Below are 288,358 nucleotides of genomic sequence, written 5' to 3'. Positions count from 1 at the left end.
GACCAGTGCCTGATTAGTGACTGACCTTTGACCTGATCAGTGACTGACCAGGGATGAAGAGTGGCTGACCAGTGACAGATCACTGACCGACAAGAGACCGTCCAGTGACTGACCAGTCACTGACCAGTGACTAACCAGGGGTAACCAGTGACTAATCAGTGACTGACCAGGGATGACCAGTGACTGATCAGTGACTGACCAGGGATGACCAGTGACTGATCAGTGACTGACCAGGGATGATCAGTGACCGACCAGTGACTGACCATGGATGACCAGTGACCGACCAGTGACCGACCAGGGGTGACCAGCGACCGACCAGTGACTGACCAAGGACTGACAAGCAAATGACCAGTGATCGACCAGTGACCGACCCATGACTGACCAGTGACTGACCAAGGATGACCAGTGACTGACCAGGGATGACCAGTGACTGACCAGTAACTGACCATTGACCGACCAGTGAATGACCCTTGACCTGACCAGTGACTTGTGACTGACCAGTGACTGACCAGGGACTGACCAGTGACTGACCTTTGACCTGACCAATGACCGATCAGTGACTGACCCGTGACTGACCCTTCACCTGACCAGTGACCAACCAGTGACTGATCTTTGACCTGACCAGTGACTGACCCTTCACCTGACCAGTGACCAACCAGTGACTGACCTTTGACCCGACCAGTGACTGACCTTTGACCTGACCAGTGACTGACCCTTCACCTGACCAGTGACTGACCGTTGACCTGACTAGTGACCGACAGTGATGACAAGTGCCTGACCTTTGTCCTGACCAGTGACCCGCCAGTGACAGACCGGTGACTGACCAGGAATGACCAGCGACTGACCTTTGACCTGACCAGTGACTGGCCTTTGACTGACCTTGGATGACCAGTGACTGACCAGGGATGAACAGTGACTGACCAGCGACTTACCAGTGACTGACCAGAGGGGACCAGTGACTGACCTGGGCTCACCGGTGACTGACCACTGACTGACCAGCGACTGACCAGTGACTGATCAGGGATGACCAGTGACTGACCAGAGATAACCAGTGACTGTCCAGTGACTGACCAGGTACTGACCTTTGACCTGACCAGTGACTGACCCTTCACCTGACCAGTGACCAACCAGTGACTGACCTTTGACCCGACCAGTGACTGACCTTTGACCTGACCAGTGACTGACCCTTCACCTGACCAGTGACTGACCATTGACCTGACTAGTGACCGACCAGTGATGACAAGTGCCTGACCTTTGTCCTGACCAGTGACCCGCCAGTGACAGACCGGTGACTGACCAGGAATGACCAGCGACTGACCTTTGACCTAACCAGTGACTGGCCTTTGACTGACCTTGGATGACCAGTGACTGACCAGGGATGAACAGTGACTGACCAGCGACTTACCAGTGACTGACCAGAGGGGACCAGTGACTGACCTGGGCTCACCGGTGACTGACCACTGACTGACCAGCGACTGACCAGTGACTGATCAGGGATGACCAGTGACTGACCAGAGATAACCAGTGACTGTCCAGTGACTGACCAGGTACTGACCTTTGACCTGACCAGTGACTGACCCTTCACCTGACCAGTGACCAACCAGTGACTGACCTTTGACCCGACCAGTGACTGACCTTTGACCTGACCAGTGACTGACCCTTCACCTGACCAGTGACTGATCTATGATGACCAGCGACTGACCAGTGACTGACCTTTGACCTGACCAATGACCGATCAGTGACTGACCCGTGACTGTCCAGTGACTGACCTTTGACCTGACCAGTGACTGACCCTTCACCTGAGCAGTGACCAACCAGTGACTGACCGTTGACCTGACTAGTGACCGACCAGTGATGACCAGTGCCTGACCTTTGTCCTGACCAGTGACCCGCCAGTGACAGACCGGTGACCGACCAGCGACTGACCAGGAATGACCAGCGACTGACCTTTGACCTGACCAGTGACCGGCCAGTAACTGACCAGTGCCTGATTAGTGACTGACCTTTGACCTCATCAGTGACTGACCAGGGATGACCAGTGGCTGACCAGTGACAGACCGCTGACCGACAAGAGACCGTCCAGTGACTGACCAGTCACCGACCAATGACTAACCAGGGATAACCAGTGATTGATCAGTGACTAATTAGTGACTGACCAAGGATGACCAGCGACTGACCAGTGACTGACCAGGGATGACCAGTGACCGACCAGGGGTGACCAGCGACCAACCAGTGACTGACCTTTGATCTGACCAGTGACTGACCCTTCACCTGACCAGCGGCTGACCAGTGACAGATCATTGGCCGACAAGAGACCGTTCAGTGATAGACCAGTCACTGACCAGTGACTAACCAGGGATAACCAGTGACAGATCAGTGACTGACCATTGATAACCAGTGACTAACCAGTGACCGTCCAGTGACAGATCAGCGACTGACCAATGACTGACCAGGGATGACCAGTGACTGACCTTTGACCTGATCAGTGACTGACCAGTGACCAATCAGTGGCTGACCTTTGACCTGACCAGTAACAGACCAGTGACCGACCAGTGACTGACCTTTGACCTGATCAGTGACTGACCAGGGATGACCAGCGGCTGACCAGTGACTGACCTTTGACCTGACCAGTAACAGACCAGTGACTGACCTGTGACCGATCAGTGATTGACCAGCGACTGACCAGTGACCGACCCGTAACTGACCAGTGACTGACCAAGGATGACCAGTGACTGACCAGGGATGACCAGTGACTGACCAGTAACTGACCATTGACCGACCAGTGAATGACCTTTGACCTGACCAGTGACTTGTGACTGACCAGCGACTGACCAGTGACTGACCAGGGACTGACCAGTGACTGACCTTTGACCTGACCATTGACCGACCAGTGACTGACCTTTGACCCGACCAGTGACTGACCTTTGACCTGACCAGTGACTGACCCTTCACCTGACTAGTGACCGACCAGTGATGACAAGTGCCTGACCTTTGTCCTGACCAGTGACCCGCCAGTGACAGACCGGTGACTGACCAGGAATGACCAGCGACTGACCTTTGACCTGACCAGTGACTGGCCTTTGACTGACCTTGGATGACCAGTGACTGACCAGGGATGAACAGTGACTGACCAGCGACTTACCAGTGACTGACCAGAGGGGACCAGTGACTGACCTGGGCTCACCGGTGACTGACCACTGACTGACCAGGTACTGACCTTTGACCTGACCAGTGACTGACCCTTCACCTGACCAGTGACCAACCAGTGACTGACCTTTGACCCGACCAGTGACTGACCCTTCACCTGACCAGTGACTGACCGTTGACCTGACTAGTGACCGACCAGTGACTGACCAGTGACTGACCAAGGACTGACCAGTGACTGACCATGGATGACCAGTGACTGACCAGGGATGTCCAGTTACCGACCAGTGACTGACCAGGGATGACCAGTGACTGACCAATGACTGAACAGGGACTGACAAGCAACTGACCAGGGAATGACCAGTGATCGACCAGCGACTGACCAGTGACCGACCAGTGACTGACCAGGGGTGACCAGCGACCAACCAGTGACTGACCAGGGATGACCAGTGACTGACCTGTGACTGATCAAGGACTGGCCAGTGACTGATCATGGATGACCAGTGACTGACCAGTGACCAACCAGTGACCGACCAGGGGTGACCAGCGACCAACCAGTGACTGACCAGGGATGACCAGTGGCCGACCAGTGACTGACCAGTGACTGACCATGGATGACCAGTGACTGACCAGTGACCGACCAGGGCTGACCAAGGACTGACCAGTGACTGAACAGGGACTGACCTTTGATAACCAGTGACTAACCAGTGACCGTCCAGTGACAGATCAGCGACTGACCAAGGATGACAAGTGACTGACCTTTGACCTGATCAGTGACTGACCAGTGACCAATCAGTGGCTGACCTTTGACCTGACCAGTAACAGACCAGTGACCGACCAGTGACTGACCTTTGACCTGATCAGTGACTGACCAGGGATGACCAGCGGCTGACCAGTGACTGACCTTTGACCTGACCAGTAACAGACCAGTGACTGACCTGTGACCGATCAGTGATTGACCAGCGACTGACCAGTGACCGACCCGTAACTGACCAGTGACTGACCAAGGATGACCAGTGACTGACCAGGGATGACCAGTGACTGACCAGGGACTGACCAGTGACTGACCTTTGACCTGACCTATGACCGATCAGTGACTGACCCGTGACTGTCCAGTGACTGACCTTTGACCTGACCAGTGACTGACCCTTCACCTGAGCAGTGACCAACCAGTGACTGACCGTTGACCTGACTAGTGACCGACCAGTGATGACCAGTGCCTGACCTTTGTCCTGACCAGTGACCCGCCAGTGACAGACCGGTGACCGACCAGCGACTGACCAGGAATGACCAGCGACTGACCTTTGACCTGACCAGTGACCGGCCAGTAACTGACCAGTGCCTGATTAGTGACTGACCTTTGACCTCATCAGTGACTGACCAGGGATGACCAGTGGCTGACCAGTGACAGACCGCTGACCGACAAGAGACCGTCCAGTGACTGACCAGTCACCGACCAATGACTAACCAGGGATAACCAGTGATTGATCAGTGACTAATCAGTGACTGACCAAGGATGACCAGCGACTGAACAGTGACTGACCAGGGATGAACAGTGACCGATCAGTGGCTGACCTTTGACCTGACCAGTAACAGACCAGTCACAGACCAGTGACTGACCAGTGACGGACCCGTGACTGACCAGTGACTGACCAGTGACTGACCAGTGACTGACCATTGATGACCAGTGACCGACCAGTGACTGATCAGTGACCGACCAGGGGTGACCTGCGACCAACCAGGGATGACCAGTGACTGACCAGCGACTGACCAGGAATGACCAGCGACTGACCTTTGACCTGACCAGTGACCGGCCAGTAACTGACCAGTGCCTGATTAGTGACTGACCTTTGACCTCATCAGTGACTGACCAGGGATGACCAGTGTTGAACAGTGACTGACCAGCGACTTACCAGTGACTGACCAGAGGGGGCCAGTGACTGACCTGGGCTCACCGGTGACTGTCCAGTGACTGACCAGGTACTGACCAGTGACTGACCTTTGACCTGACCAGTGACCGACCAGTGACCGGCCAGTAACTGACCAGTGCCTGATTAGTGACTGACCTTTGACCTCATCAGTGACTGACCAGGGATGACCAGTGGCTGACCAGTGACAGACAGCTGACCGACAAGAGACCGTCCAGTGACTGACCAGTCACCGACCAATGACTAACCAGGGATAACCAGTGATTGATCAGTGACTAATCAGTGACTGACCAAGGATGACCAGCGACTGAACAGTGACTGACCAGGGATGAACAGTGACCGATCAGTGGCTGACCTTTGACCTGACCAGTGACTGACCATTGATGACCAGTGACCGACCAGTGACCGACCAGTGACTGATCAGTGACTGATCAGTGACCGACCAGGGGTGACCTGCGACCAACCAGGGATGACCAGTGACTGACCAGTGACCGACCAGTGACTGATCAGTGACTGATCAGTGACCGACCAGGGGTGACCTGCGACCAACCAGGGATGACCAGTGACTGACCAGTGACTGACCAAGGACTGACCAGTGACTGACCATGGATGACCAGTGACTGACCAGGGATGTCCAGTTACCGACCAGTGACTGACCAGGGATGACCAGTGATCGACCAGCGACTGACCAGTGACCGACCAGTGACTGACCAGGGGTGACCAGCGACCAACCAGTGACTGACCAGGGATGACCAGTGACCGACCTGTGACTGATCAAGGACTGGCCAGTGACTGATCATGGATGACCAGTGACTGACCAGTGACCAACCAGTGACCGACCAGGGGTGACCAGCGACCAACCAGTGACTGACCATGGATGACCAGTGACTGACCAGTGACCGACCAGGGCTGACCAAGGACTGACCAGTGACTGAACAGGGACTGACCTTTGACCTGACCAATGACCGATCAGTGACTGGCCCGTGACTGTCCAGTGACTGACCTTTGACCTGACCAGTGACTGACCCTTCACCTGAGCAGTGACTGACCTTTGACCTGACCAGTCACTGACCCTTCACCTGACCAGTGACTGACCTTTGACCTGACTAGTGACCGACCAGTGATGGCCAGTGCCTGACCTTTGTCCTGACCCGTGACCGACCAGCGACTGACCAGGGGTGACCAGCTACTGACCTTTGACCTGATCAGTGACTGACCATTGACTGACCAGTGACTGACCCGTGACTGACCAGCGACTGACCATTGACCCAACCAGTGACTGACCCTTCACCTGACCAGTGACTGACCTTTGACCCGACCAGTGACTGACCTTTGATCTGACCAGTGACTGACCCTTCACCTGACCAGCGGCTGACCAGTGACAGATCATTGGCCGACAAGAGACCGTCCAGTGATAGACCAGTCACTGACCAGTGACTAACCAGGGATAACCAGTGACAGATCAGTGACTGACCATTGATAACCAGTGACTAACCAGTGACCGTCCAGTGACAGATCAGCGACTGACCAATGACTGACCAGGGATGACCAGTGACTGACCTTTGACCTGATCAGTGACTGACCAGTGACCAATCAGTGGCTGACCTTTGACCTGACCAGTAACAGACCAGTGACCGACCAGTGACTGACCTTTGACCTGATCAGTGACTGACCAGGGATGACCAGCGGCTGACCAGTGACTGACCTTTGACCTGACCAGTAACAGACCAGTGACTGACCTGTGACCGATCAGTGATTGACCAGCGACTGACCAGTGACCGACCCGTAACTGACCAGTGACTGACCAAGGATGACCAGTGACTGACCAGGGATGACCAGTGACTGACCAGTAACTGACCATTGACCGACCAGTGAATGACCTTTGACCTGACCAGTGACTTGTGACTGACCAGCGACTGACCAGTGACTGACCAGGGACTGACCAGTGACTGACCTTTGACCTGACCTATGACCGATCAGTGACTGACCCGTGACTGACCCTTCACCTGACCTTTGACCAACCAGTGACTGATCTTTGACCTGACCAGTGACTGACCCTTCACCTGACCAGTGACCAACCAGTGACTGACCTTTGACCCGACCAGTGACTGACCTTTGACCTGACCAGTGACTGACCCTTCACCTGACCAGTGACTGACCGTTGACCTGACTAGTGACCGACAGTGATGACAAGTGCCTGACCTTTGTCCTGACCAGTGACCCGCCAGTGACAGACCGGTGACTGACCAGGAATGACCAGCGACTGACCTTTGACCTGACCAGTGACTGGCCTTTGACTGACCTTGGATGACCAGTGACTGACCAGGGATGAACAGTGACTGACCAGCGACTTACCAGTGACTGACCAGAGGGGACCAGTGACTGACCTGGGCTCACCGGTGACTGACCACTGACTGACCAGCGACTGACCAGTGACTGATCAGGGATGACCAGTGACTGACCAGAGATAACCAGTGACTGTCCAGTGACTGACCAGGTACTGACCTTTGACCTGACCAGTGACTGACCCTTCACCTGACCAGTGACCAACCAGTGACTGACCTTTGACCCGACCAGTGACTGACCTTTGACCTGACCAGTGACTGACCCTTCACCTGACCAGTGACTGATCTATGATGACCAGCGACTGACCAGTGACTGACCTTTGACCTGACCAATGACCGATCAGTGACTGACCCGTGACTGTCCAGTGACTGACCTTTGACCTGACCAGTGACTGACCCTTCACCTGAGCAGTGACCAACCAGTGACTGACCGTTGACCTGACTAGTGACCGACCAGTGATGACCAGTGCCTGACCTTTGTCCTGACCAGTGACCCGCCAGTGACAGACCGGTGACCGACCAGCGACTGACCAGGAATGACCAGCGACTGACCTTTGACCTGACCAGTGACCGGCCAGTAACTGACCAGTGCCTGATTAGTGACTGACCTTTGACCTCATCAGTGACTGACCAGGGATGACCAGTGGCTGACCAGTGACAGACCGCTGACCGACAAGAGACCGTCCAGTGACTGACCAGTCACCGACCAATGACTAACCAGGGATAACCAGTGATTGATCAGTGACTAATTAGTGACTGACCAAGGATGACCAGCGACTGACCAGTGACTGACCAGGGATGACCAGTGACCGACCAGGGGTGACCAGCGACCAACCAGTGACTGACCTTTGATCTGACCAGTGACTGACCCTTCACCTGACCAGCGGCTGACCAGTGACAGATCATTGGCCGACAAGAGACCGTTCAGTGATAGACCAGTCACTGACCAGTGACTAACCAGGGATAACCAGTGACAGATCAGTGACTGACCATTGATAACCAGTGACTAACCAGTGACCGTCCAGTGACAGATCAGCGACTGACCAATGACTGACCAGGGATGACCAGTGACTGACCTTTGACCTGATCAGTGACTGACCAGTGACCAATCAGTGGCTGACCTTTGACCTGACCAGTAACAGACCAGTGACCGACCAGTGACTGACCTTTGACCTGATCAGTGACTGACCAGGGATGACCAGCGGCTGACCAGTGACTGACCTTTGACCTGACCAGTAACAGACCAGTGACTGACCTGTGACCGATCAGTGATTGACCAGCGACTGACCAGTGACCGACCCGTAACTGACCAGTGACTGACCAAGGATGACCAGTGACTGACCAGGGATGACCAGTGACTGACCAGTAACTGACCATTGACCGACCAGTGAATGACCTTTGACCTGACCAGTGACTTGTGACTGACCAGCGACTGACCAGTGACTGACCAGGGACTGACCAGTGACTGACCTTTGACCTGACCATTGACCGACCAGTGACTGACCTTTGACCCGACCAGTGACTGACCTTTGACCTGACCAGTGACTGACCCTTCACCTGACCAGTGACTGACCGTTGACCTGACTAGTGACCGACCAGTGATGACAAGTGCCTGACCTTTGTCCTGACCAGTGACCCGCCAGTGACAGACCGGTGACTGACCAGGAATGACCAGCGACTGACCTTTGACCTGACCAGTGACTGGCCTTTGACTGACCTTGGATGACCAGTGACTGACCAGGGATGAACAGTGACTGACCAGCGACTTACCAGTGACTGACCAGAGGGGACCAGTGACTGACCTGGGCTCACCGGTGACTGACCACTGACTGACCAGGTACTGACCTTTGACCTGACCAGTGACTGACCCTTCACCTGACCAGTGACCAACCAGTGACTGACCTTTGACCCGACCAGTGACTGACCCTTCACCTGACCAGTGACTGACCGTTGACCTGACTAGTGACCGACCAGTGACTGACCAGTGACTGACCAAGGACTGACCAGTGACTGACCATGGATGACCAGTGACTGACCAGGGATGTCCAGTTACCGACCAGTGACTGACCAGGGATGACCAGTGACTGACCAATGACTGAACAGGGACTGACAAGCAACTGACCAGGGAATGACCAGTGATCGACCAGCGACTGACCAGTGACCGACCAGTGACTGACCAGGGGTGACCAGCGACCAACCAGTGACTGACCAGGGATGACCAGTGACTGACCTGTGACTGATCAAGGACTGGCCAGTGACTGATCATGGATGACCAGTGACTGACCAGTGACCAACCAGTGACCGACCAGGGGTGACCAGCGACCAACCAGTGACTGACCAGGGATGACCAGTGGCCGACCAGTGACTGACCAGTGACTGACCATGGATGACCAGTGACTGACCAGTGACCGACCAGGGCTGACCAAGGACTGACCAGTGACTGAACAGGGACTGACCTTTGATAACCAGTGACTAACCAGTGACCGTCCAGTGACAGATCAGCGACTGACCAAGGATGACAAGTGACTGACCTTTGACCTGATCAGTGACTGACCAGTGACCAATCAGTGGCTGACCTTTGACCTGACCAGTAACAGACCAGTGACCGACCAGTGACTGACCTTTGACCTGATCAGTGACTGACCAGGGATGACCAGCGGCTGACCAGTGACTGACCTTTGACCTGACCAGTAACAGACCAGTGACTGACCTGTGACCGATCAGTGATTGACCAGCGACTGACCAGTGACCGACCCGTAACTGACCAGTGACTGACCAAGGATGACCAGTGACTGACCAGGGATGACCAGTGACTGACCAGTAACTGACCATTGACCGACCAGTAAATGACCTTTGACCTGACCAGTGACTTGTGACTGACCAGCGACTGACCAGTGACTGACCAGGGACTGACCAGTGACTGACCTTTGACCTGACCTATGACCGATCAGTGACTGACCCGTGACTGTCCAGTGACTGACCTTTGACCTGACCAGTGACTGACCCTTCACCTGAGCAGTGACCAACCAGTGACTGACCGTTGACCTGACTAGTGACCGACCAGTGATGACCAGTGCCTGACCTTTGTCCTGACCAGTGACCCGCCAGTGACAGACCGGTGACCGACCAGCGACTGACCAGGAATGACCAGCGACTGACCTTTGACCTGACCAGTGACCGGCCAGTAACTGACCAGTGCCTGATTAGTGACTGACCTTTGACCTCATCAGTGACTGACCAGGGATGACCAGTGGCTGACCAGTGACAGACCGCTGACCGACAAGAGACCGTCCAGTGACTGACCAGTCACCGACCAATGACTAACCAGGGATAACCAGTGATTGATCAGTGACTAATCAGTGACTGACCAAGGATGACCAGCGACTGAACAGTGACTGACCAGGGATGAACAGTGACCGATCAGTGGCTGACCTTTGACCTGACCAGTAACAGACCAGTCACAGACCAGTGACTGACCAGTGACGGACCCGTGACTGACCAGTGACTGACCAGTGACTGACCAGTGACTGACCATTGATGACCAGTGACCGACCAGTGACTGATCAGTGACCGACCAGGGGTGACCTGCGACCAACCAGGGATGACCAGTGACTGACCAGCGACTGACCAGGAATGACCAGCGACTGACCTTTGACCTGACCAGTGACCGGCCAGTAACTGACCAGTGCCTGATTAGTGACTGACCTTTGACCTCATCAGTGACTGACCAGGGATGACCAGTGTTGAACAGTGACTGACCAGCGACTTACCAGTGACTGACCAGAGGGGGCCAGTGACTGACCTGGGCTCACCGGTGACTGTCCAGTGACTGACCAGGTACTGACCAGTGACTGACCTTTGACCTGACCAGTGACCGACCAGTGACCGGCCAGTAACTGACCAGTGCCTGATTAGTGACTGACCTTTGACCTCATCAGTGACTGACCAGGGATGACCAGTGGCTGACCAGTGACAGACAGCTGACCGACAAGAGACCGTCCAGTGACTGACCAGTCACCGACCAATGACTAACCAGGGATAACCAGTGATTGATCAGTGACTAATCAGTGACTGACCAAGGATGACCAGCGACTGAACAGTGACTGACCAGGGATGAACAGTGACCGATCAGTGGCTGACCTTTGACCTGACCAGTGACTGACCATTGATGACCAGTGACCGACCAGTGACCGACCAGTGACTGATCAGTGACTGATCAGTGACCGACCAGGGGTGACCTGCGACCAACCAGGGATGACCAGTGACTGACCAGTGACCGACCAGTGACTGATCAGTGACTGATCAGTGACCGACCAGGGGTGACCTGCGACCAACCAGGGATGACCAGTGACTGACCAGTGACTGACCAAGGACTGACCAGTGACTGACCATGGATGACCAGTGACTGACCAGGGATGTCCAGTTACCGACCAGTGACTGACCAGGGATGACCAGTGATCGACCAGCGACTGACCAGTGACCGACCAGTGACTGACCAGGGGTGACCAGCGACCAACCAGTGACTGACCAGGGATGACCAGTGACCGACCTGTGACTGATCAAGGACTGGCCAGTGACTGATCATGGATGACCAGTGACTGACCAGTGACCAACCAGTGACCGACCAGGGGTGACCAGCGACCAACCAGTGACTGACCATGGATGACCAGTGACTGACCAGTGACCGACCAGGGCTGACCAAGGACTGACCAGTGACTGAACAGGGACTGACCTTTGACCTGACCAATGACCGATCAGTGACTGGCCCGTGACTGTCCAGTGACTGACCTTTGACCTGACCAGTGACTGACCCTTCACCTGAGCAGTGACTGACCTTTGACCTGACCAGTCACTGACCCTTCACCTGACCAGTGACTGACCTTTGACCTGACTAGTGACCGACCAGTGATGGCCAGTGCCTGACCTTTGTCCTGACCCGTGACCGACCAGCGACTGACCAGGGGTGACCAGCTACTGACCTTTGACCTGATCAGTGACTGGCCTTTGACTGACCAGTGACTGACCCGTGACTGACCAGCGACTGACCATTGACCCAACCAGTGACTGACCCTTCACCTGACCAGTGACTGACCTTTGACCCGACCAGTGACTGACCTTTGATCTGACCAGTGACTGACCCTTCACCTGACCAGTGACTGACCTTTGACCAATCAGTGGCTGACCTTTGACCTGACCAGTAACAGACCAGTGACCGACCAGTGACTGACCTTTGACCTGATCAGTGACTGACCAGGGATGACCAGCGGCTGACCAGTGACTGACCTTTGACCTGACCAGTAACAGACCAGTGACTGACCTGTGACCGATCAGTGATTGACCAGCGACTGACCAGTGACCGACCCGTAACTGACCAGTGACTGACCAAGGATGACCAGTGACTGACCAGGGATGACCAGTGACTGACCAGTAACTGACCATTGACCGACCAGTGAATGACCTTTGACCTGACCAGTGACTTGTGACTGACCAGCGACTGACCAGTGACTGACCAGGGACTGACCAGTGACTGACCTTTGACCTGACCATTGACCGACCAGTGACTGACCTTTGACCCGACCAGTGACTGACCTTTGACCTGACCAGTGACTGACCCTTCACCTGACCAGTGACTGACCGTTGACCTGACTAGTGACCGACCAGTGATGACAAGTGCCTGACCTTTGTCCTGACCAGTGACCCGCCAGTGACAGACCGGTGACTGACCAGGAATGACCAGCGACTGACCTTTGACCTGACCAGTGACTGGCCTTTGACTGACCTTGGATGACCAGTGACTGACCAGGGATGAACAGTGACTGACCAGCGACTTACCAGTGACTGACCAGAGGGGACCAGTGACTGACCTGGGCTCACCGGTGACTGACCACTGACTGACCAGGTACTGACCTTTGACCTGACCAGTGACTGACCCTTCACCTGACCAGTGACCAACCAGTGACTGACCTTTGACCCGACCAGTGACTGACCCTTCACCTGACCAGTGACTGACCGTTGACCTGACTAGTGACCGACCAGTGACTGACCAGTGACTGACCAAGGACTGACCAGTGACTGACCATGGATGACCAGTGACTGACCAGGGATGTCCAGTTACCGACCAGTGACTGACCAGGGATGACCAGTGACTGACCAATGACTGAACAGGGACTGACAAGCAACTGACCAGGGAATGACCAGTGATCGACCAGCGACTGACCAGTGACCGACCAGTGACTGACCAGGGGTGACCAGCGACCAACCAGTGACTGACCAGGGATGACCAGTGACTGACCTGTGACTGATCAAGGACTGGCCAGTGACTGATCATGGATGACCAGTGACTGACCAGTGACCAACCAGTGACCGACCAGGGGTGACCAGCGACCAACCAGTGACTGACCAGGGATGACCAGTGGCCGACCAGTGACTGACCAGTGACTGACCATGGATGACCAGTGACTGACCAGTGACCGACCAGGGCTGACCAAGGACTGACCAGTGACTGAACAGGGACTGACCTTTGATAACCAGTGACTAACCAGTGACCGTCCAGTGACAGATCAGCGACTGACCAAGGATGACAAGTGACTGACCTTTGACCTGATCAGTGACTGACCAGTGACCAATCAGTGGCTGACCTTTGACCTGACCAGTAACAGACCAGTGACCGACCAGTGACTGACCTTTGACCTGATCAGTGACTGACCAGGGATGACCAGCGGCTGACCAGTGACTGACCTTTGACCTGACCAGTAACAGACCAGTGACTGACCTGTGACCGATCAGTGATTGACCAGCGACTGACCAGTGACCGACCCGTAACTGACCAGTGACTGACCAAGGATGACCAGTGACTGACCAGGGATGACCAGTGACTGACCAGTAACTGACCATTGACCGACCAGTAAATGACCTTTGACCTGACCAGTGACTTGTGACTGACCAGCGACTGACCAGTGACTGACCAGGGACTGACCAGTGACTGACCTTTGACCTGACCTATGACCGATCAGTGACTGACCCGTGACTGTCCAGTGACTGACCTTTGACCTGACCAGTGACTGACCCTTCACCTGAGCAGTGACCAACCAGTGACTGACCGTTGACCTGACTAGTGACCGACCAGTGATGACCAGTGCCTGACCTTTGTCCTGACCAGTGACCCGCCAGTGACAGACCGGTGACCGACCAGCGACTGACCAGGAATGACCAGCGACTGACCTTTGACCTGACCAGTGACCGGCCAGTAACTGACCAGTGCCTGATTAGTGACTGACCTTTGACCTCATCAGTGACTGACCAGGGATGACCAGTGGCTGACCAGTGACAGACCGCTGACCGACAAGAGACCGTCCAGTGACTGACCAGTCACCGACCAATGACTAACCAGGGATAACCAGTGATTGATCAGTGACTAATCAGTGACTGACCAAGGATGACCAGCGACTGAACAGTGACTGACCAGGGATGAACAGTGACCGATCAGTGGCTGACCTTTGACCTGACCAGTAACAGACCAGTCACAGACCAGTGACTGACCAGTGACGGACCCGTGACTGACCAGTGACTGACCAGTGACTGACCAGTGACTGACCATTGATGACCAGTGACCGACCAGTGACTGATCAGTGACCGACCAGGGGTGACCTGCGACCAACCAGGGATGACCAGTGACTGACCAGCGACTGACCAGGAATGACCAGCGACTGACCTTTGACCTGACCAGTGACCGGCCAGTAACTGACCAGTGCCTGATTAGTGACTGACCTTTGACCTCATCAGTGACTGACCAGGGATGACCAGTGTTGAACAGTGACTGACCAGCGACTTACCAGTGACTGACCAGAGGGGGCCAGTGACTGACCTGGGCTCACCGGTGACTGTCCAGTGACTGACCAGGTACTGACCAGTGACTGACCTTTGACCTGACCAGTGACCGACCAGTGACCGGCCAGTAACTGACCAGTGCCTGATTAGTGACTGACCTTTGACCTCATCAGTGACTGACCAGGGATGACCAGTGGCTGACCAGTGACAGACAGCTGACCGACAAGAGACCGTCCAGTGACTGACCAGTCACCGACCAATGACTAACCAGGGATAACCAGTGATTGATCAGTGACTAATCAGTGACTGACCAAGGATGACCAGCGACTGAACAGTGACTGACCAGGGATGAACAGTGACCGATCAGTGGCTGACCTTTGACCTGACCAGTGACTGACCATTGATGACCAGTGACCGACCAGTGACCGACCAGTGACTGATCAGTGACTGATCAGTGACCGACCAGGGGTGACCTGCGACCAACCAGGGATGACCAGTGACTGACCAGTGACCGACCAGTGACTGATCAGTGACTGATCAGTGACCGACCAGGGGTGACCTGCGACCAACCAGGGATGACCAGTGACTGACCAGTGACTGACCAAGGACTGACCAGTGACTGACCATGGATGACCAGTGACTGACCAGGGATGTCCAGTTACCGACCAGTGACTGACCAGGGATGACCAGTGATCGACCAGCGACTGACCAGTGACCGACCAGTGACTGACCAGGGGTGACCAGCGACCAACCAGTGACTGACCAGGGATGACCAGTGACCGACCTGTGACTGATCAAGGACTGGCCAGTGACTGATCATGGATGACCAGTGACTGACCAGTGACCAACCAGTGACCGACCAGGGGTGACCAGCGACCAACCAGTGACTGACCATGGATGACCAGTGACTGACCAGTGACCGACCAGGGCTGACCAAGGACTGACCAGTGACTGAACAGGGACTGACCTTTGACCTGACCAATGACCGATCAGTGACTGGCCCGTGACTGTCCAGTGACTGACCTTTGACCTGACCAGTGACTGACCCTTCACCTGAGCAGTGACTGACCTTTGACCTGACCAGTCACTGACCCTTCACCTGACCAGTGACTGACCTTTGACCTGACTAGTGACCGACCAGTGATGGCCAGTGCCTGACCTTTGTCCTGACCCGTGACCGACCAGCGACTGACCAGGGGTGACCAGCTACTGACCTTTGACCTGATCAGTGACTGGCCTTTGACTGACCAGTGACTGACCCGTGACTGACCAGCGACTGACCATTGACCCAACCAGTGACTGACCCTTCACCTGACCAGTGACTGACCTTTGACCCGACCAGTGACTGACCTTTGATCTGACCAGTGACTGACCCTTCACCTGACCAGTGACTGACCTTTGACCAATCAGTGGCTGACCTTTGACCTGACCAGTAACAGACCAGTGACCGACCAGTGACTGACCTTTGACCTGATCAGTGACTGACCAGGGATGACCAGCGGCTGACCAGTGACTGACCTTTGACCTGACCAGTAACAGACCAGTGACTGACCTGTGACCGATCAGTGATTGACCAGCGACTGACCAGTGACCGACCCGTAACTGACCAGTGACTGACCAAGGATGACCAGTGACTGACCAGGGATGACCAGTGACTGACCAGTAACTGACCATTGACCGACCAGTGAATGACCTTTGACCTGACCAGTGACTTGTGACTGACCAGCGACTGACCAGTGACTGACCAGGGACTGACCAGTGACTGACCTTTGACCTGACCATTGACCGACCAGTGACTGACCTTTGACCCGACCAGTGACTGACCTTTGACCTGACCAGTGACTGACCCTTCACCTGACCAGTGACTGACCGTTGACCTGACTAGTGACCGACCAGTGATGACAAGTGCCTGACCTTTGTCCTGACCAGTGACCCGCCAGTGACAGACCGGTGACTGACCAGGAATGACCAGCGACTGACCTTTGACCTGACCAGTGACTGGCCTTTGACTGACCTTGGATGACCAGTGACTGACCAGGGATGAACAGTGACTGACCAGCGACTTACCAGTGACTGACCAGAGGGGACCAGTGACTGACCTGGGCTCACCGGTGACTGACCACTGACTGACCAGGTACTGACCTTTGACCTGACCAGTGACTGACCCTTCACCTGACCAGTGACCAACCAGTGACTGACCTTTGACCCGACCAGTGACTGACCCTTCACCTGACCAGTGACTGACCGTTGACCTGACTAGTGACCGACCAGTGACTGACCAGTGACTGACCAAGGACTGACCAGTGACTGACCATGGATGACCAGTGACTGACCAGGGATGTCCAGTTACCGACCAGTGACTGACCAGGGATGACCAGTGACTGACCAATGACTGAACAGGGACTGACAAGCAACTGACCAGGGAATGACCAGTGATCGACCAGCGACTGACCAGTGACCGACCAGTGACTGACCAGGGGTGACCAGCGACCAACCAGTGACTGACCAGGGATGACCAGTGACTGACCTGTGACTGATCAAGGACTGGCCAGTGACTGATCATGGATGACCAGTGACTGACCAGTGACCAACCAGTGACCGACCAGGGGTGACCAGCGACCAACCAGTGACTGACCAGGGATGACCAGTGGCCGACCAGTGACTGACCAGTGACTGACCATGGATGACCAGTGACTGACCAGTGACCGACCAGGGCTGACCAAGGACTGACCAGTGACTGAACAGGGACTGACCTTTGATAACCAGTGACTAACCAGTGACCGTCCAGTGACAGATCAGCGACTGACCAAGGATGACAAGTGACTGACCTTTGACCTGATCAGTGACTGACCAGTGACCAATCAGTGGCTGACCTTTGACCTGACCAGTAACAGACCAGTGACCGACCAGTGACTGACCTTTGACCTGATCAGTGACTGACCAGGGATGACCAGCGGCTGACCAGTGACTGACCTTTGACCTGACCAGTAACAGACCAGTGACTGACCTGTGACCGATCAGTGATTGACCAGCGACTGACCAGTGACCGACCCGTAACTGACCAGTGACTGACCAAGGATGACCAGTGACTGACCAGGGATGACCAGTGACTGACCAGTAACTGACCATTGACCGACCAGTAAATGACCTTTGACCTGACCAGTGACTTGTGACTGACCAGCGACTGACCAGTGACTGACCAGGGACTGACCAGTGACTGACCTTTGACCTGACCTATGACCGATCAGTGACTGACCCGTGACTGTCCAGTGACTGACCTTTGACCTGACCAGTGACTGACCCTTCACCTGAGCAGTGACCAACCAGTGACTGACCGTTGACCTGACTAGTGACCGACCAGTGATGACCAGTGCCTGACCTTTGTCCTGACCAGTGACCCGCCAGTGACAGACCGGTGACCGACCAGCGACTGACCAGGAATGACCAGCGACTGACCTTTGACCTGACCAGTGACCGGCCAGTAACTGACCAGTGCCTGATTAGTGACTGACCTTTGACCTCATCAGTGACTGACCAGGGATGACCAGTGGCTGACCAGTGACAGACCGCTGACCGACAAGAGACCGTCCAGTGACTGACCAGTCACCGACCAATGACTAACCAGGGATAACCAGTGATTGATCAGTGACTAATCAGTGACTGACCAAGGATGACCAGCGACTGAACAGTGACTGACCAGGGATGAACAGTGACCGATCAGTGGCTGACCTTTGACCTGACCAGTAACAGACCAGTCACAGACCAGTGACTGACCAGTGACGGACCCGTGACTGACCAGTGACTGACCAGTGACTGACCAGTGACTGACCATTGATGACCAGTGACCGACCAGTGACTGATCAGTGACCGACCAGGGGTGACCTGCGACCAACCAGGGATGACCAGTGACTGACCAGCGACTGACCAGGAATGACCAGCGACTGACCTTTGACCTGACCAGTGACCGGCCAGTAACTGACCAGTGCCTGATTAGTGACTGACCTTTGACCTCATCAGTGACTGACCAGGGATGACCAGTGTTGAACAGTGACTGACCAGCGACTTACCAGTGACTGACCAGAGGGGGCCAGTGACTGACCTGGGCTCACCGGTGACTGTCCAGTGACTGACCAGGTACTGACCAGTGACTGACCTTTGACCTGACCAGTGACCGACCAGTGACCGGCCAGTAACTGACCAGTGCCTGATTAGTGACTGACCTTTGACCTCATCAGTGACTGACCAGGGATGACCAGTGGCTGACCAGTGACAGACAGCTGACCGACAAGAGACCGTCCAGTGACTGACCAGTCACCGACCAATGACTAACCAGGGATAACCAGTGATTGATCAGTGACTAATCAGTGACTGACCAAGGATGACCAGCGACTGAACAGTGACTGACCAGGGATGAACAGTGACCGATCAGTGGCTGACCTTTGACCTGACCAGTGACTGACCATTGATGACCAGTGACCGACCAGTGACCGACCAGTGACTGATCAGTGACTGATCAGTGACCGACCAGGGGTGACCTGCGACCAACCAGGGATGACCAGTGACTGACCAGTGACCGACCAGTGACTGATCAGTGACTGATCAGTGACCGACCAGGGGTGACCTGCGACCAACCAGGGATGACCAGTGACTGACCAGTGACTGACCAAGGACTGACCAGTGACTGACCATGGATGACCAGTGACTGACCAGGGATGTCCAGTTACCGACCAGTGACTGACCAGGGATGACCAGTGATCGACCAGCGACTGACCAGTGACCGACCAGTGACTGACCAGGGGTGACCAGCGACCAACCAGTGACTGACCAGGGATGACCAGTGACTGACCTGTGACTGATCAAGGACTGGCCAGTGACTGATCATGGATGACCAGTGACTGACCAGTGACCAACCAGTGACCGACCAGGGGTGACCAGCGACCAACCAGTGACTGACCAGGGATGACCAGTGGCCGACCAGTGACTGACCAGTGACTGACCATGGATGACCAGTGACTGACCAGTGACCGACCAGGGCTGACCAAGGACTGACCAGTGACTGAACAGGGACTGACCTTTGATAACCAGTGACTAACCAGTGACCGTCCAGTGACAGATCAGCGACTGACCAAGGATGACAAGTGACTGACCTTTGACCTGATCAGTGACTGACCAGTGACCAATCAGTGGCTGACCTTTGACCTGACCAGTAACAGACCAGTGACCGACCAGTGACTGACCTTTGACCTGATCAGTGACTGACCAGGGATGACCAGCGGCTGACCAGTGACTGACCTTTGACCTGACCAGTAACAGACCAGTGACTGACCTGTGACCGATCAGTGATTGACCAGCGACTGACCAGTGACCGACCCGTAACTGACCAGTGACTGACCAAGGATGACCAGTGACTGACCAGGGATGACCAGTGACTGACCAGTAACTGACCATTGACCGACCAGTAAATGACCTTTGACCTGACCAGTGACTTGTGACTGACCAGCGACTGACCAGTGACTGACCAGGGACTGACCAGTGACTGACCTTTGACCTGACCTATGACCGATCAGTGACTGACCCGTGACTGTCCAGTGACTGACCTTTGACCTGACCAGTGACTGACCCTTCACCTGAGCAGTGACCAACCAGTGACTGACCGTTGACCTGACTAGTGACCGACCAGTGATGACCAGTGCCTGACCTTTGTCCTGACCAGTGACCCGCCAGTGACAGACCGGTGACCGACCAGCGACTGACCAGGAATGACCAGCGACTGACCTTTGACCTGACCAGTGACCGGCCAGTAACTGACCAGTGCCTGATTAGTGACTGACCTTTGACCTCATCAGTGACTGACCAGGGATGACCAGTGGCTGACCAGTGACAGACCGCTGACCGACAAGAGACCGTCCAGTGACTGACCAGTCACCGACCAATGACTAACCAGGGATAACCAGTGATTGATCAGTGACTAATCAGTGACTGACCAAGGATGACCAGCGACTGAACAGTGACTGACCAGGGATGAACAGTGACCGATCAGTGGCTGACCTTTGACCTGACCAGTAACAGACCAGTCACAGACCAGTGACTGACCAGTGACGGACCCGTGACTGACCAGTGACTGACCAGTGACTGACCAGTGACTGACCATTGATGACCAGTGACCGACCAGTGACTGATCAGTGACCGACCAGGGGTGACCTGCGACCAACCAGGGATGACCAGTGACTGACCAGCGACTGACCAGGAATGACCAGCGACTGACCTTTGACCTGACCAGTGACCGGCCAGTAACTGACCAGTGCCTGATTAGTGACTGACCTTTGACCTCATCAGTGACTGACCAGGGATGACCAGTGTTGAACAGTGACTGACCAGCGACTTACCAGTGACTGACCAGAGGGGGCCAGTGACTGACCTGGGCTCACCGGTGACTGTCCAGTGACTGACCAGGTACTGACCAGTGACTGACCTTTGACCTGACCAGTGACCGACCAGTGACCGGCCAGTAACTGACCAGTGCCTGATTAGTGACTGACCTTTGACCTCATCAGTGACTGACCAGGGATGACCAGTGGCTGACCAGTGACAGACAGCTGACCGACAAGAGACCGTCCAGTGACTGACCAGTCACCGACCAATGACTAACCAGGGATAACCAGTGATTGATCAGTGACTAATCAGTGACTGACCAAGGATGACCAGCGACTGAACAGTGACTGACCAGGGATGAACAGTGACCGATCAGTGGCTGACCTTTGACCTGACCAGTGACTGACCATTGATGACCAGTGACCGACCAGTGACCGACCAGTGACTGATCAGTGACTGATCAGTGACCGACCAGGGGTGACCTGCGACCAACCAGGGATGACCAGTGACTGACCAGTGACCGACCAGTGACTGATCAGTGACTGATCAGTGACCGACCAGGGGTGACCTGCGACCAACCAGGGATGACCAGTGACTGACCAGTGACTGACCAAGGACTGACCAGTGACTGACCATGGATGACCAGTGACTGACCAGGGATGTCCAGTTACCGACCAGTGACTGACCAGGGATGACCAGTGATCGACCAGCGACTGACCAGTGACCGACCAGTGACTGACCAGGGGTGACCAGCGACCAACCAGTGACTGACCAGGGATGACCAGTGACCGACCTGTGACTGATCAAGGACTGGCCAGTGACTGATCATGGATGACCAGTGACTGACCAGTGACCAACCAGTGACCGACCAGGGGTGACCAGCGACCAACCAGTGACTGACCATGGATGACCAGTGACTGACCAGTGACCGACCAGGGCTGACCAAGGACTGACCAGTGACTGAACAGGGACTGACCTTTGACCTGACCAATGACCGATCAGTGACTGGCCCGTGACTGTCCAGTGACTGACCTTTGACCTGACCAGTGACTGACCCTTCACCTGAGCAGTGACTGACCTTTGACCTGACCAGTCACTGACCCTTCACCTGACCAGTGACTGACCTTTGACCTGACTAGTGACCGACCAGTGATGGCCAGTGCCTGACCTTTGTCCTGACCCGTGACCGACCAGCGACTGACCAGGGGTGACCAGCTACTGACCTTTGACCTGATCAGTGACTGGCCTTTGACTGACCAGTGACTGACCCGTGACTGACCAGCGACTGACCATTGACCCAACCAGTGACTGACCCTTCACCTGACCAGTGACTGACCTTTGACCCGACCAGTGACTGACCTTTGATCTGACCAGTGACTGACCCTTCACCTGACCAGCGGCTGACCAGTGACAGATCATTGGCCGACAAGAGACCGTCCAGTGATAGACCAGTCACTGACCAGTGACTAACCAGGGATAACCAGTGACAGATCAGTGACTGACCATTGATAACCAGTGACTAACCAGTGACAGATCAGCGACTGACCAATGACTGACCAGGGATGACCAGTGACTGACCTTTGACCTGATCAGTGACTGACCAGTGACCAATCAGTGGCTGACCTTTGACCTGACCAGTAACAGACCAGTGACCGACCAGTGACTGACCTTTGACCTGATCAGTGACTGACCAGGGATGACCAGCGGCTGACCAGTGACTGACCTTTGACCTGACCAGTAACAGACCAGTGATTGACCTGTGACCGATCAGTGATTGACCAGCGACTGACCAGTGACCGACCCGTAACTGACCAGTGACTGACCAAGGATGACCAGTGACTGACCAGGGATGACCAGTGACTGACCAGTAACTGACCATTGACCGACCAGTGAATGACCTTTGACCTGACCAGTGACTTGTGACTGACCAGCGACTGACCAGTGACTGACCAGGGACTGACCAGTGACTGACCTTTGACCTGACCAATGACCGATCAGTGACTGACCCGTGACTGACCCTTCACCTGACCAGTGACCAACCAGTGACTGATCTTTGACCTGACCAGTGACTGACCCTTCACCTGACCAGTGACCAACCAGTGACTGACCTTTGACCCGACCAGTGACTGACCTTTGACCTGACCAGTGACTGACCCTTCACCTGACCAGTGACTGACCGTTGACCTGACTAGTGACCGACAGTGATGACAAGTGCCTGACCTTTGTCCTGACCAGTGACCCGCCAGTGACAGACCGGTGACTGACCAGGAATGACCAGCGACTGACCTTTGACCTGACCAGTGACTGGCCTTTGACTGACCTTGGATGACCAGTGACTGACCAGGGATGAACAGTGACTGACCAGCGACTTACCAGTGACTGACCAGAGGGGACCAGTGACTGACCTGGGCTCACCGGTGACTGACCACTGACTGACCAGCGACTGACCAGTGACTGATCAGGGATGACCAGTGACTGACCAGAGATAACCAGTGACTGTCCAGTGACTGACCAGGTACTGACCTTTGACCTGACCAGTGACTGACCCTTCACCTGACCAGTGACCAACCAGTGACTGACCTTTGACCCGACCAGTGACTGACCTTTGACCTGACCAGTGACTGACCCTTCACCTGACCAGTGACTGACCATTGACCTGACTAGTGACCGACCAGTGATGACAAGTGCCTGACCTTTGTCCTGACCAGTGACCCGCCAGTGACAGACCGGTGACTGACCAGGAATGACCAGCGACTGACCTTTGACCTGACCAGTGACTGGCCTTTGACTGACCTTGGATGACCAGTGACTGACCAGGGATGAACAGTGACTGACCAGCGACTTACCAGTGACTGACCAGAGGGGACCAGTGACTGACCTGGGCTCACCGGTGACTGACCACTGACTGACCAGCGACTGACCAGTGACTGATCAGGGATGACCAGTGACTGACCAGAGATAACCAGTGACTGTCCAGTGACTGACCAGGTACTGACCTTTGACCTGACCAGTGACTGACCCTTCACCTGACCAGTGACCAACCAGTGACTGACCTTTGACCCGACCAGTGACTGACCTTTGACCTGACCAGTGAATGACCCTTCACCTGACCAGTGACTGATCTATGATGACCAGCGACTGACCAGTGACTGACCTTTGACCTGACCAATGACCGATCAGTGACTGACCCGTGACTGTCCAGTGACTGACCTTTGACCTGACCAGTGACTGACCCTTCACCTGAGCAGTGACCAACCAGTGACTGACCGTTGACCTGACTAGTGACCGACCAGTGATGACCAGTGCCTGACCTTTGTCCTGACCAGTGACCCGCCAGTGACAGACCGGTGACCGACCAGCGACTGACCAGGAATGACCAGCGACTGACCTTTGACCTGACCAGTGACCGGCCAGTAACTGACCAGTGCCTGATTAGTGACTGACCTTTGACCTCATCAGTGACTGACCAGTGATGACCAGTGCCTGACCTTTGTCCTGACCCGTGACCGACCAGCGACTGACCAGGAATGACCAGCGACTGACCTTTGACCTGACCAGTGACCGGCCAGTAACTGACCAGTGCCTGATTAGTGACTGACCTTTGACCTCATCAGTGACTGACCAGGGATGACCAGTGGCTGACCAGTGACAGACCGCTGACCGACAAGAGACCGTCCAGTGACTGACCAGTCACCGACCAATGACTAACCAGGGATAACCAGTGACTGATCAGTGACTAATTAGTGACTGACCAAGGATGACCAGCGACTGACCAGTGACTGACCAGGGATGACCAGTGACCGACCAGGGGTGACCAGCGACCAACCAGTGACTGACCTTTGATCTGACCAGTGACTGACCCTTCACCTGACCAGCGGCTGACCAGTGACAGATCATTGGCCGACAAGAGACCGTTCAGTGATAGACCAGTCACTGACCAGTGACTAACCAGGGATAACCAGTGACAGATCAGTGACTGACCATTGATAACCAGTGACTAACCAGTGACCGTCCAGTGACAGATCAGCGACTGACCAATGACTGACCAGGGATGACCAGTGACTGACCTTTGACCTGATCAGTGACTGACCAGTGACCAATCAGTGGCTGACCTTTGACCTGACCAGTAACAGACCAGTGACCGACCAGTGACTGACCTTTGACCTGATCAGTGACTGACCAGGGATGACCAGCGGCTGACCAGTGACTGACCTTTGACCTGACCAGTAACAGACCAGTGACTGACCTGTGACCGATCAGTGATTGACCAGCGACTGACCAGTGACCGACCCGTAACTGACCAGTGACTGACCAAGGATGACCAGTGACTGACCAGGGATGACCAGTGACTGACCAGTAACTGACCATTGACCGACCAGTGAATGACCTTTGACCTGACCAGTGACTTGTGACTGACCAGCGACTGACCAGTGACTGACCAGGGACTGACCAGTGACTGACCTTTGACCTGACCATTGACCGACCAGTGACTGACCTTTGACCCGACCAGTGACTGACCTTTGACCTGACCAGTGACTGACCCTTCACCTGACCAGTGACTGACCGTTGACCTGACTAGTGACCGACCAGTGATGACAAGTGCCTGACCTTTGTCCTGACCAGTGACCCGCCAGTGACAGACCGGTGACTGACCAGGAATGACCAGCGACTGACCTTTGACCTGACCAGTGACTGGCCTTTGACTGACCTTGGATGACCAGTGACTGACCAGGGATGAACAGTGACTGACCAGCGACTTACCAGTGACTGACCAGAGGGGACCAGTGACTGACCTGGGCTCACCGGTGACTGACCACTGACTGACCAGGTACTGACCTTTGACCTGACCAGTGACTGACCCTTCACCTGACCAGTGACCAACCAGTGACTGACCTTTGACCCGACCAGTGACTGACCCTTCACCTGACCAGTGACTGACCGTTGACCTGACTAGTGACCGACCAGTGACTGACCAGTGACTGACCAAGGACTGACCAGTGACTGACCATGGATGACCAGTGACTGACCAGGGATGTCCAGTTACCGACCAGTGACTGACCAGGGATGACCAGTGACTGACCAATGACTGAACAGGGACTGACAAGCAACTGACCAGGGAATGACCAGTGATCGACCAGCGACTGACCAGTGACCGACCAGTGACTGACCAGGGGTGACCAGCGACCAACCAGTGACTGACCAGGGATGACCAGTGACTGACCTGTGACTGATCAAGGACTGGCCAGTGACTGATCATGGATGACCAGTGACTGACCAGTGACCAACCAGTGACCGACCAGGGGTGACCAGCGACCAACCAGTGACTGACCAGGGATGACCAGTGGCCGACCAGTGACTGACCAGTGACTGACCATGGATGACCAGTGACTGACCAGTGACCGACCAGGGCTGACCAAGGACTGACCAGTGACTGAACAGGGACTGACCTTTGATAACCAGTGACTAACCAGTGACCGTCCAGTGACAGATCAGCGACTGACCAAGGATGACAAGTGACTGACCTTTGACCTGATCAGTGACTGACCAGTGACCAATCAGTGGCTGACCTTTGACCTGACCAGTAACAGACCAGTGACCGACCAGTGACTGACCTTTGACCTGATCAGTGACTGACCAGGGATGACCAGCGGCTGACCAGTGACTGACCTTTGACCTGACCAGTAACAGACCAGTGACTGACCTGTGACCGATCAGTGATTGACCAGCGACTGACCAGTGACCGACCCGTAACTGACCAGTGACTGACCAAGGATGACCAGTGACTGACCAGGGATGACCAGTGACTGACCAGTAACTGACCATTGACCGACCAGTAAATGACCTTTGACCTGACCAGTGACTTGTGACTGACCAGCGACTGACCAGTGACTGACCAGGGACTGACCAGTGACTGACCTTTGACCTGACCTATGACCGATCAGTGACTGACCCGTGACTGTCCAGTGACTGACCTTTGACCTGACCAGTGACTGACCCTTCACCTGAGCAGTGACCAACCAGTGACTGACCGTTGACCTGACTAGTGACCGACCAGTGATGACCAGTGCCTGACCTTTGTCCTGACCAGTGACCCGCCAGTGACAGACCGGTGACCGACCAGCGACTGACCAGGAATGACCAGCGACTGACCTTTGACCTGACCAGTGACCGGCCAGTAACTGACCAGTGCCTGATTAGTGACTGACCTTTGACCTCATCAGTGACTGACCAGGGATGACCAGTGGCTGACCAGTGACAGACCGCTGACCGACAAGAGACCGTCCAGTGACTGACCAGTCACCGACCAATGACTAACCAGGGATAACCAGTGATTGATCAGTGACTAATCAGTGACTGACCAAGGATGACCAGCGACTGAACAGTGACTGACCAGGGATGAACAGTGACCGATCAGTGGCTGACCTTTGACCTGACCAGTAACAGACCAGTCACAGACCAGTGACTGACCAGTGACGGACCCGTGACTGACCAGTGACTGACCAGTGACTGACCAGTGACTGACCATTGATGACCAGTGACCGACCAGTGACTGATCAGTGACCGACCAGGGGTGACCTGCGACCAACCAGGGATGACCAGTGACTGACCAGCGACTGACCAGGAATGACCAGCGACTGACCTTTGACCTGACCAGTGACCGGCCAGTAACTGACCAGTGCCTGATTAGTGACTGACCTTTGACCTCATCAGTGACTGACCAGGGATGACCAGTGTTGAACAGTGACTGACCAGCGACTTACCAGTGACTGACCAGAGGGGGCCAGTGACTGACCTGGGCTCACCGGTGACTGTCCAGTGACTGACCAGGTACTGACCAGTGACTGACCTTTGACCTGACCAGTGACCGACCAGTGACCGGCCAGTAACTGACCAGTGCCTGATTAGTGACTGACCTTTGACCTCATCAGTGACTGACCAGGGATGACCAGTGGCTGACCAGTGACAGACAGCTGACCGACAAGAGACCGTCCAGTGACTGACCAGTCACCGACCAATGACTAACCAGGGATAACCAGTGATTGATCAGTGACTAATCAGTGACTGACCAAGGATGACCAGCGACTGAACAGTGACTGACCAGGGATGAACAGTGACCGATCAGTGGCTGACCTTTGACCTGACCAGTGACTGACCATTGATGACCAGTGACCGACCAGTGACCGACCAGTGACTGATCAGTGACTGATCAGTGACCGACCAGGGGTGACCTGCGACCAACCAGGGATGACCAGTGACTGACCAGTGACCGACCAGTGACTGATCAGTGACTGATCAGTGACCGACCAGGGGTGACCTGCGACCAACCAGGGATGACCAGTGACTGACCAGTGACTGACCAAGGACTGACCAGTGACTGACCATGGATGACCAGTGACTGACCAGGGATGTCCAGTTACCGACCAGTGACTGACCAGGGATGACCAGTGATCGACCAGCGACTGACCAGTGACCGACCAGTGACTGACCAGGGGTGACCAGCGACCAACCAGTGACTGACCAGGGATGACCAGTGACCGACCTGTGACTGATCAAGGACTGGCCAGTGACTGATCATGGATGACCAGTGACTGACCAGTGACCAACCAGTGACCGACCAGGGGTGACCAGCGACCAACCAGTGACTGACCATGGATGACCAGTGACTGACCAGTGACCGACCAGGGCTGACCAAGGACTGACCAGTGACTGAACAGGGACTGACCTTTGACCTGACCAATGACCGATCAGTGACTGGCCCGTGACTGTCCAGTGACTGACCTTTGACCTGACCAGTGACTGACCCTTCACCTGAGCAGTGACTGACCTTTGACCTGACCAGTCACTGACCCTTCACCTGACCAGTGACTGACCTTTGACCTGACTAGTGACCGACCAGTGATGGCCAGTGCCTGACCTTTGTCCTGACCCGTGACCGACCAGTGACTGACCTGTGACCGATCAGTGATTGACCAGCGACTGACCAGTGACCGACCCGTAACTGACCAGTGACTGACCAAGGATGACCAGTGACTGACCAGGGATGACCAGTGACTGACCAGTAACTGACCATTGACCGACCAGTGAATGACCTTTGACCTGACCAGTGACTTGTGACTGACCAGCGACTGACCAGTGACTGACCAGTGACTGACCAGTGACTGACCTTTGACCTGACCATTGACCGACCAGTGACTGACCTTTGACCCGACCAGTGACTGACCTTTGACCTGACCAGTGACTGACCCTTCACCTGACCAGTGACTGACCGTTGACCTGACTAGTGACCGACCAGTGATGACAAGTGCCTGACCTTTGTCCTGACCAGTGACCCGCCAGTGACAGACCGGTGACTGACCAGGAATGACCAGCGACTGACCTTTGACCTGACCAGTGACTGGCCTTTGACTGACCTTGGATGACCAGTGACTGACCAGGGATGAACAGTGACTGACCAGCGACTTACCAGTGACTGACCAGAGGGGACCAGTGACTGACCTGGGCTCACCGGTGACTGACCACTGACTGACCAGGTACTGACCTTTGACCTGACCAGTGACTGACCCTTCACCTGACCAGTGACCAACCAGTGACTGACCTTTGACCCGACCAGTGACTGACCCTTCACCTGACCAGTGACTGACCGTTGACCTGACTAGTGACCGACCAGTGACTGACCAGTGACTGACCAAGGACTGACCAGTGACTGACCATGGATGACCAGTGACTGACCAGGGATGTCCAGTTACCGACCAGTGACTGACCAGGGATGACCAGTGACTGACCAATGACTGAACAGGGACTGACAAGCAACTGACCAGGGAATGACCAGTGATCGACCAGCGACTGACCAGTGACCGACCAGTGACTGACCAGGGGTGACCAGCGACCAACCAGTGACTGACCAGGGATGACCAGTGACTGACCTGTGACTGATCAAGGACTGGCCAGTGACTGATCATGGATGACCAGTGACTGACCAGTGACCAACCAGTGACCGACCAGGGGTGACCAGCGACCAACCAGTGACTGACCAGGGATGACCAGTGGCCGACCAGTGACTGACCAGTGACTGACCATGGATGACCAGTGACTGACCAGTGACCGACCAGGGCTGACCAAGGACTGACCAGTGACTGAACAGGGACTGACCTTTGATAACCAGTGACTAACCAGTGACCGTCCAGTGACAGATCAGCGACTGACCAAGGATGACAAGTGACTGACCTTTGACCTGATCAGTGACTGACCAGTGACCAATCAGTGGCTGACCTTTGACCTGACCAGTAACAGACCAGTGACCGACCAGTGACTGACCTTTGACCTGATCAGTGACTGACCAGGGATGACCAGCGGCTGACCAGTGACTGACCTTTGACCTGACCAGTAACAGACCAGTGACTGACCTGTGACCGATCAGTGATTGACCAGCGACTGACCAGTGACCGACCCGTAACTGACCAGTGACTGACCAAGGATGACCAGTGACTGACCAGGGATGACCAGTGACTGACCAGTAACTGACCATTGACCGACCAGTAAATGACCTTTGACCTGACCAGTGACTTGTGACTGACCAGCGACTGACCAGTGACTGACCAGGGACTGACCAGTGACTGACCTTTGACCTGACCTATGACCGATCAGTGACTGACCCGTGACTGTCCAGTGACTGACCTTTGACCTGACCAGTGACTGACCCTTCACCTGAGCAGTGACCAACCAGTGACTGACCGTTGACCTGACTAGTGACCGACCAGTGATGACCAGTGCCTGACCTTTGTCCTGACCAGTGACCCGCCAGTGACAGACCGGTGACCGACCAGCGACTGACCAGGAATGACCAGCGACTGACCTTTGACCTGACCAGTGACCGGCCAGTAACTGACCAGTGCCTGATTAGTGACTGACCTTTGACCTCATCAGTGACTGACCAGGGATGACCAGTGGCTGACCAGTGACAGACCGCTGACCGACAAGAGACCGTCCAGTGACTGACCAGTCACCGACCAATGACTAACCAGGGATAACCAGTGATTGATCAGTGACTAATCAGTGACTGACCAAGGATGACCAGCGACTGAACAGTGACTGACCAGGGATGAACAGTGACCGATCAGTGGCTGACCTTTGACCTGACCAGTAACAGACCAGTCACAGACCAGTGACTGACCAGTGACGGACCCGTGACTGACCAGTGACTGACCAGTGACTGACCAGTGACTGACCATTGATGACCAGTGACCGACCAGTGACTGATCAGTGACCGACCAGGGGTGACCTGCGACCAACCAGGGATGACCAGTGACTGACCAGCGACTGACCAGGAATGACCAGCGACTGACCTTTGACCTGACCAGTGACCGGCCAGTAACTGACCAGTGCCTGATTAGTGACTGACCTTTGACCTCATCAGTGACTGACCAGGGATGACCAGTGTTGAACAGTGACTGACCAGCGACTTACCAGTGACTGACCAGAGGGGGCCAGTGACTGACCTGGGCTCACCGGTGACTGTCCAGTGACTGACCAGGTACTGACCAGTGACTGACCTTTGACCTGACCAGTGACCGACCAGTGACCGGCCAGTAACTGACCAGTGCCTGATTAGTGACTGACCTTTGACCTCATCAGTGACTGACCAGGGATGACCAGTGGCTGACCAGTGACAGACAGCTGACCGACAAGAGACCGTCCAGTGACTGACCAGTCACCGACCAATGACTAACCAGGGATAACCAGTGATTGATCAGTGACTAATCAGTGACTGACCAAGGATGACCAGCGACTGAACAGTGACTGACCAGGGATGAACAGTGACCGATCAGTGGCTGACCTTTGACCTGACCAGTGACTGACCATTGATGACCAGTGACCGACCAGTGACCGACCAGTGACTGATCAGTGACTGATCAGTGACCGACCAGGGGTGACCTGCGACCAACCAGGGATGACCAGTGACTGACCAGTGACCGACCAGTGACTGATCAGTGACTGATCAGTGACCGACCAGGGGTGACCTGCGACCAACCAGGGATGACCAGTGACTGACCAGTGACTGACCAAGGACTGACCAGTGACTGACCATGGATGACCAGTGACTGACCAGGGATGTCCAGTTACCGACCAGTGACTGACCAGGGATGACCAGTGATCGACCAGCGACTGACCAGTGACCGACCAGTGACTGACCAGGGGTGACCAGCGACCAACCAGTGACTGACCAGGGATGACCAGTGACTGACCTGTGACTGATCAAGGACTGGCCAGTGACTGATCATGGATGACCAGTGACTGACCAGTGACCAACCAGTGACCGACCAGGGGTGACCAGCGACCAACCAGTGACTGACCAGGGATGACCAGTGGCCGACCAGTGACTGACCAGTGACTGACCATGGATGACCAGTGACTGACCAGTGACCGACCAGGGCTGACCAAGGACTGACCAGTGACTGAACAGGGACTGACCTTTGATAACCAGTGACTAACCAGTGACCGTCCAGTGACAGATCAGCGACTGACCAAGGATGACAAGTGACTGACCTTTGACCTGATCAGTGACTGACCAGTGACCAATCAGTGGCTGACCTTTGACCTGACCAGTAACAGACCAGTGACCGACCAGTGACTGACCTTTGACCTGATCAGTGACTGACCAGGGATGACCAGCGGCTGACCAGTGACTGACCTTTGACCTGACCAGTAACAGACCAGTGACTGACCTGTGACCGATCAGTGATTGACCAGCGACTGACCAGTGACCGACCCGTAACTGACCAGTGACTGACCAAGGATGACCAGTGACTGACCAGGGATGACCAGTGACTGACCAGTAACTGACCATTGACCGACCAGTAAATGACCTTTGACCTGACCAGTGACTTGTGACTGACCAGCGACTGACCAGTGACTGACCAGGGACTGACCAGTGACTGACCTTTGACCTGACCTATGACCGATCAGTGACTGACCCGTGACTGTCCAGTGACTGACCTTTGACCTGACCAGTGACTGACCCTTCACCTGAGCAGTGACCAACCAGTGACTGACCGTTGACCTGACTAGTGACCGACCAGTGATGACCAGTGCCTGACCTTTGTCCTGACCAGTGACCCGCCAGTGACAGACCGGTGACCGACCAGCGACTGACCAGGAATGACCAGCGACTGACCTTTGACCTGACCAGTGACCGGCCAGTAACTGACCAGTGCCTGATTAGTGACTGACCTTTGACCTCATCAGTGACTGACCAGGGATGACCAGTGGCTGACCAGTGACAGACCGCTGACCGACAAGAGACCGTCCAGTGACTGACCAGTCACCGACCAATGACTAACCAGGGATAACCAGTGATTGATCAGTGACTAATCAGTGACTGACCAAGGATGACCAGCGACTGAACAGTGACTGACCAGGGATGAACAGTGACCGATCAGTGGCTGACCTTTGACCTGACCAGTAACAGACCAGTCACAGACCAGTGACTGACCAGTGACGGACCCGTGACTGACCAGTGACTGACCAGTGACTGACCAGTGACTGACCATTGATGACCAGTGACCGACCAGTGACTGATCAGTGACCGACCAGGGGTGACCTGCGACCAACCAGGGATGACCAGTGACTGACCAGCGACTGACCAGGAATGACCAGCGACTGACCTTTGACCTGACCAGTGACCGGCCAGTAACTGACCAGTGCCTGATTAGTGACTGACCTTTGACCTCATCAGTGACTGACCAGGGATGACCAGTGTTGAACAGTGACTGACCAGCGACTTACCAGTGACTGACCAGAGGGGGCCAGTGACTGACCTGGGCTCACCGGTGACTGTCCAGTGACTGACCAGGTACTGACCAGTGACTGACCTTTGACCTGACCAGTGACCGACCAGTGACCGGCCAGTAACTGACCAGTGCCTGATTAGTGACTGACCTTTGACCTCATCAGTGACTGACCAGGGATGACCAGTGGCTGACCAGTGACAGACAGCTGACCGACAAGAGACCGTCCAGTGACTGACCAGTCACCGACCAATGACTAACCAGGGATAACCAGTGATTGATCAGTGACTAATCAGTGACTGACCAAGGATGACCAGCGACTGAACAGTGACTGACCAGGGATGAACAGTGACCGATCAGTGGCTGACCTTTGACCTGACCAGTGACTGACCATTGATGACCAGTGACCGACCAGTGACCGACCAGTGACTGATCAGTGACTGATCAGTGACCGACCAGGGGTGACCTGCGACCAACCAGGGATGACCAGTGACTGACCAGTGACCGACCAGTGACTGATCAGTGACTGATCAGTGACCGACCAGGGGTGACCTGCGACCAACCAGGGATGACCAGTGACTGACCAGTGACTGACCAAGGACTGACCAGTGACTGACCATGGATGACCAGTGACTGACCAGGGATGTCCAGTTACCGACCAGTGACTGACCAGGGATGACCAGTGATCGACCAGCGACTGACCAGTGACCGACCAGTGACTGACCAGGGGTGACCAGCGACCAACCAGTGACTGACCAGGGATGACCAGTGACCGACCTGTGACTGATCAAGGACTGGCCAGTGACTGATCATGGATGACCAGTGACTGACCAGTGACCAACCAGTGACCGACCAGGGGTGACCAGCGACCAACCAGTGACTGACCATGGATGACCAGTGACTGACCAGTGACCGACCAGGGCTGACCAAGGACTGACCAGTGACTGAACAGGGACTGACCTTTGACCTGACCAATGACCGATCAGTGACTGGCCCGTGACTGTCCAGTGACTGACCTTTGACCTGACCAGTGACTGACCCTTCACCTGAGCAGTGACTGACCTTTGACCTGACCAGTCACTGACCCTTCACCTGACCAGTGACTGACCTTTGACCTGACTAGTGACCGACCAGTGATGGCCAGTGCCTGACCTTTGTCCTGACCCGTGACCGACCAGTGACTGACCTGTGACCGATCAGTGATTGACCAGCGACTGACCAGTGACCGACCCGTAACTGACCAGTGACTGACCAAGGATGACCAGTGACTGACCAGGGATGACCAGTGACTGACCAGTAACTGACCATTGACCGACCAGTGAATGACCTTTGACCTGACCAGTGACTTGTGACTGACCAGCGACTGACCAGTGACTGACCAGTGACTGACCAGTGACTGACCTTTGACCTGACCATTGACCGACCAGTGACTGACCTTTGACCCGACCAGTGACTGACCTTTGACCTGACCAGTGACTGACCCTTCACCTGACCAGTGACTGACCGTTGACCTGACTAGTGACCGACCAGTGATGACAAGTGCCTGACCTTTGTCCTGACCAGTGACCCGCCAGTGACAGACCGGTGACTGACCAGGAATGACCAGCGACTGACCTTTGACCTGACCAGTGACTGGCCTTTGACTGACCTTGGATGACCAGTGACTGACCAGGGATGAACAGTGACTGACCAGCGACTTACCAGTGACTGACCAGAGGGGACCAGTGACTGACCTGGGCTCACCGGTGACTGACCACTGACTGACCAGGTACTGACCTTTGACCTGACCAGTGACTGACCCTTCACCTGACCAGTGACCAACCAGTGACTGACCTTTGACCCGACCAGTGACTGACCCTTCACCTGACCAGTGACTGACCGTTGACCTGACTAGTGACCGACCAGTGACTGACCAGTGACTGACCAAGGACTGACCAGTGACTGACCATGGATGACCAGTGACTGACCAGGGATGTCCAGTTACCGACCAGTGACTGACCAGGGATGACCAGTGACTGACCAATGACTGAACAGGGACTGACAAGCAACTGACCAGGGAATGACCAGTGATCGACCAGCGACTGACCAGTGACCGACCAGTGACTGACCAGGGGTGACCAGCGACCAACCAGTGACTGACCAGGGATGACCAGTGACTGACCTGTGACTGATCAAGGACTGGCCAGTGACTGATCATGGATGACCAGTGACTGACCAGTGACCAACCAGTGACCGACCAGGGGTGACCAGCGACCAACCAGTGACTGACCAGGGATGACCAGTGGCCGACCAGTGACTGACCAGTGACTGACCATGGATGACCAGTGACTGACCAGTGACCGACCAGGGCTGACCAAGGACTGACCAGTGACTGAACAGGGACTGACCTTTGATAACCAGTGACTAACCAGTGACCGTCCAGTGACAGATCAGCGACTGACCAAGGATGACAAGTGACTGACCTTTGACCTGATCAGTGACTGACCAGTGACCAATCAGTGGCTGACCTTTGACCTGACCAGTAACAGACCAGTGACCGACCAGTGACTGACCTTTGACCTGATCAGTGACTGACCAGGGATGACCAGCGGCTGACCAGTGACTGACCTTTGACCTGACCAGTAACAGACCAGTGACTGACCTGTGACCGATCAGTGATTGACCAGCGACTGACCAGTGACCGACCCGTAACTGACCAGTGACTGACCAAGGATGACCAGTGACTGACCAGGGATGACCAGTGACTGACCAGTAACTGACCATTGACCGACCAGTAAATTACCTTTGACCTGACCAGTGACTTGTGACTGACCAGCGACTGACCAGTGACTGACCAGGGACTGACCAGTGACTGACCTTTGACCTGACCTATGACCGATCAGTGACTGACCCGTGACTGTCCAGTGACTGACCTTTGACCTGACCAGTGACTGACCCTTCACCTGAGCAGTGACCAACCAGTGACTGACCGTTGACCTGACTAGTGACCGACCAGTGATGACCAGTGCCTGACCTTTGTCCTGACCAGTGACCCGCCAGTGACAGACCGGTGACCGACCAGCGACTGACCAGGAATGACCAGCGACTGACCTTTGACCTGACCAGTGACCGGCCAGTAACTGACCAGTGCCTGATTAGTGACTGACCTTTGACCTCATCAGTGACTGACCAGGGATGACCAGTGGCTGACCAGTGACAGACCGCTGACCGACAAGAGACCGTCCAGTGACTGACCAGTCACCGACCAATGACTAACCAGGGATAACCAGTGATTGATCAGTGACTAATCAGTGACTGACCAAGGATGACCAGCGACTGAACAGTGACTGACCAGGGATGAACAGTGACCGATCAGTGGCTGACCTTTGACCTGACCAGTAACAGACCAGTCACAGACCAGTGACTGACCAGTGACGGACCCGTGACTGACCAGTGACTGACCAGTGACTGACCAGTGACTGACCATTGATGACCAGTGACCGACCAGTGACTGATCAGTGACCGACCAGGGGTGACCTGCGACCAACCAGGGATGACCAGTGACTGACCAGCGACTGACCAGGAATGACCAGCGACTGACCTTTGACCTGACCAGTGACCGGCCAGTAACTGACCAGTGCCTGATTAGTGACTGACCTTTGACCTCATCAGTGACTGACCAGGGATGACCAGTGTTGAACAGTGACTGACCAGCGACTTACCAGTGACTGACCAGAGGGGGCCAGTGACTGACCTGGGCTCACCGGTGACTGTCCAGTGACTGACCAGGTACTGACCAGTGACTGACCTTTGACCTGACCAGTGACCGACCAGTGACCGGCCAGTAACTGACCAGTGCCTGATTAGTGACTGACCTTTGACCTCATCAGTGACTGACCAGGGATGACCAGTGGCTGACCAGTGACAGACAGCTGACCGACAAGAGACCGTCCAGTGACTGACCAGTCACCGACCAATGACTAACCAGGGATAACCAGTGATTGATCAGTGACTAATCAGTGACTGACCAAGGATGACCAGCGACTGAACAGTGACTGACCAGGGATGAACAGTGACCGATCAGTGGCTGACCTTTGACCTGACCAGTGACTGACCATTGATGACCAGTGACCGACCAGTGACCGACCAGTGACTGATCAGTGACTGATCAGTGACCGACCAGGGGTGACCTGCGACCAACCAGGGATGACCAGTGACTGACCAGTGACCGACCAGTGACTGATCAGTGACTGATCAGTGACCGACCAGGGGTGACCTGCGACCAACCAGGGATGACCAGTGACTGACCAGTGACTGACCAAGGACTGACCAGTGACTGACCATGGATGACCAGTGACTGACCAGGGATGTCCAGTTACCGACCAGTGACTGACCAGGGATGACCAGTGATCGACCAGCGACTGACCAGTGACCGACCAGTGACTGACCAGGGGTGACCAGCGACCAACCAGTGACTGACCAGGGATGACCAGTGACTGACCTGTGACTGATCAAGGACTGGCCAGTGACTGATCATGGATGACCAGTGACTGACCAGTGACCAACCAGTGACCGACCAGGGGTGACCAGCGACCAACCAGTGACTGACCAGGGATGACCAGTGGCCGACCAGTGACTGACCAGTGACTGACCATGGATGACCAGTGACTGACCAGTGACCGACCAGGGCTGACCAAGGACTGACCAGTGACTGAACAGGGACTGACCTTTGATAACCAGTGACTAACCAGTGACCGTCCAGTGACAGATCAGCGACTGACCAAGGATGACAAGTGACTGACCTTTGACCTGATCAGTGACTGACCAGTGACCAATCAGTGGCTGACCTTTGACCTGACCAGTAACAGACCAGTGACCGACCAGTGACTGACCTTTGACCTGATCAGTGACTGACCAGGGATGACCAGCGGCTGACCAGTGACTGACCTTTGACCTGACCAGTAACAGACCAGTGACTGACCTGTGACCGATCAGTGATTGACCAGCGACTGACCAGTGACCGACCCGTAACTGACCAGTGACTGACCAAGGATGACCAGTGACTGACCAGGGATGACCAGTGACTGACCAGTAACTGACCATTGACCGACCAGTAAATGACCTTTGACCTGACCAGTGACTTGTGACTGACCAGCGACTGACCAGTGACTGACCAGGGACTGACCAGTGACTGACCTTTGACCTGACCTATGACCGATCAGTGACTGACCCGTGACTGTCCAGTGACTGACCTTTGACCTGACCAGTGACTGACCCTTCACCTGAGCAGTGACCAACCAGTGACTGACCGTTGACCTGACTAGTGACCGACCAGTGATGACCAGTGCCTGACCTTTGTCCTGACCAGTGACCCGCCAGTGACAGACCGGTGACCGACCAGCGACTGACCAGGAATGACCAGCGACTGACCTTTGACCTGACCAGTGACCGGCCAGTAACTGACCAGTGCCTGATTAGTGACTGACCTTTGACCTCATCAGTGACTGACCAGGGATGACCAGTGGCTGACCAGTGACAGACCGCTGACCGACAAGAGACCGTCCAGTGACTGACCAGTCACCGACCAATGACTAACCAGGGATAACCAGTGATTGATCAGTGACTAATCAGTGACTGACCAAGGATGACCAGCGACTGAACAGTGACTGACCAGGGATGAACAGTGACCGATCAGTGGCTGACCTTTGACCTGACCAGTAACAGACCAGTCACAGACCAGTGACTGACCAGTGACGGACCCGTGACTGACCAGTGACTGACCAGTGACTGACCAGTGACTGACCATTGATGACCAGTGACCGACCAGTGACTGATCAGTGACCGACCAGGGGTGACCTGCGACCAACCAGGGATGACCAGTGACTGACCAGCGACTGACCAGGAATGACCAGCGACTGACCTTTGACCTGACCAGTGACCGGCCAGTAACTGACCAGTGCCTGATTAGTGACTGACCTTTGACCTCATCAGTGACTGACCAGGGATGACCAGTGTTGAACAGTGACTGACCAGCGACTTACCAGTGACTGACCAGAGGGGGCCAGTGACTGACCTGGGCTCACCGGTGACTGTCCAGTGACTGACCAGGTACTGACCAGTGACTGACCTTTGACCTGACCAGTGACCGACCAGTGACCGGCCAGTAACTGACCAGTGCCTGATTAGTGACTGACCTTTGACCTCATCAGTGACTGACCAGGGATGACCAGTGGCTGACCAGTGACAGACAGCTGACCGACAAGAGACCGTCCAGTGACTGACCAGTCACCGACCAATGACTAACCAGGGATAACCAGTGATTGATCAGTGACTAATCAGTGACTGACCAAGGATGACCAGCGACTGAACAGTGACTGACCAGGGATGAACAGTGACCGATCAGTGGCTGACCTTTGACCTGACCAGTGACTGACCATTGATGACCAGTGACCGACCAGTGACCGACCAGTGACTGATCAGTGACTGATCAGTGACCGACCAGGGGTGACCTGCGACCAACCAGGGATGACCAGTGACTGACCAGTGACCGACCAGTGACTGATCAGTGACTGATCAGTGACCGACCAGGGGTGACCTGCGACCAACCAGGGATGACCAGTGACTGACCAGTGACTGACCAAGGACTGACCAGTGACTGACCATGGATGACCAGTGACTGACCAGGGATGTCCAGTTACCGACCAGTGACTGACCAGGGATGACCAGTGATCGACCAGCGACTGACCAGTGACCGACCAGTGACTGACCAGGGGTGACCAGCGACCAACCAGTGACTGACCAGGGATGACCAGTGACCGACCTGTGACTGATCAAGGACTGGCCAGTGACTGATCATGGATGACCAGTGACTGACCAGTGACCAACCAGTGACCGACCAGGGGTGACCAGCGACCAACCAGTGACTGACCATGGATGACCAGTGACTGACCAGTGACCGACCAGGGCTGACCAAGGACTGACCAGTGACTGAACAGGGACTGACCTTTGACCTGACCAATGACCGATCAGTGACTGGCCCGTGACTGTCCAGTGACTGACCTTTGACCTGACCAGTGACTGACCCTTCACCTGAGCAGTGACTGACCTTTGACCTGACCAGTCACTGACCCTTCACCTGACCAGTGACTGACCTTTGACCTGACTAGTGACCGACCAGTGATGGCCAGTGCCTGACCTTTGTCCTGACCCGTGACCGACCAGCGACTGACCAGGGGTGACCAGCTACTGACCTTTGACCTGATCAGTGACTGGCCTTTGACTGACCAGTGACTGACCCGTGACTGACCAGCGACTGACCATTGACCCAACCAGTGACTGACCCTTCACCTGACCAGTGACTGACCTTTGACCCGACCAGTGACTGACCTTTGATCTGACCAGTGACTGACCCTTCACCTGACCAGTGACTGACCTTTGACCAATCAGTGGCTGACCTTTGACCTGACCAGTAACAGACCAGTGACCGACCAGTGACTGACCTTTGACCTGATCAGTGACTGACCAGGGATGACCAGCGGCTGACCAGTGACTGACCTTTGACCTGACCAGTAACAGACCAGTGACTGACCTGTGACCGATCAGTGATTGACCAGCGACTGACCAGTGACCGACCCGTAACTGACCAGTGACTGACCAAGGATGACCAGTGACTGACCAGGGATGACCAGTGACTGACCAGTAACTGACCATTGACCGACCAGTGAATGACCTTTGACCTGACCAGTGACTTGTGACTGACCAGCGACTGACCAGTGACTGACCAGGGACTGACCAGTGACTGACCTTTGACCTGACCATTGACCGACCAGTGACTGACCTTTGACCCGACCAGTGACTGACCTTTGACCTGACCAGTGACTGACCCTTCACCTGACCAGTGACTGACCGTTGACCTGACTAGTGACCGACCAGTGATGACAAGTGCCTGACCTTTGTCCTGACCAGTGACCCGCCAGTGACAGACCGGTGACTGACCAGGAATGACCAGCGACTGACCTTTGACCTGACCAGTGACTGGCCTTTGACTGACCTTGGATGACCAGTGACTGACCAGGGATGAACAGTGACTGACCAGCGACTTACCAGTGACTGACCAGAGGGGACCAGTGACTGACCTGGGCTCACCGGTGACTGACCACTGACTGACCAGGTACTGACCTTTGACCTGACCAGTGACTGACCCTTCACCTGACCAGTGACCAACCAGTGACTGACCTTTGACCCGACCAGTGACTGACCCTTCACCTGACCAGTGACTGACCGTTGACCTGACTAGTGACCGACCAGTGACTGACCAGTGACTGACCAAGGACTGACCAGTGACTGACCATGGATGACCAGTGACTGACCAGGGATGTCCAGTTACCGACCAGTGACTGACCAGGGATGACCAGTGACTGACCAATGACTGAACAGGGACTGACAAGCAACTGACCAGGGAATGACCAGTGATCGACCAGCGACTGACCAGTGACCGACCAGTGACTGACCAGGGGTGACCAGCGACCAACCAGTGACTGACCAGGGATGACCAGTGACTGACCTGTGACTGATCAAGGACTGGCCAGTGACTGATCATGGATGACCAGTGACTGACCAGTGACCAACCAGTGACCGACCAGGGGTGACCAGCGACCAACCAGTGACTGACCAGGGATGACCAGTGGCCGACCAGTGACTGACCAGTGACTGACCATGGATGACCAGTGACTGACCAGTGACCGACCAGGGCTGACCAAGGACTGACCAGTGACTGAACAGGGACTGACCTTTGATAACCAGTGACTAACCAGTGACCGTCCAGTGACAGATCAGCGACTGACCAAGGATGACAAGTGACTGACCTTTGACCTGATCAGTGACTGACCAGTGACCAATCAGTGGCTGACCTTTGACCTGACCAGTAACAGACCAGTGACCGACCAGTGACTGACCTTTGACCTGATCAGTGACTGACCAGGGATGACCAGCGGCTGACCAGTGACTGACCTTTGACCTGACCAGTAACAGACCAGTGACTGACCTGTGACCGATCAGTGATTGACCAGCGACTGACCAGTGACCGACCCGTAACTGACCAGTGACTGACCAAGGATGACCAGTGACTGACCAGGGATGACCAGTGACTGACCAGTAACTGACCATTGACCGACCAGTAAATGACCTTTGACCTGACCAGTGACTTGTGACTGACCAGCGACTGACCAGTGACTGACCAGGGACTGACCAGTGACTGACCTTTGACCTGACCTATGACCGATCAGTGACTGACCCGTGACTGTCCAGTGACTGACCTTTGACCTGACCAGTGACTGACCCTTCACCTGAGCAGTGACCAACCAGTGACTGACCGTTGACCTGACTAGTGACCGACCAGTGATGACCAGTGCCTGACCTTTGTCCTGACCAGTGACCCGCCAGTGACAGACCGGTGACCGACCAGCGACTGACCAGGAATGACCAGCGACTGACCTTTGACCTGACCAGTGACCGGCCAGTAACTGACCAGTGCCTGATTAGTGACTGACCTTTGACCTCATCAGTGACTGACCAGGGATGACCAGTGGCTGACCAGTGACAGACCGCTGACCGACAAGAGACCGTCCAGTGACTGACCAGTCACCGACCAATGACTAACCAGGGATAACCAGTGATTGATCAGTGACTAATCAGTGACTGACCAAGGATGACCAGCGACTGAACAGTGACTGACCAGGGATGAACAGTGACCGATCAGTGGCTGACCTTTGACCTGACCAGTAACAGACCAGTCACAGACCAGTGACTGACCAGTGACGGACCCGTGACTGACCAGTGACTGACCAGTGACTGACCAGTGACTGACCATTGATGACCAGTGACCGACCAGTGACTGATCAGTGACCGACCAGGGGTGACCTGCGACCAACCAGGGATGACCAGTGACTGACCAGCGACTGACCAGGAATGACCAGCGACTGACCTTTGACCTGACCAGTGACCGGCCAGTAACTGACCAGTGCCTGATTAGTGACTGACCTTTGACCTCATCAGTGACTGACCAGGGATGACCAGTGTTGAACAGTGACTGACCAGCGACTTACCAGTGACTGACCAGAGGGGGCCAGTGACTGACCTGGGCTCACCGGTGACTGTCCAGTGACTGACCAGGTACTGACCAGTGACTGACCTTTGACCTGACCAGTGACCGACCAGTGACCGGCCAGTAACTGACCAGTGCCTGATTAGTGACTGACCTTTGACCTCATCAGTGACTGACCAGGGATGACCAGTGGCTGACCAGTGACAGACAGCTGACCGACAAGAGACCGTCCAGTGACTGACCAGTCACCGACCAATGACTAACCAGGGATAACCAGTGATTGATCAGTGACTAATCAGTGACTGACCAAGGATGACCAGCGACTGAACAGTGACTGACCAGGGATGAACAGTGACCGATCAGTGGCTGACCTTTGACCTGACCAGTGACTGACCATTGATGACCAGTGACCGACCAGTGACCGACCAGTGACTGATCAGTGACTGATCAGTGACCGACCAGGGGTGACCTGCGACCAACCAGGGATGACCAGTGACTGACCAGTGACCGACCAGTGACTGATCAGTGACTGATCAGTGACCGACCAGGGGTGACCTGCGACCAACCAGGGATGACCAGTGACTGACCAGTGACTGACCAAGGACTGACCAGTGACTGACCATGGATGACCAGTGACTGACCAGGGATGTCCAGTTACCGACCAGTGACTGACCAGGGATGACCAGTGATCGACCAGCGACTGACCAGTGACCGACCAGTGACTGACCAGGGGTGACCAGCGACCAACCAGTGACTGACCAGGGATGACCAGTGACCGACCTGTGACTGATCAAGGACTGGCCAGTGACTGATCATGGATGACCAGTGACTGACCAGTGACCAACCAGTGACCGACCAGGGGTGACCAGCGACCAACCAGTGACTGACCATGGATGACCAGTGACTGACCAGTGACCGACCAGGGCTGACCAAGGACTGACCAGTGACTGAACAGGGACTGACCTTTGACCTGACCAATGACCGATCAGTGACTGGCCCGTGACTGTCCAGTGACTGACCTTTGACCTGACCAGTGACTGACCCTTCACCTGAGCAGTGACTGACCTTTGACCTGACCAGTCACTGACCCTTCACCTGACCAGTGACTGACCTTTGACCTGACTAGTGACCGACCAGTGATGGCCAGTGCCTGACCTTTGTCCTGACCCGTGACCGACCAGCGACTGACCAGGGGTGACCAGCTACTGACCTTTGACCTGATCAGTGACTGGCCTTTGACTGACCAGTGACTGACCCGTGACTGACCAGCGACTGACCATTGACCCAACCAGTGACTGACCCTTCACCTGACCAGTGACTGACCTTTGACCCGACCAGTGACTGACCTTTGATCTGACCAGTGACTGACCCTTCACCTGACCAGCGGCTGACCAGTGACAGATCATTGGCCGACAAGAGACCGTCCAGTGATAGACCAGTCACTGACCAGTGACTAACCAGGGATAACCAGTGACAGATCAGTGACTGACCATTGATAACCAGTGACTAACCAGTGACAGATCAGCGACTGACCAATGACTGACCAGGGATGACCAGTGACTGACCTTTGACCTGATCAGTGACTGACCAGTGACCAATCAGTGGCTGACCTTTGACCTGACCAGTAACAGACCAGTGACCGACCAGTGACTGACCTTTGACCTGATCAGTGACTGACCAGGGATGACCAGCGGCTGACCAGTGACTGACCTTTGACCTGACCAGTAACAGACCAGTGACTGACCTGTGACCGATCAGTGATTGACCAGCGACTGACCAGTGACCGACCCGTAACTGACCAGTGACTGACCAAGGATGACCAGTGACTGACCAGGGATGACCAGTGACTGACCAGTAACTGACCATTGACCGACCAGTGAATGACCTTTGACCTGACCAGTGACTTGTGACTGACCAGCGACTGACCAGTGACTGACCAGGGACTGACCAGTGACTGACCTTTGACCTGACCAATGACCGATCAGTGACTGACCCGTGACTGACCCTTCACCTGACCAGTGACCAACCAGTGACTGATCTTTGACCTGACCAGTGACTGACCCTTCACCTGACCAGTGACCAACCAGTGACTGACCTTTGACCCGACCAGTGACTGACCTTTGACCTGACCAGTGACTGACCCTTCACCTGACCAGTGACTGACCGTTGACCTGACTAGTGACCGACAGTGATGACAAGTGCCTGACCTTTGTCCTGACCAGTGACCCGCCAGTGACAGACCGGTGACTGACCAGGAATGACCAGCGACTGACCTTTGACCTGACCAGTGACTGGCCTTTGACTGACCTTGGATGACCAGTGACTGACCAGGGATGAACAGTGACTGACCAGCGACTTACCAGTGACTGACCAGAGGGGACCAGTGACTGACCTGGGCTCACCGGTGACTGACCACTGACTGACCAGCGACTGACCAGTGACTGATCAGGGATGACCAGTGACTGACCAGAGATAACCAGTGACTGTCCAGTGACTGACCAGGTACTGACCTTTGACCTGACCAGTGACTGACCCTTCACCTGACCAGTGACCAACCAGTGACTGACCTTTGACCCGACCAGTGACTGACCTTTGACCTGACCAGTGACTGACCCTTCACCTGACCAGTGACTGACCATTGACCTGACTAGTGACCGACCAGTGATGACAAGTGCCTGACCTTTGTCCTGACCAGTGACCCGCCAGTGACAGACCGGTGACTGACCAGGAATGACCAGCGACTGACCTTTGACCTGACCAGTGACTGGCCTTTGACTGACCTTGGATGACCAGTGACTGACCAGGGATGAACAGTGACTGACCAGCGACTTACCAGTGACTGACCAGAGGGGACCAGTGACTGACCTGGGCTCACCGGTGACTGACCACTGACTGACCAGCGACTGACCAGTGACTGATCAGGGATGACCAGTGACTGACCAGAGATAACCAGTGACTGTCCAGTGACTGACCAGGTACTGACCTTTGACCTGACCAGTGACTGACCCTTCACCTGACCAGTGACCAACCAGTGACTGACCTTTGACCCGACCAGTGACTGACCTTTGACCTGACCAGTGAATGACCCTTCACCTGACCAGTGACTGATCTATGATGACCAGCGACTGACCAGTGACTGACCTTTGACCTGACCAATGACCGATCAGTGACTGACCCGTGACTGTCCAGTGACTGACCTTTGACCTGACCAGTGACTGACCCTTCACCTGAGCAGTGACCAACCAGTGACTGACCGTTGACCTGACTAGTGACCGACCAGTGATGACCAGTGCCTGACCTTTGTCCTGACCAGTGACCCGCCAGTGACAGACCGGTGACCGACCAGCGACTGACCAGGAATGACCAGCGACTGACCTTTGACCTGACCAGTGACCGGCCAGTAACTGACCAGTGCCTGATTAGTGACTGACCTTTGACCTCATCAGTGACTGACCAGGGATGACCAGTGGCTGACCAGTGACAGACCGCTGACCGACAAGAGACCGTCCAGTGACTGACCAGTCACCGACCAATGACTAACCAGGGATAACCAGTGATTGATCAGTGACTAATCAGTGACTGACCAAGGATGACCAGCGACTGAACAGTGACTGACCAGGGATGAACAGTGACCGATCAGTGGCTGACCTTTGACCTGACCAGTAACAGACCAGTCACAGACCAGTGACTGACCAGTGACGGACCCGTGACTGACCAGTGACTGACCAGTGACTGACCAGTGACTGACCATTGATGACCAGTGACCGACCAGTGACTGATCAGTGACCGACCAGGGGTGACCTGCGACCAACCAGGGATGACCAGTGACTGACCAGCGACTGACCAGGAATGACCAGCGACTGACCTTTGACCTGACCAGTGACCGGCCAGTAACTGACCAGTGCCTGATTAGTGACTGACCTTTGACCTCATCAGTGACTGACCAGGGATGACCAGTGTTGAACAGTGACTGACCAGCGACTTACCAGTGACTGACCAGAGGGGGCCAGTGACTGACCTGGGCTCACCGGTGACTGTCCAGTGACTGACCAGGTACTGACCAGTGACTGACCTTTGACCTGACCAGTGACCGACCAGTGACCGGCCAGTAACTGACCAGTGCCTGATTAGTGACTGACCTTTGACCTCATCAGTGACTGACCAGGGATGACCAGTGGCTGACCAGTGACAGACAGCTGACCGACAAGAGACCGTCCAGTGACTGACCAGTCACCGACCAATGACTAACCAGGGATAACCAGTGATTGATCAGTGACTAATCAGTGACTGACCAAGGATGACCAGCGACTGAACAGTGACTGACCAGGGATGAACAGTGACCGATCAGTGGCTGACCTTTGACCTGACCAGTGACTGACCATTGATGACCAGTGACCGACCAGTGACCGACCAGTGACTGATCAGTGACTGATCAGTGACCGACCAGGGGTGACCTGCGACCAACCAGGGATGACCAGTGACTGACCAGTGACCGACCAGTGACTGATCAGTGACTGATCAGTGACCGACCAGGGGTGACCTGCGACCAACCAGGGATGACCAGTGACTGACCAGTGACTGACCAAGGACTGACCAGTGACTGACCATGGATGACCAGTGACTGACCAGGGATGTCCAGTTACCGACCAGTGACTGACCAGGGATGACCAGTGATCGACCAGCGACTGACCAGTGACCGACCAGTGACTGACCAGGGGTGACCAGCGACCAACCAGTGACTGACCAGGGATGACCAGTGACCGACCTGTGACTGATCAAGGACTGGCCAGTGACTGATCATGGATGACCAGTGACTGACCAGTGACCAACCAGTGACCGACCAGGGGTGACCAGCGACCAACCAGTGACTGACCATGGATGACCAGTGACTGACCAGTGACCGACCAGGGCTGACCAAGGACTGACCAGTGACTGAACAGGGACTGACCTTTGACCTGACCAATGACCGATCAGTGACTGGCCCGTGACTGTCCAGTGACTGACCTTTGACCTGACCAGTGACTGACCCTTCACCTGAGCAGTGACTGACCTTTGACCTGACCAGTCACTGACCCTTCACCTGACCAGTGACTGACCTTTGACCTGACTAGTGACCGACCAGTGATGGCCAGTGCCTGACCTTTGTCCTGACCCGTGACCGACCAGCGACTGACCAGGGGTGACCAGCTACTGACCTTTGACCTGATCAGTGACTGGCCTTTGACTGACCAGTGACTGACCCGTGACTGACCAGCGACTGACCATTGACCCAACCAGTGACTGACCCTTCACCTGACCAGTGACTGACCTTTGACCCGACCAGTGACTGACCTTTGATCTGACCAGTGACTGACCCTTCACCTGACCAGCGGCTGACCAGTGACAGATCATTGGCCGACAAGAGACCGTCCAGTGATAGACCAGTCACTGACCAGTGACTAACCAGGGATAACCAGTGACAGATCAGTGACTGACCATTGATAACCAGTGACTAACCAGTGACAGATCAGCGACTGACCAATGACTGACCAGGGATGACCAGTGACTGACCTTTGACCTGATCAGTGACTGACCAGTGACCAATCAGTGGCTGACCTTTGACCTGACCAGTAACAGACCAGTGACCGACCAGTGACTGACCTTTGACCTGATCAGTGACTGACCAGGGATGACCAGCGGCTGACCAGTGACTGACCTTTGACCTGACCAGTAACAGACCAGTGACTGACCTGTGACCGATCAGTGATTGACCAGCGACTGACCAGTGACCGACCCGTAACTGACCAGTGACTGACCAAGGATGACCAGTGACTGACCAGGGATGACCAGTGACTGACCAGTAACTGACCATTGACCGACCAGTGAATGACCTTTGACCTGACCAGTGACTTGTGACTGACCAGCGACTGACCAGTGACTGACCAGGGACTGACCAGTGACTGACCTTTGACCTGACCATTGACCGACCAGTGACTGACCTTTGACCCGACCAGTGACTGACCTTTGACCTGACCAGTGACTGACCCTTCACCTGACCAGTGACTGACCGTTGACCTGACTAGTGACCGACCAGTGATGACAAGTGCCTGACCTTTGTCCTGACCAGTGACCCGCCAGTGACAGACCGGTGACTGACCAGGAATGACCAGCGACTGACCTTTGACCTGACCAGTGACTGGCCTTTGACTGACCTTGGATGACCAGTGACTGACCAGGGATGAACAGTGACTGACCAGCGACTTACCAGTGACTGACCAGAGGGGACCAGTGACTGACCTGGGCTCACCGGTGACTGACCACTGACTGACCAGGTACTGACCTTTGACCTGACCAGTGACTGACCCTTCACCTGACCAGTGACCAACCAGTGACTGACCTTTGACCCGACCAGTGACTGACCCTTCACCTGACCAGTGACTGACCGTTGACCTGACTAGTGACCGACCAGTGACTGACCAGTGACTGACCAAGGACTGACCAGTGACTGACCATGGATGACCAGTGACTGACCAGGGATGTCCAGTTACCGACCAGTGACTGACCAGGGATGACCAGTGACTGACCAATGACTGAACAGGGACTGACAAGCAACTGACCAGGGAATGACCAGTGATCGACCAGCGACTGACCAGTGACCGACCAGTGACTGACCAGGGGTGACCAGCGACCAACCAGTGACTGACCAGGGATGACCAGTGACTGACCTGTGACTGATCAAGGACTGGCCAGTGACTGATCATGGATGACCAGTGACTGACCAGTGACCAACCAGTGACCGACCAGGGGTGACCAGCGACCAACCAGTGACTGACCAGGGATGACCAGTGGCCGACCAGTGACTGACCAGTGACTGACCATGGATGACCAGTGACTGACCAGTGACCGACCAGGGCTGACCAAGGACTGACCAGTGACTGAACAGGGACTGACCTTTGATAACCAGTGACTAACCAGTGACCGTCCAGTGACAGATCAGCGACTGACCAAGGATGACAAGTGACTGACCTTTGACCTGATCAGTGACTGACCAGTGACCAATCAGTGGCTGACCTTTGACCTGACCAGTAACAGACCAGTGACCGACCAGTGACTGACCTTTGACCTGATCAGTGACTGACCAGGGATGACCAGCGGCTGACCAGTGACTGACCTTTGACCTGACCAGTAACAGACCAGTGACTGACCTGTGACCGATCAGTGATTGACCAGCGACTGACCAGTGACCGACCCGTAACTGACCAGTGACTGACCAAGGATGACCAGTGACTGACCAGGGATGACCAGTGACTGACCAGTAACTGACCATTGACCGACCAGTAAATGACCTTTGACCTGACCAGTGACTTGTGACTGACCAGCGACTGACCAGTGACTGACCAGGGACTGACCAGTGACTGACCTTTGACCTGACCTATGACCGATCAGTGACTGACCCGTGACTGTCCAGTGACTGACCTTTGACCTGACCAGTGACTGACCCTTCACCTGAGCAGTGACCAACCAGTGACTGACCGTTGACCTGACTAGTGACCGACCAGTGATGACCAGTGCCTGACCTTTGTCCTGACCAGTGACCCGCCAGTGACAGACCGGTGACCGACCAGCGACTGACCAGGAATGACCAGCGACTGACCTTTGACCTGACCAGTGACCGGCCAGTAACTGACCAGTGCCTGATTAGTGACTGACCTTTGACCTCATCAGTGACTGACCAGGGATGACCAGTGGCTGACCAGTGACAGACCGCTGACCGACAAGAGACCGTCCAGTGACTGACCAGTCACCGACCAATGACTAACCAGGGATAACCAGTGATTGATCAGTGACTAATCAGTGACTGACCAAGGATGACCAGCGACTGAACAGTGACTGACCAGGGATGAACAGTGACCGATCAGTGGCTGACCTTTGACCTGACCAGTAACAGACCAGTCACAGACCAGTGACTGACCAGTGACGGACCCGTGACTGACCAGTGACTGACCAGTGACTGACCAGTGACTGACCATTGATGACCAGTGACCGACCAGTGACTGATCAGTGACTGATCAGTGACCGACCAGGGGTGACCTGCGACCAACCAGGGATGACCAGTGACTGACCAGCGACTGACCAGGAATGACCAGCGACTGACCTTTGACCTGACCAGTGACCGGCCAGTAACTGACCAGTGCCTGATTAGTGACTGACCTTTGACCTCATCAGTGACTGACCAGGGATGACCAGTGTTGAACAGTGACTGACCAGCGACTTACCAGTGACTGACCAGAGGGGGCCAGTGACTGACCTGGGCTCACCGGTGACTGTCCAGTGACTGACCAGGTACTGACCAGTGACTGACCTTTGACCTGACCAGTGACCGACCAGTGACCGGCCAGTAACTGACCAGTGCCTGATTAGTGACTGACCTTTGACCTCATCAGTGACTGACCAGGGATGACCAGTGGCTGACCAGTGACAGACAGCTGACCGACAAGAGACCGTCCAGTGACTGACCAGTCACCGACCAATGACTAACCAGGGATAACCAGTGATTGATCAGTGACTAATCAGTGACTGACCAAGGATGACCAGCGACTGAACAGTGACTGACCAGGGATGAACAGTGACCGATCAGTGGCTGACCTTTGACCTGACCAGTGACTGACCATTGATGACCAGTGACCGACCAGTGACTGATCAGTGACTGATCAGTGACCGACCAGGGGTGACCTGCGACCAACCAGGGATGACCAGTGACTGACCAGTGACCGACCAGTGACTGATCAGTGACTGATCAGTGACTGATCAGTGACCGACCAGGGGTGACCTGCGACCAACCAGGGATGACCAGTGACTGACCAGTGACTGACCAAGGACTGACCAGTGACTGACCATGGATGACCAGTGACTGACCAGGGATGTCCAGTTACCGACCAGTGACTGACCAGGGATGACCAGTGATCGACCAGCGACTGACCAGTGACCGACCAGTGACTGACCAGGGGTGACCAGCGACCAACCAGTGACTGACCAGGGATGACCAGTGACCGACCTGTGACTGATCAAGGACTGGCCAGTGACTGATCATGGATGACCAGTGACTGACCAGTGACCAACCAGTGACCGACCAGGGGTGACCAGCGACCAACCAGTGACTGACCATGGATGACCAGTGACTGACCTTTGACCTGACCAATGACCGATCAGTGACTGGCCCGTGACTGTCCAGTGACTGACCTTTGACCTGACCAGTGACTGACCCTTCACCTGAGCAGTGACTGACCTTTGACCTGACCAGTCACTGACCCTTCACCTGACCAGTGACTGACCTTTGACCTGACTAGTGACCGACCAGTGATGGCCAGTGCCTGACCTTTGTCCTGACCCGTGACCGACCAGCGACTGACCAGGGGTGACCAGCTACTGACCTTTGACCTGATCAGTGACTGGCCTTTGACTGACCAGTGACTGACCCGTGACTGACCAGCGACTGACCATTGACCCAACCAGTGACTGACCCTTCACCTGACCAGTGACTGACCTTTGACCCGACCAGTGACTGACCTTTGATCTGACCAGTGACTGACCCTTCACCTGACCAGTGACTGACCTTTGACCTGACTAGTGACCGACCAGTGATGACCAGTGCCTGACCTTTGTCCTGACCCGTGACCGACCAGCGACTGACCAGGAATGACCAGCGACTGACCTTTGACCTGACCAGTGACCGGCCAGTAACTGACCAGTGCCTGATTAGTGACTGACCTTTGACCTCATCAGTGACTGACCAGGGATGACCAGTGGCTGACCAGTGACAGACCGCTGACCGACAAGAGACCGTCCAGTGACTGACCAGTCACCGACCAATGACTAACCAGGGATAACCAGTGACTGATCAGTGACTAATTAGTGACTGACCAAGGATGACCAGCGACTGACCAGTGACTGACCAGGGATGACCAGTGACCGACCAGGGGTGACCAGCGACCAACCAGTGACTGACCTTTGATCTGACCAGTGACTGACCCTTCACCTGACCAGCGGCTGACCAGTGACAGATCATTGGCCGACAAGAGACCGTTCAGTGATAGACCAGTCACTGACCAGTGACTAACCAGGGATAACCAGTGACAGATCAGTGACTGACCATTGATAACCAGTGACTAACCAGTGACCGTCCAGTGACAGATCAGCGACTGACCAATGACTGACCAGGGATGACCAGTGACTGACCTTTGACCTGATCAGTGACTGACCAGTGACCAATCAGTGGCTGACCTTTGACCTGACCAGTAACAGACCAGTGACCGACCAGTGACTGACCTTTGACCTGATCAGTGACTGACCAGGGATGACCAGCGGCTGACCAGTGACTGACCTTTGACCTGACCAGTAACAGACCAGTGACTGACCTGTGACCGATCAGTGATTGACCAGCGACTGACCAGTGACCGACCCGTAACTGACTTGTGACTGACCAGCGACTGACCAGCGACTGACCAGTGACTGACCAGGGACTGACCAGTGACTGACCTTTGACCTGACCATTGACCGACCAGTGACTGACCTTTGACCCGACCAGTGACTGACCTTTGACCTGACCAGTGACTCACCCTTCACCTGACCAGTGACTGACCGTTGACCTGACTAGTGACCGACCAGTGATGACAAGTGCCTGACCTTTGTCCTGACCAGTGACCCGCCAGTGACAGACCGGTGACTGACCAGGAATGACCAGCGACTGACCTTTGACCTGACCAGTGACTGGCCTTTGACTGACCTTGGATGACCAGTGACTGACCAGGGATGAACAGTGACTGACCAGCGACTTACCAGTGACTGACCAGAGGGGACCAGTGACTGACCTGGGCTCACCGGTGACTGACCACTGACTGACCAGGTACTGACCTTTGACCTGACCAGTGACTGACCCTTCACCTGACCAGTGACCAACCAGTGACTGACCTTTGACCCGACCAGTGACTGACCCTTCACCTGACCAGTGACTGACCGTTGACCTGACTAGTGACCGACCAGTGACTGACCAGTGACTGACCAAGGACTGACCAGTGACTGACCATGGATGACCAGTGACTGACCAGGGATGTCCAGTTACCGACCAGTGACTGACCAGGGATGACCAGTGACTGACCAATGACTGAACAGGGACTGACAAGCAACTGACCAGGGAATGACCAGTGATCGACCAGCGACTGACCAGTGACCGACCAGTGACTGACCAGGGGTGACCAGCGACCAACCAGTGACTGACCAGGGATGACCAGTGACTGACCTGTGACTGATCAAGGACTGGCCAGTGACTGATCATGGATGACCAGTGACTGACCAGTGACCAACCAGTGACCGACCAGGGGTGACCAGCGACCAACCAGTGACTGACCAGGGATGACCAGTGGCCGACCAGTGACTGACCAGTGACTGACCATGGATGACCAGTGACTGACCAGTGACCGACCAGGGCTGACCAAGGACTGACCAGTGACTGAACAGGGACTGACCTTTGATAACCAGTGACTAACCAGTGACCGTCCAGTGACAGATCAGCGACTGACCAAGGATGACAAGTGACTGACCTTTGACCTGATCAGTGACTGACCAGTGACCAATCAGTGGCTGACCTTTGACCTGACCAGTAACAGACCAGTGACCGACCAGTGACTGACCTTTGACCTGATCAGTGACTGACCAGGGATGACCAGCGGCTGACCAGTGACTGACCTTTGACCTGACCAGTAACAGACCAGTGACTGACCTGTGACCGATCAGTGATTGACCAGCGACTGACCAGTGACCGACCCGTAACTGACCAGTGACTGACCAAGGATGACCAGTGACTGACCAGGGATGACCAGTGACTGACCAGGGACTGACCAGTGACTGACCTTTGACCTGACCTATGACCGATCAGTGACTGACCCGTGACTGTCCAGTGACTGACCTTTGACCTGACCAGTGACTGACCCTTCACCTGAGCAGTGACCAACCAGTGACTGACCGTTGACCTGACTAGTGACCGACCAGTGATGACCAGTGCCTGACCTTTGTCCTGACCAGTGACCCGCCAGTGACAGACCGGTGACCGACCAGCGACTGACCAGGAATGACCAGCGACTGACCTTTGACCTGACCAGTGACCGGCCAGTAACTGACCAGTGCCTGATTAGTGACTGACCTTTGACCTCATCAGTGACTGACCAGGGATGACCAGTGGCTGACCAGTGACAGACCGCTGACCGACAAGAGACCGTCCAGTGACTGACCAGTCACCGACCAATGACTAACCAGGGATAACCAGTGATTGATCAGTGACTAATCAGTGACTGACCAAGGATGACCAGCGACTGAACAGTGACTGACCAGGGATGAACAGTGACCGATCAGTGGCTGACCTTTGACCTGACCAGTAACAGACCAGTCACAGACCAGTGACTGACCAGTGACGGACCCGTGACTGACCAGTGACTGACCAGTGACTGACCAGTGACTGACCATTGATGACCAGTGACCGACCAGTGACTGATCAGTGACTGATCAGTGACCGACCAGGGGTGACCTGCGACCAACCAGGGATGACCAGTGACTGACCAGCGACTGACCAGGAATGACCAGCGACTGACCTTTGACCTGACCAGTGACCGGCCAGTAACTGACCAGTGCCTGATTAGTGACTGACCTTTGACCTCATCAGTGACTGACCAGGGATGACCAGTGTTGAACAGTGACTGACCAGCGACTTACCAGTGACTGACCAGAGGGGACCAGTGACTGACCTGGGCTCACCGGTGACTGTCCAGTGACTGACCAGGTACTGACCAGTGACTGACCTTTGACCTGACCAGTGACCGACCAGTGACCGGCCAGTAACTGACCAGTGCCTGATTAGTGACTGACCTTTGACCTCATCAGTGACTGACCAGGGATGACCAGTGGCTGACCAGTGACAGACAGCTGACCGACAAGAGACCGTCCAGTGACTGACCAGTCACCGACCAATGACTAACCAGGGATAACCAGTGATTGATCAGTGACTAATCAGTGACTGACCAAGGATGACCAGCGACTGAACAGTGACTGACCAGGGATGAACAGTGACCGATCAGTGGCTGACCTTTGACCTGACCAGTGACTGACCATTGATGACCAGTGACCGACCAGTGACTGATCAGTGACTGATCAGTGACCGACCAGGGGTGAACTGCGACCAACCAGGGATGACCAGTGACTGACCAGTGACCGACCAGTGACTGATCAGTGACTGATCAGTGACCGACCAGGGGTGACCTGCGACCAACCAGGGATGACCAGTGACTGACCAGTGACTGACCAAGGACTGACCAGTGACTGACCATGGATGACCAGTCACTGACCAGGGATGTCCAGTTACCGACCAGTGACTGACCAGGGATGACCAGTGATCGACCAGCGACTGACCAGTGACCGACCAGTGACTGACCAGGGGTGACCAGCGACCAACCAGTGACTGACCAGGGATGACCAGTGACCGACCTGTGACTGATCAAGGACTGGCCAGTGACTGATCATGGATGACCAGTGACTGACCAGTGACCAACCAGTGACCGACCAGGGGTGACCAGCGACCAACCAGTGACTGACCATGGATGACCAGTGACTGACCAGTGACCGACCAGGGCTGACCAAGGACTGACCAGTGACTGAACAGGGACTGACCTTTGACCTGACCAATGACCGATCAGTGACTGGCCCGTGACTGTCCAGTGACTGACCTTTGACCTGACCAGTGACTGACCCTTCACCTGAGCAGTGACTGACCTTTGACCTGACCAGTCACTGACCCTTCACCTGACCAGTGACTGACCTTTGACCTGACTAGTGACCGACCAGTGATGGCCAGTGCCTGACCTTTGTCCTGACCCGTGACCGACCAGCGACTGACCAGGGGTGACCAGCTACTGACCTTTGACCTGATCAGTGACTGGCCTTTGACTGACCAGTGACTGACCCGTGACTGACCAGCGACTGACCATTGACCCAACCAGTGACTGACCCTTCACCTGACCAGTGACTGACCTTTGACCCGACCAGTGACTGACCTTTGATCTGACCAGTGACTGACCCTTCACCTGACCAGTGACTGACCTTTGACCTGACTAGTGACCGACCAGTGATGACCAGTGCCTGACCTTTGTCCTGACCCGTGACCGACCAGCGACTGACCAGGAATGACCAGCGACTGACCTTTGACCTGACCAGTGACCGGCCAGTAACTGACCAGTGCCTGATTAGTGACTGACCTTTGACCTCATCAGTGACTGACCAGGGATGACCAGTGGCTGACCAGTGACAGACCGCTGACCGACAAGAGACCGTCCAGTGACTGACCAGTCACCGACCAATGACTAACCAGGGATAACCAGTGACTGATCAGTGACTAATTAGTGACTGACCAAGGATGACCAGCGACTGACCAGTGACTGACCAGGGATGACCAGTGACCGACCAGGGGTGACCAGCGACCAACCAGTGACTGACCTTTGATCTGACCAGTGACTGACCCTTCACCTGACCAGCGGCTGACCAGTGACAGATCATTGGCCGACAAGAGACCGTTCAGTGATAGACCAGTCACTGACCAGTGACTAACCAGGGATAACCAGTGACAGATCAGTGACTGACCATTGATAACCAGTGACTAACCAGTGACCGTCCAGTGACAGATCAGCGACTGACCAATGACTGACCAGGGATGACCAGTGACTGACCTTTGACCTGATCAGTGACTGACCAGTGACCAATCAGTGGCTGACCTTTGACCTGACCAGTAACAGACCAGTGACCGACCAGTGACTGACCTTTGACCTGATCAGTGACTGACCAGGGATGACCAGCGGCTGACCAGTGACTGACCTTTGACCTGACCAGTAACAGACCAGTGACTGACCTGTGACCGATCAGTGATTGACCAGCGACTGACCAGTGACCGACCCGTAACTGACTTGTGACTGACCAGCGACTGACCAGTGACTGACCAGGGACTGACCAGTGACTGACCTTTGACCTGACCATTGACCGACCAGTGACTGACCTTTGACCCGACCAGTGACTGACCTTTGACCTGACCAGTGACTCACCCTTCACCTGACCAGTGACTGACCGTTGACCTGACTAGTGACCGACCAGTGATGACAAGTGCCTGACCTTTGTCCTGACCAGTGACCCACCAGTGACAGACCGGTGACTGACCAGGAATGACCAGCGACTGACCTTTGACCTGACCAGTGACTGGCCTTTGACTGACCTTGGATGACCAGTGACTGACCAGGGATGAACAGTGACTGACCAGCGACTTACCAGTGACTGACCAGAGGGGACCAGTGACTGACCTGGGCTCACCGGTGACTGACCACTGACTGACCAGGTACTGACCTTTGACCTGACCAGTGACTGACCCTTCACCTGACCAGTGACCAACCAGTGACTGACCTTTGACCCGACCAGTGACTGACCCTTCACCTGACCAGTGACTGACCGTTGACCTGACTAGTGACCGACCAGTGACTGACCAGTGACTGACCAAGGACTGACCAGTGACTGACCATGGATGACCAGTGACTGACCAGGGATGTCCAGTTACCGACCAGTGACTGACCAGGGATGACCAGTGACTGACCAATGACTGAACAGGGACTGACAAGCAACTGACCAGGGAATGACCAGTGATCGACCAGCGACTGACCAGTGACCGACCAGTGACTGACCAGGGGTGACCAGCGACCAACCAGTGACTGACCAGGGATGACCAGTGACTGACCTGTGACTGATCAAGGACTGGCCAGTGACTGATCATGGATGACCAGTGACTGACCAGTGACCAACCAGTGACCGACCAGGGGTGACCAGCGACCAACCAGTGACTGACCAGGGATGACCAGTGGCCGACCAGTGACTGACCAGTGACTGACCATGGATGACCAGTGACTGACCAGTGACCGACCAGGGCTGACCAAGGACTGACCAGTGACTGAACAGGGACTGACCTTTGATAACCAGTGACTAACCAGTGACCGTCCAGTGACAGATCAGCGACTGACCAAGGATGACAAGTGACTGACCTTTGACCTGATCAGTGACTGACCAGTGACCAATCAGTGGCTGACCTTTGACCTGACCAGTAACAGACCAGTGACCGACCAGTGACTGACCTTTGACCTGATCAGTGACTGACCAGGGATGACCAGCGGCTGACCAGTGACTGACCTTTGACCTGACCAGTAACAGACCAGTGACTGACCTGTGACCGATCAGTGATTGACCAGCGACTGACCAGTGACCGACCCGTAACTGACCAGTGACTGACCAAGGATGACCAGTGACTGACCAGGGATGACCAGTGACTGACTAGTAACTGACCATTGACCGACCAGTGAATGACCTTTGACCTGACCAGTGACTTGTGACTGACCAGCGACTGACCAGTGACTGACCAGGGACTGACCAGTGACTGACCTTTGACCTGACCTATGACCGATCAGTGACTGACCCGTGACTGTCCAGTGACTGACCTTTGACCTGACCAGTGACTGACCCTTCACCTGAGCAGTGACCAACCAGTGACTGACCGTTGACCTGACTAGTGACCGACCAGTGATGACCAGTGCCTGACCTTTGTCCTGACCAGTGACCCGCCAGTGACAGACCGGTGACCGACCAGCGACTGACCAGGAATGACCAGCGACTGACCTTTGACCTGACCAGTGACCGGCCAGTAACTGACCAGTGCCTGATTAGTGACTGACCTTTGACCTCATCAGTGACTGACCAGGGATGACCAGTGGCTGACCAGTGACAGACCGCTGACCGACAAGAGACCGTCCAGTGACTGACCAGTCACCGACCAATGACTAACCAGGGATAACCAGTGATTGATCAGTGACTGACCATGGATGACCAGTGACTGACCAGTGACCGACCAGGGCTGACCAAGGACTGACCAGTGACTGAACAGGGACTGACCTTTGACCTGACCAATGACCGATCAGTGACTGACCCGTGACTGTCCAGTGACTGACCTTTGACCTGACCAGTGACTGACCCTTCACCTGAGCAGTGACTGACCTTTGACCTGACCAGTCACTGACCCTTCACCTGACCAGTGACTGACCTTTGACCTGACTAGTGACCGACCAGTGATGGCCAGTGCCTGACCTTTGTCCTGACCCGTGACCGACCAGCGACTGACCAGGGATGACCAGCTACTGACCTTTGACCTGATCAGTGACTGGCCTTTGACTGACCAGTGACTGACCTTTGACCCGACCAGTGACTGACCTTTGATCTGACCAGTGACTGACCCTTCACCTGACCAGCGGCTGACCAGTGACAGATCATTGGCCGACAAGAGACCGTCCAGTGATAGACCAGTCACTGACCAGTGACTAACCAGGGATAACCAGTGACAGATCAGTGACTGACCATTGATAACCAGTGACTAACCAGTGACCGTCCAGTGACAGATCAGCGACTGACCAATGACTGACCAGGGATGACCAGTGACTGACCTTTGACCTGATCAGTGACTGACCAGTGACCAATCAGTGGCTGACCTTTGACCTGACCAGTGACCGACCAGTGACCGGCCAGTAACTGACCAGTGCCTGATTAGTGACTGACCTTTGACCTCATCAGTGACTGACCAGGGATGACCAGTGGCTGACCAGTGACAGACCGCTGACCGACAAGAGACCGTCCAGTGACTGACCAGTCACCGACCAATGACTAACCAGGGATAACCAGTGATTGATCAGTGACTAATCAGTGACTGACCAAGGATGACCAGCGACTGAACAGTGACTGACCAGGGATGAACAGTGACCGATCAGTGGCTGACCTTTGACCTGACCAGTAACAGACCAGTCACAGACCAGTGACTGACCAGTGACGGACCCGTGACTGACCAGTGACTGACCATTGATGACCAGTGACCGACCAGTGACTGATCAGTGACTGATCAGTGACCGACCAGGGGTGACCTGCGACCAACCAGGGATGACCAGTGACTGACCAGTGACTGACCTTTGACCTGACCAGTGACTGACCATGGATGACCAGTGACTGACCAGGGATGTCCAGTTACCGACCAGTGACTGACCAGGGATGACCAGTGACTGACCAATGACTGAACAGGGACTGACAAGCAACTGACCAGGGAATGACCAGGGGTGACCAGCGACCAACCAGTGACTGACCAGGGATGACCAGTGGCCGACCAGTGACTGACCAGTGACTGACCATGGATGACCAGTGACTGACCAGTGACCGACCAGGGCTGACCAAGGACTGACCAGTGACTGAACAGGGACTGACCTTTGATAACCAGTGACTAACCAGTGACCGTCCAGTGACAGATCAGCGACTGACCAAGGATGACAAGTGACTGACCTTTGACCTGATCAGTGACTGACCAGTGACCAATCAGTGGCTGACCTTTGACCTGACCAGTAACAGACCAGTGACCGACCAGTGACTGACCTTTGACCTGATCAGTGACTGACCAGGGATGACCAGCGGCTGACCAGTGACTGACCTTTGACCTGACCAGTAACAGACCAGTGACTGACCTGTGACCGATCAGTGATTGACCAGCGACTGACCAGTGACCGACCCGTAACTGACCAGTGACTGACCAAGGATGACCAGTGACTGACCAGGGATGACCAGTGACTGACTAGTAACTGACCATTGACCGACCAGTGAATGACCTTTGACCTGACCAGTGACTTGTGACTGACCAGCGACTGACCAGTGACTGACCAGGGACTGACCAGTGACTGACCTTTGACCTGACCTATGACCGATCAGTGACTGACCCGTGACTGTCCAGTGACTGACCTTTGACCTGACCAGTGACTGACCCTTCACCTGAGCAGTGACCAACCAGTGACTGACCGTTGACCTGACTAGTGACCAACCAGTGATGACCAGTGCCTGACCTTTGTCCTGACCAGTGACCCGCCAGTGACAGACCGGTGACCGACCAGCGACTGACCAGGAATGACCAGCGACTGACCTTTGACCTGACCAGTGACCGGCCAGTAACTGACCAGTGCCTGATTAGTGACTGACCTTTGACCTCATCAGTGACTGACCAGGGATGACCAGTGGCTGACCAGTGACAGACCGCTGACCGACAAGAGACCGTCCAGTGACTGACCAGTCACCGACCAATGACTAACCAGGGATAACCAGTGATTGATCAGTGACTGACCATGGATGACCAGTGACTGACCAGTGACCGACCAGGGCTGACCAAGGACTGACCAGTGACTGAACAGGGACTGACCTTTGACCTGACCAATGACCGATCAGTGACTGACCCGTGACTGTCCAGTGACTGACCTTTGACCTGACCAGTGACTGACCCTTCACCTGAGCAGTGACTGACCTTTGACCTGACCAGTCACTGACCCTTCACCTGACCAGTGACTGACCTTTGACCTGACTAGTGACCGACCAGTGATGGCCAGTGCCTGACCTTTGTCCTGACCCGTGACCGACCAGCGACTGACCAGGGATGACCAGCTACTGACCTTTGACCTGATCAGTGACTGGCCTTTGACTGACCAGTGACTGACCTTTGACCCGACCAGTGACTGACCTTTGATCTGACCAGTGACTGACCCTTCACCTGACCAGCGGCTGACCAGTGACAGATCATTGGCCGACAAGAGACCGTCCAGTGATAGACCAGTCACTGACCAGTGACTAACCAGGGATAACCAGTGACAGATCAGTGACTGACCATTGATAACCAGTGACTAACCAGTGACCGTCCAGTGACAGATCAGCGACTGACCAATGACTGACCAGGGATGACCAGTGACTGACCTTTGACCTGATCAGTGACTGACCAGTGACCAATCAGTGGCTGACCTTTGACCTGACCAGTGACCGACCAGTGACCGGCCAGTAACTGACCAGTGCCTGATTAGTGACTGACCTTTGACCTCATCAGTGACTGACCCGTGACTGTCCAGTGACTGACCTTTGACCTGACCAGTGACTGACCCTTCACCTGAGCAGTGACTGACCTTTGACCTGACCAGTCACTGACCCTTCACCTGACCAGTGACTGACCTTTGACCTGACTAGTGACCGACCAGTGATGGCCAGTGCCTGACCTTTGTCCTGACCCGTGACCGACCAGCGACTGACCAGGGATGACCAGCTACTGACCTTTGACCTGATCAGTGACTGGCCTTTGACTGACCAGTGACTGACCTTTGACCCGACCAGTGACTGACCTTTGATCTGACCAGTGACTGACCCTTCACCTGACCAGCGGCTGACCAGTGACAGATCATTGGCCGACAAGAGACCGTCCAGTGATAGACCAGTCACTGACCAGTGACTAACCAGGGATAACCAGTGACAGATCAGTGACTGACCATTGATAACCAGTGACTAACCAGTGACCGTCCAGTGACAGATCAGCGACTGACCAATGACTGACCAGGGATGACCAGTGACTGACCTTTGACCTGATCAGTGACTGACCAGTGACCAATCAGTGGCTGACCTTTGACCTGACCAGTGACCGACCAGTGACCGGCCAGTAACTGACCAGTGCCTGATTAGTGACTGACCTTTGACCTCATCAGTGACTGACCAGTGGCTGACCAGTGACAGACCGCTGACCGACAAGAGACCGTCCAGTGACTGACCAGTCACCGACCAATGACTAACCAGGGATAACCAGTGATTGATCAGTGACTAATCAGTGACTGACCAAGGATGACCAGCGACTGAACAGTGACTGACCAGGGATGAACAGTGACCGATCAGTGGCTGACCTTTGACCTGACCAGTAACAGACCAGTCACAGACCAGTGACTGACCAGTGACGGACCCGTGACTGACCAGTGACTGACCATTGATGACCAGTGACCGACCAGTGACTGATCAGTGACTGATCAGTGACCGACCAGGGGTGACCTGCGACCAACCAGGGATGACCAGTGACTGACCAGTGACTGACCTTTGACCTGACCAGTGACTGACCATGGATGACCAGTGACTGACCAGGGATGTCCAGTTACCGACCAGTGACTGACCAGGGATGACCAGTGACTGACCAATGACTGAACAGGGACTGACAAGCAACTGACCAGGGAATGACCAGGGGTGACCAGCGACCAACCAGTGACTGACCAGGGATGACCAGTGACTGACCTTTGACCTGATCAGTGACTGACCAGGGATGACCAGCGGCTGACCAGTGACAGACCAGTGACCGACCAGTGACTGACCTTTGACCTGATCAGTGACTGACCAGTGACAGACCATTGGCCGACAAGAGACCGTCCAGTGACTGACCAGTGACTGACTGACCATTGATAACCAGTGACCGAACAGTGACTAACCAGTGACCGACCAGTGGTGACCAGCGACCAACTAGTGACTGACCAAGGACTGACCAGTGACTGAACAGGGACTGACAAGCAACTGACCAGGGAATGACCAGTGATCGACTAGCGACTGACCAGTGACTGACCTCTGACCTGATCAGTGACTGACCTTTGACCTGACCAGTAACTGACCCATGACTGACCATGGATGACCAGTGACCGACCAGGGTTGACCAGCGACCAACCAGTGACTGACCAAGGATTGACCAGTGACTGAACAGGGACTGACCAGTGATTGACCAGCGACTGACCAGTGACCGACCAGTGACTGACCTTTGACCTGATCAGTGACTGACCAGGGATGACCAGTGACCGACCAGCGACTGATCAGGGATGACCAGCTACTGACCTTTGATCTGATCAGTGACTGGCCTTTGACTGACCAGTGACTGACCAGCGACTGACCATTGACCCAACCAGTGATCGACCCGTGACCGACCAGCGACTGACCATTGACCCAACCAGTGATCGACCCGTGACCGACCAGCGACTGACCATTGACCCGACCAGTGACTGACTTTTGACCTGACCAGTGACTGACCCTTCACCTGACCACTGGCCGACCAGTGACTGACCTTTGACCTGACCAGTGACTGGCCTTTGACTGACCAGGGATGACCAGTGACTGACCTTTGACCTGACCAGTGACTGACCCTTCACCTGACCACTGACTGACCAGGGGCTGGTGTGAAAGGGGACACAGTGCTGGAGTAAATCTGCCCCTTGGCCCCGCGCTCTCTCTCTCTCGGCCAGAATTTGACCTTTCACCCCCACTGCCTGCCTGAGACCAGGCGCTACTTTAATGGACCGGTGTCCTGAGGTGGTGAGCTGGCGCCAGGCGAAGCATGTCGGAATTTCCATCAGATGTCCGCCCGGATCTTTGCTGGAGCTCAGCGAAATGACCAATCCTCGTGGGTCAGTCCGGGCAGTGAGTGCTGACAGGGTATTCAGCCATGATAGCCATCACAGCCAAGACCAATCTGCCCTCGGGGGGAGGCTGTAGCTTTCACGGTGATTATAAAAAGCCGCCCCCGGTCTCTATCCATTCACCATCGGCGCCAGATGTGCTCGCTACGTGTGTTCCAGATATATCAGAGCAGCGGTGTCCCGGGGGAATCAGCGGCCCTGGACTGAGATCAGAGCAAGAGGAAGGGGACGTGCTGGCATGGCTCAGTGTGGGGGGAGAGAGGCGGCAGTGAGGGCTGGAGAGAGATGCTTTGTGTCAGGGAGCGTCTCACAACAGCCGCACTTTCTCTTTCACTGGGACTCCCATTGGTTTACATTGGGACACACTGACAGTCAGTCCGCGATTTAATCTTCCTTCCGCACTCGCCGGTTGCAACATCCAGAGCAGAAAGGTCCTGCTCGTCAATGCAGACAATCAGCCAACAGATTGCTGGCCCACCCCAGCTCCTGCTACATGTGGAGCCCACGACCAGCTGGGGCATTAGACAAAGCCCACGCACCGTCTGTGAATTATTCATTCGAATCATTTATCATGTCTGAGGGAGTCTGTGAGTTGTTCACATATCATTCTCTGTACAGTGCAGCGTGACTGTACAGTGCGATGTGACACTGTACAGTACAGTGTGACTGTACAGTGCGGTGTGACCCTATGCAGTGCAGTGTGACTGTACAGTGCGGTGTGACCCTGTACAGTGCGGTGTGACCATGTACAGTGCGAGGTGACCCTGTACAGTGCTATGTGACTCTGCACAGTGCGAGGTGACCCTGTACAGTGCGGTGTGACCATGTACAGTGCGAGGTGACCCTGTACAGTGCGGTGTGACTGTACAGTGCTATGTGACTCTGCACAGTGCGAGGTGATCCTGTACAGTGCGGTGTGACTGTACAGTGCTATGTGACTCTGCACAGTGCGAGGTGACCCTGTACAGTGCGGTGTGACTGTACAGTGCAGCGTAACCCTGTACAGTGCAGTGTGACTGTACAGTGCGGTGTGACTGTACAGTGTGGTGTGACCCTGTACAGTGTGGTATGACTGACTCTGAGGTTGGGTCAGATTGATTATCTCTCTGTTCCTGCCTCATCATGTGGAAGCCCTTTATCTCTGATTCCCCTTGCCCACAGCTGATGCCTCAGATCATGGACTCCCCGTGTACGAGGCACAGCACAGCCCCAGACATTTGCTGCCCTCCCTAATTCGGTGCAGTATTATTCATTTACTCATATTTCGGGAGAGTGCCGACAGGGACATTAGATTGATTCCGTGGATGAAGGGAGGATAAACGCCAACACGGACCGGTTGGGCCGAATGGCCTGCTTCTGTGTATGTGTTACTCGGTGGGAAACGGCAGATATCTGTGTATTTTGGTCATGTTCCCGAATGACAAGCTTCGATTTATTTCTGCAATTTGAAGACACTCCCTAATGAGAAGCGGATGTTGTTCTTTGCGTTTTGGAGACACTCTCTAGTGTGATTTGTTGACGCTTCCTTGGTCCTGTCAGAATTTGACTTGCCGGAGCGGTGGGATTGGAAACCGAGCCATCTGGAATAGAAAGGAAAGATAAAGTGAGACAGACTCAGAGCGAGAGAAATGTAGACTAACGGAGAAATAGAGGGATACAGAAAAAAGAGAAAGTGACCGAAAACAGACCGAGAGAGACAGAGAGTGAGGGAGAGAGTGAGTGAGGAAGCGAGTGAGTGAGGAAGAGTGCGAGGGAGGCAGAGAGAGTGAGAGGGAGGCAGAGAGAGTGAGGGAGTGAGGGAGGGAGGGAGAGAGAGAGAGAGAGAGGGAGGGAGGGAGAGTGAGAGGGAGGCAGAGAGAGTGAGAGGGAAGCAGGGAGAGTGAGGGAGTGAGAGTGTGAGGGAGGGAGGAAGAGTGAGGGAGTGAGAGAGTGAGGGAGGGAGTGAGAGAGAGTGAGGGAGGGAGTGAGAGAGAGTGAGGGAGGGAGGGTGAGAGAGTGGGAGAGGGAGAGAGTGAGGGAGAGGGAGCGAGAGTGAGTGAGAGGGAGGCAGAGAGAGTGAGAGGGAGGCAGGGAGAGTGAGGGAGTGAGAGAGGGTGAAGGAGGGAGAGAGAGCGAGAGTGAGAGGGAGGCAGAGAGAGTGAGTGAGGGAGAGAGTAAGTGAGGGAGAGCGAGTGAGAGGAAAGTAGAGAGAGTGAGTGAGAGGGAGGCAGAGAGAGCGAGTGAGGGAGGGAGTGAGTGAGAGGAAGAGAGAGTGAGTGAGAGGAGAAGCGGGCAGGTCCCAGGTGTGCCGGCCCGGGACCGCCCGCTGCCCATGGAGATCCAGCGGCTGTATATGGGCCTGGAGCTGCTGATGGCGGTGCTCGCCATCCTGGGCAATGTGCTGGTTTGTTGCGCCGTGTCGACCAACAGCAACCTGAGAACCGCCACCAACTACTTCCTGGTGTCTTTGGCCGCCGCCGACATCGCGGTCGGAGCGTTCGCCATCCCGTTCGCCATCACCATCAGCGTCGGCCTGGACACCCGCTTCCACGGCTGCCTCTTCCTCGTCTGCTTCGTCCTGGTGCTCACCCAAAGTTCCATCTTCAGTCTGCTGGCCGTGGCCATCGACCGCTACCTGACTGTCAGCGTCCACCTCAGGTAGGAGCGGCTCACTGTGTGTGGGGGGACAGACCCGGGACAGACACACCGACCCGGGATAGACCCGGGACAGACACAGACAGACCCGGGACAGACAGACCGACACAGGACAGACAGACCCGAGACAGACCGACTCGGGACAGACCGACCGGGACATACCGACCCGGGACAGACCGACCGGGAATGACAGACCCGGGACAGACCGACCCGAGACAGACAGACTCGGGACAGACCGACCGGGACAGACCGACCCGAGACAGACAGACCCGGGACAGACAGACCGACCCGAGACAGACCTGGGACAGACCGACCCGGGATAAACAGACCCGGGACAGGCCGGGGATAGACCGACCCGGGACAGACAGACCTGAAACAGACCGACCCGGGACAGACTCGAGACAGACCGACCTGGGACAGACAGACCCGAGATAGACAGACCCGGGATAGACCCGGGACAGACAGACCCGTGACAGACCGACCCGGGATAGACCGACCCTGGACAGACAGATCTTGGGATAGACCGACCCTGGACAGACCGACCCGGGACAAACCTGGGATAGACCAACCCAGGACAGACTGACCCGAGACAGACCGACTCGGGATAGGCCGACCCGGGACAGACAGACCCGGGACAGACAGACCCGTGACAGACAGACCCGGGACAGACAGACCCGGGACAGACCCGAGACAGACCGACCCGGGATAGACCCGGGACAGACAGACCCGTGACAGATCGACCCAGGATAGACCCGAGACAGACTGACCCGGGACGGACCCGAGCCAGACCGACCCGGGAATAACAGATGCGGGATAGACAGACCCGGGACAGACAGACCTGAGACAGACCGACCTGAGACAGACCGACCCGGGATAGACAGACCCAAGACAGGCCGAGGATAGACCGACCCGGGATAGACCGACCCTGGACAGACAGATCCGGGATAGACAGACCTGGGATAGACCCGAGATAGACTGACCTGGGACAGACCGACCCGGGACAAACCTGGGATAGACCGACCAGGGACACACCGACCCGAGACAGGCCGGGGATAGACCGACCCGGGACAGACAGACCTGAAACAGACCTACCCGGGACAGACTCGAGACAGACCGACCTGGGACAGACAGACCCGAGATAGACCGACCCGGGACAGACCGACCCGAGACATACCTGGGACAGACCGACCCGGGATAAACAGACCCGGGACAGGCCGGGGATAGACCGACCCGGGACAGACAGACCTGAAACAGACCTACCCGGGACAGACTCGAGACAGACCGACCTGGGACAGACAGACCCGAGATAGACAGACCCGGGATAGACCCGAGACAAACAGACCCGGGATAGACCCGGGATAGACAGACCCGTGACAGACTGACCCGGGACAGACAGATCCGGGATAGACTGACCCGGGATAGACCTGGGACATACTGACCCGGACAGACCGACCCGGGACAAACCTGGGATAGACCGACCCAGGACAGACTGACCCGAGACAGACAGACCCGGGATAGACCGACCCGGGACAGACAGATCTTGGGATAGACAGACCCGGGATAGACCCGTGACAGACAGACCCGTGACAGACAGACCCGGGACAGACAGACCCGGGACAGACAGACCCGGGATAGACCGACCCGGGACAGACAGACCCGGGACAGACAGACCCGGGACAGACAGACCCGGGATAGACCGACCCGGGACAGACAGATCCGGGATTGACAGACCCAGGATAGACCCGGGACAGACACATCGACCCAGGACAGACAGATCCGGGATAGTCAGACCCAGGATAGACCTGGGACAGACTGACCCGGGACAGACCGACCCGGGACAGACCCGAGACAGACCGTCCCGGGATAGAAAGACCTGTGAGAGACCGACTCGGGACAGACAGATCCGGGATAGACAGACTCGGGAGAGATCGACCCGGGACAGACAGATCCAGGATAGACAGACCCAGGATAGACCTTGGACAGACTGACCCGGGACAAACCGACCCGGGACAGACCCGAGACAGACCGACCCGGGACAGACAGACCCGGGATAGACAGACTCGGGAGAGATCGACCCGGGACAGACAGATCCAGGATAGACAGACCCAGGATAGACCTTGGACAGACTGACCCGGGACAAACCGACCCGGGACAGACCCGAGACAGACCGACCCGGGACAGACAGACCCGGGATAGACCCGGGACAGTCAGACCCAGGACAGACAGACCCTGGATAGACCCGAGACAAACAGACCCGGAATAGACCCAGGACAGACCGACCCGGAATAGACAGACCCTGGACAGACAGACCCGGGTAGACAGACCCGGGTTAGACAGACCTGGGTTAGACAGACCCGGGATAGACAGACCCGGGATATACAGACCAGGGACATACAGACCAGGGACAGACCGACCCGGGACAGACGGACCTGGGACAGACCAACCCGGGATAGACAGACCCGGGACAGATTCGAGACAGACCGACCCGGGACAGACAGACCCGAGATAGACCATCCCGGGACAGACCCAAGACAAATAGACCCGGGATAGACCCGGGACAGACAGATCCGGGATAGACAGACCCAGGATAGACCTTGGACAGACTGACCCGGGACAAACCGACCCGGGACAGACCCGAGACAGACCGACCCAGGACAGACAGACCCGGGCTAGACCCGGGACAGACCGACCCGGGACAGACCCGGGACAGACAGACCCAAGACAGACCGACCCAGGACAGACAGACCCGGGCTAGACCCGGGACAGACAGACCCGGGATAGACCCGAGACAGACAGACCCAAGACAGACCGACCCAGGACAGACCTGAGACAGACCGACCCAGGACAGACCCAGGACAGACCGACCTGGGAATGACAGACCCGGGATAGACAGACCCGGGACAGACCGACCCGGGACAGACAGACCCTGGATAGACCTGAGACAAACAGACCCGGAATAGACCCAGGACAGACTGACCCGGAATAGACAGACCCGGGATAGACAGGCCCGGGATAGACCATCCCGGGATAGACCCAAGACAAACAGACCCGGGACAGACAGATCCGGGATAGACAGACCCGGGATAGACCTTGGACAGACTGACCCGGGACAAACCGACCCGGGACAGACCCGAGACAGACCGACTCGGGACAGACAGACCCGGGATAGACCCGGGACAGTCAGACCCGGGACAGACAGACCCGGGACAGACAGACCCGGGACAGACAGATCCGGGATAGACAGACCCGGGATAGACCTTGGACAGACTGACCCGGGACAAACCGACCCGGGACAGACCCGAGACAGACCGACTCGGGACAGACAGACCCGGGATAGACCCGGGACAGTCAGACCTGGGACAGAGCCGAGACAGACCGACACAGGACAGACCCAGGACAGACCGACCCGGGAATGACAGACCCGGGATAGACCCGAGACAGACCGACCCAGGACAGACAGACCCTGGATAGACCCGAGACAAACAGACCCGGAATAGACCCAGGACAGACCGACCCGGGATAGACAGAGCTGGGATAGACAGACCCGGGATATACAGACCAGGGACAGACAGACCAGGGACAGACAGACCCGGGACAGACCGACCTGGGACAGACCAACCTGGGATAGACAGACCCGGGACAGACTCGAGACAGACCGACCCGGGACAAACAGACCCGGGATAGACCCGGGATAAACAGAGCCGGGATAGACTGACCCTGGATAGACTGACCCTGGATAGACAGATCTGGGACAGACTGACCCGGGACAGACCCGAGATAGACCGACCTGGGACAGACTGACCTGGGACAGGATCCGGGATAGACCGACCCGGGACAGACCGACCCGGAACAGACAGACCCAGGAGAGACAGACCCGGGACAGACAGACCCGGGATAGACAGACCCGGGACAGTCCCAGGACCGACCCGGGACAGACAGACCCCGTGCGGACCGACCCGGGACAGACTGACCCGAGATAGACCGACCCGGGATAGACCCGGGACAGACAGACCCGGGATAGACAGACCTGGGACAGACCGACCCACCCGGGACAGATCCACCCAGTACAGATCCATCCAGGACAGACCCACCCGAAACAGACTACAGTATTATTAACCTTACAATTGTCATAAGCCTCCCTTTTCCGTCTCACTTCAATCTGTATGTGATGAGCTTTCTCTTGTGTCCTGTCCACGTGTGCAACAGGAGCCTCCCCAGATATAGGAGCAGTTTTGAAATCTTAAATTGGAATTCATAAAGATTGAAGGGAATGTTGCGAGGGCAATGAATTGTAGGCAGGCGTGGCGATAGTTCCAGTGAGGCCGCAAGGTGGAGCAAAGCCAGAAATGACAGCCCAGACCGTGCTTCTCCGCCTCGGCCAGTCCCCATGCCGTGTTATCCCCTTTCCCTCCGCTACCTCTCCAACTGATTCCTGGTCCGTGCTTCAAGCAGCCTCGCCAGCCACTCTGTACAAAGGTTTCTACCTGAATCGCTCACATTTAACCTTGTATTAATGTCCCTTCATTCCAGATCCCTTAAACACTGGAATCAGTTTGTGTCCATCCCTAATTTGAAACACCTCGATCAATCACTTGATAATCTCCTCGGTGAGAATGAAAACAGTCTGAACATTTCAAACCTTTCTTTAGAATTGTGTTTGCTGAGCACAGCCAGCACCCCGGGGGATGTGGGTCTCTCTCTGTTGCTGCAACATCCTCCCTCAATCAATCGGCCATGGCCCAGGGCAGGGCCCAGGGCAGGGCCCAGGGCAGGGCCCAGGGCAGGGCCCAGGGCAGGGCCCAGGGCAGGGCCCAGGGCAGGGCCCAGGGCAGGGCCCAGGGCAGGGCCCAGGGCAGGGGCCCAGGGAGACTGAAGGGGTGGGATTGAGCTGCTGCACCCAGAGGCTGGGGCTTGTGTTTACTGAGGACATGGGAAGAAGGAACCAAGACTTGCATTTCTCTAGCACCTTGCACCACCTCAGGACATCACTTTAGAAGTGTCACTAGTTCAGGTATCAGACATTCACTGGTGAGAATGAAACCCTTGTTTGGGGGAACGACAGTTAGAGAGGGAACCACATATTCCTGAATGCAGAATTCATGGGTCAGACTAGGAGATGATTTACTGAACGATCATGCGAAGACTGCAGTAAACTCTAGTGCTTTTTCCTGGCGGTGGCCCAGCGAGCGGATGCTTGCTCCTGAGACTCAGAGCTGCAGATGTGAATGTGGAAACCACACCTCATTAATTCCCTCCATTGCGCTGTTTCAAATCTTTGTCTAATTGTGGACTTGTCGGCAATTGTTTCCTTTTTTAGCAAAGGTGAAGCCACTTCACGGTTATTGGGATATAAGTGGTCTTTCCCTTCTAACATGGGGACTTAGCCAACTCCAAGTCTCTCGCTCCCCTCAAACCAGACCTCGGTTGGAAGCTGCAATTTTCTCGGTGTCTATCCTAAAGAGGGTGCATGAACAGAGAGACCTGGTGGTAAATGTGTGCACAAATCGTTGATGGTGGCAGGGCAGGTTGAATAAACGGTTAAACAGCTTATGGGATCCTGGGCTTCATAAATAGAGGTGTAGAGTACAAAAGCAAGGAGGTTATGATGAACCTGTATAAAACACTGGTCCGACCACAACTGGAGTATTGTGTCCAATACTGGGCCCCGCACTTTAGGAAGGATGTGAAGGCCTTAGAGAGGGAGCAGAAAAGATTTACGAGAATGGTTCCAGGGATGAGGGACTTCAGTGACGTGGATAGACTGGAGAAGCTGGGGTTGTTCTCCTTGGAGCAGAGAAGGTTGAGAGGAGATTTGATCGAGGTGTTCAAAATCAGGAAGGGTCTGGGCAGAGTAGAGAGAGAGAAACTGTTCCCATTGGTGGAAGGGTCGAGAACCAGAGGTCACAGATTTAAGGTAATTGGCAGAAAAACCAAAGGCAACACAAGGAAAAACGTTCATACACAGCGAGTGGTTAGGATCGGGAATGTATGGCTTGGAAGGGTGGTGGAGGCAGACTCAATCGTGGCTTTCAAATGGGAGTTGGATAAGTAGCTGAAGGAAAAAAATTGCAGGGCTCCGGGGACGGGCGGGGGAGTGGGACTGGCTGAAGTGCTCTTGCAGAGAGCCGGCACGGGCTCGACGGGTCGCATGGCCTCCTTCCGTGCTGTAACCGTTCTATGATTCTAAAGTTCACCTACTGACTCCCTGAACCATTAGTGAAAGGCCAGCATTTTGCTTCCAGCTTTCAGTTGCTGCAGGTTAGGATGGGCATTGCACTGGATTGACCATGTGGAGTATCTGTGGGGAGTCTGTGGGTAAAGGTCTGCTCCCTTGGAAAGATTCCTAGTATCTCCAGTCTCTGCTCATAACTATAGTTCCCCATCCCTGGCAACATCCTGGTGACTCCTCACGTCTGCTCCATTAATACCCTTTCTATATTGGAGCCCCAAACTGTGCCAGTAAAATGGCTGGGCTCGTGTGACGATTGAAAACTTGGGCTAGAAAGACGAGGGAAGCTGACCCCATGGACTGACATATCGTGCTGGAAGGTGCCAGTGGGTGAGGACTGATCACAATAACTCAAATGTGCGGCGCTGTACTGAAGCTGCGGTGAAGTTACCCCAAGTGATGTTGATTGTAAAATTCACCTGAAGATGAACGTTTCTGTGCCCAGGTAACCTTCTACAAAGGGAACGGTAGCTTGGTGGATATGTTACTGGACTAATAATCTAAAGGCTTGGAGTAATGATCTGGAGACATAAGTTCAAATTCCACCATAGCATCTGGACAATTTAAATTCAGTTGGTTAAGTAAATCTGGAATAACAAACTAGTTCAGTGATGACCACGAAACCATCGGATTGTTGTCAAAACCCATCTGGTTCATGAATCCTTGCGTCTCCAGACCCACAGCAATGGAGTTGCCATCTGAAATAGCCTAGCAAGCCATTCCGTTATATAAGGCAGCTCACCACCGCATCAAGGGAATTTCATTCTGGCCTTGCCAGCGATGCCCACATCCCATGAATTAATTTTTTTTTAATTGATGCTAATTGCAGAATTCACCTGACAATGAAACAGGAGCATTTCCAGTGCTCAGGTAAACTCCTGTGGTAACATATAGAGCTTCTTTAACCTAGTGAAACGTCTCAAGGCATTGCACAAGAGTATTATGAGACAAAAAATTTGACACCGAGCCACTTAAGGGGAAATTAGGACAGGTGACCAAAAGCTTGGTCAAAGAGGTGGGTCTTCAGGAGCGTCCTGAAGCAGGAAAGAGAGGTAGAAAGGTGGAGAGGTTTAGGGAGGGAGTTCCAGAGCTTGGGGCCCAGGCAACAGAAGGCACGGCCACCGATGGTGGAGCGATTATAATCAATGATGCTCAAGAGGGCAGACGGGGGGGGGGGGGGGGGGCTGGAGGAGATTACAGAGATAGGGAGGGGTGAGGCCATGGAGGGATTTGAAAACAAGAAGGAGAATTTTAAAATCGAGACGTTGCTTAACCGGGAGCCAATGTAGGTCAGCGAGCACAGGGGGTGATGGGTGAGCGGGACTCGGTGCGAGTTAGGACACGGGGCAGTGAGCACAGGGGGTGATGGGTGAGCGGGACTCGGTGCGAGTTAGGACACGGGGGCAGCCGAGTTTTGGATCACCTCTAGTTTACATAGGGTAGAATGTGTGAGGCCAGTCAAGAGTGTGTTGGAATAGTCAAGTCTAGAGGTAACAAAGGCACGAATGAGGGCTTCAGCAGCAGATGAGCTGAGGCAGGGGCGGAGACGGGCGATGTTACGGAGGTGGAAATAGCCGGTTTTAGTTATGCTGTGGATATGTGGTCAAAAGCTAATTTCAGGGTCAAATATGAGACCAAGGTTGCAAACAGTCTGGTTCAGCCTCAGACAGGAGTTGGGGAGAGGGATGGAGTCAGTGGCTCGGGAACGGAGTTTGTGGCGGGGACCGAAAACAATGGCTTCAGTCTTCCCAATATTCAATTGGAGAACATTTCTGCTCATCCAGAACTGGATGTTTCTGTAGCCGTAGTTGTGACTCCAGGATGGTATGGTGCCTCCCTGGTGCCAGGGTCAAAGATGTCACAGAGCGGACGCAGGGCATTTCAGGGGGAGAGGGTGAACTGCCAGAGGTCATGGTCCATATCGGGACCAATGATATAGGTAGAAAGAGGGATGAGGTCCCGCAGGCAGAATTCAGGGAGCTGGGAGAAAAATTAAAGGGTAGGACCTCAAAAGTAGTAATCTCCAGGTTACCACCGGTGCCACGTGTTAATGAGTATAAGAATAGAAGGTTAGAGAGGATGGACGAGTGGCTGGAGAGTTAGTGTAGGAGGGAGGGTTTTAAATTCCTGAGGCATTGGGACCGCTTCTGGGGGAGATGGGACTTGTACAAGCCGGACGGGTTGCACCTCAACAGCGCCGGGACCAATATCCTCATGGGGAGATTTGCTAGTGCTGTTGGGGAGAGTTTAAACTAGCTTGGCAGGGGGATGGGAACCTGAGAACAAATTCAATAGGGAAGGAAGTAAAGCAGAAATTGGATAGCAAGAATGTAGAAAGTGAATCTGTAAGACAGAGGAAACAAGGGTTAGTAAGCAGTAATCAAGGAGGTCTTCCTGTGCTAAATGGTGTATACTTTAATGCAAGGAGTATAGCGAATAAGGCGGATGAGCTGAGAGCACAGGTAGACACTTGGGAGTATGACATTATAGCCATTACAGAAACATGGCTGAAAGAGGGGCAGGTTTGGCAGATCAATATTCCTGGTGACAGGATTTTTAGACAGGTCAGAGAGGGAGGTAAAAAGGAGGGGGGGTCGCAGTATTGATTAAAGAAACTATTATATTGTGAGGAGGGATGATATGTTAGAGGGATCATCAAATGAGGCCATGTGGGTCGAACTGAAAAATAAAAAAGGGGCGATCACACTGCTGGGCATGTATTATAGACCCCCAAACAGTGGGAGGGAGATAGAGGACCAAAAAACATAGGGCAGTAATAGTAGGGGATTTCAACTATCCTAATATTGATTGGGACAAATATAGTGTGAAGGGTATAGAGGGTGAGGAATTCCTAAAATGCACTCGAGAACTTTTTCAGTCAGTATGTAACAAGTCCAACATGGGCGGGGGCGGTTCTGGATTTAGTTTTGGGGAATGAAGCTGGGCAGGTGGAAGGGGTATTAGTGGGGGAGCACTTGGGTGCCAGTGATCATAATTCAGTCAGATTCAAGGTAGTTATGGATAAGATATGGTGAGGCGCGAGTCCAGGGTCGGAGGCCTATAAAAGGCCCAGCGGCAGCGAGAGACGGAGCCGGTGCAGCTACAGGGAGAAGGCAAAAAAGAAGTAGAAAGAAACAGAAAGGTGACGTCACAGCCAAGGGGGTAAGTGATTGGCTGGTGATTGGTGAGTAGTTTTTCTTTTTTCTCTTCTATAACAGTGAGTAAACTTTAGCATTGTTGTTGCCTATCGAAGGGTTAAGTCATGGCAGGAGAGCCCGGTCACGTGATATGCTCCTCCTGTACCATGTGGGAACTCAGGGACGACACCAGTGTTCCTGACGACTACGTGTGTGGGAAGTGTATCCGCCTCCAGCTCCTGACGGACCGCGTTGCGGAGTTGGAGCTGAGGGTGGATTCACTCTGGAGCACCCACGATGCTGAGAATGACGTGAGTAGCACGTGTAGCGAGTTGGTCGTACCGCAGGTGAAGGGTCCACAGCCAGCTAGGGAATGGAAGACCAACAGGAAGAGCAGTGCAAGGAAGGTAGTGCAGGGGTCCCCTGCGGTCATCTCCCTGCAAAACAGATACACTGCTTTGAGTACTGTTGAGGGAGATGACTAATCAGGGGAGGGCAGCAGCAGCCAAGTTCATGGCACTGTGGCTGGCTCTGCTGCACAGGAGGGCAGGAAAAAGAGTGGGAGAGCGATAGTGATAGGGGATTCAATTGTAAGGGGAATAGATAGGCGTTTCTGCGGCCGCAACCGAGACTCCAGGATGATATGTTGCCTCCCTGGTGCAAGGGTCAAGGATGTCTCTGAGCGGGTGCAGGACATTCTAAAAAAGGAGGGAGAACAGCCAGTTGTCGTGGTGCACATTGGTACCAACGACATAGGTTAAAAAAAGGGATGAGGTCCTACGAAACGAATTTAAGGAGCTAGGAGCTAAATTAAAAAGTAGGACCTCAAAAGTAGTAATCTCGGGATTGCTACCAGTGCCACGTGCTAGTCAGAGTAGGAATCGCAGGATAGCGCAGATGAATACGTGGCTTGAGCAGTGGTGCAGCAGGGAGGGATTCAAATTACTGGGGCATTGGAACTGGTTCTGGGGGAGGTGGGACCAGTACAAAGCGGACGGTCTGCACCTGGGCAGGACTGGAACCAATGTCCTAGGGGGAGTGTTTGCTAGTGCTGTTGGGGAGGGGTTAAACTAATATGGCAGGGGGATGGGAATCAATGCAGGGAGACAGAGGGAAACAAAAAGGAGACAAAAGCAAAAGACAGAAAGGAGATGAGGAAAGTGGAGGGCAGAGAAACCCAAGACAAAAAACAAAAAGGGCCACTGTACAGCAAAATTCTAAAAGGAAAAAGGGTGTTAAAAAAACAAGCCTGAAGGCTTTGTGTCTTAATGCAAGGAGTATCCGTAATAAGGTGGATGAATTAACTGTGCAAATAGATGTTAACAAATATGATGTGATTGGGATTACGGAGACGTGGCTCCAGGATGATCAGGGCTGGGAACTCAACATCCAGGGGTATTCAACATTCAGGAAGGATAGAATAAAAGGAAAAGGAGGTGGGGTAACATTGCTGGTTAAAGAAGAGATTAATGCAATAGTTAGAATGGACATTAGCTTGGATGATGTGGAATCTATATGGGTAGAACTGCAGAACACCAAAGGGCAAAAAACGTTAGTGGGAGTTGTGTACAGACCTCCAAACAGTAGTAGTAATGTTGGGAAGGGCATCAAACAGGAAATTAGGGGTGCATGCAATAAGGGTGCAGCAGTTATAATGGGTGACTTTAATATGTATATAGATTGGGCTAACCAAACTGGAAGCAATACGGTGGAGGAGGATTTCCTGGAGTGCATAAGGGATGGTTTTCTAGACCAATATGTCGAGGAACCAACTAGGGGGGAGGCCATCTCAGACTGGGTGTTGTGTAATGAGAGAGGATTAATTAGCAATACCATTGTGCGAGGCCCCTTGGGGAAGAGTGACCATAATATGGTGGAATTCTGCATTAGGATGGAGAAGGAAACAGTTAATTCAGAGACCATGGTCCAGAACTTAAAGAAGGGTAACTTTGAAGGTATGAGGTGTGAATTAGCTAGGATTGATTGGCGAATGATACTTAAGGGGTTGACTGTGGATGGGCAATGGCAGACATTTAAAGACCGCATGGATGAACTACAACAATTGTACATTCCTGTCTGTCGTAAAAATAAAAAAGGGAAAGTGGCTCAACCGTGGCTATCAAGGGAAATCAGGGATAGTATTAAAGCCAAGGAAGTGGCATACAAATTGGCCAGAAATAGCAGTGAATCCGAAGACTGGGAGAAATTTAGAACTCAACAGAGGAGGACAAAGGGTTTGATTAGGGCAGGGAAAATGGAGTACGAGAAGAAGCTTGCAGGAAACATTAAGACGGATTGCAAAAGTTTCTATAGATATATAAAGAGAAAAAGGTTAGTAAAGACAAACGTAGGCCCCCTGCAGTCAGAATCAGGGGAAGTCATAACGGGGAACAAAGAAATGGTGGACCAATTGAACAAGTACTTTGGTTCGGTATTCACTAAGGAGGACACTAACAACCTTCCGGATATAAAAGGGGTCAGAGGGTCTAGTAAGGAGGAGGAACTGAGGGAAATCCTTATTAGTCGGGAAATTGTGTTGGGGAAATTAATGGGATTGAAGGCCGATAAATCCCCAGTGCCTGATAGACTGCATCCCAGAGTACTTAAGGAGGTGGCCTTGGAAATAGCGGATGCATTGACAGTCATTTTCCAACATTCCATTGACTCTGGATCAGTTCCTATCGAGTGGAGGGTAGCCAATGTAACCCCACTTTTTAAAAAAGGAGGGAGAGAGAAAACAGGGAATTATAGACCGGTCAGCCTGACATCGGTAGTGGGTAAGATGATGGAATCAATTATTAAGGATGTCATAGCAGTGCATTTGGAAAGAGGTAATATGATAGGTCCAAGTCAGCATGGATTTGTGAAAGGGAAAACATGCTTGACAAATCTTCTGGAATTTTTTGAGGATGTTTCCAGTAGAGTGGACAAGGGAGAACCAGTTGATGTGGCATATTTGGATTTCAGAAGGCTTTCGACAAGGTCCCACACAGAAGATTAATGTGCAAAGTTAAAGCACATGGGATTGGGGGTAGTGTGCTGACGTGGATTGAGAACTGGTTGTCAGACAGGAAGCAAAGAGTAGGAGTAAATGGGTACTTTTCAGAATGGCAGGCGGTGACTAGTGGGGTACCGCAAGGTTCTGTGCTGGGGCCCCAGCTGTTTACATTGTACATTAATGATTTAGACGAGGGGATTAAATGTAGTATCTCCAAATTTGCAGATGACACTAAGTTAGGTGGCAGTGTGAGCTGCGAGGAGGATGCTATGAGGCTGCAGAGCGACTTGGATAGGTTAGGTGAGTTGGCAAATGCATGGCAGATGAAGTATAATGTGGATAAATGTGAGGTTATCCACTTTGGTGGTAAAAACAGAGAGACAGACTATTATCTGAATGGTGACAGATTAGGAAAAGGGGAGGTGCAGCGAGACCTGGGTGTCATGGTACATCATTCATTGAAGGTTGGCATGCAGGTACAGCAGGCGGTTAAGAAAGCAAATGGCATGTTGGCCTTCATAGCGAGGGGATTTGAGTACAGGGGCAGGGAGGTGTTGCTACAGTTGTACAGGGCATTGGTGAGGCCACACCTGGAGTATTGTGTACAGTTTTGGTCTCCTAACCTGAGGAAGGACATTCTTGCTATTGAGGGAGTGCAGCGAAGGTTCACCAGACTGATTCCCGGGATGGTGGGACGGACATATCAAGAAAGACTGGATCAACTGGGCTTGTATTCACTGGAGTTAAGAAGAATGAGAGGGGACCTCATAGAAACATTTAAAATTCTGATGGGTTTAGACAGGTTAAATGCAGGAAGAATGTTCCCAATGTTGGGGAAGTCCAGAACCAGGGGTCACAGTCTAAGGATAAGGGGTAAGCCATTTAGGACCGAGATGAGGAGAACCTTCTTCACCCAGAGAGTGGTGAACCTGTGGAATTCTCTATCACAGAAAGTAGTTGAGGCCAATTCAATAAATATATTCAAAAAGGAGTTAGATGAAGTCCTTACTACTCGGGGGATCAAAGGGTATGGTGAGAAAGCAGGAATGGGGTACTGAAGTTGCATGTTCAGCCATGAACTCATTGAATGGTGGTGCAGGCTAGAAGGGCCGAATGGCCTACTCCTGCATCTATTTTCTTTGTTTCTATGTTTCTAAGGACAAGGATAGACCAGGAATAAAAGTCCTAAATCGGGGAAAAGCTAACTTTGCTAAGTTGAGAAGTGATTTGACCACAGTGGACTGGAAACAGCTACTTGTAGGTAAATGAGTGTCGGACTAGTGGGCGGCATTCAAGGAGGAGATCCGGAAGGTTCAGGCCAAACATGTGCCCTTAAAGAAAAAGGGTGGGGATGACAATTCCAGAGCCTCCTGGTTATCTAGGGACTTACCGGGGAGGATAAAGAAAAAAAGGGAAGCTTATGTCATGTACCGACAGTTAAATACTGTAGAATCTCTAGAGGAATATAGAAAGTTCAGAGGTGAAATTAAAAAAGATATTAGGAATGCTGAGAGAGAGCAAGAAAATTTCTTGGCAAATAAAATCAAGGAAAACCCTAAGATGTTCTATAAATATATTATGAGCAAGAGGATAACTAAAGAAAGGGTGGGGCCTATTGGAGACCATGAGGGTAATCTTTGTGTGGAGGCAGAAGATGTTGGTAGGGTTCTTAATGAATACTTTGTGTCTGTTTTCACAAAGGAAAGAGGCATTGCAGATACTGCTATCGAAGAGGAGGAATGTGAAATTCTGGATGAAATAAACATAGTGAGAGAGGGGTGTTAAGGGGTTTAGCAGCTTTGAAAGTAGATAAGTCCCCAGGACCAGACAAAATGGTGATCATTTTCCAACAGTCTATCGACTCTGGATCAGTTCCTATGGACTGGAGGGTAGCTAATGTAATACCACTTTTTTAAAAAGGAGGGAGCGAGAAAGCGGGTAATTATAGACCGGTTAGCCTGACATCGGTGGGGGGGGTGGGGAAAATGTCGGAATCAATTATTAAAGATGAAATAGCAGCGCATTTGGAAAGCAGTGACAGGATCGGTGCGAGTCAGCATGGATTTATGAAGGGGAAATCATGCTTGACAAATCTCCTAGAATTTTTTAAGGATGTAACTAGTAGAGTGGATAAGGGAGAACCAGTGGATGTGATGTATTTGGACTTTCAAAAGGCTTTTGACAAGGTCCCACACAAGAGATTGGTGTGCAAAATCAAAGCACATGGTATTGGAGGTAATGTACTCACTGGATAGAAAACTGGTTGGCAGACAGGAAGCAGAGAGTCGGAATAAACGGGTCCTTTTCAGAATGGCAGGCAGTGACTAGTGGGGTGCCGCAGGGTTCAGTGCTGGGACCCCAGCTATTTACAATATCCATTAAAGATTTAGATGAAGGAATTGAGTGTAATATCTCCAAGTTTGCAGATGCCACTAAGCTGGGTGGCAGTGTGAGCTGTGAGGAGGACGCTAAGAGGCTGCAGAGTGACTTGGAGAGGTTAGGTGAGTGGGCAAATGCATGGTAGATGCAGTATAATGTGGATAAATGTGAGGTTATCCACTTTGGTGGCAAAAACAGGAAGGCAGAATATTATCTGAATGGCGGCAGATTAGGAAAAGGGGAGGTGCAGCGGGACCTGGGTGTCATGGTTCATCAGTCATTGAAAGTTGGCATGCAGGTACAGCAGGCGGTGAAGAAGGCAAATGGTATGTTGGCCTTCATAGCGAGAGGACTTGAGTATAGGAGCAGGGAGGTCTTACTGCAGTTGTACAGGGCCTTGGTGAGGCCACACCTTAAATATTGTGTTCAGTTTTGGTCTCCTAATCTGAGGAAGGACATTCTTGCTATTGAGGGAGTGCAGCGAAGGTTCACCAGACTGATTCCTGGGATGGCAGGACTGACATATGAAGAAAGACTGGATCGACTAGGCTTATATTCACTGGAAGTTAGAAGAATGAGAGGGGACCTCATAGAAACATATAAAATTCTGACGGGACTGGACAGGTTAGATGCAGGAAGAATGTTCCCGATGTTGGGGAAGTCCAGAACCGGGATCACAGTCTAAGGGTAAGGAGTAAGCCATTTAGGACCGAGATGAGGAGAAACTTCTTCACTCAGAGAATTGTGAACCTGTGGAATTCTCTAGCACAAAAAGTTGTTGAGGCCAGTTCATTGGATATATTCAAAAGGGAGTTAGCTGTGGCCCTTATGGCTAAAGGAATCAAGCGGTATGGAGAGAAAGCAGGAATGGGGTACTAAAGTTGCAAAAATGATCAGCCATGATCATATTGAATGGTGGTGCCGGCTCAAAGGGCCGAATAACCTACTCCTGCTCCTATTTTCTATGTTTCTATGTTTCAACCACCATCTGCCCCACCTGTGACAGAGACTGTAGGTCCCGCATTGGACTCTTCAGTCACCTGAAAACTAATTTCTAGTGTGGAAACAAGTCATCCTCAACTGCCTATGATGATGATCATGTATATGGACTTTAGCAAAGCTTTTCATAAAGTCCCACGTGGCAGACTGGTCATGAAGGTTAAAGCCCATGGGATACAGGGCAAAGTGGCAAGTTGAATCCAAAATTGGCTCAGAGTCAGGAAGCAAAGGGTAATGGTTGATGGATGTTTTTGTGACTGGAAGGATGTTTCCAGTGGGGTTCCGCAGGGCTCAGTACTGGGACCCTTGCTTTTTGTGGTATATATCAACGATTTAGATTTGAATATAAGGGAGTATGATTAAGAAGTTTGCAGATGACACTAAAATTGGCTGTGTGGTTGATAATGAAGAGGAAAGTCATGGGCTGCAGGAGGATATCAATCTACTGGTCAGGTGGGCAGAGCAGTGGCAAATGGAATTTAATTCAGAGAAGTGTAAGGTGATGCACTTTGGGAGGGCTAATAAGGAAAGGGTATACACATTAAGCGGTAGGCCACTTAATAGTGTAGCTGAACAAAGGGACCTTGGAGTGCTTGTCCACAGATCCCTGAAAGTAGCAGGCCAGGTGGATAAGGTGGTTAAGAAGGCATACAGAATGTTTGCCTTTATTGGCCGAGGCATAGAATATAAGAGCAGGGAGGTTATGCTTAAATTGTATAATACACAGGTTAGGCCACAGCTGGAATACTTCGTGCAGTTCTGGTCAGAGTAGAGTTATGAGGATGCTGCCTGGAATGGAGAATCTTAGCTATGGAGTCAGATTGGATAGGCTGGGTTTGTTCTCCTTGGAACCGAGGAGCTGAGAGGAGAGCACATTGAGGTGTATAAAATTTTGAAGGGCCTGGACATAGTGGATAGCAAAGGCCTATTTCCATTGGTGGAGGGGTCAATTATGAGGGGGGCATCGTTTTAAGGTGGTTGGTGGAAGGTTCAGAGGGGATTTGAGGGGGGCTTCTTCACACAGAGGGTTATGGGGGTTTGGAACTCACTGCCTGGAAAGGTGGTAGAGGCAGAAACCCTCACCACATTTAAAAGGTGCTTGGATGGGCTGTTGAAGTGCCGTAACCTGCAGGGTTATGGACCTAGAGCTGGTAACTGGGATTAGACTGGATGACTTTTGTTGGCTGGTGCAGATATAATGGTAAGTACTGCCGGGAATAGAATACGGCCAGGGTGATCTCCTGGACTAGTTTCAATCGCCTGGATGGGTCGGAGAGGAATTTTCCTAGATTTTTTCCCCCAATTGGCCTGGGTTTTTATCTGGTTTTTTGCCTGTCCCGGGAGATCACATGGGATGGAGTGTAACATATTGCGATACATAGGGTGTCGCAGTTGTGAGGGGCAGACTGGTTGGGCTGGGTGCTCTTTACCTGTCGTCATTGTTCATTGTTCATTGGTTTATATGTAACCTTCCGGGCTGCTGGCCGAGGGCCGTGTGGCTCTTTGTCGGCCGGCGTGGACACGATGGGCTGGAATGGCCTCCTCCTGCGCTGTAAATTTCTATGTTTCTATTATTTCGGACAAGCAGTCTGACAATTTAGAAATGGAGGAGTGTTTGAGAGAAGTGGGTGTGAGGTAGAGCTGGGTGTCATCAGCGTACACGTGTTTCCGGCCCATATAGCCAAGGGGGAACATACAGATGAGAAATAGGAGGGGCCAAAGGATAGATCCTTGGGGGACACCAGAGATAACGGTGTGGGAGTGGGAAGTGGGGGTGTGTGTGTGACAGTGGATTCACCTCATAACAATACGTGTTTTTCTGCAGCAAACAAAATAAATAAAGATAAATCTGGAATGTGAAATCACAGCCTATGCTTAGGCTCTGAAAGGCTTTCGAGAATCACCATCACCCCAACACCCCAACCCCAAACCCCAACACCCTAACCCCCAATCCCAACACCCTAACCCCTCAATACCCCAACCCCTCAACCCCCCCAACCCAAACCCTTCAATACCCCAACCCCTCAACCCCCAACCCCAACACCCCAATCCCACCCCCAACCCCCAACATCCCAACCCCCCACATCCCAACCCCCATCCTCAACATCCCAACCCCCCACATCCCAACCCCAACACCCCAACCCCAATCTCCAACATCCCAACCCCAAACCCCAACACCCCAATCCCAATCCACAACATCCCAACCCCCCACATCCAAACCCCAACACCCCAACCCCCAACATCCCAAACCCCAACATCCCAACACCCCAACCCCAAACCCCAACATCCCAACCTCCCACATCCCAACCCCAACACCAACCCCAAACCCCAATCCCCAACATCCCAACCCCAACACTCCAACCCCAATCTCCAACATCCCAACCCCAACATCCCAACCCCCAACATCCCAATCCCAACATCCCAACCCCCAACACCCCAACATCCCAAACCCGAACATCCCAACCCCCAATATCCCAACCCCCAATATCCCAATCCCCAATATCCCAACCCCCAATATCCCAACCCCCAATATCCCAACCCCCAACATCCCAACCCCAACCCCCAACACCCAAACCCCCAACACCCCAAACCCCCAACAACCCAACCCCCCAACATCCCAACCCCAACATCCCAACCCCAAACTCCCAACCCCCAACATCCCAACCCCCCAAACCCCCAACACCCAAACCCCAACATCCCAACCCCCATCTCCAACATCCCAACCCCAACATCCCAACCCCCAACATCCCAACCCCAAAACATCCCAAACCCGAACATCCCAACCCCCAACCCCCAATATCCCAACCCCCAATATCCCAACCCCCAATATCCCAACCCCAACACCCAAACCCCCACACCCCAAACCCCCAACACCCCAAACCCCCAACAACCCAACCCCCCAACATCCCAACCCCAACATCCCAACCCCAAACTCCCAACCCCCAATATCCCAACCCCCAACATCCCAACCCCCCACACCCCAAACCCCCAACACCCAAACCCCAACATCCAACCCCAAACCCCCAACACCCCCAACATCCCAACCCCAACATCCCAACCCCCAAACACCTCAACCCCCCAACACCCCAAACCTCCAACACCCCAAACCTCCAACACCTCAACCCCCCAACACCCCAAACCCCCAACACCCCAAACCCAATATCCCAACCCCAGCAACAATACTTTGTCTTTCACTTTCCCGACTCCCATATGTTTTCATTTTAGGTTTAAAATATTTAAGCGTGTGTTTGTGGGATACAGTTTTGCTTGTCTTTCTCCTGTTGCCCCAGTCAGAGTTGGGGCTGAAAGTGTGACCGGGACATCTGCTGACCTTTGAGAGCGGGCTAGAAATTCATTGCGTCCTGTTTGGGACGATAAATTTTGAAAAGTGAGACAAGTATCGTCAGGCGATAATCCTTTTTTGATCCCAGGAACTTCAGCTTCCCTTATATGGCCAAAGTGTGAGAGGGGCGTGAGTGGCAGAGCGCTGAACAATGTTCAGTGCCGTGCTGCCGGTGTCACAGGCTCCTTCCCTCGCTTAAAGGGAAGGCCCAATGCTTTCTCCTCTGCCTGCTGTGGGGCCAGGGGGCCTGCGTGACTTCCATTACAGCCCCAAGCACTCAGAGTGTAGGGCTGAGGCATCGCTGGGGCCTCAGAAACAATCAGCAGGCACCAGACTGACATGAGGAATAAAGTTTGCTCTGCCTGACTACCACTGGCTTTAAATATCGCTTCCCCAAACGGCCAGCCGAGGTGACACCTCCTGCTGTTGCCGTTGTTGATGCCCGGCGATGCAGCAAGGGGTGGGAGTGAATATCACACAGTGCTGTTAGAGAGGGAGTTCCTGGACTTTGACCCAGCGACGATGAACGAACAGCGATATAAGTGGTGGTATGACACTGGTAGCTGGGCAGTGCTTCCCATACACACAATTCCATAGGGAGGCCGGGAAAGGGACAAATGTGGACAGTGAGGGGGAGGGGGAGGGGGAGGGCAATGGTGAGGGGGAGGGCAAGGGAGAGGGCGATGGTGAGGGGGAGGGCGAGGAGGCGGGCGAGGGCACTGATAGTGACGGTTATGATGAGGGTGAGGGTGATACAGACACAAACTTTCAAACCATTTTTGCGACAGAAAATCAGCAAAGACAGAACATTCACTTTAACAAGTTTATCAAAGCAAACTTCGCAACATCGGCAGCACCTCCCAAACCCGCCACCTCTACCCCCTAGAAGGACGAGGGCAGCAGGTGCATGGGAACACCACCATCTCCACATTCCCCTCCCAGTCACACACCATCCTGACTGGGAAATATATCGGCCGTTCCTTCATCGTCGCTGGGTCACAATCCTGGAACTCCCTCCCTAACAGCACTGTGGGAGCACCTTCACCACACGGACTGCAGCGGTTCAAGGCAGCGGCTCACCACCACCTTCTCAAGGGGCAATTAGGGACGGGCAATAAATGCCGGCCTTGCCAGTGACGCCCACATCCTGAGAATGTATAATTACAAAAATAAAAAGCAGAACTGTTCTACAAAATACAGATATTGAGAACAAGTAAGTGAATGCAGTCTTTCCCGAATTAGCTCAGGTGCGAACCCTCCCTAATCCAGCTCCCTAATCCAGCTCTCCCTAATCCAGCTCTCCCTAATCCAGCTCTCCCTAATCCAGCTCTTCCCTAATCCAGCTCTCCCTAATCCAGCTCTCCCTAATCCAGCTCTTCCCTAACCCAGCTCCCTAATCCAGCTCTCCCTAATCCAGCTCCCTAATCCAGCTCTCCCTAATCCAGCTCCCTAATCCAGCTCTCCCTAATCCAGCTCTCCCTAATCCAGCTCCCACTCTGCTGCTCTGGGATTGATGATTTCAGGAGCCAGTTAGTAACATTCTCCATAGTTCAGTTGTAACATTGTACTGAATATATTTAATTCATTCCCTGGATGTGGGTGTTGCTGACGAGGCTGACATTTACTGTTGGATGCAGTTTGATACAAGCATGACTTGCTAGGCCACTTTTTAAATTCAAGTTCACAAACTACCAAGATCTCATGTTCTCTGGGTTATTGGTATCGGATTCGAGACTGTAACAAGCACCACACACTGTAGCCAGCATTGTATCGTTATGTTACTGGACGAGTAATCCAGAGGGACATACCGGATAGAAACACAGGGACAAGGAGAAAAGTGAGTGAGACACGGGGAGGGAGCATGTAATGAGCCCGTAACAAGAGTGACCAAGGAAGGAGGAAACATGACACGGGAAAAGAGGGAGAAAGAGACAAGGACATTCAACTGCCGAGCTGGGGAAGGAGAGGATTCTGGGAGAAGGATTGAGAATACAACACAGACAGCAAGTAAATCATTGGAAACATCTCATAAGTCAAATTGATGGTTATGTTCCAAAATGACTTGTTTAATATATAGTTACACTATAAGAGCAGATTAGTGCAGTAACTCACTACCACAGGGGATGGTTGAGGCGAATAGTATCGATCATTTAAGAGGAAGCTGGATAAACACCTGGGGGAGAAAGGAATGGAGGGTTACGCCTCCGGGGTGAGATGAAGAGGGTGGGTGGAGGCTGTGTGGAGCGTAAACACTAGCACGGATTGGTTGGGCCGAATGGCCTGTTTTGGTGTTGCATGGGTATTTTTGCTTGTGGTTTGACGGCAGCAGCTGCTGAGCAGAAGTTCCGAGAATCAGGGGTCATGTGTGAGGTGAAAAGGGGAACCGAGGGTGGGCCAAAGGAGTCGCAGAGGAAACCAGAGGGGACGGGACTCCAATTCTCTTTTAAATAATGTTCTAGTCTCTGCCTCAGTAGCCATTTGTGGTCAAGCGTCCCGTTGTCTAATAGTCCTCCATTCAAGCACCTTCTCCCCTCACCCTTGCTTCTTTGTGAGAATCCTCCGTCACCATCCCGAGTTCCCCATCAGCCTACCAGTGGAAACATCTTTCACCATTTACCCACAGTAAAGTCTCAGATTCCCCTCACCCCTGGACTGGCTCCTCCATTGGATACACTCCCAATCACCACCTTGCCACTGCTCCCAGCTCTGTGCAAAATGCTGCTCCCCACAGCCTCTGCATTCCCCAGTCTGTCCCCACCCCCTTCCCCAATCCCTGACCCATCTCCATCTCCCCCACCCTGAGTCCCAATCCCACCCCGTCCACCCTCGATTCCACCCCAGCTCCAATCTTCTCCCCTCTAGTCCTTGTTCACCCTCTCCCGACCCCCGCCTGACCCATCCCGGCCCCGCCCCGAACCCCGCTCTGACCCCCGCCCCGAACTCTCCCGAACCCCGCCCTGACCCCACCCGACCCCCGCCCTGACCTCTCCCGACCCCCGCCTGACCCCTCCCGACCCCCGCCCCGAGCTCTCCCGACCCCTGCCCAAACCCTCCCGACCCCCACCCCGATCTCTCCCGACCCCCGCCTGACCCCTCCCAACCCCGGCCCCGAACCCTCCCGACCCCTGCCCTGACCTCTCCTGATCCCCAACCTGAACTCTCCCGACCCCTGCCTGACCCCTCCCAACCCCCACCCTCAGCTCTCCCGACCCCTGGCCCGGGCTCTCCCGACCCCCGCCTGAACCCTCCCGACCCCCGCCCCGAGCTCTCCCGACCCCCGCCCTGACCCGCCCCGAACTCTCCCGACCCCCGCCTGACCCATCCCGACCCCCGCCCCGAGCTCTCCCGACCCCCGCCCTGACCTCTCCCGCCCCCTGCCATGACCCCTACCTGACCCCTCCCGACCCCTGCCTGACCCCTCCCAACCCCCGCCATGACCCTTCCCGCCCCCCGCCCTGACCCCTCCCAACCCCCCTCCCGAGCTCTCCCCACTCGACCAGGAAAAGCAACCAATTAGCTGCAGGCGGGGAACGGCACTGCAAAGGGGGCAGATTCCGAGACCTGGCCACGTTAAACGTTGATTCCCTGGTGTCTGTAAATGTGAGGCCTTCCTGTCGGTGGATGGCGAAGAGTTACCAGTTTGCAGCCTCCCAGCTCTACTTCATTTACCCAGTTGCAAGTTACACTACAGAAAATAAATTCCAGGAACAGTCCTTCAAATATAGAAAGCAGCAAATGGCCGGAGGATGGTTTGCTGAAGGTGAAGCTCAGGTGAAGACAGTAACTAACGGAGCAGATACTCAGGAACCCAGCCAATCGCAGTTAGTTTGTACAAAAACAGTTCCTGGAAATGTGAACATATTGGGGTACTGCGCCCCCTGATATTGGGGTACAGACCCCCTGATATTGGGATACAGACCACTGATATTGGGATACAGACCCCCTGATATTGGGGTATAGGCCCTCTGATATTGGGATACAGACCCCTGATATTGGGGTACAGGCCCCCTGATATTGGGGTACAGACCATCTGATATTGGGGCACAGGCCCCCTGATATTGGGGTACAGACCACCTGATATTGGGGCTCAGGCCCCCTGATATTGGGGTACAGACCACCTGATATTGGGATACAGCCCGCTGATATTGGGGTACAGACCCCCTGATATTGGGGCACAGGCCCCCTGATATTGGGGTACAGACCACCTGATATTGGGATACAGACCGCTGATATTGGGGTACAGACCCCCTGATATTGGGATACAGACCCCCTGATATTGGGGCACAGGCCCCCTGATATTGGGGTGCAGACCACCTGATATTGGGATACATACCCCCTGATATTGGGCTACAGATCGCTGATATTGGGGTACAGACCCCCTGATATCGGGATACAGACCGCTGATATTGAGGTGCAGGCTCCCTGATATTGGGGTACAAGCCCCCTGATATTGGGGTACAGACCCCCTGATATTGGGATACAGATCCCTGATATTGTGGTACAGACCCTCTGATATTGGGGCACAGACCCCCTGATATTGGGATACAGATCCCTGATATTGGGGCACAGGCCCCCTGATATTGGGGTACAGACCACCTGATATTGGGATACAGACCACCTGATATTGGAATACATGCCCCCTGATATTGGGCTACAGATCGCTGATATTGGGGTACATACCCCTGATATTGGGGCACAGGCCCCCTGATATTGGGGTACAGACCACCTGATATTGGCATACAGACCGCTGATATTGGGGTACAGACCCCCTGATATTGGGATACATGCCCCCTGATATTGGGCTACAGATCGCTGATATTGGGGTACAGACCCCCTGATATCGGGATACAGACCGCTGATATTGAGGTGCAGGCTCCCTGATATTGGGGTACAAGTCCCCTGATATTGGGGTACAGACCCCCTGATATTGGGATACAGATCCCTGATATTGTGGTACAGACCCTCTGATATTGGGGTACAGACCCCCTGATATTGGGATACAGATCCCTGATATTGGGGTACAGACCCCCTGATATTGGGATACAGACCCCTGATATTGGGGTACAGACCCCCTGATATTGGGGTGCATATCCCTGATATTGTGGTACAGACCCCTGATATTGGGGTACAGACCCCTGATATTGTGGTACAGATGTCACGTTGTGTCACAGCGAGTTTTCCAATGGCTGCTTTTGGATATATTTGGTTAGTTTCAAATCTCGATGTCCATGGTGGTGTAGAATGATGCAGCACCAGCACAATGGGCCGAATGGCTTCCGACTGAGCTGTATCATTCTGTGATTCCATGTCCCACAGGCTGAGTCTCGGGGGAGCGGGGGGGGGCAAAATTCGGGTCATTTTTGCGTCCGGGCGTTAATGGGGTGCAAATTACTTTTTGCCCGAGCGTAGCACGCTAACGACGCACACTAATTTCCGCGGGAGTTTAGCGGCGACGGTAACCAGTCGTGGCCCGCTCCACTGCACGGGTAACGATGGTGTTGCCACCATGCGCAGCGACCCATTTTCGCCCCGAAGTATTCAGGTGCGCCCCCTGAAGCTGCACCAGGCAATGCCAGCCACAGATTCAGGGGCCGTATTCCACTCGCGGGGCACTACTTAAAGGGGAGGTGGCACTTGCACAAGAAAAATCGTCTGCCTTACAGGACAGGGCCTGTTGATTCGTGGATCACGGGGTCTATGCCGTGATCTTGAGCTCGGGCCCCCTCCCCGGTGCTCCAGGTGGGGGCCCTCCCCTTCTATGCGGCAGGGCTAGGCTAGGTGTCCCAGCACGTAGCGCTGTGCCCCGCTCCCTGTGCTCTCGCCCCGCAGGGCAAATGGAACGCCTTATTTTGTGCTCCACTTGCTCTCGGGCAGTAAGCCCAATGTTGCCCCCAAACAGGGCGCTATGCAATACCCCTCTTAGTCTTTCATTGTTTGGATTATATTTGGTTGGTTGAGAGTCCGCAGGTTACTATTAAAATAGCTGAACCTGGAAAAGGGAAAAATTCCTGGAGTGATCACTGTGAATCCAGTGTACTCTCAACCTTCCATTGTCTCTCGACCTTCCATTCTAAGTCTACCATTCTCCAAAATCAATATTTTTTTTCTATTCATTCTCAGAATATGGACATTGCTGGCAAGGCCGGCATTTATTGCCCGTCCCTAATTGCCCCTTGAGAAGGTGGTGGTGAGCCGCCTTCTTGAACCGCTGCAGTCCGTGTGGTGAAGGTGCTCCCACAGTGCTGTTAGGGAGGGAGTTCCAGGATTGTGACCCAGTGATGATGAAGGAACGGCCGATATATTTCCAAGTCGGGATGGTGTGTGACTGGGAGGGGAATGTGGAGGTGGTGGTGTTCCCATGGACCTGCTGCCCTTGTCCTTCTAGGTGGTAGAGGTCGCGGGTTTGGGAGGTGCTGTTGAAGAATTCTGTTGCTTACTGTAGGCTGACCCAGGAGCCTCTGTGCAGAATTGGTGAGTCGTGGTTCACTAGAAGCGTCAATGTTTATTGTGAGAATAAGATGCATTGCAACTTTGATGATGAAATAGTTTGGGTACAATCGAGGTACATTCACACAAGGGGGAAAGGTAGGGCAACTAAAGTCAGAGCTCCTGGGATAACGAAAGACATAGAGAGCAAGATGAAGCAGAAAAAGAGCGCGTATGACAGATGTCAGGCCAAGAATACATGGGAACACCCCAACCTCTGTCGTCGAGCTACAGTACGCGGACGATGCCTGCGTCTGCGCACATACAGAGTCTGAACTCCAGGACATAGTCAACGTATTTACCGAGGTGTACGAAAGCATGGGCCTTACACTACACATCAGTAAGACCAAGGTTCTCCACCAGCCTGTCCTCACCGCACAGCACTGCCCCCCAGTCATCAAGATCCATGGCGTGGCCCTGGACACCGTGGATCACTTCCCTTATCTCGGGAGCCTCCTATCAACAAGAGCAGACACTGACGACGAGATTCACCACCGCCTCCCGTGCGCCAGTGCAGCCTTCGGCCGCCTGAGGAAAAGAGTGTTTGAAGACCAGCCCCTCAAAACTGCCACCAAGCTCATGGTCTACAGGGCTGTAGTAATACCCGCCCTCCTGTATGGCTCAGAAACATGGATCATGTACAGTAGACACCTCAATTCGCTGGAGAAATACCACTAACGATGTCTCTGCCAGATCGTACACATCCCCTGGGAGGACAGGCACACCAACGTTAGTGTCCTCGACCAGGCCAACATCCCCAGCATCGAAGCACTGACCACACTTGATCAGCTCCGCTGGGCAGGCCACATTGTCCACATGCCAGACACGAGACTCCCAAAGCAAGCGCTCTACTCGGAACTCCTTCACGGCAAACAAGCCAAAGGTGGGCAGAGGAAACGTTACAAGGATACCCTCAAAGCCTCCCTGATAAAGTGCAACATCCCCACTGACACCTGGGAGACCCTGGCCAAAGACCGCCCTAAATGGAGGAAGTGCATCCGGGAGGGCGCTGAGCACCTCGAGTCTCGTCGCCGAGAGCATGCAGAAACCAAGCGCAGGCAGCGGAAGGAGCGTGCGGCAAACCAGTCCCACCCACCCCTTCCCTCAACCACTGTCTGTCCCACCTGTGACAGGGACTGTGGTTCTCGGATTGAACTGTTCAGCCACCTAAGAACTCATTTTAAGAGTGGAAGCAAGTCTTCCTCGATTGCGAGGGACTGCCTATGATGATATAGAAAGTTCGGAAGGCAAGTGAAAAAGAAAATAAGAGGACCAAAGAGAGGGTATGAGAACAGAATGGCAGCTGGCATAAAAAGTAATCCAAACGTCTTCTATAGGCTTATAAATAGTAATGGGTAGTAAGAGAAGGGGCGGGGCCTATTAAGGGCCAAAAAGGAGACCTACGCATGGAGGCAGAGGATAGGCTGAGGTACTAAATGAGTAGTTTGCATCTGTCTTCACCAAGGAAGAGGATGCTGCCATAGACATAGTGAAGGAGGAGGTAGTGGAGATACTGGATGGGATTAGAATTGATAAAGACAAGGTACTGGAACGTCTGGCTGTACTTACAGTAGATGAATCGCCAGGAGCAGATGGGATGCATCCTAGGATGCTGAGGGAGTTGAGGGAGGAAATTGCAGAGGTACTGACCATAATATTCCAATCCTCCTTAGATACAGGTGGTGCCAGTGGACTGGAGAATTGTAAACGTTACACCCTTGTTCAAAAAAGGAGTAAAGATAAACCCAGCAACGACAGGCCGGTCAGTTTAACCTCGTAGTGGAGAAGCTTTCAGAAACAATAATCAGGGATAAAATTAACAGTCACTTGGACAAGTGTGGATTAATTAAGGAAAGTCAGCATGGATTCGTTAAAGGCAAATCGTGTTTAACCAATTGATTGAGTTTTTTGATGAGGTAATAGAGAGGGTTGATGAGGGCAATGCGGTTGACGTGGTGTACATGGATTTCCAAAAGGCGTTCGACAAAGTACCACATAATGGGCTTGCAGCAAAGTTGAAGCCCGTGGAATACAAGGGACAGTGGCAGCATGGATACGGAATTGGCTCAGTGACAGGGAACAGAGAGTAGTGGTGAACAGTTGTTTCTCGGACTGGAGGAAGGTATACAGTGGTGTTCCCCAGGGGTCGGTACTGGGACCACTGCTTTTCCTGATATATATTAATAACTTGGATGTGGGTGTACAGGACACTATTTAAAAATTTGCAGATGATACAAAACTTGGAAGTATAGTGAACAGTGAGGAGGGTAGTGATAGACTTCAGGAAGACATAGACAGGCTGGTGGGATGGGCGGACACGGGGCAGATTAAAATTATCGCAGAAAAATTTGAAGTGATACATTTTGGTCGGAAGAACAAGGAGAGGCAATATAAACTAAATGGTACAATGCTAGAGAGGGTGCAGGAACAGAGAGACCTGGGGTATATGTGCACAAATCATTGGAAGGTGGTAGAGCAGGTTGAGAAAGTGGTTAAAAAAGCTTACAGGATCCTGGGCTTCATAAATAGAGGTGTAGAGTACAAATGTGCGGAAGTTATGATGAACCTTTATAAAACACTGGTTCTGCCCCAGCTGGAGTATTGTGTCCAATTCTGGGCACCGCACTTTAGGAAGGATGTGACGGCCTTAGAGAGGGTGCAGAAAAGATTTACGAGAATGGTTCCAGGGATGAGGGACTTCAGTTACGTGGATAGACTGGAGAAGCTGGGGTTGTTCTCCTTGGAGCAGAGAAGGTTGAGAGGAGATTTGATCGAGGTGTTCAAAATCATGAGGGGTCTGGACAGAGTAGAGAGAGAGAAACTGTTCCCATTGGTGGAAGGGTCAGGAACCTGAGGACACAGATTTAAGGCGATTGGCAGAAGAACCAAAGGCGACATGAGGAAAAACGTTTTTACGCAGCGAGTGGTTAGGATCTGAAATGTGCTGCCTGAAAGGCTGGTGGAGGCAGACTCAATCGTGGCTTTCAAAAGGAAGTTGGATAAGTATCAGAAAGAGAAAACATTTGCAGGGCTACGGGGAAAGGGTGGGGGAGGGGGACTGGCTGAGGTGCTCCTGCAGAGAGCCAGCACAGGCTCGACGGGCCGAATGGCCTTCTGTGCTGTAACCGTTCTATGATTCTATGAACTTATTCCAATGGAAATCAGTCTTTGAAAGAATATCCTGCCAGGAAGCAGATTTTAGTTATTGTCTCATCCTGGAGGTCTGATCAGGAATTCGGTGCAGCAGTTGAAGGAGGAAAGGACTGTGGTTTTATGTCAACAGGAACTCAGCTAAATAGCTGCTCCACTCTGAGACCTTGGCTTGATGGGAATGGTGAACGTAATGATTGTGAATGTGTGGAAATCTGCTGATGCTCTCACTGAATGATGGTTAGAATTCTTGAGCTACTCTGGGGCGATTATATATTGGGGGCAAAACCTGATATCCTTCTAAAATGGGAGCTCTGGGAAGCACTGCGTCATCTTAACACAGCCATGAGAATTGCGAAATAACCAATTTGGCTCAAATATTTGATCTGTTGTTAGAACCACCATCTTACAGTCAATTACTGCTCTTTCAGTGCATTGTACCTCGCAAGCCCCACCAAGGTGCTGCTGCACTGTGGCTGGGACAGACAGTCACGCAGGAATTCCCAGGGTCAAACTATTAATGCCTTTTTAACCTGTGTTGAGAATATGCCCTCCAAAGCTAAATACAAATTAATTAAAACTGATGAGAACTGTCTGTAATGTATCTGCTGGGCCGTGTCTGAACAGAAACTTACTGATAATAGATTGTGAGGTTTCTATCTAAGGTACATTTATACAAATAGTGGGCCGGTTCTCCAAATCTCGGTGGTATCCCCTGGAGGAGATAGTCTCATGCTACTTGGGTCTGCACTGCATCGAGTACAACACCACTGTACTGTCAAATCCTCAAACATCCTGGCAGCTTTGAAATCTGCCTTAAATTGATTTCAATGCTTAGAGAGCATTAACTCTCCCACTACACGCTCTAAACATTTCAATACTAACTCTTACACACAAGCACAGAGCTCTATCCTGGGCAAACTGCAGTAAGTATAGGTTACCTAGAATAGAACGGTAACAGCACAGGAGGCCGTTCGGCCCGTCGAACCCGTGCCGGCTCTCTGTAAGAGCACCTCAGACAGTCCCCCTCCCGCCCTTTCCCCGTAGCCCTGCAAATCTTGTTCCTTCAGATAATTATCCAACTCCCTTTTGAAAGCCGCGATTGAGTCTGCCTCCACCACCCTCTCAGGCCGTGCATTCCAGATCCTAACCACTCGCTGCGTAAAAACGTTTTTCCTCGTGGCCTTTGGTTCTTCTGCCAATCGCCTTAAATCTGTGTCCTCTGGTTCCCGACCCTTCCACCAATGAGAACAGTTTCTCTCTCTCTACTCTGTCCAGACCCGTCATGATTTTGAACACCTCGATCAAATCTCCTCTCAACCTTCTCTGCCCCAAGGACAACAACCCCAGCTTCTCCAGTCTATCCCCGTAACTGAAGTCCCTCATCCCTGGAACCATTCTCATAAATCTTTTCTGCTCCCTCTCTAAGGCCTTCACATCCTTCCTAAAGTGCGGTGCTCAGAATTTGACACGATACTCCGGTTGTGGTCGGACCAGTGTTTTATACAGGTTCATCATATCCTCCTTGCTTTTGTACTCTATGGGGGAGAAATTGTCCCCCTTTGCGCCTCCGGGGGGGGGGCGATAACGGGCGCTGACGGCTTTCCAACCGAGCGTGGCAAAAGTACCGTCGCCTGCAACCTTCCCTTGCAGGTTAGCGCTGGCCTCACTCGTCTGCGCCCCGGAGATCATGACACCATCCGGTACACAGCGCCCCGGTACACAGCGCCCCGGTGCACAGCGCCCCGTTACACAGCGCCCCGTTACACAGCGCCCCGTTGCACAGCGCCCCGTTGCACAGCGCCCCGTTACACAGCGCCCCGGTACACAGCGCCCCGTTACACAGCGCCCCGTTACACAGCGCCCCGGTGCACAGCGCCCCGTTACACAGCGCCCCGTTACACAGCGCCCCGTTACACAGCGCCCCGTTACACAGCGCCCCGTTACACAGCGCCCCGGTGCACAGCGCCCCGTTACACAGCGCCCCGTTGCACAGCGCCCCGTTGCACAGCGCCCCGTTACACAGCGCCCCGGTGCACAGCGCCCCGTTACACAGCGCCCCGTTACACAGCGCCCCGGTGCACAGCGCCCCGTTACACAGCGCCCCGTTACACAGCGCCCCGGTACACAGCGCCCCGTTACACAGCGCCCCGTTACACAGCGCCCCGTTACACAGCGCCCCGTTACACAGCGCCCCGGTGCACAGCGCCCCGGTGCACAGCGCCCCGTTACACAGCGCCCCGTTGCACAGCGCCCCGTTACTGCCCGCCCCCTGCAGCATCGCCGGGCGTCAACAACAGCTGTAGGAGGTGTTGTGACCTTGGTTGGCCGCGCGGGGAGCGCTAATCAAAGACAGTGGTGGTCAGGTGGGCCAATTCTTTTCCCACTCCTCTCTGCTCGTTTTTCAATTTATCCAATGCCACGATTGATCAGCCCTGTACCTTGCAATGTCCTCAGCATTGGCCCTTCCTTTTAAGGGAGAGGAGCCTGTGATCCTAGCAGCACTGCACGAAGAATTGTGCCGCGCTCTGCCACTACCGACCCTCTTGCCTCGTTTAGTGCTCCAAGGGAAGTGTAGTATGTGATTTATGCTCCACTTCCCTCCTGGAGCGCCAAACCGGAAGTTCGCGTCCGCTGGAATTGTGTAGTGTCTGGCAATACTTTCCTGCTCCCGCAAAAGTTATCGGCCCAAACGGGGCGCCATGCAATTTCTAGCTCAAAGCCTCTATTTATGAAGCCCAGGATCCTGTAAGCTTTTTTAACCACTTTCTCAACCTGCCCTGCCACCTGCAACAATTTGTGCACACATACCCCCAGGTCTCTCTGTTCATGCACCCCCTTTCGGATTGTACCCTTTAGTTTATATTGGCTCTCCTTGTTTTTTCTACCAAAATGTATCATTTTGCACTTTTCTGCATTAAATTTAATCTGCCCCGTGCCCGCCCATCCCACCAGCCTATCTGTGTCTTCCTGAAGTCTGTCAATATCTTTCTCACAGTTCACTACACTTCCAAGTTTGTCACCTGCAAATTTTGAAATTGTGCCGTCATCATATCATAGGCAGTCCCTCGGAATCGAGGAAGATTTGCTTCCACTCCCAAAGTGAGTTCTTTGATGACTGAACAGTCCGATACGGGAACCACAGACCCTGTTACAGGTGGGACAGACATTTGTCGAGGGAAGGGGTGGGTGGGGCTGGTTTGCCGCGCGCTCCTTCCGCTGCCTGCGCTTGGCCTCTTCACGCTCTCGCCGTTGAGATTCGAAGAGCTCAATGCCCTCCCGGATGGACTTTCTCCACCTCGGGCGGTCTATGGCCAGGGTCTCCCAGGTGTCAGTGGTGATGTCGCACTTTACCAGGGAGGCTTTGAGGATGTCCTTATAATCTCCCAGGGGATTTACAGGATCTTGTGGAGACATCGTTGGTGATATATCTCCAGCGACTTGAGGTGCCTCCTAAACATCGTCCATGCCTCAGACCCATACAGGAGGGCGGGTATTACTGCAGCCCTGTAGACTATGAGTTTGGTGGTAGATTTGAGGGCCTGGTCTTCAAACACTCTTTTCCTCAGACGGCCGAAGGCTACACTGGCGCACTGGAGGCACTGTTGAATCTCCGCATCAATGTCTGCCTCTGTTGATAAGAGGATCCCGAGGTATGTAGTTGCCACAGTCGGACTTGTCCCTTTTAAAAAAAATGGTCACAATCACTGCATCTCAGAACTCCCGCATGCTCTCCTCCCTCGAGATGAGAGAGATGAGGTCATGTATCCGTACCAACAGCGCCTCTCCGCCATACTTTAGCACCTCAGCAGGGATTCCATCCGCACCCGGAGCCTTGTTATTCTTGAGCTGTTTTATGGCTTTGCCTACCTCGTGCAACGTTGGGGTTTCACTGAGTTGGTGGCGGGTCGCATGCTGCAGGATGGAATCGAGAACACTCGAGTCAAAGGCACAGTCTCGATTGAGGAGATCTTCAAAGTGCTCCTTCTATCTGGCACTGACTGCCTCGGTGTCCTTGATGAGTGTTTCCCTGTTCTTGGCCAGGAGTGGGGTGGGGTCTTGGGAGTTTGGACCGTAGGTGGCCTTGACTGCGATGAAGAATCCTCACATATCGTGGCTGTCGGCCAGCTGCTGTATCTCCTGTGCTTTCTCCATCCACCACCTGTTCTTTAGGTCCCAGATTTTTTGTTGGACCTGAGCCTTGAGCCGTCTGTAATGTTGTTTTGCAGCCCCCGAGTTGGGTTGTTGCTTGAGGCTCAGAAATGCTTTGCGCTTGTGATCTATTAGTTCTTCGATCTCCTGATCATTTTCATCAAACCAGTCCTGATGTTTTCTGGTTGAGTGCCTGTACACCTGCATTCAAGTCATTAATATATATCAAGTATCTTCACATGTTGTCACACACAATCTGGACAATTAAAGAATGGTCACACTTTCTGTTCAAGAAGTTGAGTGGGTTAAATAGGAATTCACAAAGCATTATGGATGGCACCTACTGCTTCCTGCACTTTGGGAGACTAAGCGATGCAATAAAATTGGATGGCCCTGTCTTACTGCTGCCTTTTTGTGATGCCAAATTGGATGAATTTCCCAGCTCTCTGGTAGGGGAGAATGTCAATTGCAAATACACGCTCTGATGGTACCGTGGCTGATATTACACTGTACCCCCTGGCTGCCTGAAATGAGACAGTGGCATAAACTTTGAATGCAGTTGTGACCTTCCTCCTTCATGCAGTAGCTGGCACAGTTCCTCTATCGCCTCTTTGGTGATGTGCATTGTCTAACTGACCTCCCCACTAAGGTCTTCCTTGGACCTGTGTGACCTGTAAATGCCTTGTTAATGCAGGATTTGCTGAAAGTTTGCATGATGCATTCCCCCTGCCTGGGAGCTATGTCAGGCTCTCAGTACACTAACACATGGCCGAGGAGCAGCAAATGATCGTAGTGGAAGTGCAGCAAATGAAGTTGCGGGGCCAAGAAGAGGTGAGGGCCCCAGGGTAGCACGGGCCAGCCCACACTGCGATATGTGTGTGCACTCGGTCCGTGCAATTTAAAAGTCAAGACATCTAAAAAATCAAATCGGCACAAGATGTGATGTACGTTTTCCATGTACTATATATGTCATTTTTAGTTTACCAAAATTTGAACAGTACTTTCTAGAGTATTCAGTACTGACTCTACAAAGTGTATCACATCCAGTGCACGTCTTTCCACTCCTCCATTGAAAAAAATGGGGTTCAAAAGCAGGCAATAACTCCCTCGATAGCTCACTTTAGCTTGTCTGATGCACTTTAATCAATTTATAATCAACAAGAATAATGCATTAAAAATATTTTATTCCATACTTATATTGAATAACCATGGGAAATAAACCACAAACCAGTGTGTCATAGCATATGTTTCTATCAGAACCAGGGGACACAGTCTTAGGATAAGGGGTAAGCCATTTAGGACTGAGATGAGGAGAAACATCTTCACTCAGAGTTGTTAACCTGTGGAATTCCCTGCCGCAGAGAGTTATTGATACCAGTTCATTGGATATATTCAAGAGGGAGTTAGATATGGCCCTTATGGCTAAAGGGATCAAGGGGTATGGTGAGAAAGCAGGAAAGGGGTACTGAGGTGATGATCAGCCATGATCTTATTGAATGGTGGTGCAGGCTCGAAGGGCCGAATGGCCTACTCCTGCACCTATTTTCTATGTGCAGCAAAGCAAGTCTCCAGTCGTCCTAGTTAACCCTTGCCACTGGACCAAGGCCTAGCTCTATCAAGCCCGTGTGGTGGCTGATGTGCAACAGTCACCACGCATTAAAAAAAATCCCACACAGGCATCTTCCACCCCTGGAGTTCAGGACTGGAATATCGGGTCCTCCATTGAAACATCTGTGAACTCATCCCTTTTGGTGTGAAGCAAGTCATCCTCATTCGAGGGACTGCCTGTGATGATGATGATGATGATGATATATAAGAAAAGCAGTGGTCCCAAACCGACCCCTAGGGAACACCACTGTATACCTTCCTCCAGTCCGAAAAACAACCCTTCACCACTGCTCTCTGTTTCCTGTCACTGAGCCAATTCCATATCCATGTTGCCATGAGCTTCAACTTTGCCGGTAAGCCTATTACATGGCACTTTATCAAACGTCTTTTGGAAATCCATGTACACTACGTCAACCGCATTACCCTCATCAACCCTCTCTGTTACCTCATCAAAAAACTCAATCAAGTTAGTTTAACACAATTTGCCTTTAACAAATTCGTGTTGTCTTTCCTTAATTAAAACACACTAAAAACTGGTCAGGAGCAGATTCTGAACGTGAACCTTTGTAAGTCAGAGAAGGATGTTTGTGAGTGATCTGTGGTCTGTGCTGCACAACAAAGTCTTTCCACAGAGCACTTACATAACTCGTGATTAAACAATAGTTCAAGCATTTCAGGGAATTGGCCCCGGTTTGTAGTTCTGTTTGTTTTATGAAAATATAGTTCGCAGCTTTCCTGTTTGCAAAGACGAGAGATTTCAGAGTTCCTGATGTCACAAAAACGACATTTAAGTTTAGTCGATCTCCTGCGAACATGTGGAGAGCAGTAAGTTCGGGAAGATTGAGGGCGGATCAGGACAGGTTTGGATATTTATAACTAGTTGATGCACTATTCGCTCGTAAAACTCTTTCCTATTCAGGGGCTAGTCATCTGCAGTTGATCGCACTTTAAATTCACGCTGTGCATATTAATACTCAATGGATGAATACTATTTCAACAAAAGTATCAGCCATTTATTTTAAGCGTTAACAATTTCATTTCTAATATCGCAAAGTGCAATTTTAACCCACTTACCTTCTGCCGACTCGTGTAAAGGCGATCCTTGGGTGTATTCCTCCCCATCCACAGTAACCCCAGTTTCCCACTGCACAGTGAGGATCCTCTTTAGCACCAATTCTGTTTCTGTCAGCTTGTGGCAAAAACCTATCATACTCTGTATATGTAGACACTCTATCTAATCCCGTGTACCTGCCCTGGGAGTGTTTGATGGGACAGTGTAGAGGGAGCTTTACTCTGTATCTAACCCCGTGTACCTGCCCTGGGAGTGTTTGATGGGACAGTGTAGAGGGAGCTTTACTCTGTATCTAACCCGTGTACCTGCCCTGGGAGTGTTTGATGGGACAGTGTAGAGGGAGCTTTACTCTGTATCTAACCCATGTACCTGCCCCGGGAGTGTGTGATGGGACAGTGTAGAGGGAGCTTTACTCTGTATCTAACCCCGTGTACCTGCCCTGGGAGTGTTTGATGGGACAGTGTAGAGGGAGCTTTACTCTGTATCTAACCCCGTGTACCTGCCCTGGGAGTGTTTGATGGGACAGTGTAGAGGGAGCTTTACTCTGTATCTAACCCCATGTACCTGCCCCGGGAGTGTTTGATGGGACAGTGTAGAGGGAGCTTTACTCTGTATCTAACCCATGTACCTGCCCCGGGAGTGTGTGATGGGACAGTGTAGAGGGAGCTTTACTCTGTATCTAACCCCATGTACCTGCCCTGGGAGTGTTTGATGGGACAGTGTAGAGGGAGCTTTACTCTGTATCTAACCCATGTACCTGTCCTGGGAGTGTTTGATGGGACAGTGTAGAGGGAGCTTTACTCTGTATCTAACCCGTGTACCTGCCCTGGGAGTGTTTGATGGGACAGTGTAGAGGGAGCTTTACTCTGTATCTAACCCCGTGTACCTGCCCTGGGAGTGTTTGCTGGGACAGTGTAGAGGGAGCTTTACTCTGTATCTAACCCGCTGTACCTGCCCTGGGAGTGTTTGCTGGGACAGTGTAGAGGGAGCTTTACTGTGTATCTAACCCCGTGCTGTACCTGCCCTGGGAGAGTTTGATGGGACAGTGTAGAGGGAGCTTTACTCTGTATCTAACCCCCTGTACCTGCCCTGGGAGTGTTTGCTGGGACAGTGTAGAGGGAGCTTTACTCTGTATCTAACCCAAGCTGTACCTGCCCTGGGAGTGTTTGATGGGACAGTGTAGAGGGAGCTTTACTCTGTATCTAACCCCGTGCTGTACCTGCCCTGGGAGAGTTTGATGGGACAGTGTAGAGGGAGCTTTACTCTGTATCTAACCCCCTGTACCTGCCCTGGGAGTGTTTGCTGGGACAGTGTAGAGGGAGCTTTACTCTGTATCTAACCCCCTGTACCTGCCCTGGGAGTGTTTGATGGGACAGTGTAGAGGGAGCTTTACTCTGTATCTAACCCCGTGCTGTACCTGCCCTGGGAGTGTTTGCTGGGACAGTGTAGAGGGAGCTTTACTCTGTATCTAACCCATGCTGTACCTGCCCTGGGAGTGTTTGCTGGGACAGTGTAGAGGGAGCTTTACTCTGTATCTAACCCATGCTGTACCTGCCTTGGGAGTGTTTGCTGGGACAGTGTAGAGGGAGCTTTAATCTGTATCTAACCCCGTGCTGTACCTGCCCTGGGAGTGTTTGATGGGACAGTGTAGAGGGAGCTTTACTCTGTATCTAACCCCGTGCTGTACCTGCCCTGGGAGTGTTTGATGGGACAGTGTAGAGGGAGCTTTACTCTGTATCTAAACCCGTGCTGTACCTGCCCTGGAAGTGTTTGATGGGACAGTGTCGAGGGAGCTTTACTCTGTATCTAACCCGTGCTGTACCTGCCCTGGGAGTGTTTGATGGGACAGAGTAGAGGGAGCTTTACTCTGTATCTAACCCCCTGTACCTGCCCTGGGAGTGTTTGATGGGACAGTGTAGAGGGAGCTTTACTCTGTATCTAACCTCGTGCTGTACCTGCCCTGGGAGTGTTTGATGGGACAGTGTAGAGGGAGCTTTACTCTGTATCTAACCCCCTGTACCTGCCCTGGGAGTGTGATGGGACAGTGTAGAGGGAGCTTTACTCTGTATCTAACCCCCTGTACCTGCCCTGGGAGTGTTTGAAGTAACTATTTCCCTGAATTTCCTCGTGTTAGTGGCCACTCCAAGGCCAGAACTTTACCGGGAATTTGGTACAAACACTATTAACACACACATCAGGCAAAGTCTGCAGCACGCGCTGAAAAGTTGTAGAAAATTCAGGGCCCACGTCAACATTTAAGTTTCAATCGATGGACGGGAAATGGATGTGAGAACTGAGCGCACGTGGGAGCAGGACACTGCTCCCTGTGGAGCATAAACACCAGCAGACTGCTGGGCTCGTTCCATATTGGCATTTTGATGTAATTCTACGTAAAATCGTGGACGTGGACAAGACATTTTCTGAAGGGTAGAAAACAATGGGTATAGAAACATAGAAATTTACAGCGCAGGAGGAGGCCATTTCGGCCCATCGTGTCCGCACCGGCCGACAAAGAGCCACACGGCCCTCGGTCAGCAGCTCTGAAGGTTACATATAAACCAATGAACAATGACGGAAAGGCAAAGAGCACCCAGCCCAACCAGTCCGCCTCACACAACTGCAACACGCCTTATACTGAAACATTCTATACTCCACCCAATCGGAGCCATGTGATCTCCTGGGAGAGGCAAAAAACAGATAAAAACCCAGGCCAATTTCGGGAGAAAAAATCTGGGAAAATTCCTCTCCGACCCATCCAGGCGATCGACACTAGTCCAGGAGATCACCCTGGCCGTATTCTATTCCCTGCAGTACTTACCATTATATCTGCACCGTCCAACAAAAGGTCATCCAGTCTAATCCCAATTACCAGCTCTAGGTCCATAACCCTGCAGGTTACTGCACTTTAAGTGACCATCCAAGCATCTCTTAAAAGTGGTGAGGGTTTCTGCATCCACTCTTCCAGGCAGCAAGTTCCAGATCCCCACAGCCCTCTGCGTAAAGAAGCCCCCCCTCAAATCCCCTCTAAACCTTCCACCGACCACCTTAAAACTATGCCCCCTCGTAATAGACCCCTCCACCAATGGAAATAGACCCTTACTATCCACTATGTCCAGGCCCCTCAATATTTTGTACACCTCAATGAGGTCTCCTCTCAACCTCCTCTGTTTCAATGAGAACAAACCCAACCTATCCAATCTGTCCTCAGAACCAAGATTCTCCATTCCAGGCAGCATCCTAGTAAATCTCCTCCGCACCCTCTCTAGTGCAATCACATCCTTCCTATAAAAGGCGACCAGAACTGCACGCAATACTCCAGCTGTGGCCTAACCAAAGTATTATACAATTTAAGCATAACCTCCCTGCTCTTATATTCTATGCCTCGGCCAATAAAGGCAAGCATTCCGTATGCCTTCTTAACCACCTGGCCTGCTACTTTCAGGGATCTGTGGACAAGCACTCCAAGGTCCCTTTGTTCATTTACACTATTAAGTGGCCTACCGTTTAATGTGTATACCCTTTCCTTATTAGCCCTCCCAAAGTGCATCACCTCACACTTCTCTGAATTAAATTCCATTTGCCACTGCTCTGCCCACCTGACCAGTAGATTGATATCCTCCTGCAGCCCATGACTTTCCTCTTCATTATCAACCACACAGCCAATTTTAGTGTTGTCTGCAAACTTCTTAATCATACTCCCTATATTCAAATCTAAATCGTTGATATATACCACAAAAAGCAAGGGACCCAGTACTGAGCCCTGCGGAACCCCACTGGAAACATCCTTCCAGTCACAAAAACATCCATCAATCATTACCCTTTGCTTCCTACCTCCAAGCCAATTTTGGATCCAACTTGCCACTTTGCCCTGTATCCCATGGGCTTTAACCTTCATGACTAGTCTACCATGTGGGACTTTATCAAAAGCTTTGCTCAAGTCCATATATACTACATCGTACGCACTATCCTCATCGACCCTCTTCGTTACCTCCTCAAAAAATTCAATCAGGTTAGTCAGACACGATCTTCCCTTAACAAATCTGTGCTGACTGTCCCTAATTAATCCTTGTTGTCCAAATGCAGATTTATTCTGTCTTTCAGAATTTTTTCCAATAATTTTCCCACCACTGAGGTTAGGCTGACAGGCCTGTAATTACTCGGCCTATCCCTTTCTCCTTTCCTAAATAAAGGTACTACATTAGCAGTCCTCCAATCCTCCGGCACCATGCCCAGATCCAAAGAGGACTGGAAAATGATGGTCAAGGCCTCTGCTATTTCCTCTTTTACTTCGCCTGGGATGCATTTCATCCGGGCCTGGGGACTTATCTACTTTCAAAACTGCTAAACTCCTTAATACTTCCTCTCTCACTATATTTATTTCATCCAGAATATCACACACCTCATCGATAGCAGTATCTACAATACCCCTTTCGTTTGTGAAGAGAGATGCAAAGTATTCGTTAAGAACCTTCCCAACATCTTCCGCCTCCACACAAAGATTACCCTCATGGTCTCTAATAGGCCCCACCCTTTCTTTAATTACCCTCTTACTCTTAATATATTTATGGAACATCTTAGGGTTTTCCTTAATTTTACTGACCAAGAATTTATCATGCTCTCTCTTAGCATTCCTAATATCCTTTTTAATTTTGCCTCTTAACTTTCTATATTCCTCTAAAGATTCTATAGTATTTAGTCATTGGTATATGACATAAACATAGAAACATAGAAAATAGGTGCAGGAGTAGGCCATTCGGCCCTTCGAGCCTGCACCGCCATTCAATAAGATCATGGCTGATCATTCCCTCAGTACCCCTTTCCTGCTTTCTCTCCATACCCCTTGATCTCCTCAGCCGTAAGGGCCATATCTAACTCTCTCTTGAATATATCCAATGAACTGGCATCAACAACTCTCTGCGGTAGGGAATTCCACAGGTTAACAACTCTCTGAGTGAAGAAGTTTCTCCTCATCTCAGTCCTAAATGGCCTACCCCTTATCCTAAGACTATGTTCCCTGGTTCTGGACCTCCCCAACATCGGGAACATTCTTCCTGCATCTAACCTGTCCAATCCCGTCAGAATCTTATACGTTTCTATGAGATCCCCTCTCATCCTTCTAAACTCCAGTGAATAAAGGCCCAGTTGATCCAGTCTCTCCTCTTATGACAGTCCAGCCATCCCTGGAATTAGTCTGATGAACCTTCACTGTACTCCCTCAATAGCAAGAACGTCCTTCTTCAGATTAGGAGACCAAAACTGAACACAATATTCCAGGTGAGGCCTCACTAAGGCCCTGTACAACTGCAGCAAGACCTCCCTGCTCCTATACTCAAATCCCCGAGCTATGAAGGCCAACATACCATTTGCCTTCTTCACCGCCTGCTGTCACTGCATGCCAACCTTCAATGACTGATGTACCATGACACCCAGGTCTCGTCGCACCTCCCCTTTTCCAAATCTGCCGACATTCAGATAATATTCTGCCTTCGTGCTTTTGCCCCCAAGATGGATAACCTCACATTTATCCACATTATACTGCATCTGCCATGCATTTGCCCACTCAACTAACCTGTCTAAGTCACCCTGCAGCCTCTTAGCGTCCCCCTCACAGCTCACACCGCCACCCAGTTTAGTGTCATCTGCAAACTTGGAGATATTACACTCAATTCCTTCATCCAAATCGTTAATGTATATTGTAAAGAGCTGGGGTCCCAGCACTGAGCCCTGCAGCACTCCACTCATCACTGCCTGTCATTCTGAAAAGGACCCGTTTATCCCGACTCTCTGCTTCCTGTCTGCCAACCAGTTCTCTATCCACGTCAGGACATTACGCCCAATACCATGTGATTTGATTTTGCACACCAATCTCTTGTGTGGGACCTTGTCAAAAGCCTTTTGAAAGTCCAAATACACCACATCCACTGGTTCTCCCTTGTCTACTCTGCTAGTTACATCCTCAAAAAATTCCAGAAGATTTGTCAAGCATGATTTCCCTCTCATAAATCCATGCTGACTTGGTCCGATCCTGTCACTGCTTTCCAAATGAGCTGCTATTTCATCCTTAATGATTGATTCCAACATTTTCCCCACTACTGATGTCAGGTTAACCGGTCTATAATTACTCGTTTTCTCTCTCCCTCCTTTTTTAAAAAGCGTCCCTTTTTTTCTTAATGCTCCCCTGTAAGTCCCTAGACATCTAGGGGGCTCTAGAATTATTTTTCCCAGCCTTTTTCTTTAAGGGCACATGTTTGGCCTGAGCCTTCCGGATCTCCTCCTTCAATGCCTCCCGCTGTTCCGACACTGAGTAGCTGTTTCCAGTCCACCATGGCCAAATCACTCCTTAACTTAGCAAAATTAGCTTTTTCCCAATTCGGAACTTTTATTCCAGGTCTATTCTTTCCATAACCGACTTGAATCTGACTGAATTATGATCACTGGCATCCAAGTGCTCCCCCACTAATACCCCTTCCACCTGCCCAGCTTCATTCCCCAAAACTAAATCCAAGACCCCCTCTCCTACATACTGACTAAAAAAGTTCTCTTCAACGCATTTCAAGAATTCCGCACCATCTATATTACACTATATTTGTCCCAATCAATATTTGGATAGTTAAAATCCCCTATTACTACCCAATGTTTTTGGACCACAGCAATTTGCCTACATATTTACTCCTCTATGTTCCTCCGACAGTTTGGGGGTCTATAATACACGCCCAGCAGTGTGATCGCCCCTTTTTTATTTTTCAATTCGACCCATATGGCCTCATTTGATGATCCCTCTAACATATCATCCATTACTATTTCTAACTTACATCAACAACTTGAACTCAGAAACTCAATACAAATTAGTCAAATTATAGCAAATAGGAGGGTAGCGGAATCAAAGGAGGCAGCTTAGAAATGACAGCATGCATTGGACAATAACTCAGGGTAATGTTGACACAGACTGAGGAATCATAAACTTGATGCTCAACATGTCCAAACAATGCAGACCAACAACAACACCAAGAGCAGGCAGCAGAATGTGAGTCAGAGGAAGTCAGGACAAACTGCACCGTGAGTCATGTGTCCAGAATCATCAGCATCATCGGCAGTCCCTCAAAATCGAGGAAGACTTGCTTCCACTCCTAAAGTGAGTTTTTTGGTGGTTGAACAGTCCAACACGAGAGCCACAGACCCTGTCACAGGTGGAACAGATATTCATCAGGGGAAGGGGGGTGGGACTGGTTTACCGCACGCTCCTTCCGCTGCCTGCGCCTGATCTCTTCACGCTCGCGGTGTTGAGACTCGAAGAGCTCAATTCCCTCCCGGATGCACTTTCTCCACCTCGGGCGGTCTTTGGCCAGGGTCTCCCAGGTGTTAGTGGGGATGTCGCACTTTACCAGCGAGGCTTTGAGGGTGTCCTTGTAACGTTTCCGTTGCCCACCTTTGGCTCGTTTGCCATGAAGGAGCTCCGCAATTGCTTAGGGAGTCTCGTGTCTGGCATGCGAACTATGTGGCCTGCCCAGCGAAGCTCATCGAGTGTGGTCAGTGCTTCAATGCTGGGGATGTTAGCCTGGGCGAGGACACTGATGTTGGTGCATCTGTCCTCCCAGGGGATTTGCAGGATCTTGCGGAGACATCGTTGGTGATATATCTCCAGCGACTTGATGTGTCTTCTGTAAGTCGTCCATGCCTCTGATCCATATACGAGGGCGGGAATTACTGCAGCCCTGTAGACCATGAGCTTGGTGGTAGGTTTGAGGGCTTGGTCTGCGAACACTCTTTTCCTAAGGCGGTCGAAGGCTGCACTGGAGGCGATGTTGAATCTCTGCATCAATGTCTGCCTTTGTTGATAAGAGGCTCCCGAGGTATGGGAAGTGGTCCATGGTGTCGAGAGCCGTTCCGTGAATCTTGATGACTGGGGGGCAGTGCTGTGTGGTGAAGACAGGCTGGTGGAGGACCTTTGTCTTACGGATATTAAGCGTGAGGCCCATGCTTTCATACGCCTCGGTGAATACGTCGACTATATCCTGGAGTTCAGCCTCAGAACGTGTGCAGACGCAGACGTCGTCCGCGTACTGTAGCTCGACGACAGAGGTTGGGGTGATCTTGGACCTGATCTGGAGACGGCGAAGGTTAAACAGCTTCCCGCTGGTTCTGTAGTTTAGTTCCACTCCAGCGGGGTGCTTGTTGACAGTGAGGTGGAGCATGGCGGCGAGGAAGATTGAGAAGAAGGTTAGAGCGATGACGCAGCCCTGCTTGACCCCGGTCCAGACGTGGAATGGGTCTGTAATGGATCCGCTGGTAAGGATCACGGCCTGCATGTCGTTGTGGAGCAGGCGAAGGATGTTGACAAACTTTCCAAAACGGAAGAGGACACATCATAAGCCCTCACAGTCGACAGTGTCAAAGGCCTTTGTAAGATCGAAAAAGGCCATGTACAAGGACTGGCACTGCTCCCTGCATTTGTCCTGCAGTTGTCGTGCTGCAAAGATCACGTCCAGAAACAAGGGTGACACGCAAGCCCGAGTGGCAGTGGAGAGGTCGCACAAGGCTGGTGCCCAGTGTTCGGCGTGTGACACGAGGGAAGGCTGCAGAAACTTGGGCTTTTCAACCTGGAAAGGCAGCACCTGAGGGGTGAACCTTTAGAGGGATATATGCTAGAAAACATTATAGAAAAGGGAAATGCCGAATATGACATCAAATTATGCTGAGAGTCGAACAAGGTATGTGCAAACTAACAAAAAATAAACTGAAGACTGATATTGGTTAATTCTTCTTCATACAAAGAGTGGGATGGACTTCCACATCGAGGTGTGAGGGTGAAAAGCCTGGAGTTGTTTGAGAACGATGCAACAATGAAGGGATCTAGGATCCTTCTGGATGGATGAAAAATGATGGGCTGATTATCTTGTGACTCCATGCTTGAATCATGCCCCCTGCCGGCTGAATATCACCTTCCATTAATGGAAAGGAAGTAAGAAAGACTTGAATTTATACGGCACCTTTCCTGACCTCAGGATGTCCCAAAGCGCTAAGTGAGTCAATGACTAGCTCCCCGTCTAGAAATGTGGGAAAGCCGTAAGTATTTCTGCAAGTTGGTGATCACAGAACAAGTCGCTAACTCCCCCGACACAAGAAATTAGTTTCATGGAAATTGTGAAGAGAGTGGTAATTACTGATAAAGAAGGGATGGAAATGAAGTCACTAAAAGTGGATGTGTTCCCTGGACCACACACTATGGTGCTGAAGGAAATAGATGATGCAATTGGTCACATTTTGGCAGGATCTTTAGAGAACCATTAGAATCAGGAGTTGTACCAAAGAATTAAGGAGTAAGGACAGAAACATTATTCTTTTTAAAAATAATCGGCAAAGGACTGTCCTGGCCGTTGACCCTGACATCTGTGATGGGTAAAATGTTCGAGTCTGTTAGGGCGGTTGGAGGGGATGGGGGGATTCTTTGAGGAAGCATCAGAGCTTGTGGAGGAGGCTCTGATACCGTGCTGTACAGGCGGCTGGGAGATAAGGTAGAAAAGCACAGGGGTGCAGTTATTGAGATTGGGAGCTGGCAGCAGTGAGGGAGCAGGAGGTGGCTGTACACGCGGTCCATGATGGAGAGGCAGGAAGTGACTAGTGGGGAATCCCAAAGATCAGCACAGGAACCTTTGCATATAGATTAGGCAAATTGGCAAAGGTAGTCTGGAGGAGGTTTATAGAATGAATTCGAGACAGTTTCCTAGAACAATATGTCACGGAACCAACCAGAGAACAAGCTATTTTAGGTCTTGTTTTGTTTAATGAGACAGGATTAATTAGTAATCTGATAGTAACTGATCCTCTAGAAAAAAGGGTGAACATAATATGATAGAAATTCACATTGAGTTTGAAAGTGACATTCTTAAGTCTGACACTGGAGGGTAACTTAAACAAAGCCATTTATGAGGGGCGAGTTGGCTGAGGAAGATTGAGAAATTAGATTAAAAGGTATGACAGCAGATAAGTATTGGTAATCATTTAAAGAAATATTCCAAAATTCTTAACGAATATACATTCCATTGAGGAAGAAAACATCCATGGGAAAAATGGTCCAACCATGGTTAACTAAAGAAGTTAAGGATAGTATTAGATTAAAAGAGGCTTATAATGTTTCAAAGAATGGTAGTAAGCCTGAGGATTGGGAGAGTTTTAGCATCATCATCATCATCAGAGGCAGTCCCTCGGAATCGAGGAAGATTTGCTTCCCCTCTAAAAATGAGTCCTTAGGTGGCTGAACAGTCCGATACAGGAGCCACAGTCCCTGTCACAAGTGGGACAGATAGTCGTTGAGGGAAGGGGAGGGTGGGACTGGTTTGCCGCACGCTCCTTCCGCTGCCCGTGCTTGATTTCTGCATGCTCTGAAGGAGCACCGAGAAGAGTACTTGCTTAGGGAGTCTCATGTCTGGCATGCGAACTATGTGGCCTGCCCAGCGGAGCTGATCAAGTGTGGTCAGTACTTCAATGCTGGGGATGTTGGCCTGGTCGAGGACGCTAACGTTGGTGCGTCTGTCCTCCCAGGGGATTTGTAGGATCTTGCGAAGACATCGTTGGTGATATTTCTCCAGCGACTTGAGGTGTCTACTGTACATGGCACATGTACTAGCAAAGGATGACCAAAAATTGATGATAAGGGAGAAAATAGAATGAGAGTAAATTAGCAAGAAATATATAACAGATTCTAAGAGCTTCTACAAGTATGCAAAAAGGAAGAGTGTAGCAAAAGTGTTGGACCCTTAGAGGCTGAGACAGGAGAAATTATATATTTTGTATGTCTTCACAGTATACACAAAAAGTGTACCAAAAATAGTGGGGAACCAAGGGGCTAATGAGAGTGAGGAACTTAAAGTAATTATCAGTAGAGAAAAAGTACGAGAGAAACTAATGGGACTAAAGCCGACAAATCCCCAGATTGATGGCCTACATCTGAGGGTTCGAAAAGAAGTTGCTGCAGAGATAGTGGATCTTCCAGAATTCCCTAGATTCAGGAAAGATCCCAGCGGATTGGAAGGTAGCAAATATAACTCCGCTTTTCAAGAAAGGAGGGAGAGAGAAAACAGGGAACTACAGGCCAGTTAGCCTGACATCAGTCGGCAGGAAAATGCTGGAATCCATTAGTAAGGAAGTGGTATCAGGGCACTTAGAAAATCATCACATGATTAGGCAGAGTCAGCATGGTTTTATGAAAGGGAAATCGTGTAGCATGGTAGATAAAGTGGAACCAGTGGATGTAGTATATTTGGATTTTCAAAAGGCATTCGATAAGAGGTTGTTAACATAATAACATAAGAAATAGGAGCAGGAGTAGGCTACTTGGCCCCTCGAGCCTGCTCCGCCATTCAGTAAGATCATGGCTGACCTGATCATGGACTCAGCTCCACTTCCCTGCCCGCTCCCCATAACCCCTTATCGTTTAAGAAACTGTCTTTCTCTGTCTTAAATTTATTTAATGTCCCAGCTTCCACAGCTCTCTGAGGCAGCGAATTCCATAGATTTACAACCCTCTGAGAGAAGAAATTTCTCCTCATCTCAGTTCGAAGTGGGCGGCCCCTTATTCTAAGATCATGCCCCCTAGTTCTAGTCACCCCACCAGTGGAAACATCCTCTCTGCATCCACCTTGTCAAGCCCCCTCATCATCTTATACGTTTCTATAAGGTCACCTCTCATTCTTCTGAATTCCAATGAGTAGAGGCCCAACCTACTCAACCTTTCCTCATAAGTCAACCCCCTCATCCCCGGGATCAACCGAGTGAACCTTCTCTGAACTGCCTCCAAAGCAAGTATATCCTTTTGTAAATATGGAAACCAAAACTGCACGCAATATTCCAGGTGTGGTATCACCAATACCCTGTACAGCTGTAACAAGAATTCCCTGCTTTTATACTCCATCCCCTTTGCAATAAAGGCCAAGATACCATTGACCTTCCTGATCACTTGCTGTACCTGCATACTATCCTTTTGTGTTTCATGCACAAGTACCCCCAGGTCCCGCTGTGCTGCAGCACTTTGCAATCTTTCTCCATTTAAATAATAACTTGCTCTTTGATTTTTTTCTGCCAAAGTACATGACCTCACACTTTCCAACATTATACGCCATTTGTCAAATTCTTGCCCACTCACTTAGCCTGTCTATGTTCTTTTGCAGATTTTGTTGTGTCCTCCTCACACATTGCTTTTCCTCCCATCTTTGTATCGTCAGCAAACTTGGCTATGTTACACTCGGTCCCCTCTTCCAAGTCGTTAATATATATTGTAAATAGTTGGTGTCCCAACACTGATCCCTGCGGCACCCCACTGGTCACTGATTGCCAACCAGAGAATGAACCATTTATCCCGACTCTCTGTTTTCTGTTTGTCAGGCAATCCTCTATGCATGCTAATATATTACCCCCAACCCTGTGAACTTTTATCTTGTGCAGTAACCTTTTATGTGGCACCTTGTCAAATACCTTCTGGAAGTCCAAATACACCACATCCACTGGTTCCCCTTTATCTACCCTATCCATCCTCAAAGAATTCCAGCAAATTTGTCAAACATGACTTCCCCTTCATAAATCCATGCTGACTCTGCCTGACCAAATTTTGCTTTTCCAAATGTCCTGCTGCTGCTTCTTTAATAATGAACTCCAACATTTTCCCAACCACAGATGTTAGGCTAACTGGTCTATAGTTTCCTGCTTTTTGTCTGCCTCCTTTTTTAAATAGGGGCGTTACATTTGCAGTTTTCCAATCTGCTGGGACCTCCCCAGAATCCAGGGAATTTTGGTAAATTACAACCAATGCATCCACAATCCCTGCCGCTACTTCTCTTAAGATCCTAGGATGCAAGCCATCAGGTCCAGGGGATTTATCTGCCTTTAGTCCCATTATTTTACTGAGTACCACCTCCTTAGTGATTGTGATTGTGTTAAGTTCCTCCCCCCTATAGCCCCTAGACTATCCACTGTTGGAATATTGTTAGTGTCCTCTACTGTAAAGACTGATACAAAATATTTGTTTAGAGTTTCTGCCATCTCCATGTTCCCCATTACTAATTCCCCGGTCTCGTCCTCTAAGGGACCAACATTTACTTTAGCCACTCTTTTCCTTTTTTATATACCTATAGAAACTCTTGCTATCTGTTTTTATATTTTGTGCTAGTTAACTTTCATAGTCTATCTTCCCTTTCGTAATCATTTTTTTTAGTCATTCTTTGCTGGCTTTTAAAAGCTTCCCAATCTTCTGTCCTCCCACTAGTTTTGGCCACTTTGTATGCCCTTGTTTTTAATTGGATACCGTCCTTTATTTCTTTAGTTAGCCATGGATGGCTATCTTTTCTCTTGCACCCTTTCCTCCTCACTGGAATATATTTTTCTTGACAGTTGTGAAATATCTCCTTAAATGTACACTTCAATCTGTTTTCCCAGTCCACTTTAGCCATCTCTGCCCTCATACCTTCATAGTCTCCTTTATTTAAGTTTAGTATGTTAGTTAGAGATCCAACTTTCTCACCCTCTATCTGAATTTGAAACTCAACCATGCTATGATCACCCATTCCAGGGGGATCCTTTATTAGGAGATTGTTTATTAATCCTGTCTCATTACACAAGACCAGATCCAAGATAGCCTGCTCCTTGGTTGGCTCCGTTACATATAGCTCAAGGAACCCGGCCCTTACGCACTCTATGAACTCTTCCTCAAGGCTACCCAGACCAATTTAATTTGTCCAATCAATATGGAGGTTAAAATTACCCATGATTATTGCTGTTCCCTTTTTACAAGCCCCCACTATTTCCTGGTTTATGCTCCGACCAACAGAGTTGTTATTGTTTGGGGGCCTATATACTACGCCCACCAGTGACTTTTTTCCTTATTATTCCTTATCTCCACCCAAACTGTTTCAACATCCTGATCATTTGAGCATATATGGTTTCTCACTATTGCAGTGATTCCATCCTTTATCAATAGAGCTACCCCATCTCCTTTTCCTAAGCAAGATAAGGGTGCATGGGTTGCTGGTAATGTATTAGCATGGATAAAGGATTGGTTAATGGACAGAAAACAGAGAGTAGGGATAAACGGGTCTTTTTCAGGTTGGCAGGCTGTAACTGGTGCAAGGATCAGTGCTGGGGCCTCAGCTATTTAAAATCTATATTAATGACCTAGATGAAGGGACCGAGTGTAATGTATCCAAGTTTGCTAACGATACAAAGCTGGGTGGGACAGTAAGCTTTGAGGAGGACGCAAGGGCCTTCAAGGGGATATAGATAGGCTAAGTGAGTGGGTAGTAAGGTTGGCAGATGGGGTATAATGTGGGGAAATGTGAGGTTTTCACTTTGGTAGGAATAGAAAACAGAATGGGGTTGAAATTGAGTTCTGCCCCGTGGTAACCATGGCGAAACGGGACTTTCTGTGCCCAGCACACAATTCTGATTACCGCCCCTCACAGAAAGTGGATGTAATGTCGGGCACTCCAATTCCTCGCGGGGCGGGTTCGGGGGAACATCGCGGCCTCTCCACGTATGATGTGTTTGAACGCTGCTCCTCTTCTGTTAAAGGGGAGAGATGCTGTGAACTCTGCGGGCCCTCTACTGGATCACCAGGGCTAAGGGCAGCACCGAGACAGAGTGCTGGGCTGCACGATCGTGGCCCGGACCCGGAGAAAGGAGCGGCGAGGGGGTAAAAATAAAAGATGGCTACAATTGTACAGGGCCTTGGTGAGACCACACCTGGAGTACTGTGCAGTTTGGGTCTCCTTATCTAAGGAAGGATATACTTGTCTTGGAGGCGGTGCAATGAAGGTTCACTAGATTGATTCTTGGGATGAGAGGACTGTCCTATGAGGAGAGATTGTGCAGAATGGGCCGATACTCTCTGGAGTTTAGAAGAATGAGAGGTGATGTCATTGAAACAGATAAGATTCTGAGGGGGATTGACAGGGTGGTTATTTCCCCCGGGCTGGAGAGTCTAGAACTGGGAGGCACAGTCTCAGGATAAGGGGTCGGCCATTTAAGACATGGACGAGGAGGAATTTCTTCACTCGGGGGGTTGTGAATCTTTGGAATTCTCTGCCCCAGAGAGCTGTGGATGCTGAGTCTCTGAATATATTCAAGGCTGAGATCGAGAGATTGTTGGACTCTAGGGGAATTGAGGGATATGGGCATTGGGCGGGGAAGTGGAGTTGAGGTAGAAGATCAGCCATGTTCTCATTGAATGGCGGAGCAGGAGGGGCCAAATGGCCGACTCCTGCTTCTAATTCTTAAGTTCTTGTATTGTACAACAATGATTTGGGAGTTGAGAGAGGGGAGGAGGAAATGTGTACAAGCGGTGGAGCGGCCTGACTGGGTACAGAAGGGGGACTTTCAGTTTACGGTTCTGGTGGTTATTCGCCATCCCGAGTTTCATCACTTTCCAGAATTTCAATGGCCATTTCTCCGTGCTACATCACGATCTAGTGAACCTGGTCAGGGGTTGGACTGGACCAGCCAGGGATATGACCAAAGCTGATAACACCTGGAGAGCTGGTCTGGCTTTTGGTTTGAAACCCAATTGAGGGAAATGTAGTGAACTTGATGATGTCAAGCCTTGGAGAGGGTGCAGAGGAAGTTTACTAGAATGGAGAGTTCGGGGCCCAGAAGAGCTGAGGGCCCAGGAGCAGCACGGACCTGCCCACACTGCGATATGTGTGCAAGGTTAACCCTTGCCACTGGATAAAGGCCTAGCTCTGTCATGCCCGTGTGGTGGCTGATGTGCAACAGTCACCACACGTTAAAAAAAATCCGCGCACAGGCATCTTCCACCTCTTCAATTGGACTTTAGGACTGGAACATCGGGTCCTTCATTGAAACATCTGTGAACTCATGGCAGCAAGTCATCCTGGTTCGAGGGACTGCCTAGGACTGGGGGGTCTCAGTTCTGGGCCTGAGCATTCCTGTACAACAAATGAAACATTCATCAGCAGTTTGTGTTCCTTGGGAGGGTGACTCACCCACTTGCCTTTCCTGCTCATTTCCATTTATGGGACAATTAAATAAAAATAAAGCAATCTTGGGAAAAGAAGTTACACTTCCCAATGGCAAATGGCAGGAACTGCTGGAGACAATGGCTGTTGTTATTTGTTTCCTGACTTTGTGTTTTGTCTCTCACACAGATACAAGGGGCTGATAACCGGGAGACGTGCCAGGTTGATTATTGCAGTGTTCTGGATCCTGTCCTTGGTCATCGGGCTGACTCCGTTTCTGGGCTGGAACCGGCGGCGTGAGGCGGAGGCCGAGTGCCAAAACCTGACCGCCTGGGCACCGCGTCTGGGGAACAACTCCGGCCTCCACAACTGCTTGGTCAAATGCCTCTTTCTCAACGTTGTCAATATGAAATACATGGTTTACTTTAATTTCCTGGGCTGTGTGCTGACTCCATTGCTCATCATGCTGGGCATTTATGTCAAAATCTTCACTGTCGCCAGGAAGCAGCTGCGGAAGATTGAGCTCAACTCCATCAACTCCGACCCCAGCAGGACCTTCTTACAGAATCAAGTGAGAGTTGCAAAGTCGCTGTCCATCATTGTGGGCTTCTTCGCCTTCTGCTGGCTACCACTGCACATCATTAACTGCATCAATTATTTTCACCCTCAGTATTTCCAAACTATGAACTCCCATATCATGAATGCCGCCATCATTCTCTCTCACGCCAACTCTGTTGGGAATCCCATCATCTACGCCTACAAGATTGAGGAGTTCCGCAATACCTTTCATAAAATTATTTTCAAACAGATTCTGTGCAGGACTGACGATGACTTTAAGCATGACACCAGCACTCTCCGGCGGAACACATACACACAAGGCACGGAGCATTCCACATGAATATCTGGGCACTTAATATTTAAACAAACTGTTCACAGACACACTCCTGACATCGGTCTGTGAAGATGAATTGCAGGGTTAGAACAGGATAAAATGAAAGGAAGGTGGCAACAAACTGAGGCACCTGAGTATCACCTCAAACCTGATTCTACCCCAGCAAGTAGTTCTTCTCCTGAGCAGGACTTCTAAATAGCAATACATGTCTATAATAAGCCAAGAGTAAATTGTGGGCCCAATACACCGGCTCGGAGTATGAATCACAAACTAATTTAGTGCTCGGTGGGGCCCATGATGCTCGCAATTTTCAAGGATGTTACTGAAAACCTCAGTGAGGTCTGTGATGAATCCAGTCCCTGCCATACCAATTGTCCACATTAACACATGTTCATGCGTCTTGAAGTTGTGAAAACAAATATTGCCTTGTCGACACTAGGCCCAGAAGTGTTTTCAAAGTGACGCCACCTTTATTCCAAAGCAGTCGCTATTTACCAAAAAGTCAAAGTGATGCATTTTGTTCTGAACCTTGTGGTAACAAAAAGCTGCAACCAAGAACTGTGGGAGAGAGAAATGGGGGCAATTCCAGGTGTTCGAGCACTGAGGACATAGCAATTTAACTGTTGCCAAAGGCAAATGTGGCATGGGAGCACATCATTTCCCATCCCGTCTCCGCTGCTCCACTGTCTCCATCACAAGTATCCCAGCCCTGGAATACAACGGGACACAATGCTGGGATTGTGTCCCTTGGTGTTCTCCAACACTGATTCCCACCGGAGTCTGTGGGGTCAGTGGAAGGGGACCTCATTTGTATTTGCATTGGAGGCAGTTCAGAGAAGGTTCACGAGGTTTATTCCGGAGATGAGGGGGTTGACTTATGAAGAAAAGTTGAACGGGTTGGGCCTCTACTCATTGGAGTTTAGAAGAATGAGAGGTCATCTTATTGAAACGTATAAGATTCTGAGGGGGCTTGGCAGGGTAGATAGAGAGAGGATATTTCCCCTCGTGGGGGAATCTAGAACTAGGGGGCATAGTTTCAGAATAAGGGGCTGCTCATTTAGAACTGAGGTGAGGAGGAATTTCTTCTCTCAAGAGGGTTGTAAATCTGTGGAATTCTCTGCCCCAGAGAGCTGTGGAGGCTGGATCATTGAATATATTTAAGGTGGAGATAGACAGATTCTTGAGCAATAAGGGAGTGAAGGGTTATGGAGAGCGGACAGGGAAGTGGAGCTGAGTCCATGATCAAATCAGCCATGATGGTATTAATTGGTGGAGCAGGCTCGAGGGGCCAAATGGCCGACTCCTGTTCCTATTTTTTATGTTATTATGTATGAGGCGAGCAGGCAGAGGTAGCTCACTGGGCAGAAATTCCATTAGCCTGCCCCTTGTCAGGGACGATGGGTTGCCTCTCGGACCCCCTGCACTGCTCTGCTTGTCAGGCCTGGACTCCAAGAGCAAGGCACACATTCATCATTAACCAGTCAGGAGTTCCTCGGGGCAGTGTCCTAGTCCCAACCATCTTCAGCTGCTTCATCAATGACCTTCCCTCCATCAGAAGGTCAGAAGTGGGGATGTTCGCTGATGATTGCACAGTGTTCAGTGCCATTCACAACTCCTCAGATAATGAAGCAATCTATGCCCGCATGCAGCAAGACCTGGACAACATTTAGGCTTAGGCTGATAAGTGGCAAGTAACATTTGCACCACACAAGTGTCAGGCAATGACTATCTCCAACTAGCGAGAGTCTAACCATCGCCCCTTGATATTCAATGGCATTACGATCAGCGAATCCCCCATCATCAACATTCTGGGGTCACCACTGACCAGAAACTGAAGTGGTCCAGCCACATAATACTGTGGTCAGGTCAGAAGCTGGGTATTCTGCGCTTACCTGGATGAGTGCAGCTCCAACAACACTCAAGAAGCTCGACATCATCCAGGACAAAGCAGCCCGCTTGATAAGCACCCATCCACCACCTTCAACATTCACTCCCTCCACCACCGGCGCACCGTGGCTGCAGTGTGTCCCATCTACAAGATGCACTGCAGCAACTCGCCAAGGCTTCTTCAGCAACACCTCCCAAACCCACGACCTCTACCCCCTTGAAGGACAAGGGCAGCAGGCTCTTGGGAACACCATCACCTAGAAGTTCCCCTCCAGTGACACATCATCCTGACTTGGAAATATATCAGCCGTTCCTTTATCATCAATGGGTCAAAATCCTGGAACTCCCTCCCTAGCAGCACTATGGGAGCACCTTCACCACACGGACTGCAGCGGTTCAATAAATGCTGGCCTTGCCAACAACGCCCACATCCCAGAACGAATAAAAAGCCAGTAAACATCATCCCATTTGTTGCGCCAATCAGCACCCTCCCAACTTAGGGGACCCCATCCCATCATTTGCCTTGTATGTGATGGACATAGGTTCTGCCCCTTACAGCTTGCAGAAATGGCAGCGATCAGGTGTGGCCAGGTCTCCCGTTCCCTTGAATATTCTGCTGGTCTGTTGCTGAAGTTACAGCGGCAGACTGGCAAAACCCCAGTGAAATTCTGGGGCCAGTGATTCACTCCACCAACAGTGTCGGCTGCATACTGTGGGCCGCCCCGACCTGTGAGAGAACACCACCGCAGGTCGGGGCCATAGAGCTGGAGCGCCGGGCCCTAGAACATCGGGGCGGAGGTGCGGCAAATGAGGGTACGGGGCCCAGAAGAGTCGAGGGCCCAGGGGCAGCACGGACCAGCCCACACTGCAATATGTGTGCGTACTAGGTCCGTGCAGCAGAGCAGGTCTCCAGTCGTCCTGGTTAACCCTTGCCACTGGATAAAGGCCTAGCTTTGTCAAGCCCGTGTGGTGGCTGATGTGCAACGGTCACCACACGTTAAAAAAATCCACGCACAGGCATCTTCCACCCCCTCAACTGGAGTTCAGGACTGGATCATCGGGTCCTTCATTGAAACATGTGTGAACTCTCGTGGAAGCAAGTCATCCTCGTTCGAGGGACTGCGTATGATGAGTAACGGGTGCCTGCACCAGCCTGGCTCACCTCCTCCCACAATAACGTTAGCGTCACTTTGAGTCTTACCTGATTGGGAGAGAGAGAGAGACCCCCAACTGCAACCAATCATGTACCTGCTCGCCTGTATGCCGACTCTTACATGATTTTTTTACATGTTGGTTTTGTTACTGTAAAGGTTCTGAGCTGGGAACATTGGGTGCAGAGGGGATGTGCTACATTGACTCTGGGGCAACACCCTTGCACCGTCCAGCAATGGATCAATGTGTATTACAGATTGTAAAGTCTATAGTGCTGATATTCTACATATGTAGAAATGTAAAAGCTACATTATGGCACAAAATAAACTAATTATCAATATCCTCGTTTCACAAAAATGGTATGAATAATGGGAAGGATTCTAGAATGAGAAAAAGTAACTGAGTATGCTTGATGAGGCAAAATATTATTCACCTGTGACCTTCCTTGTAGTAGGACTAACTTCCTCTATTTATTTTCCAACTTAGTTTAGTCCTGAAATCCTGGACCCGTATCACCCCTGTACCCGAGTGCCGAAATACCCAAACCTCAGTCTCCGATCACCATCAGCATGGTTTGTTGAACTCTGACTTCCCTCTTGCCTCGATGCCCGAGATTGGAACGTGATGTTTGGGAATGGTGGGTGCTGTTGATCACCTGTTTTGCTCGTACACCGATACTCTACATAATTGTTCTCCCCTTTGTCTCAAGTTTCACAGAACAAATTACACAATCCAGGCTGATATCTGACCCTTGCTGCAATATACAACTTCAAAGTCAGTCGGACAGCACATTACATAAGATTTAAGCAAGAATTTAAATCCCCACCCAGCATTGTTGTAGGGTCAATCAGCACATTTTCAAAAATAAACATTTTAAACAAAGCAAAGGAATATGAAGGTCCCAACACACACACTCACAAACCACAAGGTCGTGCTTATTGCAGCCTGTTCCTGGCACAGAGGTGCTGACACAATATAAAGTCGCCCCGTTTACAGGCGGTTTAGGTTGATAACCACACCTTTTTCATTGATTAGGCTCCACAATAATATAATAGGAAGAGTAATATTGATCAGTGTGAAAGAGTGGGATAGACATAGAAAGAGAAGAGAGAGAGAATAGAGGGGTGGGGGAGAATCAGAGAATAGAGAGAGGGACAAAGAGAGAATGGGGAGAGATTGAAAGGGAGAAAGACAGAGGGATAAGGGTGTTCACAATCACTGTGGTAACCTTGCTCCCTGTGCTATCATCTTTGAAATAACATTGCTAAACCATTAATGCACGAATCACAACGATGGCATCCCTGCAGTTAATGCAGCGCCGGGCCCTGTAGAATCATAGAAATTTACAGCACGGAAGGAGGCCATTCGGCCCATCGTGTCCACGCTGGTCGACAAAGAGCCATCCAGCCTAATCCCACTTTCCCGCTCTTGGTCTCTAGCCCTGTAGGTTACGGCACTTTAAGTGCACATCCAAGTACCTTTCAAATGCTGTGAGAATTTCTGCCTCTACCACCCTTTCAGGCAGTGAGTTCCAGACCCCCACCACCCTCTGGGTGAAAAAAATTCTCCTCAAATCCCCTCTGAACCTCCTATCATTTATATCTATTCCCCCTGGTTATTGACCTCTCTAAGGGAAATAGGTCCTTTCTATCCCCACTCTATCTAGGCCCCTCATAATTTTATACACTTCAATAAGATCTTCCCTCAGCCTCCTCTGTTCCAAAGAAAACAACCCCAGCCTATCCAGTCATTGCTCATAGCAAAAATTTTCCAGTCCTGGCAACATGCTGGTAAATCTCCTCTGTACCCTCCCTAGTGCAATCACATCTTTCCTGTAATGTAGTGACCAGAACTGCACACAGTACTCCAGCTGTGGCCTAACCAGTGTTTTACACAGTTCAAGCTTAACCTCCCTGCTCTTGTATTCTATGCCTCGGCTAATAAAGGCAAGTATTCCGTCTGCTTTCTTAACCACCTTATCTATCTGTCCTGCTATCTTCAGAGCTCTGTGGACCTGTACTCCAAGTTGCCTCTATTCCTCTACATTTCTCAAGTGTCCTACCATTTATTGTGTATCCCCTCCCCAAATGCATGACCTCACACCTCTCTGGATTGAATTCCATTTGCCACTGTTCTGCCCACCTGACCAGTTCATTGATATCTTCCTGCAGTCTACAGCTTTCTCCTTCATAATCAGCCACACAAGCAGTTTCTGTATCATCTGCAAACTTCTTAATCATATCACCTACATTCAAGTCTACATCATTGATATATACCATAAAAAGCAAGGGACCCAGCACTGAGCCTGGAACCCTGTCAGCATGGATTTATGAAGAGGAAGTCATGTTTGACAAATTTGCTGGAGCTCTTTGAGGATGTAAAAAACAGGGTGGATAAAGGGGAACCAGTGGATGTGGTGTATTTGGACTTCCAGAAGGCATTTGACAAGGTGCCACATAAAAGGTTACTGCACAAGATAAAAGTTCACGGGGTTGGGGGTAATATATTAGCATGGATAGAGGATTGGCTAACTAGCAAAGAACAGAGAGTCGGGATAAATGGTTCATAGAAACGTAGAAAATAGGTGCAGGAGTAGGCCATTCGGCCCTTCGAGCCTGCACCGCCATTCAGTAAGATCATGGCTGATCATTCCCTCAGTACCCCTTTCCTGCTTTCTCTCCATACCCCTTGATCCCCTTAGCCATAAAGGCCATATCTAACTCCCTCTTGAATATATCCAATGAACTGGCATCAACAACTCTCTGCGGCAGGGAATTCCATTGGTTAACAACTCTCTGAGTGAAGAGGTTTCTCCTCATCTCAGTCCTAAATGGCCTACCCCTTATCCTAAGACTATGTCCCCTGGTTCTGGACTTCCCCAACATTGGGAACATTCTTCCCGCATTTAACCTGTCCAGTCCCGTCAGAATCTTATATACGTTTCTATGAGATCCCCTCTCATCCTTCTAAACTCCAGTGAATAAAGGCCCAGTTAATCCAGTCTCTCCTCATATGTCAGTCCTGCCATCCCTGGAATCAGTCTGGTGAACCTTCGCTGCACTCCCTCAATAGCAAGAACGTCCTTCCTCAGATTAGGAGACCAAAACTGAACACAATATTCCAGGTGAGGCTTCACTAAGGCCCTGTACAACTGCAGTAAGACCTCCCTGCTCCTATACTCAAATCCCCTAGCTATGAAGGCCAACATACCATTTGTCTCGTTGCACCTCCCCTGTTCCTAATCTGCCACCATTCAGATAATATTCTGCCTTCATGTTTTTGCCCCCAAAATGGATAACCTCACATTTATCCACATTATACTGCATCTGCCATGCATTTGCCCACTCACCTAACCTATCCAAGTCACCCTGTAGCCTCTTAGCGTCCTTCTCACAGCTCACACCGCCACCCAGTTTAGTGTCATCCGCAAACTTGGAGATATTACACTCAATTCCTTCATCCAAATTGTTAATGTATATTGTAAAGAGCTGGGGTCCCAGCACTGAGCCCTGCGGCACTCCACTAGTCACTGCCTGCCATTCTGAAAAGGACCCGTATATCCCGACTCTCTGCTTCCTGTCTGCCAACCAGTTCTCTATCCACGTCAGTATATTACCTCCAATACCATGCGCTTTGATTTTGCACACCAATCTCTTGTGCGGGACCTTGTCAAAGGCCTTTTGAAAATCCAAATACACCACATCCACTGGTTCTCCCTTGTCCACTCTGCTAGTTACATCCTCAAAAAATTCCAGAAGATTCGTCAAGCATGATTTCCCTTTCATAAATCCATGCTGAATTGGTCCGATCCTGTCACTGCTTTCCAAATGCGCTGCTATTTCATCCTTAATGATTGATTCCAACATTTTCCCCACTACTGATGTCAGGCTAACCGGTCTATAATTGTCTGTTTTCTCTCTCCCTCCTTTTTTTAAATGTGGTGTTACATTAACTACCCTCCAGTCCATAGGAACTGATCCAGAGGCGATAGACTGTTGGAAAATGATCACCAATGCATCCACTATTTCTAGGGCCACTTCCTTAAGTACTCTAGGATGCAGAGTATCAGGCCCCTGGGATTTATCGGCCTTCAATCCCATCAATTTCCCTCACACAATTATCCCTTAAACGATAAAGGGATAAGGGGTTATGGGGAGCGGGCGGGGAAGTGGAGTTGAGTCCATGATCAGATCAGCCATGATCTTATTGAATGGCGGAGCAGGCTCGAGGGGCCGTATGGCCTACTGCTACTCCTATTTCTTATGTTCTTACGTAACCCCCACTGGAAACAGCCTTCCAGTCACAAAAACACCCACCGACCATTACCCTCTGCTTCCTACCTCTGAGCCAATTTTGGATCCCATGGGCTCTTAATTTCATGACCAGTCTGCCATGTGGGACCTTATCAAAAGCCTTGCTAAAATCCAGATACACTACATCAAATGTACTGCCCTCATCGACCCTCATCACCTCCTCAAAAAATTAAATCAAGTTAGTCAGACACGACCTTAACAAATCTATGCTGACTGTCCTTGATTAATCCGTGCCTTTCTAACTGAAGATTTATCCTGTTCCTCAGAAAGCTTTTCAATAATTTTCCCACCACCGAGATTAGGCTGACTGGTCTGTAATTACTCAGTCTATCCCTTTCTCCCTTTTTAAACAATGGTGCAATGTTAGCACTCCTCCAGCACCACACCTGTAACCAGAGAGGATTGGAAAATGATGGTCAGAGCCTCTGCTATTTCCTCTCTTGCTTCTCTTGGGATACATTTCATCTGGGCCTGGGGATTTGTCCACTTTCAACGATGCTAAACCCCTTAATACTTCCTCTCTCGCTATGTTTATTTCATCTAATATTTCACACTCCTCTTCCTATTGCAGTGTCTGCATCGCCCCTCTCTTTTGTGAAAACAGACGCAAAGTATTCATTCAGAATCATACCCACACCTTCTGTCTCGACACACAGATTACTCATATGGTCTCTAATAGGCCCTACTTTTTCTTTAGTTATCCTCTTGCTCTTAATGTATTTATAAAACATCTTTGGGGTTCGCTTAATTTTACTTGCCAATATTTTTCATGACCTTTCTTTGTTTTCCTAATTTCCTTTTTAATTTCACTCCTGCACTTTCTGTACTCCTCTCGGGTTCCTGCAGTATTGAGCCCTCATCTGACATAAGCCTCCCTTTTTCTCTTTATCCTACCCTGTATGCCCCTTGACATTCAGGGGGCTCTAGATTTGTTAGTCCCACCCTTTTCTTTAAGGAATATACTTGCTCTGAACCCTCACTATATCCTCCTGTCTCTGCAGTTTTATTTTGCATTGCTGCCAGATCTAAGCTGTTCCCAACCTCGGCCAGAACATTAAAACCGTCAGATTGTAATTCCGGATTTACAACAGAATTAAGCTTTTGATTAATACGGTGACACAGTTTGAACCCTCCCAACATTCCTGTCCAGCAGACCTGTTTCTGTTGAGAGTCTGGATTCCACTCAGAGTAATCTTACTTATGGAGCATTTAATTTCAGTTACCGAGAGCTTTAGAAAGCCTGTGTCTGATGGTGCAATTCTCCATGAACTCAGACACGCACAGATCAGGGAGGCCCCAGATTCAAATCCTGGTCTGTGTTGTTAGGTGGGAGACTGCAATTAGCGTCAGGGAGCTGGACGGGGAAAGCAGTATCTGCCAGAGACCTGTACCTCTGGAAAGTGCCCCACCACAGTCAATAGCCTGTCAACACTCAGCGCCCATGAGGAATGGTCACGGGTGGGTAGTGGGGTGGGCAGTGGGGTGGGGTGGGGGGCAGGCGGGTGGGGGGAGGACCGATCACCGGCCCGTACTGTCCTCAGAGGGAGACAAGAGGACGGCCAGCAACTGACCTCCCGAAAGCCATAAAGACTCTCATCGGATCCACACTTTACAAGCTGTTACTTTCCAAGAGACTGCTCAAACCATCAATTAAGCTCACACAAATAAATGCTTCTTAATAAAGACAGTTAATGAAATCCATTAATTCGAAACAACGCCACAGTCCGGGGTCAGTGATGTAACCGGTTCCAGCCGTATGTAGGGGGGGTGGAGGAGAGAGAGAGAGAGACACAGGGGGGTGGGGGGGGGAGGGGGAGAGAGAGACACGGGGGGGGGGGGGGCAGGGGGAGAGAGAGACACGGGGGGGGAGGGGGAGAGACACGGGGGGGGCAGGGGGAGAGAGAGACACGGGGGGGGGGGAAGAGAGAGAGAGACATGGGGGGGAGGGGAGGGAGAGACACGGGGGGGCAGGGGGAGAGAGAGACATGGGGGGGGGGGGGAGGGGGAGAGAGAGAGAGACATGGGGGGGGGCAGGGGGAGAGAGAGACACGGGGGGGGAGGGGGAGAGACACGGGGGGGGGCAGGGAGAGAGAGAGACACGGGGGGGGGGAAGAGAGAGAGAGACATGGGGGGGAGGGGAGGGAGAGACACGGGGGGGAGGGGGCAGAGAGAGAGAGACACGGGGAGGGGGGAGGGGGAGAGACACAGAGGTGGGGTGGGAGGGTGAGAGACACGGGGGGGGGCAGGGGGAGAGAGAGACACGGGGGGGGGGAAGAGAGAGAGAGACACGGAGGGGGGGGGGAAAGAGAGAGAGACACGGGGGGGGGAGGGGAGAGAGAGACATGGAGGAGGGGGAGACACGGGGGGGGAGGGGGGCAGAGAGAGAGACATGGGGGGGGGAGGGGGAGAGACACAGAGGTGGGGCGGGAGGGGGAGAGACACGGGGGGGAGGGGGAGAGACACGGGGGGGGGGATAGAGGGAGACACGGGGGAGGGAATAGAGGGAGACATGGGGGGGGTAATAGAGGGAGACACGGGGGGAGGGGAATAGAGGGAGACATGGGGGGGGGGAATACAGAGACACACGGGGGGGGGGGTAGAGGGAGACACGGGGGGGTGGGGGGGGGATAGAGGGAGACACGGGGGGGGGGGGGGGGGTAGAGACCCAACCTACTCAACCTTTCCTCATAAGTCAACCCCCTCATCCCCGGAATTAACCGAGTGAACCTTCTCTGAACTGCCTCCAAAGCAAGTATATCCTTTTGTAAATATGGAAACGAAAACTGCACGCAGTACTCCAGGTGTGGCCTCACCAATACCCTGTATAACTGGAGCAAGATTTCCCTGCTTTTATACTCCATCCCCTTTGCAATAAAGGCCAAGATACCATTGGCCTTCCTGATCACTTGCTGTACCTGCATACTATCCTTTTGTGTTTCATGCACAAGTACCCCCAGGTCCCGCTGTACTGCAGCACTTTGTAATCTTTCTCCATTTAAATAATAACTTGCTCTTTGATTTTTTTCTGCCAAAGTGGATAACCTCTCACTTTCTAACATTATACTCCATCTCCCAAATTTTTGCCCACTCACTTAGCCTGTCTATGTCCTTTTGTAGATTTTTTGTGTCCTCCTCACACATTGCTTTTCCTCCCATCTTTGTATCATCAGCAAACTTGGCTACGTTACACTCGGTCCCTTCTTCCAAGTTGTTAATATAGATTGTAAATAGTTGGGGTCCCAGCACTGATCCCTGCGGCACCCCACTATTACTGATTGCCAACCAGAGAATGAATCATTTATCCCGACTCTCTGTTTTCTGTTAGTTAGCCGATCCTCTATCCATGCTAATATATTACCTCCAACCCCGTGAACTTTTATCTTGTGCAGTAACCTTTTATGTGGCACCTTGTCAAATGCCTTCTGGAAATCTAAATACACCACATCCACTGGTTCCCCTTTATCCATCCTGTTCGTTACATCCTCAAAGAATTCCAGCAAATTTGTCAAACATGACTTCCCCTTCGTAAATCCATGCTGACCCTGCCTGATCGAATTATGCTTTTTCAAATGTCCTGCTACTGCTTCTTTAATAATGGACTCCAATATTTGCCTCAGAGAGCTGTGCAAGCCGGGACATTGAATAAATTTGACAGAGATAGACAGTTTCTTAACTGATAAGGGAATAAGGGGTTATGGGGAGGGGGCAGGAAAGTGGACCCGAGTCCATGATTGGATCAGCCATGATCGTACTAAATGGCGAAGCAGGCTCGAGGAGCCGTATGGTCTACTCCTGCTCCTATTTCTTATGTTCTTATTTTCCCAACCACAGATGTTAGGCTAACTGGTCTATAGTGTCCTGCATGTTGTCTGCCTCAGTTTGTTAAATAGGGGTGTTACATTTGCAGTTTTCCAATCTGCTGGGACCTCCCCAGAATCCAGGGAATTTTGGTAAATTACAACCAATGCATCAACAAGTTACAAGGGTCTGACTCTCAGTAGCCTGGAAGAGCCAATCTCACAATCTAATCACAACCACAAACTGTTCACTGCTCACATCTGATTGACTCAATCACATTGCTGCCAAGCTACAGTAATGGGTTAGGGCAGCTGCCTGGGTATCTACTGCAGGAACCCAACATGTACTGTGGCTTGATGGCTGAGTGTGCAATAGAAACGTTATTAGAGGTGTGTAATTATAAAAGACACTTGCCAAAATACACACAAAATAATGCAGTGAAAAAGCAGCTGTATTTTGTAGTAGCTTAACACTTCTTTAGGACGTCCCAAATCACTCTGCAGCCAATTAATTTACTTTGAACTGGAGGTAAATGTGGCAGCCAATGTTTGCAAGCAAGATCCCACAAATGGCAAATGAATGAATGAGCGAGAATCTGGTTTTGGTGGTTGAATGAACATTGCTGGTCAGGAGAACTGCCATGCTCTTCCTCGAGTTACTGGCCTTGGTTTAATGTTTCTGAAAGACGACATCTCTGTCAACACAACACTCCCTCAGTGCTGCACGGAGGGTCAGTCGAGGTATGTATAGTATAACACACCAAACGTGCGCACAGCATGCTTGCTTCTGTAACACTCAAGCCTGGGAGCACTGGGTTACACAGAAGGTAAACTGTTTGGATGTGATGTGGCCGTTTCCATTGCAGGGTGCTTAGGACAGTGCTGCATCCTTCTATCCAATACTGAGCCACAGTAAGGATCGAAGCTGCCTGGGTCTCATTGCTTGCAGCTGCTTGTCACCGGGCTGTGGACCAGAGCTTTGTTGATGAGGCATCAAGGGTCAGTCCATGGGCTCATATATCATGTAAAAAATAATGTTTTTTATGTTTCTCAGCAGTTTTCCTTTCCCCGAAACTAAAGGCTGTTCTTTAATGTGCCGCTGCTCCAGCTTCCTTGTCCTTTGCCAGCAGCAGGTTGGTGAGTTGCTTGTCCGACACAGTCAGCTGGTGGTACACTCCCATGGCTTGACACAGGTACACAGCAAGGATATGCTTACACTGCAAAATACAGAGCAGCAAAACCAGGAACAGAGAGAATTACTTTGGGAAACTGTAATAAGTAGGCTCCCCCCCTCCACACAACCTCCCCCCATAACCCCAACCCCCCCAAACAACCCCCCCTCCACACAACCTCCCCCCATAACCCCAACCCCCTCCCAAACAATCCCCTCCACACAACCTCCCCCCATAACCCCAACCGCCCCCCTCCACACAACCTCCCACCATTACCCCAACCCCCCCCCCCCAAACAACCCCCCCACACAACCTCCCCCCATAACCCCAACTCCCCCAAACCCCCCCCCACACAACCCCAAAACACCCCCCACCACAACCTCCCCCCAAACAACCCCCCCCACACAACCTCCCCCCATAACCCCAACCCCCCCAAACAACCCCCCCCACACAACCCCAAACCACCCCCCTCCACACAACCTCCCCCCATATCCCCAACCCCCCTTCCACACACCTCCCCCCATAACCCCAACCCCCCCAAAAACCACCCCCCTCCACACAACCTCCCCCCATAACCCAAACCCCCCCCAAACAACCCCCCCTCCACACAACCTCTCCCCATGACCCCAGCCCCCCCCCCCAAAACCACCCCCCCCACACAACCTCCCCCATAACCCCAACCCCCCCGAAACAACCCCCCCCACACAACCCCAAACCACCCCCCCTCCACACAACCTCCCCCCATAACCCCAACCCCCCCAAACAACCTCCCCCTCCACACAACCTCCCCCCATAACCCCAACCCTCCCCAAACAATCCCCTCCACACAACCTCCCCCCATAACCCCAACCCCCCCCCCCTCCACACAACCTCCCCCCATAACCCCAACCCCCCCAAACAATCCCCTCCACACAACCTCCCCCATAACCCCAACCCCCATCACCAACCCCACCCTCCCACAAATAACCGCCCCCCACACAACCTCCCCCCCCATAACCCCCCCCAAACAACGCCCCTCCACACAACCTCCTCCCCATAACCCCCCCCAAACAATCCCCCCACACAACCTCCCCCCATAACCCCAACCCCCCCTCCACACAACCTCCCCCCATAACCCCAACCCCCATCACCAACCCCACCCTCCCACAAATAACCGCCACCCCACGCAACCTCCCCCCCATAACCCCCACCCCCCCCCAAACAACCCCCCTCCACACCACCCCCCCCCCACAACCTCCACCCATAACTGCCTTCTACCCGCCCCCCCCCCGCCACACATAACCTCCCCCCTATGCACAAGATAAAAGTTCACGGAGTTGGGGATAATATATTAGCATGGATAGAGGATTGGCTAACTAACAGACAATAGAGAGTTGGGATAAATGGTTCATCTTTGGTTAGCCGCAGGGATCAGTGCTGGGACCCCAACTATTTACAATCTATATTAATGACTTGGAAGAAGGGACCGAGTGTAACGTAGCCAAGTTTACTGATGATACAAAGATGGGAGGAAAAGCAATGTGTGAGGAGGACACAAAAAATCTGCAAAACGACATAGACAGGCTAAGTGAGTGAGCAAAAATTTGGCAGATGGTGTATAATGTTGGAAAGTGTGAGGTCATCCACTTTGGCAGAAAAAATCAAAGAGCAAATTATTATTTAAATGGAGAAATATTGCAAACTGCCGCAGTACAGTGGGACCTGGGGGTACTTGTGCATGAAACACAAAAGGATAGTATGCAGGTACAGCAAGTGATCAGGAAGGTCAATGGAATCTTGGCCTTTATTGCAAAGGGGATGGAGTATAAAAGCAGGGAAGTCTTGTTATAGCTATATAAGGTATTAGTGAGGCCACAACTGGAATACTGCGTGCAGTTTTGGTTTCCATATTTACGAAAGCATATACTTGCTTTGGAGGCAGTTCAGAGAAGGTTCACTAGGTTGATTCCAGGAATGAGGGGGTTGACTTATGAGGAAAGGTAAGTTGAGCCTTTACTCATTGGAATTCAGAAGAATGAGAGGTGATCTTATCGAAACGTATAAGATTATGAGGGGGCTTGACAAGGTGGATGCAGAGAGGATGTTTCCACTGATGGGGGAGACTAGAACTTGGGGGCATGATCTTAGAATAAGGGGCCGCCAATTTAAAACAGAGATGAGGAGAAATTTCTTCTCTCAGAGGGTTGTAAATCTGTGGAATTCACTGCCTCAGAGAGCTGTGGAAGCTGGGACATTGAATAAATCTAAGACAGAAATAGACAGTTTCTTAAACAATAAGGGAATAAGGGGTTATGGGGAGCGGGCGGGGAAGTGGAGCTGAGTCCATGATCGGATCAGCCATGATCGTATTAAATGGCGGAGCAGGCTCGAGGGGCCGTATGGCCTACCCCTGCTCCTATTTCTTATGTTCTTATATCCCCCACCCCCATCAACAACCCCACTCCCCCACAACCGCCCCCATCACCAACCTCCTCCACAAACAACCTCCCCCCCATCATAACCCCCACCCCCCACAAGCACCTCCCGCCCCCACCACCCCACAAAATCCCCCCACCCCCCCACAATGGCCGATTGCTCAGAACTTTTGTTTGTTTTCTCAAAAAGCCTAACATTCTGTGTTAAACTGAGCAATGACCCGTGTCACCAGCAGTAAAATGAATTAACCGGGAATACTGCTGTTTAAACAAAGGATTTAGTTAAGTCCGAAACTAAGATCTTAAATCTAAACAAGGTAAACTATGTCGGTATGAGGGGAGAGTTGGCTCAGGTAGATTGGGATACTACATTAAAAGGTATGACGGTAGACCAGCAATGGCAAGCATTTAAAGAAATAATACATAATTTACAACAAACATACATTCCTTTAAGGCACAAAAACCCCACACGGAAAAGTGGTCCATCCGTGGCTAACAAGAGAAGTTAATGATAGTATTAGATCAAAGGAAGAGGCTTATAATGTTGCTAAAAAGCCTGAGGATTGTGAGGATTTTAGAATTCAGCAAAGGAGGACCAAGAAATTGATAAAGTGAAAAAAACTATGAGTAAATTAGCAAGAGATATAAAAACAGATTGTAAGCATTTCTATAGGTATGTAAATAGGAAGAGATTAGTGAAAGTAAACGTGGGCCCATTCGAGGCAGTGACAGGAGAAATTATAATGGTAAATAAGGAAATGACAGAGACATTAAACAAATACTTTGTATCTGCCTTCACGGTAGAAGACACAAAAACATTCTGGAACGCATGGGAAACCAAGGGTCTGGAGAGAATGAGGAACTTAAAGAAATCAGTATAAGTAAAGACATATGGCCCAAGTTTCCACGTGATTTGCGCCTGATTTTTAGGAGCAACTGGTGGAGAACGGACTATCTTAGAAATTGCAATTCTCCACATTTTTTTTTCTGCAGTTCTAGTCAGGTAGAACAGTTCCACTTTGGAACAGAATTTTTTTTTCCAAAAGGGGGCGTGTCCGGCTACTGACGCCTGATTTCAAAGTTTCCACAGTGAAAACGTACTCCAAACTAACTTAGAATGGAGCATGTGAAGATTTTTGTAGAACTGAAAAAACCTTGTCTACACATTAAAAAATCAGGCGCAGGTTACAAATTAGGTGTCCAGAACGAGGTGGGGGGGAGGGGGGGAAGGGAAGTCATTAAATTCTATAATAAATCCTTACTTATACTTATACAAATATTATACAAATAAATCCAACCTGAATAAACATTTATAAGCAAAGAAAAGATTAAATAAACCATCTTCCTACCTGTGTGAAAGTGCTTCAGGCAGGCCTTTCGGAACCGAAGGCTGAACGGGTCGGCCCGAGACTTCGGGCAGGGCCCGTCCCCAGCACCAGATTTACAGGTAGGTGGCGTTGGGTCGGGTCGGGGAGGTTCAGTTCGGGTCGGGGGGAGGGAGGGAGAGAGGGAGAGAGGGGGGGGGGGAAGAGAGAGGGGAGGGGGGAGAGAGAGAGAGGGGAGGGGGGAGAGAGAGAGGGGGGGGGAGAGAGAGAGAGGGGGGGAGGGGAAGAGAGAGGGAGGGGGGGAGGGAGGGAGAGAGAGGGAGGGGAGGGGGGAGAGAGAGAGGGGGGGGAGAGAGAGAGGGGGGGGGAGAGAGAGAGAGGGGGGGAGGGGAAGAGAGAGGGAGGGGGGGAGGGAGGGAGAGAGAGGGAGGGAGGGGGAGGTCAGGTCGGATCCAGTCCGGGAGCGAGAGTCGGGTCGGGTCCAGTCGGGGGGGGGGGGGGGGCGGAGCGGGAGCGGGAGTCGGGTCGGGTCGGGGGGCGGGAGTCGGGTCGGTGGGCGGGAGTCGGGTCGGGTCCGGAGGCAAGGGGGGGGGGGGGGCGGAGCGGGTGTCGGGTCGGGGAGTGGGAGTGGGAGTCGGTTGGGGTTGGGTCCAGTCGGGGGGGGAGCGGGTGTCGGGTCTGGTCGGGGGGGGGGGGAAAGCAGGAGCTGGCCGTGGGAGGAGCCTTATTCACGCAGCCCCAGTGAGGCCATTGGGCCAGGGCTCGGGGCTGCGTGCTTCGGGCCCCTCCCACACAGTTCGGCGCCTGGAGCTGCTGCACTTGCGTGCCCACTATAGCGCGCATGTGCAGAGGTCCCGGCACTGCTTTCAGCGCAGGGACCTGGCTCCGCCCCCCCACAGCTCGTGCTGTGCTGTGCCGAGGGCCAGAGGACCTGCAGGGAAGTGGAGAACACCGAAGATTTTTTTAGGCGCACTTTGTGGCGCGAAAAACGGGCGTCCAGGTCGGGACTGCGCCGTTCTAGGCGCGTGTGGAAACTTGGGCCCATTGTACTGGAGAAATTAATGGGATTAAGTGGCGACAAATCCCCTGGACCCGACAACCTGCATCCTAGGGTTTTAAAAGAAGTAGCTGCAGAGATAGTGGATGCACTGATCTTAATCTTCCAGAATTCCATCGATTCTAGAACAGTCCCCAAGGATTGGAAGGTAGCAAACATAACCCCGCTGTTTAAGGAAGGAGGAAGAGAAAAAATGGGAAACTACAGGCCAGTTAGCCTGATATCAGCAGTAGGCAAATGATAGAATCTGTTATTGGGGACGTGGTAACAGGGCACTTAAAAAAATCATAATATGATCAGGCAGAGTCAACAGGGTTTTATGAAAGGGAAATCATGTTTGACAAATCTGTTAAGAGTTTTTTGAAGATGGAACTAGTAGGATGGATAAGGGGGAACCAGTGATGTATTGTATTTAGATTTTCAAAAAGCATTTGATAAGGTGCCACACAAGAGGTTATTACACAAAATTAGAACTCATGAGATTGAGAGTAATAGATTAGCATGGACTGAGGACTGGTTAATAGACAGAAAACAGAGATTAGGAATAAACGGGACTTTTTCGGGTTGGCAGGCTGTAAATAGCGGGGTACCGCAGGGATCAGTGCTGGCGCCCCAGCTATTTACAATCTATATTAATGACTTAGATGAGTATAACGTATCCAAGTTTGCTGATTATGCAAAGTTAGGTGGGAAAGTAATCTGTGAGGAGGACGCAAAGAGGCAGCAGAGAGATATGGACAGGTTGACTGAGGACTGAGTGGGCAAGAACATGACAAATAGAATACAATGTGGGGAAGTGTGAAGTTATCCATTTTGATAGGAAAAACAAAAACACAGAATATTTTTTGAATGGTGAGAGACTGGAAATGTTTGCATTCAGAGGGACCTGAGTGTTCTTGTACATGAATCGCAGAAAGTTAACATGCAGGTACAGCAAGCAATCAGGAAAGCAAATGGTATGTTAGCTTTTGTTACAAAGGGATTAGAGTACAAGAGTAAAGACGCCTTACTACAATTATACAGGGCCTTGGTGTGGCCACACCTGGAGCACTATGTACAGTTCTGGTCTCCTTAACTAAGGAAAGACATACTTGCCTTAGAGGGAGTGCACTGATTCCTGGGATGGGGAATAGTCCTATGAAGAGAGATTGAGGAGACTAGGCCCATATTCTCTAGACTTTAGAAGAATGAGAGGTGATCTCATTGAAACAGACAAAATTCTTACAGGGCTTGACAGGGTAGATGCAGGGAGGATGTTTCCCCCTGGCTGGGGAGTCTAGAACCAGGGGTCTCAGTCTCAGGATAAGGATTGGCCATTTAGGACTGAGATGAGGAGAAATTTCTTCAAAGTGTTGTGAATCTTTGGAATTCTTTCGCCCAGAGGGCTGTGGATGCTCAGTCGTTGAGTATATTCAAGACAGAGGTCGGTAAATTTGGGGGAATTAAGGTATGTAGGGATAGAGCGGGAAGTGGAGTTGAGGTCGAAGATCAGCCATGATATTGAATGGTGGAGCAGGTTCGAGGGGCCGAATGGCCGACTCCTGCTCCTAACTCTTATGTTCTTATGAGCAAGTCACAGATCAGGGAACTACAGAACAGTTAGCAAAACACTGGGAATAGAGGAATACTCGAGAGCATTTTACTGACTGTTCATTTAAAGAGGATAGAGGCAATATGGTGTAGTTGGCAAAGTTTCAATTACACAATGAATCAGCAGGAATTCTCTGAGGAAGCATTTAAATACAAGGGTATGTGTTGGCTTCCAATCTGGTGCAGGAGAGGGTCACGATACAGGGTCTCACACCCTGTGATTGGGGAATTGTTACCTGGGGTGCCGTACTGCAGACACTGCTGCACTTGGAACTTAGAGCAGGCATGAAGCTGCCTGGAGGTCAGGAGGGGTCAAAGGACAAACCTGGAAGGGAAAGTGCCTGTCCTGCTAGTTGATTTTAAGTCCTTACCAATATATTGTCATTCCTTCGTAAGACAGAGTACATGAAGGCTGGACATGAGCAGTAGAGGCAGGAACTTAGGCACCGATACACCCGACCAGAGCTTCCTACAACCTACAGAACAAAACAGAAATTATTTGTCCAAATCAGCCATGATCTCATTGAATGGTGGAGCAGGCTCGAGGGGCCGTATGGCCGATTCCTGCTCCTAGTTCTTATGTTCTTAAATTAGAACAAAATATAGCACAGCCGAAACACAACATCAAATGCAACATACAAGTCTGAAACCACAACTGTTTGGGGAGGAGGGAGGAGGGAGGAGGGAGGAGGGAGGATAATCCTGATCTCAGAAGGTCAAGGACAGGGATATCGCAAACAGCAAGACTCACCATTCCAATCCTGGGCGTCAAAACCTTCCCTTAGCTGTGCGTGCAGCACGTCACCCTCCCCCTCCCCCTCCCCCACCCCCTCCCCCTCCCCCTCCCCCGACCGTGATCGTCACTCCCTCTCCCTCCTCCCGTCACTCCCCCTCCCCCCGACCGTGATCGTCACTCCCTCTCCCTCCTCCCGTCACTCCCCCTCCCCCCCGACCGTGATCGTCACTCCCCCTCCCCCCCGACCGTGACCGTCACTCCCCCTCCCCCCCGACCGTGACCGTCACTCCCCCTCCCCCCGACCGTGATCGTCACTCCCTCTCCCCCTCCCGTCACTCTCCCTCCCCCCGACCGTGATCGTCACTCCCCCTCCCCCTCCCCCGACCGTGATCGTCACTCCCTCTCCCTCCTCCCGTCACTCCCCCTCCCCCCCGACCGTGATCGTCACTCCCCCTCCCCCCGACCGTGACCGTCACTCCCCCTCCCCCCCGACCGTGATCGTCACTCCCTCTCCCCCTCCCGTCACTCCCCCTCCCCCGACCGTGATCGTCACTCCCTCTCCCTCCTCCCGTCACTCCCCCCCCCCCCGACCGTGATCGTCACTCCCTCTCCCCCTCCCGTCACTCCCCCTCCCCCGACCGTGATCGTCACTCCCTCTCCCTCCTCCCGTCACTCCCCCCCCCCCCCGACCGTGATCGTCACTCCCTCTCCCCCTCCCGTCACTCCCCCTCCCCCCCGACCGTGATCGTCACTCCCTCTCCCCCTCCCGTCACTCCCCCTCCCCCGACCGTGATCGTCACTCCCTCTCCCTCCTCCCGTCACTCCCCCCCCCCCCCCGACCGTGATCGTCACTCCCTCTCCCCCTCCCGTCACTCCCCCTCCCCCGACCGTGATCGTCACTCCCTCTCCCCCTCCCGTCACTCCCCCTCCCCCGACCGTGATCGTCACTCCCTCTCCCCCTCCCGTCACTCCCCCTCCCCCGACCGTGATCGTCACTCCCTCTCCCTCCTCCCGTCACTCCCCCTCCCCCCGACCGTGATCGTCACTCCCTCTCCCCCTCCCGTCACTCCCCCTCCCCCGACCGTGATCGTCACTCCCTCTCCCCGTCACTCTCCCTCCCCCCGACCGTGATCGTCACTCCCTCTCCCTCCTCCCGTCACTCCCCCTCCCCCTCCCCCGACCGTGATCGTCACTCCCTCTCCCTCCTCCCGTCACTCCCCCTCCCCCCCGACCGTGATCGTCACTCCCTCTCCCCCTCCCGTCACTCCCCCTCCCCCTCCCCCTCCCCCGACTATGATCGTCACTCCCCCTACCCTTGTGTACACGTTCACATACACCCCTCTCCCCCCTTCCCAACGCAGTACTACATTATTAATCAGTCACAGCCGATTATATATCCTCACTCAGGAGCATATTCAGGCTGAGTAAAGCAGCAATGGTGATAACGGGCACTGCCTCGGATATAGACAGCGAGGTGTGAAACTCAGTAACTACTGCCAGGCAAAAAAAAAGGATAATGGAAGTTAGAATAGAGATAATCCAGAGTGTTGGTGGCCAGTATAGACATATAGGCTGTGCAATAAATCACCCCTCTGCAGCATAGGGTGGGACAGGCTGTACAGTATGTTAGTCACACACTCAGTATGGACACACAGGCTGTACAGTACGTTAGTCACATACTCAGTATGGACACACAGGCTGTACAGTAAACTGATGCTAAAAAATAAGAAAATTGCCCAATGTGCACTATGGTGACTCATGCTTCCTTTTGCTTTGTGTATGACACTGTGCTTTGCAAAGTCTGAATAATTCCAACAGCCGGAGACCATTAGGCATTAATGGGTAAACTGATTACACTGAACACTTCTGTAAAACCACTTATATTTCTAATAAAACTGGTTTTGAAATAAGCATGTTTCCGTCCCTGTGAGCATTTCCTTCCACAAATATAAACTGTTGTGTATGGAGAAAGAGTCAGACTGAACACTGTGAGCTCAAAGTAAAGTGTGACCGTAGTCTTTTATTGCAGGTCTCCAGAGTGCCTCTCCAACTTGTGAGGCCTCCTTAAATACCTGTGCTCCCAAGGGATTATGGGATCCCTTGGGACTCCAGGAGAAGAGCCCTCTGGTGGCTGTACAGAGTAAATACAAGTCCACATATATAACATAAACCATTTTACAGTATTTCCAGTCAGCTACATTGCACAAATTCCAGTGAGATTGCCTTCAGTACTGGCCCATATTCCATCCAGTGTTTGATGGGACAGTGTAGAGAGAGCTTTACTCTGTATCTAACCCCCTGTACCTGCCCTGGGAGTGTTTGATGGGACAGTGTAGAGGGAGCTTTACTCTGTATCTAACCCCGTGCTGTACCTGCCCTGGGAGTGTTTGATGGGACAGTGTAGAGGGAGCTTTACTCTGTATCTAACCCCCTGTACCTGTCCTGGGAGTGTTTGATGGGACAGTGTAGAGGGAGCTTTACTCTGTATCTAACCCCGTGCTGTACCTGCCCTGGGAGTGTTTGATGGGACAGTGTAGAGGGAGCTTTACTCTGTATCTAACCCCCTGTACCTGCCCTGGGAGTGTTTGATGGGACAGTGTAGAGGGAGCTTTACTCTGTATCTAACCCCCTGTACCTGCCCTGGGAGTGTTTAATGGGTGATTTACTCTGGGGAATTTAAATTCAGTGAATTAAATAAATCTGGAATAAAAAGCTAGTGTCAGTAATGGTGACCATGAAACTGCCGGATTGTGGTAAAAACCCGTCAGGTTCAGTAATGCCCTTTAGGGAGGAGATCTGCCGCCCTTACCTATATGTGACTCCAGACCCACAGCAATGTGGTTGACAACTGCCCTTTGAACTGGCCCAGCGAGCCCCTCTGTGTATCAAACCGCTACAAAGAACAGCGGTTCAAGGCGGCGGCTCACCACCACCTTCTCGAGAGCATTTAGGGATGGGCAATAAATGGCAGCCATGTCAACGACGCCCACATCCCGCGAACAGATAAATAAAACAAAGGCTGTGTGTGCAGCGTTCTCTCCGGCAAGTCAGGCTCGACAGCAGGGACTCGCAATCAACACTTCTCCAGAAACTGCTCAAATTACTCAGCGGGTCCGGCAGAGAGAAACAAGAATTAGTGCTTCAGGTCAATGATCAGACTGGATGATAGACAAGCAATCTGAGAACGAAGAGGTCGCGCTGGGCGGCGGCGCGTAGGGGTCGGGGTCAGGTCATGTAGGGGTCGGGCTGGGCGGGGGTGGGGGAGGGCTGGGGCAGGGGAGGGCTGGGGCGGGAGGGGGGGAAGGGCTGGGGCGGGGTGGGGGAGGGCTGGGCAGGGGGAGGGCTGGGGCAGTGGAGGTCTGGGGCGGGGGGGGGGGGAGGGCTGGGGCGGGGGGGGGGGGGGAGGGCTGGGGCAGGGGGGGGAGGGCAGGGGCGGGGGGGAAGGGCAGGGGCGGGGGGAAGGGCGGGGGCGGGGGGGAAGGGCTGGGGCGTGGGCAGGGAGGGCTGGGGGGAGGGGGAGGGCTGGGGCGGGGGGGAAGGGCGGGGGGCGGGGAGGGCTGGGGCAGGGGGGGAGGGCTGGGGCGGGGGCGGAGGGGAGGGCTGGGGCGGGGGGGGGGAGGGGAGGGCTGGGGCAGGGGGGGGGGAGGGCTGGGGCAGGGGGGGGAAGGGCCGGGGGGGGGGGGAGGGCTGGGGCAGGGGGGGGGAAGGGCCGGGGGGGGGGGAGGGCTGGGGCGGTGGGGGGAGGGCTGGGGCGGGGGGGGGAGGGCTGGAGCGGGGAGGGCTGGGGCGGGGGCGGGGAGGGCTGGGGCAGGGGGGGGAAGGGCCGGGGGGGGGGGGAGGGCTGGGGCGGGGGGGGAGGGCTGGAGCGGGGAGGGCTGGGGCAGGGGGGGAAGGGCGGGAGGGGGGAGGGCTGGGGCGGGGGCGGGAAGGGCTGGGGCAGGGGGGGGAAGGGCGGTGGGGGAAGGGCTGGGGCGGTGGGGGGGAGGGCTGGGGCGGGGGGGGGGGGGAGGGCTGGGGGGGGAGGGCTGGGGCAGGGGGGGGGAAGGGCGGGGGGGGGAGAGGGATGGTGGAAGGGGGTTGGCTGGCCCGGGGAGGGGGCTGGACGGGGAGTCGGGGTCGGGGTCGGGCTGGGTGTTGTCAGCATGTGTGTGTCTGCAGATGGTGCCAGCCTGCTGCTCTACTTTAGCGAGCACTGTTCTTGACTTGAGCTGAAGCTTATGCAGGGTGGAAGATGGGAGGACAGCCAGGAGTGCACTGGAATAGTCTAGATGTAACAAAGGCGGGATGAGGGCTTCAGCAGCAGATGAGCTGAGGCAGTGGTGAAGTCAGGTGATGTCACGGTCTTAGCGACGGTGCGATATGTGGTCGGAAGCTCAGCTCGGGGTCAAATACCACAGCAAGGTTGCGAACGGTCTGGTTCAGCCTCAGACAGTGGCTAGGGAGAGGGACGGAGTCGGTGTCTAGGGAACGCAGTTTGTGGCAGGGACTGAAGACAATGGCTTCGGTCTTCCCAATATTTAGGTGCAGGAAATTTCTCTTCATCCAGTACTGGAAGTCGGACAAGCAGTCTGACAGATCAGAGACATTGGAGGGCTCGAGAGAGAGAGAGCGAGACAGGGAGAGAGAGAGAGAGGTGGTCAGGTAGAGCGAGCTGTCATCAGCGTATGCGTGGAACTGGAGGGGTAGCATGTAGATAGGAAATAGGAGAGGGTGTTGGAGGAGGAAAGTGTGGTCAATCGCGTTAAATGCTGCAGACAGGTCGACAAGCACGAGAGAGGAAGTCTCGAGACACAACACACTGTGCACATGGTGTACAGTCAGAGTGCTGGAGGAGGGCGAGGCCCAGTGGGGTTTGCAATTACCTCAATGGGTAGTAGGTAATATTTGGAATTGCTCAGCCTGGAGGGGGAATACTATGAAAGGCAACAGAAATAAATAAACCATGAATTTTGCCTCATTTTAGTGAAGGGCTGCACCGATCATTGACTTGTGCCGTCTCTGTAACATGCTGAGAAACTGGTCAGGGTCCCAGGGTCAGATGACAGACACTGCACCACACATGCTCAGGATGTCACAAACACCACAGATACAAAATACCAACTACGAACTTTGGTTCACTAACACAGTGTTTATTTACATAAATTAGCATCAATTGAAATTAATGTGCTCAAAATGTAACATGAGCTGTGTCAAGTTTAAAGAGAATACGACATTCACTCCACAGATTCCGTGTGTAACAGTCAGAACAGACTGTGGGTGCTCATTCGGTTTGCAAATGTGCAAAGTGTCATAGTTACAAAACCAGACCTGAAACCAAGTCATTAGATGAGTCAAATGTCAGATATTTGAAGTTTGCAAATTCTAGGGTGTTTTAGAACGAACGGGGAAATTACAGATTGAACCCATTCAATGAACTCTGACAGTGGATTACTCAGTGCTACTCAAAGGGAAAATTCGAATCACAGAATCTTGCTGCACAGGAGGAGGCCTTTACCCATCGAGCCTGTGCTGGCTCTGTGACAGAACGATCCAATCAGTCCCACTCCCCCCGCTCTTTCCCCGCAGCCCGGCAAATTTTCCTCTTCCGAGTATTGATCCATTTCCCGGTTTGACAGTTATTATTGAATCTGCTCCCACCGCCCTTTCAGACAGCGTGTTCCCGATCACAACAACTCGCTGCGTAAACACATTCTCCTCTCCTCCCCTCCCCCTCTGGCTCTTTTGACAATTACCTTCAATCTGTGTCCCTCTGGTTACCGAGCCTCCTGCCACTGGAAACAATTTCCCCTTATTTGCTCTTCTCAAAACCCTTCAAGATTCTGAATACCTCGATCAAATCTTCCCTTAAACTTCTCTGATCCAAGGAGAACAACCCCAGCTTCTCCAATCTCTCCACATCACTAAAGTCCCTCATCCCTGGGATCATTGCAGTAAATCTCCTCTCTACCCTCTCTAAAGCCTTCTCCCAGAATTGGACACAATGCTCCAACTCAGGCCTAACCAGTGATTTATAAAGATTCAATGTGACAAACAGAGTGGGGAAAACAAGAGGTTCTCACTAAACATTTGGTGAGGGAGGGGGCAGGTTGGAGTATCAGTGTACCGACACTGGGGAAGGTTAGAGTATCAGTGTACCGACACTGGGGCAGGTTAGAGTATCAGTGTACCGACACTAGGGGAGGTTAGAGTATCAGTGTACCGACACTGGGGCAGGTTAGAGTATCAGTGTACGGACACTGGGGGAGGTTAGAGTATCAGTGTACCGACACTGGGGCAGGTTAGAGTATCAGTGTACCGACACTGGGGCAGGTTAGAGTATCAGTGTACTGACACTGGGGCAGGTTAGAGTATCAGTGTACGGACACTGGGGCAGGTTAGAGTATCAGTGTACCGACACTGGGGAAGGTTAGAGTATCAGTGTACCGACACTGGGGCAGGTTGGAGTATCAGTGTACGGACACTGGGGAAGGTTAGAGTATCAGTGTACCGACACTGGGGCAGGTTAGAGTATCAGTGTACCGACACTAGGGGAGGTTAGAGTATCAGTGTACCGACACTGGGGCAGGTTGGAGTATCAGTGTACCGACACTGGGGAAGGTTAGAGTATCAGTGTACCGACACTGGGGCAGGTTAGAGTATCAGTGTACCGACACTGGGGCAGGTTAGAGTATCAGTGTACGGACACTGGGGCAGGTTAGAGTATCAGTGTACTGACACTGGGGCAGGTTAGAGTATCAGTGTACGGACACTGGGGCAGGTTAGAGTATCAGTGTACCGACACTGGGGCAGGTTAGAGTATCAGTGTACCGACACTAGGGGAGGTTAGAGTATCAGTGTACCGACACTGGGGCAGGTTAGAGTATCAGTGTACTGACACTGGGGCAGGTTAGAGTATCAGTGTACGGACACTGGGGCAGGTTAGAGTATCAGTGTACCGACACTGGGGAAGGTTAGAGTATCAGTGTACCGACACTGGGGCAGGTTGGAGTATCAGTGTACCGACACTGGGGAAGGTTAGAGTATCAGTGTACCGACACTGGGGCAGGTTAGAGTATCAGTGTACCGACACTGGGGCAGGTTAGAGTATCAGTGTACCGACACTAGGGGAGGTTAGAGTATCAGTGTACCGACACTAGGGGAGGTTAGAGTATCAGTGTACTGACACTGGGGCAGGTTAGAGTATCAGTGTACTGACACTGGGGCAGGTTAGAGTATCAGTGTACCGACACTGGGGAAGGTTAGAGTATCAGTGTACCGACACTGGGGCAGGTTAGAGTATTAGTATACCGACACTGGGGCAGGTTAGAGTATCAGTGTACGGACACTGGGGCAGGTTAGAGTATCAGTGTACCGACACTGGGGCAGGTTAGAGTATCAGTGTACCGACACTGGAGCAGGTTAGAGTATCAGTGTACCGACACTAGGGGAGGTTAGAGTATCAGTGTACCGACATTGGGGGAGGTTAGAGTATCAGTGTACTGACACTGGGGGAGGTTAGAGTATCAGTGTACCGACACTGGGGCTGGTTGGAGTATCAGTGTACCGACACTGGGGCAGGTTGGAGTATCAGTGTACCGACACTGGGGCAGGTTAGAGTATCAGTGTACCGACACTGGGGCAGGTTGGAGTATCAGTGTACCGACACTGGGGAAGGTTAGAGTATCAGTGTACCGACACTAGGGGAGGTTAGAGTATCAGTGTACCGATACTGGGGCAGGTTAGAGTATCAGTGTATCGACACTGGGGCAGGTTGGAGTATCAGTATACCGACACTGGGGGAGGTTAGAGTATCAGTGTACCGACACTGGGGCAGGTTAGAGTATCAGTGTACCGACACTGGGGCAGGTTAGAGTATCAGTGTACCGACACTGGGGCAGGTTAGAGTATCAGTGCACCGACACTGGGGCAGGTTAGAGTATCAGTGCACCGACACTGGGGCAGGTTAGAGTATCAGTGTACCGACACTGGGGGAGGTTAGAGTATCAGTGTACTGACACTGGGGCAGGTTAGAGTATCAGTGTACCGACACTGGGGCAGGTTGGAGTATCAGTGTACCGACACTGGGGCAGGTTGGAGTATCAGTATACCGACACTGGGGCAGGTTGGAGTATCAGTGTACCGACACTGGGGCAGGTTGGAGTATCAGTGTACCGACACTGGGGCAGGTTGGAGTATCAGTATACCGACACTGGGGGAGGTTAGAGTATCAGTGTACTGACACTGGGGCAGGTTAGAGTATCAGTGTACCGACACTGGGGCAGGTTAGAGTATCAGTGCACCGACACTGGGGCAGGTTAGAGTATCAGTGTCCCGACACTGGGGCAGGTTAGAGTATCAGTGTACTGACACTGGGGGAGGTTAGAGTATCAATGTACCGACACTGGGGCAGGTTAGAGTATCAGTGTACCGACACTGGGGGAGGTTAGAGTATCAGTGTACCGACACTGGGGCAGGTTAGAGTATCAGTGTACCGACACTGGGGCAGGTTAGAGTATCAGTGTACGGACACTGGGGGAGGTGTGAGTATCAGTGTACCGACACTGGGGGAGGTGAGAGTATCAGTGTACCGACACTGGGGGAGGTTAGAGTATCAGTGTACCGACACTGGGGCAGGTTAGAGTATCAGTGTACCGACACTGGGGAAGGTTAGAGTATCAGTGTACGGACACTGGGGCAGGTTAGAGTATCAGTGCACCGACACTGGGGGAGGTTAGAGTATCAGTGTACCGACACTGGGGCAGGTTAGAGTATCAGTGTACCGACACTGGGGCAGGTTAGAGTATCAGTGTACCGACACTGGGGGAGGGGAAAACAAAGGCATCTTATTAAATTCGGGATGGGAGGGGAACACAGCATGGAGTGGAAATAACGGTATGTCGGAGGCAATAGGACCAACACAGAGTTGCTAAAATGTGAAGGACATCAACCGAGCGTTGTAGTCAGAGATCGGGTAAGTCACCAAATCCACAAATAGCACAGTTGTCATCGGGAGCACAGCGCAATAAATGCAGATTAGAGATCATTCTTCCCATCAATCGCAGCCCAATGGTTGCATGAGTGGCCGAGTTTGATACTGACATGCTAAAAGATTAACGAGGGGCTGACTGAGTCGCTGAAGCGGTGAGATCGAATAGTAAACAGACCCACCCCGCCCTGTCCCGTCCCGCAGACTGTGACCTTGGCCTCTGGGGTCATCCTTCAATTACCCAGCCTATTTTCAGTTCCCTGGCACTGCGCACTGAGTCATGTTACTTAAATACTGACTGATTAGACAGTGCGGTGCTGCAGGGCAGGGAGACTGGGACTGTCCCCACCAGACACACAGTGGGAGAAGCGAGTTGAGAGGGAGTCGCTTCCATTCAGAGTGGTGTGAGGGTGTGGGCAGAGTCCATTCGGTCTTCACAGGAGTTGGTTTCCTGTATACACTAATTACAATAAAATGTTGAACATGGCCTTTATAAACTGGTTTCCGATTCTCTTGCATGGTGAAGTGGGGTGATACAACAACTTGTTTTACATAGCGCCTTTAATGTAGTAAAACGACCCAAGGCACTGAATTCAGCACTGTCTAACCAACATCGTTCAACATGTTGTCCCAATTGAGAAATCTGAATTAAAATAACAAATGCTTGAAGCCAGGGTTCAGATGTGTCCAGGGGGCCGGGGAGATCTGTCGTTTTATGACAATTCCCAGCTGCCTGAGTCCACAGGATGAAGAACCCGTTTTAAACACAAACATGAACTGGATGACCTCCTGGGTTACACAGCACCTGGTCTGAGAACAGACCTGACGCACGGATGGAATAGGGAGACAGGAGTATCCGGAACAGTGTAGGTGCAACTTCGGCGCGTCCCCATATAACCCGCGCCGTCCCACATAACCCTCACCGTCCCACATAACCCCCTCCGTCCCATATAACCCCCTCCGTCCCACATAACCCTCGCGTCCCACATAACCCTCGCGTCCCACATAACCCTCACCGTCCCACATAACCCCCTCCGTCCCATATAACCCCCTCCGTCCCATATAACCCCCTCCGTCCCATATAACCCCCTCCGTCGCATATAACCCGCTCCGTCGCATATAACCCGCGCCGTCCCATATAACCCTCGCGTCCCACATAACCCTCGCGTCCCACATAACCCTCACCGTCCCACATAACCCCCTCCGTCCCACATAACCCCCTCCGTCCCATATAACCCCCTCCGTCCCATATAACCCCCTCCGTCGCATATAACCCGCTCCGTCGCAAATAACCTGCGCCGTCCCATATAACCCTCGCGTCCCACATAACCCGCGCCGTCCCATATAACCCTCGCGTCCCACATAACCCTCGCGTCCCACATAACCCTCGCGTCCCACATAACCCTCGCGTCCCACATAACCCTCGCCTTCCCACATAACCCTCACCGTCCCACATAACCCCCTCCGTCCCACATAACCCTCGCGTCCCACATAACCCTCGCGTCCCACATAATCCCCTCCGTCCCACATAACCCTCGCGTCCCACATAACCCTCGCGTCCCACATAATCCCCTCCGTCCCATATAACCCTCGCGTCCCACATAACCCGCGCCGTCCCACATAACCCTCGCGTCCCACATAACCCTCGCGTCCCACATAACCCCCTCCGTCCCACATAACCCTCGCGTCCCACATAACCCTCGCGTCCCACATAACCCTCTCCGTCCCACATAACCCTCGCGTCCCACATAACCCTCGCGTCCCACATAACCCCCTCCGTCCCACATAACCCGCGCCGTCCCACATAACCCTCACCGTCCCATATAACCCCCTCCGTCCCACATAACCCGCGCCGTCCCACATAACCCTCACCGTCCCACATAACCCCCTCCGTCCCACATAACCCCCTCCGTCCCATATAACCCCCTCCGTCCCATATAACCCCCTCCGTCGCATATAACCCGCTCCGTCGCATATAACCCGCGCCGTCCCATATAACCCTCGCGTCCCACATAACCCGCGCCGTCCCATATAACCCTCGCGTCCCACATAACCCTCGCGTCCCACATAACCCTCGCGTCCCACATAACCCTCGCGTCCCACATAACCCTCGCGTCCCACATGACCCTCACCGTCCCACATAACCCTCGCGTCCCACATAACCCTCACCGTCCCATATAACCCCCTCCGTCCCACATAACCCTCGCGTCCCACATAACCCTCGCGTCCCACATGACCCTCACCGTCCCACATAACCCTCGCGTCCCACATAACCCCCTCCGTCCCACATAACCCTCACCGTCCCACATGACCCTCACCGTCCCACATAACCCTCACCGTCCCACATAACCCTCGCGTCCCACATAACCCTCACCGTCCCACATGACCCTCACCGTCCCACATGACCCTCACCGTCCCACATGACCCTCACCGTCCCACATAACCCTCACCGTCCCACATAACCCTCGCGTCCCACATGACCCTCACCGTCCCACATGACCCTCACCGTCCCACATGACCCTCGCGTCCCACATGACCCTCACCGTCCCACATAACCCTCGCGTCCCACATAACCCTCGCGTCCCACATAACCCTCACCGTCCCACATAACCCTCTCCGTCCCACATGACCCTCACCGTCCCACATAACCCTCGCGTCCCACATAACCCTCACCGTCCCACATAACCCTCTCCGTCCCACATGACCCTCACCGTCCCACATGACCCTCTCCGTCCCACATGACCCTCACCGTCCCACATAACCCTCACCGTCCCACATAACCCTCTCCGTCCCACATAACCCTCACCGTCCCACATAACCCTCTCCGTCCCACATGACCCTCACCGTCCCACATAACCCTCACCGTCCCACATAACCCTCTCCGTCCCACATAACCCTCACCGTCCCACATGACCCTCGCGTCCCACATGACCCTCACCGTCCCACATAACCCTCGCGTCCCACATAACCCTCACCGTCCCACATGACCCTCACCGTCCCACATGACCCTCACCGTCCCACATAACCCTCGCGTCCCACATAACCCTCACCGTCCCACATGACCCTCACCGTCCCACATAACCCTCGCGTCCCACATGACCCTCACCGTCCCACATAACCCTCGCCTTCCCACATAACCCTCGCCTTCCCACATAACCCTCGCCGTCCCAAATAACCCTCGCGTCCCACATAACCCGCGCCGTCCCATATAACCCTCGCGTCCCACATAACCCTCGCGTCCCACATAACCCTCGCGTCCCACATAACCCTCGCGTCCCACATAACCCTCGCGTCCCACATAACCCTCGCGTCCCACATAACCCGCGCCGTCCCACATAACCCTCGCGTCCCACATAACCCTCGCGTCCCACATGACCCTCACCGTCCCACATAACCCTCACCGTCCCACATAACCCTCGCCTTCCCACATAACCCTTGCGTCCCACATAACCCCCTCCGTCCCACATAACCCTCGCGTCCCACATAACCCTCACCGTCCCATATAACCCCCTCCGTCCCATATAACCCGTGCCGTCCCATATAACCCGCGCCGTCCCATTTAACCAGCGCCGTCCCATATAACCCGCGCCGTCCCATATAACCCGCGCCGTCCCATATAACCCGCGCCGTCCCATATAACCCGCGCCGTCCCATATAACCCGCGCCGTCCCATATAACCAGCGCCGTCCCATATAACCCTCTCCGTCCCATATAACTCGCGCCGTCCCACATAACCCGCGCCGTCCCACATAACCCGCGCCGTCCCACATAACCCTCGCCGTCCCAAATAACCCCATCCTTCCCATATAACCCGCGCCGTCCCAGATAACCCGCGCCGTCCCATATAACCCGCGGCGTCCCATATAACCCGCGCCGTCCCATATAACCCACGTCGTCACACATAACCCACGTCGTCCCATATTGCCCCATCCGTCCCATATAACCCGCTCCGTCCCATATAACCTCCTCCGTCCCATATAACCTCCTCCGTCCCATATAACCTCCTCCGTCCCATATAACCTCCTCCGTCCCATATAACCCGCGCCGTCCCATATAACCTACTCCGTCCCATATAACCTCCTCCGTCCCATATAACCCCCTCCGTCCCATATAACCCGCGCCGTCCCATATAACCTCCTCCGTCCCATATAACCTCCTCCGTCCCATATAACCTCCTCCGTCCCATATAACCCGCTCCGTCCCATATAACCCGCTCCGTCCCATATAACCTCCTCCGTCCCATATAATCTCCTCCGTCCCATATAACCTCCTCCGTCCCATATAACCCGCTCCGTCCCATATAACCTCCTCCGTCCCATATAACCCACTCCGTCCCGTATAACCCGCGCCGTCCCGTATAATCCTCGCCGTCCCGTATAACCCTCGCCGTCCTGTATAACCCGCGCCGTCCCGTATAACCCGCGCCGTCCCGTATAACCACCTCCGTCCCGTATAACCACCTCCGTCCCATATAACCCTCGCCGTCCCACATAACCCTCGCCGTCCCATATAACCCGCTCCGTCCCATATAACCCGCGCCGTCCCATATAACCCCCTCCGTCCCATATAACCCCCTCCGTCCCATATAACCCCCTCCGTCCCACATAACCCGCGCCGTCCCACATAACCCGCGCCGTCCCACATAACCCTCACCGTCCCGTATAACCCGTGCCGTCCCGTATAACCCTCGCCGTCCCATATAACCCTCGCCGTCCCATATAACCCTCGCCGTCCCATACAACCCTCGCCGTCCCATACAACCCGCGCCGTCCCATACAACCCGCGCCGTCCCATACAACCCGCGCCGTCCCATACAACCCGCGCCGTCCCATACAACCCGCGCCGTCCCAGATAACCCGCGCCAGTCCCCATATAACACTCGCCGTCCCATATAACCCTCGCCGTCCCAAATAACCCTCGCCGTCCCAAATAACACTCGCCGTCCCATATAATCCTCGCCGTCCCATATAACCCTCGCCGTCCCATATAACCCCCTCCGTCCCATATAACCCGCTCCGTCCCATATAACCCGCGCCGTCCCATATAACCCCCTCCGTCCCATATAACCCCCTCCGTCCCATATAACCCCCTCCGTCCCATATAACCCCCTCCGTCCCATAAAACCCCCTCCGTCCCATAAAACCCCCTCCGTCCCATATAACCCCCTCCGTCCCATATAACCCCCTCCGTCCCATATAACCCCCTCCGTCCCATATAACCCCCTCTGTCCCATATAACCCCCTCCCCGTCCCATATAAACCGCTCCGTCCCATATAACCCGCGCCGTCCCATATAACCCGCGCCGTCCCATATAACCCGCGCCGTCCCATATAACCCATGCCAGTCCCCATATAACCCTCGCCGTCCCATATAACCCTCGCCGTCTTATATAACCCGCGCCGTCCCATAAAACCCTCGCCGTCCCATAAAACCCGCGCCGTCCCATATAACCCTCGCCGTCCCATATAACCCGCGCCGTCCCATATAACCCGCGCCGTCCCATATAACCCGCGCCGTCCCATATAACCCGCGCCGTCCCATATAACCCGCGCCGTCCCATATAACCCGCGCCGTCCCATATAACCCTCTCCGTCCCATATAACCCTCGCCGTCCCATATAAACCGCTCCGTCCCATATAACCCCCTCCGTCCCATATAACCCGTGCCGTCCCATATAACCCGCGCCGTCCCATATAACCCGCGCCGTCCCATATAACCCGCGCCGTCCCATATAACCCGTGCCGTCCCATATAACCAGCGCCGTCCCATATAACCCTCTCCGTCCCATATAACTCGCGCCGTCCCACATAACCCGCGCCGTCCCATTTAACCAGCGCCGTCCCATATAACCCGCGCCGTCCCATATAACCCATGCCGTCCCATATAACCAGCGCCGTCCCATATAACCCTCTCCGTCCCATATAACCCGCTCCGTCCCATATAACCCCCTCCGTCCCACATAACCCGCGCCGTCCCACATAACCCGCGCCGTCCCACATAACCCGCGCCGTCCCACATAACCCGCGCCGTCCCACATAACCCGCGCCGTCCCGTATAACCCGCGCCGTCCCGTATAACCCTCGCCGTCCTGTATAACCCGTGCCGTCCAACCCGTGCCGTCCCGTATAATCCTCGCCGTCCCATATAACCCTCGCCGTCCCATATAACCCTCGCCGTCCCATACAACCCTCGCCGTCCCATACAACCCGCGCCGTCCCAGATAACCCGCGCCGTCCCAGATAACCCGTGCCAGTCCCCATATAACACTCGCCGTCCCATATAACCCTCGCCGTCCCAAATAACCCTCGCCGTCCCACATAACACTTGCCGTCCCACATAACCCTCGCCGTCCCATATAACTCTCGCCGTCCCATATAACCCCCTCCGTCCCATATAACCCGCGCCGTCCCATATATCCCGCGCCGTCCCATATAACCCGCGCCGTCCCATATAACCCATGCCAGTCCCCATATAACCCTCGCCGTCCCATATAACCCTCGCCGTCCCATTTAACCCTCTCCGTCCCATATAACCCGCGCCGTCCCATATAACCCGCGCCGTCCCATATAACCCCCTCCGTCCCATATAACCCATGCCAGTCCCCATATAACCCTCGCCGTCCCATATAACCCGCGCCGTCCCATATAACCCGCGCCGTCCCATATAACCAGCGCCGTCCCATATAACCAGCGCCGTCCCATATAACCCTCTCCGTCCCATATAACCCGCGCCGTCCCATATAACCCGCACAGTCCCATATAATCCGCGCCGTCCCATATATCCCGCGCCGTCCCATATAACCCGCGCCGTCCCATATAACCCGCGCCGTCCCATATAACCCATGCCAGTCCCCATATAACCCTCGCCGTCCCATATAACACTCGCGGTCCCATAAAACCCGCGCCGTCCCATATAACCCTCGCCGTCCCATATAACCCGCGCCGTCCCATTTAACCAGCGCCGTCCCATATAACCTTCTCCGTCCCATATAACCCGCGCCGTCCCATATAACCCGCGCCGTCCCATATAACCCGCGCCGTCCCATATAACCCGCGCCGTCCCATATAACCCGCGCCGTCCCATTTAACCAGCGCCGTCCCATTTAACCAGCGCCGTCCCATATAACCCTCTCCGTCCAATATAAACCGCTCCGTCCCATATAACCCCCTCCGTCCCACATAACCCGCGCCGTCCCGTATAACCCGCGCCGTCCTGTATAACCCTCACCGTCCCGCATAACCCGTGCCGTCCCGTATAACCTTCGCCGTCCCATATAACCCTCGCCGTCCCATACAACCCTCGCCGTCCCATACAACCCGCACCGTCCCAGATAACCCGCGCCGTCCCCGATAACCCGTGCCAGTCCCCATATAACACTCGCCGTCCCATATAACCCTCGCCGTCCCATACAACCCTCGCCATCCCATATAACCCCCTCAAGTCCCATATAACCCGCTCCGTCCCATATAACCCGCTCCGTCCCATATAACCCGCTCCGTCCCATATAACCCGCGCCGTCCCATATAACCCGCGCCGTTCCATATAACCCGCGCCGTCCCATATAACCCATGCCAGTCCCCATATAACCCTCGCCGTCCCATATAACCCGCGCCGTCTCATATAACCCGCGCCGTCCCATTTAACCAGCGCCGTCCCATATAACACGCTCCGTCCCATATAACCCGCGCCGTCCCATATATCCCGCGCCGTCCCATATATCCCGCGCCGTCCCATATAACCCATGCCAGTCCCCATATAACCCTCGCCGTCCCATATAACCTGCGCCGTTCCATATAACCCGCGCCGTCCCATTTAACCAGCGCCGTCCCATATAACCCTCTCCGTCCCATATAACCCGCGCCGTCCCATATAACCCGCGCAGTCCCATATAACCCGCGCCGTCCCATTTAACCAGTGCCGTCCCATTTAACCCTCTCCGTCCCATATAACCCGCGCCGTCCCACGTAACCCGCTCCGTCCCACATAACCCGCGCCGTCCCACATAACCCGCGCCGTCCCATATAACCCTCGCCGTCCCATATAAACCGCTCCGTCCCATATAAACCGCTCCGTCCCATATAACCCGCGCCGTCCCATATATCCCGCGCCGTCCCATATAACCCTCGCCGTCCCATATAAACCGCTCCGTCCCATATAAACCGCTCCGTCCCATATAACCCTCGCCGTCCCATATAACCTGCGCCGTTCCATATAACCCGCGCCGTCCCATTTAACCAGCGCCGTCCCATATAACCCTCTCCGTCCCATATAACCCGCGCCGTCCCATATAACCCGCGCAGTCCCAAATAACCCGCGCCGTCCCATTTAACCAGCGCCGTCCCATTTAACCAGCGCCGTCCCATATAACCCTCTCCGTCCCATGTAACCCGCGCCGTCCCACGTAACCCGCTCCGTCCCACGTAACCCGCGCCGTCCCATATAAACCGCTCCGTCCCATATAACCCGCGCCGTCCCATATAACCCGCGCCGTCCCATATAACCCGCTCCGTCCCATATAACCCGCTCCGTCCCATATAACCCGCTCCGTCCCATATAACCTCCTCCGTCCCATATAACCTCCTCCGTCCCATATAACCCGCGCCGTCCCATATAACCTCCTCCGTCCCATATAACCTCCTCCGTCCCATATAACCCGCGCCGTCCCATATAAAATCCTCCGTCCCGTATAACCCCCTCCGTCCCGTATAACCCGCGCCGTCCCGTATAACCCGCGCCGTCCCGTATAACCCGCGTCGTCCCGTATAACCCGCGCCGTCCCGTATAACCCGCGCCGTCCAATATAACCCGCGCCGTCCCATATAACCACCTCCATCCCATATAACCCCCTCTGTCCCATATAACCCCCTCCCCGTCCCATATAAACCGCTCCGTCCCATATAACCCGCGCCGTCCCATATATCCCGCGCCGTCCCATATAACCCGCGCCGTCCCATATAACCCATGCCAGTCCCCATATAACCCTCGCCGTCCCATATAACCCTCGCCGTCCCATATAACCCTCGCCGTCCCATAAAACCCGCGCCGTCCCATATAACCCTCGCCGTCCCATATAACCCGCGCCGTCCCATATAACCAGCGCCGTCCCATATAACCCTCTCCGTCCCATATAACCCGCGCCGTCCCATATAACCCGCGCCGTCCCATATAACCCCCTCCGTCCCATATAACCCATGCCAGTCCCCATATAACCCTCGCCGTCCCATATAACCTGCGCCGTTCCATATAACCCGCGCCGTCCCATTTAACCAGCGCCGTCCCATATAACCCTCTCCGTCCCATATAACCCGCGCCGTCCCATATAACCCGCACAGTCCCATATAATCCGCGCCGTCCCATATAACCCGCGCCGTCCCATATAACCCATGCCAGTCCCCATATAACCCTCGCCGTCCCATATAACCCTCGCCGTCCCATAAAACCCGCGCCGTCCCATATAACCCTCGCCGTCCCATATAACCCGCGCCGTCCCATTTAACCAGCGCCGTCCCATATAACCCTCTCCGTCCCATATAACCCTCGCCGTCCCATAAAACCCGCGCCGTCCCATATAACCCTCGCCGTCCCATATAACCCGCGCCGTCCCATTTAACCAGCGCCGTCCCATATAACCCTCTCCGTCCCATATAACCCGCGCCGTCCCATATAACCCGCGCCGTCCCATTTAACCAGCGCCGTCCCATATAACCCTCTCCGTCCCATATAAACCGCTCCGTCCCATATAACCCCCTCCGTCCCACGTAACCCGCGCCGTCCCGTGTAACCCGCGCCGTCCCGTATAACCCTCGCCGTCCCGTATAACCCGTGCCGTCCCGTATAACCTTCGCCGTCCCATATAACCCTCGCCGTCCCATACAACCCTCGCCGTCCCATACAACCCGCACCGTCCCAGATAACCCGCGCCGTCCCAGATAACCCGCGCCGTCCCAGATAACCCGTGCCAGTCCCCATATAACACTCGCCGTCCCATATAACCCTCGCCGTCCCATATAACCCTCGCCGTCCCACATAACACTCGCCGTCCCATATAACCCTCGCCGTCCCATATAACCCTCGCCGTCCCATATAACCCCCTCCGTCCCATATAACCCGCTCCGTCCCATATAACCCGCTCCGTCCCATATAACCCGCGCCGTCCCATATAACCCGCGCCGTCCCATATAACCCCCTCCGTCCCATATAACCCCCTCCGTCCCATATAACCCCCTCCGTCCCATATAACCCCCTCCGTCCCATATAACCCCCTCTGTCCCATATAACCCCCTCCCCGTCCCATATAAACCGCTCCGTCCCATATAACCCGCGCCGTCTCATATATCCCGCGCCGTCCCATATAACCCGCGCCGTTCCATATAACCCGCGCCGTCCCATATAACCCATGCCAGTCCCCATATAACCCTCGCCGTCCCATATAACCCGCGCCGTCCCATTTAACCAGCGCCGTCCCATATAACACTCTCCGTCCCATATAACCCGCGCCGTCCCATATAAACCGCTCCGTCCCATATATCCCGCGCCGTCCCATATATCCCGCGCCGTCCCATATAACCCACGCCGTCCCATATAACCCTCGCCGTCCCATATAACCTGCGCCGTTCCATATAACCCGCGCCGTCCCATATAACCCTCTCCGTCCCATATAACCCGCGCCGTCCCATATAACCCGCGCAGTCCCATATAACCCGCGCCGTCCCATTTAACCAGCGCCGTCCCATATAACCCTCTCCGTCCCATGTAACCCGCGCCGTCCCACGTAACCCGCTCCGTCCCATGTAACCCGCGCCGTCCCACATAAACCGCTCCGTCCCATATAACCCGCGCCGTCCCATATAACCCGCGCCGTCCCATATAACCCGCGCCGTCCCATATAACCCGCGCCGTCCCATATAACCCGCTCCGTCCCATATAACCCGCTCCGTCCCATATAACCTCCTCCGTCCCATATAACCTCCTCCGTCCCATATAACCCGCGCCGTCCCATATAACCTCCTCCGTCCCATATAACCTCCTCCGTCCCATATAACCCGCGCCGTCCCGTATAAACTCCTCCGTCCCGTATAACCCGCGCCGTCCCGTATAACCCGCGCCGTCCCGTATAACCCGCGCCGTCCCATATAACCCCCTCTGTCCCATATAACCCCCTCCCCGTCCCATATAAACCGCTCCGTCCCATATAACCCGCGCCGTCCCATATATCCCGCGCCGTCCCATATAACCCGCGCCGTCCCATATAACCCATGCCAGTCCCCATATAACCCTCGCCGTCCCATATAACCCTCGCCGTCCCATATAACCCTCGCCGTCCCATAAAACCCGCGCCGTCCCATATAACCCTCGCCGTCCCATATAACCCGCGCCGTCCCATATAACCCGCGCCGTCCCATATAACCCTCTCCGTCCCATATAACCTGCGCCGTCCCATATAACCCGCGCCGTCCCATTTAACCAGCGCCGTCCCATATAACCCTCTCCGTCCCATATAACCCGCGCCGTCCCATATAACCCGCGCCGTCCCATATAACCCTCTCCGTCCCACATAACCCGCGCCGTCCCACATAACCCGCGCCGTCCCACATAACCCGCGCCGTCCCGTATAACCCGCGCCGTCCCGTATAACCCGCGCCGTCCCGTATAACCCGTGCCGTCCCGTATAACCCTCGCCGTCCTGTATAACCCGTGCCGTCCAACCCGTGCCGTCCCGTATAACCCTCGCCGTCCCATATAACCCTCGCCGTCCCATACAACCCTCGCCGTCCCATACAACCTGCGCCGTCCCAGATAACCCGCGCCGTCCCAGATAACCCGTGCCAGTCCCCATATAACACTCGTCGTCCCATATAACCCTCGCCGTCCCAAATAACCCTCGCCGTCCCACACAACACTCGCCGTCCCACATAACACTCGCCGTCCCACATAACCCTCGCCGTCCCATATAACCCTCGCCGTCCCATATAACCCGCTCCGTCCCATATAACCCCCTCCGTCCCATATAAACCGCTCCGTCCCATATAACCCGCGCCGTCCCATATACCCCGCGCTGTCCCATATAGAAACATAGAAATTTACAGCGCAGAAGGAGGCCATTTCGGCCCATCGTGGCTGCACCAGATGACAAAGAGCCGCATGGCCCTCAGTCAGCAGCCCTGAAGGTTACAATGGTGGAAAGGGAAAGAGCAGCCAGCCCAACCAGTCTGCCCCACACAACTACGACACCCCTTACAATGAAAAATTCTACACTCCACCCCAAGCGGAGCCATGTGATCTCCTGGGAGAGGCAAAAAACAGGTAAAAAAACCAGGCCAATTTAGGGAAAAAAATCTGGGAAAATTCCTCTCCGAACTATCCAGGTGATCGAAACTAGTCCAGGAGCTCAACCTGGCCGTATTTGATTCCCTGCAGTAGTTACCATTATACCTTCGCCGGCCAACGAGAGTTTATCCAGTCTAATCCTAATTAACCTTGCAGGTTACGGCACTTTAAGTGCCCATCCAACCATCTCTTAAAAGTGGTGATAGTTTCTGCATCCACCACTCTTCCAGGCAGTGAGTTCCAGATCCCCACAACCCTGAAGGCTTTGTGTCTTAATGCAAGGAGTATCCGCAATAAGGTGGATGAATTAACTGTGCAAATAGATGTTAACAAATATGATGTGATTGGGATTACAGAGATGTGGCTTCAGGATGATCAGGGCTGGGAACTCAACATTCAGGGGTATTCAACATTCAGGAAGGATAGAACAAAAGGAAAAGGAGGTGGGGTAGCATTGCTGGTTAAAGAGGAGATTAATGCAATAGTTAAGAAGGACATGAGCTTGGATGATGTGGAATCTATATGGGTAGAGCTGCAGAACACCAAAGGGCAAAAAACGTTAATGGGAGTTGTGTACAGACCTCCAAACAGTAGTAGTGATGTTGGGAAGGGCATCGAACAGGAAATTAGGGATGCATGCAATAAAGGTGCAGCAGTTATAATGGGTGACTTTAATATGCACATAGATTGGGCTAACCAAACTGGAAGCAATATGGTGGAGGAGGATTTCCTGGAGTGCATAAGGGATGATTTTCTAGACCAATATGTCGAGGAACCAACTAAGGGGGAGGCCATCTTCGACTGGGTGTTGTGTAATGAGAGAGGATTAATTAGCAATCTCATTGTGTGAGGCCCCTTAGGGAAGAGTGACCAAAATATGGTGGAATTCTGCATTAGGATGGAGAATGAAACAGTTAATTCAGAGACCATGGTCCAGAACTTAAAGAAGGGTAACTTTGAAGGTATGAGGCGTGAATTGGCTAGGATAGATTGGCGAATGATACTTGAGGGGTTGACTGTGGATGGGCAATGGCAGACATTTAGAGACTGCATGGATGAACTACAACAATTGTACATTCCTGTCTGGCGTAAAAATAAAAAAGGGAAGGTGGCTCAATCGTGGCTATCAAGGGAAATCAGGGATAGTATTAAAGCCAAGGAAGTGGCATACAAATTGGCCAGAAATAGCAGTGAACCTGGGGACTGGGAGAAATTTAGAACTCAGCAGAGGAGGACAAAGGGTTTGATTAGGGCAGGGAAAATGGAGTACGAGAAGAAGCTTGCAGGGAACATTAAGACGGATTGCAAAAGTTTCTATAGATATGTAAAGAGAAAAAGGTTAGTAAAGACAAACGTAGGTCCCCTGCAGTCAGAATCAGGGGAAGTCATAACGGGGAACAAAGAAATGGCAGACCAATTGAACAAGTACTTTGGTTCAGTATTCACTAAGGAGGACACAAACAACCTTCCGGATATAAAAAGGGTCAGAGGGTTTAGTAAGGAGGAGGAACTGAGGGAAATCCTTATTAGTCGGGAAATTGTGTTGGGGAAATTGATGGGATTGAAGGCCGATAAATCCCCAGGGCCTGATGGACTGCATCCCAGAGTACTTAAGGAGGTGGCCTTGGAAATAGCGGATGCATTGACAGTCATTTTCCAACATTCCATTGACTCTGGATCAGTTCCTATCGAGTGGAGGGTAGCCAATGTAACCCCACTTTTTAAAAAAGGAAGGAGAGAGAAAATAGGGAATTATAGACCGGTCAGCCTGACCTCAGTAGTGGGTAAAATGATGGAATCAATTATTAAGGATGTCATAGCAGCGCATTTGGAAAGAGGTGACATGATAGGTCCAAGTCAGCATCGATTTGTGAAAGGGAAATCATGCTTGACAAATCTTCTGGAATTTTTTGAGGATGTTTCCAGTAGAGTGGACAAGGGAGAACCAGTTGATGTGGTATATTTGGACTTTCAGAAGGCTTTCGACAAAGTCCCACACAAGAGATTAATGTGCAAAGTTAAAGCACATGGGATTGGGGGTAGTGTGCTGACATGGATTGAGAACTGGTTGTCAGACAGGAAGCAAAGAGTAGGAGTAAATGGGTACTTTTATGAATGGCAGGCAGTGACTAGTGGGGTACCGCAAGGTTCTGTGCTGGGGCCCCAGCTGTTTACACTGTACATTAATAATTTAGACGAGGGGATTAAATGTAGTATCTCCAAATTTGCGGATGACACTAAGTTGGGTGGCAGTGTGAGCTGCGAGGAGGATGCTATGAGGCTGCAGAGTGACTTGGATAGGTTAGGTGAGTGGGCAAATGCATGGCAGATGAAGTATAATGTGGATAAATGTGAGGTTATCCACTTTGGTGGTAAAAACAGAGAGACAGACTATTATCTGAATGGTGACAGATTAGGAAAAGGGGAGGTGCAACGAGACCTCGGTGTCATGGTACATCAGTCATTGAAGGTAGGCATGCAAGTACAGTATAACCCGCGCCGTTCCATATAACCCGCGCCGTCCCATATAACCCATGCCAGTCCCCATATAACCCTCGCCGTCCCATATAACCCTCGCCGTCCCATATAACCCGCGCCGTCCCATATAACCAGCGCCGTCCCATTTAACCCTCTCTGTCCCATATAACCCGCGCCGTCCCATATAACCCGCGCCGTCCCATATAACCCATGCCAGTCCCCATATAACCCTCGCCGTCCCATATAACCTGCGCCGTTCCATTTAACCAGCGCCGTCCCATATAACCCTCTCCGTCCCATATAACCCGCGCCGTCCCATATAACCCGCGCCGTCCCATATAACCCGCGCCGTCCCATATAACCCCCTCTGTCCCATATAACCCCCTCCCCGTCCCATATAGACCGCTCCGTCCCATATAACCCGCGCCGTCCCATATATCCCGCGCCGTCCCATATAACCCGCGCCGTCCCATATAACCCGCGCCGTCCCATATAACCCGCGCCGTCCCATTTAACCCATGCCAGTCCCCATATAACCCTCGCCGTCCCATATAACCCGCGCCGTCCCATATAACCCGCGCCGTCCCATATAACCAGCACCGTCCCATATAACCCTCTCCGTCCCATATAACCCGCGCCGTCCCATATAACCCGCGCCGTCCCATATAACCCATGCCAGTCCCCATATAACCCTCGCCGTCACATATAACCTGCGCCGTTCCATATAACCCGCGCCGTCCCATTTAACCAGCGCCGTCCCATATAACCCTCTCCGTCCCATATAACCCGCGCCGTCCCATATAACCCGCGCAGTCCCATATAACCCGCGCCGTCCCATATAACCCCCTCTGTCCCATATAACCCCCTCCCCGTCCCATATAAACCGCTCCGTCCCATATATCCCGCGCCGTCCCATATATCGCCCGCCGTCCCATATAACCCGCGCCGTCCCATATAACCCATGCCAGTCCCCATATAACCCTCGCCGTCCCATATAACCCTCGCCGTCCCATAAAACCCGCGCCGTCCCATATAACCCTCGCCGTCCCATTTAACCAGCGGCGTCCCATATAACCCTCTCCGTCCCATATAACCCGCGCCGTCCCATATAACCAGCGCCGTCCCATATAACCCGCACCGTCCCATATAACCCGCGCAGTCCCATATATCCCGCGCCGTCCCATATAACCCGCGCCGTTCCATATAACCCGCGCCGTCCCATATAACCCATGCCAGTCCCCATATAACCCTCGCCGTCCCATATAACCCGCGCCGTCCCATATAACCCGCGCCGTCCCATATAACCCATGCCAGTCCCCATATAACCCTCGCCATCCCATATAACCCGCGCCGTTCCATATAACCCGCGCCGTCCCATTTAACCAGCGCCGTCCCATATAACCCTCTCCGTCCCATATAACCCGCGCCGTCCCATTTAACCAGCGCCGTCCCATATAACCCTCTCCGTCCCATATAACCCGCGCCGTCCCATATAACCAGCGCCGTCCCATATAACCAGCGCCGTCCCATATAACCAGCGCCGTCCCATATAACCCTCTCCGTCCCATATAACCCGCGCCGTTCCATATAACCCGCGCAGTCCCATATATCCCGCGTCGTCCCATATAACCCGCGCCGTTCCATATAACCCGCGCCGTCCCATATAACCCACGCCAGTCCCCATATAACCCTCGCCGTCCCATATAACCCGCGCCGTCCCATATAACCCGCGCCGTCCCATATAACCCGCGCCGTCCCATTTAACCAGCGCCGTCCCATATAAACCGATCCGTCCCATATAACCCGCGCCGTCCCATATATCCCGCGCCGTCCCATATAACCCATGCCAGTCCCCATATAACCCTCGCCGTCCCATATAACCTGCGCCGTTCCATATAACCCGCGCCGTCCCATTTAACCAGCGCCGTCCCATATAACCCTCTCCGTCCCATATAACCCGCGCCATCCCATATAACCCGCGCCGTCCCATATAACCCGCGCCGTCCCATATAACCCGCGCAGTCCCATATATCCCGCGCCGTCCCATATAACCCGCGCCGTCCCATATAACCCATGCCAGTCCCCATATAACCCGCGCCGTTCCATATAACCCGCGCCGTCCCATTTAACCAGCGCCGTCCCATTTAACCAGCGCCGTCCCATATAAACCGCTCCGACCCATATAACCCGCGCCGTCCCATATATCCCGCGCCGTCCCATATAACCCGCGCCGTCCCATATAACCCATGCCAGTCCCCATATAACCCTCGCCGTCCCATATAACCTGCGCCGTTCCATATAACCCGCGCCGTCCCATTTAACCAGCGCCATCCCATATAACCCTCTCCGTCCCATATAACCCGCGCCGTCCCATATAACCCGCGCCGTCCCATTTAACCAGCGCCATCCCATATAACCCTCTCCGTCCCATATAACTCGCGCCGTCCGACATAACCCGCGCCGTCCCACATAACCCGCGCCGTCCCACATAACCCGCGCCGTCCCGTATAACCCGCGCCGTCCCGTATAACCCGTGCCGTCCCGTATAACCCGTGCCGTCCCGTATAACCCTCACCATCCTGTATAACCCGTGCCGTCCAACCCGTGCCGTCCCGTATAACCCTCGCCGTCCCATATAACCCTCGCCGTCCCATACAACCCTCGCCGTCCCATACAACCCGCGCCGTCCCAGATAACCCGCGCCGTCCCAGATAACCCGCGCCGTCCCAGATAACCCGTGCCAGTCCCCATATAACACTCGTCGTCCCATATAACCCTCGCCGTCCCAAATAACCCTCGCCGTCCCACACAACACTCGCCGTCCCACATAACACTCGCCGTCCCACATAACCCCCTCCGTCCCATATAACCCGCTCCGTCCCATATAACCCGCGCCGTCCCATATAACCCCCTCCGTCCCATATAACCCCCTCCGTCCCATATAACCCCCTCCGTCCCATATAACCCCCTCCGTCCCATATAAACCGCTCCGTCCCATATAACCCGCGCCGTCCCATATACCCCGCGCTGTCCCATATAACCCGCGCCGTTCCATATACCCCGCGCCGTCCCATATAACCCATGCCAGTCCCCATATAACCCTCGCCGTCCCATATAACCCTCGCCGTCCCATATAACCCGCGCCGTCCCATATAACCCGCGCCGTCCCATATAACCAGCGCCGTCCCATTTAACCCTCTCTGTCCCATATAACCCGCGCCGTCCCATATAACCCGCGCCGTCCCATATAACCCCCTCCGTCCCATATAACCCATGCCAGTCCCCATATAACCCTCGCCGTCCCATATAACCTGCGCCGTTCCATTTAACCAGCGCCGTCCCATATAACCCTCTCCGTCCCATATAACCCGCGCCGTCCCATATAACCCGCGCCGTCCCATATAACCCGCGCCGTCCCATATAACCCCCTCTGTCCCATATAACCCCCTCCCCGTCCCATATAGACCGCTCCGTCCCATATAACCCGCGCCGTCCCATATAACCCGCGCCGTTCCATATAACCCATGCCAGTCCCCATATAACCCTCGCCGTCCCATATAACCCGCGCCGTCCCATATAACCCATGCCAGTCCCCATATAACCCTCGCCATCCCATATAACCCGCGCCGTTCCATATAACCCGCGCCGTCCCATTTAACCAGCGCCGTCCCATATAACCCTCGCCGTCCCATATAACCCGCGCCGTCCCATTTAACCAGCGCCGTCCCATATAACCCTCTCCGTCCCATATAACCCGCGCCGTCCCATATAACCAGCGCCGTCCCATATAACCAGCGCCGTCCCATATAACCAGCGCCGTCCCATATAACCCGCGCCGTCCCATATAACCCTCTCCGTCCCATATAACCCGCGCCGTCCCATATAACCCGCGCCGTCCCATATAACCCGAGCCGTCCCATTTAAGCAGCGCCGTCCCATATAACCCGCGCCGTCCCATATAACCCCCTCCGTCCCATATAACCCATGCCAGTCCCCATATAACCCTCGCCGTCCCATATAACCTGCGCCGTTCCATTTAACCAGCGCCGTCCCATATAACCCGCGCCGTCCCATATAACCCGCGCCGTCCCATATAACCCGCGCCGTCCCATATAACCCGCGCCGTCCCATATAACCCCCTCTGTCCCATATAACCCCCTCCCCGTCCCATATAGACCGCTCCGTCCCATATAACCCGCGCCGTCCCATATAACCCGCGCCGTTCCATATAACCCATGCCAGTCCCCATATAACCCTCGCCGTCCCATATAACCCGCGCCGTCCCATATAACCCGCGCCGTCCCATATAACCCATGCCAGTCCCCATATAACCCTCGCCATCCCATATAACCCGCGCTGTTCCATATAACCCGCGCCGTCCCATTTAACCAGCGCCGTCCCATATAACCCTCGCCGTCCCATATAACCCGCGTCGTCCCATTTAACCAGCGCCGTCCCATATAACCCTCTCCGTCCCATATAACCCGCGCCGTCCCATATAACCAGCGCCGTCCCATATAACCAGCGCCGTCCCATATAACCCGCGCCGTCCCATATAACCCGCGCCGTCCCATATAACCCGCGCCGTCCCATATAACCCGAGCCGTCCCATTTAAGCAGCGCCGTCCCATATAACCCGCGCCGTCCCATATAACCCGCGCCGTCCCATTTAACCAGTGCCGTCCCATTTAACCCTCTCCGTCCCATATAACCCGCGCCGTCCCACATAACCCGCGCCGTCCCACATAACCCGCGCCGTCCCACATAACCCTCGCCGTCCCATATAAACCGCTCCGTCCCATATAACCCCCTCCGTCCCATATAACCCGTGCCGTCCCATATAACCCGCGCCGTCCCATTTAACCAGCGCCGTCCCATATAACCCGCGCCGTCCCATATAACCCGCGCCGTCCCATATAACCCGCGCCGTCCCATATAACCCGCGCCGTCCCATATAACCCGCGCCGTCCCATATAACCCGCGCCGTCCCATATAACCCGCGCCGTCCCATATAACCAGCGCCGTCCCATATAACCCTCTCCGTCCCATATAACTCGCGCCGTCCCACATAACCCGCGCCGTCCCACATAACCCGCGCCGTCCCACATAACCCTCGCCGTCCCAAATAACCCCATCCTTCCCAAATAACCCGCGCCGTCCCATATAACCCGCGGCGTCCCATATAACCCGCGCCGTCCCATATAACCCACGTCGTCACACATAACCCACGTCGTCCCATATTGCCCCATCCGTCCCATATAACCCGCTCCGTCCCATATAACCTCCTCCGTCCCATATAACCTCCTCCGTCCCATATAACCTCCTCCGTCCCATATAACCTCCTCCGTCCCATATAACCCGCGCCGTCCCATATAACCTCCTCCGTCCCATATAACCTCCTCCGTCCCATATAACCCCCTCCGTCCCATATAACCCGCGCCGTCCCATATAACCTCCTCCGTCCCATATAACCTCCTCCGTCCCATATAACCTCCTCCGTCCCATATAACCCGCTCCGTCCCATATAACCCGCTCCGTCCCATATAACCTCCTCCGTCCCATATAATCTCCTCCGTCCCATATAACCTCCTCCGTCCCATATAACCCGCTCCGTCCCATATAACCTCCTCCGTCCCATATAACCCCCTCCGTCCCGTATAACCCGCGCCGTCCCGTATAATCCTCGCCGTCCCGTATAACCCTCGCCGTCCTGTATAACCCGCGCGTCCCGTATAACCCGCGCCGTCCCGTATAACCACCTCCGTCCCGTATAACCACCTCCGTCCCGTATAACCACCTCCGTCCCGTATAACCACCTCCGTCCCATATAACCCTCGCCGTCCCACATAACCCTCGCCGTCCCATATAACCCGCTCCGTCCCATATAACCCGCGCCGTCCCATATAACCCCCTCCGTCCCATATAACCCCCTCCGTCCCACATAACCCGCGCCGTCCCACATAACCCGCGCCGTCCCACATAACCCTCACCGTCCCGTATAACCCGTGCCGTCCCGTATAACACTCGCCGTCCCATACAACCCTCGCCGTCCCATACAACCCGCGCCGTCCCATACAACCCGCGCCGTCCCATACAACCCGCGCCGTCCCAGATAACCCGCGCCAGTCCCCATATAACACTCGCCGTCCCATATAACCCTCGCCGTCCCAAATAACCCTCGCCGTCCCAAATAACACTCGCCGTCCCATATAATCCTCGCCGTCCCATATAACCCTCGCCGTCCCATATAACCCCCTCCGTCCCATATAACCCGCTCCGTCCCATATAACCCGCGCCGTCCCATATAACCCCCTCCGTCCCATATAACCCCCTCCGTCCCATATAACCCCCTCCGTCCCATATAACCCCCTCCGTCCCATAAAACCCCCTCCGTCCCATAAAACCCCCTCCGTCCCATATAACCCCCTCCGTCCCATATAACCCCCTCCGTCCCATATAACCCCCTCTGTCCCATATAACCCCCTCCCCGTCCCATATAAACCGCTCCGTCCCATATAACCCGCGCCGTCCCATATAACCCGCGCCGTCCCATATAACCCGCGCCGTCCCATATAACCCATGCCAGTCCCCATATAACCCTCGCCGTCCCATATAACCCTCGCCGTCTTATATAACCCGCGCCGTCCCATAAAACCCTCGCCGTCCCATAAAACCCGCGCCGTCCCATATAACCCTCGCCGTCCCATATAACCCGCGCCGTCCCATATAACCCGCGCCGTCCCATATAACCCGCGCCGTCCCATATAACCCGCGCCGTCCCATATAACCCTCTCCGTCCCATATAACCCGCGCCGTCCCATATAACCCGCGCCGTCCCATTTAAGCAGCGCCGTCCCATATAACCCGCGCCGTCCCATATAACCAGCGCCGTCCCATTTAACCAGCGCCGTCCCATTTAACCCTCTCCGTCCCATATAACCCGCGCCGTCCCACATAACCCGCGCCGTCCCACATAACCCGCGCCGTCCCACATAACCCTCGCCGTCCCATATAAACCGCTCCGTCCCATATAACCCCCTCCGTCCCATATAACCCGTGCCGTCCCATATAACCCGCGCCGTCCCATATAACCCGCGCCGTCCCATATAACCCGCGCCGTCCCATATAACCCGTGCCGTCCCATATAACCAGCGCCGTCCCATATAACCCTCTCCGTCCCATATAACTCGCGCCGTCCCACATAACCCGCGCCGTCCCATTTAACCAGCGCCGTCCCATATAACCCGCGCCGTCCCATATAACCCGTGCCGTCCCATATAACCAGCGCCGTCCCATATAACCCTCTCCGTCCCATATAACCCGCTCCGTCCCATATAACCCCCTCCGTCCCATATAACCCGCGCCGTCCCACATTACCCGCGCCGTCCCACATAACCCGCGCCGTCCCACATAACCCGCGCCGTCCCACATAACCCGCGCCGTCCCACATAACTCGCGCCGTCCCACATAACCCGCGCCGTCCCGTATAACCCGCGCCGTCCCGTATAACCCTCGCCGTCCTGTATAACCCGTGCCGTCCAACCCGTGCCGTCCCGTATAATCCTCGCCGTCCCATATAACCCTCGCCGTCCCATACAACCCTCGCCGTCCCATACAACCCGCGCCGTCCCAGATAACCCGCGCCGTCCCAGATAACCCGTGCCAGTCCCCATATAACACTCGCCGTCCCATATAACCCTCGCCGTCCCAAATAACCCTCGCCGTCCCACATAACACTTGCCGTCCCACATAACCCTCGCCGTCCCATATAACTCTCGCCGTCCCATATAACCCCCTCCGTCCCATATAACCCGCGCCGTCCCATATATCCCGCGCCGTCCCATATAACCCGCGCCGTCCCATATAACCCATGCCAGTCCCCATATAACCCTCGCCGTCCCATATAACCCTCGCCGTCCCATTTAACCCTCTCCGTCCCATATAACCCGCGCCGTCCCATATAACCCGCGCCGTCCCATATAACCCCCTCCGTCCCATATAACCCATGCCAGTCCCCATATAACCCTCGCCGTCCCATATAACCCGCGCCGTCCCATATAACCCGCGCCGTCCCATATAACCAGCGCCGTCCCATATAACCCTCTCCGTCCCATATAACCCGCGCCGTCCCATATAACCCGCACAGTCCCATATAATCCGCGCCGTCCCATATATCCCGCGCCGTCCCATATAACCCGCGCCGTCCCATATAACCCGCGCCGTCCCATATAACCCATGCCAGTCCCCATATAACCCTCGCCGTCCCATATAACACTCGCGGTCCCATAAAACCCGCGCCGTCCCATATAACCCTCGCCGTCCCATATAACCCGCGCCGTCCCATTTAACCAGCGCCGTCCCATATAACCTTCTCCGTCCCATATAACCCGCGCCGTCCCATATAACCCGCGCCGTCCCATATAACCCGCGCCGTCCCATATAACCCGCGCCGTCCCATATAACCCGCGCCGTCCCATTTAACCAGCGCCGTCCCATTTAACCAGCGCCGTCCCATATAACCCTCTCCGTCCAATATAAACCGCTCCGTCCCATATAACCCCCTCCGTCCCACATAACCCGCGCCGTCCCGTATAACCCGCGCCGTCCCGTATAACCCTCACCGTCCCGTATAACCCGTGCCGTCCCGTATAACCTTCGCCGTCCCATATAACCCTCGCCGTCCCATACAACCCTCGCCGTCCCATACAACCCGCACCGTCCCAGATAACCCGCGCCGTCCCCGATAACCCGTGCCAGTCCCCATATAACACTCGCCGTCCCATATAACCCTCGCCGTCCCATACAACCCTCGCCATCCCATATAACCCCCTCAAGTCCCATATAACCCGCTCCGTCCCATATAACCCGCTCCGTCCCATATAACCCGCTCCGTCCCATATAACCCGCGCCGTCCCATATAACCCGCGCCGTCCCATATAACCCGCGCCGTCCCATATAACCCATGCCAGTCCCCATATAACCCTCGCCGTCCCATATAACCCGCGCCGTCTCATATAACCCGCGCCGTCCCATTTAACCAGCGCCGTCCCATATAACACGCTCCGTCCCATATAACCCGCGCCGTCCCATATATCCCGCGCCGTCCCATATATCCCGCGCCGTCCCATATAACCCATGCCAGTCCCCATATAACCCTCGCCGTCCCATATAACCTGCGCCGTTCCATATAACCCGCGCCGTCCCATTTAACCAGCGCCGTCCCATATAACCCTCTCCGTCCCATATAACCCGCGCCGTCCCATATAACCCGCGCAGTCCCATATAACCCGCGCCGTCCCATTTAACCAGTGCCGTCCCATTTAACCCTCTCCGTCCCATATAACCCGCGCCGTCCCACGTAACCCGCTCCGTCCCACATAACCCGCGCCGTCCCACATAACCCGCGCCGTCCCATATAACCCTCGCCGTCCCATATAAACCGCTCCGTCCCATATAAACCGCTCCGTCCCATATAACCCGCGCCGTCCCATATATCCCGCGCCGTCCCATATAACCCTCGCCGTCCCATATAAACCGCTCCGTCCCATATAAACCGCTCCGTCCCATATAACCCTCGCCGTCCCATATAACCTGCGCCGTTCCATATAACCCGCGCCGTCCCATTTAACCAGCGCCGTCCCATATAACCCTCTCCGTCCCATATAACCCGCGCCGTCCCATATAACCCGCGCAGTCCCAAATAACCCGCGCCGTCCCATTTAACCAGCGCCGTCCCATTTAACCAGCGCCGTCCCATATAACCCTCTCCGTCCCATGTAACCCGCGCCGTCCCACGTAACCCGCTCCGTCCCACGTAACCCGCGCCGTCCCATATAACCCTCGCCGTCCCATATAAACCGCTCCGTCCCATATAACCCGCGCCGTCCCATATAACCCGCGCCGTCCCATATAACCCGCTCCGTCCCATATAACCCGCTCCGTCCCATATAACCCGCTCCGTCCCATATAACCTCCTCCGTCCCATATAACCTCCTCCGTCCCATATAACCCGCGCCGTCCCATATAACCTCCTCCGTCCCATATAACCTCCTCCGTCCCATATAACCCGCGCCGTCCCATATAAAATCCTCCGTCCCGTATAACCCCCTCCGTCCCGTATAACCCGCGCCGTCCCGTATAACCCGCGCCGTCCCGTATAACCCGCGTCGTCCCGTATAACCCGCGCCGTCCCGTATAACCCGCGCCGTCCAATATAACCCGCGCCGTCCCATATAACCACCTCCATCCCATATAACCCCCTCTGTCCCATATAACCCCCTCCCCGTCCCATATAAACCGCTCCGTCCCATATAACCCGCGCCGTCCCATATATCCCGCGCCGTCCCATATAACCCGCGCCGTCCCATATAACCCATGCCAGTCCCCATATAACCCTCGCCGTCCCATATAACCCTCGCCGTCCCATATAACCCTCGCCGTCCCATAAAACCCGCGCCGTCCCATATAACCCTCGCCGTCCCATATAACCCGCGCCGTCCCATATAACCAGCGCCGTCCCATATAACCCTCTCCGTCCCATATAACCCGCGCCGTCCCATATAACCCCCTCCGTCCCATATAACCCATGCCAGTCCCCAAATAACCCTCGCCGTCCCATATAACCTGCGCCGTTCCATATAACCCGCGCCGTCCCATTTAACCAGCGCCGTCCCATATAACCCTCTCCGTCCCATATAACCCGCGCCGTCCCATATAACCCGCACAGTCCCATATAATCCGCGCCGTCCCATATAACCCGCGCCGTCCCATATAACCCGCGCCGTCCCATATAACCCATGCCAGTCCCCATATAACCCTCGCCGTCCCATATAACCCTCGCCGTCCCATATAACCCTCGCCGTCCCATATAACCCTCGCCGTCCCATATAACCCGCGCCGTCCCATTTAACCAGCGCCGTCCCATATAACCCTCTCCGTCCCATATAACCCTCGCCGTCCCATAAAACCCGCGCCGTCCCATATAACCCTCGCCGTCCCATATAACCCGCGCCGTCCCATTTAACCAGCGCCGTCCCATATAACCAGCGCCGTCCCATATAACCCTCTCCGTCCCATATAACCCGCGCCGTCCCATATAACCCGCGCCGTCCCATTTAACCAGCGCCGTCCCATATAACCCTCTCCGTCCCATATAAACCGCTCCGTCCCATATAACCCCCTCCGTCCCACATAACCCGCGCCGTCCCGTGTAACCCGCGCCGTCCCGTATAACCCTCGCCGTCCCGTATAACCCGTGCCGTCCCGTATAACCTTCGCCGTCCCATATAACCCTCGCCGTCCCATACAACCCTCGCCGTCCCATACAACCCGCACCGTCCCAGATAACCCGCGCCGTCCCAGATAACCCGCGCCGTCCCATATAACACTCGCCGTCCCATATAACCCTCGCCGTCCCATATAACCCTCGCCGTCCCATATAACCCTCGCCGTCCCATATAACCCTCGCCATCCCATATAACCCCCTCCGTCCCATATAACCCGCTCCGTCCCATATAACCCGCTCCGTCCCATATAACCCGCGCCGTCCCATATAACCCGCGCCGTCCCATATAACCCCCTCCGTCCCATATAACCCCCTCCGTCCCATATAACCCCCTCCGTCCCATATAACCCCCTCCGTCCCATATAACCCCCTCCGTCCCATATAACCCCCTCTGTCCCATATAACCCCCTCCCCGTCCCATATAAACCGCTCCGTCCCATATAACCCGCGCCGTCTCATATATCCCGCGCCGTCCCATATAACCCGCGCCGTTCCATATAACCCGCGCCGTCCCATATAACCCATGCCAGTCCCCATATAACCCTCGCCGTCCCATTTAACCAGCGCCGTCCCATATAACCCTCGCCGTCCCATATAACCCTCGCCATCCCATATAACCCCCTCCGTCCCATATAACCCGCTCCGTCCCATATAACCCGCTCCGTCCCATATAACCCGCGCCGTCCCATATAACCCGCGCCGTCCCATATAACCCCCTCCGTCCCATATAACCCCCTCCGTCCCATATAACCCCCTCCGTCCCATATAACCCCCTCCGTCCCATATAACCCCCTCCGTCCCATATAACCCCCTCCCCGTCCCATATAAACCGCTCCGTCCCATATAACCCGCGCCGTCCCATATAACCCGCGCCGTCCCATATAACCCGCGCCGTCCCATATAACCCATGCCAGTCCCCATATAACCCTCGCCGTCCCATATAACCCTCGCCGTCTTATATAACCCGCGCCGTCCCATAAAACCCTCGCCGTCCCATAAAACCCGCGCCGTCCCATATAACCCTCGCCGTCCCATATAACCCGCGCCGTCCCATATAACCCGCGCCGTCCCATATAACCCGCGCCGTCCCATATAACCCGCGCCGTCCCATATAACCCTCTCCGTCCCATATAACCCGCGCCGTCCCATATAACCCGCGCCGTCCCATTTAAGCAGCGCCGTCCCATATAACCCGCGCCGTCCCATATAACCAGCGCCGTCCCATTTAACCAGCGCCGTCCCATTTAACCCTCTCCGTCCCATATAACCCGCGCCGTCCCACATAACCCGCGCCGTCCCACATAACCCGCGCCGTCCCACATAACCCTCGCCGTCCCATATAAACCGCTCCGTCCCATATAACCCCCTCCGTCCCATATAACCCGTGCCGTCCCATATAACCCGCGCCGTCCCATATAACCCGCGCCGTCCCATATAACCCGCGCCGTCCCATATAACCCGTGCCGTCCCATATAACCAGCGCCGTCCCATATAACCCTCTCCGTCCCATATAACTCGCGCCGTCCCACATAACCCGCGCCGTCCCATTTAACCAGCGCCGTCCCATATAACCCGCGCCGTCCCATATAACCCGTGCCGTCCCATATAACCAGCGCCGTCCCATATAACCCTCTCCGTCCCATATAACCCGCTCCGTCCCATATAACCCCCTCCGTCCCATATAACCCGCGCCGTCCCACATAACCCGCGCCGTCCCACATAACCCGCGCCGTCCCACATAACCCGCGCCGTCCCACATAACTCGCGCCGTCCCACATAACCCGCGCCGTCCCGTATAACCCGCGCCGTCCCGTATAACCCTCGCCGTCCTGTATAACCCGTGCCGTCCAACCCGTGCCGTCCCGTATAATCCTCGCCGTCCCATATAACCCTCGCCGTCCCATACAACCCTCGCCGTCCCATACAACCCGCGCCGTCCCAGATAACCCGCGCCGTCCCAGATAACCCGTGCCAGTCCCCATATAACACTCGCCGTCCCATATAACCCTCGCCGTCCCAAATAACCCTCGCCGTCCCACATAACACTTGCCGTCCCACATAACCCTCGCCGTCCCATATAACTCTCGCCGTCCCATATAACCCCCTCCGTCCCATATAACCCGCGCCGTCCCATATATCCCGCGCCGTCCCATATAACCCGCGCCGTCCCATATAACCCATGCCAGTCCCCATATAACCCTCGCCGTCCCATATAACCCTCGCCGTCCCATTTAACCCTCTCCGTCCCATATAACCCGCGCCGTCCCATATAACCCGCGCCGTCCCATATAACCCCCTCCGTCCCATATAACCCATGCCAGTCCCCATATAACCCTCGCCGTCCCATATAACCCGCGCCGTCCCATATAACCCGCGCCGTCCCATATAACCAGCGCCGTCCCATATAACCCTCTCCGTCCCATATAACCCGCGCCGTCCCATATAACCCGCACAGTCCCATATAATCCGCGCCGTCCCATATATCCCGCGCCGTCCCATATAACCCGCGCCGTCCCATATAACCCGCGCCGTCCCATATAACCCATGCCAGTCCCCATATAACCCTCGCCGTCCCATATAACACTCGCGGTCCCATAAAACCCGCGCCGTCCCATATAACCCTCGCCGTCCCATATAACCCGCGCCGTCCCATATAACCCGCGCCGTCCCATATAACCCGCGCCGTCCCATATAACCCGCGCCGTCCCATATAACCCGCGCCGTCCCATTTAACCAGCGCCGTCCCATTTAACCAGCGCCGTCCCATATAACCCTCTCCGTCCAATATAAACCGCTCCGTCCCATATAACCCCCTCCGTCCCACATAACCCGCGCCGTCCCGTATAACCCGCGCCGTCCCGTATAACCCTCACCGTCCCGTATAACCCGTGCCGTCCCGTATAACCTTCGCCGTCCCATATAACCCTCGCCGTCCCATACAACCCTCGCCGTCCCATACAACCCGCACCGTCCCAGATAACCCGCGCCGTCCCCGATAACCCGTGCCAGTCCCCATATAACACTCGCCGTCCCATATAACCCTCGCCGTCCCATACAACCCTCGCCATCCCATATAACCCCCTCAAGTCCCATATAACCCGCTCCGTCCCATATAACCCGCTCCGTCCCATATAACCCGCTCCGTCCCATATAACCCGCGCCGTCCCATATAACCCGCGCCGTTCCATATAACCCGCGCCGTCCCATATAACCCATGCCAGTCCCCATATAACCCTCGCCGTCCCATATAACCCGCGCCGTCTCATATAACCCGCGCCGTCCCATTTAACCAGCGCCGTCCCATATAACACGCTCCGTCCCATATAACCCGCGCCGTCCCATATATCCCGCGCCGTCCCATATATCCCGCGCCGTCCCATATAACCCATGCCAGTCCCCATATAACCCTCGCCGTCCCATATAACCTGCGCCGTTCCATATAACCCGCGCCGTCCCATTTAACCAGCGCCGTCCCATATAACCCTCTCCGTCCCATATAACCCGCGCCGTCCCATATAACCCGCGCAGTCCCATATAACCCGCGCCGTCCCATTTAACCAGTGCCGTCCCATTTAACCCTCTCCGTCCCATATAACCCGCGCCGTCCCACGTAACCCGCTCCGTCCCACATAACCCGCGCCGTCCCACATAACCCGCGCCGTCCCATATAACCCTCGCCGTCCCATATAAACCGCTCCGTCCCATATAAACCGCTCCGTCCCATATAACCCGCGCCGTCCCATATATCCCGCGCCGTCCCATATAACCCTCGCCGTCCCATATAAACCGCTCCGTCCCATATAAACCGCTCCGTCCCATATAACCCTCGCCGTCCCATATAACCTGCGCCGTTCCATATAACCCGCGCCGTCCCATTTAACCAGCGCCGTCCCATATAACCCTCTCCGTCCCATATAACCCGCGCCGTCCCATATAACCCGCGCAGTCCCAAATAACCCGCGCCGTCCCATTTAACCAGCGCCGTCCCATTTAACCAGCGCCGCCCCATATAACCCTCTCCGTCCCATGTAACCCGCGCCGTCCCACGTAACCCGCTCCGTCCCACGTAACCCGCGCCGTCCCATATAACCCTCGCCGTCCCATATAAACCGCTCCGTCCCATATAACCCGCGCCGTCCCATATAACCCGCGCCGTCCCATATAACCCGCTCCGTCCCATATAACCCGCTCCGTCCCATATAACCCGCTCCGTCCCATATAACCTCCTCCGTCCCATATAACCTCCTCCGTCCCATATAACCCGCGCCGTCCCATATAACCTCCTCCGTCCCATATAACCTCCTCCGTCCCATATAACCCGCGCCGTCCCATATAAAATCCTCCGTCCCGTATAACCCCCTCCGTCCCGTATAACCCGCGCCGTCCCGTATAACCCGCGCCGTCCCGTATAACCCGCGTCGTCCCGTATAACCCGCGCCGTCCCGTATAACCCGCGCCGTCCAATATAACCCGCGCCGTCCCATATAACCACCTCCATCCCATATAACCCCCTCTGTCCCATATAACCCCCTCCCCGTCCCATATAAACCGCTCCGTCCCATATAACCCGCGCCGTCCCATATATCCCGCGCCGTCCCATATAACCCGCGCCGTCCCATATAACCCATGCCAGTCCCCATATAACCCTCGCCGTCCCATATAACCCTCGCCGTCCCATATAACCCTCGCCGTCCCATAAAACCCGCGCCGTCCCATATAACCCTCGCCGTCCCATATAACCCGCGCCGTCCCATATAACCAGCGCCGTCCCATATAACCCTCTCCGTCCCATATAACCCGCGCCGTCCCATATAACCCCCTCCGTCCCATATAACCCATGCCAGTCCCCATATAACCCTCGCCGTCCCATATAACCTGCGCCGTTCCATATAACCCGCGCCGTCCCATTTAACCAGCGCCGTCCCATATAACCCTCTCCGTCCCATATAACCCGCGCCGTCCCATATAACCCGCACAGTCCCATATAATCCGCGCCGTCCCATATAACCCGCGCCGTCCCATATAACCCATGCCAGTCCCCATATAACCCTCGCCGTCCCATATAACCCTCGCCGTCCCATATAACCCTCGCCGTCCCATATAACCCTCGCCGTCCCATATAACCCGCGCCGTCCCATTTAACCAGCGCCGTCCCATATAACCCTCTCCGTCCCATATAACCCTCGCCGTCCCATAAAACCCGCGCCGTCCCATATAACCCTCGCCGTCCCATATAACCCGCGCCGTCCCATTTAACCAGCGCCGTCCCATATAACCCTCTCCGTCCCATATAACCCGCGCCGTCCCATATAACCCGCGCCGTCCCATTTAACCAGCGCCGTCCCATATAACCCTCTCCGTCCCATATAAACCGCTCCGTCCCATATAACCCCCTCCGTCCCACATAACCCGCGCCGTCCCGTGTAACCCGCGCCGTCCCGTGTAACCCGCGCCGTCCCGTATAACCCGTGCCGTCCCGTATAACCTTCGCCGTCCCATATAACCCTCGCCGTCCCATACAACCCTCGCCGTCCCATACAACCCGCACCGTCCCAGATAACCCGCGCCGTCCCAGATAACCCGCGCCGTCCCATATAACACTCGCCGTCCCATATAACCCTCGCCGTCCCATATAACCCTCGCCGTCCCATATAACCCTCGCCGTCCCATATAACCCTCGCCATCCCATATAACCCCCTCCGTCCCATATAACCCGCTCCGTCCCATATAACCCGCTCCGTCCCATATAACCCGCGCCGTCCCATATAACCCGCGCCGTCCCATATAACCCGCGCCGTCCCATATAACCCCCTCCGTCCCATATAACCCCCTCCGTCCCATATAACCCCCTCCGTCCCATATAACCCCCTCCGTCCCATATAACCCCCTCCGTCCCATATAACCCCCTCCGTCCCATATAACCCCCTCTGTCCCATATAACCCCCTCCCCGTCCCATATAAACCGCTCCGTCCCATATAACCCGCGCCGTCTCATATATCCCGCGCCGTCCCATATAACCCGCGCCGTTCCATATAACCCGCGCCGTCCCATATAACCCATGCCAGTCCCCATATAACCCTCGCCGTCCCATTTAACCAGCGCCGTCCCATATAACACTCTCCGTCCCATATAACCCGCGCCGTCCCATATAAACCGCTCCGTCCCATATAACCCGCGCCGTCCCATATATCCCGCGCCGTCCCATATATCCCGCGCCGTCCCATATAACCCGCGCCGTCCCATATAACCCATGCCAGTCCCCATATAACCCTCGCCGTCCCATATAACCTGCGCCGTTCCATATAACCCGCGCCGTCCCATTTAACCAGCGCCGTCCCATATAACCCTCTCCGTCCCATATAACCCGCGCCGTCCCATATAACCCGCGCAGTCCCATATAACCCGCGCCGTCCCATTTAACCAGCGCCGTCCCATATAACCCTCTCCGTCCCATGTAACCCGCGCCGTCCCACGTAACCCGCTCCGTCCCATGTAACCCGCGCCGTCCCACATAAACCGCTCCGTCCCATATAACCCGCGCCGTCCCATATAACCCGCGCCGTCCCATATAACCCGCGCCGTCCCATATAACCCGCTCCGTCCCATATAACCCGCTCCGTCCCATATAACCTCCTCCGTCCCATATAACCTCCTCCGTCTCATATAACCCGCGCCGTCCCATATAACCTCCTCCGTCCCATATAACCTCCTCCGTCCCATATAACCCGCGCCGTCCCGTATAAACTCCTCCGTCCCGTATAACCCGCGCCGTCCCGTATAACCCGCGCCGTCCCGTATAACCCGCGCCGTCCCATATAACCCCCTCTGTCCCATATAACCCCCTCCCCGTCCCATATAAACCGCTCCGTCCCATATAACCCGCGCCGTCCCATATATCCCGCGCCGTCCCATATAACCCGCGCCGTCCCATATAACCCATGCCAGTCCCCATATAACCCTCGCCGTCCCATATAACCCTCGCCATCCCATATAACCCTCGCCGTCCCATAAAACCCGCGCCGTCCCATATAACCCTCGCCGTCCCATATAACCCGCGCCGTCCCATATAACCCGCGCCGTCCCATATAACCCTCTCCGTCCCATATAACCTGCGCCGTCCCATATAACCCGCGCCGTCCCATTTAACCAGCGCCGTCCCATATAACCCTCTCCGTCCCATATAACCCGCGCCGTCCCATATAACCCGCGCCGTCCCATATAACCCTCTCCGTCCCACATAACCCGCGCCGTCCCACATAACCCGCGCCGTCCCACATAACCCGCGCCGTCCCGTATAACCCGCGCCGTCCCGTATAACCCGCGCCGTCCCGTATAACCCGTGCCGTCCCGTATAACCCTCGCCGTCCTGTATAACCCGTGCCGTCCAACCCGTGCCGTCCCGTATAACCCTCGCCGTCCCATATAACCCTCGCCGTCCCATACAACCCTCGCCGTCCCATACAACCTGCGCCGTCCCAGATAACCCGCGCCGTCCCAGATAACCCGTGCCAGTCCCCATATAACACTCGTCGTCCCATATAACCCTCGCCGTCCCAAATAACCCTCGCCGTCCCACACAACACTCGCCGTCCCACATAACACTCGCCGTCCCACATAACCCTCGCCGTCCCATATAACCCTCGCCGTCCCATATAACCCGCTCCGTCCCATATAACCCGCGCCGTCCCATATAACCCCCTCCGTCCCATATAACCCCCTCCGTCCCATATAACCCCCTCCGTCCCATATAAACCGCTCCGTCCCATATAACCCGCGCCGTCCCATATACCCCGCGCTGTCCCATATAGAAACATAGAAATTTACAGCGCAGAAGGAGGCCATTTCGGCCCATCGTGGCTGCACCAGATGACAAAGAGCCGCATGGCCCTCAGTCAGCAGCCCTGAAGGTTACAATGGTGGAAAGGGAAAGAGCAGCCAGCCCAACCAGTCTGCCCCACACAACTACGACACCCCTTACAATGAAAAATTCTACACTCCACCCCAAGCGGAGCCATGTGATCTCCTGGGAGAGGCAAAAAACAGGTAAAAAAACCAGGCCAATTTAGGGAAAAAAATCTGGGAAAATTCCTCTCCGAACTATCCAGGTGATCGAAACTAGTCCAGGAGCTCAACCTGGCCGTATTTGATTCCCTGCAGTAGTTACCATTATACCTTCGCCGGCCAACGAGAGTTTATCCAGTCTAATCCTAATTAACCTTGCAGGTTACGGCACTTTAAGTGCCCATCCAACCATCTCTTAAAAGTGGTGATAGTTTCTGCATCCACCACTCTTCCAGGCAGTGAGTTCCAGATCCCCACAACCCTGAAGGCTTTGTGTCTTAATGCAAGGAGTATCCGCAATAAGGTGGATGAATTAACTGTGCAAATAGATGTTAACAAATATGATGTGATTGGGATTACAGAGATGTGGCTTCAGGATGATCAGGGCTGGGAACTCAACATTCAGGGGTATTCAACATTCAGGAAGGATAGAACAAAAGGAAAAGGAGGTGGGGTAGCATTGCTGGTTAAAGAGGAGATTAATGCAATAGTTAAGAAGGACATGAGCTTGGATGATGTGGAATCTATATGGGTAGAGCTGCAGAACACCAAAGGGCAAAAAACGTTAATGGGAGTTGTGTACAGACCTCCAAACAGTAGTAGTGATGTTGGGAAGGGCATCGAACAGGAAATTAGGGATGCATGCAATAAAGGTGCAGCAGTTATAATGGGTGACTTTAATATGCACATAGATTGGGCTAACCAAACTGGAAGCAATATGGTGGAGGAGGATTTCCTGGAGTGCATAAGGGATGATTTTCTAGACCAATATGTCGAGGAACCAACTAAGGGGGAGGCCATCTTCGACTGGGTGTTGTGTAATGAGAGAGGATTAATTAGCAATCTCATTGTGTGAGGCCCCTTGGGGAAGAGTGACCAAAATATGGTGGAATTCTGCATTAGGATGGAGAATGAAACAGTTAATTCAGAGACCATGGTCCAGAACTTAAAGAAGGGTAACTTTGAAGGTATGAGGCGTGAATTGGCTAGGATAGATTGGCGAATGATACTTGAGGGGTTGACTGTGGATGGGCAATGGCAGACATTTAGAGACTGCATGGATGAACTACAACAATTGTACATTCCTGTCTGGCGTAAAAATAAAAAAGGGAAGGTGGCTCAATCGTGGCTATCAAGGGAAATCAGGGATAGTATTAAAGCCAAGGAAGTGGCATACAAATTGGCCAGAAATAGCAGTGAACCTGGGGACTGGGAGAAATTTAGAACTCAGCAGAGGAGGACAAAGGGTTTGATTAGGGCAGGGAAAATGGAGTACGAGAAGAAGCTTGCAGGGAACATTAAGACGGATTGCAAAAGTTTCTATAGATATGTAAAGAGAAAAAGGTTAGTAAAGACAAACGTAGGTCCCCTGCAGTCAGAATCAGGGGAAGTCATAACGGGGAACAAAGAAATGGCAGACCAATTGAACAAGTACTTTGGTTCAGTATTCACTAAGGAGGACACAAACAACCTTCCGGATATAAAAAGGGTCAGAGGGTTTAGTAAGGAGGAGGAACTGAGGGAAATCCTTATTAGTCGGGAAATTGTGTTGGGGAAATTGATGGGATTGAAGGCCGATAAATCCCCAGGGCCTGATGGACTGCATCCCAGAGTACTTAAGGAGGTGGCCTTGGAAATAGCGGATGCATTGACAGTCATTTTCCAACATTCCATTGACTCTGGATCAGTTCCTATCGAGTGGAGGGTAGCCAATGTAACCCCACTTTTTAAAAAAGGAAGGAGAGAGAAAATAGGGAATTATAGACCGGTCAGCCTGACCTCAGTAGTGGGTAAAATGATGGAATCAATTATTAAGGATGTCATAGCAGCGCATTTGGAAAGAGGTGACATGATAGGTCCAAGTCAGCATCGATTTGTGAAAGGGAAATCATGCTTGACAAATCTTCTGGAATTTTTTGAGGATGTTTCCAGTAGAGTGGACAAGGGAGAACCAGTTGATGTGGTATATTTGGACTTTCAGAAGGCTTTCGACAAAGTCCCACACAAGAGATTAATGTGCAAAGTTAAAGCACATGGGATTGGGGGTAGTGTGCTGACATGGATTGAGAACTGGTTGTCAGACAGGAAGCAAAGAGTAGGAGTAAATGGGTACTTTTATGAATGGCAGGCAGTGACTAGTGGGGTACCGCAAGGTTCTGTGCTGGGGCCCCAGCTGTTTACACTGTACATTAATAATTTAGACGAGGGGATTAAATGTAGTATCTCCAAATTTGCGGATGACACTAAGTTGGGTGGCAGTGTGAGCTGCGAGGAGGATGCTATGAGGCTGCAGAGTGACTTGGATAGGTTAGGTGAGTGGGCAAATGCATGGCAGATGAAGTATAATGTGGATAAATGTGAGGTTATCCACTTTGGTGGTAAAAACAGAGAGACAGACTATTATCTGAATGGTGACAGATTAGGAAAAGGGGAGGTGCAACGAGACCTCGGTGTCATGGTACATCAGTCATTGAAGGTAGGCATGCAAGTACAGTATAACCCGCGCCGTTCCATATAACCCGCGCCGTCCCATATAACCCATGCCAGTCCCCATATAACCCTCGCCGTCCCATATAACCCTCGCCGTCCCATATAACCCGCGCCGTCCCATATAACCAGCGCCGTCCCATATAACCCGCGCCGTCCCATATAACCCGCGCCGTCCCATATAACCCATGCCAGTCCCCATATAACCCTCGCCGTCCCATATAACCTGCGCCGTTCCATTTAACCAGCGCCGTCCCATATAACCCTCTCCGTCCCATATAACCCGCGCCGTCCCATATAACCCGCGCCGTCCCATATAACCCGCGCCGTCCCATATAACCCCCTCTGTCCCATATAACCCCCTCCCCGTCCCATATAGACCGCTCCGTCCCATATAACCCGCGCCGTCCCATATATCCCGCGCCGTCCCATATAACCCGCGCCGTCCCATATAACCCGCGCCGTCCCATATAACCCGCGCCGTCCCATTTAACCCATGCCAGTCCCCATATAACCCTCGCCGTCCCATATAACCCGCGCCGTCCCATATAACCCGCGCCGTCCCATTTAACCAGCACCGTTCCATATAACCCTCTCCGTCCCATATAACCCGCGCCGTCCCATATAACCCGCGCCGTCCCATATAACCCATGCCAGTCCCCATATAACCCTCGCCGTCACATATAACCTGCGCCGTTCCATATAACCCGCGCCGTCCCATTTAACCAGCGCCGTCCCATATAACCCTCTCCGTCCCATATAACCCGCGCCGTCCCATATAACCCGCGCAGTCCCATATAACCCGCGCCGTCCCATATAACCCCCTCTGTCCCATATAACCCCCTCCCCGTCCCATATAAACCGCTCCGTCCCATATATCCCGCGCCGTCCCATATATCGCCCGCCGTCCCATATAACCCGCGCCGTCCCATATAACCCATGCCAGTCCCCATATAACCCTCGCCGTCCCATATAACCCTCGCCGTCCCATAAAACCCGCGCCGTCCCATATAACCCTCGCCGTCCCATTTAACCAGCGGCGTCCCATATAACCCTCTCCGTCCCATATAACCCGCGCCGTCCCATATAACCAGCGCCGTCCCATATAACCCGCACCGTCCCATATAACCCGCGCAGTCCCATATATCCCGCGCCGTCCCATATAACCCGCGCCGTTCCATATAACCCGCGCCGTCCCATATAACCCATGCCAGTCCCCATATAACCCTCGCCGTCCCATATAACCCGCGCCGTCCCATATAACCCGCGCCGTCCCATATAACCCATGCCAGTCCCCATATAACCCTCGCCATCCCATATAACCCGCGCCGTTCCATATAACCCGCGCCGTCCCATTTAACCAGCGCCGTCCCATATAACCCTCTCCGTCCCATATAACCCGCGCCGTCCCATTTAACCAGCGCCGTCCCATATAACCCTCTCCGTCCCATATAACCCGCGCCGTCCCATATAACCCTCTCCGTCCCATATAACCAGCGCCGTCCCATATAACCAGCGCCGTCCCATATAACCCTCTCCGTCCCATATAACCCGCGCCGTTCCATATAACCCGCGCAGTCCCATATATCCCGCGTCGTCCCATATAACCCGCGCCGTTCCATATAACCCGCGCCGTCCCATATAACCCACGCCAGTCCCCATATAACCCTCGCCGTCCCATATAACCCGCGCCGTCCCATATAACCCGCGCCGTCCCATATAACCCGCGCCGTCCCATTTAACCAGCGCCGTCCCATATAAACCGATCCGTCCCATATAACCCGCGCCGTCCCATATATCCCGCGCCGTCCCATATAACCCATGCCAGTCCCCATATAACCCTCGCCGTCCCATATAACCTGCGCCGTTCCATATAACCCGCGCCGTCCCATTTAACCAGCGCCGTCCCATATAACCCTCTCCGTCCCATATAACCCGCGCCGTCCCATATAACCCGCGCCGTCCCATATAACCCGCGCCGTCCCATATAACCCGCGCAGTCCCATATAACCCGCGCAGTCCCATATATCCCGCGCCGTCCCATATAACCCGCGCCGTCCCATATAACCCATGCCAGTCCCCATATAACCCGCGCCGTTCCATATAACCCGCGCCGTCCCATTTAACCAGCGCCGTCCCATTTAACCAGCGCCGTCCCATATAAACCGCTCCGACCCATATAACCCGCGCCGTCCCATATATCCCGCGCCGTCCCATATAACCCGCGCCGTCCCATATAACCCATGCCAGTCCCCATATAACCCTCGCCGTCCCATATAACCTGCGCCGTTCCATATAACCCGCGCCGTCCCATTTAACCAGCGCCATCCCATATAACCCTCTCCGTCCCATATAACCCGCGCCGTCCCATATAACCCGCGCCGTCCCATTTAACCAGCGCCATCCCATATAACCCTCTCCGTCCCATATAACTCGCGCCGTCCGACATAACCCGCGCCGTCCCACATAACCCGCGCCGTCCCACATAACCCGCGCCGTCCCACATAACCCGCGCCGTCCCACATAACCCGCGCCGTCCCACATAACCCGCGCCGTCCCGTATAACCCGCGCCGTCCCGTATAACCCGTGCCGTCCCGTATAACCCGTGCCGTCCCGTATAACCCTCACCATCCTGTATAACCCGTGCCGTCCAACCCGTGCCGTCCCGTATAACCCTCGCCGTCCCATATAACCCTCGCCGTCCCATACAACCCTCGCCGTCCCATACAACCCGCGCCGTCCCAGATAACCCGCGCCGTCCCAGATAACCCGTGCCAGTCCCCATATAACACTCGTCGTCCCATATAACCCTCGCCGTCCCAAATAACCCTCGCCGTCCCACACAACACTCGCCGTCCCACATAACACTCGCCGTCCCATATAACCCCCTCCGTCCCATATAACCCGCTCCGTCCCATATAACCCGCGCCGTCCCATATAACCCCCTCCGTCCCATATAACCCCCTCCGTCCCATATAACCCCCTCCGTCCCATATAACCCCCTCCGTCCCATATAAACCGCTCCGTCCCATATAACCCGCGCCGTCCCATATACCCCGCGCTGTCCCATATAACCCGCGCCGTTCCATATACCCCGCGCCGTCCCATATAACCCATGCCAGTCCCCATATAACCCTCGCCGTCCCATATAACCCTCGCCGTCCCATATAACCCGCGCCGTCCCATATAACCAGCGCCGTCCCATTTAACCCTCTCTGTCCCATATAACCCGCGCCGTCCCATATAACCCGCGCCGTCCCATATAACCCCCTCCGTCCCATATAACCCATGCCAGTCCCCATATAACCCTCGCCGTCCCATATAACCTGCGCCGTTCCATTTAACCAGCGCCGTCCCATATAACCCTCTCCGTCCCATATAACCCGCGCCGTCCCATATAACCCGCGCCGTCCCATATAACCCGCGCCGTCCCATATAACCCCCTCTGTCCCATATAACCCCCTCCCCGTCCCATATAGACCGCTCCGTCCCATATAACCCGCGCCGTCCCATATAACCCGCGCCGTTCCATATAACCCATGCCAGTCCCCATATAACCCTCGCCGTCCCATATAACCCGCGCCGTCCCATATAACCCGCGCCGTCCCATATAACCCATGCCAGTCCCCATATAACCCTCGCCATCCCATATAACCCGCGCCGTTCCATATAACCCGCGCCGTCCCATTTAACCAGCGCCGTCCCATATAACCCTCGCCGTCCCATATAACCCGCGCCGTCCCATTTAACCAGCGCCGTCCCATATAACCCTCTCCGTCCCATATAACCCGCGCCGTCCCATATAACCAGCGCCGTCCCATATAACCAGCGCCGTCCCATATAACCAGCGCCGTTCCATATAACCCTCTCCGTCCCATATAACCCGCGCCGTTCCATATAACCCGCGCAGTCCCATATATCCCGCGCCGTCCCATATAACCCGCGCCGTTCCATATAACCCGCGCCGTCCCATATAACCCATGCCAGTCCCCATATAACCCGCGCCGTCCCATATAACCCGCGCCGTCCCATTTAACCAGCGCCGTCCCATATAAACCGCTCCGTCCCATATAACCCGCGCCGTCCCATATAACCCGCGCCGTCCCATTTAACCAGCGCCATCCCATATAACCCTCTCCGTCCCATATAACCCGCGCCGTCCCATATAACCCGCGCCGTCCCATTTAACCAGCGCCATCCCATATAACCCTCTCCGTCCCATATAACTCGCGCCGTCCGACATAACCCGCGCCGTCCCACATAACCCGCGCCGTCCCACATAACCCGCGCCGTCCCACATAACCCGCGCCGTCCCACATAACCCGCGCCGTCCCACATAACCCGCGCCGTCCCACATAACCCGCGCCGTCCCACATAACCCGCGCCGTCCCACATAACCCGCGCCGTCCCACATAACCCGCGCCGTCCCACATAACCCGCGCCGTCCCGTATAACCCGCGCCGTCCCGTATAACCCGCGCCGTCCCGTATAACCCGTGCCGTCCCGTATAACCCTCACCATCCTGTATAACCCGTGCCGTCCAACCCGTGCCGTCCCGTATAACCCTCGCCGTCCCATATAACCCTCGCCGTCCCATACAACCCTCGCCGTCCCAGATAACCCGCGCCGTCCCAGATAACCCGTGCCAGTCCCCATATAACACTCGTCGTCCCATATAACCCTCGCCGTCCCAAATAACCCTCGCCGTCCCACACAACACTCGCCGTCCCACATAACACTCGCCGTCCCATATAACCCCCTCCGTCCCATATAACCCGCTCCGTCCCATATAACCCCCTCCGTCCCATATAACCCCCTCCGTCCCATATAACCCCCTCCGTCCCATATAACCCCCTCCGTCCCATATAAACCGCTCCGTCCCATATAACCCGCGCCGTCCCATATACCCCGCGCTGTCCCATTTAACCCGCGCCGTTCCATATAACCCGCGCCGTCCCATATAACCCATGCCAGTCCCCATATAACCCTCGCCGTCCCATATAACCCGCGCCGTCCCATATAACCCGCGCCGTCCCATATAACCAGCGCCGTCCCATTTAACCCTCTCTGTCCCATATAACCCGCGCCGTCCCATATAACCCGCGCCGTCCCATATAACCCCCTCCGTCCCATATAACCCATGCCAGTCCCCATATAACCCTCGCCGTCCCATATAACCTGCGCCGTTCCATTTAACCAGCGCCGTCCCATATAACCCTCTCCGTCCCATATAACCCGCGCCGTCCCATATAACCCGCGCCGTCCCATATAACCCGCGCCGTCCCATATAACCCCCTCTGTCCCATATAACCCCCTCCCCGTCCCATATAGACCGCTCCGTCCCATATAACCCGCGCCGTCCCATATAACCCGCGCCGTTCCATATAACCCGCGCCGTCCCATTTAACCCATGCCAGTCCCCATATAACCCTCGCCGTCCCATATAACCCGCGCCGTCCCATATAACCCGCGCCGTCCCATTTAACCAGCACCGTCCCATATAACCCGCGCCGTCCCATATAACCCGCGCCGTCCCATTTAACCAGCACCGTCCCATATAACCCTCTCCGTCCCATATAACCCGCGCCGTCCCATATAACCCGCGCCGTCCCATATAACCCCCTCCGTCCCATATAACCCATGCCAGTCCCCATATAACCCTCGCCGTCACATATAACCTGCGCCGTTCCATTTAACCAGCGCCGTCCCATATAACCCTCTCCGTCCCATATAACCCGCGCCGTCCCATATAACCCGCGCAGTCCCATATAACCCCCTCTGTCCCATATAACCCCCTCCCCGTCCCATATAAACCGCTCCGTCCCATATATCCCGCGCCGTCCCATATATCGCCCGCCGTCCCATATAACCCGCGCCGTCCCATATAACCCATGCCAGTCCCCATATAACCCTCGCCGTCCCATATAACCTTCGCCGTCCCATAAAACCCGCGCCGTCCCATATAACCCTCGCCATCCCATTTAACCAGCGGCGTCCCATATAACCCTCTCCGTCCCATATAACCCGCGCCGTCCCATATAACCAGCGCCATCCCATATAACCAGCGCCATCCCATATAACCCTCTCCGTCCCATATAACCCGCACCGTCCCATATAACCCGCGCAGTCCCATATATCCCGCGCCGTCCCATATAACCCGCGCCGTTCCATATAACCCGCGCTGTCCCATATAACCCATGCCAGTCCCCATATAACCCTCGCCGTCCCATATAACCCGCGCCGTCCCATATAACCCGCGCCGTCCCATATAACCCATGCCAGTCCCCATATAACCCTCGCCGTCCCATATAACCCGCGCCGTTCCATATAACCCGCGCCGTCCCATTTAACCAGCGCGTCCCATATAACCCTCTCCGTCCCATATAACCCGCGCCGTCCCATATAACCAGCGCCGTCCCATATAACCAGCGCCGTCCCATATAACCAGCGCCGTCCCATATAACCCTCTCCGTCCCATATAACCCGCGCCGTCCCATATAACCCGCGCAGTCCCATATATCCCGCGCCGTCCCATATAACCCGCGCCGTTCCATATAACCCGCGCCGTCCCATATAACCCATGCCAGTCCCCATATAACCCGCGCCGTCCCATATAACCCGCGCCGTCCCATTTAACCAGCGCCGTCCCATATAAACCGCTCCGTCCCATATAACCCGCGCCGTCCCATTTAACCAGCGCCGTCCCATATAACCCGCGCCGTCCCATATATCCCGCGCCGTCCCATATAACCCGCGCCGTCCCATATAACCCATGCCAGTCCCCATATAACCCTCGCCGTCCCATATAACCTGCGCCGTTCCATATAACCCGCGCCGTCCCATTTAACCAGCGCCGTCCCATATAACCCTCTCCGTCCCATATAACCCGCGCCGTCCCATATAACCCGCGCCGTCCCATATAACCCGCGCCGTCCCATATAACCCATGCCAGTCCCCATATAACCCGCGCCGTCCCATTTAACCAGCGCCGTCCCATATAAACCGCTCCGTCCCATATAACCCGCGCCGTCCCATATATCCCGCGCCGTCCCATATAACCCATGCCAGTCCCCATATAACCCATGCCAGTCCCATATAACCTGCGCCGTTCCATATAACCCGCGCCGTCCCATATAACCGGCGCCGTCCCGTATAACCCGCGCCGTCCCGTATAACCTGCGCCGTCCCGTATAACCCGCGCCGTCCAATATAACCCGCGCCGTCCCATATAACCACCTCCGTCCCATATAACCACCTCCGTCCCATATAACCCTCGCCGTCCCACATAACCCTCGCCGTCCCACATAAACCTCGCCGTCCCATATAACCCGCTCCGTCCCATATAACCCGCGCCGTCCCATATAACCCGCGATGTCCCATATAACCGCCTCCGTCCCATATAACCCCCTCCGTCCCACATAACCCGCGCCGTCCCACATAACCCGCGCCGTCCCGTATAACCCGCGCCGTCCCGTATAACCCGCGCCGTCCCGTATAACCCGTGCCGTCCCGTATAACCCTCGCCGTCCCATATAACCCTCGCCGTCCCATACAACACGCGCCGTCCCAGATAACTCGCGCCGTCCCAGATAACTCGCGCCGTCCCAGATAACCCTCGCCGTCCCATATAACCCTCGCCGTCCCATACAACCCGTGCCAGTCCCCATATAACCCTCGCCGTCCCACATAACACTCGCCGTCCCATATAACCCTCGCCGTCCCATATAACCCTCGCCGTCCCATATAACCCTCGCCGTCCCATATAACCCCCTCCGTCCCATATAACCCTCGCCGTCCCATATAACCCTCGCCGTCCCATATAACCCTCGCCGTCCCATATAACCCCCTCCGTCCCATATAAACCGCTCCGTCCCATATAACCCGCGCCGTCCCATATATCCCGCGCCGTCCCATACAACCCGCGCCGCCCCATATAACCCGCGCCGTCCCATATAACCCATGCCAGTCCCCATATAACCCGCGCCGTCCCATATAACCCTCGCCGTCCCATAAAACCCGCGCCGTCCCATATAACCCTCGCCGTCCCATATAACCCGCGCCGTCCCATATAACCCGCGCCGTCCCATATAACCCTCTCCGTCCCATATAACCCGCGCCGTCCCATATAACCTCCTCCGTCCCATATAACCCGCGCCGTCCCATATAACCCGCGCCGTCCCATATAACCCGCGCCGTCCCATATAACCAGCGCCGTCCCATATAACCCGCGCCGTCCCACATAACCCGCTCCGTCCCACATAACCCGCGCCGTCCCACATAACCCTCGCCGTCCCATATAAACCGCTCCGTCCCATATAACCCCCTCCGTCCCACATAACCCGCGCCGTCCCGTATAACCCGCGCCGTCCCATTTAACCAGCGCCGTCCCATATAACCCTCTCCGTCCCATATAACCCGCGCCGTCCCATATATCCCGCGCCGTCCCATATAACCCGCGCAGTCCCATATAACCCGCGCCGTCCCATTTAACCAGCGCCGTCCCATATAACCCTCTCCGTCCCATATAACCCGCGCCGTCCCACATAACCCGCTCCGTCCCACATAACCCGCGCCGTCCCACATAACCAGCTCCGTCCCATATAACCCTCTCCGTCCCATATAACCCTCTCCGTCCCATATAACCCGCGCCGTCCCACATAACCCTCTCCGTCCCACATAACCCGCGCCGTCCCATATAACCCGCTCCGTCCCACATAACCCGCGCCGTCCCATTTAACCAGCGCCGTCCCATATAACCCTCTCCGTCCCATATAACCCGCGCCGTCCCATATATCCCGCGCCGTCCCATATAACCCGCGCAGTCCCATATAACCCGCGCCGTCCCATTTAACCAGCGCCGTCCCATATAACCCTCTCCGTCCCATATAACCCGCGCCGTCCCACATAACCCGCTCCGTCCCACATAACCTGCGCCGTCCCACATAACCAGCGCCGTCCCATATAACCCTCTCCGTCCCATATAACCTGCGCCGTCCCACATAACCCGCTCCGTCCCACATAACCCTCGCCGTCCCATATAAACCGCTCCGTCCCATATAACCCTCGCCGTCCCATATAACCCGCGCCGTCCCATATAACCCACGCCGTCCCATATAACCCTCGCCGTCCCACATAACCCTCGCCGTCCCATATAACCCTCGCCGTCCCATATAACCCGCGCCGTCCCATATAACCCATGCCAGTCCCCATATAACCCACGTTGCTCCTCAACTGGAAATGCTTAAGGAACAATGCTTTTTATTTAAAGCATTCCCGCATTGTACAGAATAGAAAATCGGACTCATTCAAACTTCGTTCAACATTTTATGGCCATTTTTCTGAGGCATCTCGCAATGTGTCAAGAGCTTGCAATGCCGCCACTGGCAGGAGGGTGTAATTACAGCCTGACAAGTTCACACGCAGTTTCTATTCGAAATGTTGACACAAGAACTTATACTGGGAAAAACTGATAGTGAGTGCAGCGGATGTAAGATTTTTTATATATATATTAGCTGACACAGTCACAGGACCAGAGAAAACGTCCCATTGGCTGGTACGGATTTTTTTCCTTCCTCCTAGAGGGTTTTATTAGGTTATTCAACTGCATGGAGCATCACAGCCGAGCCCAATCCGTTGTACACAAACACTTTCTAGCTGGTGTCACTGCTGCCCCCACTGGATCAGCATGGGACAAACCGGTGATCAGTCTGGGACCTTGCTGCACTGGACTGAATGGGGAAACACACTGCCTGCTGCATTACTGGGCTATGGCTGCGTTACTGGGTTATTCTTACAGGAGTTAAACAACTGTAAATGATAGGAATTTAAAGCCAGCAAGTATACCTGGTACAGTGACCTTCCGCTGGCGGATTGGACGAGCGTTACTGAGTGTTCATCCACCAGCTCCAAGGCGTGCAGAGCAGTCGGCCCAAAGACAAACTTTAGTCTGGAGAGGAAACAACATTTCAGTGAAGACAGAGTCGTTTATATTAACACCAGGCCAACCACAGTACAGCAGCTGCTGTCGACCCAACATTATTCAGACTCCAAGATCTGTCACTTTCAGGTGGATATTTAACACTTCACTTCATTGGGGAAAGTGCCATCCACTGTTAGAGGCATGTGCTTACACCACCCGTCTTACAAAGCTGCATTCTGCCCCTCACTAACAGCGAGCGCACAAAGTCACCCCAACAGCAGTAATCATGTACATTGTACCTGTGGTAAAGACTTGCATTTATATAGCGCCTCTCATGAGCTCAGGATGTCCTAAAGTGTTTCCAGCCAATGAAGTACTTTTGAAGTGTAATCACTGTTGGAATGCAAGGAACGCAGCAGCCAATTTGCTCCAACAAACAGCAATGTGATAATGACCAGATAATGTTTTTGTTTTGTCGATTGAGGGATAAATATTGGCCCCAGGACACCGGGGATAACTCTCCTGCTCTTCTTCGAAATAGTGCCATGGGATCATTTACATCCACCTGACTAAGCAGACGGGGCCGTCGGGTTAACATCTCATCCAAAAGACGGCACCTCTGACAGTGTAGTGCTCCCTCAGTACTGCCCCTCCGACAGTGCGCCGCTCCCTCAGTACTGCCCCTCTGACAGTGCGGTGTTCCCTCAGTACTGCCCCTCCGACAGTGCGGTGCTCCCTCAGTACTGCCCCTCCGCCAGTGCGCCGCTCCCTCAGTACTGCCCCTCCGACAGTGCGGCGCTCCCTCAGTACTGCCCCTCCGACAGTGCGGCGCTCCCTCATACGGTCCCTCCGACAGTGCAGTGCTCCCTCAGTACTGCCCTTCCAACAGTGCGGCGCTCCCTCAGTACTGCCCCTCCGACAGTGCGGCCCCTCCAACAGTGCGGTGCTCCCTCGGCACTGCCCCTCCGACAGTGCGGCGCTCCCTCAGTACTACCCCTCGAACAGTGCGGCGCTCCCTCGGCACTGCATTGTGGTGTCAGCCTGGATTATGAGCTCAAGTCTCTGGAGTGCTACCCACGACCTTTTGACTCGGAGGTGAGAGTGCTGCCTAATGAGCCATGGTGGCACTATGAAGTATGCAGGTGTAATCCTGTACAGTATACCTGTGCTACTGAACTAATCAAAATCATGTGACAGATGGGGTTTGTTCATGAGTAATAAGATTAAAAATCAATGCAGATTTAAAAAATTGACAGAAGTAATTGGCAGCTTCCTGCGGTCATGAAATGTAAACGTGTAAAACAGCAAACCGGGTAAAAGCAACACCTCATGTTGGAACCAAGGCATATCTCCGACAGGAATACTGTTCAGGCCAGTAGCTCCGACAGGAATGCTGTACCGTTAGATAGCTTGTGTATCTGATACAGGTACTACTACAGCAATGTATAAATATTGCAGAGACAATAGGATATAAATATATCAGCATACTAGAAGGAGAGGGGGCGGTAGCTCAAGGGATGGCTAATACTGTGCTCTACATTACACAACTGAGGGATAGTGTCAGTCTGGTCAGCTCAGTCACACTTGGGCTATTTCAGCAGCAAGCTCGCCAAGTTCCATTGATAAAGACTCACCCGGCTTCCTTACAAATGAGAAATTCCATACAGCTGATTTATAGCATGAATCTGCCTGAATTACAGATGGCCTGCTTCATGCCTCTGTAACTGTTCCAAAACATCTCTACTGCCAATATCGCAGGTCCCTCCAGGGCTGCTGATGTGTTTAACAGTTCTCAAAGGGCTCGATAGAATTTTAATTTCTGCAGCACAATACCATCCCTTTAAATCGCCCATCGTTAACCTGAACATTTATGGAATCCTGTTAGGATATCCAGGTGATAGCACAGGAAGTAGGGAGCAATGGCCTTCATGTAAACGAGGCACAGGAATTTGCCTCCCTCTGTGAAAATGTATGAATTTCTTTTGTCTTTTACACTGCTCGTCTGATGCTGGAACTGAACAGGCAGAAGGCAGACACCGTCCCCAGAACCCCCTGTGCCTGCTGCACTCTCAGCATCCTGGGCAGCAGCACCTGCTGTTACTCAGGACGCACTGTATTCAAAGGCAGGGCGTCCCACCCACACAGAAAGTTACTGAGTGTGGGCAGAGAGGGGAGGGGGAGCGTCACATGGTTTCTATCACAGAGGAAACAACGTGTACAATGTCAGGGTTGTGGTGTAATGAAATATCCCCAAGTGTGCAGTGAACAATATCACCATCAGTGACGGAGTCAGAAACAATGGGTCTAAGACCCAGAGGAAAGCAGAAACAGAATGGTGTACATCACCTTAACTACACCGCACCTACAGCTCACATTACAACAGTGACTACAATTCAAAAGGGCTTCATTGGCTGTGAAGCGCCTTGCGATGTTCTGAGTTTGTGAATGACACTATATAAATGAAAGGCTTTCTTTCTTTATAGAAATCTCATTTCTGAGAGGTCCTACTCCCGATTCCAAGTTCATTACATCCAGGAGTGCGTCACAGTGTGTAGCTACAACGACACTCCCGTGCGGCAATGAGTGACCCCCAGAACGCTGGCCCACCTCCTCCCCTGGTGCGGGAGATTAGAAGTCTCACTCCATTAGAGAATACTGAGCTGATACAATCCTCCATCAAGGAGCTCGTCTTCACTAATAGTAACACTGTTTCTGTTCATGTTATCGACTGGTTCTTGGATAAATATATTACATCGAATTTACAGAAATGGGCCATTCAGCCCCCCCCCCCCCACCGAGTGTCCGGCCCCCCCCACTCCGTACCGTGTCCGGCCCCCCCCCCCCACTCCGTACCGTGTCCGGCCCCCCCCTCCACCACTCCGTACCGTGTCCGGCCCCCCCACTCCGTACCGTGTCCGGCCCCCCCACTCCGTACCGTGTCCGGCCCCCCCCCCCCCCCACCACTCCGTACCGTGTCCGGCCCCCCCCCGCTCCGTACCGTGTCCGGCCCCCCCCCCCCCCCCCACCGCTCCGTACCGTGTCCGGCCCACCACTCCGTACCGTGTCCGGCCCCCCCCCCCACCGCTCCGTACCGTGTCCGGCCCCCCCTCCACCACTCCGTACCGTGTCCGGCCCCCCCCCCCACTCCGTACCGTGTCCGGCCCCCCCTCCACCACTCCGTACCGTGTCCGGCCCCCCCTCCACCACTCCGTACCGTGTCCGGCCCCCCCTCCACCACTCCGTACCGTGTCCGGCCCCCCCCCCCACTCCGTACCGTGTCCGGCCCCCCCCCCCACCACTCCGTACCGTGTCCGGCCCACCACTCCGTACCGTGTCCGGCCCCCCCCCCCACTCCGTACCGTGTCCGGCCCCCCCCCCCACCGCTCCGTACCGTGTCCGGCCCCCCCTCCACCACTCCGTACCGTGTCCGGCCCCCCCCCCCACTCCGTACCGTGTCCGGCCCCCCCCCCCACTCCGTACCGAGTGTCCGGCCACGATCTGATTTAATGGAACAGGCTCGAGGGGCTGAATGGCCTCTTTACAGAAACATAGAAAATAGGTGCAGGAGTAGGCCATTCGGCCCTTCTAGCCTGCACCGCCATTCAATGAGTTCATGGCTGAACATGCAACTTCAGTACCCCATTCCTGCTTTCTCACCATACCCCTTGATCCCCCGAGTAGTAAGGACTACATCTAACTCCTTTTTGAATATATTTAGTGAATTGGCCTCAACAACTTTCTGTGGTAGAGAATTCCACAGGTTCACCACTCTCTGGGTGAACTTCCTGTTCCTATCTTCCCATGGCTGTGGTGTTAGTGCAGAAAATGACCCAGGTCTGTGAGCACCATGTCAGAGCTGGACCAAACCTCTCTGTCCATAAATACTGGTGCAGAATAAAGATTGCATTATTCAGCAGACACAGAGACCACGGCTTGCAGCACTTGGAGGTACAATGCAGCACCCGACAGCCCGATCAGAGGCCTGGTGAGTCACACAACCATCTCAGAAACTTCGACATTGTACAGATCAACAACTGTTGATTGTGGATTAAACAATTCTCAATCGGCAATTAACGGCCATGGAAGAAATAAACAGGGGATTGAAGTGCAGTTCCCAGGCGCACCTTACATGAACAGGCACTGGGAAACAAGCTTCAAACTTGGATAAATAATCATTAAAACATGAATTTTAAAATGATTCATCATTGTCAGCAATTACAGTAATGTGATCACAGCTGATTGCAGAATCAAACAAAACGTTTATTAAATGGCTTCTGAACTAAAGAGGCAGAAGACAGATGGCAAAACTCCCAATGATACTCACGCCAGAAGCAGTTCATCGGTCACTGGAAAACACAAGAAACAAGGAAGTGCGTCAGTGCCCCTTTCACAAACATACCCCTCCAACCGTTGCAGAAATCTAACCTCGCAATCAGAAGCACAAATCGTACACAGGACACAAACCAAAGTAGTTTGAAACAATTAAATTGCCCAATTTTCTCCTGCCTTCTTATCGGGTCCCCGTTCATCCAGTTCAGCAAATTCCCCGGCCTGAGCTAGGTGCTGATGGGAGTTGGAATGGTAGCTGGGGACTGTGAACTGTTCTCAGCAGTTCTGGGCTGGGGGGCGGGGGGGAAATCAGCCAGGGTTCCCTCACCCGCTCACTGCCCAGTGATTGCCGCTGGGAAGCGGATGTGCATGAAGCATGATTTGAGGACAGGATCAGGCTGCACAGAGATGCTTCCCATGGTTAGAGAGCACACAAGCATTCGTCTATGGCAACTGAGCACCCTGGGAGGAGCGGCTGTGCTAACTTCTGATGAACTGCACCCCAGCATGACTCAGTGTGTCCAAGAGAAGGGAAGAAATGGGGAGAAATATTAAAATATAAAAGCAGCACTGTCCCCACAACTTAGATAAGATGCAAGGCCGTGATGTAATTCAGGTCACCCATGGCTGTGGACAAGACTTGATGATGATAAGCCAGTGGTTATTTTTTCAGGACTAGTAATCCAGAGGATGTGAAATTTCATTCAATAAATCTGGCACCAGAGGAAATGAGACTCATCTGAGAGTTTGTTATATTATCTTGTGGGCCGTGGGAAACATTACAGAATTTCAGCTCTCAGCCTCAACGCTCAACGGAAATAGTCGCAGCATCTCAACAGTTCTCGTAATTATTGTTCCTCATTCCTGGCATCATCCTGGTGGTCCACATTCTGAGCCGCTTGACCTTAACTAACTCGAACAATTCTAAATATTTGCTGATTTTATCTTCAATCATAGATTAGGCCTGAGAAATTATAGCCAAGCTGCCTCCTATCAACAGCTGCGGGGGCTGCCACCAGGGTATAGTGGCTTGTCTACCCGGGGTATAGTGGCTTGTCTACCCGGGGTATAGTGGCTTGTCCACCCGGGGTATAGTGGCTTGTCCACCCGGGGTATAGTGGCTTGTCTACCCGGGGTATAGTGGCTTGTCTACCCGGGGTATAGTGGCTTGTCCACCCGGGGTATAGTGGCTTGTCTACCCGGGGTATAGTGGCTTGTCCACCCGGGGTATAGTGGCTTGTCCACCCGGGGTATAGTGGCTTGTCCACCCGGGGTATAGTGGCTTGTCCACCCAGGGTATAGTGGCTTGTCCACCCGGGGTATAGTGGCTTGTCCACCCAGGTTCCTGCCCCTTTCCGTACTGCCCCGCTCCCTCCCCTCCTGCACCGCCAGCCCTCCCGCCCGGCTCCCTCCCCTACCACCTCCCCTCTGTCCCCTACCACCCCCACTCCCTTCCAGCCTCCCTCCCTTCCCGCTCCCTTCCCTACAGCACCACTCCTTCTCAAGTACAACCACGTTCTCACTTCCACCATTTCTAAAAATGGACACAAAATATGTAATATGTAATATCTCAGTTATATATGTGGACTTGTATTTACTCTGTACAGCCACCAGAGGACTCATTCCCCGGAGTCCCAAGGGATCCCATAATCCCTTGGGAGCACAGGTATTTAAGAAAGCTTCACAGGTTGGAGAGGCAGTCTGGAGACCTGCAATAAAAGACTACGGTCACACTTTACTTTGAGCTCACAGTGTTCAGTCTGACTCTTTCTCCATACACAACAACTGGCGACGAGATACAGATAGCGAACCCAAAGATGCAGAGAACAGTGGGCATCCTGGAGAAATTTTCGGAGGGAGATGATTGGGAAACTTTTGTGGAGCGACTCGACCAATACTTCGTGGCCAATGAGCTGGATGGGGAAGAGAGCGCTGCCTAACGAAGGGCGATCCTCCTCACCGTCTGTGGGGCACCAACGTGTGGCCTCATGAAGAATCTGCTCATTCCAGTGAAACCCACAGAAACGTCGCACGACAATTGTGCACACTGGTCCGAGAGCATGTGAACCCGAAGGAAAGTGTTCTGATGGCGAGGTACCGGTTTTACACCTGAAAAGATCTGAAGGCCAGGAAGTGGTGAGTTATGTCGCTGAGCTAAGACGCCTTGCAGGACATTGCGAATTTGAAGGATATTTGGAGCACATACTCAGAGATTTTTTCGTACTTGGCATTGGCCACGAAACCATACTTCGCAAACTTTTGACTGTAGAGACCCCAACCTTGAGTAAGACCATAGCGATAGCCCAGGCGTTCATTGCCACCAGTGACAATACTAAACAAATCTCGCAGCACACGAGTGCTGCTACAAGTACTGTGAACAAAGTGATGTTGTTTTCAAATCGTAACGTACAGGGCAGGTCACACATACCTGCAGCTACACGTCCGCAGATGTCTCAGAGTCCACCATCAAGGGTGATGAATGCAAGGCCATTAATACCTTGTTGGTGCTGCGGGGGTGATCATCGTTTCCATTCATGCCGATTCAAAGAGTACGTTTGCAAGGGCTGTGGAACAATGGGACACCTCCAACGAGTGTGCAGGTGAGCTGCTAAGCCTGTTAAACCTGCAAACCACCATGTTGCAGAGGAGGACAGATCCACGGAGGATCACGACGAACCAGAGCCTCAGACCGAGGAAGCAGAGGTACATGGGGTGCACACATTCACCACGAATTGTCTCCCGATAATGCTGAATGTTGAACTAAATGGACTCCCGGTGTCAGTGGAGTTGGACACCAGCCAGTCCATCATGGGCAAAAAGACTTTCGAAAGGTTGTGGTGCAACAAGGCCTCAAGGCCAGTCTTAACTCCAGTTCGCACGAGATTAAGAACTTACACTAAAAAACTGATTCCTGTAATCGGCAGTGCTACTGTAAACGTCTCCTACGATGGAGCGGTGCACAAGCTACCACTCTGGATGGTACCAGGCGATGGTCCCACGCTGCTCGGCAGGAGCTGGCTGGGAAAGATACGCTGGAACTGGGATGACGTCCGAGCGCTATCGCCCGCTGACGACACTTTGTGTGCCCAGGTGTTAAAACAAATTTCCTTCACTATTCAAACCAGGCATCGTGAAATTCCAAGGAGCAAAAGTGCAGATCCACCTAATTCCGGGGGTGTGACCCATCCATCACAAGGCGAAAGCAGTACCGTACACGATGAGAGAAAGGGTAGAGATCGAGCTAGACCAGTTGCAACGAGAGGGCATCATTTCACCGATCGAGTTCAGCGAGTGGGCCAGTCCTATTGTCCCAGTCCTCAAGGGAGACGGCACCGTCAGAATCTGTGGCGATTACAAAGTAACTATCAATCGTTTCTCCCTGCAAGACCAATACCCACTACCAAAAGCCGACAACCTCTTTGCAACGCTGGCGGGAGGAAAGAAGTTCACGAAGCTGGATCTGACTTCAGCCTACATGACAGGAACTGGAGGAATCATCGAAGGCCCTCACCTGCATAAACGCGCACAAAGGTCTTTTTGTTTATAACAGATGCCCGTTTGGAATCCGATCAGCGGCGGCGATATTCCAGAGGAACATGGAAAGTTTACTGAAGTTGGTCCCACACACCGTGGTCTTCCAGGACGACATCTTGGTCACAGGTCAGAACACAGTCAAGCACCTTCAGAACCTGGAGGAGGTTCTTAGTCGACTCAACCACGTGGGGCTCAGGTTAAAACACTCGAAGTGCGTTTTCCTGGCGCCTGAAGTGGAGTTCCTGGGAAGGAGGATTGCGGCGGATGGCATCAGGCCCACCAACACGAAGACTGAGGCAATCGAGAACACACCGAGACCACAGAACGTGGCGGAGCTGCGGTCGTTTCTGGGACTCTTGAACTACTTTGGTAACTTCTTACCGGGTCTCAGCACCCTGCTAGAACCCCTGCATGTCTTACTACGAAAAGGGGGCGAATGGGTTTGGGACAAAAGCCAAGAAAATTGTTATGCTCAAACAAATTGCTTGTGTTGTATGATCCATGTAAGCGTTTGGTACGAGCATGCGATGCGTCGTCATATGGCGTCGGGTGTGTATTGCAACAGGCTAATGATTTCGGGAAACTGCAACCGGTTGCTTATGTATCCAGGAGTTTGTCTAAGGCCGAGAGAGCTTACAGCATGATTGAGAAAGAAGCGTTAGCGTGTGTCCATGGGGTAAAGAAAATGCATCAATACCTGTTTGGGCTAAAATTCGTATTGGAAACTGACCATAAGCTACTTATATCCCTGTTTTCCGAGAGTAAAGGGATAAATACCAACGCATCGGCCAGCATCCAGAGATGGGCGCTCAGGTTGTCCACATACAACTACGCCATCCGCCACAGGCCAGGCCCAGAAAACTGCGCCGATGCTCTCAGTAGGCTGCCATTGCCCACCACGGGGGTGGAAATGGCGCAGCCCGCAGGTCTAGCCATGGTTATGGAAGCACTTGAGGGTGAGCAATCATCCGTCACTGCCCGGCAGATCAAAACCTGGACAAGCCAGGACCCCTTATTATCTCTAATCAAAAGCTGTGTGCTTCACGGGAGCTGGTCCAGTGTCCCAGTGGAAATGCAGGAAGAGATAAAGCCGTTCCAGCGACGCAAAGATGAAATGTCTATACAGGCAGACTGCCTTCTGTGGGGCAATCGAGTAGTGGTCCCCAAGAAGGGCAGAGACACCTTCATCAATGACCTCCACAGTATCCACCCAGGCATCGTAATGATGAAAGCGATAGCCAGATCCCACGTGTGGTGGCCCTGTATCGATGCGGGCTTATAGAGTCCTGCGTTCACAGATGTAATACATGCTCACAGTTAAGCAATGTACCCAGGGAGGCGCCGCTAAGTTTATGGTCTTGGCCCTCCAAACCGTGGTCTAGGGTACACGTCAACTATGCAGGCCCGTTCCTGGTTAAAATGTTCCTTGTGGTTATAGACGCGTACTCCAAGTGGATTGAATGTGAGATAGTGTCGGCTAGCATGTCCGCTGCCACTACTGAAAGCCTGCGGGCCATGTTTGCCACACACGGCTTACCCGATGTTCTGGTGAGCGACAACGGGCCATGTTTTACTAATGCGGAGTTCAAATAATTCATGACCCGTAACAGGATCAAACATGTCACATCGGCCCCGTTTAAACCAGCGGCCAATGGTCAGGCAGAGTGAGCAGTGCAAACCATCAAGCAAGGCTTGAAGAGGGTAAATGAAGGCTCACTGCAGACTCGCCTATCCCGAGTCCTGCTTAGCTACCGCACAAGACCACACTCACTCACTGGGATCCCACCTGCTGAACTGCTCATGAAAAGAGCACTTAAGACAAGGCTCTCGTTAGTTCACCCTGTTCTACATGAACAGGCAGAGAGCAGGCAGCTTCAACAAAGTGCATACCATGATAGCGCAAATGTGTCACGCGGGATTGAATTTAATGATCCTATATTTGTATTAAATTATGGACAAGGTCCCAAGTGGCTTCCCGGCACTGTCGTGGCCAAAGAGGGAAGCAGGGTGTTTCGGGTCAAACTTTCAAATGGACTCATTCACCGGAAACACTTGGACCAAATCAAACTCAGATTCACAGACTACCCTGAGCAACCCACCTTGGACCCTACCTTTTTTGATCCCCCAACACACACACCAGTGGCAACCGGCACCACGGTTGGCCACGAGGCAGAACCCATCATCCACAGCAGCCCAGCAGGGCCCAACACACCAGGCAGCCCAGCAAGGCCAGCTGCACAGCAGCCCTGCAGGGCCCAACACACCAGGCAGCCCAGCAAGGCCAACTGCACAGCAGCCCAGCAGGGCCCAACACACCAGGCAGCCCAGCAAGGCCAACTGCACAGCAGCCCAGCGAGGGCCCAACAAATGATTCAACAACACCAGCTTTCACACCGAGATGATCAACCAGGGCAAGAAGGGCCCCAGATTGACTCACATTGAGCTGATCGAGTGTGGTCAGTGTTTCAATGCTGGGGATGTTGGCCTGGACGAGGACACTGATGTTGGTGTGCCTGTCCTCCCAGGGGATTTGTAGGATCTTGCGGAGACATAGTTGGTGGTATTTCTCCAGCAACTTGAAGTGTCTACTGTATATAGTCCATGTCTCTGAGCCATACAGGAGGGCGGGTATTACTACAGCCCTGTAGACCATGAGCTTGGTGGTAGATTTGAGGGCCTGGTCTTCAAACACTCTTTTCTCAGGTGGCCGAAGGCTGCACTGGAGGCGTGTTGGATTTTGTCGTCAATGCCTGCCCTTGTTGATAGGAGGCGCCCGAGATATGGGAAGTGGTCCACGTTGTCCAGGGCCGCGCCGTGGATCTTGATGACTGGGGGGCAGTGCTGTGCGGCGAGGACAGGCTGGTGGAGGACCTTTGTCTTACTGATATTTAGTGTAAGGCCCATGCTTTCGTACACCTCGGTAAATACGTTGAATATGTGCTGGAGTTCAGCCTGTGTGTGTGCACAGACGCAGGCATCGTCCGTGTACTGTAGCTCGACGACAGAGGTTGGGGTGGTCTTGGACCTGGCCTGGAGACAGCGCAGGTTGAACAGCTTCACACTGGTTCTGTAGTTTAGTTCCATCCAGCGGGGAGCTTGTTGACTGTGAGGTGGAGCATGGCAGCGAGGAAGATTGAGAAGAGGGTTGGGGCGATGACACAGCCCTGCTTGACCCCGGTCCGGACGTGGATTGGGTCTGTGGTGGATCCGTTGGTCAGGATCACGGCCTGTATGTCGTCGTGGAGCAGGCGGGGGATGGTGATGTACTTTTGGGGGAATCCGAAACGGAGGAGGACGCTCCATAGACGCTCGCGGTTGACAGTGTCAAAGGCCTTTGTAAGGTCGAAGAAGGCCATGTATAAGGGCTGGCGCTGCTCCTTGCATTTTTCCTGCAGCTGTCGCGCTGTAAAGATCATGTCCGTTGTGCCCCGGAGGGGACGAAATCCGCACTGCGACTCCGGGAGGAGCTCCTTGGCCACAGGGAGAAGACGGTTGAGGACTTTCCCAGTAGATGATAATGACCAGATAATCTGTTTTAGTGATGTTGATTGAGGGATAAATATTGGCCCGGACATCGGGGATAACTCCCCTGCTCTTCTTCGAAATAGAGCCATAGGATCTTTTACATCCACCTGAGAGAGCAGACCGGGTCTCGGTTTAACATCTTATCCGAAAGACAGCACCTCCGACAGTGCGGCACTCACTCAGTACTGCCCCTCCGACAGTGCGGAGCTCCCTCAGTACTGCCCCTCCGACAGTGGGGCACTCCCTCAGTACTGCCCCTCCGACAGTGCGGAGCTCCCTCAGTACTGCCCCTCCGACAGTGGGGCACTCTCTCAGTACTGCCCCTCCGACAGTGGGGCACTCCCTCAGTACTGCCCCTCCGACAGTGGGGCACTCCCTCAGTACTGCCCCTCCGACAGTGTGGCGCTCCCTCAGCACTGTCCCTCCGACAGTACGGCGCTCCCTCAGCACTGCCCCTCCAACAGTGGGGCGCTCCCTCAGTACTGCCCCTCTGACAGTACGGCACTCCCTCAGTACTGCCCCTCCGACAGTGGGGCGCTCCCTCAGTACTGCCCCTCCGACAGTGGGGCGCTCCCTCAGTACTGCCCCTCCGACAGTACGGCGCTCCCTCAGTACTGCCCCTCCGACAGTACGGCGCTCCCTCAGCACTGCCCCTCCAACAGTGGGGCGCTCCCTCAGTACTGCCCCTCTGACAGTACGGCACTCCCTCAGTACTGCCCCTCCGACAGTGGGGCGCTCCCTCAGTACTGCCCCTCCGACAGTGGGGCACTCCCTCAGTACTGCCCCTCCGACAGTGGGGCACTCCCTCAGTACTGCCCCTCCGACAGTGCGGCACTCCCTCAGTACTGCCCCTCCGACAGTGCGGCACTCCCTCAGTACTGCCCCTCCGACGTGGGGCGCTCCCTCAGTACTGCCCCTCCGACAGTACGGCGCTCCCTCAGTACTGCCCCTCCAACAGTACGGCACTCCCTCAGTACTGCCCCTCCAACAGTGGGGCGCTCCCTCAGTACTGCCCCTCCGACAGTACGGCGCTCCCTCAGTACTGCCCCTCCAACAGTACGGCACTCCCTCAGTACTGCCCCTCCAACAGTGGGGCGCTCCCTCAGTACTGCCCCTCCGACAGTACGGCGCTCCCTCAGTACTGCCCCTCCGACAGTGCAGCACTCCTTCAGTACTTCCCCTCCGACAGTACGTCACTCCCTCAGTACTGCCCCTCCGACAGTGCAGCACTCCCTCAGTACTGCCCCTCCGACAGTGCAGCACTCAATCAGTACTGCCCCTCCGACAGTACGGCGCTCCCTCAGCACCGCCTCTCCGACAGTGCGGCGCTCCCTCAGTACTGCCCCTCCGACAGTACGGCGCTCCCTCAGTACTGCCCCTCCGACAGTACGGCGCTCCCTCAGTACTGCCCCTCCGACAGTGTGGCACTCACTCAGCACTGCACTGGAGTGTCAGCCTAGAGTTTTGTGCTGCAAGTCCCTGGAGTGGGACTTAAACCCACAACCTTCTGACTCCAAGGTGAGTGTGCTGCCCACATAGTCCCGCCTAGCCCCTTTCCCTTTAGATTTCCCATTCACTCTGGGTGCTACCCTCCAACAAATCCTTTCCTTCCCATGTTTGGAAAAGGCCCAATACTTTCCTTATATTATCTGCTGCCTTTTAAAATATATTCCCTTCTAATCTCCCTGTCCCTTTTCAAACAGCATGTTCTATATTCCTCACAATTATCTTTAGTATGGTGAGCCATAACGTTATCACATCTCCCCTTTAACTTTCAGTTTAGTTTTACATCTATTTATCCACAGAATTCTACACTTTCCTTTTCCCCTTCTAGGAATCTATTTACTTTATACTCCATTCATTTCATATTTGAACATTTCTGTTCTGTTTAATGTACTTTCTGCTCAGTGAATTTGTCCCGGATCCTCTCGTTTTGCTGAACTTCACCCTTTTCCAGGCCAAAAAACTTATCTTTGTCCTTTTTCATTCTTATATTGCTACTCGGAGCTCCGACACAGCAAGCGAGCCCCAGGCGGGCAGAGGAAAGGCTTCAAGGACACCCTATCCTTGATAAAGTGTAACATCCCCACCGACACCTGGGAATCCCTGGTCCACGACCGTCCAAATTGGAGGGAAAGCATCCGGGAATGCGCTGAACACATTGAGTCTCTTCACCGAGAGCAGGCAGCGGAAGGAGCGAGCGGCAACCCAGACTCCCCACCCACCCGTCCCTCTAACCACCGTCTGCCCCACCTGTGACAGAGACTGTAGGTCTCGCACTGGGCGCTTCACTCACCTGAGAACGTGTGTTAGTGTGGAAACAAGTCATCCTCGACTCCGAGGGGCTGTCTATCATCATCATCAGAAATTGTTGCCAATACCATTTCCCAATCGATCCATTCACACATCACCTGTTTGCCCCATTTCAGTCCCACAACTCAATGACCACACACCCTGCACTCGTTCAGTACCATTGCGATTGTTTCAGTAAATAGGGATTATCACAGGCAGGAAATTGGTCACAGATGCAACTTTGAGTGTAACAGAAGTGCAGTGCAGGCTGCACCGGTGGTCAGACCGGGGGGCAGGGGGCAGGGGGCGGTGAGCCCGGGGGCAGGGGCAGGGGACAGTGAGCCCTGGGGCGGGGGACAGTGAGCCCTGGGGCGGGGGCAGGGGGCAGTGAGCCCAGGGGCAGGGGGCAGTGAGCCCTGGGGCGGGGGCAGTGAGCCCTGGGGCGGGGGCAGTGAGCCCTGGGGCAGGGGGCAGTGAGCCCTGGGGCAGGGGGCAGTGAGCCCAGGGGCAGGGGGCAGTCAGCCCTGGGGTGGGGGGCAGTGAGCCCTGGGGCGGGGGGACAGTGAGCCCTGGGGCGGGGGGCAGTGAGCCCTGGGGCGGGGGCAGTGAGCCCAGGGGCAGGGGGTAGTGAGCCCAGGGGCAGGGGGTAGTGAGCCCTGGGGCGGGGAACAGTGAGCCCTGGGGCGGGGGCAGGGGGCAGTGAGCCCAGGGGCAGAGGGCAGTGAGCCCTGGGGCGGGGGCAGTGAGCCCAGGAGCAGAGGGCATTGAGCCCAGGGGCAGGGGGCAGTGAGCCCTGGGGCAGGGGGCAGTGAGCCCTGGGGCAGGGGGCAGTGAGCCCAGAGACAGGGGGCAGTGAGCCCAGGGGCAGGGGGCAGTGAGCCCTGGGGCAGGGGGCAGTGAGCCCTGGGGCGGGGGCAGGGGGCAGCGAGCCCTGGGGCAGGGACAGGGGGCGGTGAGCCCGGGGGCAGGGACAGGGGGCGGTGAGCCTGGGGGCAGGGGGCCCTGGGGCAGGGGGCAGTGAGCCCAGGGGCAGAGGGCAGTGAGCCCTGGGGCAGGGGGCAGTGAGCCCAGGGGCTGGGGGCAGTGAGCCCTGGGGCGGGGGCAGTGAGCCCAGGGGCAGGGGGCAGTGAGCCCAGGGGCAGGGGGCAGTGAGCCCAGGGGCAGGGGGCAGTGAGCCCAGGGGCAGGGGGCAGTGAGCCCAGGGGCAGGGGGCAGTGAGCCCAGGGGCGGGGGCAGTGAGCCCAGGGGCAGGGGGCAGTGAGCCCTGGGGCGGGGGCAGCGAGCCTGGGGCGGTGAGCCCGGGGGCAGGGGCAGGGGGCGGTGAGCCCCGGGGCAGGGGGCGGTGAGCCCGGGGGCAGGGGCAGGGGGCGGTGAGCCCCGGGGCAGGGGCAGGGGGCGGTGAGCCCGGGGGCAGGGGCAGGGGGCGGTGAGCCCGGGGGCAGGGGCAGGTGCAGGGCGCGGTGAGCCCAGGGGCAGGGGCAGGGGGCAGTGACCCCAGGGGCAGGGGCGGGTCACCCTGTAGGAGAGGTGCAACAGAAAATGAGAGGGAAACGAGTGAATAAAGTTATGCCACCTGGAAATCAAACTCGATGCCACTGGGATACAATGGGCCAGGTACATGGTACAGGCAGTCACGGGGCACCGGAGACCAGTTTGCTGTTACACCAACATTCTCAGTCGAGCAACCCTTGCATCTGATGCTCTGCACACACATTTCATAGATTGTTTATTTATAAATACATATTTAACGCACTGTTTTTTCATACATGACACTTCCTGCCTCAGGGGACCAGCAGTTTAGCCCAACAGGGAAATCTATCGGATGGTGCTGTCACTCCCACCTCACACTCACTGTCGCCCTGCCTCACCCGCAGTGTTTGGGGGGGATGCGGTGTTCAGGGGGTGGGAGCGATGTTCGGTGGGGGATGGGTGGTGATTGGGGTCGGGGTGTGTTTGGGGGGGGGGGCACGTTTGCGGGAGGGGCGTTGGGGGGGGGGGGTTGTTTGGGGGTGGTGGTGTTTGGGGGGAGGTGTTTAGGGGGAGTGGTGTTTGGGGGGGGTGTTTGGGGGTGGTGGTGTTTGTCGGGGGAGTGTTTGGGTGTGGTGGTGTTTGGGGGGGGTGTTTAGGGGGAGTGTTTGGGGGGCGTGTTTGGGGGGCGTGTTTGGGGGGGGGAGTGTTTGGGGGGGCGTGTTTGTGGGGGAGTGATTGGGGGGCGTGATTGGGGGGGCGTTTGGGGGAGGGGGTGTTTGGGGGAGGGGCGTTTGGGGGAGGGGGTGTTTGGGGGAGGGGGTGTTTGGGGGAGGGGGTGTTTGGGGAGGAGGTGTTTGGGGGAGGGGGTGTTTGGGGGAGGGGGTGTTTGGGGGAGGGGGTGTTTGGGGGAGGGGATGTTTGGAGGGGGGTGTTTGGGGGAGGGGATGTTTGGGGGGGGTGTTTGGGGGAGGGGATGTTTGGGGGTGTGTGTTTGGGGGAGGGGGTGTTTGGGGGAGGGGGTGTTTGGGGGAGGGGGTGTTTGGGGGAGGGGGTGTTTGGGGGAGGGGGTGTTTGGGGGAGGGGGTGTTTGGGGGAGGGGGTGTTTGGGGGAGGGGGTGTTTGGGGGAGGGGGTGTTTGGGGGAGGGGGTGTTTGGGGGAGGGGGTGTTTGGGGGAGGGGGTGTTTGGGGGAGGGGGTGTTTGGGGGAGGGGGTGTTTGGGGGAGGGGGTGTTTGGGGGAGGGGGTGTTTGGGGGAGGGGGGTGTTTGGTGGCGGTGCATTAAACTGACCCACACAACTAACAAAGAATGGCCTTTTCTGATGCAATGATAAAACCAGCTGTTAATCTGCGAGTGAGATTGATACCCTGGACCGAGGCGGCAGCAAAGATGAACGACACCGTGACCGTCCGAACCAGAAAGTTTATGACAAACCGCTTGCTGCAACGCAAGCAAATGGTTGTCGATGTCCTCCACCCCGGCAAAGCCACCGTCCCCAAGACAGAAATTAGAGAAAAGTTGGCAAAAATGTACAAAACGATGCCAGACGTTGTGTTTGTCTTTGGCTTCCGGACGCAATTTGGTGGCGACAAAACGACAGGATTTGCAATGGTCTACGACTCCTTGGATTACGCCAAGAAGAATGAACCCAAGCACAGGCTGGCGAGGCACGGCCTGTTGGAGAGGAAGAAGGTTTCCAGGAAACAGCGAAAGGAACGCAAGAACAGAATGAAGAAAGTCCGGGGTGCAGCTAAAGCTAACGTCGGTGCTGGCAAGAAGTAACTTGGGGAAAGACGTGAAGTTTTCTTGAAATGCTGTTATCCATGGATCACCACCTGTAATTATCTGTCTACGTGCTCAAATAAATTCTGATACACAACATTACAGCCATCTACCTCGTTGTTATTTCAAGGGCTTACCATAAATCCCTGAACATCTGGACACAGTCTGCTCCTTTCTAAACAAGAGTTTCACACAAACACAGAGATAAGATAATCATTACTGAGTTATGAGATCTCCTCCCTATTTTGCTCACAGCCTTTGCTCCTGTGTGCCCAGCCGCACTCCGCCTCACCCAATACAGCCGCTGGTCCCACCTCCTGTTTCACGGCTTGGGATGTTTACAATGTTAAAGGTGCTCTACAATGGAACTGTTGTTGAGGAGATGTTTTTACTGATTCCTGTCTCAAATGTACACTGTAAACAATATCCCAGGGGCATTTGGAACAAGGTGCTGCTATGACATTCTACCTCTGGTATCTATTGGTTTCCAGCACTTTGAGGGAGGGCCATAATGTGGAACCCCTGTAACTAGAGTCACCTCACTAATAGAAATGACTTAATGTGGAAACAGGCGAGTTGCACTCACAATATCCAGGTGGGGAATCTATCAATTGGCTATTGCTGCCCTGAGCAACAGAATATATCGTGAGCAAAATCCCTTTGCTTTCTCCTATGAATGAGCCATGCTCCATTCACTCACGTTGTGACAATTCCTGGTACACCTGCTTCACTTTCTTCAGAAGCTCTTCCGTCACCGCGGGCAAGGTGTACAATGTTGGTGCCATCTCAATCTCAGTGTCTGCTGAGGAAATCAGTATTCATCATCAATTATATTTTGAAAATAAGTGACAGCAAGTGAATATGTTCCGCAAAGAACAGTTTGAAAACAATTTTTTACTTTCTTTAAAAGTTTTCAGTAAACTTGCTGCATTTCAGCTGGTCCCAGGGTCCAGTACAGGGCCAGCTGACCCACGCAACTGAAACAATGACAAAACCATCTGTTAAACTTAGTGAGTGCAATTTACCCCACAAATCATTGCATTAATCTTGACTGCATGCTCCCAGTTCCTATTATACACACCGCACTTACATGGGCCTCATTAAAGGCCAATGTTAACCCAACCCGCCCAGCAGAAACAGGGCAGTTGGACGGTCAGAATGGCCACAGCGACTATCCGCTATTTTAACCTTGGAGGTGGGCTGGACACAGGCCTGTAGATGAGTTTTGCTTTAACATGATCAGGCTGTGACAGCAACACAACGGGACAGCGATGTTAACCCGAGACCTGAGCAGAGAATCCGTCAGCGTTTACCCATCAGGCCAAACTGGCTTGATACAGGACTCCCGGGATACAGGAGCCCCAGGATAGGGGACCCCCCCCGCCCGGGATACGGGAACCTCCGGGATACAGGAGCCCTGGGATACAGAACTCCCGGAATTGGGGAACCCCCGGAATAGGGGACCCCCCCTGGGATACGGGAACCCCCGGGATAGGGGACCCCCCCCCGGGATACGGGAACCTCCGGGATAGGGGACCCCCCCTCCCGGGATATGGGAAATTTGGGATACAGGAGCCTGGGAACCCAGAGATATAGGAACTTCGGGATCCAGGACCCCAAAATGTCCAATGGCAATGATATCCCAAACTAAGGCTTGAACATCAGAGACAGACAGAGAAGCCCAGCACCATGCAGGCCCAGCAATCCCCAGGGGCTGCCTTGCTCACTGCCCCATCTGCCAGGGGACTTTAGCGGCTGATGCCGAGCTCAGAAGCTGCAAAAGCCCCGAGCCGGAACGTGTCAATTCACCGGGCCGCGAAAACCCTTTGCAAACCTGGCTGGGGAAACCCCGCTCTGCTGCAAATATAGTTAAAGCCCAAAACTGTCTCCAGTCACACAGCTGTCTATAAACGTGCAGCAAACACGGCCCCCATTGACCGTGGACACCGTCCCACGGGAATCACTCCTTCCTCAGGCAGAAGCTCGAGGGTTCGATCCCACTCCAGGGGCCTGCGCACAAAAATCGGCTCACATCCCAGGGCAGTACTGAGGGAGTGACTGTCGGAGGGGCAGTACTGAGGGAGCGCCGCACTGTCGGAGGGACAGTACTGAGGGAGCGCCGCACTGTTGGAGGGGCAGTACTGAGGGAGCGCCGCACTGTCGGAGGGGCAGTACTGAGGGAGTGCTGCACTGTCGGAGGGGCAGTACTGAGGGAGTGACTGTCGGAGGGGCAGTACTGAGGGAGTGACTGTTGGAGGGGCAGTACTGAGGGAGCGCCGCACTGTCGGAGGGGCAGTACTGGGGGAGTGCCGCACTGTCGGAGGGGCAGTACTGGGGGAGTGCCGCACTGTCGGAGGGGCAGTACTGGGGGAGTGCCGCACTGTCGGAGGGGCAGTACTGGGGGAGTGCCGCACTGTCGGAGGGGCAGTACTGAGGGAGTGTTGTCCCGGTTCAGTCCCTGGGAATTTATGGATTTATTTCTCCCCGGGAGCCTAGGGATCTCCCTGAGCCGAGACCGCACTCACCGCCCGGCTGGCCCCAGACTCCAGGCTCAGGCTTCGGGCCTCGCTTCCGCGCTCGGCATTCTGGGCCTTGTCGTTGGGCGCCGGAGGTAGAACTACAACTCCCAGCGGGCATTGCGCCGCGCCGCCCTGGCCCCGCCCCCAGGTTTGCTTATTCTGTAAATATAAACATCGCTGTAAATATAACATGTGTAATGTAAGGTGTGTAATGTAAGGTGTGTAATATAACATGTGTAATGTAAGGTGTGTAATGTAAGGTGTGTAATGTAACATGTGTAATGTAAGGTGTGTAATGTAACATGTGTAATGTAAGGTGTGTAATGTAAGGTGTGTAATGTAAGGTGTGTAATATAACATGTGTAATGTAAGGTGTGTAATGTAAGGTGTGTAATATAACATGTGTAATGTAAGGTGTGTAATGTAAGGTGTGTAATGTAACATGTGTAATGTAAGGTGTGTAATGTAACATGTGTAATGTAAGGTGTGTAATGTAAGGTGTGTAATGTAAGGTGTGTAATATAACGTGTAATGTAAGGTGTGTAATGTAAGGTGTGTAATATAACATGTGTAATGTAAGGTGTGTAATGTAAGGTGTGTAATATAACGTGTGTAATGTAAGGTGTGTAATATAACATGTGTAATGTAAGGTGTGTAATGTAAGGTGTGTAATGTAACATGTGTAATGTAAGGTGTGTAATGTAACATGTGTAATGTAAGGTGTGTAATGTAAGGTGTGTAATATAACATGTGTAATGTAAGGTGTGTAATATAACATGTGTAATGTAAGGTGTGTAATATAACATGTGTAATGTAAGGTGTGTAATATAACATGTGTAATGTAAGGTGTGTAATGTAAGGTGTGTAATATAACATGTGTAATGTAAGGTGTGTAATGTAAGGTGTGTAATATAACATGTGTAATGTAAGGTGTGTAATGTAAGGTGTGTAATATAACGTGTGTAATGTAAGGTGTGTAATATAACATGTGTAATGTAAGGTGTGTAATGTAAGGTGTGTAATGTAACATGTGTAATGTAAGGTGTGTAATGTAACATGTGTAATGTAAGGTGTGTAATGTAAGGTGTGTAATATAACATGTGTAATGTAAGGTGTGTAATGTAAGGTGTGTAATATAACATGTGTAATGTAAGGTGTGTAATGTAACATGTGTAATGTAAGGTGTGTAATGTAAGGTGTGTAATATAACATGTGTAATGTAAGGTGTGTAATATAACATGTGTAATGTAAGGTGTGTAATGTAACATGTATAATGTAAGGTGTGTAATGTAAGGTGTGTAATATAACATGTGTAATGTATGGTGTGTAATGTAAGGTGTGTAATATAACATGTGTAATGTAAGGTGTGTAATGTAAGGTGTGTAATATAACATGTGTAATGTAAGGTGTGTAATGTAAGGTGTGTAATATAACATGTGTAATGTAAGGTGTGTAATGTAAGGTGTGTAATATAACATGTGTAATGTAAGGTGTGTAATGTAACATGTGTAATGTAAGGTGTGTAATGTAACATGTGTAATGTAAGGTGTGTAATGTAAGGTGTGTAATGTAACATGTGTAATGTAAGGTGTGTAATGTAACATGTGTAATGTAAGGTGTGTAATGTAACATGTGTAATGTAAGGTGTGGACCGCAGCAATGCCGGGCCCGAGGCCGAACAATCTCCGGAAAGGAACGGCCTGCCGCGCCTCGCGACCTCCCGCCGGTTGGGTTCGACAATATATTAATTATAGCTTCAATGTAAAGTTAAAAAGTCCCTCCAGCCTACTTAGAATTAACTTAATGTTTAGAGATTGCAGATGCTGCCATCAGCACTGTCTGAACATTTAAATTCTAACTCCTGGCACCTGTGTAACCATAGAAACAGGAGGGGGGCATTCCACCTCCAGTCAGATCTGGATCTTAACCCCACTTACCGCCTTGGTTCCACTTCCCTTAATACTCTTGGCTAACAAAAATCTAGCAGCCTCAGTTTTGAACTTTTCAACAGCTTTTTGGCAGAGAGAGCTCTGGATTTCCACCACCTTTTATGTGAAAAGCTGCTTCCTAACATTAGCCCTGAATGGCCGAGCTCTGAAATCATAGAATCAGAGACATTTACGATACAGAAGGAGGCCATTCAGCCCATTGTGTCTGTGCCAGCCAACAAAGAGTTATCCAGCCTAATCCTACTTTCCAGCTCTTGGTCTGCAGTTACGGCACTTCAAGTGCGTAACCAAGTACTTTTTAACTGTGGTGAGGGTTTCTGCCTCTACCACCCTTTCAGACAGTGAGTTCCAGACCACCACCGCCCTCTGGCCGAAAAAAGTTCTCAACTCCCCTCTAATCCTTCGACCAATTACTTTAAATCTATGCCCACTGGATATAGACCTCTCTGCTAAGGAAAACAGGTCCTTTCTATCCACTCTATCTATGTCCCTCATAATTTTATACACCTCAATAATTCTCCCCTCAGCCTCCTCTGTTCCAAAGAAAACAACCCCAGCCTATCCAGTCTTATTATTTCACACTTCTTCGGCTTGAATTCCAGTTGCCACTTTTCTTCCTACCTGTAGTCTACAGCTTTCTTCCTCACTATCAACCACACGGCCAATTTTTGTATCACCTGCAAACTTCTTAATCATGCCCCCTACATTGAAATCTAAATAGAAACATAGAAAATAGGTGCAGGAGTAGGCCATTCGGCCCTTCGAGCCTGCACCGCCATTCAATGAGTTCATGGCTGAACATGCAACTTCAGTACCCCATTCCTGCTTTCTCTCCATACCCCTTGATCCCCCTAGTAGTAAGGACTACATCTAACTCCTTTTTGAATATATTTAGTGAATTGGCCTCAAAAACTTTCTGTGGTAGAAAATTTCACAGGTTCACCACTCTCTGGGTGAAGAAGTTTCTCCTCATCTCGGTCCTAAATGGCTTACCCCTTATCCTTAGACTGTGTCCCCTGGTTCTGGACTTCCCCAACATTGGGAACATTCTTCCTGCATCTAACCTATCTAAACCCATCAGAATTTTAAACATTTCTATGAGATACCCTCTCATTCTTCTGAACTCCAGTGAATACAAGCCCAGTTGATCCAGTCTTTCTTGATATGTCAGTCCCGCCATCCTGAGAATCAGTCTGGTGAACCTTCGCTGCACTCCCTCAATAGCAAGAATGTCCTTCCTCAGGTTAGGAGACCAAAACTGTACACAATACTCCAGGTGTGGCCTCACCAAGGCCCTGTACAACTGTAGCAACACCTCCCTGCCCCTGTACTCAAATCCCCTCGCTATGAAGGCCAACATGCCATTTGCTTTCTTAACTGCCTGCTGTACCTGCATGCTAACCTTCAATGACTGATGTACCATGACACCCAGGTCTCGTTGCACCTCCCCTTTTCCTAATCTGTCACCATTCAGATAATAGTCTGTCTCTCTGTTTTTACCACCAAAGTGGATAACCTCACATTTATCCACATTATACTTCATCTGCCATGCATTTGCCCACTCACCTAACCTATTCAAGTCACTCTGCAGCCTCATAGCATCCTCCTCGCAGCTCACACTGCCACCCAACTTAGTGTCATCTGCAAATTTGGAGATACTACATTTAATCCCCTCGTCTAAATCATTAATGTACAGTGTAAACAGCTGGGGCCCCAGCACAGACCTTGCGGTACCCCACTAGTCACTGCCTGCCATTCTGAAAAGTCCCCATTTACTCCTACTCTTTGCTTCCTGTCTGCCAACCAGTTCTCAATCCATGTCAGCACACTACCCCCAATCCCATGTGCTTTAACTTTGCACATTAATCTCTTGTGTGGGACCTTGTCGAAAGCCTTCTGAAAGTCCAAATATACCACATCAACTGGTTCTCCCTTATCCACTCTACTGGAAACATCCTCAAAAAATTCCAGAAGATTTGTCAAGCATGATTTCCCTTTCACAAATCGATGCTGACTTGGACCTATCATGTCACCTCTTTCCAAATGCACTGCTATGACATCCTTAATAATTGATTCCATCATTTTACCCACTACCGATGTCAGGCTGACCGGTCTATAATTCCCTGTTTTCTCTCTCCCTCCTTTTTTAAAAAGTGGGGTTACATTGGCTACCCTCCACTCCATAGGAACTGATCCAGAGTCTATGGAATGCTGGAAAATGCCTTCAATCCCATTAATTTCCCCAACACAATTTCCTGACTAATAAGGATTTTCCTCAGTTCCTCCTTCTTACAAGACCCTCTGACTCCTTTTATATCCGGAAGGTTGTTTGTGTCCTCCTTAGTGAATACTGAACCAAAGTACTTGTTCAATTGGTCTGCCATTTCTTTGTTCCCCGTTATGACTTCCCCTGATTCTGACTGCAGCTCAGGAGGATGGGAGTTCCAGAGCTTGGGGCCCAGGCAGCTGAAGGCACGGCCACCAATGGTGGAGCGATTATAATCAGGGATGGTCAGGAGGGCAGAATTAGAGGAGTGGGTAGTTGTGGGGCCGGAGGAGATAACAGAGATAGGGAGGGGCGAGGGCCATGGAGGGATTTGAAAACAAGGATGAGAATTTTGAAATCGAGACGTTGCTTAACCGGGAGCCAATGTAGGTCAGTGAACACAGGGGGTGATGGGTGAGCGGGACTTGGTGCGAGTTAGGACACGGGCAGCTGAGTTTTGGATCACCTCTAGTTTACATAGGGTAGAATGTGAGAGGCCAGCCAGGAGTGTGTTGGAATAGTCAAGTCTAGAGGTAACAAAGGCATGGATGAGGGCTTCAGCAGCGGATGAGCTGAGGCAGGGGCGGAGACGGTCTTAGTTATGGTGTGGATATGTGGTCAGAAGCTCATTTAAGGGTCAAATATGACACCTAGGTTGCAAACGGTCTGGTTCAGCTTCGGACAGGAGTTGGGGAGAGGGATGGAGTCAGTGTCTGGGGAACGGAGTTTGTGGTGGGGACCTGAAACAATGGCTTTGGTCTTCCCAATATTCAATTGAAGAAAATTTCTGCTCATCCAGAACTGGATGTCGGACAAGCAGTGACCGTGAAGGGGTCGAGAGAAGTGGTGGTGAGGTAGGGCTGGGTGTCACCGGCGTACATGTGGAAACTGACTCCGTGTTTCCGGATGATGTCACCAAGAGGCAACATGTAGATGAGGAATAGGAGGGGCCAAGGGTAGAACCTTGGGGGACACCAGAGGTAACGATGCGGGGGTGGGAAGAGGAGCCGTTGCAGGTGATTCTTTGGCTACGATTAGGCAGATCGTGTTTGACTAACCTAATTGAATTTTTTGATGAAGTAACAGAGAAGGTTGATGAAAGGAATGCAGTGGATGTTGTCCATATGGATTTTAAGAAAGCGTTTGACAAAGTACAACATAAAAGGCTGGTTAACAAAATTGAGGCTCATGGACTGGGAGGGTCAGTGTCAGCTTGGATAGAAACTTGGTTTAAGGACAGAAAACAGCAAGTGGCGGTGAATGGTTGTGTTCCAGACTGGAGGATGGTGGACACTGGTGTTCCCCAGGGGTCAGTGCTGGGACCACGGCTTTTTGTATATCTATAAATGACTTGGATATTGGGAGAGAGTAAAATTTCAAAATTTTGCTGATGGTACCAAACATGGAGGTGTGGTAACAGTGAGGATGATACCAATCGACTGCAACAGGACATAGACAGGCTGGCAGAATGGGCAGACAAGTGGCAGATGGAATTTAATAGAGAGAAGTGTGAGGTGATACATTTTGGCAGAAGGGATAGGGGAGAGGCAATGTAGACAATGGCACAGTTCTAAAGAGTGTGCAGGGATAGAGGGATCTGGGGGTTCATGTGCATAGATCTTTGAAGGTGGCAGGATATATTGAGGCAGTAGTTAGGAAAACACATGGGATCTTGAGCTTCATAAATAGAGGCATTGAGTACAAAATCAGGGAAGTTATGCTGAATCTTTATAAAGCTCTGGTTAGGCCACAACTGGAGTATTGCATCCAGTTCTGGTCAGTACACTGTAGGGAGGATGGGAAGGTCCTGGGGAGGATGCAGAGATTTACCAGAATGGTTCCAGGGATGAGGGATTTTAGCTACAAGGTTAGGTTGGAGAAGCTGGGAGTAAAGGTGTTTGAGGGGAGATTTGATAGAGGTGTACAAGATTATGACGGGTTTGGAAAATGTAGAGAGAAAGGCTGTTCCCATTCGCTGACGGTACAAGGACAGGGGGACACAGATTTAAGGTTTTGGGCAAGAGATACAAGGGGGATGTGAGGAAGAACTATTTCACGCAGCGAGTGGTAATGACCTGGAACTTGCTGCTGACGAGAGTGGTGGAAGCGGAGACGATCAATGATTTCAAAAGGGAATTGATCGGCACTTGAGGGAAATAAACTTGCTCTGGGGATAGAGCGGGGAATGGGACTGGCTGCATTGCTGTACAGAGAGCCAGCATGGGCTGAGTGGCCTCCTCCTGTGCCGTAATTACTGAAATTAGAATGGAACCAGGCGAGTGCAGTCCCACCCAGTCGGACGGTGGTGGAGAGGGTTTGGAGGAGGATGGAGTGGCCAACCGTGTCAAAGGCTGCAGACAGGGCGAGGAGGATGAGGTGGGATAGTCTGCCTTTGTCACAGTCACAAAGGATGTCATTTGTAGGAAAGATGGGCACGGATTTGGGAGGTGACAACACGTTCAAGGACTTTGGAGAGAAAAAGGAGGTTGGAGGGAGGATCCTTTCCAGAATGGCAGGCAGTGACTAGTGGGGTGCCGCAGGTGACACTAAGCTGGGTGGCAGTGTGAGCTGTGAGGAGGATGCTAAGAGGCTGCAGGGTGATTTGGACAGGTTAGGTGAGTGGGCAAATGCATGGCAGATGCAGTATAATGTGGATAAATGTGAGGTTATCCACTTTGGTGGCAAAAACACAAAGGCAGAATATTATCTGAATTGCGGCAGATTAGTAAAAGGGGAGGTGCAACAAGACCTGGGTGTCATGGTTCATCAGTCATTGAAAGTTGGCATGTAGGTACAGCAGGCGGTGCAGAAGGCAAATGGTATGTTGGCCTTCATAGCTAGGGGATTTGAGGATAGGAGCAGGGAGGTCTTACTGCAGTTGCACAGGGCCTTGGTGAGGTCTCACCGAGAATATTGTGTTCAGTTTTGGTCTCCTAATCTGAGGAAGGACGTTCTTGCTATTGAGGGAGTGCAGTGAAGATTCACCAGACTGATTCCTGGGATGGCTGGACTGACATATGAGGAGAGACTGGATCAACTGGGCCTTTATACACTGGAGTTTAGAAGGATGAGAGGGTATCTCATAGAAACATATAAAATTCTGACAGGACTGGACAGGTTAGATGCAGGAAGAATGTTCCCGATCTGTTGGGAAGTCCAGAACCAGGGGACAGTCTTAGGATAAGGGGTAAGCCACTTAGGACCGAGATGAGGAGAAACTTCTTCACTCAGAGAGTTGTTAACCTGTGGAATTCCCTGCCGCAGAGAGTTGTTGATGCCAGTTCATTGGATATATTCAAGAGGGAATTAGATATGGCCCTTATGGCTAAAGGGATCAAGGGGTATGGTGAGAAAGCAGGAAAGGGGTACTGAGGTGAATGATCAGCCATGATCTTATTGAATGGTGGTGCAGGCTCGAAGGGCCGAATGGCCTACTCCTGCACCTATTTTCTATGTTTCTATGAGATGGGGCGGTAGTTTGTAAGGACGGAGTGGTTGAGGGTTTTTTTTTTTGAGGGGGTGATGACGGCAGATTTGAGGGAGAGGGAACAGCACCTGAGGAGAGAGAACCTTTAACAATGTCAGCTAACGTGGGAGCTAGAAAAGTTGGGTGGTCAGCAGGTTAGTGGGAATAGGGTCAAGGGAACAGGAAGTGGGTCTCATGGACAGGATGAGCTCGGAGAGGTCATGACAGGAGATAGGAGAGAAACTGGAGGAAGATGTGAGTTGAGGACTAGGGGGATCGTTGGAGGATGTTTGGCTCGGTAGGCTAGGGGAAAGAAGGGACGAGGCAGAAGCAGCTGCTCAGATGGTCTCAATCTTAGAGACAAAGGAATCCATGAGCTCCTCACACATATTGTCGGAGGTGAGAGTGGAGGAGACGGGGAGAGGGGTTTAAGAAGATGGTTAGCAGTGGAGAATAGAAGCCGGGGATTATCTTTGCATTCCAGAATGATCCTGGAATAGTGAGCGATTTTGGCAGATGGGATCAGGACCCGAGAATGCTTTATGTGGTCTGGCCAGATCTGGCAGTGAATGGCTAAATCAGTTGTCCGACATATCCATTCAAGTCTGCGTCCCTTGAACTTAAGGGAGTGAATATGAGTGCTGTACCGGGGGAACAGCCAGGGTGAGAGAGGAATAAAACTAAAAGGGCGTCTACAGCTGCAAAGAACAGCAGACATCTCACGGACTGGGAGAGAGATAAAGAACAGCAAAGGATACCAAGAAAGTAATGAGAGCTGCAAAAAGGGAATACGAGAAAAAGCTTGTGCGGGATATCAAAGGCAACACTAAAGGTATTTATAAATATATTGAGAGAAAAAGGGTGGTTAAGGCAATGTGGCCCCTTTGGGCAGGTGAAGGTGATGCTGTAATTGGAAATCAGGAAATGGCAGACTCGCAGAATACTAACTTTGTGCTGGTCATCAGAGCAGAGAATGGGGATAAAATACCAGAGATACAAGGGGAGGAACTTGTTCAAATTAATACAAGTAAACTAATGGAGAAAATAATGAGACTAAAGATAGATGAATCTCCAGGGTATTAAAGGAAGCAGGTGAGGAAATTATAGTCAGTCATAATTTTCCAAAACTCTCGATTGAGGAATTATCCCCTTGGATTGGAGAATTGCCAATGTCAGTCCATGATTTTAAAATGGTACGAGAGATAAAGGAGGAAATTATCGGCCTATTCGTCTAATGTCAGTTGTCAGGGACAGAGTGACTGAGCTCCTGGATAAAAGAGCCAGCATGGATTTGTGAAGGTAAGTCATGTCGAATGAACCTAGTTGAATTTTTTGAGGAGCTAACCATCATGGAAATTAAGAGAGTATCTATGTATGTTATTTATACGGACTTCCACTCTGAGATCGGGTGCGGGTCACTCCGAGACCGGGTGCGGGTCACTCCGAGACCGGGTGCGGGCCACTCCGAGACCGGGTGCGGGTCACTCCGAGACCGGGTGCGGGCCACTCCGAGACCGGGTGCGGGTCACTCGGGACCAGGTTACTCTGAGACCGGGTGCGGGTCACTCCGGGACCGGGTGCGGGCCACTCCGAGACCGGGTGCGGGCCACTCCGAGACCGGGTGCGGGCCACTCGGGACCGGGTTACTCTGAGACCGGGTGCGGGTCACTCCGAGACCGGGTGCGGGTCACTCCGAGACCGGGTGCAGATCACTCTCTGGGATGGCGTTAGTTCCTGTGCTGTCTGTTTGCAGTTGAATGTGAAACATTTACAAAATTCAGGCACCTCATTCTGAAATGAACAGTAAAAGGAATCCATTTAAAAGACTGAAATCAGATGCCATCTTTATTTTAGGTCAATAAACATTTACATGAATGTGGTCTAGTTCTGGAATGGCGAGCTATTTAAAGGTTAGCCTGGAGTGGCTGATGGGCAGGAAGGGAGACAGCAGTTACAACACACACAGTGCAACCTTAAAATAAGAATTCTACCCAAGTCAGGTGTCGTGTTTTGAGTGCTGTCGTCCTGAACACAGGAAATAATGTGACAATGTGATTCCAGTCCAAGCAATTATTTGTGGAGCTGCCTCAACTTCTACTGTGTAACATTCAGCATTAAAAGAATTTACAGGATATCTTCTGGGAGAGAAAAAAAACATGCATTTCAAAAGTTGCAAAACACATCTGGCACTCAAAGGGTTAAAGCCAAAGTTCGAGAGTTGGCTCCACTAAGACCAGAGTCTGTAGCCAGGCCAGCGATCGCAGTGATGTTTGGAACTGGTTATGCAAAGTCTAGGATCCTTCACAACTCTTCAATTGAGATTTTACTGGACCATCTGTGGTGACATTCCCATGGAGTTCTGCAGCTTTGTGGAACACATTCCCAAAGTGCTGGGAATCGACACTCGTGTGTTTAAAAAAACCCCCCGCAATGTTCTGAGAAGCCAGTTGCATGCTCACCAACGGGGAACTCTGCCAGAGCTGTGAGCAATGGCAACAGGAGCCCACAGACACAGACTCCCACAGACACAGACTGTGTCCAGAGACTCCCGCAGGCCGCCAGTGTCCAGAGACTCCCGCAGGCCGCCAGTGTCCAGAGACTCCCGCAGGCCGCCAGTGTCCAGAGACTCCCGCAGGCCGCCAGTGTCCAGAGACTCCCGCAGGCCGCCAGTGTCCAGAGACTCCCGCAGACCGCCAGTGTCCAGAGACTCCCGCAGGCCGCCAGTGTCCAGAGACTCCCGCAGACCGCCAGTGTCCAGAGACTCCCGCAGGCCGCCAGTGTCCAGAGACTCCCGCAGACACAGATTGTGTCCAGAGACTCCCGCAGACACAGACTGTGTCCAGAGACTCCCGCAGGCCGCCAGTGTCCAGAGACTCCCGCAGGCCGCCAGTGTCCAGAGACTCCCGCAGGCCGCTAGTGTCCAGAGACTCCCGCAGGCCGCCAGTGTCCAGAGACTCCCGCAGGCCGCCAGTGTCCAGAGACTCCCGCAGGCCGCCAGTGCCCAGAGACTCCCGCAGGCCGCCAGTGCCCAGAGACTCCCGCAGGCCGCCAGTGTCCAGAGACTCCCGCAGGCTGCATTGCAGCAGCATACCAGTGACTACGTTGAATATCCACCTTCCTTCCAACCATTAAACCGCCTCAGGAATTTGACAGCCCTTCTCCCGCTTCCCGCAAGAGAAGCAAATGGTTAACTTCCGGAAGCATCATTAAGACCTGCTTACATTTCTCAGACTTTAAAACCGTATTTTGTTTGGGGGAAGTATTGAGGGGAACATCACCAGCTGGAGGTAAAAGATGTGGCCTTTGGGCGAGTATTGTGCATCCTGAGCCCCACACCAGGTTACACACTCCCTTCAATTCTTCTGTTTTACAATGAACCATAATATATCCATGCATTAATATCTTAGCAGTGCTGCTAAATAAAGATAAAATGCAACTTAATTTACAATGAATATGGAACACCAGCCCCTTGGGCTCACCTCTGGTGGGAAATCCTGCATTTGCAGCAGTCAATTCACCATTTCAGCATCCTTTAAAATGTAAGATTGGTAGCATGATACAATGGGAAAGAACTCTATATTACACGAGAATGATTTAAACACAGTTTTTTTTGTTTTTTTAAACAAATAAATGGAGAGCAGAAAATGTCTTTCATTGTGAACTCCAAACGAGCCTCTGATCGCCATTGCTTCTTCAACCGGTATCTGCTCAGCTGAGGACTGGACACTGCTTTGCATTTGCCTGTGTGAACAAACCCTCCTTTACTTCATCGTTCGGTGACCTGGGCTCTCGGGGAGAGTCTCTTGTCTGTGGTCTGCAGGCCTGATACAACTACTAAAATCCCAGCCAGGGCACTGCATTCAGTCATCACTGTCCGATAGTGTCTCGTACTGGGAGGAGAGTAAGGGAGCAGGCTCTCGTTCCCACGTCCTGGCTGGTGGATGTGAACTGGCTTGGCCCATGGTTGGTGGTGCGCAGGCGATGGATGTTGGAGCGACGCTCATCATGCGCATCGTCAGCGGGTTATAAGGGAACGCAGTTGAGCCTGTGCAACAAGATAGGAGGCAGTTAATTCACATTCTTTACTTGCTAAGGTATTTTTTAAGTTGTGCTGTTCATAAACTAACAGAAGGTGACTGCCACACAATAACGACTTGCTCCAAAAAAGCATCTTCAACGTACGACGTGACCCGAAGTGATTCACAAAGAAATAACAAACAAATGCAAAACTGAGCCAGACAGGTCTGGGGTGCGAGGCTCTGCTCAGGGCAAGACTGCACATAGTTTTGTTCAGCCTGAAAGAAGGGGTTGGAATCTGTGGTAAACAGGTCGAGTTTATGATAGGCACTGAAAACAATGGCTTCAGCCTCCCAGTGTCCAGCAGGAGGAAGCTGTGACTCAAACAAGACTCGATATCGGACTGGCACGTAAATGACTCTTGGGTTGAGATACGTGGAGGAGAAAGAAATACAGCTGCGTGTCAGCAGCTGATCCTCTTCCTAAATAGCAGTCTATGGATAAGGGAGAGGAGGCACCATTGCTGGTGATGAGCTGAACAGACAAGGGAAATGCCGTGTAGCTGGGCAAGGGAGGAGAAGGCATCAGAAACCCAATGGCCAGGGAATGTGGAGAAAACAAATACATGGCGATGTGCAGACAACTGTCCATCTCCCCCAGAGACAGTACTGAGGCATCCAACAGGCCGCTGTGGCCCCACTCAGACGCTCCCAGCTCCAAATACTGAATTAAACTGAAAAGGCCCAACCAAGGACCTATTTTTGTCCTAGGCATTGCGTTCTGGTAACCAATTCTTTAACAAACCATTAAACTATATTAGATCTGAGGGTCTGTTTACTTTGGTCTTCGAGGGAGATACAGTTCCACGTTATCACCAGAATCACACACTGAATGACAGTAAATCGCTTTTGAATTGCAAGTTATCGTCATTCCCTTACAGATTTCACGTTCAAGTTTCAATAAGTTACCATTTAACTAGTATTTAACTAGTCCCCTGATTTCTTGCTGACAGCAGTGTTTTGTTAAACTTGTTGGATGTGAGGGACACTGGCGGAGGGTTGGGACTGGAGTCATGGAGGCCTGAGCTGGTGGAGGGTGAGGGACCTCTCGGAAGGATCTTGCCAACAATCCGGCACCTTCCGTGGCCATGTGACTGTTGCCAACCCACAAATTGGCACGCTTTGGTGGGATTTGAACTCCTGACCTCTGGTTGAGAGTTCAGTCCTAGAATAATTCGGCTACTGGACTGCACGCTTGCTAAGTTTTACCTGTACAGAAATGTTGACAAACTTTAGGGGGTAGAATTGATCAAGGCACTGACCCTAAATCAATACATCAATAATTGATTAGGATGCTGGAAGTCAACTGGTGGCTTGAAGCAGAGAATACAGCACAAGTGAATCTAAAACAGGATGAAGATTCTAGAATCAACTCCAGATTAAACTGGAAAGAATGGGTTCGAGTGCTCACCTCGACCCACCCACTCCAGATGTGGTGTGTAAAGCCCTGTATGCCTCCAGTGCAGCACCCACCCTATTGGTAGCACCAACACTGTCAGACAGCGTTGAGTCATGGGACAGCGCGTTACACGGTGCTCCCTCACTCCATCACACTAACCTGACGGAGGTGATGGATTGGCCTCCTCACTCCGAGCATCGCCAGACACAGGGATGGCTGTGCTCATGTTGCTCTGCGTCGCACTCACAGGATGGGGTAGAACCACTTGGTCTTCTCCTTTGTCGTCGTATTTCCCCATTAATGCTTTCCTGATAATGTCCTCAAGGCCGAGGTTACTGGCTGGATCTGCAAAGGAATGACTCCGAGAACTGACTCCGCCTGGGAGATGGGAGGAAATAATTGGGGGGAAGAGGTAGGGGGAAGGAGAGTGGTTATGGGGGGGGGGGGGGGAAAGAGAGGCACAGGCAGGCAGAGAGAGAATGGGAAAACGAAGTCAGCATTTGTTTGGCCAGCTGCAACCAGCAAACCAGACAATGGCAGCAGCAATGAACAGATGCGCGATGACTTTACTTCCTTCACACAGGTTAAAAAAGCAAAACCATGAAGCTAAAATATTCAGCAAAGGAAGTTTGCTTCATATCCAGACCATTCCCAGTGGTTCTGACACCAAAGGCTGTTTATAGTTAACAATTTTATATACACTTGGAATAAATAAATAGAATGTTTAAACATCACAGATTTTCTGGAGTCTGATCATTTTAACTCCCCCCAAGAAATGCCAGAACCTCCTCCGGTGCAACACAACTACCGGCATTTACACAGAATTACCGCGAGTGTACAGCCCAGGAACAGGCCACTGGGCCCCACCGCTCGGTGCCCAGTGACCGGCCTCACCGCTCGGTGCCCAGTGACCGGCCTCACCGCTCGGTGCCCAGTGTCCGGCCTCACCGCTCGGTGCCCAGTGTCCGGCCTCACCGCTCGGTGCCCAGTGTCCGGTTCCCCCCCCCCCCGCTCGGTGCCCAGTGTCCGGCCCTCCCGCTCGGTGCCCAGTGTCCGGCCCCACCGCTCGGTGCCCAGTGTCCGGTCCCCCCCCCCGCTCGGTGCCCAGTGTCCGGCCCCCCCCGCTCGGTGCCCAGTGTCCGGCCCCACCGCTCGGTGCCCAGTGTCCGGCCCCACCGCTTGGTGCCCAGTGTCCGGCCTCACCGCTCGGTGCCCAGTGTCCGGCCCCACCGCTCGGTGCCCAGTGTCCGGCCCCACCGCTCGGTGCCCAGTGTCCGGCCCCCCCCCCCGCTCGGTGCCCAGTGTCCGGCCCCACCGCTCGGTGCCCAGTGTCCGGCCCCACCGCTTGGTGCCCAGTGTCCGGCCCCCCCCGCTCGATGCCCAGTGTCCGGCCCTCCCGCTCGGTGCCCAGTGTCCGGCCCCCCTTGCTCAGTGCCGAGTGTCCGGCCCCCCCGCTCGGAGCCCAGTGTCCGGCCCCCCTTGCTCGGTGCCGAGTGTCCGGCCCCCCCCGCTCGGTGCCCAGTGTCCGGCCCCCCTTGCTCGGTGCCGAGTGTCCGGCCCCCCCGCTCGGTGCCCAGTGTCCGGCCCCACCGCTTGGTGCCCAGTGTCCGGCCCCCCCCGCTCGATGCCCAGTGTCCGGCCCTCCCGCTCGGTGCCCAGTGTCCGGCCCCCCTTGCTCAGTGCCGAGTGTCCGGCCCCCCCGCTCGGTGCCCAGTGTCCGGCCCCCCTTGCTCGGTGCCGAGTGTCCGGCCCCCCCCGCTCGGTGCCCAGTGTCCGGCCCCCCTTGCTCGGTGCCGAGTGTCCGGCCCCCCCCGCTCGGTGCCCAGTGTCCGGCCCCACCGCTCGGTGCCCAGTGTCCGGCCCCACCGCTCGGTGCCCAGTGTCCGGCCCCCCCGCTCCGTGCCGAATGTCCGGCCCCCCTTGCTCGGTGCCGAGTGTCCGGCCCCCCCCGCTCGATGCCCAGTGTCCGGCCCCCCCGCTCCGTGCCGAATGTCCGGCCCCCCTTGCTCGGTGCCGAGTGTCCGGCCCCCCCCGCTCGATGCCCAGTGTCCGGCCCCCCCGCTCCGTGCCGAATGTCCGACCCCCCTTGCTCGGTGCCGAATGTCCGACCCCCCCCGCTCGATGCCCAGTGTCCGGCCCCCCCGCTCCGTGCCGAATGTCCGGCCCCCCCGCTCGGTGCCGAGTGTCCGGCCCCACCGCTCGGTGCCCAGTGTCCGGCCCCCCCGCTCGGTGCCCAGTGTCCGGCCCCCCTTGCTCGGTGCCGAATGTCCGGCCCCCCTTGCTCGGTGCCGAATGTCCGGCCCCACCGCTCGGTGCCCAGTGTCCGGCCCCCCTTGCTCGGTGCCGAATGTCCGGCCCCCCTTGCTCGGTGCCGAGTGTCCGGCCCCCCCGCTCGGTGCCGAATGTCCGGCCCCCCCGCTCGGTGCCGAGTGTCCGGCCCCCCTTGCTCGGTGCCGAGTGTCCGGCCCCCCCGCTCGGTGCCGAGTGTCCGGCCCCCCCGCTCGGTGCCCAGTGTCCGGCCCCACCGCTCGGTGCCCAGTGTCCGGCCCCACCGCTCGGTGCCCAGTGTCCGGCCCCCCCGCTCCGTGCCGAATGTCCGGCCCCCCTTGCTCGGTGCCGAGTGTCCGGCCCCCCCCGCTCGATGCCCAGTGTCCGGCCCCCCCGCTCCGTGCCGAATGTCCGGCCCCCCTTGCTCGGTGCCGAGTGTCCGGCCCCCCCCCGCTCGATGCCCAGTGTCCGGCCCCCCCGCTCCGTGCCGAATGTCCGGCCCCCCTTGCTCGGTGCCGAATGTCCGGCCCCCCCGCTCGATGCCCAGTGTCCGGCCCCCCCGCTCCGTGCCGAATGTCCGGCCCCCCCGCTCGGTGCCGAGTGTCCGGCCCCCCCCGCTCGGTGCCCAGTGTCCGGCCCCCCCGCTCGGTGCCCAGTGTCCGGCCCCCCTTGCTCGGTGCCGAGTGTCCGGCCCCCCCGCTCGGTGCCGAATGTCCGGCCCCCCCGCTCGGTGCCGAGTGTCCGGCCCCCCTTGCTCGGTGCCGAGTGTCCGGCCCCCCCGCTCGGTGCCCAGTGTCCGGCCCCCCCGCTCGGTGCCGAATGTCCGGCCCCCCTTGCTCGGTGCCGAGTGTCCGGCCCCCCCGCTCGGTGCCGAGTGTCCGGCCCCCCCGCTCGGTGCCCAGTGTCCGGCCCCCCCGCTCGGTGCCGAGTGTCTGGCCCCCCCGCTCGGTGCCGAGTGTCCGGCCCCCCTTGCTCGGTGCCGAGTGTCCGGCCCCCCCGCTCCGTGCCGAGTGTCCGGCCCCCCCGCTCCGTGCCCAGTGTCCGGCCCCACCGCTCCGTGCCCAGTGTCCGGCCCCCCCGCTCCGTGCCGAGTGTCCAGCCCCCCCGCTCGGTGCCGAGTGTCCGGCCCCCCCGCTCCGTGCCGAGTGTCCGGCCCCCCCCCCGCTCCGTGCCGTGGTTTATGCTCCACACCAGCCCCCTCCCACCCTCTCCATCTCCCCCCATCACCATATCCTTCTATTCCTTTCTCCCCCATGTGTTTATCCAGCCTCCCCTTAAATACATCGATACTATTCACCTCAACCCCTCCCTGTGGCAGCGAGTTCCACATTCTCACCCCTCTCTGGGTAAAGAAGTTTCTCCCGAATTCCCGACTGGATTTATTAGTGACTGTCTGATATTGATGGCCCCGAGTTCTGATCTCCCCACAAGTGGGAACATCTACACTGACCCTATTAAACCTTTTCATAACCTTAAAGACCTCTCTCTATCAGGCTACCCCTCAATCATCTCTTTTCTAGAGAAAATAATTCCAAAGCCTGTTCAATCTTTCCTGATGGTTATAACCTCTCAGTTCTGGTATCCTAGTAAATCTTTTTTGTAAATTCTCCAGTGCCTCCATATCCTTTTTATAATATGGAGACCAGACTGTTCCCAGTACTCCAAGTGTGGTCTAACCAAGTTTCTAGACAAGTTTAACATAACTTGCCTGCTTTTCAAGTCTGTATTCTATCCCGGTTAAAGTACTGGTGAGGCAGAATTCATGAAGGCAGCATCCTGCAAAGTGCAGTGTGCCCAGATCTAAACCCCGGGCTCAGATAGGGTTTGAGCAGAGCTCTCTACATCTCAGGTCTCACTTCCTCCTCTGTGCTCCAGCCCGCTTGAGATAAAGGTCAACGTTCCATGAACCTTTTGATTGCTTTGTGTACCTGTGCACAGCTTTTAATGATTTGTGAACTTGGACACTTCAATCTTTATTCCTCCACAGTTCCTAGTTACTCACCATTTAGTTTGTCTTTCTTGGATCTAAGTGGATGGCCCCACATGTCACACTGAACTGCATTTGCTGCAGCTTTGCCACTCACTTTATCAATCAATGTCCCTTCTTGCTCCCATCCGCATTACTTACTGTGTCTTTGCTTTTGTAAACTTGCATATACAGCTTTTGTTCCTTCATCTAAGTTGTTGCTAACTACCAAGGCCTCAGCAAGACCCCTGGGGTACACCGCTTGCCATATCCTGCCAATCAGAGTAGGGTCCTTTTATCACCACGTCGGCTCCAACCTTCCAACCTATGCTTTTAACTCGACAATTCCGGTGGGAGCCAAAGGCTCAGCGTTTACATAGTTCGTGAAGGGGCTCGCATGGTACGAGGAACGACCTCTACATTCCACTGGCTGAATGCAGTCCTTAAGACTAAGAATCTGCAGACACTGCTGTGTGACGTGATTATCTGTTGTGTGCTGTCCCTCAATCACAGACAGCAGCCACATTATTCCCCAGTACACCAAATGGATCTTCCCAACAGGAAGGAAACAATCTGACAGTAACCAGTTTCTAACACAACCCGACCCACGGTTTACATCCCAACACCTCACCAGGAAATCTGTGATGCGCAAATACACCCGTCAAAGACACGTTTTGATTAGTTTGAAAGGCGAGACTATTAATGTTTGCAGGTTATATTGCACAGCAAGCTGCACGCCCACTCCACATGCTGACGGGATTAGCTGCTCTTGTTCTGCATTAAGTCAGCATCACAGTCAGGGTAAAACAGAATCGAGCACAGGTACAACGGCAAAGGAGGGCCGCCAGACGGTGTCTGCGGCGAGGCCAGACGGCAGACAGTGTCTGCGGCGAGGCCAGACGGCTACAGCAGAAAAAAATAAGCCTTGAGTGACATTAGCATCACCATCATGTGGCTTCAGTCCAGGACCAGACAGAACAAGCTCTCACCTCGTCCCACAGACTCCTACCCCACAGACAGATCCCTGCTCCCCCCACCCCAGTAACATTTTATTCCCCTTTCATGGGGTCAATGAGAACTCATGAGCAACCTGTGTCCGTGTTGTTCCTCCCTTGGGAAAGCTCACAAGGTAAAAGGTGGTAAGCGGTTTCACACGATCGAACGATGCGTTACGCCACGCATCAATCATCCCTCGACCTTGCTGTGAAACTAGTTTAGCAAGTACAGGTATGATCAGGTTTATCTGAAAATTGTAGCTCGATTGTTAAATAAGATGACGCACCTTTTTTGTACGAAACCACACCTGGGGCGAAAGAAAGATAACTGGGTTTAGCAGCTGAACTTTTTATAATTATTTTTTATTTTACAAGATGCACGCACAATGTTTTAATCCAACTATGTATAAAATCCGTACATTCTCACAGCGCATTAAAGAGCAAAGGAGGCAGATTACACAGACACACACGCACCAGACACACGTATTGATCGATCAGTGTTCTCGTGAGTCAGTATTGATCAATCAGTGTTCCCGTGAGTCAGTAATGTTCGATCGATCAATGTTCCCGTGAGTCAGTATTGATCGATCAGTGTTCCCGTGAGTCAGTACTGATCGATCGATCAGTGTTCCCGTGAGTTAGTATTGATCGATCAGTGTTCCCGTGAGTCAGTATTGATCAATCAGTGTTCCCGTGAGTCAGTATTGATCGATCGATCAGTGTTCCCGTGAGTCAGTATTGATCGATCGATCAGTGTTCCCGTGAGTCAGTATTGATCGATCAGTGTTCCCGTGAGTCAGTATTGATCAATCAGTGTTCCCGAGAGTCAGTAATGTTCGATCGATGTTCCCGTGAGTCAGTATTGATCGATCAGTGTTCCCATGAGTCAGTATTGATCGATCGATCAGTGTTCCCGTGAGTCAGTATTGATCGATCAGTGTTCCCGTGAGTCAGTATTGATCGATCAGTGTTCCCGTGAGTCAGTATTGATCGATCGATCAGTGTTCCCGTGAGTCAGTATTGATCGATCAGTGTTCCCGTGAGTTAGTATTGATTGATCGATCAGTGTTCCCGTGAGTATTGATCGATCAGTGTTCCCGTGAGTATTGATCCATCGATCAGTGTTCCCGTCAGTATTGATCCATCGATCAGTGTTCCCGTCAGTATTGATCCATCGATCAGTGTTCCCGTCAGTATTGATCGATCAGTGTTCCCGTCAGTATTGATCCATCGATCAGTGTTCACGTCAGTATTGATCCATCGATCAGTGTTCCCGTCAGTATTGATCGATCAGTGTTCCCGTCAGTATTGATTGATCGATCAGTGTTCCCGTGAGTCAGTATTGATCGATGAGTGTTCCCGTGAGTCAGTATTGATCGATGAGTGTTCCCGTGAGTCAGTATTGATCGATCGATGAGTGTTCCTGTGAGTCAGTATTGATCGATCGATGAGTGTTCCTGTGAGTCAGTATTGATCGATCAGTGTTCCCGTGAGTTAGTATTGATTGATCGATCAGTGTTCCCGTGAGTATTGATCGATCAGTGTTCCCGTCAGTATTGATCAATCGATCAGTGTTCCCGTCAGTATTGATCCATCGATCAGTGTTCCCGTCAGTATTGATCCATCGATCAGTGTTCCCGTCAGTATTGATCGATCAGTGTTCCCGTCAGTATTGATCCATCGATCAGTGTTCCCGTGAGTCAGTACTGATCGATCGATCAGTGTTCCCGTGAGTCAGTATTGATCGATCAGTGTTTCCGTGAGTCAGTATTGATTGATCGATCAGTGTTCCCGTGAGTCAGTATTGATCGATCAGTGTTTCCGTGAGTCAGTATTGATCGATCGATGAGTGTTCCCGTGAGTCAGTATTGATCGATCGATGAGTGTTCCTGTGAGTCAGTATTGATCGATTGATCAGTGTTTCCGTGAGTGAGTATTGATCGATCAGTGTTCCCGTGAGTCAGTAATGTTCGATCGATCAGTGTTCCCGTGAGTCAGTATTGATCGATCAGTGTTCCCGTGAGTCAGTATTGATCGATCAGTGTTCCCGTGAGTCAGTATTTATCGATCAGTGTTCCCGTGAGTCAGTATTGATCGATCGATGAGTGTTCCCGTGAATCAGTATTGATCGATCAGTGTTCCTGTGAGTCAGTATCGATCGATTGATCAGTGCTCCCGTGAGTCAGTATTGATCAATCAGTGTTCCAGTGAGTCAGTATTGATCGATCGATCAGTGTTCCCGTGAGTCAGTATTGATCAGTGTTCCTGTGAGTCAGTAATGTTCGATCGATCAGTGCTCCCGTGAGTCAGTATTGATCGATCAGTGTTCCCGTGAGTCAGTATTGATCGATCAGTGTTCCCGTGAATCAGTATTGATCGATCAGTGTTCCCGTGAGTCAGTATTGATCGATCAGTGTTCCCGTGAGTCAGTATTGATCGATCGATGAGTGTTCCCGTGAGTTAGTATTGATCGATCGATCAGTGTTCCTGTGAGTTAGTATCGATCGATTGATCAGTGCTCCCGTGAGTCAGTATTGATCAATCAGTGTTCCTGTGAGTCAGTATTGATCGATTGATCAGTGTTCCCGTGAGTCAGTAATGTTCGATCGATCAGTGTTCCCGTGAATCAGTATTGATCGATCAGTGTTCCCGTGAGTCAGTATTGATCGATCAGTGTTCCCGTGAGTCAGTATTGATCGATCGATGAGTGTTCCCGTGAGTCAGTATCGATCGATCAGTGTTCCTGTGAGTCAGTATTGATCGATCGATCAGTGTTCCTGTGAGTTAGTATCGATCGATTGATCAGTGCTCCCGTGAGTCAATATTGATCAATCAGTGTTCCTGTGAGTCAGTATTGATCGATTGATCAGTGTTCCCGTGAGTCAGTATTGATCAATCAGTGTTCCTGTGAGTCAGTATTGATCGATTGATCAGTGTTCCCGTGAGTCAGTATTGATCAATCAGTGTTCCCGTGAGTCAGTAATGTTCGATCAGTGTTTCCGTGAGTCAGTATTGATCGATCAGTGTTCCCGTGAGTCAGTATTGATCGATCAGTGTTCCTGTGAGTCAGTATTGATCGATCAGTGTTTCCGCGAGTCAGTATTGATCGATCGATCAGTGTTTCCGTGAGTCAGTATTGATCGATCAGTGTTTCCTGAGTCAGTATTGGTCGATCAGTGTTCCCCTGAGTCAGTATTGATCGATCGGTCAGTGTTCCCGTGAGTCAGTATTGATCGATCGGTCAGTGTTCCCGTGAGTCAGTATTGATCGATCGGTCAGTGTTCCCGTGAGTCAGTATTGATCGATCAGTGTTCCCGTGAGTCAGTAATGTTCGATCAGTGTTTCCGTGAGTCAGTATTGATCGATCAGTGTTCCCGTGAGTCAGTATTGATTGATCAGTGTTCCCGTGAGTCAGTATTGATTGATCAGTGTTTCCGTGAGTCAGTATTGATCGATCGATCAGTGTTCCCGTGAGTCAGTATTGATCGATCGATCAGTGTTTCCGTGAGTCAGTATTGATCGATCGATCAGTGTTCCCGTGAGTCAGTATTGATCGATCGATCAGTGTTCCCGTGAGTCAGTATTGATCGATCGATCAGTGTTCCCGTGAGTCAGTATTGATCGATCGATCAGTGTTCCCGTGAGTCAGTATTGATCGATCGAACAGTGTTACCGCGAATCAGTATTGATCGATCGATCAGTGTTTCCGTGAGTCAGTATTGATCGGTCAATGTTCCCGTGAGTCAGTATTGATTGATCAGTGTTTCCGTGAGTCAGTATTGATCGATCAGTGTTCCCGTGAGTCAGTATTGATCGATCAGTGTTCCCGTGAGTCAGTATTGACCGATCGATCAGTGTTCCCGTGAGTCAGTATTGATCGATCAGTGTTCCCGTGAGTTAGTATTGATCGATCGATCAGTGTTCCCGTAAGTCAGTATTGATCGATCAGTGTTCCCGTGAGTCAGTATTGATCGATCGATCAGTGTTCCCGTAAGTCAGTATTGATCGATCAGTGTTCCCGTGAGTTAGTATTGATCGATCAGTGTTCCCGTGAGTCAGTATTGATCGATTGATCAGTGTTCCCGTGAGTGAGTATTGATCGATCAGTGTTCCCGTGAGTCAGTATTGATCGATCGGTCAGTGTTCCCGTGAGTCAGTATTGATCGATCGATCAGTGTTTCCGTGAATCAGTATTGATCGATCAGTGTTTCCGTGAGTCAGTATCGATCGATCGATCAGTGTTCCCGTGAGTCAGTATTGCTCGATCAGTGTTTCCGTGAGTCAGTATTGATCGATCGATCAGTGTTCCCGTGAGTCAGTATTGATCGATCAGTGTTCCCGTGAGTCAGTTTTGATCGATCGATCAGTGTTCCCGTGAGTCAGTATTGATCGATCGATCAGTGTTCCCGTGAGTTAGTATTGATTGATCAGTGTTCCCGTGAGTCAGTATTGATCGATCGATCAGTGTTTCCGTGAGTCAGTATTGATCGGTCAGTGTTCCCGTGAGTTAGTATTGATCGATCAGTGTTCCCGTGAGTCAGTATTGATCAATCAGTGTTCCCGTGAGTTAGTATTGATCGATCGATCAGTGTTTCCGTGAGTCAGTATTGATCGATCAGTGTTCCCGTGAGTCAGTATTGACCGATCGATCAGTGTTCCTGTGAGTCAGTATTGATTGATCAGTGTTCCCGTGAGTTAGTATTGATCGATCAGTGTTCCCGTGAGTCAGTATTGATCAATCAGTGTTCCCATGAGTTAGTATTGATCGATCGATCAGTGTTCCCGTAAGTCAGTATTGATCGATCAGTGTTCCCGTAAGTCAGTATTGATCGATCAGTGTTCCCGTGAGTCAGTATTGATCGATCAGTGTTCCCGTGAGTCAGTATTGATCAATCAGTGTTCCCGTGAGTCAGTATTGATCGATCGATCAGTGTTCCCGTAAGTCAGTATTGATCGATCAGTGTTCCCGTGAGTTAGTATTGATCGATCAGTGTTCCCGTGAGTCAGTATTGATCGATCGATCAGTGTTCCCGTGAGTGAGTATTGATCGATCAGTGTTCCCGTGAGACAGTATTGATCGATCGATCAGTGTTCCCGTGAGTCAGTATTGATCGATCAGTGTTCCCGTGAGTCAGTATTGATCGATCAGTGTTCCCGTGAGTCAGTATTGATCGATCAATCAGTGTTCCCGTGAGTCAGTATTGATCGATCAGTATTCCCGTGAGTCAGTATTGATCAATCAGTGTTCCCGTGAGTCAGTAATGTTCGATCGATCAGTGTTCCCGTGAGTCAGTATTGATCGATCAGTGTTCCCGTGAGTCAGTATTGATCGATCGGTCAGTGTTCCCGTGAGTCAGTATTGATCGATCGATCAGTGTTTCCGTGAATCAGTATTGATCGATCAGTGTTTCCGTGAGTCAGTATTGATCGATCGATCAGTGTTCCCGTGAGTCAGTATTGCTCGATCAGTGTTTCCGTGAGTCAGTATTGATCGATCGATCAGTGTTCCCGTGAGTCAGTATTGATCGATCAGTGTTCCCGTGAGTCAGTTTTGATCGATCGATCAGTGTTCCTATGAGTTATTATTGATCGATCAGTGTTCCCGTGAGTCAGTATTGATCGATTGATCAGTGTTCCTGTGAGTGAGTATTGATCGATCAGTGTTCCTGTCAGTATTGATCCATCGATCAGTGTTCCCGTCAGTATTGATCCATCGATCAGTGTTCCCGTGAGTCAGTATTGATCGATCGATCAGTGTTCCCGTGAGTGAGTATTGATCGATCAGTGTTCCCGTCAGTATTGATCCATCGATCAGTGTTCCCGTGAGTCAGTATTGATCGATCGATCAGTGTTCCCGTGAGTCAGTATTGATCGATCAGTGTTTCCGTGAGTCAGAATTGTTCAATCGATGAGTGTTCCCGTGAGTCAGTATTGATCGATCAATGTTCCCGTGTGTCAGTATTGATCGATCAATGTTCCCGTGAGTCAGTATTGACCGATCGATCAGTGTTCCTGTGAGTCAGTATTGATTGATCAGTGTTCCCGTGAGTTAGTATTGATCGATCAGTGTTCCCGTGAGTCAGTATTGATCAATCAGTGTTCCCATGAGTTAGTATTGATCGATCGATCAGTGTTCCCGTAAGTCAGTATTGATCGATCAGTGTTCCCGTAAGTCAGTATTGATCGATCAGTGTTCCCGTGAGTCAGTATTGATCAATCAGTGTTCCCGTGAGTTAGTATTGATCGATCGATCAGTGTTTCCGTGAGTCAGTATTGATCGATCAGTGTTCCCGTGAGTCAGTATTGACCGATCGATCAGTGTTCCTGTGAGTCAGTATTGATTGATCAGTGTTCCCGTGAGTTAGTATTGATCGATCAGTGTTCCCGTGAGTCAGTATTGATCAATCAGTGTTCCCATGAGTTAGTATTGATCGATCGATCAGTGTTCCCGTAAGTCAGTATTGATCGATCAGTGTTCCCGTAAGTCAGTATTGATCGATCAGTGTTCCCGTGAGTCAGTATTGATCGATCAGTGTTCCCGTGAGTCAGTATTGATCAATCAGTGTTCCCGTGAGTCAGTATTGATCGATCGATCAGTGTTCCCGTAAGTCAGTATTGATCGATCAGTGTTCCCGTGAGTTAGTATTGATCGATCAGTGTTCCCGTGAGTCAGTATTGATCGATCGATCAGTGTTCCCGTGAGTGAGTATTGATCGATCAGTGTTCCCGTGAGACAGTATTGATCGATCGATCAGTGTTCCCGTGAGTCAGTATTGATCGATCAGTGTTCCCGTGAGTCAGTATTGATCGATCAGTGTTCCCGTGAGTCAGTATTGATCGATCAATCAGTGTTCCCGTGAGTCAGTATTGATCGATCAGTATTCCCGTGAGTCAGTATTGATCAATCAGTGTTCCCGTGAGTCAGTAATGTTCGATCGATCAGTGTTCCCGTGAGTCAGTATTGATCGATCAGTGTTCCCGTGAGTCAGTATTGATCGATCGGTCAGTGTTCCCGTGAGTCAGTATTGATCGATCGATCAGTGTTTCCGTGAATCAGTATTGATCGATCAGTGTTTCCGTGAGTCAGTATTGATCGATCGATCAGTGTTCCCGTGAGTCAGTATTGCTCGATCAGTGTTTCCGTGAGTCAGTATTGATCGATCGATCAGTGTTCCCGTGAGTCAGTATTGATCGATCAGTGTTCCCGTGAGTCAGTTTTGATCGATCGATCAGTGTTCCTATGAGTTATTATTGATCGATCAGTGTTCCCGTGAGTCAGTATTGATCGATTGATCAGTGTTCCTGTGAGTGAGTATTGATCGATCAGTGTTCCTGTCAGTATTGATCCATCGATCAGTGTTCCCGTCAGTATTGATCCATCGATCAGTGTTCCCGTGAGTCAGTATTGATCGATCGATCAGTGTTCCCGTGAGTGAGTATTGATCGATCAGTGTTCCCGTCAGTATTGATCCATCGATCAGTGTTCCCGTGAGTCAGTATTGATCGATCGATCAGTGTTCCCGTGAGTCAGTATTGATCGATCAGTGTTTCCGTGAGTCAGAATTGTTCAATCGATGAGTGTTCCCGTGAGTCAGTATTGATCGATCAATGTTCCCGTGTGTCAGTATTGATCGATCAATGTTCCCGTGAGTCAGTATTGATCGATCAATGTTCCCGTGAGTCAGTATTGATCGATCGATCAGTGTTCCAGTGACTCAGTATTGATCGATCGATCAGTGTTCCAGTGAGTCAGTATTGATAGATCAGTGTTCCCGTGAGTCAGTATTGATCGATCGATCAGTGTTCCAGTGAGTCAGTATTGATCGATCAATGTTCCCGTGAGTCAGTATTGATCGATCGATCAGTGTTCCAGTGAGTCAGTATTGATCGATCGATCAATGTTCCTGTGAGTCAGTATTGATCGATCAATGTTCCCGTGAGTCAGTATTGATCGATCAATGTTCCCGTGAGTCAGTATTGATCGATCGATCAGTGTTCCAGTGAGTCAGTATTGATTGATCGATCAATGTTCCCGTGAGTCAGTATTGATCGATCAATGTTCCCGTGAGTCAGTATTGATCGATCGATCAGTGTTCCAGTGAGTCAGTATTGATCGATCAGTGTTCCCGTGTGTCAGTATTGATCGATCGATCAGTGTTCCCGTGAGTCAGTATTGATCGATCGATGAGTGTTCCTGTGAGTCAGTATTGATCGATCAGTGTTCCCGTGAGTCAGTAATGTTCGATCGATCAGTGTTCCCGTGAGTCAGTATTGATCGATCAGTGTTCCCGTGAGTCAGTATTGATCTATCAGTGTTCCCGTGAGTCAGTATTTATCGATCAGTGTTCCCGTGAGTCAGTATTGATCGATCGATGAGTGTTCCCGTGAATCAGTATTGATCGATCAGTGTTCCTGTGAGTCAGTATTGATCGATCGATCAGTGTTCCTGTGAGTTAGTATCGATCGATTGATCAGTGCTCCCGTGAGTCAGTATTGATCAATCAGTGTTCCAGTGAGTCAGTATTGATCGATCGATCAGTGTTCCCGTGAGTCAGTATTGATCAATCAGTGTTCCTGTGAGTCAGTATTGATCGATCGGTCAGTGTTCCCGTGAGTCAGTATTGATCGATCGGTCAGTGTTCCCGTGAGTCAGTATTGATCGATCGGTCAGTGTTCCCGTGAGTCAGTATTGATCGATCGGTCAGTGTTTCCGTGAGTGAGTATTGATCGATCAGTGTTCCCGTGAGTCAGTATTGATCGATCAGTGTTCCCGTGAGTCAGTATTGATCGATCGATCAGTGTTCCCGTGAGTCAGTATTGATCGATCGATCAGTGTTCCCGTGAGTCAGTATTGATCGATCGATCAGTGTTCCCGTGAGTCAGTATTGATCGATCGATCAGTGTTCCCGTGAGTCAGTATTGATCGATCGATCAGTGTTCCCGTGAGTCAGTATTGATCGATCGATCAGTGTTTCCGTGAGTCAGTATTGATCGATCAGTGTTCCCGTGAGTCAGTATTGATCGATCGAACAGTGTTACCGCGAATCAGTATTGATCGATCGATCAGTGTTTCCGTGAGTCAGTATTGATCGGTCAATGTTCCCGTGAGTCAGTATTGATTGATCAGTGTTTCCGTGAGTCAGTATTGATCGATCAGTGTTCCCGTGAGTCAGTATTGATCGATCAGTGTTCCCGTGAGTCAGTATTGACCGATCGATCAGTGTTCCCGTGAGTCAGTATTGATCGATCAGTGTTCCCGTGAGTTAGTATTGATCGATCGATCAGTGTTCCCGTAAGTCAGTATTGATCGATCAGTGTTCCCGTGAGTCAGTATTGATCGATCGATCAGTGTTCCCGTAAGTCAGTATTGATCGATCAGTGTTCCCGTGAGTTAGTATTGATCGATCAATGTTCCCGTGAGTCAGTATTGATCGATCGATCAGTGTTCCCGTGAGTGAGTACTGATCGATCAGTGTTCCCGTGAGTCAGTACTGATCGATCGATCAGTGTTCCCGTGAGTTAGTATTGATCGATCAGTGTTCCCGTGAGTCAGTATTGATCAATCAGTGTTCCCGTGAGTCAGTATTGATCGATCGATCAGTGTTCCCGTGAGTCAGTATTGATCGATCGATCAGTGTTCCCGTGAGTCAGTATTGATCGATCAGTGTTCCCGTGAGTCAGTATTGATCAATCAGTGTTCCCGAGAGTCAGTAATGTTCGATCGATGTTCCCGTGAGTCAGTATTGATCGATCAGTGTTCCCGTGAGTCAGTATTGATCGATCGATCAGTGTTCCCGTGAGTCAGTATTGATCGATCAGTGTTCCCGTGAGTCAGTATTGATCGATCAGTGTTCCCGTGAGTCAGTATTGATCGATCGATCAGTGTTCCCGTGAGTCAGTATTGATCGATCAGTGTTCCCGTGAGTTAGTATTGATTGATCGATCAGTGTTCCCGTGAGTATTGATCGATCAGTGTTCCCGTGAGTATTGATCCATCGATCAGTGTTCCCGTCAGTATTGATCCATCGATCAGTGTTCCCGTCAGTATTGATCCATCGATCAGTGTTCCCGTCAGTATTGATCGATCAGTGTTCCCGTCAGTATTGATCCATCGATCAGTGTTCACGTCAGTATTGATCCATCGATCAGTGTTCCCGTCAGTATTGATCGATCAGTGTTCCCGTCAGTATTGATTGATCGATCAGTGTTCCCGTGAGTCAGTATTGATCGATGAGTGTTCCCGTGAGTCAGTATTGATCGATGAGTGTTCCCGTGAGTCAGTATTGATCGATCGATGAGTGTTCCTGTGAGTCAGTATTGATCGATCGATGAGTGTTCCTGTGAGTCAGTATTGATCGATCAGTGTTCCCGTGAGTTAGTATTGATTGATCGATCAGTGTTCCCGTGAGTATTGATCGATCAGTGTTCCCGTCAGTATTGATCAATCGATCAGTGTTCCCGTCAGTATTGATCCATCGATCAGTGTTCCCGTCAGTATTGATCCATCGATCAGTGTTCCCGTCAGTATTGATCGATCAGTGTTCCCGTCAGTATTGATCCATCGATCAGTGTTCCCGTGAGTCAGTACTGATCGATCGATCAGTGTTCCCGTGAGTCAGTATTGATCGATCAGTGTTTCCGTGAGTCAGTATTGATTGATCGATCAGTGTTCCCGTGAGTCAGTATTGATCGATGAGTGTTCCAGTGAGTCAGTATTGATCGATGAGTGTTCCCGTGAGTCAGTATTGATCGATCGATGAGTGTTCCCGTGAGTCAGTATTGATCGATCGATGAGTGTTCCTGTGAGTCAGTATTGATCGATTGATCAGTGTTTCCGTGAGTGAGTATTGATCGATCAGTGTTCCCGTGAGTCAGTAATGTTCGATCGATCAGTGTTCCCGTGAGTCAGTATTGATCGATCAGTGTTCCCGTGAGTCAGTATTGATCGATCAGTGTTCCCGTGAGTCAGTATTTATCGATCAGTGTTCCCGTGAGTCAGTATTGATCGATCGATGAGTGTTCCCGTGAATCAGTATTGATCGATCAGTGTTCCTGTGAGTCAGTATCGATCGATTGATCAGTGCTCCCGTGAGTCAGTATTGATCAATCAGTGTTCCAGTGAGTCAGTATTGATCGATCGATCAGTGTTCCCGTGAGTCAGTATTGATCAGTGTTCCTGTGAGTCAGTAATGTTCGATCGATCAGTGCTCCCGTGAGTCAGTATTGATCGATCAGTGTTCCCGTGAGTCAGTATTGATCGATCAGTGTTCCCGTGAATCAGTATTGATCGATCAGTGTTCCCGTGAGTCAGTATTGATCGATCAGTGTTCCCGTGAGTCAGTATTGATCGATCGATGAGTGTTCCCGTGAGTTAGTATTGATCGATCGATCAGTGTTCCTGTGAGTTAGTATCGATCGATTGATCAGTGCTCCCGTGAGTCAGTATTGATCAATCAGTGTTCCTGTGAGTCAGTATTGATCGATTGATCAGTGTTCCCGTGAGTCAGTAATGTTCGATCGATCAGTGTTCCCGTGAATCAGTATTGATCGATCAGTGTTCCCGTGAGTCAGTATTGATCGATCAGTGTTCCCGTGAGTCAGTATTGATCGATCGATGAGTGTTCCCGTGAGTCAGTATCGATCGATCAGTGTTCCTGTGAGTCAGTATTGATCGATCGATCAGTGTTCCTGTGAGTTAGTATCGATCGATTGATCAGTGCTCCCGTGAGTCAGTATTGATCAATCAGTGTTCCTGTGAGTCAGTATTGATCGATTGATCAGTGTTCCCGTGAGTCAGTATTGATCAATCAGTGTTCCTGTGAGTCAGTATTGATCGATTGATCAGTGTTCCCGTGAGTCAGTATTGATCAATCAGTGTTCCCGTGAGTCAGTAATGTTCGATCAGTGTTTCCGTGAGTCAGTATTGATCGATCAGTGTTCCCGTGAGTCAGTATTGATCGATCAGTGTTCCTGTGAGTCAGTATTGATCGATCAGTGTTTCCGCGAGTCAGTATTGATCGATCGATCAGTGTTTCCGTGAGTCAGTATTGATCGATCAGTGTTTCCTGAGTCAGTATTGGTCGATCAGTGTTCCCCTGAGTCAGTATTGATCGATCGGTCAGTGTTCCCGTGAGTCAGTATTGATCGATCGGTCAGTGTTCCCGTGAGTCAGTATTGATCGATCGGTCAGTGTTCCCGTGAGTCAGTATTGATCGATCAGTGTTCCCGTGAGTCAGTAATGTTCGATCAGTGTTTCCGTGAGTCAGTATTGATCGATCAGTGTTCCCGTGAGTCAGTATTGATTGATCAGTGTTCCCGTGAGTCAGTATTGATTGATCAGTGTTTCCGTGAGTCAGTATTGATCGATCGATCAGTGTTCCCGTGAGTCAGTATTGATCGATCGATCAGTGTTCCCGTGAGTCAGTATTGATCGATCGATCAGTGTTCCCGTGAGTCAGTATTGATCGATCGAACAGTGTTACCGCGAATCAGTATTGATCGATCGATCAGTGTTTCCGTGAGTCAGTATTGATCGGTCAATGTTCCCGTGAGTCAGTATTGATTGATCAGTGTTTCCGTGAGTCAGTATTGATCGATCAGTGTTCCCGTGAGTCAGTATTGATCGATCAGTGTTCCCGTGAGTCAGTATTGACCGATCGATCAGTGTTCCCGTGAGTCAGTATTGATCGATCAGTGTTCCCGTGAGTTAGTATTGATCGATCGATCAGTGTTCCCGTAAGTCAGTATTGATCGATCAGTGTTCCCGTGAGTCAGTATTGATCGATCGATCAGTGTTCCCGTAAGTCAGTATTGATCGATCAGTGTTCCCGTGAGTTAGTATTGATCGATCAGTGTTCCCGTGAGTCAGTATTGATCGATTGATCAGTGTTCCCGTGAGTGAGTATTGATCGATCAGTGTTCCCGTGAGTCAGTATTGATCGATCGGTCAGTGTTCCCGTGAGTCAGTATTGATCGATCGATCAGTGTTTCCGTGAATCAGTATTGATCGATCAGTGTTTCCGTGAGTCAGTATCGATCGATCGATCAGTGTTCCCGTGAGTCAGTATTGCTCGATCAGTGTTTCCGTGAGTCAGTATTGATCGATCGATCAGTGTTCCCGTGAGTCAGTATTGATCGATCAGTGTTCCCGTGAGTCAGTTTTGATCGATCGATCAGTGTTCCCGTGAGTCAGTATTGATCGATCGATCAGTGTTCCCGTGAGTTAGTATTGATTGATCAGTGTTCCCGTGAGTCAGTATTGATCGATCGATCAGTGTTTCCGTGAGTCAGTATTGATCGGTCAGTGTTCCCGTGAGTTAGTATTGATCGATCAGTGTTCCCGTGAGTCAGTATTGATCAATCAGTGTTCCCGTGAGTTAGTATTGATCGATCGATCAGTGTTTCCGTGAGTCAGTATTGATCGATCAGTGTTCCCGTGAGTCAGTATTGACCGATCGATCAGTGTTCCTGTGAGTCAGTATTGATTGATCAGTGTTCCCGTGAGTTAGTATTGATCGATCAGTGTTCCCGTGAGTCAGTATTGATCAATCAGTGTTCCCATGAGTTAGTATTGATCGATCGATCAGTGTTCCCGTAAGTCAGTATTGATCGATCAGTGTTCCCGTAAGTCAGTATTGATCGATCAGTGTTCCCGTGAGTCAGTATTGATCGATCAGTGTTCCCGTGAGTCAGTATTGATCAATCAGTGTTCCCGTGAGTCAGTATTGATCGATCGATCAGTGTTCCCGTAAGTCAGTATTGATCGATCAGTGTTCCCGTGAGTTAGTATTGATCGATCAGTGTTCCCGTGAGTCAGTATTGATCGATCGATCAGTGTTCCCGTGAGTGAGTATTGATCGATCAGTGTTCCCGTGAGACAGTATTGATCGATCGATCAGTGTTCCCGTGAGTCAGTATTGATCGATCAGTGTTCCCGTGAGTCAGTATTGATCGATCAGTGTTCCCGTGAGTCAGTATTGATCGAACAATCAGTGTTCCCGTGAGTCAGTATTGATCGATCAGTATTCCCGTGAGTCAGTATTGATCAATCAGTGTTCCCGTGAGTCAGTAATGTTCGATCGATCAGTGTTCCCGTGAGTCAGTATTGATCGATCAGTGTTCCCGTGAGTCAGTATTGATCGATCGGTCAGTGTTCCCGTGAGTCAGTATTGATCGATCGATCAGTGTTTCCGTGAATCAGTATTGATCGATCAGTGTTTCCGTGAGTCAGTATTGATCGATCGATCAGTGTTCCCGTGAGTCAGTATTGCTCGATCAGTGTTTCCGTGAGTCAGTATTGATCGATCGATCAGTGTTCCCGTGAGTCAGTATTGATCGATCAGTGTTCCCGTGAGTCAGTTTTGATCGATCGATCAGTGTTCCTATGAGTTATTATTGATCGATCAGTGTTCCCGTGAGTCAGTATTGATCGATTGATCAGTGTTCCTGTGAGTGAGTATTGATCGATCAGTGTTCCTGTCAGTATTGATCCATCGATCAGTGTTCCCGTCAGTATTGATCCATCGATCAGTGTTCCCGTGAGTCAGTATTGATCGATCGATCAGTGTTCCCGTGAGTGAGTATTGATCGATCAGTGTTCCCGTCAGTATTGATCCATCGATCAGTGTTCCCGTGAGTCAGTATTGATCGATCGATCAGTGTTCCCGTGAGTCAGTATTGATCGATCAGTGTTTCCGTGAGTCAGAATTGTTCAATCGATGAGTGTTCCCGTGAGTCAGTATTGATCGATCAATGTTCCCGTGTGTCAGTATTGATCGATCAATGTTCCCGTGAGTCAGTATTGATCGATCAATGTTCCCGTGAGTCAGTATTGATCGATCGATCAGTGTTCCAGTGACTCAGTATTGATCGATCGATCAGTGTTCCAGTGAGTCAGTATTGATAGATCAGTGTTCCCGTGAGTCAGTATTGATCGATCGATCAGTGTTCCAGTGAGTCAGTATTGATCGATCAATGTTCCCGTGAGTCAGTATTGATCGATCGATCAGTGTTCCAGTGAGTCAGTATTGATCGATCGATCAATGTTCCTGTGAGTCAGTATTGATCGATCAATGTTCCCGTGAGTCAGTATTGATCGATCAATGTTCCCGTGAGTCAGTATTGATCGATCGATCAGTGTTCCAGTGAGTCAGTATTGATTGATCGATCAATGTTCCCGTGAGTCAGTATTGATCGATCAATGTTCCCGTGAGTCAGTATTGATCGATCGATCAGTGTTCCAGTGAGTCAGTATTGATCGATCAGTGTTCCCGTGTGTCAGTATTGATCGATCGATCAGTGTTCCCGTGAGTCAGTATTGATCGATCGATGAGTGTTCCTGTGAGTCAGTATTGATCGATCAGTGTTCCCGTGAGTCAGTAATGTTCGATCGATCAGTGTTCCCGTGAGTCAGTATTGATCGATCAGTGTTCCCGTGAGTCAGTATTGATCTATCAGTGTTCCCGTGAGTCAGTATTTATCGATCAGTGTTCCCGTGAGTCAGTATTGATCGATCGATGAGTGTTCCCGTGAATCAGTATTGATCGATCAGTGTTCCTGTGAGTCAGTATTGATCGATCGATCAGTGTTCCTGTGAGTTAGTATCGATCGATTGATCAGTGCTCCCGTGAGTCAGTATTGATCAATCAGTGTTCCAGTGAGTCAGTATTGATCGATCGATCAGTGTTCCCGTGAGTCAGTATTGATCAATCAGTGTTCCTGTGAGTCAGTATTGATCGATCGGTCAGTGTTCCCGTGAGTCAGTATTGATCGATCGGTCAGTGTTCCCGTGAGTCAGTATTGATCGATCGGTCAGTGTTCCCGTGAGTCAGTATTGATCGATCAGTGTTCCCGTGAGTCAGTAATGTTCGATCAGTGTTTCCGTGAGTCAGTATTGATCGATCAGTGTTCCCGTGAGTCAGTATTGATTGATCAGTGTTCCCGTGAGTCAGTATTGATTGATCAGTGTTTCCGTGAGTCAGTATTGATCGATCGATCAGTGTTCCCGTGAGTCAGTATTGATCGATCGATCAGTGTTCCCGTGAGTCAGTATTGATCGATCGATCAGTGTTCCCGTGAGTCAGTATTGATCGATCGATCAGTGTTCCCGTGAGTCAGTATTGATCGATCGATCAGTGTTCCCGTGAGTCAGTATTGATCGATCGAACAGTGTTACCGCGAATCAGTATTGATCGATCGATCAGTGTTTCCGTGAGTCAGTATTGATCGGTCAATGTTCCCGTGAGTCAGTATTGATTGATCAGTGTTTCCGTGAGTCAGTATTGATCGATCAGTGTTCCCGTGAGTCAGTATTGATCGATCAGTGTTCCCGTGAGTCAGTATTGACCGATCGATCAGTGTTCCCGTGAGTCAGTATTGATCGATCAGTGTTCCCGTGAGTTAGTATTGATCGATCGATCAGTGTTCCCGTAAGTCAGTATTGATCGATCAGTGTTCCCGTGAGTCAGTATTGATCGATCGATCAGTGTTCCCGTAAGTCAGTATTGATCGATCAGTGTTCCCGTGAGTTAGTATTGATCGATCAGTGTTCCCGTGAGTCAGTATTGATCGATTGATCAGTGTTCCCGTGAGTGAGTATTGATCGATCAGTGTTCCCGTGAGTCAGTATTGATCGATCGGTCAGTGTTCCCGTGAGTCAGTATTGATCGATCGATCAGTGTTTCCGTGAATCAGTATTGATCGATCAGTGTTTCCGTGAGTCAGTATCGATCGATCGATCAGTGTTCCCGTGAGTCAGTATTGCTCGATCAGTGTTTCCGTGAGTCAGTATTGATCGATCGATCAGTGTTCCCGTGAGTCAGTATTGATCGATCAGTGTTCCCGTGAGTCAGTTTTGATCGATCGATCAGTGTTCCCGTGAGTCAGTATTGATCGATCGGTCAGTGTTCCCGTGAGTCAGTATTGATCGATCAGTGTTCCCGTGAGTCAGTAATGTGCGATCAGTGTTTCCGTGAGTCAGTATTGATCGATCAGTGTTCCCGTGAGTCAGTATTGATTGATCAGTGTTCCCGTGAGTCAGTATTGATTGATCAGTGTTTCCGTGAGTCAGTATTGATCGATCGATCAGTGTTCCCGTGAGTCAGTATTGATCGATCGATCAGTGTTCCCGTGAGTCAGTATTGATCGATCGATCAGTGTTCCCGTGAGTCAGTATTGATCGATCGATCAGTGTTCCCGTGAGTCAGTATTGATCGATCGAACAGTGTTACCGCGAATCAGTATTGATCGATCGATCAGTGTTTCCGTGAGTCAGTATTGATCGGTCAATGTTCCCGTGAGTCAGTATTGATTGATCAGTGTTTCCGTGAGTCAGTATTGATCGATCAGTGTTCCCGTGAGTCAGTATTGATCGATCAGTGTTCCCGTGAGTCAGTATTGACCGATCGATCAGTGTTCCCGTGAGTCAGTATTGATCGATCAGTGTTCCCGTGAGTTAGTATTGATCGATCGATCAGTGTTCCCGTAAGTCAGTATTGATCGATCAGTGTTCCCGTGAGTCAGTATTGATCGATCGATCAGTGTTCCCGTAAGTCAGTATTGATCGATCAGTGTTCCCGTGAGTTAGTATTGATCGATCAGTGTTCCCGTGAGTCAGTATTGATCGATTGATCAGTGTTCCCGTGAGTGAGTATTGATCGATCAGTGTTCCCGTGAGTCAGTATTGATCGATCGGTCAGTGTTCCCGTGAGTCAGTATTGATCGATCGATCAGTGTTTCCGTGAATCAGTATTGATCGATCAGTGTTTCCGTGAGTCAGTATCGATCGATCGATCAGTGTTCCCGTGAGTCAGTATTGCTCGATCAGTGTTTCCGTGAGTCAGTATTGATCGATCGATCAGTGTTCCCGTGAGTCAGTATTGATCGATCAGTGTTCCCGTGAGTCAGTTTTGATCGATCGATCAGTGTTCCCGTGAGTCAGTATTGATCGATCGATCAGTGTTCCCGTGAGTTAGTATTGATTGATCAGTGTTCCCGTGAGTCAGTATTGATCGATCGATCAGTGTTTCCGTGAGTCAGTATTGATCGGTCAGTGTTCCCGTGAGTTAGTATTGATCGATCAGTGTTCCCGTGAGTCAGTATTGATCAATCAGTGTTCCCGTGAGTTAGTATTGATCGATCGATCAGTGTTTCCGTGAGTCAGTATTGATCGATCAGTGTTCCCGTGAGTCAGTATTGACCGATCGATCAGTGTTCCTGTGAGTCAGTATTGATTGATCAGTGTTCCCGTGAGTTAGTATTGATCGATCAGTGTTCCCGTGAGTCAGTATTGATCAATCAGTGTTCCCGTGAGTTAGTATTGATCGATCGATCAGTGTTCCCGTAAGTCAGTATTGATCGATCAGTGTTCCCGTAAGTCAGTATTGATCGATCAGTGTTCCCGTGAGTCAGTATTGATCGATCAGTGTTCCCGTGAGTCAGTATTGATCAATCAGTGTTCCCGTGAGTCAGTATTGATCGATCGATCAGTGTTCCCGTAAGTCAGTATTGATCGATCAGTGTTCCCGTGAGTTAGTATTGATCGATCAGTGTTCCCGTGAGTCAGTATTGATCGATCGATCAGTGTTCCCGTGAGTGAGTATTGATCGATCAGTGTTCCCGTGAGACAGTATTGATCGATCGATCAGTGTTCCCGTGAGTCAGTATTGATCGATCAGTGTTCCCGTGAGTCAGTATTGATCGATCAATGTTCCCGTGAGTCAGTATTGATCGATCGATCAGTGTTCCCGTGAGTCAGTATTGATCGATCAGTGTTCCCGTGTGTCAGTATTGATCGATCGATCAGTGTTCCCGTGAGTCAGTATTGATCGATCAGTGTTCCCGTGAGTCAGTATTGATCGATCAATCAGTGTTCCCGTGAGTCAGTATTGATCGATCAGTATTCCCGTGAGTCAGTATTGATCAATCAGTGTTCCCGTGAGTCAGTAATGTTCGATCGATCAGTGTTCCCGTGAGTCAGTATTGATCGATCAGTGTTCCCGTGAGTCAGTATTGATCGATCGGTCAGTGTTCCCGTGAGTCAGTATTGATCGATCGATCAGTGTTTCCGTGAATCAGTATTGATCGATCAGTGTTTCCGTGAGTCAGTATTGATCGATCGATCAGTGTTCCCGTGAGTCAGTATTGCTCGATCAGTGTTTCCGTGAGTCAGTATTGATCGATCGATCAGTGTTCCCGTGAGTCAGTATTGATCGATCAGTGTTCCCGTGAGTCAGTTTTGATCGATCGATCAGTGTTCCTATGAGTTATTATTGATCGATCAGTGTTCCCGTGAGTCAGTATTGATCGATTGATCAGTGTTCCTGTGAGTGAGTATTGATCGATCAGTGTTCCTGTCAGTATTGATCCATCGATCAGTGTTCCCGTCAGTATTGATCCATCGATCAGTGTTCCCGTGAGTCAGTATTGATCGATCGATCAGTGTTCCCGTGAGTGAGTATTGATCGATCAGTGTTCCCGTCAGTATTGATCCATCGATCAGTGTTCCCGTGAGTCAGTATTGATCGATCGATCAGTGTTCCCGTGAGTCAGTATTGATCGATCAGTGTTTCCGTGAGTCAGAATTGTTCAATCGATGAGTGTTCCCGTGAGTCAGTATTGATCGATCAATGTTCCCGTGTGTCAGTATTGATCGATCAATGTTCCCGTGAGTCAGTATTGATCGATCAATGTTCCCGTGAGTCAGTATTGATCGATCGATCAGTGTTCCAGTGACTCAGTATTGATCGATCGATCAGTGTTCCAGTGAGTCAGTATTGATCGATCAGTGTTCCCGTGAGTCAGTATTGATCGATCGATCAGTGTTCCAGTGAGTCAGTATTGATCGATCAATGTTCCCGTGAGTCAGTATTGATCGATCGATCAGTGTTCCAGTGAGTCAGTATTGATCGATCGATCAATGTTCCTGTGAGTCAGTATTGATCGATCAATGTTCCCGTGAGTCAGTATTGATCGATCAATGTTCCCGTGAGTCAGTATTGATCGATCGATCAGTGTTCCAGTGAGTCAGTATTGATTGATCGATCAATGTTCCCGTGAGTCAGTATTGATCGATCAATGTTCCCGTGAGTCAGTATTGATCGATCGATCAGTGTTCCAGTGAGTCAGTATTGATCGATCAGTGTTCCCGTGTGTCAGTATTGATCGATCGATCAGTGTTCCCGTGAGTCAGTATTGATCGATCGATGAGTGTTCCTGTGAGTCAGTATTGATCGATCAGTGTTCCCGTGAGTCAGTAATGTTCGATCGATCAGTGTTCCCGTGAGTCAGTATTGATCGATCAGTGTTCCCGTGAGTCAGTATTGATCTATCAGTGTTCCCGTGAGTCAGTATTTATCGATCAGTGTTCCCGTGAGTCAGTATTGATCGATCGATGAGTGTTCCCGTGAATCAGTATTGATCGATCAGTGTTCCTGTGAGTCAGTATTGATCGATCGATCAGTGTTCCTGTGAGTTAGTATCGATCGATTGATCAGTGCTCCCGTGAGTCAGTATTGATCAATCAGTGTTCCAGTGAGTCAGTATTGATCGATCGATCAGTGTTCCCGTGAGTCAGTATTGATCAATCAGTGTTCCTGTGAGTCAGTAATGTTCGATCGATCAGTGCTCCCGTGAGTCAGTATTGATCGATCAGTGTTCCCGTGAGTCAGTATTGATCGATCAGTGTTCCCGTGAATCAGTATTGATCGATCAGTGTTCCCGTGAGTCAGTATTGATTGATCAGTGTTTCCGTGAGTCAGTATTGATCGATCGATCAGTGTTTCCGTGAGTCAGTATTGATCGATCAGTGTTTCCTGAGTCAGTATTGGTCGATCAGTGTTCCCCTGAGTCAGTATTGATCGATCGGTCAGTGTTCCCGTGAGTCAGTATTGATCGATCGGTCAGTGTTCCCGTGAGTCAGTATTGATCGATCGGTCAGTGTTCCCGTGAGTCAGTATTGATCGATCAGTGTTCCCGTGAGTCAGTAATGTTCGATCAGTGTTTCCGTGAGTCAGTATTGATCGATCAGTGTTCCCGTGAGTCAGTATTGATTGATCAGTGTTCCCGTGAGTCAGTATTGATTGATCAGTGTTTCCGTGAGTCAGTATTGATCGATCGATCAGTGTTCCCGTGAGTCAGTATTGATCGATCGATCAGTGTTCCCGTGAGTCAGTATTGATCGATCGATCAGTGTTCCCGTGAGTCAGTATTGATCGATCGATCAGTGTTCCCGTGAGTCAGTATTGATCGATCGATCAGTGTTCCCGTGAGTCAGTATTGATCGATCGAACAGTGTTACCGCGAATCAGTATTGATCGATCGATCAGTGTTTCCGTGAGTCAGTATTGATCGGTCAATGTTCCCGTGAGTCAGTATTGATTGATCAGTGTTTCCGTGAGTCAGTATTGATCGATCAGTGTTCCCGTGAGTCAGTATTGATCGATCAGTGTTCCCGTGAGTCAGTATTGACCGATCGATCAGTGTTCCCGTGAGTCAGTATTGATCGATCAGTGTTCCCGTGAGTTAGTATTGATCGATCGATCAGTGTTCCCGTAAGTCAGTATTGATCGATCAGTGTTCCCGTGAGTCAGTATTGATCGATCGATCAGTGTTCCCGTAAGTCAGTATTGATCGATCAGTGTTCCCGTGAGTTAGTATTGATCGATCAGTGTTCCCATGAGTCAGTATTGATCGATTGATCAGTGTTCCCGTGAGTGAGTATTGATCGATCAGTGTTCCCGTGAGTCAGTATTGATCGATCGGTCAGTGTTCCCGTGAGTCAGTATTGATCGATCGATCAGTGTTTCCGTGAATCAGTATTGATCGATCAGTGTTTCCGTGAGTCAGTATCGATCGATCGATCAGTGTTCCCGTGAGTCAGTATTGCTCGATCAGTGTTTCCGTGAGTCAGTATTGATCGATCGATCAGTGTTCCCGTGAGTCAGTATTGATCGATCAGTGTTCCCGTGAGTCAGTTTTGATCGATCGATCAGTGTTCCCGTGAGTCAGTATTGATCGATCGATCAGTGTTCCCGTGAGTTAGTATTGATTGATCAGTGTTCCCGTGAGTCAGTATTGATCGATCGATCAGTGTTTCCGTGAGTCAGTATTGATCGGTCAGTGTTCCCGTGAGTTAGTATTGATCGATCAGTGTTCCCGTGAGTCAGTATTGATCAATCAGTGTTCCCGTGAGTTAGTATTGATCGATCGATCAGTGTTTCCGTGAGTCAGTATTGATCGATCAGTGTTCCCGTGAGTCAGTATTGACCGATCGATCAGTGTTCCTGTGAGTCAGTATTGATTGATCAGTGTTCCCGTGAGTTAGTATTGATCGATCAGTGTTCCCGTGAGTCAGTATTGATCAATCAGTGTTCCCGTGAGTTAGTATTGATCGATCGATCAGTGTTCCCGTAAGTCAGTATTGATCGATCAGTGTTCCCGTAAGTCAGTATTGATCGATCAGTATTCCCGTGAGTCAGTATTGATCGATCAGTGTTCCCGTGAGTCAGTATTGATCAATCAGTGTTCCCGTGAGTCAGTATTGATCGATCGATCAGTGTTCCCGTAAGTCAGTATTGATCGATCAGTGTTCCCGTGAGTTAGTATTGATCGATCAGTGTTCCCGTGAGTCAGTATTGATCGATCGATCAGTGTTCCCGTGAGTGAGTATTGATCGATCAGTGTTCCCGTGAGACAGTATTGATCGATCGATCAGTGTTCCCGTGAGTCAGTATTGATCGATCAGTGTTCCCGTGAGTCAGTATTGATCGATCAATGTTCCCGTGAGTCAGTATTGATCGATCGATCAGTGTTCCCGTGAGTCAGTATTGATCGATCAGTGTTCCCGTGTGTCAGTATTGATCGATCGATCAGTGTTCCCGTGAGTCAGTATTGATCGATCAGTGTTCCCGTGAGTCAGTATTGATCGATCAATCAGTGTTCCCGTGAGTCAGTATTGATCGATCAGTATTCCCGTGAGTCAGTATTGATCAATCAGTGTTCCCGTGAGTCAGTAATGTTCGATCGATCAGTGTTCCCGTGAGTCTGTATTGATCGATCAGTGTTCCCGTGAGTCAGTATTGATCGATCGGTCAGTGTTCCCGTGAGTCAGTATTGATCGATCGATCAGTGTTTCCGTGAATCAGTATTGATCGATCAGTGTTTCCGTGAGTCAGTATTGATCGATCGATCAGTGTTCCCGTGAGTCAGTATTGCTCGATCAGTGTTTCCGTGAGTCAGTATTGATCGATCGATCAGTGTTCCCGTGAGTCAGTATTGATCGATCAGTGTTCCCGTGAGTCAGTTTTGATCGATCGATCAGTGTTCCTATGAGTTATTATTGATCGATCAGTGTTCCCGTGAGTCAGTATTGATCGATTGATCAGTGTTCCTGTGAGTGAGTATTGATCGATCAGTGTTCCTGTCAGTATTGATCCATCGATCAGTGTTCCCGTCAGTATTGATCCATCGATCAGTGTTCCCGTGAGTCAGTATTGATCGATCGATCAGTGTTCCCGTGAGTGAGTATTGATCGATCAGTGTTCCCGTCAGTATTGATCCATCGATCAGTGTTCCCGTGAGTCAGTATTGATCGATCGATCAGTGTTCCCGTGAGTCAGTATTGATCGATCAGTGTTTCCGTGAGTCAGAATTGTTCAATCGATGAGTGTTCCCGTGAGTCAGTATTGATCGATCAATGTTTCCGTGTGTCAGTATTGATCGATCAATGTTCCCGTGAGTCAGTATTGATCGATCAATGTTCCCGTGAGTCAGTATTGATCGATCGATCAGTGTTCCAGTGACTCAGTATTGATCGATCGATCAGTGTTCCAGTGAGTCAGTATTGATCGATCAGTGTTCCCGTGAGTCAGTATTGATCGATCGATCAGTGTTCCAGTGAGTCAGTATTGATCGATCAATGTTCCCGTGAGTCAGTATTGATCGATCGATCAGTGTTCCAGTGAGTCAGTATTGATCGATCGATCAATGTTCCTGTGAGTCAGTATTGATCGATCAATGTTCCCGTGAGTCAGTATTGATCGATCAATGTTCCCGTGAGTCAGTATTGATCGATCGATCAGTGTTCCAGTGAGTCAGTATTGATTGATCGATCAATGTTCCCGTGAGTCAGTATTGATCGATCAATGTTCCCGTGAGTCAGTATTGATCGATCGATCAGTGTTCGTGAGTCAGTATTGATCGATCAGTGTTCCCGTGTGTCAGTATTGATCGATCGATCAGTGTTCCCGTGAGTCAGTATTGATCGATCGATGAGTGTTCCTGTGAGTCAGTATTGATCGATCAGTGTTCCCGTGAGTCAGTAATGTTCGATCGATCAGTGTTCCCGTGAGTCAGTATTGATCGATCAGTGTTCCCGTGAGTCAGTATTGATCTATCAGTGTTCCCGTGAGTCAGTATTTATCGATCAGTGTTCCCGTGAGTCAGTATTGATCGATCGATGAGTGTTCCCGTGAATCAGTATTGATCGATCAGTGTTCCTGTGAGTCAGTATTGATCGATCGATCAGTGTTCCTGTGAGTTAGTATCGATCGATTGATCAGTGCTCCCGTGAGTCAGTATTGATCAATCAGTGTTCCAGTGAGTCAGTATTGATCGATCGATCAGTGTTCCCGTGAGTCAGTATTGATCAATCAGTGTTCCTGTGAGTCAGTAATGTTCGATCGATCAGTGCTCCCGTGAGTCAGTATTGATCGATCAGTGTTCCCGTGAGTCAGTATTGATCGATCAGTGTTCCCGTGAGTCAGTATTGATCGATCGATGAGTGTTCCCGTGAGTCAGTATTGATCGATCAGTGTTCCTGTGAGTCAGTATTGATCGATCGATCAGTGTTCCTGTGAGTTAGTATCGATCGATTGATCAGTGCTCCCGTGAGTCAGTATTGATCAATCAGTGTTCCTGTGAGTCAGTATTGATCGATTGATCAGTGTTCCCGTGAGTCAGTATTGATCAATCAGTGTTCCTGTGAGTCAGTATTGATCGATTGATCAGTGTTCCCGTGAGTCAGTATTGATCAATCAGTGTTCCTGTGAGTCAGTATTGATCGATTGATCAGTGTTCCCGTGAGTCAGTATTGATCAATCAGTGTTCCCGTGAGTCAGTAATGTTCGATCAGTGTTTCCGTGAGTCAGTATTGATCGATCAGTGTTCCCGTGAGTCAGTATTGATCGATCAGTGTTCCCGTGAGTCAGTATTGATCGATCAGTGTTTCCGTGAGTCAGTATTGATCAATCAGTGTTCCCGTGAGTCAGTAATGTTCGATCAGTGTTTCCGTGAGTCAGTATTGATCGATCAGTGTTCCCGTGAGTCAGTATTGATCGATCGATCAGTGTTCCCGTGAGTCAGTATTGATCGATCGATCAGTGTTCCCGTGAGTCAGTATTGATCGATCGATCAGTGTTCCCGTGAGTCAGTATTGATCGATCGATCAGTGTTTCCGTGAGTCAGTATTGATCGATCAGTGTTCCCGTGAGTCAGTATTGATTGATCAGTGTTCCCGTGAGTCAGTATTGATCGGTCAGTGTTTCCGTGAGTGAGTATTGATCGATCAGTGTTCCCGTGAGTCAGTATTGATCGATCGATCAGTGTTCCCGTGAGTCAGTATTGATCGATCGATCAGTGTTCCCGTGAGTCAGTATTGATCGATCGATCAGTGTTCCCGTGAGTCAGTATTGATCGATCGATCAGTGTTCCCGTGAGTCAGTATTGATCGATCAGTGTTCCCGTGAGTCAGTATTGATCGATCGATGAGTGTTCCCGTGAGTCAGTATTGATCGATCAGTGTTCCTGTGAGTCAGTATTGATCGATCGATCAGTGTTCCTGTGAGTTAGTATCGATCGATTGATCAGTGCTCCCGTGAGTCAGTATTGATCAATCAGTGTTCCCGTGAGTCAGTATTGATCAATCAGTGTTCCTGTGAGTCAGTATTGATCGATTGATCAGTGTTCCCGTGAGTCAGTATTGATCAATCAGTGTTTCCTGAGTCAGTATTGGTCGATCAGTGTTCCCGTGAGTCAGTATTGATCGATCAGTGTTCCCGTGAGTCAGTATTGATCGATCAGTGTTTCCGTGAGTCAGTATTGATCGATCGATCAGTGTTTCCGTGAGTCAGTATTGATCGATCAGTGTTTCCTGAGTCAGTATTGGTCGATCAGTGTTCCCCTGAGTCAGTATTGATCGATCGGTCAGTGTTCCCGTGAGTCAGTATTGATCGATCGGTCAGTGTTCCCGTGAGTCAGTATTGATCGATCGGTCAGTGTTCCCGTGAGTCAGTATTGATCGATCGGTCAGTGTTTCCGTGAGTGAGTATTGATCGATCAGTGTTCCCGTGAGTCAGTATTGATCGATCAGTGTTCCCGTGAGTCAGTATTGATCGATCGATCAGTGTTCCCGTGAGTCAGTATTGATCGATCGATCAGTGTTCCCGTGAGTCAGTATTGATCGATCGATCAGTGTTCCCGTGAGTCAGTATTGATCGATCGATCAGTGTTCCCGTGAGTCAGTATTGATCGATCGATCAGTGTTCCCGTGAGTCAGTATTGATCGATCGATCAGTGTTCCCTTGAGTCAGTATTGATCGATTGATCAGTGTTCCCGTGAGTCAGTATTGATCAATCAGTGTTCCCGTGAGTCAGTAATGTTCGATCAGTGTTTCCGTGAGTCAGTATTGATCGATCAGTGTTCCCGTGAGTCAGTATTGATTGATCAGTGTTCCCGTGAGTCAGTATTGATCGGTCAGTGTTTCCGTGAGTGAGTATTGATCGATCAGTGTTCCCGTGAGTCAGTATTGATCGATCAGTGTTCCCGTGAGTCAGTATTGATCGATCGATCAGTGTTCCCGTGAGTCAGTATTGATCGATCGATCAGTGTTCCCGTGAGTCAGTATTGATCGATCGATCAGTGTTCCCGTGAGTCAGTATTGATCGATCGATCAGTGTTCCCGTGAGTCAGTATTGATCGATCGATCAGTGTTCCCGTGAGTCAGTATTGATCGATCGATCAGTGTTCCCGTGAGTCAGTATTGATCGATCGATCAGTGTTCTCGTGAGTCAGTATTGATCGATCGAACAGTGTTACCGCGAATCAGTATTGATCGATCGATCAGTGTTTCCGTGAGTCAGTATTGATCGGTCAATGTTCCCGTGAGTCAGTATTGAATGATCAGTGTTTCCGTGAGTCAGTATTGATCGATCAGTGTTCCCGTGAGTCAGTATTGATCGATCAGTGTTCCCGTGAGTCAGTATTGACCGATCGATCAGTGTTCCCGTGAGTCAGTATTGATCGATCAGTGTTCCCGTGAGTTAGTATTGATCGATCGATCAGTGTTCCCGTAAGTCAGTATTGATCGATCAGTGTTCCCGTGAGTCAGTATTGATCGATCGATCAGTGTTCCCGTAAGTCAGTATTGATCGATCAGTGTTCCCGTGAGTTAGTATTGATCGATCAGTGTTCCCGTGAGTCAGTATTGATCGATTGATCAGTGTTCCCGTGAGTGAGTATTGATCGATCAGTGTTCCCGTGAGTCAGTATTGATCGATCGGTCAGTGTTCCCGTGAGTCAGTATTGATCGATCGATCAGTGTTTCCGTGAATCAGTATTGATCGATCAGTGTTTCCGTGAGTCAGTATCGATCGATCGATCAGTGTTCCCGTGAGTCAGTATTGCTCGATCAGTGTTTCCGTGAGTCAGTATTGATCGATCGATCAGTGTTCCCGTGAGTCAGTATTGATCGATCAGTGTTCCCGTGAGTCAGTTTTGATCGATCGATCAGTGTTCCCGTGAGTCAGTATTGATCGATCGATCAGTGTTCCCGTGAGTTAGTATTGATCGATCAGTGTTCCCGTGAGTCAGTATTGATCGATCGATCAGTGTTTCCGTGAGTCAGTATTGATCGGTCAGTGTTCCCGTGAGTCAGCATTGATTGATCAGTGTTTCCGTGAGTCAGTATTGATCGATCAGTGTTCCCGTGAGTCAGTATTGACCGATCGATCAGTGTTCCTGTGAGTCAGTATTGATTGATCAGTGTTCCCGTGAGTTAGTATTGATCGATCAGTGTTCCCGTGAGTCAGTATTGATCAATCAGTGTTCCCGTGAGTTAGTATTGATCGATCGATCAGTGTTTCCGTGAGTCAGTATTGATCGATCAGTGTTCCCGTGAGTCAGTATTGACCGATCGATCAGTGTTCCTGTGAGTCAGTATTGATTGATCAGTGTTCCCGTGAGTTAGTATTGATCGATCAGTGTTCCCGTAAGTCAGTATTGATCGATCAGTGTTCCCGTGAGTCAGTATTGATCGATCAGTGTTCCCGTGAGTCAGTATTGATCAATCAGTGTTCCCGTGAGTCAGTATTGATCGATCGATCAGTGTTCCCGTAAGTCAGTATTGATCGATCAGTGTTCCCGTGAGTTAGTATTGATCGATCAGTGTTCCCGTGAGTCAGTATTGATCGATCGATCAGTGTTCCCGTGAGTGAGTATTGATCGATCAGTGTTCCCGTGAGTCAGTATTGATCGATCGATCAGTGTTCCCGTGAGTCAGTATTGATCGATCAGTGTTCCCGTGAGTCAGTATTGATCGATCAATGTTCCCGTGAGTCAGTATTGATCGATCGATCAGTGTTCCCGTGAGTCAGTATTGATCGATCAGTGTTCCCGTGTGTCAGTATTGATCGATCGATCAGTGTTCCCGTGAGTCAGTATTGATCGATCAGTGTTCCCGTGAGTCAGTATTGATCGATCAATCAGTGTTCCCGTGAGTCAGTATTGATCGATCAGTATTCCCGTGAGTCAGTATTGATCAATCAGTGTTTCCGTGAGTCAGTAATGTTCGATCGATCAGTGTTCCCGTGAGTCAGTATTGATCGATCAGTGTTCCCGTGAGTCAGTATTGATCGATCGGTCAGTGTTCCCGTGAGTCAGTATTGATCGATCGATCAGTGTTTCCGTGAATCAGTATTGATCGATCAGTGTTTCCGTGAGTCAGTATTGATCGATCGATCAGTGTTCCCGTGAGTCAGTATTGCTCGATCAGTGTTTCCGTGAGTCAGTATTGATCGATCGATCAGTGTTCCCGTGAGTCAGTATTGATCGATCAGTGTTCCCGTGAGTCAGTTTTGATCGATCGATCAGTGTTCCCGTGAGTCAGTATTGATCCATCGATCAGTGTTCCCGTCAGTATTGATCCATCGATCAGTGTTCCCGTGAGTCAGTATTGATCGATCGATCAGTGTTCCCGTGAGTCAGTATTGATCGATCAGTGATCCCGTCAGTATTGATCCATCGATCAGTGTTCCCGTGAGTCAGTATTGATCGATTGATCAGTGTTCCTGTGAGTGAGTATTGATCGATCAGTGTTCCTGTCAGTATTGATCCATCGATCAGTGTTCCCGTCAGTATTGATCCATCGATCAGTGTTCCCGTGAGTCAGTATTGATCGATCGATCAGTGTTCCCGTGAGTCAGTATTGATCGATCAGTGTTTCCGTGAGTCAGAATTGTTCAATCGATGAGTGTTCCCGTGAGTCAGTATTGATCGATCAATGTTCCCGTGTGTCAGTATTGATCGATCAATGTTCCCGTGAGTCAGTATTGATCGATCAATGTTCCCGTGAGTCAGTATTGATCGATCGATCAGTGTTCCAGTGACTCAGTATTGATCGATCGATCAGTGTTCCAGTGAGTCAGTATTGATCGATCAGTGTTCCAGTGACTCAGTATTGATCGATCGATCAGTGTTCCATTGAGTCAGTATTGATCGATCAGTGTTCCCGTGAGTCAGTATTGATCGATCGATCAGTGTTCCAGTGAGTCAGTATTGATCGATCAATGTTCCCGTGAGTCAGTATTGATCGATCGATCAGTGTTCCAGTGAGTCAGTATTGATCGATCGATCAATGTTCCTGTGAGTCAGTATTGATCGATCAATGTTCCCGTGAGTCAGTATTGATCGATCAATGTTCCCGTGAGTCAGTATTGATCGATCGATCAGTGTTCCAGTGAGTCAGTATTGATTGATCGATCAATGTTCCCGTGAGTCAGTATTGATCGATCAATGTTCCCGTGAGTCAGTATTGATCGATCGATCAGTGTTCCAGTGAGTCAGTATTGATCGATCAGTGTTCCCGTGAGTCAGTATTGATCGATCGATGAGTGTTCCTGTGAGTCAGTATTGATCGATCAGTGTTCCCGTGAGTCAGTAATGTTCGATCGATCAGTGTTCCCGTGAGTCAGTATTGATCGATCAGTGTTCCCGTGAGTCAGTATTGATCGATCGATGAGTGTTCCTGTGAGTCAGTATTGATCGATCAGTGCTCCAGTGAGTCAGTATTGATCAATCAGTGTTCCAGTGAGTCAGTATTGATCGATCGATCAGTGTTCCCGTGAGTCAGTATTGATCAATCAGTGTTCCTGTGAGTCAGTAATGTTCGATCGATCAGTGCTCCCGTGAGTCAGTATTGATCGATCAGTGTTCCCGTGAGTCAGTATTGATCGATCAGTGTTCCCGTGAATCAGTATTGATCGATCAGTGTTCCCGTGAGTCAGTATTGATCGATCAGTGTTCCCGTGAGTCAGTATTGATCGATCGATGAGTGTTCCCGTGAGTTAGTATTGATCGATCGATCAGTGTTCCTGTGAGTTAGTATCGATCGATTGATCAGTGCTCCCGTGAGTCAGTATTGATCAATCAGTGTTCCTGTGAGTCAGTATTGATCGATTGATCAGTGTTCCCGTGAGTCAGTAATGTTCGATCGATCAGTGTTCCCGTGAATCAGTATTGATCGATCAGTGTTCCCGTGAGTCAGTATTGATCGATCAGTGTTCCCGTGAGTCAGTATTGATCGATCGATGAGTGTTCCCGTGAGTCAGTATTGATCGATCAGTGTTCCTGTGAGTCAGTATTGATCGATCGATCAGTGTTCCTGTGAGTTAGTATCGATCGATTGATCAGTGCTCCCGTGAGTCAGTATTGATCAATCAGTGTTCCTGTGAGTCAGTATTGATCGATTGATCAGTGTTCCCGTGAGTCAGTATTGATCAATCAGTGTTCCTGTGAGTCAGTATTGATCGATTGATCAGTGTTCCCGTGAGTCAGTATTGATCGATCAGTGTTCCCGTGAGTCAGTATTGATCGATCAGTGTTTCCGTGAGTCAGTATTGATCGATCGATCAGTGTTTCCGTGAGTCAGTATTGATCGATCAGTGTTTCCTGAGTCAGTATTGGTCGATCAGTGTTCCCCTGAGTCAGTATTGATCGATCGGTCAGTGTTCCCGTGAGTCAGTATTGATCGATCGGTCAGTGTTCCCGTGAGTCAGTATTGATCGATCGGTCAGTGTTCCCGTGAGTCAGTATTGATCGATCGGTCAGTGTTTCCGTGAGTGAGTATTGATCGATCAGTGTTCCCGTGAGTCAGTATTGATCGATCAGTGTTCCCGTGAGTCAGTATTGATCGATCGATCAGTGTTCCCGTGAGTCAGTATTGATCGATCGATCAGTGTTCCCGTGAGTCAGTATTGATCGATCGATCAGTGTTCCCGTGAGTCAGTATTGATCGATCGATCAGTGTTCCCGTGAGTCAGTATTGATCGATCGATCAGTGTTCCCGTGAGTCAGTATTGATCGATCGATCAGTGTTTCCGTGAGTCAGTATTGATCGATCAGTGTTCCCGTGAGTCAGTATTGATTGATCAGTGTTCCCGTGAGTCAGTATTGATCGATCAGTGTTCCCGTGAGTCAGTATTGATCGATCGATCAGTGTTCCCGTGAGTCAGTATTGATCAATCAGTGTTCCAGTGAGTCAGTATTGATCGATCGATCAGTGTTCCCGTGAGTCAGTATTGATCAATCAGTGTTCCTGTGAGTCAGTAATGTTCGATCGATCAGTGCTCCCGTGAGTCAGATTTGATCGATCAGTGTTCCCGTGAGTCAGTATTGATCGATCAGTGTTCCCGTGAATCAGTATTGATCGATCAGTGTTCCCGTGAGTCAGTATTGATCGATCGATCAGTGTTCTCGTGAGTCAGTATTGATCGATCGAACAGTGTTACCGCGAATCAGTATTGATCGATCGATCAGTGTTTCCGTGAGTCAGTATTGATCGGTCAATGTTCCCGTGAGTCAGTATTGAATGATCAGTGTTTCCGTGAGTCAGTATTGATCGATCAGTGTTCCCGTGAGTCAGTATTGATCGATCAGTGTTCCCGTGAGTCAGTATTGACCGATCGATCAGTGTTCCCGTGAGTCAGTATTGATCGATCAGTGTTCCCGTGAGTTAGTATTGATCGATCGATCAGTGTTCCCCTAAGTCAGTATTGATCGATCAGTGTTCCCGTGAGTCAGTATTGATCGATCGATCAGTGTTCCCGTAAGTCAGTATTGATCGATCAGTGTTCCCGTGAGTTAGTATTGATCGATCAGTGTTCCCGTGAGTCAGTATTGATCGATTGATCAGTGTTCCCGTGAGTGAGTATTGATCGATCAGTGTTCCCGTGAGTCAGTATTGATCGATCGGTCAGTATTCCCGTGAGTCAGTATTGATCGATCGATCAGTGTTTCCGTGAATCAGTATTGATCGATCAGTGTTTCCGTGAGTCAGTATCGATCGATCGATCAGTGTTCCCTTGAGTCAGTATTGCTCGATCAGTGTTTCCGTGAGTCAGTATTGATCGATCGATCAGTGTTCCCGTGAGTCAGTATTGATCGATCAGTGTTCCCGTGAGTCAGTTTTGATCGATCGATCAGTGTTCCCGTGAGTCAGTATTGATCGATCGATCAGTGTTCCCGTGAGTTAGTATTGATCGATCAGTGTTCCCGTGAGTCAGTATTGATCGATCGATCAGTGTTTCCGTGAGTCAGTATTGATCGATCAGTGTTCCCGTGAGTCAGTATTGACCGATCGATCAGTGTTCCTGTGAGTCAGTATTGATTGATCAGTGTTCCCGTGAGTTAGTATTGATCGATCGATCAGTGTTCCTGTGAGTCAGTATTGATCGATCAGTGTTCCCGTGAGTCAGTATTGATCGATCAGTGTTCCCGTGAATCAGTATTGATCGATCAGTGTTCCCGTGAGTCAGTATTGATCGATCAGTGTTCCCGTGAGTCAGTATTGATCGATCGATGAGTGTTCCCGTGAGTTAGTATTGATCGATCGATCAGTGTTCCTGTGAGTTAGTATCGATCGATTGATCAGTGCTCCCGTGAGTCAGTATTGATCAATCAGTGTTCCTGTGAGTCAGTATTGATCGATTGATCAGTGTTCCCGTGAGTCAGTAATGTTCGATCGATCAGTGTTCCCGTGAATCAGTATTGATCGATCAGTGTTCCCGTGAGTCAGTATTGATCGATCAGTGTTCCCGTGAGTCAGTATTGATCGATCGATGAGTGTTCCCGTGAGTCAGTATTGATCGATCAGTGTTCCTGTGAGTCAGTATTGATCGATCGATCAGTGTTCCTGTGAGTTAGTATCGATCGATTGATCAGTGCTCCCGTGAGTCAGTATTGATCAATCAGTGTTCCTGTGAGTCAGTATTGATCGATTGATCAGTGTTCCCGTGAGTCAGTATTGATCAATCAGTGTTCCTGTGAGTCAGTATTGATCGATTGATCAGTGTTCCCGTGAGTCAGTATTGATCGATCAGTGTTCCCGTGAGTCAGTATTGATCGATCAGTGTTTCCGTGAGTCAGTATTGATCGATCGATCAGTGTTTCCGTGAGTCAGTATTGATCGATCAGTGTTTCCTGAGTCAGTATTGGTCGATCAGTGTTCCCCTGAGTCAGTATTGATCGATCGGTCAGTGTTCCCGTGAGTCAGTATTGATCGATCGGTCAGTGTTCCCGTGAGTCAGTATTGATCGATCGGTCAGTGTTCCCGTGAGTCAGTATTGATCGATCGGTCAGTGTTTCCGTGAGTGAGTATTGATCGATCAGTGTTCCCGTGAGTCAGTATTGATCGATCAGTGTTCCCGTGAGTCAGTATTGATCGATCGATCAGTGTTCCCGTGAGTCAGTATTGATCGATCGATCAGTGTTCCCGTGAGTCAGTATTGATCGATCGATCAGTGTTCCCGTGAGTCAGTATTGATCGATCGATCAGTGTTCCCGTGAGTCAGTATTGATCGATCGATCAGTGTTCCCGTGAGTCAGTATTGATCGATCGATCAGTGTTTCCGTGAGTCAGTATTGATCGATCAGTGTTCCCGTGAGTCAGTATTGATTGATCAGTGTTCCCGTGAGTCAGTATTGATCGATCAGTGTTCCCGTGAGTCAGTATTGATCGATCGATCAGTGTTCCCGTGAGTCAGTATTGATCAATCAGTGTTCCAGTGAGTCAGTATTGATCGATCGATCAGTGTTCCCGTGAGTCAGTATTGATCAATCAGTGTTCCTGTGAGTCAGTAATGTTCGATCGATCAGTGCTCCCGTGAGTCAGTATTGATCGATCAGTGTTCCCGTGAGTCAGTATTGATCGATCAGTGTTCCCGTGAATCAGTATTGATCGATCAGTGTTCCCGTGAGTCAGTATTGATCGATCGATCAGTGTTCTCGTGAGTCAGTATTGATCGATCGAACAGTGTTACCGCGAATCAGTATTGATCGATCGATCAGTGTTTCCGTGAGTCAGTATTGATCGGTCAATGTTCCCGTGAGTCAGTATTGAATGATCAGTGTTTCCGTGAGTCAGTATTGATCGATCAGTGTTCCCGTGAGTCAGTATTGATCGATCAGTGTTCCCGTGAGTCAGTATTGACCGATCGATCAGTGTTCCCGTGAGTCAGTATTGATCGATCAGTGTTCCCGTGAGTTAGTATTGATCGATCGATCAGTGTTCCCCTAAGTCAGTATTGATCGATCAGTGTTCCCGTGAGTCAGTATTGATCGATCGATCAGTGTTCCCGTAAGTCAGTATTGATCGATCAGTGTTCCCGTGAGTTAGTATTGATCGATCAGTGTTCCCGTGAGTCAGTATTGATCGATTGATCAGTGTTCCCGTGAGTGAGTATTGATCGATCAGTGTTCCCGTGAGTCAGTATTGATCGATCGGTCAGTATTCCCGTGAGTCAGTATTGATCGATCGATCAGTGTTTCCGTGAATCAGTATTGATCGATCAGTGTTTCCGTGAGTCAGTATCGATCGATCGATCAGTGTTCCCGTGAGTCAGTATTGCTCGATCAGTGTTTCCGTGAGTCAGTATTGATCGATCGATCAGTGTTCCCGTGAGTCAGTATTGATCGATCAGTGTTCCCGTGAGTCAGTTTTGATCGATCGATCAGTGTTCCCGTGAGTCAGTATTGATCGATCGATCAGTGTTCCCGTGAGTTAGTATTGATCGATCAGTGTTCCCGTGAGTCAGTATTGATCGATCGATCAGTGTTTCCGTGAGTCAGTATTGATCGATCAGTGTTCCCGTGAGTCAGTATTGACCGATCGATCAGTGTTCCTGTGAGTCAGTATTGATTGATCAGTGTTCCCGTGAGTTAGTATTGATCGATCGATCAGTGTTCCTGTGAGTCAGTATTGATCGATCAGTGTTCCCGTGAGTCAGTATTGATCGATCAGTGTTCCCGTGAGTCAGTATTGATCGATCAATGTTCCCGTGAGTCAGTATTGATCGATCGATCAGTGTTCCCGTGAGTCAGTATTGATCGATCAGTGATCCCGTCAGTATTGATCCATCGATCAGTGTTCCCGTGAGTCAGTATTGATCGATCGATCAGTGTTCCCGTGAGTCAGTATTGATCGATCAATCAGTGTTCCCGTGAGTCAGTATTGATCGATCAGTATTCCCGTGAGTCAGTATTGATCAATCAGTGTTCCCGTGAGTCAGTAATGTTCGATCGATCAGTGTTCCCGTGAGTCAGTATTGATCGATCAGTGTTCCCGTGAGTCAGTATTGATCGATCGGTCAGTGTTCCCGTGAGTCAGTATTGATCGATCGATCAGTGTTTCCGTGAATCAGTATTGATCGATCAGTGTTTCCGTGAGTCAGTATTGATTGATCGATCAATGTTCCTATGAGTTATTATTGATCGATCAGTGTTCCCGTGAGTGAGTATTGATCGATCAGTGTTCCTGTCAGTATTGATCCATCGATCAGTGTTCCCGTCAGTATTGATCCATCGATCAGTGTTCCCGTGAGTCAGTATTGATCGATCGATCAGTGTTTCCGTGAGTGAGTATTGATCGATCAGTGTTCCCGTCAGTATTGATCCATCGATCAGTGTTCCCGTGAGTCAGTATTGATCGATCGATCAGTGTTCCCGTGAGTCAGTATTGATCGATCAGTGTTTCCGTGAGTCAGAATTGTTCAATCGATGAGTGTTCCCGTGAGTCAGTATTGATCGATCAATGTTCCCGTGTGTCAGTATTGATCGATCAATGTTCCCGTGAGTCAGTATTGATCGATCAATGTTCCCGTGAGTCAGTATTGATCGATCGATCAGTGTTCCAGTGACTCAGTATTGATCGATCGATCAGTGTTCCAGTGAGTCAGTATTGATCGATCAGTGTTCCCGTGAGTCAGTATTGATCGATCGATCAGTGTTCCAGTGAGTCAGTATTGATCGATCAATGTTCCCGTGAGTCAGTATTGATCGATCGATCAGTGTTCCAGTGAGTCAGTATTGATCGATCGATCAATGTTCCTGTGAGTCAGTATTGATCGATCAATGTTCCCGTGAGTCAGTATTGATCGATCAATGTTCCCGTGAGTCAGTATTGATCGATCGATCAGTGTTCCAGTGAGTCAGTATTGATTGATCGATCAATGTTCCCGTGAGTCAGTATTGATCGATCAGTGTTCCCGTCAGTATTGATCCATCGATCAGTGTTCCCGTGAGTCAGTATTGATCGATCGATCAGTGTTCCCGTGAGTCAGTATTGATCGATCAGTGTTTCCGTGAGTCAGAATTGTTCAATCGATGAGTGTTCCCGTGAGTCAGTATTGATCGATCAATGTTCCCGTGTGTCAGTATTGATCGATCAATGTTCCCGTGAGTCAGTATTGATCGATCAATGTTCCCGTGAGTCAGTATTGATCGATCGATCAGTGTTCCAGTGAGTCAGTATTGATCGATCGATCAATGTTCCTGTGAGTCAGTATTGATCGATCAATGTTCCCGTGAGTCAGTATTGATCGATCAATGTTCCCGTGAGTCAGTATTGATCGATCGATCAGTGTTCCAGTGAGTCAGTATTGATTGATCGATCAATGTTCCCGTGAGTCAGTATTGATCGATCAGTGTTCCCGTCAGTATTGATCCATCGATCAGTGTTCCCGTGAGTCAGTATTGATCGATCGATCAGTGTTCCCGTGAGTCAGTATTGATCGATCAGTGTTTCCGTGAGTCAGAATTGTTCAATCGATGAGTGTTCCCGTGAGTCAGTATTGATCGATCAATGTTCCCGTGTGTCAGTATTGATCGATCAATGTTCCCGTGAGTCAGTATTGATCGATCAATGTTCCCGTGAGTCAGTATTGATCGATCGATCAGTGTTCCAGTGACTCAGTATTGATCGATCGATCAGTGTTCCAGTGAGTCAGTATTGATCGATCAGTGTTCCCGTGAGTCAGTATTGATCGATCGATCAGTGTTCCAGTGAGTCAGTATTGATCGATCAATGTTCCCGTGAGTCAGTATTGATCGATCGATCAGTGTTCCAGTGAGTCAGTATTGATCGATCGATCAATGTTCCTGTGAGTCAGTATTGATCGATCAATGTTCCCGTGAGTCAGTATTGATCGATCAATGTTCCCGTGAGTCAGTATTGATCGATCGATCAGTGTTCCAGTGAGTCAGTATTGATTGATCGATCAATGTTCCCGTGAGTCAGTATTGATCGATCAATGTTCCCGTGAGTCAGTATTGATCGATCGGTGTTCCAGTGAGTCAGTATTGATCGATCAGTGTTCCCGTGTGTCAGTATTGATCGATCGATCAGTGTTCCCGTGAGTCAGTATTGATCGATCAGTGTTCCCGTGAGTCAGTATTGATCGATCGATCAGTGTTCCCGTGAGTCAGTATTGATCGATCAGTATTCCCGTGAGTCAGTATTGATCAATCAGTGTTCCCGTGAGTCAGTAATGTTCGATCGATCAGTGTTACCCTGAGTCAGTATTGGTCGATCAGTGTTCCCGTGAGTCAGTATTGATCGATCGATCAGTGGTCCCGTGAGTCAGTAATGATTGATCGATCAGTGTTCCCGTGAGTCAGTATTGATCAATCAGTGTTCCGGTGAGTCAGTAATGTTCGATCGATCAGTGTTCCCCTGAGTCAGTATTGGTCGATCAGTGTTCCCGTGAGTCAGTATTGATCAATCGATCAGTGTTCCCGTGAGTCAGTATTGATCGATCGATCACTGTTCCCAGTCAGTATTGATCGATCGATCAGTGTTCCCGTGAGTCAGTATTGATCGATCGATCAGTGTTCCCGTGAGTCAGTATTGATCGGTCATTGTTCCCGTGAGTCAGTATTGATTGATCGAACAGTGTTACCGCGAGTCAGTATTGATCGATCAGTGTTTCCTTGAGTCAGTATTGATTGATCAGTGTGCCCGTGAGTCAGTATTGATTGATCAGTGGTCCCGTGAGTCAGTATTGATCGATGGATCAGTGTTACCGTGAGTCAGTATTGATCGGTCAGTGTTCCCGTGAGTCAGTATTGATCGATCAGTGTTCCCGTGAGTCAGTATTGATCGATCAGTGTTCCTATGAGTCAGTACTGATCGATCAGTGTTCCCGTGAGTCAGTATTGATCGATCGATCAGTGTTCCCGTGAGTCAGTATTGATCAATCGATCAGTGTTTCCGTGAATCAGTATTGATCGATCAGTGTTCCCGTGAGTCAGTATTGATCGAGTGCTGGACGGTCACAAGGAATCATTTGGAATTAGGAACATGTGCAGGACTTGTTCTGGACTGGGTCCAGACACTTTTCTTTTAAATACTTAGACTGCAAATGTCGGCATTGTTTGAGCTGGTGATGAGGAGGCTGTCCCAGTATCTCTCCCAATGGCCTGCCTGAGATTGTGAACTGGGTCTTTCACTGGGCTGCAGTGGCTGCTTTTCTGCAGGAAACATTGTTTATCGACACGTGGATTGCACCCAGACTAGAAATGAAGCATCGCCCTGGGACTGGCTCTCTCGACAAGAACTACAATACTACAATGCTTCCCTCACCGGGCAGTGCCCAGCAGTTCCTACCTGACGTCGTGACTGCCGGCAAGTTAAATATCTCGGTCCCAGGCTGAGCGTTAGCTGAAAGTAAAGAGAGAACGCGTTAGTGTGTGACCACACAGCCTGCTCAAACACCCCAACACCCACGGCCCGATTGAACACCCACGTACCGATCCGACACCCACGGCCCGATCGCACATCCACGGACCGATCGCACACCCACGGCCCGATCGCACACCCACGGCCCGATCGCACACCCACGGCCCGATCCGACACCCACGGCCCGATCCGACACCCACGGCCCGATCGCACACCCACGGCCCGATCCGACACCCACGGCCCGATCGCACACCCACGGCCCGATCGCACACCCACGGCCCGATCCGACACCCACGGCCCGATCCGACACCCACGGCCCGATCCGACACCCACGGCCCGATCCGACACCCACGGCCCGATCCGACACCCACGGCCCGATCGCACACCCACGGCCCGATCCGACACCCACGGCCCGATCCGACACCCACGGCCCGATCGCACACCCACGGCCCGATCCGACACCCACGGCCCGATCCGACACCCACGGCCCGATCGCACACCCACGGCCCGATCCGACACCCCAACATTCACAGTCCGGGAGCCAAAGTCTGTTTTGAAATTATTTACCCTGCGATTCACCCCCCCATCCCACCCCACTCACGATCTTGCCTGGCTGATCGTAGATGATGGGCACCCAATTCTGCTCCAAGCCACCCGAATAATCCTGTGTAACAGGCTCGAGGGGCTGAATGGCCTCCTCCTGTTCCTGTGTAACAGGCTCGAGGGGCTGAATGGCCTCCTCCTGTTCCTGTGTAACAGGCTCGAGGGGCTGAATGGCCTCCTCCTGTTCCTGTGTAACAGGCTCGAGGGGCTGAATGGGCCTCCTCCTGTTCCTGTGTAACAGGCTCGAGGGGCTGAATGGGCCTCCTCCTCTTCCTGTGTAACAGGCTCGAGGGGCTGAATGGGCCTCCTCCTGTTCCTGTGTAACAGGCTCGAGGGGCCGAATGGCCTCCTCCTGTTCCTGTGTAACAGGCTTGAGAGGCTGAATGGCCTCTTGCTGCTGAATGACCAGACACATGGAACAGATGCTGCACTGTTACTTTCAGAATCAGTAAGGGTCTGTACTATCCGTGCGCATACCTGGTGCCTGTGGAAATTCCCAGACAGAGTGCACGGGGAGGGGGAGGGAATTAAAAGGTAGAGTCCTGTATAAATATTCACTGAAGTCACTCGCCTTCTGATATCTCGCTCAGGTATCAGGGCGTGCCTGTTAGCAGGTTATTCACCTGTGGCGTGCTGATCATTCCCAGTGTCCACACATGCACCTTCCAGCAGTAGAGGAGCAACATAGGAGTTCTCCCGGTACACTTATTGTTCAACATTATAAACGCAGATTATCTGACCATTTATTTCATTGGTCTGTGGGATCTTGCTCTGCACAAATTGGCTGAGTTTGTTTACACAACAACAATGACCTCGCTTCAAAGGTCATTCATTGACCAAAGGTCTTTGGGGCATCCTGTGAACAGCAAGAGTGATGCAACAATACAAACTCTTCCCATGGGGAGTTCCTCCATCACACGCTTTACACACAAAGACATTTCTTCCAAACATTTGCTGCAATTCAAGTAACTTTTTGATCAAATCATTCCTGCAGTTTAGTAGCCCTCATTTTCTCCACGCTTTCATCCAGTCCCCCTCCTAAAATGTTAATCCTCTTATACAAGCACAGTATTAATCACAGAATCAAAGAATGATTATAGCACAGGCGGCCGCCATTCAGCCCGTCGAGCCCGTGCCGGCTCTCTGCAAGAACACCTCAGCCAGTCCCCCTCCCCCCACCCTTTCCCTGGAGCCCTACAATTGTTTTTCCTTAATTAATCCACACTTGTCCAAGTGACTGTTAATTTTGTCCCTGATTATAGTTTCTAAAAGCTTGCCCACTACTGCAGTTAAACTGACTGCAGAGGTACTTGAGGTCGATGATTGATGGACAAGATGAAATGCCTTTTCTGTCAATCTCTCAGTCAAGCCCAGATACAATTATTACTGTTATACAACCATGCCTCAAAGATCTTTACATCTCCGTCCGTTGATTTTATTTTACACCAAACACCACATCAGCCTATCAGGAGCCAGGCACCTTTATTGAAGAGCTGTGTGTACTGTGGTCAGCTGTGACTGGAAGTGATGTTGCTTCACATGTACATTGTGTAATGTGGAGTTTCCACACACAGGCCCTGCACCACAGCCACTGCAAGCTCAAGAGGCAGAGAGGGAGCAGCATCGCGAGAGGAGGGTGGCAGAGAGGGAGCAGCATCGCGAGAGGAGGGTGGCAGAGAGGGGGCGGTGCAGAGAGGGGGCGGTGCAGAGAGGGGGGGGGTGCAGGGAGGGGGGGGGGTGCAGAGAGGGGGGGGGTGCAGAGAGGGAGGGGGTGCAGAGAGGGAGGGGGTGCAGAGAGGGAGGGGGTGCAGAGAGGGAGGGGGTGCAGAGAGGGAGGGGGTGCAGAGAGGGAGGGGGTGCAGAGAGGGAGGGGGTGCAGAGAGGGGGGGGGTGCAGAGAGGGAGGGGGTGCAGAGAGGGGGCGGGTGCAGAGAGGGGGCGGGTGCAGAGGGGGGGCGGTGCAGAGGGGGGGCGGTGCAGAGGGGGGGCGGTGCAGAGGGGGGCGGTGCAGAGAGGGGGCGGTGCAGAGGGGGGGGGGCGGTGCAGAGAGGGGGGGGCGGTGCAGAGAGGGGGCGGTGCAGAGAGGGGGCGGTGCAGAGAGGGGGCGGTGCAGAGGGGGGCGGTGCAGAGGGGGGCGGTGCAGAGGGGGGCGGTGCAGAGAGGGGGCGGTGCAGAGAGGGGGCGGTGCAGAGAGGGGGCGGTGCAGAGAGGGGGCGGTGCAGAGAGGGGGCGGTGCAGAGAGGGGGCGGTGCAGAGAGGGGGCGGTGCAGAGAGGGGGCGGTGCAGAGAGGGAGGGGGTGCAGAGAGGGAGGGGGTGCAGAGAGGGAGGGGGTGCAGAGGGGGGGCGGTGCAGAGAGGGAGGGGGTGCAGCGAGGGGGCGGTGCAGAGAGGGGGCGGTGCAGAGAGGGAGGGGGTGCAGAGAGGGGGCGGTGCAGAGAGGGGGCGGTGCAGAGAGGGGGCGGTGCAGAGGGGGAGGGGGTGCAGAGGGGGGGGGTGCAGAGGGGGGGGCGGTGCAGAGAGGGGGGGGGCGGTGCAGAGAGGGGGGGGGCGGTGCAGAGAGGGGGGGGCGGTGCAGAGAGGGGGGGGCGGTGCAGAGAGGGGGGGGCGGTGCAGAGAGGGGGGGGCGGTGCAGAGAGGGGGGGGCGGTGACCTGCAGCTGCAGCAGAGGCAGGAAGCAACAAAGAAGTAAAAAGTAATCAAAGTGTGACATCACAGCCAAGAGGGCAAGTGATTGGCTGGCTGATTGGTGAGTAGTTTTTCTTTTTTCTTTATCTTTTTTCTTTTTCTTATCAGTAGGAAACCTTTGTCATTATTGCCAAATTAAGTAAATTAAGTAATTTAAGGATTAAGTCATGCCAGTTGAGCACAGCGCCGTGTCATGTTCCTCCTGTGCTATGTGGGAAATCAGGGACGCTTCCAGTGTCCCTGACTACTATGTGTGCAGGATGTGTGTCCAGCTGCAGCTCCAGACAAACTGCATTGCGGCACTGGAGCTGCCCATGGATTCACTCTGGAGCATCCGCAATGTTGAGGATTCACTCTGGAGCATCCGCAATGTTGAGGATGACGTGGATAGCACGTTTAGTGAGTTGGTCACACCGCAGGCAAATAGGGAATGGGTGACCATCAGGCAAAGCAAGAGTAGGAAGGTAGTGCAGGAGTCCCCTGCAGTCATCCCCCTCCAAAACAGATACACCGTTTTGAGTACTGTTGGGGGAGATGGCTCACCAGGGGAGGGCAGCAGCAGCCAAGTTCATGGCACCGTGGGTGGCTCTGCTGCGCAGGAGGGCAGGAAAAAGAGTGGGAGAGCGATAGTGATAGGGGATTCTATTGTAAGGGGAATAGATAGGCGTTTCTGCGGCCGCAAACAAGACTCCAGGATGGTATGTTGCCTCCCTGGTGCAAGGATCAAGGATGTCTCGGAGCGGCTGCAGGGCATTCTGGAGGGTGAACTGCCAGTTGTCGCGGTGCATATAGGTATATAGTGGGATGAGGTCCTACAAGCTGAATTTAGGGAGCTAAGAGTTAAATTAAAAAGTAGGACCTCAAAGGTAGTAATCTCAAGATTGCTACCAGTGCATCGTGCTAGTCAGAGTAGAAATAGCAGGATAGTTAAGATGAATATGTGGCTTGAGGAATGGTGCAAGAGGGAGGGATTCAAATTGCTGGGACATTAGAACCGGTTCTGGGGGAGGTGGGACCAGTATAAACCGGACGGTCTGCACCTGGGCAGGACTAGAACCGATGTCCTAGGGGGAGTGTTTGCTAGTGCTGTTGGGAAGGGGTTAAACTAATATGGCAGGGGGATGGGAACCTATGCAGGGAGACAGAGGGAAGTAAAATGAGGTCAGAAGCAAAAGGTAGAAAGGAGAAAAGTAAAAGTGGAGGGCAAAAAAATCAAAGACAAAGATCAAAAGGGGCCACATTAAACATAATTCTAAATGGACAATGAGTTGGAGACATGGCTCCAGGGTGACCAAGGCTGAGAACTCAACATCCAGGGGTATTCAATATTCAGGAAAGATAGACAGAAAGGAAAAGGAGGTGGGGTAGTGTTGCTGGTTAAAGAGGAGATTAACACAATATTAAGGAAGGACATTAGCGTGGATGAGGTGGAATCGGTATGGGTAGAGCTGTGGAACACCAAAGGTTAGAAAACGCTAGTGGGAGTTGTGTACAGACCACCAAACAGTCATAGTGAGGTTGGGGATGGCATCAAAGAGGAAATTGGGAATTGCAATAAAGGTACAGCAGTTATCATAGGTGACTTTAATCTACATATAGATTGGGCTAACCAAACGGTGGAGGAGGATTTCCTGAAGTGTATAAGGGATGGTTTTCAAGACCAATATGTTGAGGAACCAACTAGAAAGGTGTAATGAGAGAGGATTAATTTGCAATTTTGTTGTGCGAGGCCCCTTGGGGAAGAGTGACCATAATATGGTACAATTCTTCATTAAGCTGGAGAATGACACAATTAATACAGAGACTAGAGTCCTGAACTTAAAAAGGGTTGACAGTGGATAGGCAATGACAGACATTGTAATGAGACAGGAAAAATAAACGATCTCCTAGTAAAAGATCCTCTCGGAATGAGTGATCACAGTATGGTTGAATTTGTAATACAGATTGAGGATGAGGAAGTTGTGTCAGAAACGAGCGTACTATTCTTAAACAAAGGGGACTACAGTGGGATGAGGGCAGAGTTGGCTAAAGTAGACTGGAAACACAGACTAAACGGTGGCACAATTGAGGAACAGTGGAGGACTTTTAAGCTCTTTCATAGTGCGCAACAAAAATATATTCCAGTGAAAAAGAAGGGCGGTAAGAGAAAGGATAACCAGCCGTGGATAACCAAGGAAATAAAGGAGAGTATCAAATCAAAGACCAATGCGTATAAGGTGGCCAAGGTTAGTGGGAAACTAGAGGATTGGGAAAATTTTAAACAACAGCAAAGAATGACTAAAAAAGCAATAAAGAAAGGAAAGATAGATTACGAAGGTAAACTTGCGCAAAACATAAAAACAGATAGTAAAAGCTTTTACAGATATATAAAACGGAAGAGAGTGACTAAAGTAAATGTTGGTCCCTTAGAAGATGAGAAGGGGGATTTAATAATGGGAAATGTGGAAATGGCTGAGACCTTAAACAATTATTTTGCTTCGGTCTTCCCAGTGGAAGACACAAAAACCATGCCAAAAATTGCTGGTCACGGGAATGTGGGAAGGGAGGACCTTGAGACAATCACTATCACTAGGGGGGTAGTGCTGGACAGGCTAATGGGACTCAAGGTAGACAAGTCTCCTGGTCCTGATGAAATGCATCCCAGGGTATTAAAAGAGATGGCGGAAGTTATAGCAGATGCATTCGTTATAATCTACCAAAATTCTCTGGACTCTGGGGAGGTACCAGCGTATTGGAGAGCAGCTAATGTAACGCCTCTGTTTAAAAAAGGGGGCAGACAAAAGGCAGGTAACTATAGGCCGGTTAGTTTAACATCTGTAGTGGGGAAAATGCTTGAAACTGTCATTAAGGAAGAAATAGCGGGACATCTAGATAGGGATAGTGCAATCAAGAAGACGCAGCATGGATTCATGAAGGGGAAATCATGTTTAACTAATTTACTAGAATTCTTTGAGGATATAACGAGCATGGTGGATAGAGGTGTACCAATGGATGTGGTGTATTTAGATTTCCAAAAGGCATACGATAAGGTGCCACACAAAAGGTTACTGCAGAAGATAGAGGTACGCGGAGTCAGAGGAAATGTATTAGCATGGATAGAGAATTGGCTGGCTAACAGAAAGCAGAGAGTCGGGATAAATGGGTCCTTTTCGGGTTGGAAATCGGTGGTTAGTGGTGTGCCACAGGGATCGGTGCTGGGACCACAACTGTTTACAATATACATAGATGACCTGGAAGAGGGGACAGAGTGTAGTGTAACAAAATTTGCAGATGACACTAAGATTAGTGGGAAAACGGGTTGTGTAGAGGACACAGAGAGATTTGGATAGGTTAAGCGAATGGGTGAAGGTTTGGCAGATGGAATACAATGTCGGAAAGTGTGAGGTCATCCACCTTGAGGAAACAAAAACAGTAAAAGGGAATATTATTTGAATGGGGAGAAATTACAACATGCTGCGGTGCAGAGGGACCTGGGGGTCCTTGTGCATGAATCCCAAAAAGTTAGTTTGCAGGTGCAGCAGGTAATCAGGAAGGCGAATGGAATGTTGGCCTTCATTGCGAGAGGGATGGAGTACAAAAGCAGGGAGGTCCTGCTGCAACTGTACAGGGTATTGGTGAGGCCGCACCTGGAGTACTGCGTGCAGTTTTGGTCACCTTACTTAAGGAAGGACATACTGGCTTTGGAGGGGGTACAGAGACGATTCACTAGGCTGATTCCGGAGATAAGGGGGTTACCTTATGATGATAGATTGAGTAGACTGAGTCTTTACTCGTTGAAGTTCAGAAGGATAAGGGGTGATCTTATAGAAACATTTAAAATCATGAAAGGGATAGACAAGATAGAGGCAGAGAGGTTGTTTCCACTGGTCGGGGAGACTAGAACTAGGGGGCACAGCCTCAAAATACGGGGGAGCCAATTTAAAACCGAGTTGAGAAGGAATTTCTTCTCCCAGAGGGTTGTGAATCTTTGGAATTCTCTGCCCAAGGAAGCAGTTGAGGCTAGCTTATTGAATGTATTCATGTCACAGATAGATAGATTTTTAACCAATAAGGGAATTAAGGGTTACGGGGAGAGGGCGGGTAAGTGGAGCTGAGTCCACGGCCAGATCAGCCATGATCTTATTGAATGGCGGAGCAGGCTCGAGGGGCTAGATGGCCTACTCCTGTTCCTAATTCTTATGTTATGTTCTTATTTAAAGATCACATGGATGAACTTCAACAATTGTACATCCCTCTCTGGCGTAAAAATAAAACGGGGAAGGTGGCTCAACCGTGGCTTACAAGGGAAATTAGGGATAGTGTTAAATCCAAGGAAGAGGCATATAAATTGGCCAAAAAAACCCAGCAAATCTGAGGACTGGGAGAAATTTAGAATTCAGCACAGGAGGACAAGAGGTTTAATTCGGAGGGGAAAAATAGAATATGAGAGTAAGCTTGCAGGAACATAAAAACTGATTGCAAAAGCTTCTACAGATACATGAAGAGAAAAAGATTAAAGACGACAAATGTAGGTCCCTTACAGTCAGAATCAGGTGAAGTCATAATGGGGAACAAAGAAATGGCAGACCAATTGAACAAATACTTTGGTTCTGTCTTCACTAAGGAAGACACAAATAATCTTCCGGAAATACTAGGGGAACGAGAGTCTAGCGAGAAGGAGGAACTAAAGGAAATCCTTATTAGTCAGCAAATTGTGTTAGGAAAATTGATGGGATTGAAGGCCGATAAATCCCCAGGGCCTGATCGTCTGCATCCCTGAGTACTTAAGGAAGTGGCCCTAGAAATAGTGGATGCATTGGTGATCATTTTCCAACATTCTATAGACTCTGGATCAGTTCCTATGGACTGGAGGGTAACTCATGTAACCCCACTTTTTAAAAAAGGAGGGAGAGAAAACGGGTAATTATAGGCCAGTCAGCCTGACATCAGTAGTGGGGAAAATGTTGGAATCAATTGTTAAAGATGTAATAGCAGCGCATTTGGAAAGCAGTGACAGGATCGGTCTAAGTCAACATGGATTTATGAAAGGGAAATCATGCTTGACAAATCTTGTAGAATTTTTTGAGGATGTAACTAGTAGAATGGACAAGGGGGATCCAGTGGATGTGATGTTTTTAGACTTTTAAAAGGCTTTTGACAAGGTTACACAAAAGAGATTGGTGTGCAAAATTAAAGCACATGGTATTGGGGGTAATGTATTGACGTGGATAGAGAACTGGTTGGCAGACAGGAAACAGAGAGTCGGAATAAACGGGTCCTTTTCAGAATGGCAGGCAGTGACTAGTGGAGTACCGCAAGGTTCAGTGCTGGGACCCCAGCTATTTACAATATACATTAATGATTTAGAAGAAGGAATTGAATGTAATATCTCCAAGTTTGCAGATGACACTAAGCTGGGTGGCGGTGTGAGCTGTGAGGAGGACGCTAAGAGGCTGCAGGGCGACTTGGACAGGTTAGGTGAGTGGGCAAATGCATGGCAGATGAAGTATAATGTGGATAAATGTGAGGTTATCCACTTTGGTGGTAAAAACAGAAGGGCTGATTATCTGAATGGTGACAGATTGGTAAAGGGGGAGGTGCAACAAGACCTGGGTGTCATGATACATCAGTCATTGAAGGTTGGCTTACAGGTACAGCAGGCGGTGAAGAAAGCAAATGGCATGTTGACCTTCATAGCAAGAGGATTTGGGTATAGGAGCAGGGAGGTGTTACTGCAGTTGTACAGGGCCTTGGTGAGGCCACACCTTGACTATTGTGTTCAGTTTTGGTCTCCTAATCTGCGGAAGGGTATTGTTGCTATTGAGGGAGTGCAGCGAAGGTTCACCAGACTGATTCCCGGGATGACAGGACTGACATATGAAGAAAGACTGGATCGACTTAGGCTTGTATTCAATGGAATTTAGAAGAATGAGAGGGGATCTCAGAGAAACATATAAAATTCTGACGGGACTGGACAAGTTAGATGCAGGAAGAATGTTCCCGATGTTGGGGAAGTCCAGAACCAGGGGTCACAGTCTAAGGATAAGGGGTAAGCCATTTAGGACCGAGATGAGGAGAAACTTCTCTCAGAGAGTTGTGGGCATGTGGAATTCTCTACCGCAGAGTTGTTGGGGCCAGTTCGTTAGATATATTCAAAAGGGAATTAGACGTGGCCCTCACGGCTAAAGGGCTCAAGAGGTATGGCGAGAAAGCAGGAATGGGGTACTGAGGTGAATGATCAGCCATGAGCTTATTGAATGGTACAGCAGGCTCGAAGGGCCGAATGGCCTACTCCTGCACCTATTTTCTATGTTTCCCATTAACATTCCCTTAATGCAGCTGCTCTCAAACAGCAGCTGGAATAGGCAAGGGCATTCCTGTACGTTAAAGTTACTGAGGGATGACGGTCTTTGGTTTCAAAGCCAAGTGCAGGGTCATGTGATATCGAGTAGGAACACTACAGAAAATCGCTCTCCCAGCAACTGCGCACACACAGCCTGTGAGACAGGCCTGACACTGCGGGAGAGGACAGTTATTTATCTATTCCACACCATGTGCTTGTGATTCTCGGTGAGATTCTGGAGTTGTCGCCTCACTCCATTCACCAGGACGCTGGGAATATGGTTCCCTCAGAAAACGACAACTGCCAGCTTCTGAAACACCTTTATCAGTGAATAAACATTAGGAAGCGCAGCTCCTGCAGCCGACATTCGCAGCATCCCGGTCAGGAACAGCCGTGGGTTACCTGGGAGGGTGAATATCGAAGGATGGACATGTGTTCTCCTCCACAGCTGTACAGTCTCCGGGTTAAACCCTTAAAGCCAGAGCACATGTCCTGCGAGTGATGCTTGGAAAAAGCATACAAAATACTCCATTTGGCAGGTTTACAAATATCGTGCAGACACTGGGCACAGTGCACCCATCAGCTAAACGAAGCACTCGCTTACCAGACAGTTCTGGTCTCCACCGAGAGTTAGCGAGAGAGACCGCCTGCCTAGTAACTGACCTCCCTACAAAACTGGCCATTATACATCACGCTGTCTGCAAGATTCCTGTTTGCAGGGGGGGGGAAACGAGGAAGCACATATTCTTTTAAACTTATCAGGACAGACAGTTAGTAAAGTAAAGGAGAACAGGTGACTTACCGATGTCAGAATCCCCGCCACCAGAGGAGTTCAACTTACGAAATATCTCCTGCTTCTTTGACTTCACCATTGGCGAAGTGTTCTCCAGTTTGGTGAAGAACGCCGGCAAATAGCCCACATTCCCTGGAGATCGCGAATCACTCCTGGGGAGAGGGAGAATACTGTGAGCCATAAACAACAACCAGATGCTCAGAAATATAACCAAGTCCCTCAGTAGCAGCGCTGGGAGTGGCTGTGAGGTAACGACCACACCGACCCAACAATGCTATCTCTGGGTTTATATCGGTGTTACAAGTAGCAGGTTTACAACCAGGTACCAGATTCTAGTGGGCTCGGATATAAACGGCACACAGATAGTCGGAGGAAAACGGAACAGTCACTGAACAATGGGAGACCTTTAAAGAGGAGATGGTTCGGGTACAGAGCTGATACATTCCCATGAGGGGGAAATAAGGACTTCCAAAGCTAGAGCTTCCCGGATGACTAAAGATATAGAGAAATGAGGCAGAAAAAGGAGGCTTATGACAATTGTAAGGTTCATAATACAGTAGAGAACCAAGCTGTATATATAAAAATATATAGTGATCATCTAAAAAAGGGACTAAGAGGGGCAGAGAGAGAATATGAGAATAGATTAGCGCCCAACATAAAATGGACCCCAAAAGTTTTTTTGAAACACACAAATAGTAAAAGGATAATCGAAGGAAGAGTGGGGCCGATTAGGGACCAAAAAAGGAAATCGTCTTGTGGACGCAGGTGTGGCTGAGGTTCTGCACAAGCACTTTGCATCGGACTTCGCCAGAGAAGACGATGCTGCCAGCAGAGGAGGAGGCAGTTGCGATATTGGATCAGATAAAAATAGATAAAGAGGATGTACTTAAAATGATACAACGATGGGTGGGAAAGCAAGTTGTGAGGAGGACACAACAAATCTGAAAAGGGATATAGACAGGGTAAGTGAGTGGGCAAAAATTTGGCAGATGGAGTATAATGTGGGAAAATGTGAGGTTATCCACTTTGGCAGAAATAATAGAAAAAGCAAATTATTATTTAAATGGAGAGAGATTACAAAATGCTGCAGTACAGAGGGACCTGGGGGTCCTTGTGCATGAAACACAAAAAGTTAGTATGCAGGTACAGCAAGTGATCAGGAAGGCAAATGCAATGTTGGCCTTTATTGCAAGGGGATAGAGTATAAAAGCAGAGAAGTCCTGCTACAACTGTACAGGGTATTGGTGAGGCCACACCTGGAGTACTGCGTACAGTTTTGGTCTCCGTATGTAAGGAAGGATATACTTGCATTGGAGGCAGTTCAGAGAAGGTTCACTCGGTTGATTCTGGAGATGAGGGGGTTGACTTATGAAGATAGGTTGAGTAGATTGGGCCTCTACACATTGGAGTTCAGAAGAATGAGAGGTGATCTTATCGAAACATACAAGATAATGAGGGGGCTCGACAAGGTGGATGCAGAGAAGATATTTCCACTCAGTGGAATCTAGAACTTGGGGGCATAGTTTCAGAGTAAGAGGTTGCCCATTTAAAACTGAGATGAGGAGGAATTTCTTCTCTCTGAGGGTTGTAAATCTGTGGAATTCTCTGCCCCAGAGAGCTGTGGAGGCTGGGTCATTGAATATATTTAAGGTGGACAGACAGAGATTTTTGTGTGATAAGGGAGTAAAGGATTATGGGGAGCGGGCGGGGAAGTGGAGCTGAGTCCATGATCAGATCAGCCATGATCTTATTAAATGGCAGAGCAGGCTCGAGGGGCCAAATGACCGACTCCTGCTCCTATTTCTTAAGTTCTTAAAAGGTTGGCCGTCCTCAAAGTAGAAGTCACCTTGTGTGGATGGGACGCACTCGAGGTTGCTAAGGGCAGTAAGGGTGGAAATTGCAGAGGCTCAGGCCACAATCTTCCCATCCTCCTTGGATATGGTAAATGTAACACCCCCAATTAAAAACGAGCGAGCGATAAACCCGGTAACTGCAGGCTGGCAACTTGGAGACACAATAATCCGGGACAAAATTAATTGGCATTTGGAAAAGTATGGGCTACTAAATGAAAGTCAGCATGGATTTGTTAAAGGCAAATCGTGTTTGATGAACTTGGTCGAGTTCTTTGCTGAAGTAACAGAGAGAGTTGATGAGGGTAGTGCGTTTGATGATGTGTATATGGACTTTCAAAAGGCGTTTAACAAAGTACCACACAATAAACTTCGGTCGCCTGAGCAAGAGGGTGCTTGAAGACCAGGACCTCAAAGCTCCTGGTCTACAGATCAATAGTGATAGCCGCCCTCCTCTATGCTTCAGAGACATGGACTATGTACAGCAGTACCACCAACGCTGCCTCTGCAGGATCCTGCAAATCCATTGGGAGGACAGACGCACTAACATTAGCGTCCAAGCTCAGGCCAATATCCCCAGCATCGAAGCACTGACCACGCTCGATCAGCTCCGATGGACGGGCCACATCGTCCCCTGCCCGACACAAGACTCCCAAAACAAGCGCTCTACTCGGAACTCTGACACGGCAAACGAGCCCCAGGTGGGCAGAGGGGAAACGCTTCAAGGACACCCTCAAAGCCTCCTTGAAAAAGTGCAACATCCCCACCGGCACCTGGGAATCCCTGGCCCCAAGACTGCTCAAAGTGGAGGAGAAGCATACGGGAAAGGCGCTGAGCACCTCGAGTCACTTTGCTGGGAGCACACGCAAGCCAAGCGCAAACAGCGGAAGGAGCGCACGACAACCCAGGCCCCTCACCCACCCACCCCTCCAACCACCGTCTGCCCCACCTGTGACAGAGACTGTAGGTCCCGCACTGGACTCATCAGTCACCTGAGAACTCATTTTTAGTGTGGAAGCAAGTCATCCTCGATTCCAAGGGACTGCCTAAGCGACATAATAAATGTTGGCAAAATTAAAGCCTCTCGGATTAAAGGGGAAGTAGCAGCATAGATAGGGAAAAAAAGCAGAGATTTTTATTTCAGATTCCAGCATCATCAGTATTTTGCTTTTGTGACATACTTTGTTCCAGTCCTACTCGGGTCCCCTCCCTCACCTCTTTTTCCAGTACATTGAAAGTATCGATGCCATTTCCTGCTCTCACCCTGAACTAGAAAATTTCATTCACTTTGCATTCAATTTCCTCCCTTTCCTCACCTTCACATGGTCCATCTCCGAGTCTTCCCTTCCCTTCCTCCACTTCTCTGTCTCCATCTCTGGGGCTAGGCTTTCGACCAGTATCCACTATAAGCCCATTGACTCCCACAGCTCCCTGGACTACACTTCCTTCCACCCCGCATCCTGTCAGGACTCCATTCCATTCTCCCAGTTTCTCCCTCTTCGTCGCATCTGCTCTGATGATGCCACCTCTCACACTAGTGCCTCTGACATGTCTTCCTTTTTCCTCAACCGAGGATTCCCCTCCGTCATGGTTAACATGGCCCTCGACCGTGTCTGTTCTATTTCCCGCACCTCTGCTCTCATCCTTCCCCTTCCTCTTGGAACCATGACAGGATTCCCCTTGTCCTCACCTTTCACCCCACCAGCCTCCATGTTCAACGGATCAGCCTCCGCTATCTCCAGTGTGATCCCACCAATCACATCTTCCCCTCCCATCCCCTCTTAGCATTCCGAAGGGACAGCTCCCTCTGCGACACCTTGGTCCATTCCGCAATCACCCCCAGCACCCCCTCCCCTTCCCATGGCACCTTCCCGTGCAAGTGCAGGAGATGCAACACCTGCCCTTTTACCTCCTCCCTTCCCACTGTCCAGGGCCCCAAACACTCCTTCCAGGTGAAACAGCGATTTACTTGTACTTCTTGCAATGTAGTATACTGTATTCACTGCTCACGATGTGGTCTCCTCTACATTGGGGAGACCAAGTATAGATTGGGTGACCGCTTTGCTGAACACCTCCGTTCAGTCCACAAGGGTGACCCTGAGCTTCCGGTCGCCTGTCACTTTAATTCCCTG

The 288,358-nt window shown here is 52.2% G+C and overlaps 4 protein-coding genes across 7 annotated transcripts in view; 2 read left to right on the top strand and 2 right to left on the bottom strand.

Moving 5' to 3' along the window:
- Positions 1-69,094: 69,094 nt before the first annotated feature.
- Positions 69,095-122,597, top strand: adora2b (adenosine A2b receptor). The gene is made up of 2 exons (XM_070856869.1): positions 69,095-69,492; positions 121,191-122,597. The coding sequence occupies exons 1-2, from the start codon at positions 69,167-69,169 to the stop codon at positions 121,897-121,899; spliced, it is 1,035 nt and encodes a 344-aa protein (XP_070712970.1). The 5' UTR covers positions 69,095-69,166; the 3' UTR covers positions 121,900-122,597.
- A 10,879-nt stretch (positions 122,598-133,476) lies between these two features.
- Positions 133,477-216,383, bottom strand: zswim7 (zinc finger, SWIM-type containing 7). 4 transcript variants are annotated; one of them, XM_070858028.1, is made up of 6 exons: positions 216,315-216,383; positions 214,490-214,591; positions 201,184-201,205; positions 196,784-196,886; positions 140,972-141,076; positions 133,477-134,259 (listed from the first exon to the last, which is right to left on the bottom strand). In XM_070858028.1, exons 2-6 carry the CDS (start codon positions 214,572-214,574, stop codon positions 134,131-134,133), a joined length of 444 nt encoding a protein of 147 aa, XP_070714129.1. In that variant the 5' UTR covers positions 214,575-214,591; positions 216,315-216,383; the 3' UTR covers positions 133,477-134,130. The 4 variants fall into 4 exon arrangements, with proteins under 4 accessions (XP_070714129.1, XP_070714128.1, XP_070714130.1 ...); XM_070858027.1 differs by having other exon boundaries at positions 214,490-214,588; XM_070858029.1 differs by lacking the exon at positions 216,315-216,383 and adding an exon at positions 214,688-214,767.
- Positions 213,305-213,867, top strand: LOC139226933 (small ribosomal subunit protein eS24-like). Its single transcript, XM_070858025.1, has one exon. The coding sequence runs from the start codon at positions 213,316-213,318 to the stop codon at positions 213,787-213,789; it is 474 nt and encodes a 157-aa protein (XP_070714126.1). The 5' UTR covers positions 213,305-213,315; the 3' UTR covers positions 213,790-213,867.
- Positions 216,384-225,806: 9,423 nt separating the features above from the next.
- ncor1 (nuclear receptor corepressor 1) overlaps positions 225,807-288,358 on the bottom strand; it is a 258,729-nt gene continuing 196,177 nt past the window's right edge. Inside the window, exons 43-47 of the mRNA XM_070857984.1 lie at positions 284,386-284,528; positions 273,903-273,956; positions 234,981-235,001; positions 229,624-229,842; positions 225,807-228,034 (exon numbers count right to left, since the gene is read on the bottom strand). Of these exons, the coding sequence (XP_070714085.1) occupies positions 227,850-228,034; positions 229,624-229,842; positions 234,981-235,001; positions 273,903-273,956; positions 284,386-284,528 (622 nt within the window). The 3' untranslated portion in view covers positions 225,807-227,849. The remainder of the gene's footprint in view (positions 228,035-229,623; positions 229,843-234,980; positions 235,002-273,902; positions 273,957-284,385; positions 284,529-288,358) is intronic.

Source organism: Pristiophorus japonicus, chromosome 16 (genome assembly GCF_044704955.1).
Source record: "Pristiophorus japonicus isolate sPriJap1 chromosome 16, sPriJap1.hap1, whole genome shotgun sequence".
Lineage (NCBI taxonomy): Eukaryota > Metazoa > Chordata > Chondrichthyes > Pristiophoridae > Pristiophorus > Pristiophorus japonicus.
The sequence above is the reverse complement of the archived record's forward strand: the minus strand, read 5'-3'. Positions and strand labels throughout refer to the sequence as shown.

Excerpts from the sequence above, each read along its gene's own strand:
- adora2b (XM_070856869.1), top strand. The coding sequence starts at position 69,167 with ATGGAGATCCAGCGGCTGTATATGGGCCTGGAGCTGCTGATGGCGGTG. Across the intron at positions 69,493-121,190 it reads ACTGTCAGCGTCCACCTCAG|ATACAAGGGGCTGATAACCG; the intron begins GTAGGAGCGGCT and ends TCTCTCACACAG.
- LOC139226933 (XM_070858025.1), top strand. The coding sequence starts at position 213,316 with ATGGCCTTTTCTGATGCAATGATAAAACCAGCTGTTAATCTGCGAGTG.
- zswim7 (XM_070858026.1), bottom strand. The coding sequence starts at position 214,481 with ATGGAGCATGGCTCATTCATAGGAGAAAGCAAAGGGATTTTGCTCACG. Across the intron at positions 141,077-196,783 it reads GCGGAAGGTCACTGTACCAG|GTTGTAGGAAGCTCTGGTCG; the intron begins GTATACTTGCTG and ends TTTGTTCTGTAG. Across the intron at positions 134,260-140,971 it reads GAAGGAATGACAATATATTG|TGTAAGCATATCCTTGCTGT; the intron begins GTAAGGACTTAA and ends TGTATTTTGCAG.